The 288,358-nt window shown below is 42.7% G+C and overlaps 3 protein-coding genes and 1 long non-coding RNA gene across 7 annotated transcripts; 2 read left to right on the top strand and 2 right to left on the bottom strand.

Annotated features, from left to right (window-relative positions):
* The first annotated feature begins 21,491 nt into the window (after positions 1-21,491).
* Positions 21,492-44,934, top strand: PLAT (plasminogen activator, tissue type). The gene is made up of 14 exons (XM_068532189.1): positions 21,492-21,589; positions 32,623-32,720; positions 33,872-33,920; positions 35,505-35,642; positions 35,998-36,108; positions 36,420-36,594; positions 37,264-37,355; positions 38,550-38,724; positions 39,166-39,251; positions 40,126-40,321; positions 40,414-40,550; positions 40,688-40,828; positions 41,691-41,857; positions 44,101-44,934. Exons 2-14 carry the CDS (start codon positions 32,646-32,648, stop codon positions 44,257-44,259), a joined length of 1,701 nt encoding a protein of 566 aa, XP_068388290.1. The 5' UTR covers positions 21,492-21,589; positions 32,623-32,645; the 3' UTR covers positions 44,260-44,934.
* Positions 44,935-49,874: 4,940 nt separating this feature from the next.
* On the bottom strand, positions 49,875-68,242 carry AP3M2 (adaptor related protein complex 3 subunit mu 2). Of its 4 annotated transcripts, XM_068532202.1 has the most exons (10): positions 68,209-68,235; positions 66,836-66,899; positions 66,414-66,751; positions 62,457-62,628; positions 58,973-59,110; positions 53,897-53,982; positions 53,512-53,645; positions 51,955-52,162; positions 51,554-51,698; positions 49,875-50,367 (listed from the first exon to the last, which is right to left on the bottom strand). In XM_068532202.1, exons 3-10 carry the CDS (start codon positions 66,684-66,686, stop codon positions 50,267-50,269), a joined length of 1,257 nt encoding a protein of 418 aa, XP_068388303.1. In that variant the 5' UTR covers positions 66,687-66,751; positions 66,836-66,899; positions 68,209-68,235; the 3' UTR covers positions 49,875-50,266. The 4 variants fall into 4 exon arrangements, with proteins under 4 accessions (XP_068388303.1, XP_068388304.1, XP_068388305.1 ...); XM_068532203.1 differs by lacking the exon at positions 66,836-66,899 and having other exon boundaries at positions 68,209-68,242; XM_068532204.1 differs by lacking the exon at positions 66,836-66,899 and having other exon boundaries at positions 68,200-68,228.
* A 58,319-nt stretch (positions 68,243-126,561) lies between these two features.
* Positions 126,562-146,248, bottom strand: LOC137756026 (uncharacterized). The gene is made up of 4 exons (XR_011072155.1): positions 146,070-146,248; positions 128,638-128,714; positions 128,217-128,308; positions 126,562-126,816 (listed from the first exon to the last, which is right to left on the bottom strand). It is a non-coding gene; the product is annotated as an uncharacterized lncRNA (long non-coding RNA).
* Positions 146,249-146,525: 277 nt separating this feature from the next.
* On the top strand, positions 146,526-255,265 carry KAT6A (lysine acetyltransferase 6A). The gene is made up of 17 exons (XM_068531984.1): positions 146,526-146,601; positions 149,114-150,030; positions 202,171-202,279; positions 205,978-206,093; positions 206,686-206,767; positions 209,502-209,637; positions 210,970-211,286; positions 213,742-213,860; positions 226,698-226,813; positions 237,077-237,218; positions 238,719-238,880; positions 239,901-239,994; positions 242,146-242,377; positions 242,990-243,224; positions 244,397-245,014; positions 248,240-248,552; positions 250,647-255,265. The coding sequence occupies exons 2-17, from the start codon at positions 149,431-149,433 to the stop codon at positions 253,325-253,327; spliced, it is 6,072 nt and encodes a 2,023-aa protein (XP_068388085.1). The 5' UTR covers positions 146,526-146,601; positions 149,114-149,430; the 3' UTR covers positions 253,328-255,265.
* The last annotated feature ends 33,093 nt before the right edge of the window (positions 255,266-288,358 follow it).

Raw genomic sequence — 288,358 nt, 5'->3', positions numbered from 1 at the left:
TGAATGTTTTCATGGCTAAATAGTCCAAAAGAGGATTTAATAATTAATAAAAAAAAAAAAACCACCTATGAAGCACTCATACCCAACTTCAATGAAAAATCTGTAATTTGGGGCTTCCCTGGTGGCGCAGTGGTTAAGAATCCGCCTGCCAATGCGGGGGACAGGGGTTTGAGCCCTGGTCCAGGAAGATCCCACATGCCGCAGAGCAACTACGCCCATGCACCACAACTACTGAGCCTGTGCTCTAGAGCCCGCGAGCCACAACTACTGAGCCCGCGAGCCACAACTACTGAGCCCGCTTGCCACTACTACTGAAGCCCGCGCGCCTAGAGAAGCCACCGCAATGAGAAGCCCACGCACCGCTCGCGGTTGTGCAAAGAGTAGCCCCCTCTGGCCGCAACTAGAGAAAGCCCGCAGGCAGCAACAAAGACCCAACGCAGCCAAAAATAAATAAATTTAAAAAAAAATCTGTAATTCATAATATGATGTATTTTATTGGAACCCACAGAGCAGATGGGTTACAACATGGTGAGCACACTGACAAGTATACTTGGATGAGTCAACTGTGGCTCAATCCAAGCAAATTCGGGGTGGTTTGGGGGACACCTGACTACACTGAACTCGCCCTAATCCTTTCCTAAGTCAAATTAAACTCTGCTCCACATTTCTTAAAACATTCATGTTCACTTAAAGAAGGGAAAAAACACTGGGGATTTTAAGCAAGTGCTGTAAGAAAATGGTAAACAATCAAAGTTAGCCAAGATCAAAACTTACGTCTTCGGCATGAAAAATTAACCAGAACTAGACGCACAAAATCTTATGGGTTTCAAATCCTGAATGTAACTAAATGAACAACTCATGAACAATTAACAGAATGAAGTCATCTATGTTGCAATATTATGAAAAGATTTATTAGGAAAGGGGAGAGGCCAACTCCACCCAGATAGTCAGTTATGGAAAATGGAATTTAAGTTAAACTTTAAATACGCTTTTAGCGGTAATAACCTCAAGCTTATTTTAATAGAAAAAGAAGGTACAGGTCTTTTGAAATTGAAAATATTTTTTGTTGATCAATGAAAATACCAAAAATTCATTGCAGGCATAAGAGAAGGTATCAGTTTAAGTGGTTTAATTCCCATAATCAACCAGTAGCCCTGACAAACTATTGAACTAATCTATATATTTTAGAAGAAATAATACTTATTATTAGAAATAATAGTCGTTAGAAATATGAAAATCAGGTTTCTTGGCATACGTCCATTTAAAAGAATAAGAAGGATGGAAGGCTGGAAAGGTGAAGGGGGGACCAGACAGGGGAGGCTTTTCCTAAAGGGTCTGTACATTCTCCCATGGGTAGCAGGGAGCCAGTGAATGTTTTAGAGCCAGGTGACTATATGAGGCAGGCATCGTTGAGCGATGACTGGGAACAACTCTTTGAGAAATGAGAAGGGCTAGTTTGCAGGCATCCAATAAGTGCCAGGCTGTGTGCAGGCCCGGTGGATATTCTCTCTCTCAGCCCCACAGCCAGTCTGCAGAGTGAACACCGGCCCCGTTTACAAATGAGGAAACTGCTCAGAGAGCGTGTATCTTGCCCAAGGCCACGCTGCTGGCAAATTGTGGAACTAAGATTCAAAACAGAGTGTGTTGACTCCGAAGCTGGATGCTTTCCTCTGCCCCAGGCAGTGACTGTGGAGAAAACACGTGGCCCGGCCAGCAATGCAGAGACCTGTCTTCTGTGCAAAGGAGAGCGTGGGCTGCGTCCAGGGCCCGGGGCCGGCGCCCGCGGGGTTTCTGCCCTCTTACCAGGGTTAGTGCCGACACCAGGAGATCCTTCTCCACGTGCCCCATTGGAAAAGTCGCCTTGCCCTCACTCTAACCCTCTGAAGGCTGGGCAAAGGAATGAAGAAATAGGAAACAAGATAGACGTGAGATGGGAATTCAGGGCTGAGGTATTTGGCTCTGACTCTCAAATGTGTCACTTTACAGTTTTTCTACTCTCACTTCCTTCTTACCTATCCAACCGCCATCGCTATTGGAAATGTGCCTGGTCAACCACCAGTGCCACTAGAAGCAGGGATGGGGCAGGTGCATACAAGGGACAGAACTGGGAAGAGGAAGAAACCTGGGCAGGGGGGCAGTTGATCATGTTTTCTGGACTCAGAATATATAAAGAATCTCTCTTTAGAGGTGATTTAAGGATTGAAATGGGGTTAGTGACCATTTCTGGGTACAGGTGCATAATCACATTCCCGGCGTTTCTCAAACTTAAATGTGCATATGAATCACCCGGGATCTTACTAGAATAAATATTCCGATTTAGCAGGTCCAGGAAGGGGCCTGGGGTTCCAGGTCGAGTTCACACCTGGGTAAACAGGAGCCAGACTTCTGTAAAGGACAAACCTCTGTAAAGTGGCCACAGAGGTCTTGGTGTGAAGCCAATGTGAAGAACCAAATAAAAGTTATTTGGATAAATGATACACTTTGATGTTAATTATTTAATTCACCAAGTGTCCGCTGAGGTACCCACCAAACACCTGGCAGATATGGAAGACAGAATTCCTGAGAATTACTCTCCATTTCAGAGCCTGGACTCAAAAAAGAACCAAAGTGTCCAGCAGCTAAGCAACCACGTAGACGGGGCCCAGGGCGGAGCTCTGTGGGTGGCTCTGTGCGGGAATCTCTGGAATTCTTCTTGCTCTGTGGCCTCGGGCACCACAGCCTGCTGCCAGGAGTGGGCTCCAGGTGGGCCCCAGCCAGGGTGATGCCACAGAGCAGGAGACCCTCGGCCACAAAGGCATGCCCTCCCCCCAGGGCACTGGCTTCCCCTGGCTGCCTACCAGCCGCCTGGGATGCCCCAGCCTGACCAGTGGGGTGACCGGACAGCGCTCCTTCGTAAGACCCCCTCCCTGCACTACCCACGGTTTAACTTTCTTCCAACTCTGAGAAATCTTGGCATCCTTTCCCTGCTGGCAGGGGAGGCCACAGGGGTGGGACAAGGGAAGGGGGTCCTCAGAGCTGGGACCCACGAGGGGCAGTGTGGAGAGAGCCAGGGGTCTGGCACCAAACACGTCTGCCCCTCAGGGGAGGCAGTGACTTTTGGGCAAGGGTTCCCATCACGGAACGGGCTTAATAATGCCGACCTCACTGTGTTCTGTGAGAATGAAACTGAGATGGTTTATGTAAACTATCTGGAAGTGCGCTGAACACAGACGCCTCGGGCCTGCTTGCTCCTCTTCCCCTCGGCCCTGAGCACGGAGCCCCCCTGAGCTGCCTGCTGCTTCTCCGGCCTCCTATCTGGCTCCCGTTCCCTCCAGTCTAATCACATTCCTGGGATGCGGCGGCCTGACGTCCCGTGCAGTGCTGACCGCAGGGCCTTTGCTCTGCCACATGCCTCCATTTTCCAGCCACGCTGCCCCCAGCCCAGCCCACATGGTAGCTTCAACTCTTCTGTCAGCTCAACCCTGCAAGGCCTCCTTCACGAGGCCTGCTCAGTCCTGACGTCTCCTCAGTAAAAGTGCCGGCCCCGCTCTGAGCCTCCCCACGCCGGGTGGTCACGTCTAGCTGGTGCACCACCCTCTGGGGCAGAATCGGCAAACCGCAGCCCACGGGCCAAATCCAGCTCGCCACCCGGCTTGGTCCATAAAGTTGTATCAGAACCCAGCTACATTCCTGTGCTGACCACGTGGCTGCTTTCATGCTGCCGTGACAGCGTTGCATAGTCACCGTGGAGATCCTATGGCCCTGGATCATTCGGCACGTTGCAGAGAAATCTGTCAGCATCTTCTCTAGTACATCTTTGTCTCCTCTCTCTAGACTGTCAGGTACCTGAGGGCAGGGCAAGTGTCACCTGCCTCTGTATTCCCAGCACGTCACACCCTGCCTGGCAGGTAGCAAGGTTCTAGCCAATGTCTGAGAGATGGAAGAGCGAGCACATAAGTACTGGAATTGCGAGTCTCTGTCTTCCTTATCCCCCCGTGGAGTGGGGACCCATCGTGTGGCTTGAAACTAGAGGCAGAGGATTTTTGGGGTTTTATTTATTTATTTATTTATTTATTTTTTGGCTGAATTGGATCTTCGTTGCTGCGCGCGGGCTTTCTCTAGTTGTGGCGAGCGGGGGCTACCCTTCGTTGCGGTGCACGGGCTTCTCATTGCGGTGGCTTCTCTTGTTGCAGAGCACGGCCTCTAGGCGTGTGGGCTTCAGTAGTTGTGGCACGCGGGCTCAGTAGCTGTGGCTCACGGGCTTAGTTGCTCCACGGCATGTGGGATCTTCCCGGACCAGGGCTCGAACCCACGTCTCCTGCCTTGGCAGGCGGATTCTTAACCACTGCGCCACCAGGGAAGCCCGAGGCACAGGATTTTTGTGCTTGAGATGAAGTCTCCTGGACCCCAGCGAGCATATCCGAATGAAATGGTGACATAAAGTAGCTTATCTGGATGACAAAATCTCCATCTCTGCCAGTGCTTCTGAGGATGCCCCCAGGATGCCCTGGGACTGCAAACAGAGTCCCTGGGCAGGAGGACAGCAGGGAAGCTGGGCGGGAGCTCTGCTTCCGTCCGAGGAAGAGTCCACAGTCAGTTTTGTAAAGAGGGAGAACTGGAGATCAGATCGGCGTGTTGTGACGTGGTGATGGCTTCACGCATGAGGTTGCCCTGGGCTGTATACACCTACTTCCGGGGAGGGTCATGCTGAGCCTTTCTCCGGATGGGCAGCCTCCTCACCCTGTAGCCGCATTTAACTTCGTCTAGTCATTTCTTCGGAGTGGCAAGGTGGATTTCATGGTGTTCTAGAGAGAGCCCTGGACCGGGTCAAGGAGCACTGGGGGCCCAGTCCTACCACCACTGGTCCAGGGACATGAAAGTGTGGAGTGTGGGCTATAAGTCAAGTGGAATCCAGGGCTGCTTCTAGTTCCATAATTCTGCAAATCCGATTTGTTCTCCCTTTGGCTTGGGAGTACAAGAGTCCCCTCCCGTCCATGGGACTACGGTGCCAGGGTCTCAGTGCAGACGGGGACTGCTGTGTGATCTCCGAGGCAGCGTGCTGGCCACTGCTCCTGTCTTCCTGCACCCTCTCTGCTTCTCTGCAGGCCATAGTGATGGACACACGACCCAGGCTGGGCCTGTCCGCAGGATCTTTCTGTGGTGCCGGGCTATAAGGACTGTCATGTCTGCATCCCCTGGACGCGTGGCACACCAGTCTGAGAGGCCCTGTCACACAGAGAGAAGGGGAGAGACGGTGAGCAAAGACCAGTGTCTGCTGCCCGACAGGCCAGTTTACCGGCTACTGTGCCAATAAATCCCCTCTGTGCTCAAGGCCGTGCGCGGGGCCAGACCTCCCGAGCACACAGCAGAGTCCTGGCCTTCTCACAGCGCTTCAGGCAGCTCAGGGCCCCACGGGGCCCCCTCCCCGATGCCCTTACTGCTCTCTCTGGGAGAGTCTTTGCTGGGCGGTGCTGCGTTGTGGCTGCACAGGGGTACTCTGGAGTCAGGCTGGACTAAATCCTGGTTTGTCACTTACTAGTTGTGTGACATGCAGCTCTTGGTGCCTCTGTTTTCTCATCTGCAAAATGGGCACGATCACAGCATCTCCCTCACAGGGCTGAACACGTGTGAAGGGCCTGACCGTGGAGGTGCCGTGTAAGACATGGCTATTAATATTCTCCCCGGGAACTCAGGCTATCTCTGTCGCAACCGAGGAAGTTTAGACTCTTGATGGAAACCCGTTCTCCCTTCGGCGTGGCGGGGTGGGAGTGCGTGCATCAACAATTGTGTTTAACTTTTTGTCCAACCCCAGCCAGATAGGACCACGTCATATGCATTTTTGTTTATTGCTTTACCTTGAATCACTTACAGGAATTTGGCAGTTGGGCACAATTTCCTGTTTAGGACACGCAGAGCGCTTAAGGGAAACGGTGTGGGTTAGCCGTTCCAGCCCTCTGTCCCCTGTGCCGTCCACCCCCTGCACAGCTGATGACCCCAGGGTGGCCTGAGAAAGATCCAGGAGCTGGGTAGCCAGGTGGGGTGTGAAGAGGTAGCTGCACTGCCCTCTGCGCCTGCCCTGCCCCCGCCCTCCTTTCTGACCTGTACCCTTTATGAAGGTATTTCATAGGGAGTCATAACTGAACTTATTTTTGCATAGCAAGGTCTCACCAATGATCGTTCGATCTTCCAACACCCCTCTGAAGGCACAGCGTTGGATTTCATTCCAATTTTACAGATGTGGAAACTGGTCCAAGAGCTTAAGTGGCACCTGGTGAATGGCCTGGGGCCTAGTTTGATCTCTGGACCGTGTCTGCTAATAAAGGCAGTCAGAGACCCTCTGGGCAGGTGTGTTCCAGGTGTGAGCCTGTCCGTCCCACCTGCCTCCTGCCGCTTCTCTCAGGGAGAAAGTGCCAGGCGGGGCTGCCCCATCCCCCCAGGTGGAGCACATCCTGGCTGGCAGAGCACGGCCGGGGGACCCATCACCACCACCATCACCACCACCACCAAAGTGGGACTCCCAGCCCAGTGGGAGGTCAGGCTAGGGGGCCAAGGTTAATGACTCTGGCAAGGGCACGCCTTCGGCATCTCTGGGGATGGAAAAAGAGTGACCCGTCCCAGGCCTGGCAGGGTGGAGGCAGGTGGGCAGGGCAAAGTCGTGCGGCAGCCTCAGCTTTTTGGCGTCCGTGCCCTCCTCCTGGCCGGGAGGCTGGGGCCACTTCAGACCCAGGGGCTTCCCGGGAGCCAAGAGGCCCAGGAGGAGACATGGGCAGTCACAGGACGCGGGGAGGCGGTCTTCTGTTCCCATCCGTGTGGGAGACGGACAGGAGGAAACACAACACAGTCTCAGGAACGTTCCGTGGCGACAAGAGCCAGCTGAGCGGCTCTGCCTTGAGGACGTGGGAAGCGCCAGGTGGCATTGGTTCCAGGAAGCCACTTGGTGGACACACCTACCACAGGAGCATTCCTCTGGCCAGCACGTCGGCTTCTGATGTGGTGTGGGTTCTGCTGGGGGCACGACAGACAAAAACACCAGCACACTTAATCCTCGCTTGAGTTGCCGCCTGTGGGCATCTGCTGCGGACTCCCTGCCTGCCCACCGACAGGTGGCCGGAGACCTCTGCTGTGTGCTCTCCTGGCTGAGCCCACATTCTATTTCGGTTGACCTTGTTGGGCTCCCTCCGGTACCAGTGAACAATTCTGTGGCCACAGGCAAGTCCTCTCTGGGCCTCCGTCTGCTGCTCTGCAAATTGGGTCTAACACCATCTCTGTCTTGCTGCTAGACGATCGCACTTGTGAACAGAAGTGATCGTGTACCTGAAAGAGCTTTGTAAGAGACAAGGCACGGTATAAAATTAGTTATTACCACAACCCCGTGGTGTCTGCAAGGCCGGCTCACCCTGGAAGCATTTGGCATCTCCCTGTTTGAGCCTCCTTCCTCCCTCTATCTCTTCTCCAAATACTCAGCATCCCCTGGGTACCACAGCCAGGGACGGTGAGGTGGGGGACCACACTGCCAGCACCACCTCATCTGTAGCTTCTCCTTTCCTTCATGACTCCGATTACCTTTCATTTCCCAGCCAGGTTAGGGTTAGGGAAGGTGTCTTCCCTCCCAGCTTCATGCTGCCTCATAGCCATCCCCGTTCCCCGCCTCACGGTCCTCAAGTCTCCTCTGCTTTTCAGCTCCACCTATCCCAACCCCTGACTCCTTTGCCCTCTACCAGCCTGGACCCAACAGCCCATTAACACGGTGCCCACGAGCGTGCTAGAAACTCTTACGCTCTTACTCTAACTCCAAGCTTGGACCTGACCATCTCAACACTCCCTCGGAGGGGCTCACTTACTCCCTTGGTTTCAAATATTATTTCTTCAGCTACAACCTCTCCTCTCCTGTGAACCCTTTGGGGGGGGTGTGTTTTTTAAAAGTTGGCATCAGAATGCTTTGTAACCTGATTATTTTTCTTTTTAAAAGTTTTTAATTTTTAAAAATTCTTTATTTTTTATTTTTTTGTTGACGTGTAGTTGATTTACAATGTTGTGTTAATTTCTGCTGTACAGCAAAAGGATTCAGTTATACATATATATACATTCTTTTTCGTATTCTTTTCCATTATGGTTTATCACAGGATATTGAATATAGTTCCCTGTGCTATGCAGTAAGACCTTGTTGTTTATCCATTCTCTATATAATAGATTGCATCTGCTAACCCCAAACTCTCCGTCCATCCCTCCCCAATCCTCCTCCCCCTTGGCATCCACAAGTCTGTTCTCTATGTCTGTGAGTCTGTTTCTGTTTCGTAGATAAGTTCATTTGTGTCATATTTTAGATTCCACATATAAGTGACATCAGTGTCTGGCTTACTTCACTTAGTATGATAATCTCTAGGTCCATCCGTGTTGCTGCAAATGGCATTATTTCATTCTTCTGTTGGCTGAGTAGCATTCCATCGCAGATATGTGCCACATCTTCTTTATCCATTCCTCTGTCGATGGACATTTATAACCTGATTATTTCTTCACTTTCCAAAGTAATTTCCCTGTTAGCCCAAACACATCAGCTAGTACCTTGAGAATGGGTGGGTCTCTGCCCTTGACCTGTTGCAGTTGTGATGTGATGACAGTTAGGTGGATCGGTGCTCACAGAGGTCTTTCTTTCGAATTGGAGGATAGGTCAGATTATTCCAATCAACAAGTGCGTGTTCAGTGTTCTGTGTTCTGGCAGCTTTCCTCAATCTCTAATCAAAGCTGTGGACTGAGCCATGCCTGAACCACACAGTGAGATAGGACAAGTGACATTTGGGATGTGATTAAAGCCACCAATCTAAAATCAAACAGGAAACCCTGTGACCACTGATAAAGGGGAGCTGGGAAAAAATCTGATGTCAGGTTTGTTGGGATTGGTGCAAACGCCTCACAGGGGAAAGAAATGTACAGTCAGTCAGGATGAGTTAAAAGAGCATCTCCTAGAAAACACATCACTTCCCTGGGGTGGAGGAGACGGGCACTGGAGGCCACACCAGAGCTGAATTCACCAGGCAAAAATGCTGGACTCAGGAAGAGGCCGTGGGCAGGGGATCCTGTGATGCTGCGGCGGGAGGGGTCCAGCGGAAACAGCGTGTTCCTGTCACCCTGGACACATGCAGTTCCCCCACGATGATCAGAACTGACGTGGACCGCCTCGCCCACGTAACTGTGTCGTGTGGGAGGTGAGGAGGGTGTTGGCCCCCTCCGCAGGCCTGTCCCAGACATCACAAGGACCCGACACTGTGGGGTCATCTCGTGGGCAGATCCATATCCACTTAGTTTGGTTATAGCTGCTGTTGTTATTTCCAAACAAAAAGGAAATGACCAGAAGGGCTGAAAGGAAACAAATCAAATGTAGGCTTCCAATGAGGCCTCAGGTTTCGCTGGCACTGGATATAGTAGGACAAGTCACCGCCCAGCATCACCCACACAGCGACCCCAACGGTCACTTCTGAGTGTCCTCAGGTTTAAAGTTAAGCTCCTTTAGGTAAACTTAATGGACCACAGACACCCTTACAACCCGAAGACGCTGATAGAATCCTTACAGATATGGATTAGATGGGATAGATGTGCATATAAGTAGACGGCGGTGGATGGTTTCACAGACCAGTTAATCTCTGCCAAAAAACCAGAAAAACTGGATTCTTAGTGTCATTTGAGGAAAATATTCAAATGTTAGAGATTACTACAGGTCAGGTGAAATCAACTGGTAAAACATAGGCTTTATATCCATCTCTTTCAGATGTAATCCTGCCGTATTTAGAATCAATTTAAAAAGTAATCTTAGAGCTAAACTTTCTTGTTTACAATTTGTCAAATGTGTATACATGCATATAATATTATTATATAATTTTATATCAGAAATGGCCATCTTTTGCAGTTTCAAGTAAATATTTCTAAAATTAAAATTTTTAGAAAAGTTTTATTTACAGAAAAATTAAGCAGAAAATAGTTTTCCCATATACTCTTCTCTTCCTGCATTATTATCTTACATTTAGTGCGGTAATATTGTTTTTAAAAGAAAAACATCGTTAGCATTGATTTTTTTCATAAGTGTGACACTCCTACTGCTTCAAGGACAGTCTGAGAAAGTTTGAGGTAGAAAAAAGAGGGAGAGGTTTTCCCCTACAAAGGGTTTTCCATTTGAGGAACGATATAAGAGGGACAAAGCTGCAAAAAAACGTTTATGAAATGGCTTATGAAATCACCCACAGCATGTCATCGGCCTGAGGGCTTTTTCTTTCCCGTGCTGTCTTATTTGAGTCAAATAACAACCCTGTGAATTTACGGCTCTCATCTGAAACAGAATGAAGCTAAAGCTCAGGCAAACTGGCCACAGTGGTGCAACTGCTTTCAGAGGAAAAAGGGTGAATTTTCTGATTTACACCCACAGGTTCTCACCACTGAGGCACAGCTCACATGTCACCGGGAGGACAGTTCACAGGGGCACAGTGGACGCATGCTTATTTAAGGACTCCTGAAAGGTCGAAACTAGGGGTTATGTTTCAAACTCAATTTTTTAGGGATGGAAAGGTCTTTTCTTAATTGAAGTAGGGTTGATGTACAGTGGTGGGTTAGTTTCTGCTGTACATCAAAGTGACTCAGTTATACATGTACATACATTCTTTTGTGTATTCTTTTCCAGTATGGCTTATCACAGGACACTGAATATAGTTCTCTGTGCTCTACAGTAGGACCTTGTTGTTTAACCATTCTCTATAAAATAGTTTGCATCTGCTAACCCCAAACTCCCAATCCATTCCCCCTACCCGCCTCCCCCTTGGCAACCACAAGTCTGTCCTCTATGTCTGTGGCTCTCTTTCTGTTTCATAGGTAAGTTCATTTGTGTCATATTTTAGATTTCACATATAAGTGATATCACGGTATTTTCTTTCTCCTTCTGATGGGACAGAAAGTTCTGTTTTAGAGAATCAAGAGGCTAACCTGAGGAAGTGGATTCCCTCCAGGAAGGAACTGATTAAACAAGAGATGTATTCTAGGACTATTTGAACACATTCATGGGTAACTCCATAACTTTCCATAACAGATTAAGGAAATTTCCTAACCCTCCGGCACACAAACCTGCCTCCTCTTGACCAGGCCTGCCCTTCCATTGCCTGAGTCAGAGAGAAACTGCTGGTCGCACTCAGACTAGCCTGGATCCAGTGCAAAGTCAGTAAGCCTCTTTTTATTAAAGCAATTTCAAAGTATTGAAAAAAAAATGCATCAAAAATTACAGCACTCCAGGGATTTCCCTGGTAGCGCAGTGGTTAAGAATCCGCCTGCCAATCCCCTGCAGGGGACCCGGGTTCGATCCCTCGTCCGGGAAGATCCCACATGCCGCGGAGCAACTAAGCCCGTGCGCCACAACTACTGAGCCTGTGCTCTAGAGCCCGTGAGCCACAACTACTGAGCCTGTGTGCCACAACTATAGAAGACCGTGTGTCTAGAGGCCGTGCTCCACAACAAGAGAAGCCACCGCAATGGGAAACCTGCACACCACAATGAGGAGTGGCCCCTACTCGCCGCAACCAGAGAAAAGCTCGTGCTCAGCAAGGAAGACCCAGCACAGCCAAAAATAAAATAAATAAAAATTAAAAAAAAAAGAATCTGCCTGCCAATGCAGGGACACGGGTTTGAGCTCTGGTCCGGAAAGATCCCACATGCTTCAGAGCAACTAAGCCAGTGTGCCACAACAAGAGAAGCCACCACAATGAGAAGCCCGTGCACCGCAATGAGGAGTAGCCCCTGCTCGCCACAAGAGAAAGCCTGCGCACAGTAATGAAGACCCAATGCAGCCAAAAATAAATAAATAAATAAATAAATAAATAAATAAATAATAATAACAGCACTCCATAATGAGAACCTGCTGTATAGCACAGGGAACTCCACTTCACTGTACAGTAGAAACGAACACAACATTGTAAAACAAATATACCTCAATAAAAAAAAAATAAATTAAAAAATTTAAAAAAAAAATAATGCATCAATTTTGGTTCATTCATTGTGACAAATGTACCATACTAATTTAATATGCTAATAGGGACAGTAGGTGCAGGGAATATGATACATTCTCATTTTTTCTGTAAATTTAACACTGTTCTAAAAATAAAGTTTATTTTTTAAAATGTAAAAAAAAAGAAATAACAGCACTCCACTTTTGATTTTCTCTCCAATCTTTATTACACTCATATGTGGTGCTTACATAGTTTATATCACAGTTCATATACAAATTTGTTTTCTACTTTTTTGGGTAAGGTAATTTATGATCGATTTTGATATTCTATATAATTACACTATAATCATCATAATGGCTACACAATGTTGCATTATACTGACATATTATATAGAACTCTTCCCCTATTTTTGGACATATATCATTTTCAGTGTTTAGATAGGATAATGTCTTGCACATATTGTTTTCTTGTATGGGAATTTAAACTTTTTATTTCATTGGGTTAAATATTCATAAGTAGAATTACTACTCCAAGAGAATAACTCAGTTTTTACCTATTTATTTTGAAGTAATTTCAAACTTACAGAAAAGTTGCAAGAGTAGGTCAAAGAACTCACAACCTGGTGAATGATTCTTAACAAGAGCAACCATTTTTAAGGGCACTTTCCAGGCATTGGGCCTGTCCTATTCAGCAGGTCACCAGAACAGCTGACCAATGTGAGAGTCTGGTCTGGATGAAGGCATAGAAAGGACACATCCAATGATACCATGTCAAATCCATTGTGATTTTTACCCCATCCCTGAAAAACCAGATGGCTACCCAAATTAAACCTTCTTAGGGCTAGCCTCATCCACCAGAGGGCAGACAGCAGAAGCAAGAAGAACTACAATCCTGCAGCCTGTGAAACGAAAACCACATTCACAGAAAGATAGACAAAATGAAAAGGCAGAGGACTATGTACCAGATGAAGGAACAAGATAAACCCCAGAAAAACAACTAAATGAAGTGGAGAAAGGCAAGTTTCCTGAAAAAGAATTAAAAATAATGATAGTGAAGATGATTCAGGACCTCAGAAAAAGAATGGAGGCAAAGATCAAGAAGATGCAAGAAATGTTTAACAAAGACCTAGAAGAATTACAGAACAAACAAACAGAGATGAACAATACAATAACTGAAATGAAAAATACACTAGAAGGAATCAATAGCAGAATAAGTGAGGCAGAAGAACGGATAAGTGACCTGGAAGACAGAACGGTGGAATTCACTGCCGCAGAATAGAATAAAGAAAAAAGAATGAAAAGAAATGAAGACTGCCTAAGAGACCTCTGAGACAACATTAAACACACCAACATTTGCATTATAGGGGTATCAGAAGGAGAAGAGAGAGAGAAAGGACCTGAGAAAATATTTGAAGAGATTATAGTCAAAAACTTCCCCAACATGGGAAAGGAAATAGCCACCCAAGTTCAGGAAGCACAGAGAGTCCCAGGCAGGATAAACCCAAGGAGAAACATGCCTATACACATAGTAATCAAAATGACAAAAATTAAAGACAAAGAAAAATTATTAAAAGCAACAAGGGAAAAATGACAAATAATATACAAGGGAACTCCCATAAGGTTAATAGCTGATTTCTCAGCAGAAACTCTACAAGCCAGAAGGGAGTGGCACGATATATTTAAAGTGGTGAAAGGGAAGAACCTACAGCCAAGATTACTCTACCTGGGAGGATCTCATTCAGATTCAATGGAGAAATCAAAAGCTTTACAGACAAGCAAAAGCTAAGAGAATTCAGCAACACCAAACCAACTCTACAACAAATGCTAAAGGAATTTCTCTAAGTGGGAAACACAAGAGAAGAAAAAGACCTACAAAAATAAACCCAAAACAATTAAGAAAATGGTAATAGGAACATACATATCTATAATTAACTTAAACGTGAATGGATTAAATTCTCCAACTGAAAGACACAGACTTGCTGAATGGATACAAAAACAAGACCCATCTATATGCTGTCTACAAGACACCCACTTCAGACCTAGGGACACATACAGACTGAGAGTGAGGGGATGGAAAAAGATATTCCATGCAAATGGAAATCAAAAGAAAGCTGGAGTAGCAATACTCATATCAGATAAAATAGACTTTAAAATAAGGGATGTTACAAGAGACAAGGAAGGACACTACATAATGATCAAGGGATCAATCCAAGAAGAAGATAGAACAATTATAAATGTATATGCACCCAATATAGGAGCACCTCAATACATAAGTCAAATGCTAACAGCTATAAAAGAGGAAATCGACAGTAACACAATAATAGTGGGGGATTTTAACACCTCACTTACACCAATGGACAGATCATCCAGACAGAAAATTAATAAGGAAACACAAGCTTTAAATGACACAATAGACCAGATAGATTTAACTGATATTTATAGGACATTCCATCCAAAAACAGCAGATTACACTTTCTTCTCAAGTGCACACGGAACATTCTCCAGGATAGATCATATCTTGAGTCACAAATCAAGCTTCAGTAAATTTAAGAAAATTGAAATCATATCGAGCATCTTTTCTGACCAAAACACTATGAGATTAGAAATCAATTACAGGAAAAAAAAATGTGAAAAACACAAACACATGGAGGCTAAACAATATGCTACTAAATAACCAAGAGAGGGCTTCCCTGGTGGCGCAGTGGTTAAGAATCCGCTTGCCAAGGCAGGGGACACGGGTTCGAGCCCTGGGCCAGGAAGATCCCACATTCTGCAGAGCAACGAAGCCTGTGTGCCACAACTACTGAGCCTGCACTCAAGAGCCCACGAGCCACGCTAGTGAGCCCATGTGCCACAACTACTGAAGCCCGCGCACCTAGAGTCCGTGCTCCACAACAAGAAGCCACCGCAGGAGTAGCCCCCGCTCGCCGCGACCAGAGGAAAGCCCGCTCACAGCAACAAAGACCCAAAACAGCCAAAAATAAAATAAATAAAAATTAAAAAAAAAATAACCAAGAGACCACTGAAGAAATCAAAGAGGAAATCAAAAAATACCTAGAAAAAAATGACAATGAAAACACGAAAACCCAAAACCTATGGGATGCAGCAAAAGCAGTTCTAAGAGGGAAGTTTATAGCAATACAATCCTACCTCAAGAAACAAGAAAAATCTCAAATAAACAGCCTAACTTTACACCTAAAGGAACAAGAGGAAGAAGAACAATCAAAACCCAAAGTTAGTAGAAGGAAAGAAATCATAAAGATCAGAGCAGAAATAAATGAAATAGAAACAAAGAAAACAATAGCAAAGATCAATAAAACTAAAAGCTGGTTCTTTGAGAAGATAAACAAAATTGATAAACCCTTAGCCAGACTCATCAAGAAAAAGAAGGAGAGGACTCAAATCAATAAAATTAGAAATGAAAAAGAAGTTACAACAGACACCACAGAAATACAAAGCATCCTAAGAGACTACTACAAGCAACTCTATGCCAATAAAATGGACAACCTGGAAGAAATGGGCAAATTCTTAGAAAGGTATAACCATCCAAGACTGAACCAGGAAGAAGCAGAAAATATGAACAGACCAATCACAAGTAATGAAATTGAAACTATGATTAAAAATATTCTAACAAACAAAAGTCCAAGACCAGATGGCTTCACAGGGGAATTCTATCAAACATTTAGAGAAGAGCTAACACCCATCCTTCTCAGACTCTTCCAAAAAATTGCAGAGGAAGGAACCCCCCCCACAAATTCATTCTACGAGGCCAGCATCACCTTGATACCAAAACCAGACAAAGATACTACGAGAAAAGAAAATTGCAGACCATGCAAAAATCCTCAACAAAATATTTGCAAACAGAATCCAACAACACATTAAAAGGATCATATGCCATGATCTAGTGGGACTTATCCAGAGATGCAAGGATTCTTCAATATATGCAAATCAATCAATATGATACACCATATCAACAAATTGAAAAATAAAAACCATATTTTTTATTCTTCTGATCATCTCAATAGATGCAGAAAAAGCTTTTGACAAAATTCAACACCCATTTATGATAAAAACTCTCCAGAAAGTAGGCATAGAGGGAACCTACCTCAACATAATAAAGGCCATATATGACAAACCCATAGCAAACACAATTCTCAATGGTGAAAAACTGAAAGCATTTCCTCTAAGATCAGGAACAAGACAAGAATGTGCACTCTCGCCACTATTATTCAACATAGTTTTGGAAGTCCTCACCACCGCAATCAGAGAAGAAAAAGAAATAAAAGGAATACAGCTTGGAAAAGAAGAAGTAAAACTGTCACTGTTTGCAGATGACGTGACACTATACATAGAGAATCCTAAAGATGCTACCAGAAAACTACTAGAGCTAATCAATGAATTTGGTAAAGTTGCAGGATACAAAATTAATGCACAGAAATCTCTTGCATTCCTATACACTAATGATGAAAAACCTGAAAGAGAAATTAAGGAAACACTCCCATTTACCATTGCAACAAAAAGAATAAAATACCTAGGAATAAACCTACTTAGGGAGACAAAAGACCTGTATGCAGAAAACTATAAGACACTGATAAAAGAAATCAAAGATGACACAAACAGATGGAGAGATATACCATGTTCTTGGACTGGAAGAATCAACATTGTGAAAATGACTCTACTACCCAAAGCAATCTACAGATTCACTGCAATCCCTATCAAATGACCAATGGCATTTTTTACAGAACCAGAACAAAAAAATCTTCAAATCTGTATGGAGATACAAAAGACCCCAAATAGCCAAAGAAATCTTGAGGGGAAAAAATGGAGCTGGAGGAATCAGACTCCCTAACTTCAGACTATACTACAAAGCTACAGTAATCAAGACAATATGGTACTGGCACCAAGACAGAAATATAGATCAATGGAACAGGATAGAAAGCCCAGAGGTAAACCCACACACCTATGGTCAACTAATCTATGACAACAGAGGCAAGGATATACAGTAGACAAAAGACAGTCTCTTTAATAAGTGGTGCTGGGAAAACTGGACAGCTATGTGTAAAAGAATGAAATTAGAACACTCCCTAACAGCATACACAAAAATAAACTCAAAATGGATTAAAGACCTAAATTTAAGACTGGACACTATAAAACTCTCAGTGGAAAACATAGGAAGAACACTCTTTGACATAAATCACAGCAAGATCTTTTTTGACCCATCTCCTAGAGTAATGGAAATAAAAACAAAAATAAACAAATGGAACCTAATGAAACGTAAAAGCTTTTACACAGCAAAGGAAACTATAAACAAGAGGAAAAGACAACTCTCAGAATGGGAGAAAATATTTACAAGCGAATCAATGGACAAAGACTTAATCTCCAAAATATATAAACAGCTCATGCAGCTCAATATTAAAAGAACAAACAACCCAATCAAAAAACAGGCAGAAGACCTAAATAGACATTTCTCCAAAGAAGACATACAGACGGCCAAGAGGCACATGATAAGCTGCTCAACATCTCTAATTATTAAAGAAATGCAAATCAAAACTACAATGAGGTATCACCTCACACCAGTTAGAATGGGCATCATCAGAAAATCTATAAACAGCAAATGCTGGAGAGGGTGTGGAGAAGAGGGAACCCTCTTGCACTATTGGTGGGAATGTAAATTGATACAGCTACTATGGAGAACCGTATGGAGGTTCCTTAAAAAACTAAAAATAGAATTACCATATGACCCAGCAATCCCACTACTGGGCGTATACCCAGAGAAGACCATAATTCAAAAAGACACTTGCACCCCAATGTCCATTGCAGCACTATTTACAATAGCCAGGTCATGGAGGCAACCTAAATGCCCATTGACAGACGAATGGATAAAGAAGATGTGGTACATATATACAATGGAATATTACTCAATCATAAAAAGGAACGAAACTGGGTCATTTGTAGAGACGTGGATGGACCTAGAGACTGTCATACAGAGTGAAGTAAGTCAGTAGAGAAAAACAAATATCATATATTAATGCATATATGTGGAATCTAGAAAAAATGGTACAGATGAACCAGTTTGCAAGGCAGAAATAGAGACACAGATGGAGAGAACAAACGTATGGACACCATGGGGGAAGGGGGGTGGTGGTGGTGGTGGGATGAATTGGGAGATTGGGATTGACATATATACACTAATGTGTATAAAATAGATAAATAAGAACCTGCTGTATTAAAAAAAAAAAAAAACCTTCTTAGATTGTACACAACATTTCTGTCTTCTGGTGCCAGACCACCTTGTCATAAGCCTCTTGTCTGTCTCTCTTTTCTTTGAGTTTCCAGACATCACATCATTTCTTACTCAGCTGACTGGGGTCTCAGCGAGGTCCTTGTTCTTGTGCCCATCCCTGGGTCCACTCGGGTGATAAGGGTTTGGGGACTGATGACTCGTGACGCTGCAGAGGAGGGGCCACAGCAGAAACAGCATCTGCTGGGAAAGCCCTGGAGGAATTCTGTAGGACTATTTCCTTCCAGTTTCCCTGTGCCCAGTTGGTCTCCGTGTTATCTGGGCCTGGGTTTTTATCTCTCTTCCTTGAAAGCAAAGGCCTTTGATACAATTTTCTCAGGATGTGATTTCATCAAGATTTATTTTCATTTCTTCTTTTTTTTTTCCACAGGAATCTTGTGACTAAAATCAATGCTCCCATTGTCATCATAGCAGCCTCCCTACTCCCACTTTCCCCAGAATCTAGGAAAGAGAAAATCACTCTCATTCTTAGTAGGAACACAAAGGCCCGTTCCTAGGACCAGGATATTAACTGGCCTGAGTCATTTGGTTGTGTTTCAACAAAGCTCCGGGGGGCACCTGCTGGTGACCAGAAAACTCTCTCCTCTCTATCCGCAGCTCTTGGTCCACCTCAAGACCCCAGGCCACCCCGGGCCCAGCAGACAGCTCCTCCCTACTGGAGACCACTTTGAAGGTTAACTGATCCAATTTGCATTTTAATTGGGGCCTTAAAACCTAAGGGATGGTGTTTCTCTTTCTAATTTAATTTTTATTTTATATTACAGTATACAGTGGTTGATTTACAATGTTGTGTTAGTTTCAGGTGTGCAGCAAAGTAATTCCGTTATACATACATCCATCCTTTTTCAGATTCTTTTCTCGTATAGGATATTACAGAATATTGAGTAGAGTTCCCTGTGCTATACAGTAGGTCCTTGTTGATTATCTATTTTATGTACAGTAGTGTATACATGTTAATCCTAAATTCCTAATTTATCCCTCTGCCCACCTTTCCCTTTGGTAACCATAAGTTTGTTTTCGAAGTCTGTGAGTCTGTTTCTGTTCTGTAAATAAGTTCATTTGTATCATTTTTTTAGATTCCACATATAAGTGATATCATATGATATTCATCTTTCTCAGTCTGACTTTTTAAAAAATAATTAATTGATTAATTAATTAATTAATTAATTGGCTGCACTGGGTCTTAGTTGTGGCATGTGGGATCTTTTTTTTTTTTTTTTAGTTGTGGCTTGTGGACTTCTTAGTTACAGCATGTGGACTCTTAGTTGTGGCATGTGGACTGTTAGTTGTGGCATGCCTGCAGGATCTAGTTCTCTGACCAGGGATCAAACCCGGTCCCCCTGCATTGGGAGCATGAAGTCTTACCCACTGGACCACCAGGGAAGTCCCCTGACTTACTTCACTTAGTAGGATAATCTCTAGGTCCATCCATGTTGCTGCAAATGACATTATTTTATTCTTTTTTATGGCTGCATACTATTCCACTGTATATATGTACTAAGGGATCATGTTTCTAAAGGTGAAATTGCAGGCACCCTGGCAGGGGTGGGGGCAGGGGTAGAATGGGGGGAGGACTCTCCCTACCCCCACTTTAATCACATCCTGCCCCTCATCCCCTCCCCAGTAGGGTCTCTGCCCTGGCTTTCTGAGCCCTTACCCAGACTGCTGTCTCTATGTGATCTAAGCATTTAAATGGGATCATTCATCCTCTACAGGAGCCCAAATTAAAGTCCTATTACCACCTCCCTTCCAACCTGCTGAATAGAAATGCCAAAAAAAAAAAACAAAACAAAAACCCTCCAAGCATCATCATGGCAAAGCATGTTACAGGAAAGTAGACCGTCTCGAGGCACAGCCCCTTCCCACTGCTGCAGCTTATCCGATGCTTGTCTGTAGATAATGCTTATCTGCAGCTTGCCTGGCTCCAATGCGCCAGTGTACCTGACTCGGTCCCCCATTGCCCCTTTCCTGTAACAGCCATTGGCGGACCTATGGCTTGATAAAAATATGGAAAAACAGTTCAACATTGCCCATGCCTGACTTATTTTCCAACCTCTAAAGCAGCTCTCATCACTTGACAAATATGAGCATAGTTAGGATCAGAATACGGGACATCTGGCCAGTCATCCCACACTTTCCTCATCCAGCCCCCTGCACCCTCTCTGGCATCCTTTCTCTTACTTCTCTCTCACCATAATGGTGCCTGGTGTTGGCTAGACATTGGCATAACACATTCCACCGACTGCACCCTGGGATGTGCCAGGGATCTCGTGTGCAGTGTCTCTCTCTAATCCATACATGACCTCAGATGCGAAAGCTCAGCGTCATGAAAAACTTGACTGAGGTCACATCCCTCATTCCTGATAGAGGTGATTCAAGCATCGCCTTTTCCCCTACACGGTGCGCCCTTATTTATGAGTCCTCTGCAAGGGGTTACCAAGTCCAACGGGGGCATTTACATTTAACAACAAACTCCAGAACGCTGAAACGCTTCCCCAGTGTCAGGGGTGGGGGGGGGGGGAGGGGTGGAATTTCCGGCGCGCGCAGCCACGTTTAGGCAGAGCCTCGGCTCAGCGCCCCAACCTGTATCCACAGCCCAGCTGGAGACCTCGGGAGCCGAAAAGACCTCAGCGACCGCGGATTCACTTTACAGAATGATTTCCCCCAAGATGACAGAGCTGGGGAGTGGCTGATTCCAGGCTGCGGCACTTTCCACTGCAGGTGAGCAGGTGGTGCCCACCCACCTGTTACCTGTGTCCCCACCCCCCAGGTGCTCCAGCTCTGGTATTTCCTCTGCCCGGAGGGCGGCCGGTCCACCAGTCTAGCCGTTCCAACCTCTTGTGTCCGGAGGGGCAGAGTTACTGCTGGACATTCCAGAAGAACCCTGTCCCCTCCGCGTGTGTTTGTTTAGAATTGTAATCGCCTATTTTCCCATCGCGGGGCTTAGAGCTAGCAGATCCTCAGGGTCCCTTTAGGAGACGAGGCTAGGATTCTTCAGGTCCCGTCCAACTCCCAAATTGCTGTGATTCAAGGACATCAGGACCGTGAATAATCAGCCTGGCCTCCAGCCAGGATGGGCCGTGCTGCTTCCATGGGGAACTTCCTCCCCCTCGTTATACAAACAGGCCCGCCCTGGTTTGACTCCTGCGGCCTGGTCCACTGGGCAACCTCCCGCCGCAGAGAAGCCCGCCCACCCGGGGCCACTGACCCCACCCCCTGCCTTGAAATTTAAAGGAGGCGGGAGCTGTGCAGGGAGCGCAGAGCCGAGGTCCTGCAGAGCCTGGGGCTGAAGAGGACGCCTCTCGGAGGAAGGGAGAAGGCTCGCGGCGGTGGTAGGTTGGATTCTGCGCCTCTCTGCACCCCAGCTCTCTTAAAAGTCTTTCTGGGCCAACGAAGGAATGTCTACACCGAGGGGCCGACTTTGTAATTCAGGCCAAAAGGGGATTAGCTAGAATCCTCGTCCAGGGGGAGATTTGTTTTTGAATGTGCATCTCGTTGGGATGGGCTGAAGTGTTTGCAGGGGCCAGGTCGTCAGGGGAAGAGAGAGGATAGAAGGGTTGTGTTTCCCGGAGAGGAAATCTCTGCTTGCAAAGGGGAAAGTGAAAAGAATGATACAGAAATGCTCTGAATAGTCAATGGGCACACCTTATGACTCACGGGCAAGAAATGTGAAATGGGCTGATGGGGTCAGAGCCGGGGGGGTCCCTTGTGTGGGGGGGGTGTCTGAGCCCATGGGGAAACTGAGGCTGGGCTGGGCAGTGAGTGAGTTGCCCACAGAAGATTCCCCGGGAGGGAAGTGCTGGGCGAGAGAAGTGGAGGACAGTCCCAGGGAGGCCTCTGATCTCCCTCCTCGTCCCCCACCTCCACGGCAGGTTTTGTCCTCTGGTTTTTTGCCTGGGGTGCAAGAGGTGGGGCTCTTGGAGGACTTTTCAATTACAGGGGAAAATAACAGCAATGTCTTCTATTCCCAGAGCACTCTGCAGGGACCATATCAGGCTCTCTAGGCTTTCAGTGTTATTATCTTTATTTTCTTAACCTCCCAGGGAGGGAGGGTAGGAGGCGAAGGGAAAGGAAGGAGCTCTCAGGTAACTGATAACAAACTCAAGCCCAAAGCCGTGTGGTAGTGATGACTGGTGTGGATAGCAATGGTGGTCTCCTGCAGCAGCTGGTGGATGACAGAAAAAAATTACGGGTGTGTGTGTGTGTGTATGTGTGTGCAATCCCATGAAGAAATTCTGAAACACAACCGTTAAGTGGAATTCCCTCAAAAGGACTTCCTAGCAATTCTTGCCAGTGGACAGGAGACTTATCCCGGGATCTAGACACTGACTGGTCCAGAATCAATAGATGACGGTCAGAGTGAGCTGCCGGGTAAGTGCTTCCTGTGAGAGCAAAGCCAGACGGGGCACCAGCAGAGACGCCGTGAATATTGAAATAGAAATAGCTCCATCCTACACATCAACTGATTCCACCTAAAACGTTCTCAGAGACACCAGCCTTGAATTGCTCTTGTCATGAGCAGGTGAGAGGCTGCTCTTTGCCTGACTGGCTCAGTCTCTGTGCAGACTCTCCAGGACCACCTCAGTTTATTTTGTGGATCCCCATATCAGAGTCTCCCAGTGATGGTGCTGGTCTCAGGTGCTTCTGCACCAGCCTGGAGAAGTTCCTGCTTCGAGGGCAAGATAAATGATCCCGTTACTAGTTTTTGCTCATGGAGGCGGAACTCTTGGACCTGGGGACCTAGCGTGTTGGTGAGCAGGGCTGGTGATCAGTATATTTCAAATGATTGTAACAAGCAACCCAGCCACACCCCTGGTGTTGTGACTTGAAGCCACCATCACCATGTAAGGTTTTTGTAAATGGGTGGCCAGGACCACAGAGCATCTGGGCAAGTTACAGCCCAGGTGAGGTCTGTCACTAATCCACCTACAGGAGTTCCTCTGGTCCTGGGGTTTTACAGCAGTGTAAGGGGCCCTTTGGCTAGATGATCATTTGGGAGGAGCGGTGCTGGCTTTAGATCTTCCAAAGATTCCAGAGTTTGGGCAGGTTGTTTGGATCAGAGGTTGAGGTAGCAGCATGATTCATGGAATTAATAGTGGGCTTAGTTCCAGTCAAAGTTCAAAATCCATGTACTTCTCTGAATACCGAGTATCTGGTGGGGAGGAAACATTTGGGTTTTGAGCTAAAGTGTTCAGTTTCGATGACTCTTTGGCATCTGCAGTCTCAGAATAAAATTCCTATTTTCTGCGAGTGATTTTCAGCTCTGTTCTGATAAGATGGCCAGGATAGACAATGAGTGATCAGAATATTCTGTCCATTCCTTCTTTGGGCCATTCGCCTTGCACAGAGAAAAATGCTGTCGGTAGTTTCAGGTGGCAAACCTCACCCTAGTCGACCAGCTCACAGAACCAAGTGGTGAGTCTCCAGTGAAGCCAGATAAAAAGCGAGGATGATTTAGACTCATGCAAAGTTCCAGCTAGAAAGAATCCTCAAGACCATCTGCCCTGGCTCAACCCCAAGTCCAGCTACATGGTCTCCTGCTATTGGCTTAGGTGTCTATTTACATATAAGGACAGCACATTCTTTTAGTGATATTTTGTGCATTTTACATTCCACTTTCCTTCCTGGGAAAAAGACTTCTGTAGAAGGGTGTAGAGGGAAAGATAAGCCTTTTGATCGCCTGAAAGTTAAGACCTATGATGAAGGGAAAAGGAGCCAGGTGCGGAGTCCATAGCAGGCATTTCATAAACAGTTTTTGAAGGCACGACTCAGGCAAGCTCTGGTTCTGATCGTGATTCTCCAGGAAATGCCAGCGGCTGTTCTTCCCGTGGAACTGATGCAGTCGAGGGTCCTTAGCAGCTGCCCACACCATCCATAGCAATGGCCATGATCTGGAAGGTGAGCCTTGGCCATGGGCTCAGCTGAGCTGCAGAGGAGGGCTACGTGACGCTCCTGATACATACACAGTGGCTTGGAGAGGTTTGGCCTGATTCCACCTGGAGCCTCTGAAAGACCACTTCAAGGTCAGGCTGAACCCAGATACTAGGAGATCTCTGTATTACGAGCCTTTTTTGTTTCTTATATAGTCGCAAGGATTCCTTTAACTTACAATTAGGCATTAGGGAATCCAAGTTGAACTCCTCCCCCAAGGCCCCTACATCCCTAGGACTCTTGGGCTTTCCAAGCCACACTTCCTCCTAGGGACGCCCTCAAAGGGAGAGCCTGGGGTGTGTGACTCAGACTCCTTTGCCCAAAGAAAGGTGTTCGTGCTGAATTTTAAGAGGCTCTGGCTGCTTGCTGCCACTACCCGGGGCCCCAAACGATGGGCCCATCTTGGGGCTGTGCTTTGCCAGCGACACGCTCACTCCTGCCTTTGTTCAACAAACAGCTTATATAGTGTCCATTCCAGAAAGCCCACTTCGACCAGCGCCCACCTCAACAAGAGTGACCTGCATCCCCTCCTTCACATCCCAGCAGGACCCCTTCTTCCTCTGTGTGCCCACCTTCCACCCACCCGACCCCCGCATATGACAGCACCGATCTGCGGGGTGTGCTTGTCTAGTTACTTGTCTGTCCCCTTCCTAGACTATGAGGTTTTGTGGATGGAGCGTATGTGTCTTTATACCACAGAGCCCGTGCCTGGTGCATAGCTGGTGCTCAGGTTTGTTGGTGATACGCAGAGTAAGTCATCACCTGTGAATTCAGGAAGAGAGGAAACCAGAATGAGCCAGGGCTCGGGTCAAGGTGGATGGGATGGGGGATCTGATGGAAGCCAGGAGGATGGCACCCAGGAGGCTCCCAAGCCCCTTGGTTAGAGACCTCGGCAGAGGCAGTTCCTTGAAGGCGGCGGGAGGGGCTCGGCAAGACGCTAAACCCGGTATCCTACTATGAATAATGTAAAACAGAAAGCCCACCAATAACTGGTCTCTGCTGGTTATTCACATGTGGTCATGTTCACACAAAAGAGGAATTTGTTTTATTTTGCAGCAAGAGCCAGTGTCTGCCACCTGGGCTGCAGAGAGAAAGGGGAGATCTGGTTTGGTTTGGTTTGGTTTTCTGAGAAGCTCCAGTTTCCTTATTTTTCTTGCCTAATGTCTCTGGTTTTCAAACATTTGCATGGTCTGCATCAGACAGCCCTTATCAGTACTGAGGGCCTGACCTTCCAGCTGCCTCAGCCGCGAACTCCACCTTCCTCTCAGAATCCAGAGTGGCCCTGGCATGTGTGGTGTAAGTAGGCCTGGGAAAGGTGAACAAAAACACAGATTGAAAATAGGATAAAAGACATTACCCCATAATCCAGGAAATAAGGGCTCCAGTTAATACTGATCTGTGCACGTAGCTGAAGGGCATGAAACTTGACTTCAATCGTAAAGAATCCAGTTACAGGTTATCGCAAGATCTCCAGATGATCTAGGAGACAGGATTTGGTATTAACACTTGAACTTGATGATGACCCCATAGAACTTGGCTTCCTTTCTAGTCAACGTTCCAAGCAGAAGCTGTAAACTTTGGCGCTCCCCCGTCCAAAGGGCGCTCCTGGCAGTAAGTATCGTACAGTTAACTCTGCTGTGCGCAGGCCGGTAACTGGGGGCTTTACCGGCTTCTTCGCTAATTGCCATCACAGTGAGGCAGGGTGGAAAGGACTAGCCCATTAGAAAACCGGGAACCACATACAGTCTGTAAGCAGTGGTTAGAGTTTGAACTAAGGCCCCAGAGGCTATGCTCCCTGCATGCCAACCAGCAGCTCCTCTCCACAGCAACTCTGAGCACGTTAACAACACGACAGTCCAGCATCAGGACCCAGTAAGAGTCATGGAAAGAGCGACTGTTGGGTTTTCGGTAGAACCGGGTGTCTTGAGACCCTACTCCTCCCTTTACAAGACGTGTCACGTCAGAGCAAGTTCCTTATACTTTTTTGAAGTTCAATTCTCTCATCCACAAACATGAGATAACAATATTGACTTAACTGATTCAATGGATGCCTGGCAAGGGGTCACAACTCCCGTACCAGATGAGTAAGTGGCATTCATCCACACGCATTTCTCAAAAGTACGCTATCACAGCCACTTTCATGTGAGCCTCATAAAATGTGGACAAAGTTCCGCATGTAGTGATACAAGGAAAGCCTCTGATCATTTTTTCCTGATTTACGTGTGTTGAAATCTGGAAGGAGACTGAAGAATTATCAGATGATTGCGTATTTCATTCCTTGTAGTGATGCTTGCTTTAGGGAGTGGAAGGAACAGGAGAAACTAGCTCATTGCTGAACAAGATTCTCCCTTAGATTACCGTTCGATTGCAGGTTTGTTGAGATTCAGACTTGGGGATGACATGTCCTTGCACTGACTCGTGAAGTTAGCTTTGCCAGCTGAGCCTTCTGTTTTCTTTGCAAGGGTCTAAGTTTATCGGGAAAGGATTTCTTTTGTTTTTACTGTACAGGAGGCAAGATGGACTTCTATTTTCCTAGACCCACAACTGCACTCCCTGAGTTCCTCCAGATAAGCAGGGTTACCTGGCAGACGGTGGAGAGGTGCAGCAATGGCAATGCTCAGGACAGATTGTTCTGAGTAGGTTGATGTCGTATAAAACTTGACACAGGTCACGTGCCTATATTTTGAAGATACTTTGCAGGGAATTCTGCCCTGAGTAACAGAGTGGAGATGGGAGTGGATGGTGCCAGGAGAGGATTTTTATCCTATTTACCTCATTGGAATCAATCCAGTTAGATAAGAAACAGAATCCTCTCTTTTTCCTTAGTTATAAAGAGTTCTGTTCAGGAAGAGAGGAAATAAGCTTTGGCACATAGAAAATTACTTTTTTAAAAAAAATTTTATTGGCGTCTAGTTGATTTACAGTGTTGTGCTAGTTTCAGGTGTACAGCATAGTGATTCAGTTTATATATATATATACACACATTCTTTTAAAGATTCTTTTCCCATATAAGTTATTACAGAATATTGAATAGAGTTCCCTGTGCTATACAGTAGGTCCTTATTAGTTATCTATTGATATTTTTTATACAGTAGTGTGTGTATGCTGATCCCAAGCTCCTAATTTTTCCCTCCCCCCTCCATGTTTCCCCTTTGGTAACCTTAAATGTGTTTTCAAAATCTGTGAGTATGTTTCTGTTTTGTAAATAAGTTCATTTACATCATTATTTAAAATTAGATTCCACATATAAGTGATATCATATGATATTTGTCTTTCGCTGTCTGACTTACTTCACTTAGTATGATAATCTCTAGGGAAAAGCTAAGAATTGCTTCTGTGATGGCAGTTTTGGGAAATGGTTTTTATTCTGAGAGCATGAGCTCTATAAAAAGCAGGACCTGTATAGGTGGGACCAGAGCTACCAGGCTAACGGCTCCGGCCCCGGGCTCTGACGCTGGTCCAGACACAGGTGTGCTTTTGTGGGAGCTCAACCCCCTTTCCAAAGCCTGCTTCCTCCTCCCGTCTCACTTCATCTCTTGCCCTGACTTAGTGACATGCCTTTGCTGTTCCAAGGCGTTCTGACCTACTGTTTCTTTTCTAATTTGTTGGTATCCCTCCTGGGCATGGTGGTTGCCCCGGGGGGTGGGGGGAGGGGAGGGTGGAGCGGGGAAGGTGTTGTTTGTCTTAAGGTCCTGAGTCATTTTGGAGTATTGGTGTCCTTGGAGACTGACTTTCTCTTACTCAGATTTCCAGAGAGAAGCTTTGCAAAGCAATAACAACCCAAGAATCCTCTTTACCAAAGATTAAGGTAGCAAACCTTGCACACTGGTGCAAAATTTGATAACAGTATCAATTTACCTTCATCTTTCCCTTGCAATTTCCGTGGTCCTCCAGCTTGCTCACGTTTCTGCCTTTTTCTTGCTGCCAAAAGTAGAAACTGCAAGTCCTCAAGTTCTTTAACTTCCAGGCAATTGCACTGTTTGTACCTAGAATCACAGAACTCGATTGATTGACTGCATTGGTCCAGACCTTTATTGCAGGTCACGTTATGGGATGTGGTTGAGTGTTTACCTGAAAGTACTTATCCCCATGTACAAATGTTTCACAGTTCACACAGCGTCTGTTCTCACAATAGAAACCACAGAATGTCAGCCCTGGAGGAAGCCTTGAGAGTCTAGCCCTCTTGGTTTTGCATCCCTGGGGGCAGATTTGATGTCTCAAAATATAGATGCTTTTTGGAAGGGCAGCACATTAATTTTTATGCAGTCACACAATATGCGAATGAGCGTATCTGTTGTTTTCCTAAGAGCAGGAATTTCTAGGGGCAGGTGGACAGAACAGGTCATTGCAAAGGACAGTGAAAGACCCTGAGGACAACCCTCCACTGCATTTCCCCAGACCCTTCCTCTGGCTGTCCTGCTGCCATTCCCATGGCCTCACCCCACCCAGACTCCAGCCGTTACGAACTGGTGCCCATCAATCAGCATTCCCCGTGTCACCACTGCAGAAAGGAACCCTGTGCTTCTGGCTGGCGTGATTGGTTTCCCAGCCACAGTGGCACCCTTGGCTCCTGGAGGCTAACCCTCCCTCCTCCCTCGTTACCACACCATTGTTCTTCCCTGGAGCAGTCATCATTCACAGTTGTTCAGAGGTCAGAGAACAGAGTCACTTTGTCTCTGCAGCCAAGCAGGATCCAGCACCGCTTCTAGGCAGGTCGGGGGACGCCCTGGACTCAGAGGTTGCAGGCTGGTCCCACACAAGGATGCCTGCCAGCGCAGCCTGCGAATCCAGGCCACGCTTTATTTGCCACGTGTCCTGATGTTTCTAATTTGCACAGATTTCTTTGTCAACTTGCCAAGCTCTGCATCTACTGAACTCCATCCGCTGAGAGGGTGCCTTTTGCAAATCTACAAAAATTGACTTTATGTGCCAGGGTGGGCCGCCAGGGCTGGGGCCTTGGGAGCGTGGGGACCACGGGCCTTAGAATCATTCCATACTCCCCGCCATACAGGGATGCTTCCAGTGACTCAGGGATTCTAGTCCCACAAAAGTCAGTCATCCTCATGGTCTTCTTTTTCCTTGTCTTTCCTCCGTTCTTCCCTCCTTCCCTCCTTCCTTCCTTCCTTCTTTCCTTCCTTTCTCCTCTTGCTTCCTTACTTTTTTTAGTTCTTTGATTCTGGGAAACTATTAAATACAGCAAAAGGAGAGGAGCACAGAAAAAAATGACAAGTTTTGCATTTATAAAATGAACCTCCAAAGGACTTCTTATGCTTATTTCTCAAATCCCCCGCTCCTACTGGCCTCACACGGGCAACCGGCACCTCTCCCTTTGGTGGGAGCTTGTGGTCCAGGGTTGAGGTCCGCCCTGGCATGGACCCCAGGGTCCTGGGTCCAGTCTGCTTTTCTGGGGTCACTGCTTGTCTGTTCTTTGTCCAGGTGCTGCCCCCTGACCTCCACACCCCCTGCCATCTCTACAAAGGCAAAACCAGGACACAGTTTTCCTGCTTCCCTCTCACTCCCTTGTCTTGGGAAGGCACTGCTTGTCTGCAGGCGGGATGACTCATTTCTTTGTCATCCTCTCACCCCACTTGGCCCGTCCAGCTGCTTCCATCCCCTTTGTGCAGCGAGGATGGAGCCATCATGTGGTTTGTGTGAGGCCCTTAGGCACTGGATCAGCTCCAGGCCCAGCAAGGCCAAACGAAGCAGAGGACTGATAACGACTGATAGAAGAGAGACAGGCTCCAACTGTCCCAGAGCAGAAGACAAAAATACACTCCTTCTGCTGATTCTTTAGCTGCAAAAGGGTCTGAGGCCATGCAGCTGTTGGAGCCTTTACACTCAGCCCGAAGTGCATCCCTCCCCCCACCTGGCTCCCCTTCCCCCATTCGTCCGGGGAATGCAAATGCCTTAATGCTCCACTTGTCACTTTGCAATTTTCCAGCATCTAGACTTGTGCTCCACTTAGGATGAGCTTGAGTTCTTGAAATTACACAGTAACTTGACGGGCATCCACCGCGTATGAGGGCAATGAACTTGCTGGAAGCCCTGGCTGGTTGGCAGGCGAGATGAAGAAGAATCAAATTCCCTGTTCGCAGGCTGGTTCATTGTTTCATTCAGAATTTGCTTGTAAAGTCCTGAGAGGGCAGAGCTCTCCCATCGCCAAGGCTTGGCTGAGATAATGCAGCTGGGACAACCTATAAACGTGAAAAATGATTAACAGCAGGAAGAGAGAGGGGGAATGTGTTTAAGAAGACCTATTTTTTTTTTTTAACAGATTTTTTTTTTTAAACACTATTTTTATTTATTTATTTTATTCATTTTTGGCTGTGTTGGGTCTTCGTTTCTGTGCGAGGGCTTTCTCTAGTTGTGGCAAGTGGGGGCCACTCTTCATCGCAGTGCGCGGGGCCTCTCATTATCGCGGCCTCTCTTGTTGCGGAGCACAGGCTCCAGAAGCGCAGGCTCAGCAGTTGTGGCTCACGGGCCTAGTTGCTCCGCGGCATGTGGGATCTTCCCAGACCAGGGCTCGAACCTGTGTCCCCTGCATTGGCAGGCAGATTCTCAACCACTGCGCCACCAGGGAAGCCCAAGAAGACCTATTTTAAAAGGTTATAAGTACTGGGTTAAAATTAAGAAGGGGAATTGCAGAGGAATTTGGGGAAATTTTGAGAAAGGGGAAATTCGAGGAACACTGAGCAAGAAATTCTGGAATAATCGCCTGTGATCAGAAGACTCCCCCGCGGACTCCTGTTCGGATGCCCTTGACCCCCTAGTTCTTCCTTCTGAAACTGCCTGGAACCAGTGTGCTGCAACAAGCTTCCTGCAATGAATGAGAAAAGGGCCCCCAAGCAGCGCACCCTGCCCCGCCCCGCCCTGCCCGGGAAGGGGCCCTGGGCAGGCCGGACTGGAACAAAGACCCAGATCCTGGCTTCCTTCTGTTTCCTTCGCAGTAGGGGAGGGGCTTGCTGGCTGGCAGGACGCCCTCTGAGCCTGAGGAAAATCACTGCCCGGACTGTCCAGCCCCCTCCCCTCCCCCCCACAGCTCCGTGCTCTCCTCTGCCTGTCACCAGCGGCCCCGGAAGGTCACTGGGGCACAGAGCGTCTCCCACCATCTCCCTCTATGTTTTCATCCTCGCTCTGAAGGGAGCTTGTGGTTGAGGGGACAGCACCTCCGACAGGAAAGGAGCCCGAGCCAGCGCCAGGGTCAAAATCCCGGACGTCCCTGAATCCACGGAACCCTTCGGATGCTTGGGATGAGGGGGAGGGATGGCACCAGAGTTGTTGTGACTGAGGGGAAGTGAGTCAAGGGAAGAAAAGCCCTGATTTAATTCTTGCGGACGAGGGGGTGAGTGGAGCTGCCAGACCACAAAATAACACCGCAACCGACTAACCCACTTTGGGCTGCTGAGGGTGAGAGCACCAGGGCAAGGCACACGGAACCAAGGATGTGGGTCCAGGAAGATCTGAGTCCGATGACCAAAACCAGATGTCTCCCCTCCTTTCTGCAAATCTGCACTTCACGGTCCCTGTCTATAAAAGAGAGGCTGGTTTCCCGATGGAGCCGTGGGGCTGGGGGGGAGTTGGGGACGGGAGACTTTCCTTTGTTGGACAAGGAGGCGTGCACATTCTAAGTGGAAGAGCTCAGGCCATCTGAGGCAGGCTGGCTCTGAGATGTGCCAGCAACAAAATTCCTATGGTTTCCTCTAAAAAAGTCAGAGATGAGACATTAGTCAACCCCAGGGCAGCAATTCACTTCAAGGGAAACCAAACCAGCACCCTGAGGTCCCAGGCTGCCAAGAAGTGCCAGAGGTGGTCTCAGCCTTCAGCCCACAGAAACGTCTGGGCAAAATCATCTTCCGGCAACCCATGTCCATCATCAGATGGATGGATAAACAAGATGTAGTCCATGCAGATGGTGGCATATTATCCAGCCTTAAAAAGGAAGGAAATTCTGACCCATGCTACCATATGGATGGACCTTGAGAGCATTATGCCCAGTGAAATAAGTCAGACACAAAAGGACAAACACTATATAAGCCCATTTATATGAGGTACCTGGAATAGTCAGATTCATAGAAATAGGAAGTAGGATGGTGGTTGCCATGGGAACGGGGAGTTCGGGTTTACCGGGTACAGAGCTTCAGTTTGGGAAGATGAAAGTTTGGAGATGGATGGTGGTGACGGCTGCACAACAATGTGAAGGAACTTAACGCCGCTGAACTTACACTTAGAAATGGTTAAAATGGTAAATTTTGTTATGTGTATTTTACCACAATAAAAAAGGTATGCGGGAAGAAGACACCATCCTTCAGACACTTGCCGTGGCCTCTCCTGCTGTGGGAGCCGACGCTGGGGGGGACCGGCAGACTCCCGAACTGTGCTGTCCTCTTGGTCCTCTCACATCACACGGTTAAGGTTTTTTCCCCTCTTCTTCCAGAATTCAAGGGACACTCTGAGGAAATGATGAACGCCATGAAGAGAGAGCTCTTGTGTGTGCTGCTGCTCTGTGGAGCTGTCTTCAGTTCCCCCAGACAGGTGGGTGTGCCCTCTTGTCTGTGCTGGCACACACCTGGACACACTCGCCTCGGTGGGCGACGCTCGGCATCCAGGCTTGCAGCGGAAACCTAGGCACTCGTTCTGACTTGAGTAAACACTGCCTCTCAATGCCTTCTGTGGGGCTGTTTTTAAAGGATGTGTCTGAATGAATCCATAAAGTATTTATAAAAGACAATGCAGGCGCTGTGAGCCATGGAGGCGGGCGAGCTGCCCGTGTACTGTGTACTATCTACTTGGGGTGGGAGCTACACAGCACACGTGCTCTCTGCAGATGCCTGGCAGCTCAGGGCATCGTTCAGGCCACGTGAGCGATGCCCGCACAGCAGGATTTTAGAGAAGGGAGAGTTGGGGCAGCTACCTGGAGGAGATGGGATTGCAGGGCGGGGCGGTGCATGCAACCCCACTAACCCACATGTGGCTTTTTTTTTTTATTATTATTTTTATTTTTGGCTGCGTTGGGTCTTCGTTGCTGCACGCAGGCTTTCTCTAGTTGTGGCGAGCGGGGGCTACTCTTCGTTGCCGTGCGCGGGCTTCTCATTGCTGTGGCCTCTCTTGTTGCGGAGCATGGGCTCTAGGTGCGCGGGCTTCAGTAGTTGTGGCATGCAGGCTCAGTAGTTGTGGCTCGCGGACTCTAGAGCACAGGTTCAGTAGTTGTGGCGCACAGACTTAGTTGCTCTGCGGCATGTGGGATCTTCCTGGACCAGGGCTCAAACCCGTGTCCCCTGCATTGGCAGGCGGATTCTTAACCACTGTGCCACCAGGGAAGTCCCCAGCTATTTTAATTTAAAATTAATTAAAGTTAAGTAAAATTTAAAATTCACTTCAGTCACACCACATTTGAAGTGCTCAGTCATCACATGTGACCAGTGGCTACCGCATTGCACGGCCCGGATGTTAAACATTTCCACCATTCAGAAAGTCCTTTTGGACGGGACTAGTCTAGAAGGGGGGAAAGAATTAGACAGGAAGGCAGGTGATGGACATTCCACCTGGGCCCATTACCTGAGGGGGATGCTCTGGGCAGGTGGCCTCTGATTGGTGGGTTGATGGTGGTCTTCTGGTTTGACCACCCTTATTCCTGAGACACCCAGCATGTGCTGACTCTTCCTCCGCCCCTGGTTTCTTTGCAGGAAATCCACAGGCGACTCAGGAGAGGAGCCAGATCGCACAGAGGTGGAGGTGAGATGTCACTGGGGTGGAGGCAAGTCAGGCTCAAGGTCAGGGTCGGGGTCAGGGTGCTCTAGGCTCCGGCGGGGATTTTTTTCCACGTGACCTGCTTACTCAAGATCCGTGAAGGTGAGACTCTGCTAAGATGCTTCTGTCCTGTCTCACCACTCACACAGGCTCTGAGCGGACAGGAACAGGTCCTCAAGGGGTCAGGATGCCTGGGGGTCGCTCGCTGCTGGGAGCCTGCAAGCCCAATGGCACAAAGGGAAGCGGATTCGAATATTACACGGATGAGAACAGAGCCCAGAGAGACGGAGTGACTTGCCCAGGGTCACAGAGCCACCAGGCCGCATGGTGCTGGTCCTCCAGGGCCTCTCCCTGGGCTGTGATCCCCACCGCCTTGCACTCCATTTAGCATCTTTGTTAACTAGCTTCTCTGTGCCTCTGTTCCTTCAGTTGGTAACTCAGGGATGACTAACCTGGGGTGCTTCACGGAAGCACTGTGGGAAGACCATCTCTGTGAGGCCGTGTCTAGAGTTGAGACTAGAAACCCAAGGAACATTCCCACTAGAATCCCAAGAATAAAACGTGCTCACGGCCCGATTGTCTTGACTCTGATCTAAAGAGCTGCAGGCCCCACTGCAGGTCCCAGATCATCCCTCCTCCCTCATGACCTACCTCTTTCGGGGCTGGAAGGCTCTGCAACACCCATTCAAGGTGGAAGTTTTCCCGGAGTGAGTCACAGCTTAACTCTCACTGCTTCCGCGGTCGGATAGCACAGTGCTTCCTGCAAGCGTACCCTGGCCCCGACGGCCCTCTAAAGGAACAGCAGTATTGTTGACAGTGAACGTATGTCACTGCTTCAATTCATTAAAAGTTAAAGATGTTTTAAGTTCGCATTCTGGGTTGCAAACAGAGAGAGAGAAGAAGGGAAAGTGCATTAATGGGAGTACTTCAACTATTTTCATTATACCAAAGTACTAATGGAAGTAGCAAATTTTCTGCACAGACTAAAATGTCAACTTTCTTTGTTTGGGACCAGAAATGCATCATCTCAGTGTGGTAATGCTAATATGGATCAAAAATTCTGGTAGGCAATTGTGTGCATGTGCATATTATTGATGAATTAAAATGAAAAATTAGAGTATTACCTAACAAATGTGTCTTGATAGATAAAGTCTTTCAAAACAAGGGCCCATCAGAGGAAAAACAATAAAAGGGGTCTTTTTTATTGTTTTTCATATTTCATTGAAACTAAAATAAGGAAATAGTAGAAATACACCATTATATTCTATTATATATTTCAAGAAAATAACTGATTTTCATAGGAAATTGAATGTAAAGATCACATAGTCATATGGAAAGTAATATTGGCACTGCCCCCTAATAAATTGAATCTGAAATTGTTTTTGAAAAATGAAAGGGGTCTTTGGTGACAAAATAAGGGGTATTTGTTGTCTTCTGGCTGAGAGCAAGGAAGGAATAAAGGACGGATTATCCCGAAAGTGAGCAGGATTGGCGGGTGGGGGAGGGGGGCATCAGTGTCAGTTTGGGGTGAGTTGGGCCCTAAAGAGGCCGGCCTGTCTGTCGTTACAGTGACCTGCAGAGACGAGAAAACACAGATGACGTACCTGCAACATGAGTCCTGGCTGAGGCCCCTGCTCAGGGGCAACAGGGTGGAGCACTGCTGGTGCAACAGTGGCCGGGCCCAGTGCCACTCGGTGCCCGTCAACAGTACGTGTTCACCCAAGCCAGGCTGTGAGCCTCGAGTCCAGTCTCACGGCCCCAGCCCTGTCTGTCACAGTCCCGGGCCTGTCTACCCTTCAAATGGGGCGGCAGGCACGCTCTGCCCCAGGCCAAGGTGAAGGTGCCGAGCAGAAAGCATGAGGCCGTGAGCCTCAGTTTCCTCATCTGTAAAATGGGAGAACAGTCGTACAGACTTCGTGGTCGGCTGTGAGGAGTCAATGAGTTCGTTTTTGTGAAGTGCTCAGAATCGTGTGTGTGTGTAGACAGCATGCTTCAACTTTGACTCATATATTCTGGGGCTGCTTGGAAAGTAATTAAGGGTTCCCTTGCTTCTACTTGACAGGTTGCAGCAAACCTCAGTGCTTCAATAGGGGGACATGTTGGCAGGCCCTCTATTCCTCAGAGTTTGTCTGCCAGTGCCCTGAAGGGTTCATCGGGAAACGCTGTGAAATAGGTGAGTGGTAGGTGGGTGGCTGTGAGACAGGGGCCCACCAGGGTGAAATCCCACCTGCAAACCTACCCAGAAAGGAAAGCAAGTGTGCAGTGATGGGGGAAGGGTTGGGGTGGGATGGGATGGATCATCTGAGGGTGGTTAGGGCCTCGGGCACAAATCTGGAGCCTGGCGCGGTCCCCGTCAGCGGGGTGAGCCAGTCACCCAAGCAGCTCAGCAGCTACTGCCTCAGTGGTTTGAGGTGAGATCCCCTTTGGAAACTAAATGACAGGAGGATTCACATGGGAGGTGTCGTGTGTCCTGTTTCCCCCCAGATGCCAGCGCCACATGCTACAAGGACCGGGGCATCACCTACAGAGGCAGGTGGAGCACAGCGGAGAGCGGGGCCGAGTGCGTCAACTGGAACAGCAGCAGCCTGGCCATGAAGCCCTACAGTGGGCGCAGGCCTGATGCCATCAGGCTGGGCCTCGGGAATCACAACTACTGCAGGTGAGAGGGCCGCCTTCCCCGCCCTGGAGGATCTTCTCTGCTGAGAAGCTGTCACAGTCGGGGAAAGACCTGCGTCAGCTCTGTCAGGGTTTCCAGAGAAGTAATAGGAGATGTGTATACATAAAGAGATTTATTTTAAGGAATTGGCTCATGTGATTGTGGGAGCTGGTAGGTCTGGAATCTGTAGGCAGGCTCCCCAAGCTGGAAACTCAGACCCGAGTCGATACTGCAGTCCTGAGACAGAACTTCTTCTCAGCTTTTGCTCTTAGTGCCTTCAACTGATTAGATGCGGCCCACCCACGCTTTGGAGGAGAATCTCCTTTACTTAAAGTCTGCTGACTGCAAATGTGAACCACGTTGACCCAGCCCTTCCCAGCACCACCTAGGTTGGCATTTGATCAAACAACTGGGCGCAATAGCCAAGTTAGCCCATAAAGCTCACCATCACGGTGCACCCCTTGTCAATGTGGCAGCCACATGCATCTCCGTAAACCACACTTAATTTCCAAATAAAGACGATTACAAGGTCATACCTCCACCCAACACGATCTGACTCTCCTGTGTACGACAAACACGCGTAACTCTATCCCCGGAAGAGGTGCAGAGCCCTTGGCCCGAGAGGCGGGCCTCACTCTTCACCTCCCCTGGCCTTCCTGGCTGATTTTTCAGAAACCCAGACCAAGACTCAAAGCCCTGGTGCTACATCTTCAAGGCAGGGAAGTACATCTCCGAGTTCTGCAGCACGCCAGCCTGCGGCAAGGGTAAGTGCAGCCTCCCCACGGCCTCTGTAGCCTCACGGGGGGAAGGGTCTGGAGGACAGCGCTGACGGTCCTTCTGCAAACAAGGAGACAAAGGACTGGGCTGGTAGTTCATCATTTCACTGTCAGAGGGAAGGAAGTCAAGAGGCTTAGGTCCTCACCCAGGCTTGGCATCTAACTAGCTGTTTGACCTTGAGCTGATCTCTGCACAGCTCTGACCCTCTGTTTCCTCATCAACAGAGAAGATGGGGCTGTTTCGGTGATTTCCAGTCCCTTTGAGAAGGCATGGAGGTTCTCTCTTTTTTGATTAATGGACCTGTTTCTCAAGATCTCTCTCTCTGTCTCTGTAAAGACTTTTAATGTGAGAAAATTTCCCAGATTGAAAAAACACTCAGTTACAAAAAGGTACTGTGAATTCAGTGGTGCTTTTGCAAATGGTGATGTTATTTATCACAAGAGTAGGGAAAATATGTTTTAAAGTTCTAAATATACATTTACAAAAATGGTGTACATTCAGTCTACAGGTGACGCTGATATTCCTGTGAATTTAAGAACTCTTTAGAGTAACTCTAAAGCATCCTCCCCACCCCCCAGCTCTGGTATAAATTGGGAGTCACTGGTCGCGATGATCTTAAAGGTCCCTTATCACTATGCTATCTGTGCATGGTAGTATACTTTGTCAGTTTCAAGTGGGGAGAAAAGACGGTAAAATGGGACAAATACGCAGCATTTGAAGGTTCATACTCTCCCTTCCTTCCCAAGTCCAACAAATCCTTCAGGTCCCTAGCAGACAATATCTGAGAAAACTGGGCCTGCCCACGTGTCCCCCCATTGAAGCACCCAGGATCCCAGCAGCCTGTCAAGTATACACAAGGAAGCCCCTAATTGCTTTCCAAGCAGCTCCAGGAATAATCCCCACTAGCTGAACTCAGCACCCTTTCCTGCCGAACCTGAATATCCCTCAGAGTCTCTGTTAACACAGCCATAAGGAAGCCACAGCCCATGATGGAGGCTGGCACCGGATGGAAGCCACTTACCACCCCGTGTGAAAGGGCTTGAAGGACAGAAAAGGGTGGTGGGCTGCCTGCCTTGGGTGTCCCAGGCCGGCAGCTCTGCTTTAGGCCCTGCTGCAAACCCCACCTGCCTGCTTTAGCATTTAAGTGGCTTTGTTTCAGTTTGAGATTTCCTGTGTTCCAGAAGAAGATGGGGACTGCTACCAGGGGAAAGGGCTGGCATACCGCGGCACCCACAGCCTCACCGCGTCTGGGGCCTCCTGCCTCCCGTGGAGTTCCATGATCCTGATGCGCAAGATTTACACTGCCTGGAAGAGCAACGCTCAGGCCCTGGGCCTGGGCAAGCACAATCACTGCCGGTGCGCAGCGCAGGGTCCGGGGCGTCTGCGCAGAGGGCAGGGTTGGAGCGGGATGGGAGGGGTCTGATGCTGAAAGTTACATGAAAGACCCAGTGGGTGGGAGGGAACCATGGATGTGACCCAGCCCAACCTATTCATTTGCACTTGTCGTGAAAAGGAAAGTCCTCCAGTTTCTTGACCCAAATCCCATGTTAGAGGGTCTGTCCTCTGTGCCGTCCTCACGTGGCCCCTTTGTTCCATCCTAGGAGTCTTCTCCCGGCACAGCTGGGAGATGAAGACGTAATGTTAATGACAGAAGAAGAAAGTGACAGTCATTTCCCTCTGGTGGGGTCTGCGGCTGAGCCCAGCCCGGGGCTCAGGGTCCTCCTTCCCAGCTGGTCAGCCTTCCCCTCTCTTCCCTGGCTTGTGATGTGATTGGAAACCTTCCCTCCTTATGACTAGGAACCCAGATGGGGACGCCCAGCCTTGGTGCCACGTGCTGAAGGATCGCCAGCTGACATGGGAGTATTGCGACGTGCCCCAGTGTGGTAAGGCCAGCTGTGGCCACCTCCCCGTGCCCAGCCTCATTCCTGACCGTGTCCTCTGCCGCTTCCCGTGTCTTCCAGGCTGCTCTCCCGCCTTCTCCCAGAACCCAGTTAACACAGGGGGACGGGGTTACCCAGAGGGGGTGGAGACCGAGAGAAATGCAGGTTGGCACACTTTGCTAAAAAATGAAACTTTAGAAATCGTCTGAGAACCGATTGTTATTACTCGGTTCCTGTGAACACACAGATCAGCCAGACTGTTCCTCAGGGCACACATGCACATAGGGTTTAACTGGGCAGGTAAGAGACAAACTACCAGCGAACTCATGACCAAGGTCACGCATGGCCCATCCTCAGCGGGCAGTACCAGTGGGCTGGCAGTATTAGGAAAACTTTGTGAGGGGGCAGGCTGTCCCGTGGGCCTGGAAGGATGGGTAAGGCTGAGTCGATGGGAAGGCAATGGGGTAGACATTCCCCAGGAAGAAGCTGCAATGCCTCGTTATTTCTTAAGCCAGGAAGTGGCTGCAGGAAAAGAGTAGAGGTAACAAAGCATCGCAGAAAGACCCCCGGCTGTGGAGTCAGATCTGGGTTCTAATCCAGGTGCCATTGTGACCTCGGCAAAAAGGTCCCAGCCCCTCTGAAGCTGAGTACTGTGAGGGTTAAGGATAGTGTCTATACCGTGCTTAGCTCGTCCTGGATACTCGCCACGTGCAGGCTGTGGATTTATTGCCGTGGAGATGGCTCCATCCCTCTGTACAGCCTGCGGAAGTGCAGCAGGGGGTAGAAACCCGGGTTCCAAGACAAGACACCAGGATGGGGCTCAGGGACCTCGCTCAGGCCCACAGGTCTGACCCCGGCTCTGCCCTTCCCTCCCCAGTCACCTGTGGCCTGAGACGGTACAAGCAGCCCCAGCTCCGCATCAAAGGAGGCCTCTACGCGGACATCACCTCCCACCCGTGGCAGGCTGCCATCTTCGTCAGGAACAGGAGGTCCCCAGGAGAGCGGTTTCTGTGTGGGGGGGTCCTGATCAGCTCCTGTTGGGTGCTGTCGGCCGCCCACTGCTTCCAGGAAAGGTAGGGATGAGAAGCCGGCGGGCCCTCCTCCTCTCTAAGGCCTTAGACCAGGCCCATTAGAGAAGAGCAGCCTTGAGCCATCTCTCCATCAGGTATCCTCCCAACCACCTCAAGGTGGTCCTGGGCAGGACGTACCGGCTGGTCCCTGAGAAGGAGGAGCAGACGTTTGAAGTAGAAAAATACATCGTCCATAGGGAATTCGATGACGACACTTACAACAATGACATAGGTAAGGTGTCTGGCTCTCCCTGCTGCCGTGGGAACTCCAGACTCACACGTGTGCAGTCCCACCTTCTCCCCCCAGGCCCCCACCCCCTCCCTCCTCTCCCCTGACATCCTCGCTCTCTTCCTCGTCCCCCCTCCCAGCGCTGCTGCAGCTGAAATCGGACTCACTGACCTGCGCCCTGGAGAGCAACGCCGTACGCACTGTCTGCCTCCCAGACGCCGGCCTGAAGCTGCCGGACTGGACAGAGTGCGAGCTGTCTGGCTACGGGAAGCACGAGGCCTGTGAGTGGGAGGACATCTCGGCCCCGTCCTGTCCGTCTGGGGGTGGACTGGAGCACAAGTGCTGACCAGAGGGAGGAAAAAGTGGTCCCACGAGTGTCCACCCTCGGGACAGGTGCCGCCGCCGTGACCGTGACCGTGAGGGCAAGTTCCTGCCTAGCGAGGCCCCAGCGTCTGCCCTCCCAGCCTCACAGAGTGGCCGTGCAGGTCAAGAGGGGTCTGAGTAGCACAAGGGTTCTAAGAGCCTAAGATTTCAAGGAGGCTTTGATAAGAAGTGGAGTGAGCATAGTTAAGGGGGTGGGGTGGCTGGACTCTGCCGTCGGGTAGCCCTGAGTTCAAATCCTTGCCCTGCACCTTGCAAGCAGTGTGATCGGACGTGGATTTTTATTTCATGATGCTCCAAGCCTCCGTTTACTCAGTGGCAAGAAAAGGATAGATTATGGGGTTTAAATGAGATATTGGGTTAAGCCAGTGGTTCTCAACTGGGGTGATTTTGCCCCTCAGGAAACACTTGGCAATGTCAGTTATTGTGACAACTCAGGATGGAGGTTTATACCAGCCTTTAGTGAGTAGAAGGCAAGGATGCTGCCGAACATCTACAATGCACGGGGCAGCCCCCCGCAAAAACATTATCTGGCCCCAATGCCACTCGTGCCGCTGTCGAGAAACCCTGGGTGAAACTCTATGAAACTGCTGTTTCTGTAGGTCAAAAGAATAAAATATTGGCCATTTCATAGGATTCAACTTAACACGTGTAAAAGGTTGATAAACATTAGCTCTTATTGGAAAGTTCGGCTTTCTCTTTCCAAAAGGTTTATAAATAACTTTCCCTAAAACCACAAGACGCCTTCCTCCTCTGTTGCAGCTTCTCCATTCTTTTCCGAGCGCCTGAAGGAGGCCCATGTCAGGCTGTACCCATCCAGCCGCTGCACTTCCCAGTATTTGTTCAACAGGACTGTCACCAACAACATGCTGTGTGCCGGAGACACACGCAGCGGTGGGGACCAAGCAAACCTGCATGACGCCTGCCAGGTAAACACGAGCGTCTCTCCTCCCCTGAGCCTCCCCCTCCAAGGGCAGAAGTGCTCCTCGGCCGACAGGTTCTTAACCAAGAAAAACAGTGATAGCCGGAAAGGAGTGATTCATCTCAGTGAGGTGCTGGGGATCTAGATGAGGACCTCAGAGAATAAAGCAACTGGAGCAAGGTCAAAGTCACCCAAACTCAAGAAATCTAAGCTGCAGGAAATCTCCCCAGTGTCTGCACCGGAGCTGCCAGCTGGTACAGGATTTCCTGTAAGCCCAGGCAATTAAATGACTATCAAAGTGATGGATAAAGCAACACAAATTAAGACATCTTTGACTTCTGTGGGAGCTGGGGAACTGGAGTCCATTGTGTAGAGGGGGAAGGAGGAATGGCAGCTTCCTGGGAAGTAGGACACAGATGATTTGTGAGATAAGTTTTAGGAACTCAAGTTCAGCCCTCAGATGAGGGTTTTCCCCTGGGAAAGCGCACTCTTTTGGGGTCTCTGCGTTAGCATTCCTATCAGAGCTAGTACGTACTTGTATTTCATGATAACTTGGGTGTAAGACACAGACCAACCCGTGTACTTAGGACCTAAATAGAGCCAAGGAGCCGTCCGTGCTGGGCTGTTTTCGTGCCCACAGTGTGCCGGGCTCCCCCCTGAGTCTGGGGAGGAGTGGATGGAGACAGCAGGGCCGGGCTCTTGCACTGAGGACTGTAGGCTTAGTTCTCATGCGGAGACCACACCAGCATCTCCCCCTCTTGGCTCCTTGAGAGCCTCTGGTCCCTCTTGGAAAGGTTTTTTCAGACACCTCCACCACCTAGCTCGACAGTCATTAAAAGGTTGTATGCAAGGTGAAACCATGATCTATCAGCTAGGGTTACCCACCGGGTGCTTGGCCTCCTTAATCAATGGAAATTGATCAGAGGCCTGACGAGAAATTCAGGCAAGGCTTTACTGGGGACCCTGCAGCTGCAGGGGGGAGCGAGAACAAACAACAGGTTCCCTTGCTCACCTGCTCGCTGAGGGGGGGCGAGCTGGTTCCTTATACGAGGAGAGGGTAGGGTCGGGTCCAGGGGTTGGGCAGGAGGCGGGGCTTAGGTGGTCTGCCCACCCCTCAGGTGGTGGTGTGTGCAGGGGGCATGCGCAGTACCCTGCTTTTGCTCCCGGCTCTTCAGAAGTGGCAGTTGAGTTTTTTTGGTCTTTTGTATCTTTTTGTCTATAATTTGCCCCAACTGTGCATGCACACAGCTATTTTTAGTCCCATACAGTTTCTTTGTATTTTATTGCTCCAGCAGAGGTGTATCCAGGTGCAAGCATTGCAGCCAAGGGTCCCAGGTCCCAGCCTGTCTCACTAGCAGCAAGTTAAAAACGAAACCAGAAATCATTTCGATTCAATAAGACAACAACAGCTAACAATTACCAGGAGTTTTACTAAATGCCACACATTGTTCTCAGAGCTTTTCAAACTTTCTCTCAATTAATTCCCATAACCTTACAAGGGAGGCAGTATGATTTCTATTTTAGATTATTATTATTCAGTATCATTCAAGTAAGAATACTGAAGCCCAGTTAGCCTGGGGCTTCACAGCTAGTAAGTGGTGGAGTTACAGCCTGGGTGGGGACCTGAAATGTCCAAGCAATGACCTCAATTCTGCTTTACCACATAGCTACAACCTGATTCTGTAAAGGCCCAAGGTCACGGAGATAAAATTTCCCTCCCCGAACTGAGCACTTTGAAGAATACATAGGAAGGGCTTCCCTGGTGGTGCGGTGGTTAAGAATCCGCCTGCCAATGCAGGGGACACGGGTTCGAGCCCTGGTCCGGGAAGATCCCACATGCCGCAGAGCAACTAAACCCGGGCGCCACAACTACTGAGCCTGAGCTCTAGAGCCCACGAGCCACAACTACTGAGCCTGTGCTCTAGAGCCCGCGAGCCACAACTACTGAGCCCATGTGCCACAACTACTGAAGCCCGCGCGCCTAGAGCCCGTGCTCCGCAACAAGAGAAGCTACTGCAGTGAGAAGCCTGCACACCACAACAAAGACTAGCCCCTGCTCACTGCAGCTAGAGAAAGCCCGTGCGCGTGCAGCAACAAAGACCCAACGCAGCCAAAATAAATAAAAATAAAATAAATAAATTTATTAAAAAAAAAAAAAAGAGTACATAGGAACACTACAAACATTCACCCTAACCTCCCCGCAAAGAGTCTGCATTTTTGCCAAGAGCTGACCTGTTCTCCCTTCTGCAGGGTGACTCGGGTGGCCCCCTCGTGTGTATGAAGGACGACCACATGACCTTGGTCGGCATCATCAGCTGGGGCCTGGGCTGTGGCCAGAAGGGCATCCCGGGCGTGTACACCAAGGTTACTAATTACCTGGACTGGGTTCGGGACAACACACGACCATGACCAGGGGCACCGGTTCCCTGCATCACGGAGACCCTGCTTCCTTCACCTCCGAGGATGCACTGCAGCGGGGGCTTCTTCACGCAGCACAAGTGGGGGAGGATGGATTTCCATAGGTACTTTCCGTTTTGGAAGTTTTCAGGGCTTCAGGTCTGAAACGTACTCTGTCGGACGGGAAGAGGGGTCAACGCCAGCCCCTCCTGGAATCCCAGTCCCCGGGGCAGAAGCCCACCTCCTCTGTCCACGTGAGCAGCTTTGCAAACGGGACCGCAAAGGTGAAAGCGTGTCTCAGTAGGCAAAGATAACTCGATCCTTCAGGAAAGAAGGGTTAGAAATATTCTATTAGGAAAAGAATGTCTATTTCTAGTCACAAGGAAGCCCAGCAGGAGCTTCCTAATAAGGGATGGGCTGGCTGGCCAGATCACGTTCCTCAAATCCAGCCTTCAAATCAAGTGTCGGGTTTTCCCTTTCTCCGGCTATAGCTCTTGGAAGGAATCCTGTTGTGTAGAGTGTAATTCTTTCTCCTTTATAAATCTCATCATAGGACAGGAGACATGTATGATTTTAATAACTGATAAACTAGGCTCTAACGTATTTATATCAGTTCATTTTTGTTTATACTCTTATACCTGTATGATACTGTACTGGAGTAATAAATTCTGATATATTTTTCATATATTTCCCCCGAATCAGAGTGGAATCGTTCTGTTACATGCAGTATCCCACAGCTTTTATTCATGTTACTTGTGTCCACGTTCTTTGACTCGTTGGAAATATTTCCTTTCATTCACTCAGAATAGCTGCGGCATACAAGGCCCTGTGCCGGGTGATGTAAATAGTACAGAGGGGGAAGAAAGGAGCTCTTGGTTTGACAGGAAGGTAGGGATTTAGAGAAATAAGAAGGCTGAATGGAGACGGACCACAAAATAGCAGACAGAAAGTTTTACTGAAATTCAGCTGCAGGAAAGATTCAAGAATCTTTGAATTCTTGAGACGCAAGAGGGAGGAGATTATATGTATATGTACAGCTGATTCACTTTGTTATAAAGTAAAAACAGAAAAATTTTAAAAAAAAAGAATCTTAAGGAAAAAATAGAATTAGGTAGGCTTTTCAAAAACTGGGCAAGATTTGGGCTGGTGGAGAGGGGTGGGAAAGGCATTCTTTTTAAAAATATTTTTGAAATTCTATTTTATTGAAGTACAGTTGATTTACAATGTGGTTAATTTCTACTGCACAGCAAAGGGATTCAGTTATACATATATACACGTTCTTTTTCACATTCTTTTCCATTGTGGTTTGTCATAGGATATTGAATATAGTTCCCAAGGCAAGGAATATCACCGCATGAAAATCTAAAGATCTGGAGGGGAAAAAAGGCAGGGGGAGTCTGGGGAGGAATTGAGTTATAGTTTGTCCAAAGTGAAGTTCATGAAGAAGAATGTAGGTTGGAATTTAATTACGGCGCTTTGAATGCCAAACCGAGCTTTGGACTTAATTCTGTTGGCAACAGGGAACCACAGAGGCTTGGGCTTAGTGGAGTGATGGACCGAGCGAGGCTGGGGGAAGTTAGCCCTGCAAGCAGACTAGGTAGGGAAGACTCCCTGGGCGGGACCCAAGTATAAAGGAGGAATGAGGGGTAAGAAGATACTGAGCATGACCTTGCTGACACAGTGACACCCCAATTGTTAGTTCAGACTAGGAGCTAGTATGAGGGCCATTTTTCCCCAGTCCATTTTGCTGTTCTCATTAGAAAGAATTCACTCCCAGACCAGTCCACAGAAGTATGTTACTTAAGTAATGCTGCTTTCTGCCTCTCTGAGACTTTCTTAACTACTCTTGAGATGCAACCCATACTCCTGGCTGCTGCCTGACAGTTTTTGTTATCACTGACACCCCAGATACAAGCATAAATCTGATGCCATTCTTGCTGTTGGGTAAGTGCCGACTGTTCCTTGGAGCAAACGTGGTCATAGTTGTCTCTCTCAAGAGGCTGTCAGAACTGCTCAGCTTAGAGGTTCTTAGAAGAAAAGTAGTTTCAACTCACAAAGGAAAGAGACTCTCTAAAGCCCAAGAGCTTGGCTCTGGGGGGAAAACACCAATTTCCCTGAAATGCTCAAGTCCCTGGACCAGTTCAATAAACGTGGGTCACAGATTTCCTGACTTTAGCCTGCTGGCTTACAAGTTCCCCTGTGAAAATGGCAGGTTTTGTCTTAGGTAGATGTGCATCTTAGCCATATCGGGAAAACACTGCTGGAGGACAGCAGTAAGGAAGACCCCGAGCATCTCTGGCCAGAGTTCGGCTGGTTTCACCCCCTCCCCCCTTGCAGGACAAGCTTTTCTTCGGGTAGTTGGGTTAATGAAATGAACTGAAGCAGTGAGGGCTCCTTTGATGGAAATGCAAAGTTAAAAGGCCCCAACATTCCTCTGAGTGAAGTCCTGGAAACCGCAGGCTGCATGAAGACAGGTGCTCAGCAGAGCCCAGTGACTGAGCGCCAGGCAGAGTCCCAGCCCTGCAGGACTGATTCACGTGGACGAGGCTAAAACACACTCAGAGCGCAACACATCATTACCCGGTGTGGGTGAGAAAAGTCAGGGTAGACTGTCTGGGACTTGTCTGGGGAAGGAAATGGGTATAAGGGGAAATTAAGTAGTATTTCTTTACTATCCCCAGCTGGTTAATACTGATAAAACAGATAGATGCTAATACACCCAAAGAACAAAAAATATTCTCAGATAATTGTGCAAATTGTTTTAATGGGTAAAGGCCTAGAGGAACTCAAATGATTGAAACTCCGACCCCCCTGGAGCCCCAATCTTAAGTCAGGTTGTCAAAAGAGTGTCATAAACTTTGGTTCCACATTTAACTCTGAAAGCCAAAGACCCACAAAGTCCCCAGTACTTGGGATCTTGGGGGAAAGTTTAAGCGTTTCAAATTCAATTCCCTTTTAAAAATTCTAACAATCACAAAAATTAATGTCATTGCTGGCACTGAGTCACCACCTACTGGCCACAGAAGAAAGTACAAGTGTTATAAAACGTACCCGGTCACACCACAAGGCTAGGGAAACAGCCCGACCAAAGGAAGAGACGTGAACAACTGAAACAGGATGGGGTAGTAATAAACACTCAACAACACTTGTGGTTAGAAAACAGAAAGAAGTCTCAGTCTCCCCCAGGCCACGAGGGACCTAGAGAAGGAAATCAGGACGGACGTAGGAGAAGGACCCTTGTCTACACTTCACAGGAGACTCCGGGAAATCTCCACTACGATTAGGATGACTGGGACCTTGGAGCCCTGTTTCACGCCCTAATTAATCAACCCAGGAAGATCGAGAGGAAGGGGAAAGCACTAGAATAGACGCCAGCAGTTTGGATGGTTTTGTCTTTCACACGCTAGGCGGGACATAATTTGATGGCTCTGGACCTTTGTTCTCACAACCTTCAAAATGACATATGGCTTCAGGTCTGCTGGTTGGAAAGTGCAGAAACAGTGAGATCCCCATGAACTGGTTTCTTTCTTCCTGCTTCCACTGGGGCGTGTGTGCACGGCATCACCGCTGGTCCTAGTAACAAGACCCTCAGGACATTAAGGACTGTTAACACTCAACTTTATTAACATTTAAACACAGAAGATGCTTCTGCACGTTAAACACGTATGGAACCGAGCAGCTCGGCAGAGGCGCCCGGCCCCGCCAATGCTAACACACCACCGGCTGGAGGGGGTGGCCAGGGTTCTGCGGCCCAGGGGTGCCTGCCATGCAAAGGCCTGTGGCTCCCACAGCCCCGGTGCTTTATTTCTCCTTAAGTTCTTCCCTTGAAATTAGGATGAGCTGCCCTGGAGGGACAGCTGGACTTATAAACCTAAGAATATTCAGGGACCAATACTGGTTGTTTCCTATGACCGAGGAAACCCTGAAATCCTCCAGAGCCCTCGAAAGAAGCAGTTCCGGTGTTCTGGAATCCACAGGCAGAGGCGTCTCCCTTCCATGGCAGGTGTGTACGGGACCTGAAAATCCAGCACAAATTCCAGAGTGATGGAATATGAGACACATGTGCTGGCTGTCCACAGCACAACTGACCCCAGAGGAAAACCATAAAGCAACAGTATTCTGCAGCAACAACAAGTCCAGGAAGTAGGAAGAGAAAACTAGAAAAAAAAAATTGCTGAAGTATTTGGAAACAGGGCTTTAGAGAAAAATTGTAGGGTTTGAAGAGTACAAGGTCTTCATTTTTCTCCCTGCACGAAGCAGGGTGCAGTATTGCTCCTAAAGGTATAATTTTAAAAACCTGTCTTTTCTATAAATACTTCAATGGGTAGTGGGCACACTAGAGTAAAAATTCCCTGCTGGGAACACCTGAGGTCCGCCTTCAGTTGCCCATGTTTCTTAAACCAGGCTACGCGGGATCAACACGGTCCATCTTCCTGCAACATGTTTTATTCAACGATTCAGGAGACTTTTTTGTCTTAAAACAAAAACCGACTGGTTGATATACATTGCTAATAAATATATCATACAGTGGAGACTCCGAGGAAATAACTTTACTGGGCAGCTCCCAGGACTGGCCGTGCCCCCGGTGGTCAGCATCCTTTTCACTTAGGGTCACCACTGGAAAAGCTGCAGATGGGAAGGTCGGACTGCAGCACCAGGGCAGCACTGACAGACATGAACAAGGAACCACTGGGTCACAGAGGTGGCACAAGGGGGCCATCTACACTCCGATACTATGACACACAACCTGCTGCCCTGGGGGTGATGGGATTGGCTTCTCTGAAGCGCTCCTCAGGGAACAGGAATTCTGTAGCGTGAAGTGAGTGGAGCTGCTGGGGGGTTAGGGAAAGAGGCATTTCAGGCAACGCCCCCTGGAAGGGGGCAGCTCATCCTCGCTGAAGATGCCAGGCCACGTGCTGGAGGCATGCAGCGGTCCGTACTGGAAAACCGGTCAGAGAGCATCGTAGTCTTTAAGGGAAAATCTGATTCTACTGGGGTTTCCGTGTCAACAGTGCACTCGAAGAAGTTTCCAGTGCATTTCCAGAAGTACAAATTTTTATGTTTGTATGAAAGCGGAGGGGTCAAAAAGAAACTCACTCAACTCTGTTCCTCCCAGCCGCCCTGCAGGTGGGGCTGGACGGCTCCTCCCGCCTTCCTCACTTTAGTGCGCGGTGCGCACGTGTGCTTCACGCTGCCCCGAGAACAGAGCCTTCCCCGGCCCTTCCTTGGCTAACAGTCCTTCTCTTCCAAGCTTGCTCTCTCTTTCTAATCTTTCTTCCCAGCTTGAAATACAAAAACAGGACTTCCCTGGTGACGCGGTGGTTAAGAATCCGCCTGCCAATGCAGGGGACATGGGTTCAAGCGCTGGTCCCGGAAGATCCCACATGCCGTGGAGCAACCAAGCCCGTGCGCCACAACTACTGAGCCTGTGCTCTAGAGCCCGCGAGCCACAACTACAGAGCCCGCGTGCCACAACTACTGAAGCCTGAGTGTGCCTAGAGCTCGTGCACCACAACAAGAGAAGCCACTGCAGTGAGAAGCCTGTGCACCGTAACGAAGAGTAGCCCCCGCTCGCCGCAACTAGAGAAAACCGGTGCGCAGCAACAAAGACCCAACGCAGCCAAAAATAACTAAAAATAAAATAAATTAATTAAAAAAAAAAAAACAAACCAAAGACGTCTTTCCTTGGCTTAAGATAATTAAAGCCGAGTAACAAATGCTGGTCTTTTCCTGTGGTAACCATGTCACAAGTAGTTACATACGGCATCAAGTACCTCCCCCTGCATCACACGCCTCTGCTTTGAGAACTGAGTTGGTGCTGCTGGCGTGTGGGCTCTGCACAGGCCTCCCTGGCGGCCCGGCCTCCCTTCGTTAGCTCCGGGGCACTGAAGGCTATGGGAAAACAGGAGCAGGTGGTCCAGAGTGGGCAGTGACCTAGGAGAGGGCTGATAGTTTTTACTTTTAGACAAGTAAGCAATGAAAAAGTGTTCGTGACTGTTCCCTTTGCAGAACTCTCCCTTCAGGTTCGAACTTGGAACTTGCCAGCTTTGGTCATGTATTTTATGCCCTTAAAGGGTTTGTACTTCTCTCCATACATATCCAGACGATTCACTTTGAGTCCTGGAAGGAAGGAAGAACAAGACATAAGCATTATTCAAAAGAAGCAGGTAGCATAACTGTTTAGATTCGTTTCAACTCAAAGAGATCCGTGGGCTAGAAAAAGCTGCAACAGTGAACTGGAAAATACCTGCCCTTACTTATATCACTTAAACGCAGCCGACAGATACTTCACTCTTGGTATACAGGCTGAAAATAAAACCCTGCCCCAATGAAAAGCTAGCCTATTCGGAGACCTATTCCTGAAGTGGAAAGGGCAGAAAGTTATACGCAGGCTGAAATGAGGGTAAGGGAAAATTAAGACTGCTCCAGATTTTTCTCAAGTTATGGGGTTGAACATATGAATTAATAATAATAACAAAATTAAAAAATTCATAACCAAATAAAGGTATAACTAAATGAATAAATTAATGATGAAAAGTGATGAATTAATACATGAGTGCTTCCTAAATATTCTCACTATACTAAGAAAGGAACATTTTATACTGTGCAGAGCTTTAAAGTTTATTAAGTATTTTAAGATGAAAGAGCTTATCATTTAAATGAATTCTAATCACTTAAACTAGACAAGGTCCGTTGGTAAAGAAAACAGGAACTTCATATAAAGCTGCAGTCATCTCCTATCCATCTGAAAGGGTCGTTCTAAGGACTAAATAAGAAAATAGATGAAAAGAGCTTAAACTAGTGCCTGGCACGTAGTAAACGTCCGCTAAGGGGTAACTGTTATTCTCACCATCCCCCTGCGGGGCGTAGACTATAGTTGATGACTGGGATTGGCCCGAGGGTTCCCAATGATAACAGCACCTGTGAAATCTTCTGAAACTGGGGGAAAGGAGGGGAATTCTTCTTTCAGTCACCAGCTGAGAATGCGGACACATCCCCCTACTGAAAACCCTGGGACCCCAATCAGCAGGCCCAGGGTGACTCAGCCTCGGCCTGTGAACACTTCTGTCTCCGATACTGTTTCCTTCTCACACGTGTCTCAGACACTTTTATTCACATCACTTAAGCCAACTTCGAGGTAAGGATTACGGACTTTCTCCAGAAATGTGCTAGGAAAGATCTGACTAAAGATCACGTATCCGGTAACAAAACACAACTCTGCAGACAGGGAGCCGCCGGGAGGCTTTGTGATGCCACTGCCTTGGCCACGTGCCCGCCCCACAACCTTGGGCTGGGTGTCACTCACCAGAAATGGCCAGCTGCTGGATCTTAAACTGCAGGTTAATCGTGGGGTTCTCATCGGGTTTGGAAGCTCCAGCCTGAAGACTCATGGTCCCCTTCAAACTGGGGAGCTTTTGGGGATTTATCTTTCCTACATCCCAAGACAGCATCTCCAAAGAAACAGGAAAGAAGTTACAGTGGAACCTTCATCTGAGGCGCCGGAGCTCAGGGTATCTGTTCACAGTATTCCTAGCGGCCTCCAGGGTGTTACCCAGCAGAGAATACTATTTGTTCCCATAAATTATCTCAATGTCCTCAACAATGCCCCTTTGATCCATCTCCCCTTTCCACAAGACATAAAGGGATCCTGCAGAGTTGCTGCTATTTGTAACAGCGGCAACTCAAGCCTCCCGCTTATTCTCCTACCTTGGTAACTGGGTCAAACGTGTGCGTCCCCTGAGACGGCGTGAGGCTCATGTTGAGGACGCCTCTGGGCATTTGGCTGCTGAGGGTCACCCCCTCGATGGTCTTCCCCATAGTCTGCTTGGGGCCCACCGTTATTTCAAAGCGGCCAAGAGAACTACTGTCCCGGAAGCTGATGTTATGTTTGACATAAACTGGAATCGCCACCAGGCTGGAAAGGAGAGAGACAAAAAGTCCATGTCGTTAATGTACCGGAAAAATGGCCACACTTCCCGTTTTTTGCCCCGCTGGCAGCTTTTCCTCCCTCACCTGCTTCCTTATCTTACAAAGTAAACACAGAAAAACCCTCTAGACGTCTTTAATGATTTTCTTTTTGTAAAGCTAAGATGCTGACTGGTAAGTAAACTAATTCTTCTAATGACTCTTTGAATAATATCAACAAAACCAAAGAGCAGACCTGGCAGACTATGAGAAAAAGGCGTGGCAAACAAAAACCATGCTTCTGTGTTTTACTTTGTGACATGTGACCAATAATTATTTGTACTTGGGAGGGTAATATTCATACCTCACGGAGCTTTTACAATTTCTAGAGAGTGCTTTTACCTGACTTTGATCCGTAAAAAACCCTAAGGGGTAGGGTTGTCATCTGACAGAAGAGGAAACACAGAAGCTACAGGATGATACTAAAGTTGTAACCATCCTTAGCATCTGTGGAGCACTTCCTGTGGCCAGCGCTACTCTAAAGGTTTTCTCTCTATTAGCTCATTTAATCCTCCCTGTAAGTATGAAGTAGGCACTGCCTCTGTCCTGATGTCATGAATACTGACATCCTCATACTTAATTGAAGTTAACTAACTTGCCGTGGTCATATATCATAAGTACTACAGGTGGGGCTTAAGTGTGGGCAGTCTGATTCCAGAGCCTCTGCTCTCAGGCGCTCAGACATTTTCCTAAATTATTTATTCTGAATCCCATAGGAAGGCTTCAGTGGCTGTGAGGTCCCACAGCTCTCTTCAGTCTGCATACCTTCTACTATATACCTGCCTGGAAAAGCCCTCAGACTCCATAGTAAAGACAATGTGCAAGACCAAAAAATCATTGAATTTTATGGTTTTTCACAGCACCATTCATGGGTTTTTTGAGTGGAGGGGATTGAATACAGGTGTTCTCAGATTCCAATCTGAGAAAAGAAAAAGTTCCTGTTTAGGCATATAATAACAACAATAAAACTTACAGCAGTAAACTTAACGAGCACTTACTTTGTGTGAAGCACTATTTAGAGTCTCTTGTTTAACCCACATAACAAGGTACTTTTATCATTTTCAACTTACTTATTACTTCATTACTTATTACTTTTATTACTTCAACTTTCTTAGGTAAGAAAACAGACACGGAAAGGATAAGCAACTCACCTGAGGTTACCCAATTAGTTACCTGGAGCCCAGGTAACTCCAGAGCCTGAGTTCTTCATCACCATGGATACTGTTTCCAAACACACATGCACATGCACGCACACGCACGCACATGCACACTCCACCCTTTGGTTCGATGGCTGCTTACTTCTGCGCACTGACGTGGTACGAGAGCAGGCGGAAGTTGCCGTCGGGAGGGATGAAGGAGAGGATGCGCTCGGACTCCCAGCGCTTGAAGCGGACGCAGGGGTGGAAGCTGACATCATCCAGCAGCCTGGGGTTCTGGGTAACAGGCAAGGGAAAGCAACAAGCAGGAATTAAACACCGTGCTTCTTTCAGGAAAGTAACTCAGATGCTGTTCTCACTGAAACACACACACACAGATTCTGTCGTTACTTTTAGGAAATTCGAGCCCAACATGAGCTTTGTGGTTGTCCTTGATCACGTCTTCTGGTTCCATCCCCTTCCCACCACTCTGTCATTCCAGAAGCATCTAATTTCCCAAAAACTAAATCTCTGGCCCAGGATTTTACCATGAAGGAAAGCGTAAGGTCGGGCATTCCGGTCAGCTTGACGCAGGCATCGATAACCCCCTGGATCTCGGCAGTGATTGTGGACCCTGAGACAGAATAAGACAGAAAGAAGGTAAAACCCTCTCTGTCCCTCCCAACTAACCTACCTCCTCCCTCCCTCCTTCTTTAACTTTCTCTTTTTTCTCCCATCCTATTTCCTTCCTTCCTTCTTCTTCCCCTCCCCCGTTCTCTTTCTTCCTTCCTTCTGTCCATCCATCCATCCATCCATCCAAATCATCTACCCAGTCCATCTGTCCTCCTTCTAAACCTTTATCGACTGCATAACAAGCACAAGACACTAATGAAGCAGTGGGCATAAAAGATTGGTGAGATAGTTACCAGCCTAAAGGAGTTTTCAATCTACTGCCAGAATCAAACAGAACACCGCTATCTTAACCAATGTCTCAGAACACTAAATTCATATCAGAAACTGCTCTTCCTAAGGGCACCAAGGAGCTTTGCCACCAAATGGAATGGATACTTTTGGTCTTCATCCTGCAGACTCTCCCTGCTGCAGGGCCCTGTGCCCACTTCCTTCTTTCAAGTGTTCCTTTCTCTTAACCGCTCCTATTTCCTGTTTTTCTAGCTCTTCTCTCTCCTGCCTTCTGCAGGTTTCTCCTTCTTTGGACATCCTTTACACGTCTACATCTTATCACAGTTCTGAACTTCTCTTTTCTTGAACTTGACACGGTCTCCTTGGGTTACTTTACCTCCTTCCTAAGGCTTCGATTTCCACTGATGGCCAATTATTTCCTCATCTTTTTTCCAGTTCAGCCTCACTCCTGCCAATGGGACTGCTCCACTTGGCCATCACTGAGGCACTTCAAACTCCACGTGTCAAGAAGTGAGTCCCTTATCTTCATTCCTGGATCTGCAGGAATGCAGATCTTCTCTTTTCCTTACCTTCATGATAAAACCATCTATCCTGTTGCCTAAGCCAGAAACACAGATGCGTCCTTGATGACTTCCGCCCCCTCGGCGTCCATATCCCACCAACGCTCCATCCCCTCTTTCCATGACTTCTCCACTCCTCTCCATCCTCACTACCATCACGGAATCTGTATCTTGGCCTGGACTCCACCACAGCCTCCTGCCTCCCCGCGCCCAGACTCCCCCCAACTCCGTGCCACGCTGCATGCAGCAGCCAGTTGGACAGTTCTAAACGACAAACCTTGTCAAATTATTCCCAGCTTAAAACTCTTCAATTGCTCCAAATGGTCCTTCTTAAAATGGCATACAAGATTCTTCATGATCTGGCCACCTAGAGCTTTTTGGGTTTTGCTTTTTTACTTTTTCATTGAGATCAAACTTGGAGTAAAACACAAAAATCTTAAATGTCCCGCCCAATGAATTTTTAAATATGTTCACACCTATGCAGACACCACCCGCGTCAAGATGTGGACCCTCACCGGCATCCCAGCACGCTCCTGTTGCCCATCCCACTTCATCTGAGTCTCTAAAATTCTGACTTATATTACCTTAGATTAAGTTGCACATGTTTTCAAATGTCATATAAATGTACATGATCAAAAAAAAAAAAAAGAAAAGAAAAAGAAATGTATATGATCTTACACATCTGACTTTGCTGCTCAAAACCATGAGATTCATTCATGCTGTCAGGTGTACCTGCAGTTCTTTTTCTTTACTGTATAGTATTCCATGGTGTGATCATATCGAAATTTCTTTATCCTTTGTATTACTGATGGACATTTGGGTCCTTTCCAGTTTGGGGCTAATATGAAAAGCTGCTGTGCCTACTTCGTTTTAAAGCCTCATCACTTACTTTTCTTTTTTTAACACCTCTCAATCCAATCACACTGAGCTACTTTATTTCCCAACCATATTTTACTCATCTTATAGTGTTTGCACGGCTTTGCTCCCAAATCCACGTAGGTCTTACTAACCCCTACTCATTCTCCTGACAAAGCGTTAGTTAGCTTTACAATTTGCCCTGCGTGGGAGGGGACCTCTCTTATGCTCCATCTTTTTCCCTTTCTCTCTCCCTCGCTAGACTTTCAGGAAGCTTCCTGCAGCCACAGACCCTGTCTTAGTCACCATCACATGCCCATGATCCGGCACTCAGGTACAGCACCACTGGTTCTCCGTAAGCACTTTCTGGATGAATGAGTTCAGTCGTGTGAAGAGAACTTTCTCTAAATTTCTAAGCTCCAAGGACTTGTAGTCACATTAACCTATCCCAATGGATAGAAAAGAAGGTTCTCTGAATTTTAGTGATTACAACTTTAGTTCTGCCATGAGAATTGAGAGTCAAATACTTCCAAAAGGAAATCTGATCAACAAGAGATCAGATTGTTAACTTTTCTTTTTCACTCGAGAGGATAAAACCAGTGAAAGTGTAAGCTCAGCACTGGTCTGCATCACGTTTTTCTTATTGCTTTTCTTTCAGCTTTGTTGAGGTATCATCAACAAATAAAAAGTGTATATAGGGCTTCCCTGGTGGCGCAGTAGTTGAGAGTCTGCCTGCCGGTGCAGGGGACACGGGTTCGAGCCCTGGTCTGGGAGGATCCCGCATGCCGCGGGGCGACTGGGCCCGTGAGCCACAACTGCTGAGCCTGCGTGTCTGGAGCCTGTGCTCCGCAACAGAAGAGGCCGCGACGGTGAGAGGCCCGCGCACCGCGATGAAGAGTGGCCCCCACTTGCCGCAACTAGAGAAAGCCCTCGCACAGAAATGAAGACCCAACATAGCCAAAAATAAATAAATTTAAAAAAAAAAGTGTATATATTTAAAGTGCACAACTTGATGTTTTGATACACATATACCCTGTGAAGTGATCACCACAATGAAGCTAATTAACATATCCATCACCTCACACAGTTAGTTGGGGTTTTTTGGTGGTAAGAGCCCTTAAGCCCTACACTCTTAGCAAATTTCAAGTAGAGGATACACATGTGAGGTGATGAGGGGAATCCTTTCACAATGTATATGTATATCAAATCACCATAATATACATGCTACGTATCTTACAGTTTTGTCAATTACACCTAAATAACACTGAAAAAAAAAAAAAGTACACAGCTGTAGTCACTGTGCCATATATTAAATCTCCAGAACTTTTTCATCTTGTGTAAGTGAAACTTTGTACCCTTTCACCAACATCTCCCCACTTCCCTCTCCCCCAGTCCCTGGTAACCACCATTCTACTCTCTGCTTCCATGAGGTTGACTATTGCAGATTCCACGTATAAGTGAGATAACGCGAAATTTGCCTTTCTGTGTCTGGCTTATTTCACTTAGCATCATGTCCTCCAGGTTCATCCATGTTGTCACAAATGGCAGGATTTCCTTCATTTTATGGCTGAATAATATTCCTGTGTGAGTCTATCTCACATCTTCTTTATCCATTCATCCATCAACAGACATTTAGCTTGTTTTCATATCTTGCCTATTGTGAATAATGCTGCAATGAACACGGGGGTGCAGATATCTCTTTGAGACACTAATTTCACTTCCTTTGGATCTATACCCAGAAGTGGGATTGCTGGATCATAATGGAGTTTTAATTTTTTGAGGCACCTCCATACTGTTTCCATAGTGGCTGCACCAACTTACACCCCCCCCCAGCAGTGTACAGGGTTCCCTTTTCTCCACATCATTGTCAATACTTGTTATCTTTTGTCTTTTTGATGTGAGGTGTGAGGTGGTATCTCACTGTGGTTTTGACTTCGCTTTTCCCTGAAAACTGGTGACACTGAACACCTTTTCATATATCTGTTGGTCATTTGTATGTTTTTTTTTGAAATATGTCTCTTCAGATCCTTTGCGCCCACTTTTTTGTCAGATTATCTGGGTTTTTTTGCTATTAAATTGTATGAGTTCCTCGTGTATTTTGGATATTAACCCCTTATCAGATACATGGTTTTCAGATATTTTCTCTCATTTGTATGTTGTCTTTTCTACTCTGTTGATTGGTTCCTTTGTTGTACAGAAGCTTTTTAGCTTGATGCAATCCCATCTATCTATTTTTCCTTTTGTTGCCTTTGCTTTTAGTGTCATATCCAAAAAATCACTGCCCAGACCAGTGTGAAGAAGCTTCTTCCCTATGTTTTCTACTAGTAGTTTTATGGTTCCAGATCGTATGTTTAGGTCTTGTATCCATTTTGTATGTGGTGTAAGATAAGGGTAATTTTATTCTTCTACATGTGAATATCCAGTTTTCCCAACACCACTTACTGCAGAGACTAGCCTTTCCCCATTGCATGTTCTTGGCACTCTTGTTGAAGTCCAGCTGACTGTAGACACATGGATTTACTGCTGAGCTTTCTATTCTGTTTCACTGGGATACATGTCTGTTTTTATGACACTACCATATATTTTGATTTCTGTAGTTTTGTAATATATTTTGAAATATAGAATAGAGCTTTGTTCTTGCTCAAGACTGCTTTGGCTATTGGAGTCTTTTGTGGTTCCGTATGAATTTTAGGATTGTTTTTTCTATTTCTATAAAGAATGCCATTGAGATATTTATGTGGATAGCATTTGGGATTTTGATGGGGATAGCCTGCTTTGGGTATTACAAACATTTTAACAATATTAATTCTTCCAATCCATGAACAAACCATGTCTTTCCATTTATCTGCTCTTCTTCAATTTCCTTGATCAGTGCTTTGTAATTTTCAGTGTATAAGTCTCTTCAGTTAAGTTTATTCCTAAGTATTTTATTCTTTTTGTTGTTATTGTAAATGGGATTGTTTTCTTAGTTCCCTTTTTGGATAGTTCATTGTTTGTGTATAGAAATGCCACTGATTTTTGCATGTTGATTTCGTATCCTGCAACTTTATTGAATTTATTAGTTCTAACAGTGTTTGGTTGGAGTCTTTAGAAGTTTCTACATGTATGATCATGTTATCTACATCATAACATTTCAGTCCAGTCCTGACACACAATGCTTGACACAAAGTAGCCACTAAGTTAAAATGAATGACCTTGAATGGGGGGTAATTCTGGTACTAGCTAGCATTATCTAAAAGGGGCCTCTTTCTGTCTTCATAGTTCTGTGAACAGGCTGAAAGCACCTACCTGATTTATCAATGATGGCATCAATCTCTTCAATCACATCAAAATAGGCCTCATTGTTGGTGTATTTCACCCCAGTCCGTCGCCAAGGCACCACGGACAGCTGCCCGGTGGGAAGCTGGTCACCCACATTGGTGCTTCCTGAGACAATGAATATTTGATAATTAGATGTAACCAATTATCCAACAACCAGAGAACACTCCCCCAAAAGTTTCTATACATCCGCTATCCATGCACTTAATTGAAGAATTTTTCCAAGAAAAAGATTATAGCTTTCCCAACTTCTATCTTGGTAACCTAATCTATTTTAAAAACTTGTCAGCAGCTGGTCTGCCGCCTCAAGCAGAAGAAAGGTTAAAAAGTTACCTGAGAAACAGATATCATATTTTGGTTTTGAAAGTAACCTGAACTTGGTCTCTCAAATTGCACAATAGCTTGCCCCTTAAATAATGCATTGGCTTTAGGTAGGGATGGTAATCTACATACTGATATAAAATTTTCATGGGTAAAAACAGTATTCTAGTTTGAGGCAGGTTTTTAGGTACATTTATGCCAGGTATTAAAATGTATACATAAACATAATCTCTCTTATACCAATACTGGAACTTAGGAAAAGAATATAAATCAGATCGTTCCCTGTCTGTAAGAAATGTAAGTTGATTCCTTGACTTGTTTTTTTCCCCACAGGTATCAAATTTTTTTTTTAATTCAAAGGTTCTATACTGAAATTCTGAAATAGAACTAATTTAAAATCTATTTTCTTCTAATGTAACCTGGATCTTTTTAATATAAAGAAGGAAACATTAAACACACATATAGTCAGCAGGTTTACAAAACATTTCAACTAAGATAGCTGGTTCTCAGATATCTTTTCTAGATTTAAGTGAGATTCAGGAAAATGACTTCATAGTATTTCTAAGTGATTCAGTCACTAACAAAGCTTTTAAAGTTTTAAATGAGCCCAGAATATTGAAAAACCTGCCAATTTGTTTTCTTAAAAAGAGGCACTATGTATTAAAACATATCAACAAGCTATAATAATTAAAGCAGTATGGTTATAAGGCAGGAAAGCCTAAAAACAGACCAAAAATCCAATAATGACTTAGTACAAGATAAAAATATCATTTTAAAATGAGGAGGGCTTCCCTGGTGGCGCAGTGGTTAAGAATCTGCCTGCCAATGCAGGGGACACGGGTTCCAGCCCTGGTCCAGGAAGATCCCACATGCCACAGAGCAACTAAGCCTGTGGGCCACAACTACTGAGTCTGCTCTCTAGAGCCCTCAAGCCACAACTACTGAGCCCACGCGCCGCAGCTACTGAAGCCCACACGCCTAGAGCCCGTGCTCCGCAACAAGAGAAGCCACTGCAGTGAGAAGCCTGTGCACCGCAACGAAGAGCAGCCCCGGCTCGCCACAGCTAGAGAAAGCCTGCGTGCAGCAGCAAAGACCCAACACAGCCAAAAATAAATAAATAAAATAAAAATAAATACATAAAATGGACACATGCATACTTTAAAAAAAACGAGGAAAGGGGGTAAAGTATTCAATAAATAGTGCTAGGGAAACTGACAGTTTTGGAGAAAAAAACACAGAGCCTTACTTTACCGAGACAATTTCCAAATGGATTAAAGAATTAAATCTAAAAATAAAACCATAAAAGAACTAGAAGAAAATGTATTTTTTTAAAAGAAAGACTTTCCCTTCTTTGAGATCAAAAAGACATTTTCCAATATTTCCTTCTAACAATTATAAAGTTTCTTTGTGTTTAACTCTTGATCCAGCTAAAATTTATTTTGTGTATACAGTGAGTAGGGGAACTTCATTTCTTTTCTGTATCAAAGCTGACTGCCCCGATACAATATATTTAACAACTGGCCCGCAGTCCACAGATGTGATATATGAGCACATTTATCTATACCAAATTCCTATAAAAGGATCTGTTTCTGGACTTTCTATTTTATCCCAATCGTCTATTTGTCTATTAATGGGCTAATACTATATTTTAAAAATTACCTAAACTTCATAATATATCTTGATTCTGATAGGACACATTTTTTCTCTTGCTCTTTTTAAAAAATATTTTTCCCGCAAACTGTCTTGGCTCTTACAGTATATCCATTCTATGAGTTTTTGTCTAATGTACCAAGTGAACTTAAATATGTCTTGATATTTGACAGGGCAAATTCTTCCAACCCGTCTGTAATTACTTTTTAAAATGTATTTTTCATTCAGTTTGTCAAATTCCATGAAAACTCTTGTTTATACATTAAGCAAGACCCAAAATGTAAAACCTTAATGAAGCAGAATGATCATTTTGACTACATCAAAAAACTTTAAAGGTGGCTAAACAAACACCACCTTGAACAATGTTAAATGACCAGGGGCAGGATGTGAGAAAACATCTACAACAGAGCATTCAAAATACACAGAGACTCCTGCAAACTAGCGTGTGTATTTAGAGTATGTATGATAGTTTAATATCCTTAAATGAAAGGAATACTTTTCAATTATTAGGAAAAAAGAAAAACATTTCAACAACAACAACAACAAAAAATGGGCAAAGGACATGAAAAAGTAAATCACAATAGAGGAAAAATAGTCAATGAACACTTGAACAGGTTTTAACTTCCTTAGTAATAAAAAACAAGTTTGGAAATAACAAGATATCACTAAACTATCCAACTGCCAAAGTTGTAAAAAAATTAATAACGATAATAATAGAGTTGGCCAGGTTGCATAATTGCTACTGAAAGTATAAACTGACGTAACTTCTCTGGGGGGCTATGTGGCACAATGCATTAAAGTCCTTAAGACACGCACACCCTCTGATCCGGCACTTCCATTCCTAGTACTGAAAAGGTATCATTCTAGATGTGCACAAAGATTTAGGCATAAGAATGCCAATTCCTTGCTATTTAAAAGAACAAAAAATCGGAGACATCATAAACAGGGACACAGTAAATGACCTGGGATCTATTCCATATGGCAGAAAATTGTAAAGTCACCAAAAATGATATAGATGAATATTTATCATAATGGGAACATGTTCACAAAACAATGATGAAAAGTTAAGTTTAAAAATATACAACAGTTGTTGTTTTAAAAAATTCCACCTGTCCATCCATTATCCTGATGTCTAGAAAAGATAAAAAATATATACACCGTATGTTAAAAGTGTGGTGGGATTATGAGAAATTTTCATGTTTTTTGTGCTTTTCTGTGTTTCTGACATTCCTACAATAATCATGTGCTACTTCTGTAATCAGGCAAATTATTTTCAAAGGAGAACAGTTCATTCTATCATTGAAATCAGAAAATTTTCTATATAACAAAAATATATTTCATGTTATATTCAAAGACTATAAAGAACAAAATTAAAGCACCTGGACATTTGAGATCCCCAAAGACAAGCACTCAAAACAATGCACAACAGCAGGCTAAGCCACACCCAGGATGGTGGCAGCCTTCCCTGGGGCTCCCCTCATACCTGTGATGGTGTTGACAACGGTTCGAAGGATAGTGGGCGGCTTTATCAGTTCTTTGAGGATGTTCGACTCGGTAGCCAATGGAAACCCGTTGTCAAGCATCTCTTCCAATACCTCATAAACCACAACCACATTGTCTTTTATCACTGGCTCCGAACAGACTCCAAAATAATCCTGATGAAAATACAATACGTGTATACATTTATCACTCAGAGACTGTGATGAGTGAAGGAATGTTCCCAGAGAGCAAGGATGGAGTCCTGTCCACACGTGTTTACTCTGTGTTTCTGGAATCTTCTAAAATAAGTGAATGAAGCATAACCATGGTTCTCTTAGGCAGGCTCAGTTTGGTGGAAAGAACACCGGACTGGATTGTACTACGAGTGTCATTAATAACTTCTTTCATAAACTAGAGTAAGTCATTTAATCTCTTTGGGTTAGTTTCTTCAACTAATAAAATATGAAGAATACAAAACTGAATCTAGACTATTATATGTGTTTATGAACATGAATTTGAAAGAACTATGCAAAGTGATAATACCTGATATGACATACATTGGACCTGAAAATCTTTTTAACCCGTACTGTTGTGCTATTCCTTAACATTCATGCAGCAAATAAGAATTGAGAGAGAAACAAAATGAAATGAGGTGGGTGAGCTAGCACACCTGAAAATCTCTTTGGATCCCCTTACTCTAAGATGCTAGGATTCTAGTAACACTCTGTCCTTTTATTAACAAAGGCTAAACTTAGATACTAAACTGTCTGGGTTGTGGAAGGCCTGGGTAATAATCTTAATTGTCACCTACTAGATTAAGTCATGCTGACTAATTTGGGTCTTGATTTCTCTCATAGTATAATCAGGATAATACCATGGGATGCACAGGGTTGTAAAACCTCAGCCTGATGGATGAACTGAGAACATGTATGAACATGCTTTGTAAACTACAAAGGACCATGTAAACTGTGGTGCACGGCAATGAAATGATGTAGAGAGAAACGCTGTAGCCTCTTGGCGTGCCCCTCCTGGCAATGCTAGCACATCTGCTGCTGGGCCTCTCAGACAGCCCTCTAGGGATTTATCCACTGAGGGAAATTCACCCCTTTTGAGAAAGCCCATTTTATTCACGGGCGGCACTGACTGTTAGAAAGTTCCTTCTTTTGCTAAACTGAAATTTGCTTCCTAGGTCTGCCTTACAGAACAGGTTTACATAACAGCCCCACAGTGATCCAGTGATCTGAAGACCAGGACAAGCTTTGACTTGCATTTTTCTTCACAGGGCCGAACTCCCTGTTTGGTCCTCCCACTGTCCGTGCTACAGTAAGGTTTCTAGATTCTTTCACCATCTTGCCATTTCTTTGAATTTGCTCTAGTTTTCCAATACTCTCCTCAAATTATGACATCCAAAACGGGACACAGACTCCAGATATGACCTAAATTACATCAGATGATGTCAACTGTCAGAGACATTCCAACATCCAAGAGCACTTAGGAGTCAGGAATGTGTTTCTAAAACAAAAAGATTTCTTCTTTAAAAAAATGAGGATTGAAGGGGGGAAATGTTACACATTTCCTTCTCAAGAATGATTTTATTTTGAAAAATAAATAAAACACCTCACTCAAGAAAAGGGAACCCTCCTACATTGTCAGTGGGAATGTAAATTGGTGCAGCCACTATGGAAAACAGTAAGGAGGGGCCTTAAAAAACTAAAAATAGAGCTACCATATGGTCCAGCAATCCCCTCCTGGGCATATGTCCAGACAAAACTATAATTCAAAAAGGTAAATGCACCCCTATGTTCATAGCAGCACTATTCACAACAGCCAAGACATGCAGCAACCTAAGTGTCCACTGACATATAAATGGATAAAGAAGATGTGGTGTATATATATATATATATATATACACACATACATACATACATACATACAATGGAATACTACTCAGCCATAAAAAAGAATGAAATAATGCCATTTGCAGCAACATGGATGGACCTAGAGATCACTGTACTAAGTGAAGTAAGTCAGAAAGAGAAAGACAAATACCATATATCACTTACATGTGGAATCTAAAATATGACACAAAGGAATTTATCTATGAAACAGAAACAGACTCACAGACATAGAGAACAGACTTGTGGTTGCCAAGGGGGAGGGAAGGTGGGGGAGGGATGGACTGGGAGTTTGGGGTTAGCAGATGCAAACTCTTATATAGAGAATAGACGGACCACAAGGTCCTACTGTATAACACAGGGAACTATATTCACTATCCTATGATAAAACATAATGGACAAGAATAAGAAAAAATGTATATGTATATATATATATATATATATATATATGTGTGTGTGTGTGTATGACCGAATCACTTTGCTGTACAGCAGAAATTACCACAACATTGTAAAACAACTATACTTCAATAAAATAAACTTTAAAAAACACCTCCCTCGATTTTCTAATCAGGCAGAATGTGATTTTCTCAATCAGCAGCTGGAAGGAGACTGGTGAGCAAGGCACAGCGCCACAGCAAAGTGCGTGCACTTCCATAGCGGGAGCTCTTCCGTCACAGCCCAGCATGAGAGGAAGAACGCAGCCAGAGAACACACATCAGGTAAGGCATTAAAATCAGGATGCGCCCATTTACTTTTAACAAGTGCTTCCAAAATGGCAAGCTCTGAAGTCCCAGCCTTCCAAAGTAGCCACTTCGATGTTCTCCCCAATTCCTCTGTGGTTTCAACTAGATTAAACAACATTTCTCACTTCCTGCCTTGTAATAAGTTACATAATATCACTATGGAGATAGGGAGCAGACTGTAAATGGGGTAAAGCATCCCTGTGGAAATCCTAACAAGGCCCAGCTCAAGCGGTTGAAGATCAAAACTGCTGGGTTCTTCTAGTTCTTCCACGTACGGGGGTTTATAATTCTCAGGTTTTCACTGTGTGATGAAACAAGTATGCCACTGGAATCCCAGAATAGAACTACCAGAAAAGAATTTGGGGAAAAGAATATAAATATATGTTTATTCTTTGGGGATGAAACTGTTCTAAACACGTGATCGATATCTGAGGGCAAATGAAAGGACTCTTTGACTTGCTTTTTAATTTTTATCGTAATGTCTGGGTCCTTGTTCTCTTCTCCAATCCCACAATTTCTGTATTCATGTGACCAATTCCAGGCCTCACATGACACAGAAGTTAACCCAAAGGGCCCTTGATTCTCATGGATCGTTAAGTTATGCAAACAACCACAACCGTTAGAAGTTGAGCAATTCTTTTAGGGAGAGAATGTCTGAATCCAGAGTCTGGGCAGCCTAAAATCCTATGCCATAAAGGGTGTTGACATCCTGGTATGACATACCTCCCCACGCCCCAAGATCTCCAGATCTATTCCTGAAGGAAAAACTCGAAATGAAAACTGTATCTTGGAAAATGTGTCACTTAAGTTTTTACAGGTACAGAAGATTTTCCAATGTTAAGCGTGCAAAACAGCCCGTCACTGGTACTCATATGCTGTGGATGAGCACCCCAAATTCAAGCTGAAGGATGGCTTCCCAAATCACCCCTGCCGGGGTGAGTGAGTCACTTTTTGATGCAACTCAAAGCAATGTCGTTAACGATGGTTAACATCAAGTCTACCATAAATAAAAAATCGAAACTTCTCAGCTTTGTGAACAAAATGTAGGCCAAGTCCAATCTCTAGAACTGAAATGACTGTATACAATCATACCAAATAGGGTGGCCTTCCCAGGCAACGGGTTCAAGAGTATACAATCTGTCATTCTAGATGCAGCCCATTCGATAAATAGAAACAAGCGTCTTATCAGATGGGAGAGGAAGTGAGCAATGTCAGAGTTTTAATTTCTTTTTTAAGTTCCTTAATTGAGGCTGAAAACAATGGAAACAGAACTATAAAGACACTTTGTAAGGTACACGGATGAACCTCCTCACAGTCACGCACCTGAAACGTGTCCACTACTCGGTGAAGGAACTCAATGACAAACAGAGGTGGCACCTCCGTCTGGATCACAGCCACAAAAAAGATCTTGTGACGGTAAACACTTAGGAGATAGTGGTGAGGGGTAGAGATAACTGGAGGAACATTTTCAGCCTCAGTTGCTCGCTCTTGTGCCTCAAAAAAGTAATCGCAAACAGAACGGCTGACCACACTCTTCCAGTGTTTCTCCAGGAAAATATCTCCAGAGGAGTTGATCAAGAAAAGGCTGTGAATCATGGTGGAGACTGTCAGGGAGAGAGGAAAGTCTTTTTCCGTCCGACAGCCTCTGCAAATGCTCAACTCTGAAAACAAGAGAAGCTATGATCAGTTCCAGTCAACCAAAACCCCCTCCCCATCTGCCCAGCAGCCCAAGCCATCTCACCCACCTTTCAAGACGAGACTCAAGTCTTCCGCTACTGCAGGAGCCCGAAGTATCCCTCCCTAGAATTCCTAAGGGTAATTATCAGCCATCTCGTTTGTCAGCTAATCATATACTGTCATCTTTACTACTGCCTGAATCATATCCATTTAAAATTCGACTTAATTTTTGAGTGTCTATTTTCTCAACTGGACTGGGAGCTCCTTGAGAAAAAAAGCCCCTGCCTCATGTTTTTTGTTGCCTCCTTGTAACAAGAGGGCTTCAAAGAACACTGATGAGTTTCATGTATTTGGCAACAACACACACATATATAAGAAATGGTTATGGTTGTGTAGTCTCATACAGTAGCCATCGGACCAGTGGGGTCACTGAGCACTTCAAATGTGGCTGGTCCAAACTGAGATGTGCTGTGAATGTAACACACGCACCAGATTTTGAAGGCTTTGTACGGAAAAAAAAAAGAATTTAAGATAGCTTATCAATAATTTAATATCAATTAATTAAGTCAATTAATAATATTAACTTAATACGTATTATATTTAATATTGATATTTTGGATATATTGGGTAAATAAAAGATATAAAAATTAATTCAACTGGTTTAATTTTTAAATGTGCTTACTAAAACATGTAAAATTACATAGTATGTGGATCGCTGCCTATTTCTACTGGATAGCGATGGTCCACGGAATAGAGCTGTCGTTGTGGTCTTGATTTATCCAGTCAGACCCCATTCTCTAAGTACTTGTTATGCACAAGGCTCTACGTTGGATGCATTTTAAAAAATCCCTCTGGGGGTTCCCCCAGGTCCCTCAGGCGGCAGCATCTCTACGGTGCCAGTCCCCAGAAACGAGGCGGCCGCGCGGGACCCCAGCTGTGGCCACTCCGCGAACTGGTCCAGGTGGCCAAATCGCGAAGGCCTGTTGTACCAAGTGCCGCAGGGTGAGCTTAATCCCTCTGCCGGCGACGAGACTGCGGGAGGGAGAGGGGGCCGGGGAGCCACGCTGTGGCGGCGCAGAGTCGGCTGCCAACGAGGGTTATTTCTGCGCTGGTCGCAGGGAGGATGGAGGCCGCTTGGGGCGAGGTAGGCGCGGGCGGATTAAGGTGTGCGCACGATCCGGGGCTGAAGAGGGTCGCACGTCTGCGCACCTGCGTCGCCATGACAACAGTGTCCCCTCCTCCCCCAGCCCTCCGGCCGGAGCAGGCCACCTCCCCAGACCGGGACTCAGCCCCTCACCTCTCCCTGCCGCATCACGCAGCTCGGAGGGTCGGTCCGGCTGCACCCCGTGGCCCCGCCCCTGCCCCGCGCGCCCCCGCCCAGACCCCCGCGCGCCCAGCCCCACCCGGGACCCGGGTCGTCAGCCCTCCTTACCCTACTTACTCTTCGCAGCGCCCACCGTTTGGCCTCGCAGACAGGCCCTGCCCCCGGGCGCCCCCCCGCGCCCGCCGGCCGCCGCTCGCCCGCTGATTGGCCGGCCAGCGGGACTCGCGCCAGCACCGCCCACGACCGAGGTCTGAAGGCCGCTCATTGGGCATCGGCGATCCACTGCTCCCCTCTGATTGATCGCGGTCCGCCGCTCACCCTGTTCTGGAGCCCCCAATTGGCCCTTGTTCAGGCTCCGGTAATCTCTGATTGGTGTAGCTCTGGGGCTCTGAGCCCTGATTGGCTGTCATGAACAGTCGGTGGACCGCCCGCCCCTAGCCACCTAGTCACAAAGGTCCCGGGCGTCTTCGCTGCCACCTGCGTAACCGCGGAGTGCGCCTCGAAAGGGATGCAAAAAGTGTGACTTCCAGGGCACGATTTATCGAAGAGCATATCATGGATGATAAATCCTGAGCAGTAATAACTACTCTCCATTAAATAAGTGCATTTAAAAAGGGGCGTGATGCCTTTTCATTTACGTGCATTGAGTAAAGGTGATTGGCTGTAACAGCGTCCTGTCAAGAGCTCTGAACCTGGATTCAGGAGGCCTCTTTCAGCCCCAGCTGGACCACCACCTGCTCGACCTTGGGCAAGGCACTTAACCTTTCAGAGTCTCTGTTCCCAGATCTGAAAATGAGGGGGTTGGGCAGGTCTCTCTCCAAATTGCCCTGGAGCTCTGATGACTATTTTAAGTTTGAGTCAAGCCACTGTGACCCAGAAAAGCATGCAGTAGAAGTCAAAAGACAAGGTTAAACCTAGTTGTTAAGTGGGATGGGGTATGGAAGGGGTTTGCCGCGGTGCCTGGACATTGAATGTGTTCAGTAAAATGGTAAGCTGTGGTGCTGATGGTAACGATGCCCCAGACAAGGAGCGCGTCTCCCTGCCTGTGCTGTAGTTTTCACTTGGAGCGGCAGCTCCTCCTGACACAGGACCATGATAGGTGTTTATTGAAGGTGGCATGGATTGTTCTTTGCCATACTTGCTAAGGGCAGATGGTTGGCTAATTCTGAACGAAGTCCGAGAGACAACCCCAAATCAGAATGGCTGAGTCATGAGGCATCCTGTAGGGTTAGGGGCTCTGGTGCCAGACCCCCTGGGTTTGAATCCTGCTCCAACACTTTACCAGCTGTGTCATTGAGAAAGTATCTTAACTTCCCTAAACGTCAAGTTCCTTACTTTCAAATAAGGACACTAATAGTACCTACTTCAGTACCTACTTCGGAAAGTTGTTGTGAGGATTGAGTTAGAACAGTGTCAGCGATTGTTACTGCCTAAGAAGCAGCACAAGATACAATTACACACGGTTACTAAGCAATGTGTGTCTAAAGTGCAGAGATGCTATCACTGCTGCGGGCATTTCTCACTCATTCACTGAATTAACCTCTGCTGAGAGCCTCCCGTGTATGAAGCCCTGTGCCGGGGGTACTGCAATGACCAACATCACAGGCCGAGTCTCTTGTCAGAGAGCCTGGCTGAGAAGACAAATGAGAAGCAATTACAAAACGGTGTGATGAGCAAGGAGCACATGGGGGAGGGGGGGTGTTGCTGGTGGAAGGGGCAGACTTAGAGTCAGCGAAGTCCATCTAAACTGAAACCTGAAAGAGGAATACAGAGTCCACCGGGGTGGAAGGACAGAGAAGAGTACACGTGGAAAGCTCTAGAGACGAGAGAGGAAACCATAGCTGAGCTAGAACAGGAGAAAGAATGAAGACTTTCTTCTTTTTTTTTTCCTAAAATGAGATTAGGGGGGGTAAGTAGGAGCCAGGTGGTCGTGAGCTTTGTAATAATTGTTGGTGTTGTTTTTAATTTATTTTATTGAAGTATAGTTGATTTACAATGCTGTCTGAATTTCCACTGTACTTCAAAGTGATTCAGTTATACACATGTAGACATTCTTTTTCATATTCTTTTCCATTATGGTTTATCACAGAATATTGAATATAGTTCCCTGTGCTGTACAGTAGGAACTTATTGTTTACCCATTCTGTATACAGTAGTTTGCATGTAATAATTGTTAATAGTTATAAAACATTGCACCTCTAGTAGCCATCCAAGTGGAGATGTTGGGAAGGCAGCCAGATATATGAGTTTAGGGTCTGGGAGAGAGGTCTGAACTGGAGACATAAATTTGGAGTTATCAGTATATATGGATATTTAGTCATGGGACTAGTTGAGATGACTAAGAGAGTGAGCACAGAGAGAGGAGAGGCCCAGAGTCGGGGGACTCCAAAGTTAAGGGTTCACAGAAGAGGGGAAGACGAATATTCATTTCATCCTCCCAACTACCCTAAAATGAATCATTGCTATGACCCCCTTTTTACAGATGAGAAAACTGCACGGAGTGGTTAAGTAACTTACTGAAGGTCAAGCAAGTAGGTGAGTGGCAGAGATGGAATTCAAGCACACAGGGAGGTCTAAGCAGTGCTCCTCGAAGTGCCGCCTCCTGCCTCTCTTAGAAGCCTGAGAGCCCACGAAGAGATGTTAAGTGGGAGAGTGAAATGCCTTCAGACTGACATTTCAGAAAGACCATGTGTATGGGATGGATTAGGGAAGGCCGAGCTTGGGGGCAGGGAGAGCATTTAGACTACTGCGGTAATCCACATGAGAGATGCTTGTGACTGCAGCCAAGATGGGGGATTGGAGAGAAGTGGACAAATTCCAATGATAGGTAGAAAGATAGAGATCAGGGACTAATTGAAAGTGAGCAGTGAGAGAGACGAGGAATCAAAGTTGATTCATAGGTTTCTGATTTGGGCAGCCATGTGGATGGAAGTGTCATATGTTGAGATGGGGATCCCAGGAAGAGAGGCATGTTGAGGGCAAGGAGAGATGGCATGAATTCAGTCATAGCGATGCCCAGGGTCACTAACAAGTCGACACGCAAATATTTGTTGAGTTGAACCAAACAACATAAAACTTGGGAGCTCTAATAGTACATTTGCATGGTTTTAAGAGAGACCACAGGAAATCATGGACAAATGGTGAGTCTAGTTTTCAGGCATGAAAATCTCCAGGGGGAAATTCCCTGGTGGTTCAGTGGTTGGGACTCTGTGCTTTCAGTGCCGAGGGTTTCGGTTTGGTCCCTAGTTGGGGAGCCAGGATCCTGTAAGCCACTGTGCAGTATAACCAAAAAAAAAGGAAAGGAGGGAGGGAGAGAGGGAAGGAGGGAGGGAGGGAGGGAGGGAGGGAGGGAGGGAGGGAGGGAGGGAGAGAGAGAGAGAGAAAGAAAGAAAGAAAGAAAGAAAGAAAGAAAGAAAGAAAGGAAGGAAGGAAGGAAGGAAGAAAGGAAGGGAAAGAAAGAAAGAAAGAAAAGAAAGAAAGAAAGAAAGAAAGAAAGAAAGAAAGAAAGAAAGAAAGAAAGAGAAAGAAAGAAAGAAAGAAAGAAAGAAAGAGAAAGAAAGAAGAAAGAGGACTTCCCTGGTGGTGCAGTGGTTAAGAATCCGCCTGCCAATGCAGGGGACATGGGTTCGAGCCCTGGTCCAGGAAGATCCCACATGCCGCGGAGCAACTAAGCCCGTGCGCCACAGCTACTGATGCCACAACTACTGAGCCTACTCTCTAGAGCCCGTGAGCCACAACTACTGAGCGCACGTGCCACAACTACTGAAGCCCGCGTGCCTAGAGCCCGTGCTCCGCAGCAAGAGAAGCTACCGCAATGAGAAGCCGGTGCACCACAACGAAGAGTAGCCCCCACTCACCGCAACTAGAGAAAACCCGTGCACAGCAACGAAGACCAAACACAGCCAAATAAATAAATGAATTATTTTTTTTAAAAAAGAAGGAAAGAAAGGAAGAAAGAAAGAAGGAAAGAAGGAAGGAAAGAAAGAAAGAAAATCTCCAGGAAAAGATTTTCTAAAGCTGCCACTGATGAACCATCCTAGTGTTTAACAGCTCTTCCTGCTGCGAAGTTTTCTACCATAAAAAGCCAATCCCAACCCTCCTACACTGTTGGTGGGAATGTAAATTTGTACAACCATTATGGGGAACAGTACAGAGGTTCCTTAAAAAACTAAATATAGGGCTTCCCTGGTGGCGCAGTGGTTGAGAATCCGCCTGCCAATGCGGGGGACACGGGTTCGAGCCCTGGTCCAGGAAGATCCCACATGCCGCGGAGCAACTAAGCCCATGTGCCACAAATGCTGAGCCTGCGCGCTAGAGCCTGCGAGCCACAACTACTGAGCCCGCGAGCCACAGCTACTGAAGCCTGCACGACTAGAGCCCATGCTCCACAGCAAGAGAAGCCACCGCAATGAGAAGGCTGTGCACCACAATGAAGAGTAGCCCCTGCTCACCGCAACTAGAGAAAGCCCATGCGCAGCAACAAAGGCCCAACACAGACAAAAATAAATAAATAAAATAAATTAAAAAAACAAAAAAACTAAATATAGAACTATCATATGATCCAGCAATTCCACTCCTGGGCATATACCCAGAGAAAACCATAATTCAAAAAGACACATGCACCCCATGTTCATTGCAGCACTATTTACAATAGCCAAGACATGGAAGCATCCTAAATGTCCATCGACAGAGGAATGGATAAAGAAGATGTGCTGCATATATACAATGGAATATTACTCAGCCATAAAAAAGAATGAAATAATGCCATTTGCAGTAACATGAATGGACCTGGAGATTATCATATTAGGTGAAGTAAGTCAGACAGAGAAAGACAAATACTGTATGATATCACTTATATGTGGAATCTAACAAAAAATGATACAAATGAACTTATTTACAAAACAGAAACGCACTCACAGATCTCAAAATCAAACTTATGGTTACCAAAAGGGAAACGTGAAGGGAAGTGATAAATTAGGAGATTGGGATTAACACATACACACTACTATATATAAAATAGGTAACTAACAGGGACCTATTGATTAGCACAAGGAACTCTACTCAATATTATGTAATAACCTATATGGGAAAAGAACCTGAAAAAAAATATATATATATATAGCTGTATCACTTTCCTGTACACCTGAAACTAACACAACATTGTAAATCAGTTATACTCCAATAAAAAAATTTTTTTAACAAAGTTAAAATAAAGGCCAGTGCCAGTTCTCAGGGGTTCCTGGTAATGATTAATTAATTAATTAATTTGGGGATCTGAGATGAGAGAGGCCTTGCTCACTGAGAAAGACATTTGCAAGGCTTCTCAGCGGGGCCCCAGCACTCGTCTCTGGCTTGACACTTCCACATCCTGTCCACACACGCTCCCCTTGCACTGGTCACCCCCTGAAGAAATGGGATGCCTCCCCTGCATGTCTTTGTTCCCGCTGATCCTCTGCTTGACATGTCTTACTCATCCTTTTTGTGGAAATTCTCTCCAGCCCTCGAGCCCGGCCATATGTTCTCTCCTCCACGAAGTCTGTCCCCAGCTTGATGCCCCTACACTGGAAGTAGTTCCTCTGTGATCAAATAGCATTTCACAGCTCTGTCAGGTAACCTACAGCGCTCTTGCCTCTCTGCCATATGTCGTGTACGAATCTGGTCCCCATCACTGAACTGTGAACTCTTTGAGGACCACAGGGTACATAGCTCAATGCTTTATATACATTCATTCACCTATGAAACTAACAGTTATGGAGGGCCTGCTACCACCTGGACACCGAGGGGGCAAAGACAATTAAAGCGTGGTTTCATGGACCTTACAATCAAATGTGGGGGAAAAAACTCTAAAGAAAAGACCAGATTCCGCTAAAAAAAATCAAAACAGGTTTCTTTAAGCCTGGCTGTAGAATGAGCCTGTCCCTGTGGAGAGGAGAGCTTGGACTTGACACCCCTGCTCTGGAACAAGAGACCCATTTCTGTCTTAGGGACCTCCCACTGCTGGCTGCTGCCCCCGCCATGCTGAGCTTGGGAGGCACCGTGTCCCCAACTCTTCAACATCAGGGTAGACACACTAGTTTTTGTTTAATTTCCCATAGCAGAGCCGAGACTAGATGGACACAGACAAAGCATGTCTAAAGATTTGGGGAGGGGCTTCCCTGTGGCGCAGTGGTTGAGAATCTGCCTGCCAATGCAGGGGACACGGGTTCGAGCCCTCGTCTGGGAGGATCCCACGTGCCGCGGAGCAACTAGGCCCGTGAGCCACAGCTACTGAGCCTGCGCGTCTGGAGCCCGTGCTCCGCAACAAGAGAGGCCGCGACAATGAGAGGCCCGTGCACCGCGATGAAGAGTGGCCCCCGCTCGCCGCAACTGGAGAAAGCCCTCGCACAGAAACGAAGACCCAACACAGCCATAAATAAATAAATTAATTAATTAAAAAAAAATTCTACAAAGATTTGGGGATAATAAAGGGGAATGAGCAGAAAGAGTAACATGCAACCAATAATGCAGCTCACAAGATGTGACGTCATCGGGGTATCTCGGGATGCACACCTGCTTCCTGGCGGCAGAGGTTCCCTGTCACTCCTCGTACTCGGGAGCCCCAGCAAAGCCCTCTTGAGTTACTGAGACCCAAACAATGCGTGACAAGAAGACAGAAGCATCCCTCTCCCGGCAGCCCCAGGAGCCCACTGATCTGCATCTCCTGGGGGAAGGAATCATCGCACCAAATGGCCCCTTCCCTACATAAGTAACCCCAGGAACACCCAACTGTGAGACCCCACTCGCACCTCTGGGGTCCGGGCCTTCTTCTACGGCTTCTTACGAGACCCTCCTCCATTCTCTGCCTACCTGTCTAGATGACCTCATGAGTTTAAGTCCACTTTGAATGATGTACTCATTTTTAAAAAATAAATAAATTTATTTACTTATTTTTGGCTGCATTGGGTCTTCGTTGCTGTGCACGGGCTTTCTCTAATTGCGGCGAGCGGGGGCTACTCTTCGTTGCAGTGTACGGGCTTCTCATTGTGGTAGCTTCTCTTGTTGTGGAGCACGGGCTCTAGGCGCGCAGGCTTCAATAGTTGTGGCGCGTGGGCTTCAATAGTTGTGGCTCGCAGGCTCAGTAGTTGTGGCACACGGGCTTATTTGCTCTGCTGCATGTGGGATCTTCCGGACCAGGGCTCGAACCCATGCCCCCTGCGTTGACAGGAGGATTCTTTTTTTCTTTTTTTTAACATCTTTATTGGAGTATAATTGTTTTACAATGGTGTGTTAGTTTCTGCTTTATAACAAAGTGAATCATCTACACATATACATATATCCCCATATCTCCTCCTCTCTTGTGTCTCCCTCCCACCCTCCCGGCAGGCGGATTCTTAACCACTGAGCCACCAGGGAAGTCCCTGAATGATGTACTCTTGATTTTATGCATCCAATCTCAAACTTTTGACAGACCTCCAGATGCACATATCCAATTGCCCACTTGACTTCTCCACTTAGGGGCCTGCCTTACAGACATCTTAATAGGGCAAAAAGGAACTCTTGAGTTTCCCTCCCAAATCTGTTCCTTCCTCCAGCCCTACTCCAGCTCCAGTTTTCCCCATCTTAGTAAACAACAGCCCTATCCATTTAACTGCTCAAACCGATACACTAAGTCCCCTACATACAAATGAGTTCTGTTCCGAGAGCGTGTTCGCAAGTCCAATTTGTTCGTAAGTCCAATGAAGTTAGCTTAGGTACCCAACTAACACAATCGGCTATATAGTGCTGTACTGTAATAGGTTTATAATAGTTTTTACACAAATAATACATAAAAAGCAAACAAACACAAAAAATAAAGAAAACATTTTTAATCTTACAGTATAGTACCTTGAAAAGTACAGTAGTACCAGCTACATCACTGCTGTTTTTACACTTGCTTCCAGACATCCTGGGCTTGAAATAAAGATACTGTACTACTGTACTCTATACAGTACTGTACAGTAAAGTATACAAAAGCACAACCACTTGTAGAGGATGCATGCATGTGACAAGGTACGCCAGACACGTGAACTAACTTAAGTGATTGGACATGCGAACACACGTTTGCATCTTTGAAAGTTCACAACTTGAAGTTTCAGTTGAAGGGGACCTACTGTACCCATGATCATCCTTAACTCCTCCATTACCCTCATCCCCCAACAGATCCAGAAGCAAGCCATGTAGATTCTATCTCTAAAGTATATCAGGAATCTTTCTTCTCTCAACTCCACCTTAGTCCAGGCCACCATGGCCTGAACGACTCTAAACCACCTCCAGACTGGTCTCCCAGTTCCACACTCACCCCTTGAATCCATTTTTTCTTTTTTACAGCAGCAAAAGTGAGCTCTTCAAGCTGTAAATAGTTACCTGCAGCTCAGATGCCTTCAATGCCTTCCCGCGGCATTCAATCCAAATGCATTTACCACCTTGCTATAGGCTAAAGGTTTGCGTCCCCTCAAAACTTGTGTGTGAAATCCAAATGCCCAATGAGACAGTGGGAGGTAGGGCCTTTGGGAGGTGGTTAGGACATGAGTGTGCAGCCCTCATGAGTGGATCGCTTAGAAAAGAGACCCCAGAGACCAACCTGGCCCCTTCTGCCACATGAGGACACAGAGAAAAGACAGCCATCTTCTGAAACAGGAAGCAGGTCCTCACCAGACACCAAATCTGCTGGCACCTTGATCTTGGACTTCCCAGCCTGCAGAATGGTGGGAAATAAATGTCTGTTGTTTAAGCTGCTCAGCCTGTGGTATTTTTGTTATAGCAGCAGAAATGGACTAAGGCACATCTCTGTTATCTTATCCCCTCCTGGGTCTCCAGCTGAATCTCTTGCCATTCCCCATCCCCAACACACCCTGCTTTCTAGGCCCTAGACTATGTTGTTTCCTCTGCTTGAAAAGCTCTTCCCCTGGTCTTCTGTAACTAGCTCCTTTTCTTCCTTGAGGTCTTCCTAGATCGCCTTCTCAGAGTCTTCCATTATCGCCTTATGTAAATCCACCCCCATCTCCCTCTTCCTCTGCTACCCTAGGCTATTCTCTGTCTATTCTTTATAACAGCTATCGCAGCCCGTGATGACTGCATTCATTTCTCTGTTGCCTTTTTCTTTGTCAGTCTTCCTCACTAGAGTATGTGTGTCTTGCTGTATCCGTCTTGTTTCCCCTTATAGCCCTAGTCTACCATAGTACCTGGCACCCAAGAAGTCTTGATAAATGTTTGTTGAGTAAATGGACTGTTCTGAGCCCCTCCTATTCACCCTGCTGGTGAAGGAAGGATTCTTGCCCTTAATAGTATGAGATGGCCAAACACATGACACCCAACACTGGGCAGATGACCCTGACAGCAGTTTATGAGCGACAAAGGCTCACAGCCTGGGGAAAGGGGACATCGCACAGCACGCAGGGCCACATGGGGGCCGCACCCTGGAATAGAGTGAAGCGACAGGGGCAGTGGGATGCAACCTTGTAGTGACAAGAGGGTGGGATGACCCTTGGTTCCTGCAGCGCTACGTGATTGGCTTGCTTGAATAATTTTGAGAACCGACAAGGAGGCAAAATCCAGTAATTTGAGGAATGCATGGAGTGCAGGTCCTGCTGGTAGGGGAACTCGTCAGGCAGGGAGAATTTCCTGCTGGTGGGGACATATCTGGTGAGGACTTTGGGCCCTGTGATGCTCAATGATGTCAAGGCAGCAGTTGAAATTTTAGGTCTTACAACACATGGACCTAGCTTCTGGACAAGAGACATGCACATATAGTAGCCAGGGGTAGGGAATACAGGGAGGAGATTGTTTCATTATATGAGTAAGTGAATGAATTATTACTATCCTGTATGCCCTGTGATGGTGTATGTAAGTACTATATGAGCAACTCGTAAGTGTTCAAAAAAGGATCATTCAGTAAAACTGAATTCCTACTTTGTTCTTATCCTAAATGGGAGCCAGTGGAGATTATGTTCAGCTTCATGCAAAAGAAAACCCAAATAACACTAACTTAAATAAGATAGGGATTTATTTTTCTCTCCCATTATAAGAAGTCAAGAAGTAGGAGATCCAGGGCTGGAATGGCAGCTTCACATCAGGCTTCTCTTAGCTTGCCCCATTCCACCATTTCTAGGGTGGAGCTTTCACACTCATGCTCACAATATTGTTGCTGTTGCTCCAGTCATCAAGCTATATTCCAGGCAGAAAGAAGGAGAAAAGACAAAGAGCAAATGGGCATGAGTCACTGGAGTCACTTGCCTTTAATGAGCTTTTCCTGAAGTCCCACTTGTGCTCTATTGCTCAGAAGTAAGCTAAAAGAAGTCCTGGGAATGTTTTGTTTTGTTTTGTTTGTTTTTTACTTTGTGTGTGTGTGTTATTGTTGTTGTTTTTAGGGTTTTTTTGTGGTTTTTAAAAATTGAAGTATAGCTGATTTACAATGTTTCAGGTGTAAAGTGATTCAGATATATATGTTCATATATATATATGTTCTTTTTCAGATTCTTTTCCATTATAGGTTATTACAAGATATTGAATATAGTTCCCTATATTGCTATAGTGCTACACAGTAGGTCTCATTGTTTACCTATTTGATCTATAGTAGTGTATATCTGTTAATCCTAAACTCCTAATTTATCCTTCCCGCCCCCCCCCCCCCCCCGACCCCAGTCCCAGGAATGTTTTTACCTGGGTACATTACTACCTCCACCCCCAAAATGGGACTTTGTTTATAAGGAAGACAGGAGAATGGATATTGGATAGACAACTAACAGCCTGTCCACAGCCAGTGGGAGTGAATAGCAGCTACAATCAATAATAGACTGGATATTTTAAATAAAGTCTGGAATTGAAGGCCTTAGGCAAGGCAGACTAGAAAACAGGAAAGCTCCACAAGATAGCTTTTATTTAATCTCTGCAAGATTAAGATAAGACCAAAAAACACATCCATAGTAACAAGAAGGTTCCGTAAGTGACAGCCAGGGAAGGGGTAATGTGGCCAGCTCTGGTCTGAAAGGGTTGTAGGAAAGGCAAATGGTCACACGGTCATAAATAGCCACAAACAGATGGCTTGATCTTGGGCAGGTTATCTAGATGAACTCCTTGGATGTCAATGTCCTTATCTGTAAAATGAGAGGATTGGACTAAATTATCTCCAAGATCTTTTTCAACTCTAAATTTCTTTTGTAACAGTGGTCTTTTTTTCTTTCTTTTTTAGCAGTGAAATCTTTTAGACAAATGAAAGCTTATGTAGAAAACTAATAAAGCAGGGCTGCTCTGAATGACCAGGGATCAGAACCCTGGAGTTCTGTCTGCTTGGCCTCAGTTTTAATCCCCACGGTGGCCCCTGAACTCCAAAGAGCACATTTCTACATAGTTCCATGTGTAACTTTAATAAAATCAAATGATGTACTTATTGGTATAAATCAGACGACAGATATAACCATGGGAAAATTGCTTTTACTTGTTACTAACAATCTTAAAGACTTTCTAAAACCCATGAAATTAAATAACTAGAGTTTCAAATTGTGACACTTTATTATGACTCTCATTTGAAATCACTGGGGAAATATTCATAAAATCTCACAGAAAACTCGACAGAGTTTCCAGCAAAATTTATTCAGCAGTGATGGGGGGGAAAGGAGCTTGGATTATAAACCAAAGTTTTCAGAGCAACATACTTATTATTTTCTAGGTAGTTATTTAGATAAAAATGATTCTCAGAGAAAACAAAACAAAACAAAACAGACCCTTGTTTTGCAAATACTTGTTTCCTGTGTGCCAGGCGCGGCTGCTTCCTGTTTACCAAAAGTAATTGTTGGTAACTGGAAGCAAAGACCAGAATAATGCACCTCTTGTCAGTCACCTGCTGCACTTCCTTTCCCTTACACTTGTCATACTTTTAACATTCCCAAAGTTTTTCAAATGTCCTTCCAAATCTTCAATGTATTCAAAAAAACAACAGTAGAAAGACTTAATGAGATCTGGAACCGTTATCCTCACATTTCTCCCTCTATAGCGTCTACCCTTTGAGTATCAGATAAAATTTTATGAATACTCTGATTATTTTTTCTACCCGCACAGAATCCTAAAGCGTGTTTTTAGCTCCATAATAGTTCAATACACCCAGTTTTGCTCTCTCTTTCTTCCTGTCCATACTGGCGATCACCAACCAGCTTCTGCATTTTTCTCCTCACAATATCCCGCCTCCTTGATCCTGCTTTTCTCTCATCACTGTAACCTTTTTTCTTTGCAGATAGGTCTGGAAAACACCATCTGTTCCAATTTTAAGGTCTCTGGGGCAGATTAGAGGTCCGGGAGCAATACTCTTCCAACTCGAAATCCCAGACGCACCGTCAGCCAAAGATTTTTTTTTCTCATTTTTAAATTTGATTTTTATAAAGTTCCTCCAGAGGCAAAATAAAGGAAATCATATTTAGGCATTCATGATAAGTCATACAAAACTTAAAAAATGGTTTAATAATCCATTTAAGTTAGAAGTCTGATCACAGTACAGGTCACATTGTTACCGCGTGGCCTCTTTGGCCAGAAGGCGTCCAGCAGTTTGAGGTCCAGATCCCCTAGACAGTTAACCAACTAGCCCTTATTGCCACGAACAGACTCAACTCCCAACCTTGGCGCCGAGAGCATCCGCGCAGCCGGGCCGGACCCGGTAATGAGCTCTCGGCTACGGAAGGTGGTGCTGTTGGGTCTGAGGGGAGCCGGGCTGGCGCCCGGACCCCGGGACTAGAGTTGGAAAAAGCACCCGGGATGCCTAAAGTGAGTTGCCCCAGTTTGGACACCACTCGAGAGTGGGACTTCTGGGGACTCAAAGAGTTCGAGATAAAGGCAGGAATGCTCTGGGAAGAGCCAATCCGAGAGGAAATTTAGACCCAAGCTATGGGCGGGGACCGGGGGCACCTTCTGGGGTCGGGCCGCGGGGAGCGGGGTCGACGGAGAGAAAGGGGGGGCGATGGAAACCAAATGTCTTTCATCCCCTGGAGACAAAGAGATGCCTTCTTTGGACAACAGCTGCCAGTGCCACACACACCATACGGCGGGGCGCGGGGGAGGGGCGCCGGGGAGCGTCGGGGGCCGGGACAGCTCCGACTTCCCACAATGGTGGTTGTCATGGTGACGGGCCATCCATCTAAGGGGAGGCTGAAAGGACCCATTGTTCCGGAGGCGGGCTGCCCGGGCTGCGCCTGTTTCTGGGAGACACCTTTAAACACCTCCCGGCTTCGGGAGGGCTGGGGACCGTGGCTGCGGCGTCCGCGGGAGTCTCAGGCCGGGACCGCAGACCGCGGGTCGCGACGCAGCCGGGACTCGGCTCGCGCCCGCACCGACCCCTCCCACGCGGGCGTGCGGCGATCAGCGGGGGACACGTGTGCGCGCGCGCACACACACACACGCGGAGATGGGGTTGGTAACACAGCCGGCACGGGCACACACACACACACAGATGGGATTGGTTAACACAGCCAACACACACACACACACACACACACACACACAGAGATGGGGTTGGTAACACAGCTGGCACACGCGCGCACGCGCACACACACGGGGTTAGCAACACAGTCGGCGCGCGCGCGCACACACACACACGGAGGGGTTGGTAACACAGCCGGCGTGGGTGCACACACACACACACACACGTTTGGTAACACAGCTGGCACGCGCGCGCGCGCGCACGCGCCCACACACACGGGGCTGCTAACACAGCCGGCGCGCGCACTCGCGCGCGCGCACACACACACACACACACACAGAGGGGTTGGTAACACAGCCGGCACACACACACACACACAGAGGGGGTGGATAACACAGCCGGCGCGCGTGCACACACATCCCGGGGCGTGGGCCGGCAGGTGCACGGGAGGCTAGTGGGGAAGGCCTGGGAACCCCACCAGTACTAGCTGAGGTCTGGGGCCAGGGGCCTCGGGAAAGCCCCACGGAATCACTTCGCAGTCATGCTGGAAGAAAAAGGAGAACAAAATCACGGTGTAAAGAAGGTTAAAAGTTCCAAGGAAGCATGGCACGTTTCGTTATTAACAGCAAACAATTAGAGACAACCTAAAAGTCCGTCCCTGGGGGCTGGTGGAATAATGTGGGACACATCCCTCTGATGAAATATTAAGCGGCCATTTAAAAATCAAAGGGCAGCTCCATATGCAGAGCTTATGGGAGGGTCCCGTATGTTTCAAGTAATAAAGCAAGTGCAGAAGAGCGTGACTGTTATGTGTACCTCTGTGTACACATACACCCCTGTGCACCTGCACGTGTTTGCCTCTCTCTCTCTCTCTCTTTTTTTTTTTGGCTGAATTGGATCTTCCTTGCTGCGCGTGGGCTTTCTCGAGTTGCCCCGAGCAAGGGCTACTCTTTGTTGCGGTTCTTGGGCTTCTCATCGCGGAGCACGGTCTCTAGGCGCTCCGGCTTCAGTAGTTGCAGCACACGGGCTCAGTAGTTGTGGCTCGCGGGTTCTAGAGCGCAGGCTCAGTAGTTGTAGCACACGCGCTCAGTTGCTCCGCGGCCTGTGGGATCTTCCCGGACCAGGGCTCGAACCCGTGTCCCCTGCCTTGGCAGGCAGATTCTTAACCACTGCGCCACCAGGGAAGTCCTGCGTCTTCTTAGGAGAGCACTGTGGAACTAGAGCATGTAGTGGGGAAATGAAAACTTCCTTCTCACAATATAGTCTTTGGTACCTTTTGGATTTTGTCCTATGTACCATGTATTATCCAAAAAAAGGAAAAACTTTTACAAATCACTTTAAAATTGCATTTGAACACTATCTAATGAGATTTGGAGCTCTCCATAAGGTGCCTGAGCTCTTGTTAAAAATGTTTTAATAAATATTAATTTAAACAGTATACGTGGACAGCAAGTACCATGAACTCGCAGATTCGGAAAGGTAGTCAGAGTGCCAAAACATCTAAATACACACCTCGGGGAGCTCACTGTGTAATCGATCTGTTATATCAAATTAATCACAGGGCTTCCCAATTAAACAAATATGACATTGCATTAGGGCGCTTTTCCTAATTACAAAATGGTATACAGTCACTGAAATGAACTATTGAATCCCAATGACATGGATGATTTTTCCACACGGATACAAATAAAAATTGTTACTTATTAATGACTTACCAAATAATGATAATGAGTTAACATCTATTGAGCACTTACTGAACACCGTGTTGAGGGTTTGATATGCATTATTTCTTTTAACCTTCCAAACAAACCATTTGCCTGTTATACAAGTGAAGAAACATGGAGAAGTGTTCTTCCATTTACCTAATATCACACAGCTAAGAAAGCTGCAGAGCCTGGATTTGAATTCACATCTGACTGACTCTAAAACCTATCTTCTTAACCTTTACACGTCACTTTTCAAATTATGGTGAAAATATAGGCTCAGTATGAACCTCTAATCCTGAGGCTTCACAGATTTCTTTAATTGAAATATGTTGCTTTACAACGTTGTGTTACTTTCAGTTATACATATATATTCAGTCATACATATATATGTTTCTTTTTCAAGTTCTTTTCCCTTATAGGTTATTACAAAATATTGAGTATAGTTCTCTGTGCTATGCAGTAGGTCCCTGTTGGATGTGGCTTCACAAATTGAATTAAAAGTTTCTAACTATTAAGAATTAGACTATATTTGAGAAAACATCCATTGTAAACAGTGTAGTGGACCTATGAAATTTTAACTCATGCTGTAGTTTGGTTGTGCAGAGTAAATATGAGGTCTGTGTTTTGTGAATAACTAATGTAGCCTTTATTTAGATGTCCATAAATAAAGTTGAATTGGAATCAAACATGCTCATTCCTCTATGTATTGTCTGGCTGCTTTTGCACTACCATGGCAGAGTTGCATACTTGTAAGATCGACTGTATGGCCCACAAAGACTGAAATATTTGCTGTTTGAGCCAAGACTTGGAAACAACCTAAATGTCCATTGACAGATGAATGGATAAAGAAGATGTGGTATATAGCTACAATGGAATACTACTCAGCCATAAAAAAGAATGAAATAATGCCGTTTGCAGCAACACAGATGGACCTAGAGATTATCCTACTTAAGTGAAGTAAATCAGAAAGAGAAAGACAAATACCATATGATATCACTTATATGTGAAATCTAAAATACGACACAAATGAACTTATCTACGAAACAGAAACAGACTCACAGACATAGAGAACAGACTTGTGGTTGCCAAGCGGGGTGTGGGGGACGGATTGATTGGGAGTTTGGGATTAGCAGAGGCAAACTATTATATAGAGAATGGATAAACAACAAGGTCCTACTGTATAGCACAGGGAACTATATTCAATATCCTGTGATGAACCAGAATGAAAAAGAATAAAAAGTATAACTGAATCACTTTGCTGAACAGCAGAAAGTAACACAACATTGTAAATCAGCTATACGTCCATATAATAAAATTTTTAAAAATATTTGCTATTTGGCTCCTACAGAAAATATTTGCTGATCCTCGATCTAGAGTTAAGGTCATGCACTCAGAAAGGCAAAAGAGGGAGGGACTTTTATCATTTAAAAATTCTAGCCCCATTCTAAAAATATTATTTTAATATTCACCCAAGTATTCCACTCGTGTTCAAAGCTGTGCATTCAGGGCTGTCCCCAGGGGCTTTAGCAATGAGAAATGTACTTCAGTTCTTACAGGATAAGAATGGTAGATGTACTGACATAGGCTTTCCTCAGCCACAATGCTATTTTTCTTCTGTGAGAAGCAGCTCACTGATGATCACCCATCTTTTTGCTTTGGCAGCTGTTCTTAACTGAAGAACTTCCAGAGAAAGAAAGAAGCCAAAGATACATGATGATTTGCCAAAATGCAGCAATTACTATGATTGAAATATATAGCTTGTGATATCACATACGGTAGCTGGAACCCACTGAGAGAGATGATTGGCACTGTTTTTCTTCGATTTCAAAGAACTGTGTTCCCTTTTCTCTTTAAAAGCTTTTGTGGCTCTGGAAACCCTGGAGAAGGTTGTGTGAATTTGTAAAAAATAGTACATTGGGGAGAGCCCTGTGCCATCTGCAGGGACAGTTACCACTAATCTTAGGGTAAAACTTTTCTAGGAAAATCAATGTTGGGGGATTTTTATCCCTGTTACCCCTCCTCTTCATTGCTATCTGTGTCACCTTCTAGCCCAGAGCAATGGCCGTTGCTCCCTTGTTGCACAACCAGAAAGTCCTAGGTTATGCCCAGGGACAACACCTCCTCGTAAGAGCCAAAATCTGTAGGTGTCTTAGGCAGCAAGCCAGATGACTTTTTGAGTGTGAAGTTTTGTTTCTTTAAACTGGGGAGAACTCTCTGGAAGCTCCTCCACCCAGCTAACAGCTGACCTGTGTTGGCTTGTTTAAAGCATTCATGAAATTGGCCACAGTACAGAGCTCTTATGAAACACTGGCTTTACCAGTAGGCACAGAATACTTTCTATGTAATTATGGTAGAGCTATCACTCCATTCAACATCACTCAGTGGCTTAGGCAAATATGAATTCAAGCCAGTAAAAATTAAATTCTGACTGTAACCTAATTTGTGGGTATATGGGTGTTCATTGTTCAATTCTTTCCAATTTTCTGTATGTTTGAAATTTTTTCTGATCAGATGTTGGGGGAAAATTAGATTCTTATCTGAAAGCTCCATTTTCTCCAAGTTTCTGAGGAACAAAACGAGACTGATATTTGAGAAAATATTAGAACTTTTCATTTAAAAACATATCCTCCCTCTGTAAGAACAAAACAAAACAAAACAAAAACATCTCCATTAAGATCATAAGGATACTATGCACTATGAATAATAAAAACACAGATAAGGATCGACAAATGGATAAAGAAGATGTGATGTGATGTGATATATATATATATATATATATATATATATATATATATATATATATGTACAATGGCATATTACTCAGCCATAAAAAAGAATGAAATAATGCCCTTTGCAGGAACATGGTTGGACTCAGAGATTATCATACTAAGTGAAGTAAGTCAGAGAAAGACAAATACCATATGTATCACTTATATGTGGAATCTAAAATATGACACAAATGAACTTATCTATGAAACAGAAACAGACTTACAGACATAAAGAACAGATTTGTGGTTGCCAAGGGGGAGGGGGCTCCGGGAGGGATGGATTGGGAGTTTGGGTTTAGCAGATGCAAACTATTACATAGAGAATGGATAAACAGCAAGGTCCTACTCTATAGCACAATATCCTATATTCAATATTCAATATCCTGTGATAAACCATAATGGAAAAGAATATGAAAAACTATATATATATATATATATATATATATATATGAATCATTTTGCTGTACAGCAGAAATTAACACAACATTGTAAATCAACTATACTTCAATAAAATAAAATTTTAAAAAATCAGAGGTTAGGGTTCAGAGGCTAAAATAATTTCAGCGGTCTCTTCCTAAGCTTGAAAACACTTTCAGGAAAATATTTGGACATTTTCTAATAAAATAATTCCCAGTACTATTCTTAAATTATCAAGGAATGGTAATAACACTGACTGTGTATGTGAATAAAATGCTCTTTTTTCCCTCCATATTCAATTTTAAGTTGTCATTACTTGTTTCAGACTCCCAGATTGCCCTCTTAGTAGGTTTTCATCTATCAGAAGTTCTGAAAGGGCCACAACCTAATGCAGATGTCAAAGTCTTCTCTTTTATCTTCTCTCATCTCTAGAATAAGCATCCATGGGCATTTCTTCCCACTGCTGCCAAACTACCCACTAACTTCTACTCAATCCATCTCTTAGTCCTTGCAGCACACATACAGTTAAATAGGAAAGAATATAAAGGGACTAATGAACATTTGCATTTAGTCAATTAGGCAATGAATTTTCTCAGCTTATTGTCTAATATTTTTTCATGTTACTATACTAATATAGCACCTTAATGCCAATCCCCAACTCTATAAGAAGTCTCTTGATTAAGTATGTAAGGAGGTAAGTATTTATCTTACTAAATTAGATAAAAGGTAAAAATTATGAAGAGAAAATGAATATACAGTAATAATTGAAATTAATTACATTGAAAACTGATCAAGGAAAAAAAGAAAGTAAAAATGGAAAAGAATAAGAAAGATGTAACCATGGGTATAAAAGAGAGTTTTTAAAAAGTTTTCTTCATGGAATTATGAATTATGTGGCATCAAATTAGAAGATCTAGATGAAATGTATAATTTCCAGGTAGAATTTAATGACAAAAATGACCCAAGAGAAAGTAGAAAATATGAATGGTCTTTTATCATAGAAGAAATTGGAAAGGTAATTGTAAGCATCTTCCATTAGAAGACGAGGAAAACAAAAACTATTATTAGTATCTTCAGAGAGGTAAAAGGGATGCATGGAATGAGAACAGAACAATATGAAAAAGGATCAATAGAGAACAAAGACCAAGAAAGAACTCAGAAATTTTAAGTATGGCCATCTTAACTTAAAAGTTCAATAAAACATCTGGGAGAGTAAGTCTAGAAATCTCCCAGAAAGTATAAGAAAAAAAAGTAGAGAAAATATTAAAATATTGGTAGACCAATGCAGGAAGTCTAATATCTATTTTTTTTTTTTTTTTGGTTGCACTGGGTCTTAGTTGTGGCATGTGAACTCTTAGTTGCAGCGTGCATGTGGGATCTGGTTCCCTGACCAGGGATCGAACCTGGGCCCCCTGTATTGGGAGTGCAGAGTCTTAACCACTGTGCCACCAGGGAAGTCCTGGAAGCCTAATATCTTACTAGCCGGAATGCTATAGAGAATGGAGAAAGTGGAGAGAAGGAAAAAATTTTAATCTAGTAAATTTGCCAGTACTGAAGGGCCTGAGGATCTAAACTGAAAGGACTCACTGAGTACCCAAGTCAAAGAATGAAAACCAACTTACAGTAAGAAAAGAAAATATCTAAAACCTATGTGGATTCAAAGGGAGAGAGAGATGAAAGAAAGAAAGAAAGAAAAAGAAGGGGGGGAGGGGAGAGGGAGGGAGGGAGGGAGTGGGGAGGGAGGAAGGAAGGAAAGAAAGAAGAAAGCAAGAAAGAAGATGGAGGAGGAAGAAGAAGAGGAGGATTGACAGGTTACCTGGTGCATTTGACAGGTGGGAAATAATGGAGAGGGGCTATATAGTTCTATTGGAGAGTGAAAGAAGAATGATTTGGGTACATAGAAACCTGAGCAAGCCAACAAACAAGAAGTAAGTGTTAATTTCAGGAAAAACAAAGTTGTACAAGAAAGAAAATGTCACCACAGTATACTACTCGGCTTATCAGTGATGAGTTGATATCCAGAATATATAAAGAACTTCTACAACTCAATAGCAACAAAACAACCTAAATAAAAAATGGACAAAAGACTTGAATGGACAATTTCTCCAAAGATGGCATACAAATGGCCAAGAAGGGGCTTCCCTGGTGGCACAGTGGTTAAGAATCTGCCTGCCAATGCAGGGGACACAGGTTCGAGCCCTGGTCCGGGAAGATCCCACATGCCGCGGAGCACCTAAGCCCATGCGCCACAACTACTGAGTCTGTGCTCTAGAGCCCACAAACCACAACTACTGAGCCCACGTGCCGCATCTACTGAAGCCCACGTGCTCTAGAGCCCGTGCTCCACAAGAGAAGCCACCGCAATGAGAAGCCCGCGCACCGCAACGAAGACAACACAGCCAAAAATAATTTAAAAAAACCAAAAAAACCCCCAAATGGCCAGGAAGCATATGAAAGATGCTCAACATCACTAATCATCGGGTAAATGCAAATCAAAATCACAATGAGATATCACCTCACGCTCATTAAGACAGCTATTATAAATAAAATAACAAGTGTTGGTAAGGCTGTGGAGAAATTGGAATCCTTTTTTTTTTGCATAACTGGTGGGAATATAAAATGGTGTGGCCACTGTGGAAAAGAGTATGGCGGTTCCTCAAAAAATTAAATATAGAAATACCTTATGATTCAGCAATCCCACTTCTCAGAATATATTTAAAGGAATTGAAGTCAAGGACTTGAAGAAATATTTGCACACCCATGCTCATAGCAGCACTTTTCACACAATAGCCAGAAGGTGGAAACAACCTAAGTGTCCATCAATGGATGAATGGATGAACAAAACGTGGTCCCTATACATACTGGACAATTATTCTGCCTTAAAAAGGAAGGAAACTCTGACAGATGCAACAACATGGATGAACCTGCAGGACATTATTCTAAGTGAAATAAGCGAGTCACAAGAAGACAAATTATTATATGATTCCATTTATACCAGCCATCTAGCAGAGTCAAATTCATAGAGGCAGAAAATAGAATGGAAGTTGCCAGAGGCTGGGGGAAGGGGGAAATGGGGAGTTGTTGTTGTTATTTAATGGGCATAAAGTTTCAGTTTTGCAAGAGGACAAAGTTCTGGAGATTGATTGCACAACAATGTGAATATACTTGACAGTACTGAACTGTACACTTAAAAATGGTTAAGAGGGCACATTCTATGTGTATTTTGCTACAATTAAAAATTTTAAATTACTTCAAAATAGATCAAAGATCTTAATGTAAGCGCTAAAACTATCACTCTTAGAAGGAAACAGGTATAAATCTGCATGACCTGGAATTAGCAATAGTTTCTTAGGTATGACACCAAAAGTACAAACAACTGAAGCAAAAATAGATATTGGACTTCATCCAGGTTCAAAAGACACGATCAAGAAAGTTAAAAGGTAACTGAAAACATGGGAGAAAATATTTGCAAATCATAATCAGACGAGGCTCAAGTATCTCGAATATAAAGAACACTTACAATTCAACAAGTAAAATACAAACACCCAACTTTAAAATGTGCAAAGGGTTTGTATAGACAGTTCTCCAAAGAAAACGCACAAATGGCCAAGAAGTACATGAGAAGATGCTTAAGATTATTAGTCAACAGGAAAATGCCAATCAAAAGCACAATGAGATACCACTTCATAGCCACTAAGAAGACTAAAATAAAAAAACAAAAAATAGCAAGGGTTGGTGAGGATGCGGAGAAATGAGACTCTGCCGCTGTTGCTGGTGGGAACGTAAAATGGTACGTCTGCTGCGGAAAACGGGGTGGTGGTGCCTCACCAGGTGAAACATAGAGTTGTCATGTGACCCAGCAATTCCACTCTTGGGTGTTCACCCAAGAGAACTGAAAACATATGTTCACACAAAAGCTGGTAAACGAATTTTAATAGTAGCATTATTCATAAAAACCAAAAAGTGGAAACAACCCAAATATCCATCAACTGATGAATAGATAAATTGGTGTACCCACACAGTGGCATGAGAAGGCAAGTACTGATACATGCTACAGCAGGATGAACCTTGAAAGCACTATGCTAAGTGAGAGAAACCAGTGACCAAAGATCACATATTATACGATTCCATTTATGTGAACTATCCAGAAGAGGTAAATTCTAGGGACAGGGCTTCCCTGGTGGCGCAGTGGTTAAGAATCTGCCTGCCAATGCAGGCTACACAGGTTCGTGCCCTGGTCCAGGAAGATCCCACATGCCGCGGAGCAACTAAGCCCGTGCGCCACAACTACTGAAACCCACACGCCTAGAGCCCATGCTCCGCAACAAGAGAAGCCACCACAATGAGAGGCCCGCGCACCACAACAAAGAGTAGCCCCTGCTCGCCGCAACTAGAGAAAACCTGCGTGCAGCAATGAAGACCCAACGCAGCTAAAAATAAATAAAATTAAATTAAATTAATAAATTTATTTTTTTAAAAAATTCTAGGGACAGAGGGTAGATTCGCCTGGAGTAGGAGCAAGGCCGAGTGGAAACGAGAAGGGGCAGCTGATACGGAGTTTCCCTGGAGGGAGGTGAAAAAAACCTAAAATTAGATTGTGGTGATGCTCGCACAGCTTTGTGAATATACTGAAAACCATTGAACCATATACTTTATTTATTTTTTAAAAATATTTATTTATTTATTTGGCTGTATTAGGTCTTAGCAGCAGCGCATGGGTTTCTCTCTAGTTGTGGTGCGCTGGCTCCAGAGCGCATGGGCTTAGTTGCCCTGAGGCGTGTGGGATCTCAGTTCCCCGACCAGGGATCGAACCCGCATCCCCTGCACCGGAAGGCGGATGCTCAACCACTGGACCACCAGGGAAGTCCCAGAACCATATACTTTAAACGAGCAGGTTTAATGATATGTGAGGTCTATCTCAATAAAGCTCCAAAAAAGAATGCCAATAAAAGGGGGGAACCATTATCTCCTCCCCATTACTGCATCTTCTCATTGTTACTGGACCACTTGCCTTTTTTTCATCTTCCAAGTTCTTGGGCTGCTTTATAAACATTCTGTTTTCTCTAATACAGAGAGAGTGTCTTTCTAGTTGGTCCCTCCTGCCTCCACGTGTGAGGACTGGATGCTTGGTGTTTCCTCCTCTCTTTTATCACCTGAGAGTGGCAGGAAGTCAGGGAGCTGAAAGCAGGGATTCCAGGTAAAAACCTACTGCGATAATGAAGGTGAGAAATGACCAGGGTAGCCTCGGTAGAGAGAGTGGAAGTAGTTGGACTCTCTATATAATTGAAGGTAGGGCCAAGAAGATTTGCCAGAAGACTGGGTGTGAAGTGTGAGAGAGAAGAGTCAGGAATGACTTTAATGGATAAACAAGGTCCTACTGTAGAGCACAGAGAACTATATTCAATATCCTGGGATAAACCATACTGGAAAAGAATTTTTTAAAAAAAGAATGTAGGGGCTTCCCTGGTGGCGCAGTGGTTAAGAATCCGCCTGTCAATGCAGGGGACATGGGTTTGAGCCCTGGTCTGGGAAGATCCCACATGCCGCGGAGCAACTAAGCCTGTGCGCCACAGCTACTGAGCCCGCGTGCCACAACTACTGAAGCCTGCGCGCCTAGAGCCCATGCCCCGCAACAAGAGAAGCCACCACAATGAGAAGCCTGCGCGCCGCAAGGAAGAGTAGCCCTCGCTCGCCGCAACTAGAACTAGAGAAAGCCCATGCGCAACAACGAAGACCCAATGCCACCAAAAATAAATAAATAAACTAAAAAAAAGAAGAATGTATATATGTATAACTGAATCATTTTGCTGTACAGCAGAAATTAACACAACATTGTAAAACAACTATACTTCAATTTTTAGAAAGCTTAATTAAAAAAAAGAATATAAAGAAAAATTAAAAAAGAATGACTTTAAAGTTATTGGCCTGAGCGCCTAGGAAGAAAGAGACTGTAACTCTTTATTGAAATGAACAAGAGTACAAGGGGAGCAGGTCTGAGCTGAAACATCAGAAGGTCAGCTTGGGACAGGTTAAGTTTGAGATGTTTCCAAGCGGAGCTGCTGAGTAGTGTGGTATAATAAAGAATCTATCTCATCTTTGTCCCAGGTTCCTGGCACAGAGCTTAGAAAATGCTGAGCATTTCCTGAGTGGTAGGAGTGTCTTGCTATGCTAACAAGGTGGGGCTTCCCTGGTGGCGCAGTGGTTAAGAATCTGCCTGTCAATGCAGGGGACACGGGTACGAGCCCTGGTCTGGGAAGAACCCACATGCCGCGGAGCAACTAAGCCCGTGAGCCAGAACTACTGAGCCTGCGCTCTAGAGCCCGTGAGCCAGAACTACTGAGCCTGCATGCCACAACTACTGAAGCCTGCACGCCTAGAGCCCATGCTCTGCAGCAAGAGAAGCCACCGCAATGAGAAGCCCGCGCACCGCAATGAAGAGTAGCCCCCGCTTGCCGCAACTAGAGAAAGCCCGTGTGCAGCAACAAAGACCCAACACAGCCAAAAATAAATAAATTAAATAAATAAATTTATGCTAATGAAGTGACTCATGGTGGCCCCTAGATGGCCTCAGGATGGGGGCTGGTCACCAGAAAGACTGACCATGTGATTAGAGGGTTGGAACTTTGGGCCAGCCTGACCTCAGGGGAGGGGAGGGTGGCTGGAGATTGAGTGTAGTAACTTGGGCAATGAGAGTTAATCGATCATGCTTACGAAATGAAACCCCAATGAAAACTCTGGACATGAAGGCTTGGAGGAGTCTCCTGGTTGATGGGCACAGTGCTGTGTCAGGAGGGTTATGCACCCTGATTCCGTGAGGAGAGGGTATAGAAGCTCTGCACTCCCCCCAAGGTCCCAACTATGTGTGTCCTTTATAATAAAACGAATCATAAGCATAGCACTTTCAGTGTGTTCTGTGAGTCCTCCTAAGGGAATTACTGAATCTGAGTGCGTCCTGGGAATCCCCATATTTGTAGCCAGTCAGGCTGAAGGGTGGTGGCCTGGAGACACCGGTGAGTATCATCAGAATTGAGTCATATTGCAGTACACCCAGTTGGTGTCAGACTAAGGGGCGTGGAAATGGAGTAAGTAGGTAGTTTGATATTCCACTTGGGAGATTCAGGGAAAAAGTCAGGGCTGGAGGGAGAACACTTGTGAGCTGCCAGCATACAGAGAGTGTTTATAAAGGCCCAAGGGTGGATGAAGTTATCTGGGGAGTGGGTGTGAGTAGAAAAGAGAAGACATCCAAAGCCATGCCAACATTAGAAGTGAGGAAGATGGGGAGGGACCAGAGAAGGAGGCTGAGAATTGGTCAGAGAGGAGAGCCAGGTGAGGGTGGTCCTGAAGAAAAGAAAATGTATCTAACATTGCTGATAAGTCAAGTAAGATTGAGACAGAGGATTTTTCATTAGATTCAGCAATGTGGAGGTTTTGGGAGAACAAGGTCAGAGAAGTTTCAATGGAGTGATGGGGTTAGAGAAAGAATGGGAGGTGAGAAATGAGAGCAACTCGTTTAAACAATTTTTTTCTATTTTTGCAAAGCAGAAATAGAGACACAGCCGTAGAGAACAAATGTTATGGATACCAAAGGGGGGAAGGCGGGTCAGGATGAATTGAGAGATTGGGATTGACATATATACACTACTGTGTATAAAAGAGATAACTAGTGAGAACCTACTGTATAGCACAGGGAACTCTACTCAGTGCTCTGTGGTGACCTAAATGAGAAGGAAATCCAAAAAGGAGGGGATATATGTATACATATAGCCAATTCACTTTGCTGTACAGTAGAAACTAACACAACATGGTAAAGCAACTATACTCCAATGAAAATTAGTTAAAAACTAAATAAAAGAACAAAAGAATTTTTGTTCTAAAGAGAGGAAGAGAAATGAGGCAAAGGCTGGAAGAGGTAGGAGGACCAAAGAGGGCATTGGTTTGCTTCTTCAGTGGGAGAAGTAGCAGTAGGTTTATATGCTAATGGAAATGGTCCAGTAGAACAAGGAAAATGTACGCAGAAGAGGAGCAATTGCTAGATGGGGCAAGCTGGTTGAGTGACAGGTGAGCTGGGACAGGACCTAGTACACAAATGGAGAGGATCATCCAGTGTGCAGTTCACCCCTTGTCACAGGAGGAAAGGCACAGAGCACAGACGGAAATAAGTCTGAAGGTTTGGTGTTAGGGGCTACAGAAAGTCTTCCCTAATTGCTGTTGTCCAAGGTTGGATTCTCCAGGAGAAGACACTGAAACAAAGATGTTTATGAGGGATCACCAGCTACCAACAGGAGGTGGAGGTGACAGGATTAGGCAGAGAAAGAACGTGAACTGTGAGATAGGCGCAACAAGACCCTGGCCAAGCCAGTGGGGAGCTATGGAGGAAGTGTGGCCCATTGGAGCTACCCTGCACTGAGCTGTCCTCTGGACACCAACTTCCCCAGCCCACTCTACAGCCTGGGTTGTGGTAGGATTCTCCTGGTTCTCCCAGTAAAAGGCTGTCACACAGGTGGGGTCTTGCTCAATGGGGCTGTGAGTCCCCAGGTGTGCTCTGAGACTATGCCTCCTCTGGTCCACTTGGTATTGTCACTGGCCTCCAGAAACTGTGAGTCCGGGACAGCTCGTAAAGTACATATTGTTCAGTATCTCTGCTCTGTGGGAGGGAGGAGGGATATGTGGTGTGCAGAGTGGGGCTGTGGCAGCCAATGTGTGGGAAGAGCCAGAGGGAAATTGAGAAGATGAATGGAGGGGAGGCCAAATTGGGTTGACCAGTGCAAATATTGAGAACAAGCGCCAGAATCTATGCTCTGGCCAAGACTAGACCCTTCCCAGTTCTCCACTGAAATGACCTCCTCTGGTGTGAATTTGGCTAACTGTCCAGAGCCATGAACTTCTCATTTGGTCATCCTGGGGCCCTCTGATATGGGGAATAATGCCTCTGTGCTGCGTATTTTCTGTTTGCCCCCAGAAACACTCTCCACTCCTCTCTGCCCTGATTCCTGCCTGGGAGGCTGACCTGTATAATTTAGCCTCCTCCCTCCCTCTTTTGGTTGGGTTCAGTCACTAGGGAGAACCATCAGGAAACCCGAAGTAGGGGGGAGAATGAGGCCAGAGTATTTGTCCCCGTGGTTCCCACGACGTCACCTTGGGCTGGCTGTGTCACTGGTTCTCTCAGGGAAGCTTAATCTACATGACTCTGCTCCAGGTTGCAGGCAAACTTTTCCCCCACTCATTCTTTTGGGCTACAGGGTCCAGGTTGTTGTCTAGTGTTTTGTGAGGGTCCCTTATACCCTACTCACATTTGGGGGAACTAACCTTTGTAACTAAACCCTTCTCAAATACTGTATTTCTTATCCTTAGCTGCCCCACCCTCTAAGTCCTGGTCTGCTGCGGGGGCAGCTGGGAGTGGAGGATGCAGAGAACTGGGCATAGAAACAGCACCAGAGGAAGAGTATGTAACAGGGAGGACCTTTCAGCTGCGGTGGTCAAACCAATGGAGCTAACCAAGGTGGAAAGGGAAACCATTGGCTTGTGTAACTAAAGAGCACAGAGGCAACCTCTCTTCAGGCATAACTCATCCGAGGACTTAAACTTGTCCTCGAGGGCTTCCCTGGTGGCGCAGTGGTTGAGAATCCACCTGCCAATGCAGGAGACACGGGTTCGAGCCCTGGTCCGGAAAGATCCCACATGCCGCGGAGCAACTAAGCCCGTGTGCCACGACTACTGAGCCTGCACTCTAAAGCCCGCGAGCCACAACTACTGAAGCCCACACGCCTAGAGCCCATGCTCTGCAACAAGAGAAGCCACAGCAATGAGAAGCCCGCGCACTGCAACGAAGAGTAACCCCCGCTCGCCACAACTAGAGAAAGCCCGTGCAGCAACGAAGACCCAGCACAGCCAAAATAAATAAATAAATAAATAAAAATGCATTTTTAAAAAAAACAACTTGTCCTCGAGACTCCATGTCTTGCTTCATCTCCTGCTTTTGCTTTCCTCAGTGTTGGTTTCGATCACGGCCATGCTCTTTCCTTGCGGAAGCAAAGATGGCTAAAGGCAATACTGTGTTTATATCATCCTTCAGCTAGTGATCTCATAGAAAAGAAAACACCTTTTTCCTGATAGCACCAGCAAAAGTCCCAAGTCTTTTGCTGGTTGGCCTGATTTGGATCACATGCTCTTTCCTGAACCACCATTATAACCAGGGGATGATCCGATAGAATTATCCAGACCTGATTCATCTGCCCAGCTCTGTGGTGGGAGATGGGGGCCTGACCCCATTTGAGACACATAGTATGAATTCCCTACGAGAAGTAAGAGCTCTATAACCAGCACTGGGGAGGAAAATGTCTGGGAAGAAGTTACAGCTACCACGGTCGAGCACCAGTGAATTCAGAGTGGAGGAATGAATGGCAGCCGTTGAGAATTCTGCTGGAAGAAGTGGCTGAACCCGTCTGCTGCTGACCTAAGTGGTATCACAGCACCCTTTCCACACTTGATGGTCAGCCTGACAGGTGGTCAGGTGGGGGGAGGTGGGCAGTGGAGGTTGCAGATTGCGTTGAAATTTGACCATGTCTCCTGAGACGGGGAATGACCTGGAGCCTCCACGTCTGTTTGGGCAGCTCATGAGCAACGCCATGGACAGCGGGGGCTCTGAGAGCCACGCTAGAGAGGAGCCAAGCGCACCTTCAGCCCAGCAAGCAGAGCCTCTGCCCAGGAACTGTGGGAGCTAGCAGGCAGATGGGTGTGGGCGCTCAGCCACTGCCAGCCTCCACCAGGCTGCTTTGCCCTCTTTGGGGCCTAAGCAGTTTCATCATGCAGGGCACCATTAGGCATTTTTGGAACTCTGTGCCTTGATTTTTGGCTCTTCTTCAAGGACTTGGCTTAGACCTACCTCACTGGTTTAATTTTTGATGTACTAGTTCAAGTAAGAAACTCTGCCCAGGGGACTTCCCTAAGGGTCCAGTGGGTAAGACTCCGCGCTCCCAATGCAGAGGGCACAGGTTCGATCCCCGGTCAGGGAACTAGATCCCACATGCATGCCGCAACTAAGAGTTCACACGCCACAGCTAAGGAGCCTGACTGCTGGCACCTACGGAGCCTGCCTGCTGCAACGAAGACCCAGTGCAACCAAATAAATAAATAAATATAAAAAAAAAAAAGAAAGAAACCCTGCCCAGTTAAGCAATCCTAAGCACAACCGTGCTAACGCCCACCATGCTGGCTCTACTATGGAGAGTGGGCTGCGCACCTCTTGGCTGGCTCTTCTGGGACAGGTCCAGAACTTCTGGCTGTTACAGCCACCTTGTGAAGAGGAGAGGCTCTAAGGTAGTTCCTTCCTTCCATATGTTCTCAAACTGTCCTGCTAAACATGCATCCTTGCAGAGCTGTGAAGGGTACGGTTCTCCCATTCTGTCTCCCACTTGCTCCATCAAATTCTCAGTTTCCCCTCCCAAGGTAGCTGTGAAGTGAAGGGGTGCCAGGGTCTGTGGGCCAGGAGTTCATGGGCCATCTGACCCTCTAGGAGCCAGAGTAGCATCCAGAGGCCCAGGCTCACTTGGCCTATACATGGGGGCTGTCAGCAGGAGAATGGCCTGGGCCAAGACGAAGGTCATCTCCCCTGTTGCTCAGACCGGCTGGGCCAGAAGGTGATAAGCAGTAAGGCAAGGACTAGCCATGAGACTGGAGGCTGTGGACACGAATATCCAGAAATGGACAGGCACAGGGGCTCGGTCACAGAGAAGGCGAAGATGTTGTGAAGTGCAGACACGGACTAAGATCAGGCAATTAATACTATGGACACCAGGCTTTTGGCAAAGCAAGGTCTTTTTTATATTTAGCTGTCATGTCCCCATCAGGCAGGGAGTAGGTCTTAAAGGGGCAGGTGCCACCAGACCCAGGATTACCTGTAGGTCCCTAAAAGTGATGATCCCACCTGACCAGCTTAGACTAGAACCAAGAGTTCTAGAACCGTGTCAGTTGCCTTTGGGGCCAAGTTGCAAAGCCCAGGGGGGTCAGATGTGTGGCGTCTGTTGGCCTCCATCAGGAGAGTGAACAAGCAGTCAGGAGGGGAGTGTTTGGGAGGGGGTAGGTGGATAACAAGTAAATTTAGACGCTAGAGAATTGGTTAAGGTGAGGTCCTGAAGTTAGAGGGGTCCCTGGAAGCACACAGGAAGCTAGGAGGATAGAGAGGTGGAACTGCTTATCAATAGGGGGCAGAACTTGTAGTTCCTGGATAAGACACTATCCTAAGATAAGATATGACAGGGCATAGATGCCTGGCCCTAGCCTCAGCAGGTTTTCTTCCTGAGGCCTTTGGGTAGTCCCAGGGCCAAAAGCAGCAGCCTCTTTCCACATATTCAAAGACTATAAAAGTATTCGGGGTAGGGATTAGGAGTGGGGAATTGTTGGAGAGGGGGTCTCTAGGGAGAGAACTAAGCGTCAAGCAGGACTTCAGTGATTAGGAACTCTGCATATAGATCAGTTAAATTCTGCAGGACTCACTTTATATCCTTCACTGCCTCCAGAAAAGAATGACGAAGAGAGAAAGAAAGAAAGAAAGAAAGAAAGAAAGAAAGAAAGAAAGAAAGAAAGAAAGAAAGAAAGAAAGAAAGAAAGAAAGAAAGAAAGAAAGAAAGAAAGAAAGAAAGAATGAAAGAAAGAAAGAAAGAAAGGAAGGAAGGAAGGAAGGAAGGAAGGAAGGAAGGAAGGAAGGAAGGAAGGAAGGAAGGAAGAGAGAGGCATGGCAGGTAAGCAAATGGGCCTGACCAGGTCAGTTTCTGAGACCAGGCATGAGAATCCATGCTCCGGGCAGGACAGGGGTCATTTCCAGTCCTCCACTGAAATAGCCTCTGGTATGCATTTGGTGTGTTGGCCACAGCCATGAACCACTCCTGGGCCAGTCATGGTCACCTGGGGGCACTCTGGAATGACTCAAAGGCCAGAGTTTGGAGGGCCCAGGTGCTACAGTCTGTCAGTCCTTCCCCAAACTTTCCATGCCCTGTAGATGTGGTCACCCACCTCTCACCAGCTCAGCTTTGCTCAGGCACTGAGTTGATTCTATTTTCTAACGACAGCTGCCGTAATGACTTTCATCCCATTTCCTTTTTTTAATAACAGTTTTATTGAGACGTAATTCACCTGCCATATAATCTGCCTCTTTAACATGTTCAATTCAATGGTTTTAATATATTCAGAGTTGTGCAACCATCACCATAATCAATTTTGGAACATTCCATCACCCCCTCCCAAAAGCCACCACTTATCCAGGAATCATTTCCTCCTCCCCAGCCCTAAGCAACCAAAATCTCTAATTTCTCTCTCTATAGATTTACCTCTTCTGGAAACTTCATATAAATGGAATCACAATATGTGGTTTTCTACGACAGGCTTCTTTCACTTAGCATGATATTTTCTTTTTTTTTTAACTTTTTATTTTATACTGGAGTATAGTTGATTAACAATGTTGTGATAGTTTTAGGTGTACAGCAAAGTGATTCAGTTATACATACACATGTATCTATTCTTTTTCAAATTCTTTTCCCATTTAGGTTGTTACATAATATTGAGTAGAGTTCCCTGTGCTATACAGTAGGTCCTTGTTGAGTATCCTTTTTTTTTTTTGGCTGCATTGGGTCTTCGTTGCTGCACACGGGCTTTCTCTAGTTATGGCAAGCGGGGGCTACTCTTCACTGCAGTGTGCGGGCTTCTCATTGCGGTGGCTTCTCTTGCTGTGGAGCATGGGCTCTAGGTGCACGGGCTTCAGTAGTTGAAGCATGTGGGCTCAGTAGTTGCAGCACACCGGCCCTAGAGCAAGCGGGCTTCAGTAGTTGCATCTCACGGGCTCTAGAGCGCAGGCTCAGTAGTTGTGGTGCACGGGCTTAGTTGCCCCGCGACATGTGGGATCTTCCCAGACCAGAGCTGGAACCCGTGTCCCCTGCACTGGCAGGTGGATTCTTTTTTTTTTTTTTTAATTTTAACTATGCCTGTTTATATTTTTTTATAAATTTATTTATTTATTTATTTTTGGCTGTGTTGGGTCCTCGTTTCTGTGCAAGGGCTTTCTCCAGTTGCGGAGAGCGGGGGCCACTCTTCATCGCAGTGCGTGGACCTCTCACCGTCGCGGCCTCTCCCGTTGCGGAGCACAGGCTCCAGAAGCACAGGCTCAGTAGTTGTGGCTCACGGGCCCAGCCGCTCCGCGGCATGTGGGATCTTCCCGGACCGGGGCACGAACCCGTGTCCCCTGCATTGGCAGGCAGATTCCCAACCACTGCGCCAACAGGGAAGCCCTGGCAGGTGGATTCTTAACCACTGTGCCACCAAGGAAGTCCCTCCATTTTAAATATAGCAGTGTGTACATGTCGATCCCAAACTCGCTTACTATTCCTTCCCCCCACCCTTCCACACTGGAATCCATAAGTTCCTTCTCTAACTCTGCAAGTCTGTTTCTGTTTTGTAAATAAGTTCATTTGTGTCATTTCTTTTTAGATTCCACATATAAGCAATGTCATATGATATTTCTCTTTCTCTGTCTGACTTACATCACTCAGTATGACAATCTCTAGGTCCATCCATGTAGCATGATATTTTCAATTTCATCCATGTTGTAGCAAGTATCAGAACTTCATTTCTTTTTATGACTGAATAACATTCCATTGTATGAAACTACATTTTATTCATCCATTCATCAGTTGGTGGACATCTGAGTTGTTTCCATATTTTGGCTATTATGAATAATGCTGCCACAAACATTTTTGTATGGGTTTTCTTGTACACATATCTTTTTATTTCTCTTGGGTATATACCGAGGAGTGGAATTGCTGGGTCATATGGTTACTCTATGTTTAACCTTTTGAGGAACTACCAGACTGTTTTCCAAAGTAGATGTACTATTTGCATTCCCATCAGTAGTGTATGAGGGTTCCAATTTCTCCAATCCTCATTAACCTTGTTATTATCTGCTTTTTCAATTATAACTATCCTACTGGGTGCAAAATGATGTCTTATTGTGGTGTTTATTTGCATTTCTCTGATGACTAACAATGTTGAACATTCATATTTGTATATCTTCTTGGGAGAAATGTCTATTCAGATCCTTCTCCCATTTTTAATTGGATTGTCTTTTTATTACTGAGGTGTAAGCATTCTTTATATATTCTAGATACAAGACCCTTATCAGATATATGATTTGCAAATATTTTCTTCCATTAGTGGCTTGCTTTTTCACTTTCTTGATGGTGTCCTTTGCAGCACAACAGTTTTCAATTTCGATGCAGTCTAATTTATTTTTTCTTTTGTTGTTTGTGTTTTTGATGTTGTATCTAAGTAATCATTGTTTAAACCAAGGTCATGAAGATTTATGCCTGTGTTTTCTTCAAAGAATTTTATAGTTTTAACTCTGATAATTAAGTTTTGATCCATTTTGAGTTAATTTTTGTATATGGTGTGAGAATATTTTCATGTAGATATACAGTTTTCATAACACCATTTGTTGAAAAGACTATTCTGGTTTTTTCCTATTGAATGTCTTGGCACCCTTGTCAAAAACCAAAATGTATTGACCATAAATGTATAGGTTTATTTCTATACTCTCAATTTTATTTCAATGATCTATACGTTTAGTATTATGCCAGTATTACACTGTCTTGATTACTGTAGCTTTATAGTAAGTTTTGAAATTGGAAAACATGAGTCTTCCAACTTCGTTCTTCTTTTTCAAGATTGTTTTTGCTATTCTAGGTCCCTTGCAATTCCATATGAATTTAGGATCAGTTTGTCAATTTCTACAAAGAAGCCAGCTGAAGTTTTTGTAGGGATTGCATTGAATCTGTAGATCAGTTTGGGGAGTATTGTCATTTTAAAATATGCAGTCTTCTGTTCCATGAACATGGTATATCTTTCCATTTATTTAGGTCTTCTTTAATGTCTTTCAGCAATGCTTTGTTGTTTTCAGAGTGTAGTTTCACACTTTTGTTAAATCTGTTTCCAACTATTTTGTTTTATTTTCTCAGTTTTATTTTCGAATTGTTCATTGCAAGTATATAGAAATACAATTGATTTTGTATATACTGATTTTGTATCCTACAACCTTGTTGAACATGTTTATTAGTTCTAATAGTTTTCTTAATGAATTCTTTAGGATTTTTTATACACAAGATCGTGCCATCTGCAAGTAAAGATAGTTTTTACTTATTTTTTTCTAAACTGGATGCCTTTTATTTCATTTTATTGCCTAATTGTCAACTTCTAGAAGTGGTGAGAGGGGTGCTCTCTGTCTTATTCCTAATCTCAGAGGTGAAATATTCATTCTTTCACTCTTCAGTATGAAGTGAGTTGTGGGTTTTTTGTAGATGTCCTTTATTAACTTGAGGGCCCGTATGCTTTTCTGCAATGTGATGTGTCACTATCTCATTGGGAGAAGTAGAGTCTAATTCCCCTCCCCTTGAATGTGGGCTGAGTTCCTTGACTCACTTGTGGCCTGTGACAGTCTAAAAGCTAAGCCAACTTTTGAGTTTTCCCAGCCCAGGCCCCAGACATGTAAGTGAATAAATGATTCCACCCCTCAACCATACGAGTTACTGTCAACTGTTTCAATCCTCCCACTGTGGTCCCAGATATGGTGGAGTACTGCATCTTGTCAGAATACCTGGCCATGCGATCTATAAGCATTATAAAATGGTTATTATTTTACATCATAAATTTGGGTGTAAATTATAAATTATACAGCAATAGGTTTCTAGAATAGGTCTCAAACTTTCAAAAGCAAGCTTATTCAGAATGCTCTTCCCATCAGTGGATGTGGGCTGGGTGTCTAAGCCTGCAGTAGGAGTGGGCAGGGGATGGGGTAGGAGAGGACATGAGGTTACAAGTTTCTCTGAACCTGTCTGTAGGTGGCCCATCTGCAGCACCAGCCTTCAGTGCAGGTGGCCTCCTGGGGGTGGAGCCCAGACTTGAACCTCAGGCCAGCTGATGGCTCTTGCCAGTCTCTAGTTCCAAGACTGGACACAGTTCTCCCCCAAGTTCTACTTGATTCCTGCATCATCCTGGACTGTCCTCAATTGAGGTAATGCCCAGGGCCTTGTTGCAGCCCTGAAACATCATAACATTTAATACGAATACATGTTTTATAAATGAATGACAAATTTTATTAAAATGAATATAAAATGAACAAGTTTTATAAAAACCTGTGACTCTGAGGCTGAGGATAGCTCTATGCTTTCTGGCCCAGATCACTTGGACAGCAGGGCTTGAGTCTTCTGTCACCCCTTGAACTTTGTGATTTGAATAGCTCTTTTTGTAGAATTTCTTCCTCTCTGGCAAACCTCAGTTTTTGCTCTTAACACCTACAATTGATTGGATGAAGCTCCTCCACATTATTGAGGATAATCCCCTTTACTTAAAGTCAACTAATTGATTGTGGATGGCAACCACATCTATAAAATGCCCTCATAGCAGAACCTACATTAGTGTTTGATTAAATAACTGGGTATATAGCCCAACCAAGTGGACACATAAAACTAACCATCACAGATGTGGGCATCTTTGGGGAGGGGCATTACTCTGTCCCCTACAGGTGAGAATAGTGAGAACGATAGGGATGACCATCCTCTCCTCTGAGAGTCTGAGGCAGGCCCTTAGCAAGGGAGGGTATTCCACAAACGGCTAAAACACCCAGAAGAGACTATTCCAGAGACAGAAAGGTCTCATATGAGGCAAGACACTGTTCAGCTTACATTTGGGGGTTGGAAAAGGGGTTTCCAAGAAGCACTCATAAGAGCTGTCAGTTGCAAGAGGGTAGTAGGGTAGCAAGAATCACCCTTGGGAACCCTCCTGCACTGTTGGTGGGAATGTAAGTTGGTGCAGCCACTATGGAGAACAGTATGGAGGTTCCTCAAAAAACTAAAAATAGTGTTGCCATATGATCCACCAATCCCACTCCTGGGCCCTATATCTGGAGAAAACTCTGATTTGAAAAGACACATGCGCCCCAACGTTCATGGCAGCACTATTCACAAGAGCCAAGACATGGAGACAACCTAAGGGTCCATCAACAAAGGAATGGATAAAGAAGATGTGGCCCATATGTACAATGGAATATTACTCAGCCATAAAAAAAGAATGTGGGATTTCCCTGGTGGCGCAGTGGCTAAGAATCCTCCTGCCAATGCAGGGGGCACAGGTTCATGCCCTGGTCTGGGAAGATCCCACGTACTGTGGAGCAGCTAAGCCCATGCACCACAACTACTGAGCCTGTGCTCTAGAGCCTGTGAGCCACAACTACTGAGCCCACGTGCCACAACTACTGAAGTCCGTGTGCCTAGAGCCCATGCTCTGCAACAAGAGAAGCCACCGCAATGAAAAGCCCCCCCGCCACAACAAAGAGTAGCCCCCGCTCGCCGCAACTAGAGAAAGCCTGCGTGCAGCAAATGAAGATCCAGTGCAACGAAAAATAAATAAATAAAAACAAATTTATATTGAAAAATGTTAATTTCTTAAAATAAAAAAAAAAGAATGAAATAATGCCATTTGCAGCAACATGGATGGACCTAGAGATGATCATACTAAGTTAGTCAGAAAGAGAAAGACAAATACCATATGATATCACTTATATGTGGAATCTAAAATATGACACAAATGAACTTATCTATGAAACAGAAACAGACTTACAGACATAGAGAAGACTTGTGGTTGCCAAGGGGTGGAGGAGAGGGAGAGATGGATTGGGAGTTTGGGTTTAGCAGATGCAAACTATTATATAGAGAATGGATGGACAACAAGGCCCTACTGTAGAGAACAGGGAACTATATTCAATATCCTGTGATAAACCCTAATGGAAAAGAATATGAAAAAGAATATATATATAACTGAATCACTTTGCTGTACAGCAGAAATTAACACAACATTGTAAATCAACTATACTTCAATAAAAGAAAAGAAAAGAACAGAACTACCCTTGGAATTAACGTAGTGGGGTGAAGCCTTAGCCAGCTCCAAAGTTTCTCAGGTTAGATCAGGAGCCACTAATTAACAAATTTCCAACTTTCTTAACATCTCCATGTTTCCTCCACAACAAATAGAAGTTACGCCCCAAAGTCCTATGTGCTCCTTTGTGGGGAACAGCTCTGAAGTTAAGAGCGAGTAGCCTTGTGGCTCACTGGTCAGCAGGCTTAGGGAGAGGGGAGGACAGCTCTGGAGTGGAGGTGGCAGCTGCTGAAAGGGGGAAAGAAGAGTTTTCAGGTCTGTGGCCACAAGGGAATGAACAGCTTCCTGGTTTGTGCTGAAGAAGAGGCCTTAGTGCTGAGCAGTTGACAGGCACATACATAATCCTTGAACACTTGGTGAGCTCTGGGGAGCATGGGATGTCCTTGGCTCCCACCACTAACCTTGCTTAGAAGCCTGGATCTCATGCCCAATCAGCATGTCCCCAGCAAAGCCTGGGATCATGAAACACATGTATTGCAAGCTTTGCTGGTAAGTGGGTGATGGGGGTAGGGGGGCTGGATCAGCTGCTCTGGAACCATCTGAATGGACTGATCATAGACATGGATTTGGATACTGTCCCCTAAAGACGGACTGGGAACCCATGTGCCATTCATCACTTCGTAGACTCTCACCTGATGGGAGAGCGTCAGCAGCCAGCCTCTGTACGAACCCAGGCTCCCTAAAGCAGGTCTAGAAGATTGGGGAGCACCTGTAGCAAAGGGAGCAAAGTCTGACATAAACAGAGGTCCCAGGACATCTTACCCAGTAAGGGTAAGATGTGTGCCTTACGTCTTACCCAGTAAGATGGTAGCCCTCGCAGGTGAGGTGAATAAGCAGACAAAACCATGCTGTAGACTTTTTCCTCAAGAAGCACTTATAAGGTTTGTGCCCTTGGCTGATAAAGAAATTGTACCCCAGGAATTAGGGGGTGACAGAACTCAGAATGAGCAAATTAAAGTTATCATGAGATGGTCCAGGTGGGTTCCCTAAAGGTAGGAGTTGAACAGCTCACTGCCAAACCCAGCTAGAAGGAGGGCCTGTGGAAGGAGAGGGGACTTCGGATGGAATAGAAAGAGAATTCCCAGCAGCTGCCAAGAGCAATGCATAGCGTGGATCCTACAAACGCTTGGAGGTTTGAACATAGAAGTGACAGCAACTCAAGGTTTCACATAGCCATTCAGAAAAAGAAATAGAATCAATGAATTTTTTTCACACGGAGGCTATCTCTGTCCAAGTTTATCCTCTTAACATCAGGTGTATGTGTCATAAAGTCTTTTCCATTAACTAAATCTATCTGTGGCCACTTGGTCCAATAATCCCACATGGGACGTTAAGAAAGATTGCGTGGATTGAAGTGCCACATAAGTACCGAAATAAATGCGCTTGGGAGAAGTTCAGGGTCTTCAAAAGGGACTTGCCGGTGGTAGCCCAACAAGGCTGAAAGGAAACCATGAAGGTGGCAATCACTGGACTGAAAGCTATGTGGCCACAGTCACCATGCATCACACATGGGAGTTTCAAATGCGTCCGTATCTGTGAACGTCAGCTTTCTCTAGGTGAGGAGGGACCACACCTCTTGGAACCTGATTGCACTGGCTGAGTTGCTTTCGTGGAGTCCCGTGAGGTTTGAGGTGGCTCCCATCAAAACATTTACATCTAAGCCAACAGAGGATCTGGCCTTGCGTGTACCTGCAGACCCACCCACCTTCCCGCTTTGTGCTACCATCAGCTGCTAAGGAACGTGACTTGAGCCACATCTGAAGGAATTCACCCTTCATGAGGGTTATTAGCGGGATGAGAAATCCTAAATTTCATGGAATCTCCAACCATTACAATGGAAACCCAAGAAGGCAGAGCGGGGACCTGATTAAGATGGGGAGATCAATTGTCAGGTTCTTACACCGCTTAGTTTTCTGTCCACACAGCGGAATTCGCCGCCAGGACAGGGGAGAGGGTTGCGGCGACCTCATCTGTGACCTTGCTCACACGTGGGTGCCATTCAGCAGGACCAAGTTGCATCTGGTGCCGAGTGATGGAATCCGGAGCCTGGTAGGGGAGGATCAAGTATGTCTGCTCCCCAGAAGGCAACACAGGGGTGGGCGTGGAGGGCTTCCAGGATGCCAGAGAGAATATTATGCCTTTTCCCTGGTTTCCTCTCCCCCATCATGTGACCCAGGCAGGCCAACTAACTCCTAAAGGATTCTTGTATCTGTCCTTTCCTCTTCATTTCCACCACCAAAGCATTAGTCATTTCTCTCCTGCTCTGGTGCAAACATCCCCTTGCCTGACTGCTCTGCCTCATCCATGACCCCCCTCCAGTTAACACCCCACGGTGCCCTCAGCCTTGGTCAGTTCACTCCACTACCTGCATTCCTTCAACGAAGCCCCATTGGATCTCCACGGCAAAATCCAAACTTTTGCTTTGGACCAAGAACAAAAATTTTAATCAAGAGAATGTTCCCCATTATATGCTTATTATAAAAACTGGGCAATGTAAGGAATTCCCTGGTGGGTCAGTGGTTAGGACTCGGCACCTTCACTGCCGGGTCCTGGGTTCAATCCCTGGTCAGGGAACTAAGATCCCACAAGCTGGCCCATGCAGCCAAAACAAACAAACCAACCAACAAAAAACCTGGGCAATACAGATAAATACAAAGAAAAAGCTGAAATTCACCTGTAATGATACCATCCAAAGATAACAACTGCAAATATTTTGTTACGTAATAGGAATGTTCTCTGGGAACCATTGAGATCACTAAGGTGACCGCCTAAATTACAGTGGTTCTGAGATTGCATCTCACAGCTGAGTGTCCTTCTGAATCCTCCCCTTCAAAGGCTCCCTCAGCTATTTCTGAGTCTGGGATGAGTCCCACGTGTGCTCAGGAACAAGTCAGCCCTTGACTGACTTGTCAAGAAACCCCTTTATTTTCCTCGTAGAGATTCTGCTACATTCCAGCCCTTCAGGAAGATGCATCAGCTACAGGTATCACCATGGGAACACTGGTTTCCGGTCCTTCCACTGGACACTACCGGCCCCCGTGAGCTGACACAGTGGAAGGAATGCTCTTCCTCCATCCTCTGAGGTGGCTGGGTCCCTGGGTTTCCCTCTTTCATTCTCTAAGCTCCTCCCAGGCATTCAGGCACCCAGAACACAAACAAACGGGAATGGAAACCCCAGTAACCACAACAAAACATCTTCCTCTTTCAGGAACCAAAACCACACAAAATCTCCCCGCTATACAATAGCAAACACTTACATGTGCTTTCTGCATGCCAGGCTCTGTTCTAAGCATTTTCCATGTATTAGTTCCTTTAGTCCACAACAATCCTATAAACTAGGTATTATTGTACCTTCATTTTACAGGTGAGAAAATTAAAGCATAGAGAGGTTAAGTGACTTACCCAAGGGCTCACAGCTAGGAAGTCTCAGAGCTGAGACTTGAACCCACACAGACCGGCTTAAGTGTCCACGATCTTAGGGTTCATGTCTACTACTTCTGAAGACAGCAATCCAGGTTGAAGTTTACTGGGGTACCATGTTACACGTGTATTTCCTTCTACCTTTTTCTCAATGCTTCTGTTCACATACATAAGCCCAAACTTCTCAGCAGTGCACCCAAGGCTGAGATGGCTCCAACTTCTACACAGCCGCTTTTGCCCAGCTCTCCACCGCCCACCCCGAGGAAGAGTCGCTCTGAACCGTGGGCCCTCCCCCAGCCCTCATGCTCACCCAGGCCTCTCTGCCTTTGCACGTAACTACTCACCTTGACCTTGATGTCTGTGTTGCTGGTGGGCCAGGCTCTTCTTCCCAGTTCCGGTCCGGGGGCTCTGGGGTCTCAGGCCTTCCCTGACTTCTCCAGAAGTTGGGTGCTTCCTCCTTCCCACGCCCATGCCCTAACTCTGCTAAAGGCCCAACCCACGGTATCAGAGTTCTTGTGTGTATGTCTGATTCCCCTTGGAACTGTGAGCTCCTGGTGGGCAGGAATTCTGCTTTATTTACCGTTTCCCTAGGGCCTACCATAGCATTAATGAGCTCATCTTAATAAACTCATTAACTTTACAAATGAATGTTTATTGTATTTTTCAACAGTTTCTAGGAAAGGTGATTCCATTGCTTTTCTTAGTGGTCAATTCCAGCCTCCACACCTTCCACTTAGACCTTTTTTCCTAGTTAACCTGTACATTCTCCTTTTTCTCTCCACAATAGTTACCGCAAACTCTGCTTCTTCTCCTGTGGAGAATTGTGCAAAATGGATTATGGAATAAACTCAAGATGACAGGATGTCATAAACAGCCCTGGAAACACAAGTGCCAAGACAGCTGATTGAGAAGCAGCACCCAACTCCACCCCACCCTTCTGGGAGGAGAAACAAGTTCTATCTTTTATGGGGAACATTAAAGCTAATTTTCAATCTTCACTGGTTCCAGGTGTGAAGCCTCTGGACCTGCAGTGTCTTTTTTTTTTTTTTTAAATTATTTATTTATTTATTTATTTATTTATGGCTGTGTTGGGTCTTCGTTTCTGTGCGAGGGCTTTCTCTAGTTGTGGCAAGCGGGGGCCACTCTTCATCGCGGTGAGCGGGCCTCTCACTATCGCGGCCTCTCCTGTTGCGGAGCACAGGCTCCAGACGCTCAGGCTCAGTAATTGTGGCTCACGGGCCCAGTTGCTCCGCGGCATGTGGGATCTTCCCAGACCAGGGCTCGAACCCGTGTCCCCTGCATTAGCAGGCAGATTCTCAACCACTGGACCTACAGTATCTTTTAGGTCCTACCGCATAAGAGACAGCCTAGAAACACTTCTGATTCGAGTCAAAGAAGAATTATGTCAAAATCCAATCTCTGAAGTTCTCGGCACAAGAAAAAAATTGTTTTCCATTTGTTTATGTGTCTATATGAGACAATGGATGTTCACCAAACTTGTGATAATCACTTGATGATGTATGTAAATCAAATCATGATCTGTATCCTTTATTTTATTTTTGGCTGCGTTGGGTCTTCGTTGCTGCACGCGGGCTTTCTCTAGTTGCGGCGAGCGGGGGCTACTCTTCGTTGCGGTGCGTGGGCTTCTCATTGCGGTGGCTTCTCTTGTTGCGGAGCACGGGCTCTAGGGGCACGGGCTTCAGTAGTTGTGGCTCACGAGCTTAGTTGCTCCACGGCATGTGGGATCTTCCCGGATTCGAACCCGTGTCCCCTGCATTGGCAGGCGGATTCTTAACCCCTGCACCATCAGGGAAGTCCCGATCTGTACCCTTAAGACTTATACAGTGCTGTGTGTCGAGATCTCAATAAAACTGGAAGAGGGGCTTCCCTGGTGGTGCAGTGGTTAAGAACCCACCTGCCAATGCAGGGGACATGGGTTCGAGCCCTGGTCCGGGAAGATCCCACATGCCGGGGAACAGCTAAGCCCGTGTGCCACCGCTCGCCGCAACTAGAGAGAAGCCCGCGCGCAGCAACGAAGACCCAATGCAGCCAAAAATAAAATAATAAAAAAAAAACTGGAAGAAAAAACAATCCAGTCTCTGAGACTTTGGTCAAGAGATATGCCTTTTCTTTACAATTGTCCTTTATTTGCCTAGTTGCTTGAGTGGGAGGGAGGTTATTGCCTTAAGTATTTTATCACTAAATAATTCCAGTTCCTTTAAACTTTTTGGAACCATCTATTTTTCCTGTGTTGTTTTCTGAGTCTACTTTAGGCTGTGGGTGTGTCGCATGGCCCCTGCTGTTGGATTCTGGGGAAATGCCCCAGGGAGTTTACCCGTACCGAACTTTCATTTGTGTTAGCAGGAGCTCCTCACTCTTAAATATTCCTCATGAAGCCACAATATAAAAAGCAGTGTTCACTTGGGAAACCAAGGGCAGTGGAGGCTGGCTTGGACACAGCGTGATCTAATGAGTAACTCCTTTAATCAGAGGTTACGCTTGATGATGGGACAGCTGCACGTGCTGTGGTCACGTGGGCTGCGAGTCACAGCTGCAATATTCTCTGCTGCAGGGTAATGACCAAAGTTCTTTGGCATAGGTCAGCTTTGTACTGAAGCTGCACGCAGTCTGGAGCAAATCATCCTAACATCCTTACTTCTCCTGTACCTCTTTCGTGCACCCTTGCGTCTGCCAGACCCAGGGAGTGACATGGCCTTGCGTCTCCTGCTATTGCCCACCTTGGAGTTTCGCTCCTACCCTCCCTGCTCTCTGGAACCTCCACCTCCTTCTGGGCATACCCAGTTTCTTCTTAAAAGTCATTTGTTGTCTGAATTAATTGATACTTTCTGCTCTGATGTCTTTGCCCCTCTTTTTCTTTCCCTGTTCAACCAAAATAGTAAAAACCTGCCCAGGTTACACCCCTCACCAATGTGCTAACAGCTATCATTTGCTAAGTGTTTATCTCATGCCAGGCACTGTGGGAACACACACAATCTGCAACAAAAAGCCCTGAAAGGTTTTTAAGTAAATATGTATTTTACATTTGAGGAAACTGAGAGTCAGATCCAACGATTCCTCAGGGTCACAAAATTAGTAAATGTTAGAGCTGAAATTGGATCCCAGGACTAACCCAAACCCCATATTTTATTTTTCTATTATTGTTATACGTGACAAATAAGTTAATGTCTATAAAATACATTTTTCAAATGTAGAAATGTAGTGCTTGTTGACATGCTTGTTTTGTCCTTGTGACTTGCAAAGATTGAAGCCATTCTTCAAAGAAAAGTTACTCCAATTACCAAGCGATAGCTGGATCTGAGGTTTCTCCTCTATGGACATGTGACTTCTTTGACCTTTAGTCGGAAGAATCTTCATTATAGTGGGGTGAGGCTGCGCCCAGACCCTTTCAGTGGACATACATAGATATGTGTATGTGCATACATGTATGCACACATACATATATATATATTCCCTATGTCTATTCCCGTATATATGTATACACACACACATATATATCCATATCTAAATTCATTTTATTATTCAGCTCTTTATACTGAGCCTGAATTCTCACCAATACCTCTAGTTCATCCAATTTTCTTCCTTCCCATCTTCCTTCCTTCCCATCTTCCTCCTTCCTTCCTCCCTCCCTCCCTCCTTTCTTTTTCTTTCTTTCTCTCTCTCTCTTTCTCTTTCTTTCTTTCTCTTTCTTTCTCTCTTTTCTATCTTTCTTTCTTTCTTTCTCTCTTTCTTTCTCTCTTTCTCTCTTTCTTTCTCTCTTTCCTTCTCCCTTCCCATTTCGTAATGCCAGAATTTATCTCCCTGATAACAGACACAACTAGAAAACACTTCACTCCAACAGACTAACATTCCCATCTCGCCTGGCTCATCTGGCAAGAACAAAAATGTCTGCATGCTGTGGCGGAGACGGTGGACAGAGTTTCTCCATCCTTGTTTCAGCCTCCTTCTAGGGTGTTTCTTGTTCCTTGTACCTCAAAAACAGGAGGGCTGAGCACAGCCTTCCCCACGCTCCCTTGCAGCTTAGGGGCTGGTATGATTTGGGTTCCACCGGTCAGATGCCTTCGTGCAAGAAATGAATGTAAAACTGAGTAAGTGGGAAGAGGAGCCCAGGCTTTGACTGGTCTGGATCGCAGTGGGGGGCCTGACTGGTCCAGTGGTGCTGTGGACCCACAGATCACGGCCCAGGCAGCTTGTACCTGGAAATAACAACGTGGCAGCAGCTTCCCGAGCCCCTGACTGAGGTTAGACTGCCGTATGCTAGAGCCGTGGTTGTCGACCAGGGACCACTCCGCACCCAGGGCATTTAGCAGTCCGGAGACCTTTTTGATTGTCACGACTGAGGATGTGCTATCAGCATCCAGCGGGCAGAAGCCGGGGATGCTGTGAGACCTTGCTCAAGGCACAGGACAGCCTTGCAACAAAGAATCGTCTTGTTCCAAATGCCAACAGGGCCTGTCCTGAGCCTGGATCTCAGATGGTGACATCCGGATTCCTGAAGTTGTCCATCAAGGCAGAAGAGTCACTCCCTCATAGGGTCACTTTTTTTTTTTTTTTTTTGCTTGTACTTTAATTTTGTTCTGGATTTATTCCTGAGCCGTAAGTGTTCGTTTTTTCAGTTTCTCCTGGGATATCTTTTTCTTCGGTGCAACCACCTCTTTGGGTTCAGGAACAATTTGTTCTTTCTCAGTAAGGACCATGGCAATGTGGCAGGAGGAGCTGCTGCAGGGGCTAATCCCACCCTGAGCTCTGTAAATCCAGAGGCCTCTTCGGGACTCCTTCACCTGGATGACCTCAGTGCTCAGAGAATTGACATCTAAATCCTTAAGCATTACGGTCTGCATTTTAAAGTACGTACAACAAAATTTCAGCGCTCTTTTGGGGCCACCGATGCTGGGTCCAGTGCCAGGCACCTGCCAGCTCCACCATCATAACCGTGAATGCCGAGCGGCGCTTCAGTAAAGGGACATCTTTCTGAGATGCGGGGGCCTTTCGGATATGCACACCCTTGAAGGCCCGTGCAAGTTCACAGGTGTCCTTGAAGTGAACATGAAGATTTGAACCTCCTGAATTGCACGGTTTTGTGGGTGTTTCTGGGTTAAGTGAGCAGCAAACCACTTTCAGAGATCACCCCGGGCCGCTTTGGGAAGAAGACGGGGTCACTTCTGTAGAACCATTCTGAGAATCATTCCTCAAGTTTCAACCTAAAGCCTGCTTTTCTAACCCCTCACACAATTTCGTAAGCACCTAATTCCTTGGATTAAATTCCTTTTCTGTGTAAGGTACCCACAGCAGTTTTTAATCTGCCACTGAACTCTGATACACATGCCATTGCCTGAACAGATCCCCAGATGATCCCTCCATTGAAAAACTGCATCAAAGGTAATTTTGTGCTAACAAACCATGAGGAATATTAAGCTCTTGCCTATTTGTTTGTCTCTCTCCTTTTCTTTTACCCACAGAGACGTCTGTTGATCTATCTGCAGAATCACATGTCACATGCTTGCTCCAAGGATTTTTAAGATACAACAAAGTGAAGATGTGTAGAAGAGGATGGAACGGGCCTTTCCTGATTTATCAGGATATAAAACCAGCAAGACATTTTAAAATATAAAACCCCCCCACAAAAAAAAAACAAAACAGGAATTCACTATGGGCTGGAGTGGGCATAAAAGGCTTTAATGGCATGGGGTTGAGAGCATGGACTCTGGTCCAGAGCAGGCGTTTGGGCTCAAATCCTGATACACACTACTATATATAAAAGAGATAATCAACAAGGGCCTACTGTATAGCACAGGGAACTCTACTTAATATCCTGCAATAACCCAAGTGGGAAAAGAATCTGAAAAAGAATGGATATATGTATATGTATAACTGAATCACTTAGCTGTACACCTGAAACTAACACAACATTGTAAATCAGCTAGACTCTGATATAAAATAAAAATCAGGGCTTCCCTGGTGGCGCAGCGGTTGAGAATCTGCCTGCCAATGCAGGGGACACGGGTTCGAGCCCTGGTCTGGGAAGATCCCACATGCCGCGGAGCAACTAGGCCCGTGAGCCACAACTACTGAGCCTGCGCTCTAGAGCCTGTGCTCCGCAACAAGAGAGGCCGCGACAGTGAGAGGCCCGTGCACCGCGATGAAGAGTGGCCCCCACTGGCCGCAACCAGAGAAAACCCTCGCACAGAAACGAAGACCCAACACAGCCAAAAATAAATATAAATAAAATAAAATAAAATAATTTTTAAAAAAAGGATTAAAGTAAAAGAACGTACAAGACATATCAGATCAAGTAACCAAAAAAGACAGACCAGAACCATTTAAAAAATAAATAAATTAAACTAAAAAAAAATCCTGGCCATGCGCCCTCGGGAAAGTTGGTGAACCTCATCTGTAATTTGGCGATGGATAACAGTCCCTATGTCACGGGGCTGCTGTGCAGACTGAGGTAATTAATATGAGGAAAGCAGTTAACAGTCCTTACGCGTAATGATGCTATTCAAGTGTCTGTTAAATAAAATTTAAACGGAGGTAGAATTTCACTTGGATGGGGTGAGTATTGTTAAGGGAGTGAAGAGCTTTCTGCGGTAAGCACCAGAATAGCCATGCTAGGGAACAGGAAGGAAGTGGTGTGTCTGCTGTACGCGCTGGGCGTCGAGGAGCGGTGACAGAAAATGTTGGCCCAGTAGGGCGAGGCCATGAGTGCAGAGTCTTCATCAACTTCTTAAATAGTCTGGGCTTTCACCTGCCAAACACTAGGAAGCTCCAGAAGGATGGTCAGCCGGCAGGTGGTGTGGAGAAAAGTGACATTTTAGGAAGAGCACTCTGAAGGCATCCTACACCTTTACACCCACCTGACACACCCATGAGCTACTTGTCAACTGGTCCATTAAAGGACCCTTTCCACACCTACAAGTATTCATGGCAAGCAGCTGGCCCTTCTCAACTCTGAAATCTGTCCCACCCTAGACAGCTTCTGTAGCCTCTGCAGTTGGGGGAGGGAAGATTGGAAAGTCATTAACTTTAATAAACTTTAATTTTTTGGTCTTAAAAAATAGCACAGTTATATGAAATTCTATTTCAGTTAAAAATTATTGGTGTCTCTTGGCTGATTGATTTCTTTTTCTTCCTCTCTTCCTTCCTTCCTTCCTTCCTTCCTTCCTTCCTTCTTTCTTTTTTCTGTCTCAGCTAAATTCTTATAGGTCCTGAGTGCCCTCTGGTCACTGTAGGTATTTTAGACGTTCGTAAGTGTTCTTAGACCATACCTCCAATTGTCACCCAGCTGATGTCATTCCCACAAACACAGACACTACAAAGGATGAACTAAGCATAGCTGTTATTTTTTTCTTTCTCCATTATCCGATGGGGGAAAAGCATCATAGGTGGCTTAATCAAAACCAGGATCATTCCAAATTTCTTTTACTTATCTGCACTAAGTCAGTGGCATTTGGAAATGAAGATGCTAGAAATATCTAGAAAATAAACTATAGAGTTCTTTGTGGGGGCATAGGAGAGAGGGAAAAGTCAGGGATAATTCCCAGATTTCTGGCTTGGGTGATTGGAGTGGTGGCATCATTGATTGACATAAGGAAAGAGGAGGCGCAGGCAGGCCTGCTACATAATTTACAGGGTTTACTGGAAAATGAAAATACAGGTCCCTAGTTCAAAATGCAAGGGGAACTCTTTCCTTTCTTCCATGGTGTCTCTCTCAACTTGTCATGGTGGTCTTTATTTCCTACTTAATATCACACTCTCTTGGGTACAGGGACACATGCAGAGTGAGTGCAGACCCTACAGATGAGGAGGCACAGAGCAGCCAGGTTACGCCTCCCGCCAACCAGGGACCAGCACCCGTGGAACTCAAGCCAGGCATCTCCCCTTCCCTGAGGCCACAGTCCCAACCCAACTGTAGGCAGCTGAGCCCCAAGGATATCATTACTTCTGTGCCAGGATGCACTAGGTACCTGGATAGGGGTGGGCAAGAGGCTTACACAACTGCCAAGTTGCCCGCTGAATGGGACCGTGCTCTGCCAGCCTGGCACTGGGACGGCCACTGCTTTGCCCTGTCCCGAGATACACACGGTGAGCATGTCCATCCCCCACCCTCCCTGCACCCGTGCCCAGGACCCCACCACTGGGGACAGAGGTGCAGCAGCACGGGAGATGGGGAGGCGAGGCCCTCGGTGCAAGAGGCCAGGAGGAGCAGGCTGAGAACCTCTCCCAGGGGTGCAGGGTGGCGGAGGGAGGGAGGATGGCGTGTGAGCCGACACACGTGCTCCATTGTCTCGTAGGACTTCACCTACAAAACATAAATTTAAAGCTAAAGTTATTAAGAATTTCAAAACAGCTAATGCAGAGCACTAAACACCAAGTAGGAGACCCTTCTGAGCTTGGGTCCCTGAGTGACTGCCTGGCTGTGGACCTGTTGTTATGGACTGAATGTCTGTGTCCCCCCAGACTCATAGATTGAAGCTCTCTCTCCTCCAATGCAGCTGTATTTGGAGACAAGGCCTTTAGGGGGTGGTTAAGGTTAAATGAGGTCCTAAGGGTGGGGTCCTATCTAAGAGGATTGATGGCCTTATAAGAAGAGGGACACCGGCACACACAGAGGAAAAGCCAGCCGGCAGCCAGCCAGGGAGAGGGCTCATACCAGAGCCCAACCATGCCAGCACCCTGATCTCAGACTTCCAGCCTCCAGAACTGCAAGAAAACAAATTCCTGTTGTCTGAGCCACCCAGTCTGAGGTACTTTGTTAGGGCAGCCTGAGCTGACTAAGACACCCATGAAGCCAGACCTGGGAGCAGGTTTTTTGAGAAAGATCATGAATTCCATTATGGATCTGTTGAGTTTTGTTTTTTTAAAAATAAATTTATTTATTTTATTTTATTTATTTTTGGCTGCGTTGGGTCTTCGTTGCTGTGCGCGGGTTTTTCTCTAGTTGCGGAGAGCAGGGGCTACTCTTCATTGTGGTGCACGGGCTTCTCATTGCAGTGGCTTCTCTTGTTGTGGAGCACAGGCTCCAGGTACGTGGGCTTCAGTAGTTGTGGCACGTGGGCTTCAGTAGTTGCAGCTCGCGGGCTCTAGAGGGCAGGCTCCAGTAGTTGTGGTGCACGGGCTTAGTTGCCCCACGGCACGTGAGATCTTCCCAGACCAGGGGTTGAACCCATGTCCCCTGCATTGGCAGGCAGATTCTTAACCACTGCGCCACCAGGGAAGCCCGGATCTGTTGAGTTTTAAGGTACCTAAGTTATAGTCAACGGGCAATTTCTCACATACAGACTTACAGATCCATCAGCCAAGAGTGAGGCTGAGTGAGGCTGGAAATACCAGTTTGGGAGGCATTAATACATAAACAGCAATTAGATCCAGGGGAGGCGATGAGATCACTCAAGCACAATGTTTGGAGTGAGAAGAGGGTGAGGATAGAAACCAAGGTGAGGGTTGCCAACATTTAGGATGTGTCCAGATCACAGGGAAGACAGTGACAGGGAAGGAGAGGTCAGAAAGGAAGGGAGGAAATCCAAGAGCAGAGTGGTGTTCCGGAAGCTAAAGAAAGAAGTTGGACTCCTGGGCTCTTCATCAGGAGATTATGGCTTGGCAGATCTGGGGTGGGACCCAAGAACTTGTGTTTTTGAAAGGTCTCGGCATGATGCTGATGCCCTGCCAAGTTTGGGAACCACTGATACAAAGCAAATAACATGACTTGTATTCAAATTGACCTGGGCTCTAATCCTGATGTTGTCACAGTTTAGTTGTTTGAGCTGAAACAGGATACTTAAATCTTTTTGAGCCTCAGGCACCTCATACATTAAAAAATGGGAGTGATGGCCCTACTTAGTGGTATTGATTTAAAGACTGGAGATAATGTATGTAAATCATCCAGCTCACAGTAAATGTTCAGCAAATAGCAGGCAATGCAATGAAAGTAATGCACGTAGACTACTCCCTTAATAAATAACTTGACCTTGAGGGGCAGGAGAAAAGGGTCAACAGCTGCAGGTGTACAAGGGTCAAAGAGGGACAGTGTTTTGTTTTGTCTTAATTTTGTAAGATGGCTGAAATTTGCACATGTCTGTAAGCTGAGAAGCAAGAGTAGGAGATGCGGTGTGATGAGCTCAGATCTCTGAGTTGATGAGAGGAATTTTCTCCAATTGATGAGAGGAATTGTCTCCACAGGTGTAATGATTAGCTTCTAAAGGGAGGAGAAACCCCCTGGAAAGAAGTTAGCTGGTACAGGAGCAGGACATCTGGAGGTTTCACTCTTAGAAATTCCAATTTTCTCCATGAAGCAGGAGGCAATACCATATGCCAACAGTGGTAGGGTTCTTGAGACGAGGCACAATTTTGGAAAGAATATGAAAGAAGTTTGAGGAATAGCAGAGCCAGATGACAAAAGATACATAGAAGGATTAATAGGAAGTGCCAAGGTCTTAGCTTGCTTTCATGTCTTGGCTATTGTGAATAGTGCTGCTATGAGCATTGGGGTGCATGTATCTTTTTGAATTAGAGTTTTCTCTGGGTAGATGCCCAGGAGTGGGATCACTGGATCATGTGGTAGCTCTATTTTTAGTTTTTTGAGGAACCTCCGTACTGTTCTCCATAGTGGCTGCACCAATTTACATTCCCACCAACAGTGTAGGAGGGTTCCCTTTTCTCCACACCCTCTCCAGCATTTATTATTTGTAGACTTTTTTTTTTATAAACATCTTTATTGAAGTATAATTGCTTCACAATGGTGTGTTAGTTTCTGCTTTATAACAAAGTGAATCAGCTACAGATATACACACGTTCCCATATCTCCTCCCTCCCACATCTCCCTCCCTCCCACCCTCCCCATCCCACCCCCCAGGCGGTCACAAAGCACCATGCTGATCTCCCTGTGCTATGCAGCTGCTTCCCACTAGCTATCTATTTTACATTTGGTAGTGTATATATGTCCATGACACTCTCTCATCCTGTCACATCTCACCCCTCCCCCTCCCCATATCCTCAAGTCCATTCTTTAGTAGGTCTGTGTCTTTATTCCATCTTGCCACTAGGTTCTTCATGGCCTTTTTTTTTTTTTTTTCTTAGATTCCATATATATGTGTTAGCATACTGTATTTGTTTTTCTCTTTCTGACTTACTTCACTCTGTATGACAGACTCTAACTCCATCCACCTCATTACAAATACATCCATTTCATTTCTTTTTATGGCTGAGTAATATTCCATTGTATATATGTGCCACATCTTCTTTATCCATTCATCCGATGATGGACACTTAGGTTGCTTCCATGTCCTGGCTATTGTAAATAGAGCTGCAATGAACATTTTGGTACATGACTCTTTTTGACCTATGGTTTTCTCAGGGTATATGCCCAGTAGTGGGATTGCTGGGTCGTATGGTAGTTCTATTTTTAGTTTTTTAAGGAACCTCCATACTGTTCTCCATAGTGGCTGTATCAATTTACATTCCCACCAACAGTGCAAGAGTGTTCCCTTTTCTCCACACCCTCTCCAGCATTTATTGTAGACTTTTTGATGATGGCCATTCTGACCAGAGTGAGGTGATACCTCTTTGTAGTCTTGATTTGCATTTCTCTAATAAATAGTGATGTTGAGCATCTTTTCATGTGCCTGTTGGCCACTTGTATGTCTTCGTCTGCCCATTTTTTGATTGGGTTGTTTGTTTTTTTGTTATTGAGTTGTATGTGCTATCTGTATATTTTGGAAATTAAGCCCTTGTCAGTCGCATCATTTGCAAATATTTTTTCCCAGTCCATAGGTTGTCTTTTCGTTTTGTTTAGGGTTTAAGATGCCCCTTCTTGAAGAGAACATGGAACAGGGCAAGAACACCTTAACACTGATTGGACCACGCCCCTCTCAAGCTGAGCTCTGTTCCCCCAACCACACTGCTGCTGGGGGGGAGGGGGTGGAGTGGATATTAAAGCATCAACCATAACGCTGTCTGTACTTTTGGTTTCTTCCAGAACATATAAATCAGAAGACATTTTTGTATTCAAGTCTTTTTTTTAAAAATAAATTTATTTATTTTATTTTTGGCTGTGTTTGGTCTTCGCTGCTGTGCACTGGCTTTCTCCAGTTGCAGTGAGCTGGGGCTACTCTTTGTTGCGGTGCGCGGGCTTCTCATTGCGGTGGCTTCTACTCGTTGTGGGACACGGGCTCTAGGCACACAGGCTTCAGTAGTTGCAGCACATGGGCTCAGTAGTTGTGTCTCGCGGGCTCTAGGCATATGGGCTTCAGTAGTTGTGGTGCACGGGCTCGGTTGCTCTGCGGCATGTAGGATCTTCCTGGACCAGGGCTTGAACCCGTGTCCTCTGCATTGGCAGGCAGATTCCCAACCACTGCACCACCAGGGAAGCCCTATATTCGTCTTATTATCACAAAATACAATGTATTACAATGCTTTTGACAAATGGTTGAAAATATTGTTGATTGCTTATGAATGGAATTATCTTGGAAACTGTAAAAATTAAGTTTGTTAAATAAGAATAAGAAAATTGAAAGAAGAGAGCCTCCCATCAAGCCTCTTAGATAGCCTCAACCACCAGAGGGCAGACAGCAGAAGCAAGAAAAACTACAACCCTGCAGCCTGTGGACCAAAAACCACAGTTACAGAAAGATAGACAAGATGAAAAGGCAGAGGGCTATGTACCAGATGAAGGAACAAGAAAAAACCCCAGAAAAACAACTGAATGAAGTGGAGATAGGCAATCTTCCAGAAAAAGAATTCAGAATAATGATAGTGAAGATGATCCAGGACCTCGGAATAAGAATGGAGGCAAAGATTGAGAAGATGCAAGAAATGATTAACAAAGACCTAGAAGAATTAAAGAACAAACAAACAGAGATGACCAATACAATAACTGAAATGAAAACTACACTAGAAGGAATCAATAGCAGAATAACTGAGGCAGAAGAACGGATAAGTGACCTGGAAGACAGAATGGTGGAATTCACTGCTGCGGAACAGACTAAAGAAAAAAGAATGAAAAGAAATGAAGACAGCCTAAGAGACCTCTGGGACAACATTAAACACAACAACATTCGCATTATAGGGGTCCCAGAAGGAGAAGAGAGAGAGAAAGGACCAGAGAAAATATTTGAAGAGATTATAGTCGTAAACTTCCCTAACATGGGAAAGGAAATAGCCACCCAAGTCCAGGAAGCGCAGAGAGTCCCATACAGGATAAACCCAAGGAGAAACACGCCGAGACACATAGTAATCAAAGTGGCAAAAATTAAAGACAAAGAAAAATTATTGAAAGCAGCAAGGGAAAAACGACAAATAACATACAAGGGAACTCCCATAAGGTTAACAGCTGATTTCTCAGCAGAAACTCTACAAGCCAGAAGGGAGTGGCATGATATACTTAAAGTGATGAAAGGGAAGAACCTACAACCAAGATTACTCTACCCGGCAAGGATCTCATTTAGATTTGATGGAGAAATCAAAAGCTTTACAGACAAGCAAAAGCTACGAGAATTCAGCACCACCAAACCAGCTCTACAACAAATGCTAAAGGAACTTCTCTAAGTGGGAAACACAAGAGAAGAAAAGGACCTACAAAAACAAACCCAAAACAATTAAGAAAATGGTCATAGGAACATACATATCGATAATTACCTTAAACGTGAATGGATTAAATGCCCCAACCAAAAGACATAGACTGGCTGAATGGATACAAAAACAAGACCCATCTATATGCTGTCTACAAGAGACCCACTTCAGACCTAGGGACACATACAGACTGAAAGTGAGGGGATGGAAAAAGATATTCCATGCAAATGGAAATCAAAAGAAAGCTGGAGTAGCTATACTCATATCAGATAAAATAGACTTTAAAATAAGGGATGTTACAAGAGACAAGGAAGGACACTACATAATGATCAAGGGATCAATCCAAGAAGAACATAGAACAATTATAAATATATATGCACCCAACATAGGAGCACCTCAATACATAAGGCAACTGCTAACAGCTATAAAAGAGGAAATTGACAGTAACACAATAATAGTGGGGGACTTTAACACCTCACTTACACCAATGGACAGATCATCCAAAATGAAAATAAATAAGGAAACAGAAGCTTTAAATGACACAATAGACCAGATAGATTTAATTGATATATATAGGACATTCCATCCAAAAACAGCAGATTACACGTTCTTCTCAAGTGCGCACAGAACATTCTCCAGGATAGATCACATCTTGGGTCACAAATCAAGTCTCAGTAAATTTAAGAAAATTGAAATCATATCAAGCATCTTTTCTGACCACAATGCTATGAGATTAGAAATGAATTACAGGGAAAAAAACGTAAAAAAGACAAACACATGGAGGCTAAACAATACGTTACTAAATAACCAAGAGATCACTGAAGAAATCAAAGAGGAAATCAAAAAATACCTAGAGACAAATGACAATGAAAACACGACGATCCAAAACCTATGGGATGCAGCAAAAGCAGTTCTAAGAGGGAAGTTTATAGCTATACAAGCCTACCTCAAGAAACAAGAAAAATCTCAAGTAAACAATCTAACCTTACACCTAAAGAAACTAGAGAAAGAAGAACAAACAAAACCCAAAGTTAGCAGAAGGAAAGAAATCATAAAGATCAGAGCAGAAATAAATGAAATAGAAACAAAGAAAACAATAGCAAAGATCAATAAAACTAAAAGTTGGTTCTTTGAGAAGATAAACAAAATTGATAAACCATTAGCCAGACTCATCAAGAAAAAGAGGGAGAGGACTCAAATCAATAAAATCAGAAATGAAAAAGGAGAAGTTACAACAGACACCGCAGAAATACAAAGCATCCTAAGAGACTACTACAAGCAACTCTATGCCAATAAAATGGACAACCTGGAAGAAATGGACAAATTTTTAGAAAGGTATGACCTTCCAAGACTGAACCAGGAAGAAACAGAAAATATGAACAGACCAATCACAAGTAATGAAATTGAAACTGTGATTAAAAATCTTCCAACAAACAAAAGTCCAGGACCAGATGGCTTCACAGGTGAATTCTATCAAACATTTAGAGAAGAGCTAACACCCATCCTTCTCAAACTCTTCCAAAAAATTGCAGAGGAAGGAACACTCCCAAACTCATTCTATGAGGCCACCATCACCCTGATACCAAAACCAGACAAAGACACTACAAAAAAAGAAAATTACAGACCAATATCACTGATGAATATAGATGCAAAAATCCTCAACAAAATACTAGCAAACAGAATCCAACAACACATTAAAAGGATCATACACGATGATCAAGTGGGATTTATCCCAGGGATGCAAGGATTCTTCAATATACGCAAATCAATCAATGTGATATACCATATTAACATACTGAAGAATAAAAACCATATGATCATCTCAATAGATGCAGAAAAAGCTTTTGACAAAATTCAACACCCATTTATGATAAAAACTCTCCAGAAAGTGGGCATAGAGGGAACCTACCTCAACATAATAAAGGCCATATATGACAAACCCACAGCAAACATCATTCTCAATGGTGAAAAACTGAAAGCATTTCCTCTAAGATCAGGAACGAGACAAGGATGTCCACTCTCACCACTATTATTCAACATAGTTCTGGAAGTCCTAGCCACGGCAATCAGAGAAGAAAAAGAAATAAAAGGAATACAAATTGGAAAAGAAGAAGTAAAACTATCACTGTTTGCAGATGACATGATACTATACATAGAGAATCCTAAAACTGCCACCAGAAAACTGCTAGAGCTAATTAATGAATATAGTAAAGTTGCAGGATACAAAATTAATGCACAGAAATCTCTTGCATTCCTATACACTAATGATGAAAAATCTGAAAGAGAAATTATGGAAACACTCCCATTTACCATTGCAACAAAAAGAATAAAATACCTAGGAATAAACCTACCTAGGGAGACAAAAGACCTGTATGCAGAAAACTATAAGACACTGATGAAAGAAATTAAAGATGATACCAACAGATGGAGAGATATACCATGTTCTTGGATTGGAAGAATCAACATTGTGAAAATGACTATACTACCCAAAGCAATCTACAGATTCAATGCAATCCCTATCAAATTACCAGTGGCATTTTTTACGGAGCTAGAACAAATCATCTTAAAATGTGTATGGAGACACAAAAGACCCCGAATAGCCAAAGCAGTCTTGAGGGAAAAAAATGGAGCTGGAGGAATCAGACTCCCTGACTTCAGACTATACTACAAAGCTACAGTAATCAAGACAATATGGTACTGGCACAAAAACAGAAACATAGATCAATGGAACAAGATAGAAAGCCCAGAGATTAACCCACGCACCTATGGTCAACTAATCTATGACAAAGGAGGCAAAGATATACAATGGAGAAAAGACAGTCTCTTCAATAAGTGGTGCTGGGAAAACTGGACAGCTATATGTAAAAGAATGAAATTAGAATACTCCCTAACACCATACACAAAAATAAACTCAAAATGGATTAGAGACCTAAATATAAGACTGGACACTATAAAACTCTTAGAGGAAAACATAGGAAGAACACTCTTTGACATAAATCACAGCAAGATCTTTTTTGATCCACCTCCTAGAGTAATGGAAATAAAAACAAAAATAAACAAATGGGACCTAATGAAACTTCAAAACTTTTGCACAGCAAAGGAAACCATAAACAAGATGAAAAGACAACCCTCAGAATGGGAGAAAATATTTGCAAATGAATCAACGGACAAAGGATTAATCTCCAAAATATATAAACAGCTCATTCAGCTCAATATTAAAGAAACAAACAACCCAATCCAAAAATAGGCAGAAGACCTAAATAGACATTTCTCCAAAGAAGACGTACAGATGGCCAAGAAACACATGAAAAGCTGCTCAACATCACTAATTATTAGAGAAATGCAAATCAAAACTACAATGAGGTATCACCTCACTCCTGTTAGAATGGGCATCATCAGAAAATCTACAAACAACAAATGCTGGAGAGGGTGTGGAGAAAAGGGAACCCTCTTGCACTGTTGGTGGGAATGTAAATTGATACAGCCACTATGGAGAACAATATGGAGGTTCCTTAAAAAACTAAAAATAGAATTACCATATGACCCAGCAATCCCACTACTGGGCATATACCCAGAGAAAACCGTAATTCAAAAAGACACATGCACCCGAATGTTCATTGCAGCACTGTTTACAATAGCCAGGTCATGGAAGCAACCTAAATGCCCATCAACAGATGAATGGATAAAGAAGATGTGGTACATATATACAATGGAATATTACTCAGCCATAAAAAGGAACGAAATTGAGTCATTTGTTGAGAAGTGGATGAATCTAGAGACTGTCATACAGAGTGAAGTAAGTCATAAAGAGAAAAACAAATATCGTATATTAATGCATGTATGTGGAACCTAGAAAAATGGTACAGATGAGCCGGTTTGCAGGGCAGAAGTTGAGACACAGATGTAGAGAATGGACATATGGACACCAAGGGGGGAAAACTGTGGTGGGGTGGGGATGGTGGTGTGCTGAATTGGGCGATTGGGATTGACATGTATACACTGATGTGTATAAAATTGATGCCTAATAAGAACCTGCAGTATGAAAAAACAAACAAACAAAACAACTAATACTAAACTTTCATTGGGTTATTTGTATGGAAATATGTTTTTGTTTTTGTTTTTTTTTATTTATTTATTTATTTATTTATTTATTTATTTATTTATTTATTTATTTATTTATTTTTGCTGTGTTGGGTCTTCGTTTCTGTGCGAGGGCTTTCTCTAGTTGCGGCAAGTGGGGGCCACTCTTCATCGCGGTGCGCGGGCCTCTCACTATCGCGGCCTCTCTGGCTGCGGAGCACAGGCTCCAGATGCGCAGGCTCAGTAGTTGTGGCTCACGGGCCTAGCCGCTCCGCGGCATGTGGGATCTTCCCAGACCAGGGCTCGAACCCATGTCCTCTGCATTGGCAGGCAGATTCTCAACCACTGCGCCACCTGGGAAGCCCTGGAAATATGTTAATATAAATGTTTCAGACATTACATGAAATTTCTAAAAATCTTATATTCGTATTTGTATGGAAATATGTATGGAAATATGTTAATATAAATGTTTCAGACATTACATGAAATTTCTAAAAATCTTATATTCGTATTTGTATGGAAATATGTATGGAAATATGTTAATATAAATGTTTCAGACATTACATGAAATTTCTAAAAATCTTAAAAAAAAAAAGAAAATTGAAAGAAATGGAGGGAATGGAGCTACATAAATTCATAATTGTCCTGTTATTTTGGGTAAGAGTTCCATTTTTTCCTGTATAGAAATATTGATATTTTCTAAGAAAATTTTATGTGTAGTTAGCTCTTACCCTTTATAGATTTTTGAATATTTTTGAATTCACATCTTACTAAATATATATATATATATATCATCAAAGGTGCAAGCAGTGAAAGAAAAAAATTGATAATTTGGACTACATGAAAATTAAAAACTTTTGTGCTGCAAATGATACCATAAAGAAAGTGAAGACTATTTGGAAGTTGCTAAATGAGAATCTCTTAAATATTCTCAGCATGTACACACACACACATACACGAAAGATAAATATGTGCAGTGATGGATGTGTTGACTAACCTTATTGTGATGATCATTTCACAGTATGTACATATACCAAATCATCATGTTATACACCTTAAAGTTAAACATTGTTATATTTCACATATCTCAGTAAAGCTGGGGGCAAAAAGATGGTGAAAAGACAACCCAAAAAATGAGAGAAAATATTTGCAAATCTTATGTTTGATAATGGGCTGTATCCAGAATACATAAAAATGCTTATAACTTAGTAATGACCCAAATTTTAAATGGGTAAGAGATTTGAATATACATTTCTCTCAAGAAGATATACAAGTGGGCCTTAAGCGCACAAAAAGATACTCAGCATCATTACTCATTAGGGAAACCAAAACCACAGTAAGATTCTGCTAAAGCACCCAACCTATACGGTGGCTATAATAAAAAATATGGACAATAACAAGTTTTGGTGAGGATGTGGAGAATTGTAAGGCGCATAGGTTGCTGGCGGGAATGTAAAATGGTATAGTCACTTTGAAAAACAGTTTGGCACTTCCTCAAAAATTTAAACATAGAGTTACCATATGACTCAGTAATTTCACTCTTAGGTATACACCCAGAAGAAATGAAAGCATATGTCCACATAAAAGCTCGTACACAAACAAATGTTTCTAGAAGAATTATTCATAATAGCCAAAAAGTAGAAGCAATCCAAATGTCCATCAACTCATGAATGGATATATAAAATGTGACATATTCATACAATGGCGTATTACTCAGTCATAAAAAGAAACAAAGTACTGACACATGTTATAGCACAAACCAACCTTGAAAACATTATGCTGTGTGAAAGAAGCCAGTCACAAAAGACCACATAGTGTATGCTTCCATTCATATGAAATGTCAAGAACAGGCAAATCTACAGAGACAAAGTCGATTAGTAGTTATTAGGGCTGTTGGTGAAGTGGACGTGGGGTGGGGGGTGGGAAGGAGATGAGAGGTCACAGATAACGGGTATGTCATTTTTAGGGGGGATGAAAATGTTCTAAAATTAGACTGTGGTGGAAATCACACAACCCTGTGGACATAGTAAAAGCCATTGAATTATACACTTTTTAAATTGTGATTTCTGTGGTCGTTGAATTGTATACTTTAAATGGGTGAATTTTATAGTATGTGGATTATATCTCAATAAAGTTGTTTTAAAAAATGAACTTCATCAATGAGCAGTAGGTGGAATTCACATACCTCCAGAGATGTTACCCTGAGAAGGATACATCACTTTTGGAGTATTCTGGCTGGGGATGAGTAATCGGAATTTAATCCTGAGCAAAAGAGGCAAGATACAAAATCAAACAGAAAAAAAAAAAAAAAAGCCCAAGTTAGAGAATCAGAGAGCACACAAGGAGAAAAAACATGGGCAGGGGCTGGGGGGACTATTATTCACGTCCTCAGAGAGATAAGATAGTGTCACATTCATGACATAAGAAGAGGATCCTATGACAAGGAACATTAGGAGAAGAAAAAAACAGCCCTTAGAAATTAAATACATGTTAGTGGAAATGAGGAGCTCCTTGGAAAAATAGTTTTGGAAATTTCCCCAAAAGTGGAGAAAAAAGACAAAGAGATAAAGGATTAGAGAGAATAGGTGAGAAGGTAAGAGGATCAGTCCAGTGAGTCCAAAACCTAAGTATTAGGAAGTCCAGAAAAAGAGAAAATGGAGAGGCAGAAATCAGCAATTAAAGTAATTTAAGAAAAAAATCTCAGAACTGAAGAACAAGTTGTTTGATCAAAAGCCCTGTTGAGTAAATTTCACAAGTCTAGAAACCTGAATTTTTCTGTCATCGGTAGGTGAGGAGCAATTGCCCAGTGGTGTAGAGTTGGGCAGGGGTGTAGAATCTGGCACAATTGATTAAAAAGACTTACACTAAGGTACCTCACTGTGAAATTTCAGAACACTGGGAACAAAGAAAAGATTCTACAATCTTCTAGAGATGGTGGGTGAGGGTGTTTGGGAAAGAGAGGGTAGGATTTGGAATATGAATGTTTTTGATTTTCCTTTAGAAACTCTCGAAGTAAAAAGACTACAGAGCATTGCCTTCAAGATTCTGAAAGAAAATTATTTTCTTGCATAATTTTATTTTATACCCAGCTCATTTATTATGTATGTATGAAGATAGATTTAAAATATTTTTAGACTTTCAAAATCCCTCCAAATTTGCCTCCCATGCACTCTTTCCTCAAGAAGCTCTCAGGAGGAAAAAAAAAAAAAAAGATTTAGCTGAGAACCGGATAAGATATGAGGAAAAAGAAGATTCCACATGGGAGAGGGGTAAAGGGAATCCCATGAAGTACTATGAAAGAAGTACTAGGATCACAGCTACACCCTGGATGTGAGGGCAACCTATCCAATGTACTCAAAAGACCAGTATATTGAAGATTATAATTTCCAAGACCTCTATTGCCATTGTACCATCTTTTTGAGGACAGAGTGAGCCTGGCACTGATTCTTATGTAACCTTGACTTAGCTTAACCATATGGTTATGAATTTCCGCTCTTCTCTTTATGCCCAGTTAGTTCACTCCACATAAGTGGTCGCTTTCATTTATTCATGAGCACTAGAGGTGGGTCACAAACATAGAAGCTGAAAATACAGGGCAACCCACTCTTTCTGACAGATTTCCGCTGTGCCTCCAATACCTGGTCTATACATACTCCAACCCCGCCTGCTGTCCTGACCATGGTGCGCCCTGTGATTCTCAGCCTCACTCACTCATGACCGTACCTTACCCACTGACTCCCAGGTCACAGTGGCCCTTCCTTTGCACAACTAGGTTTCTATCTGATACTCAGTTTTTCAAAACAATGTATTGTTTGTCTAGGAATACAAACATAGGTGGAAAACTGTAAAAAAAAAAAAAAAGCAAGGAAATTATTAACACAGAATAGTGGTTACTTGGAAGTTGGGGAGGGGGAAATGGAGGAAAAATATTAAAGGTACCAGTAAGTATTCTATTTATTACCCTGAGTGTGTTTAGGTCTGTGAGTGAGAAAGAGAGACAGAGGGAGAGATGTGTATGTAGATGTTCACCATATCATTATTCTGTAAATGGTACATGTGTTTTATATTATTTATCTGTGTATTATAGCTTCATGTTTGCTATATTTCAAAACAAAAATTTCTTTCAAAAGACAGTAAGCAAAATCACTGGCATTTTGGTCAGAACTTCCTTTTCCTTAATCAAGGATTTATAGACACTGGCAGACTAATTTAAAACAGTTTTATCCTGAAGGAATTGCAATGGTCCTTCTAAAATCCATGTTTATTGTATTTTATTTAAAAAAAATTTTTGGCCACAACGCACGTGGCATGCGGGATCTTAGTTCCCTGACCAAGGATCAAACCCATGCCTCCTGCAGTGGAAGCGCAGAGTCTTAACCACTGGACCGCCAGGGAAGTCCCTAAGATCCATTTTTAAATGTTCAGAAGTTGGAGGAAGGATGAATGTAACAGAGTTCAGGAGATGAATTTCTAGAAATAGACAATGCCAGATCACGAAGGACCTTGAATGCTAGAATCATCCCAGCCTGCAGGGAGGTCTCTGACTACACCTGGATGAGGACCAGATATGTGTGGCTGGTGATTTCCCCCTCCCTCAGCCTTTTTCCATCAGTGTGTCTGGGGCAGATCAGGAGGTTGTAGATCCCCAGTAACAAGTGATGTGCAAGCTCACAGGAAATGTCTCAGGTTCTTAGAGGAGGCGAGGTGTTTTGTTTGTTTGTTTGTTTGTTTAAGAAAGAGCTCTTGTATTTTTTATTTTATCATTATTATCATAAAATTTTTTAAGATTTTTTTTTAATAAGAAAGAAAAAGAAACAGCTTTTGACTTGCAACTGGGCTGTTAGACACCATGTAACCTGTGCTGCCTTACGTGGGCCAGGCATTAGCTGGTCCAATTAGCTGTTATACTACTCCTGCCCAGAGGTGCTACTTCAAAAAAAGGAATAAATATGTACAATAAGGACTATGCCTGAACAGGTCCTGAAAGATAACTGTTTCAAGAGCAGAGGGATTGGGACTTCCCTGGTGGTCCAGTGGTTAAGACTCCACGTTCCCAATGCAGGGGGCCTGGGTTTGATCCCTGGTCTGGGGACTAGATCCCACATGCTGCAACTAAAGATCCCGCAGGCCGCAACTAAAGATCCTGCACGCCACAATGAAGATCCTGCATGCCGCAACTAAGACCTGGCGCAGCCAAATTAATTAATTAATTAATTTTTTTTAAAAAAGCAGATGGATCATATTTGCTGTGTGTTTGCTCATGCTACACTCTGGCCCCTGCATGACTGTGGACACTATTGTGTCATTGACTGAGGAGAAACTATTTTGAGCCTGATTTAGAGATGCTGCTTGTGATGTAGCCCCTCGCAGAAGTTGTCCTGAAGGACAGGGAAGCAGAAAAATCCTCCCGGTGGGATGAACATTAAGCAACACATCTCCTTGTCCTCTTCATCCAGAAGAAGAGATTAGCCTGAACTAAGAAACTACATCAATTCCTGGGCAAAGGCTAATGTCTTGACTGGATGATCAGTGACTTGGAAGGACCACGATGGGGAGATTGCTGGCGAGGAGCTTTGGGCCAAGAGTGTGCAACTAATTTGTGCACAGGTAAATGTTCACCAAGAGTCCTCCACTGCGGAGAAGGCTCGTGATAATCAGTTTGGCAAGACAACTCATTTTGCAGATGCCGGTCAAGCTCCTTGTCTGACCATTTCAGTGCTTGCTCGTTAATAAAGTGGTAATAGCGTCAAGACAGAAGCTGTGTAAAACCTCATCAATCTGGACTTGCCCTCACCAGAGCCAGCCTTGTGTATCATAGGCTAACTGCCAGTGTTGAGTGCCCGACATGCCAGCAGCAACAATCCTGTGCCCCTAATATGGTACCACCTCCCAGGGGAAACAGATGTCACATGGTAGTAGGTCGATTACATACCACGGGACCTCCTCAGTTACAAAGTGGGCAGGAATCCACCCTCACAAGGATGTATACTTATTCTGAATTTGGATTTGTTTTCTTTGTTGTCCTTCTAGCACCATCATCTGGGGACTTACAGTACACTATACTGTCATATACTCCCAAATAATATTACTTCTAACCTAGAAAATCAATCCACACTGAAAGAAGAAAGGTAATGGGTTTATCTTCTCAGGACTCGCTGATCTTACCATGTATTCAATCACCCAACAGCAGACAGCTAGCTGCCCACATAGAATGGTAGAATGGCCTGTTAGCAACAGGGGGGATCAACAATGTAATTGCCTACAGCCTCAGAGAGACAAACAAGAAAAGAACTTTCCAGTCAGAATGGAACTGCATATGTGGACTCATGTAGATAGGAGAAAACACAGCATATCTGATGTGTTACAAGTAATTCAGGAAGGCAGAGGATGGGGAGGGCAAGAAAATGGGCTTAGCAGGTGAACTCTGCAGGTCTCACTGAGAAGCATGGCCTTTCTTCCATAGGCAATCGGGAGCCAAGGAAGGTTGCCATGTGAGAGTGACAGGTACAATTTACAGCACAATTTACAGTTTGGAGGGGTGCCCTTGCCAGCACACATTCCTCCTTCGGAGGGTAAGTGATTGCTTGAATGCTTGGTGGTTCTTCAGTCCTTCTCCAGGAGGTGAAGCTTCCCTTCCCGCGATGCAGGCAGGATCGCAGTGACTGGCTTCTGACAACAGGGTAGATAACAGAACAATTGTAACTTTACAGACAAGAAAACCCCTAAACTAAGCCATCAAGGGTAACATCAGCAGAAATGCATCACATTAATATAAGGCAGCCTCTGATGTGATGCCAGGAGAGGAACACACCATCTCTGCTATGTTCTTCCCAAAAGCTGGGTGAAGGTTATGGTGGAACTTTCTGGACTATCATTTCAACTCTTCTGTAAATGAGAATTATTTCAAAATAAAAGTATGAAAATTATTTTAAAGTAAGAAGAAAAAAAAGGATAATACCTTGTCTGAAAGATCTTCACTAAAGATAATTTTAGAGAATATATTTCAAGCAGAGTGAAATGATTCTGCATGGAAGGTCTGAGATTCAAGAAGGAGTGATGAGCAGAGAAATTGTAAGTATTTGGTAATTCGAAACAAATGTCAACAATATAAACTATAGGGACTTCCCTGGAGGTCCAGTGGGTAAGCCTCCACGCTCCCAATGCAGGTGACCCAGGTTCGATCCCTGGTCGGGGAACTAGATCTCGCATGCATGCTGCAGCCAAGAAGTCTGCATGCTGCAACGAAGATCCCGAGTGCCGCAACTAAGACCTGGCACAGCCAAAAATAAATAAATAAATAATAAATAAGGGCTTTCCTGGTGGTGCAGCAGTTAAGAATCCGCCTGCCAATGCAGAGGACACGGGTTTGAGCCCTGGTCCAGGAAGATCCCACATGCCGCGGAGCAGCTAAGGCCGTGAGCCACAACTACTGAGCCTGTGTTCTGGAGCCCACGAGCCACAATTACTGAAGCCCACACGCCTAGAGCCCATGCTCTGCAACAAGAGAAGCCACCACAATGAGAAGCCTGCACACCACAATGAAGAGTAGACCCTGCTCGCTGAAACTAGAGAAAGCCGGTGCACAGCAATGAAGACCCAATGCAGCCAAAAATAAAATAAATGAAATAAATTTTTTTAATTAATTAATTAATTAAAATAAATAAATATTTTTAAAAAACTATATAAACAATAATATTTTGAGGACTTAAAAAAAAGAGACAATACACATGAAAAAAATACCAAGTATACTAAAACGGAGTATCACAGTTTAACTGTTCTAGGATTCTTGTGCCATTCAACAAGATGATAAAAATATTAACTTTAGACTTTGACAAGTATACGTATTAAAATGTCTGGCATTACAACTAAAAGAAGGATATTTATCATCCACTTAAGTAAATTTTTAAAAAATCTCAAAAAATTCAAAATAAGGCAAGAAAGTAACTGCAAATAAGTATAGAAAAGATAGGATAACTAAAAACCACAAAATAAAATAGTAGAAGTAAATACAAATAAAAAATAAATAGACTAAGTGCTCTAGTTAGAGAAAAAATATTAAACTATGTTTTTATAAATTTGTTTTTTATTTATTTTTATTTTATTTTTGGCTGTGTTGGGTCTTCGCTGCTGCGTGTGGGCTTTCTCTAGTTGCGGCGAGCAGGGGCTACTCTTCCTTGCGGTGCACGGGCTTCTCATTGCAGTGGCTTCTCTTGTTGCGGACCACAGGCTCTAGGTGTGCGGCCTTCAGTAGTTGTGGCTTGTGGGCTTTGGTAGTTGTGGCTCGTGGGCTCTAGAGTGCAGGCTCAGTAGTTGTGGCGCACGAGCTTAGTTGCCCCGCGGCATGTGGGATTTTCCCGGACCAGGGCTTGAACCCGTGTCCCCTACACTGGCAGGGGGATTCTTAACCACTGTGCCACCAGGAGAGCCCTAAACTATGTTTTTAGAAGTCAAGATATTAGTTGGCTTACAAGAGACATTTTTAAGACATAAGTATACAGAGAGTTGAAGGAAAAGAGTAGAAAAAGATATATCAGGCAAATACTAACCAAATGAAAGCTAGCATCAGACCAAATAAACTTTAAGGCAAAAAGTACTACTGGAGATTATTTACCACAGTATAATAATAAAAAAGTTCACTTCCCAAGAATGATATCAATTATAAGTGTATGTGAACCTAATAACATAGCCTCAAAACACACTTGTATTTTTAAACTTGGAGAGAATTTCAAGGGAAAATAGGCAAATCCATCATCATTGTAGAGAATTTTACGTTACTCTTAATAATGGATAAATCAAGCAGGAGAAAGACATCATCAGGTAACAGAAGATTTAAACAACACAGTTAAGAAGCTTGATCCAATAGCCATATATAGAGTATTGTTTTCCAGTATCACTTTTTTTTTCAAGCGCAGTGAAATACTTATGAAATTGATCATATGCACTAGGCCATAAAACAATTCTCAACAAATTTTCAAAGGATTAATATCATGCAAATTATGTTATTTAACCATAGCTTAATTAAGTTAGGAATGAACAATAAAAAGATAACTAGAAAAGTCCCCTATATTTGAAAATTAACAAATACAATATTACGTAACTCAGAAAAATATTTTGATCTTGAAAATGATAAAAATACCACATACCATTGTTTAGCAGTGTTAAATTCTTATATTAGAAAAGAAGAAAAGGTAAATGTGCTAAGTATCCCCTCAAGAATTTAGATAAAAAACAAAAGAATAAATCTAAAGAAAATAGAAGAAAAGAAATATTGATAAAGATGAAAATTAAGGAAATTAACAGAAATAGAGATCAACAAATCCAGAAGCTGTTTCTTTGAAAAGGTTTATAGCATTTTCTGCCAATAATGTTCAAGGAAAAAAAGATGAGAAGGCAAAAATAAACAATAGTAAGAATAATAAAGAAAACATAATTACAGATACTACAGAAATTACATGGATATTAAAGGATAGTATAAACAACTTCCTGAAAATGAAAATGAAATAGACAAATTCTTAGAAAAATATGTTATCAAAACTGATTAAAGAAGATGGGAAACCATAATAATTTTACAACCATTATAAGAAATTGCATCAGTATGCAAACACTTTCCCACAGGGAAAACACTAGGTCTGGATGGTTTTACTGGTGAATTTTTCCAAATATTTAAAGAACAAATAATTTTACCTTATAAAACTATCAGGAGGGACTTCCCTGGTGGACCAGTGGGTAAGACTCTGTGCTCCCAATGCAGGGGGCCTGCGTTCGATCCTTGGTCAGGGAACAAGATCCTGCATGCATGTGGCAACTAAGAGTCCGCATGCCACAACGAAGACCCTGCGTGCCATAACTAAGACCCGGAGCAGCCAAAATAAATAAATAAATAAATAAAGATCTTAAAAAAACTATGTAGAGAATAGAAAAAGAAAGAACTCTCCTTTCTCATTTCATGAGGCAAGCATAACTTTGATAACAAAATAAGAAAGAATAATTCAAGACAGGAAAATTATAGACCAGATTCACTCCGGGACATAATCACACAAATCCTAAAAAATTTACCTATGCATGTAAATCCTGCTATTTTAAAAATATAATATATCATGACCAAGTTGGATTTGTCCAGGATGCAAAGTGGATTTAACATTAGAAAAATAATCATTGCCCCTCATTGCCTTCAGAGGTTAAAGGAGAAAATTAACAATCATGTCATTAGTTGCAGGAAAAGCATTTGACAAAATTCAGCGTTTGGTAATGTTAAAAACTCTTAGCAATGTGGAAATAGAAGGTAAGTTCCTCATTCTTATTAAGAGCATCCTCAAAAACTATAGCAAATATCACCCTCAGTTTGAAAGCATTTCTTTTGCAAGATTAGAAGCAAGACAAGGGTACAAACTACCACCACACAAATGATAAAAAGAAAGGATTGACACATTTACGTAAATTAATAATAGGAGCTTTTGTTCACCAAGAGACACCACTAAGAAAAGTGAAATGACAAGCTAAAAACTAAGGGAAATAATATACAACATATATAACTGACATGTATCAGGACCTGGAAAACAGAAAGAATTAAGAAAGATGCAAGCAATGCAATAGAAAAATAGGCAAAAGATTAGAACAAGAACTTCACAGAAAAGAAAACTGAAATGGCCAATAAATGTATAAAAAAAGGTCGATCTCACTAGTAACCAGGGAAATGCACATTAAGCTACCACAATAATAACAATACTAAAAATTGTGCTTATTATATAATGCAGACTATTTTAGTGCTATAACTATAGCAACTTTAAACTCTCACAGCAGACCTATGTGATAGTATGGCAGCTATTACTACTGATGTGCCCTGAATGAGAAAACTTAGAAAGTCATAAAGTCAGGCAGTAAAAACTCCTTCAACTTTGTTCATTTTCAAAGTTGTATGGCACTTCTACGTCTTTTGTATTTCCAAAAGAATTTTAGGATCTGCTTGTCAGTTTCTAGAAATGAATCCTGCTGGGATTATGATTGCGAGTGCAATGAATCTATAAATCAGTGTGGTGATAATTGACATCTTAACAATATTGAGTTTTCCAATCCAGAAGAAGTTTTATCTTTCCATTTTCTTAGGCCTTCTTTAACATTCTCAGCAATATTTTGTACTCAATAAACATATCTTGCACATTATTTGTCAGATTAATCCCTAAATATTTCATATTTTTGATGTGATTGTAAAATATATTGTTTTTTTACATTTTCATCTCCAATTGTTTGTTGCTGGTATATAGAAATACAATTTATTTTTTTTTAACACTGTTAAAATACACATAACATAAAATTCACCAACTAACCTTTTTTTTCTTCTTTGGCCATGCTGCACGGCTTGTGGGATATTAGTTCCCTGACAAGGGATCGAACCCGGGCCCCCAGCAATGGAAGCATGGAGTCCTAACCACTGGACCACTAGGGAATTCCCCATCTTAACCATTTTCAAATGTACAGCTCAGTGGTGTTAAGTACATCCATCATGTTATTGTGCAACCATCATTACCATTTCAGCAAGACTGAAACTCTCCTTATTAAATAATAACTTCCCATTTCCCCCTCCTGCTATCTCCTGGAAACCACCATTCTACTTTATGTCTCTATAAACTTGACTATTCTAGGACCTCATTATAAGTGGTATCATACAATTTTTGTCTTTTTGTGACTGGCTTATTTTGCTTAACATAATATTCTCAAGGTTCTTCCATGCTGTGGCAGAAGTCAGAACTTCCTTCCTTTTCAAAGGTGAATAATATTCCATTGTATGTATAGACCATATTTCATTTATCCATTCATCCATCAATGGACATTTGGGTTGCTTCTACCTCTTAGCTACTGTGAATAATGCTGCTATGAACACGAATGTGCAACTATCTCTTCAAGAACTTGCTTTGAATTCTTTAAGATATACACCCAGATGTGGAATTGCTAGATCACATGGTATTTCTATTTCTAATTTCTGGAGGAACAACCATGCTATTTTCCACAGTGGCTGCAACATTTTACATTTTGAACAACACGCAAGTGTTCCAATTTCTCCACGTCTTCATCAACATTGTTATTTTCTGTTGTTTGTTATTTTTTATAGTAGACACCCTAATGGGTGTGAGGTGGTATTTCATTGTGGTTTTGATTTTGCATTTCCCTAATGATTAGTGATGTTGAGCATCTTTTGATGCGCTTATTGACCATTTGTATATCCTCTTTGGAGAAAAGTCACTTCAAATCCTTTGCCCATTTTGAAATCAGATCATTAACACTTGCTTTTTGTATGTTGATCTTATGTGCTGCAACCTTGAAAAACATTAATTTTAGCAGTTGTTTGTAGATTCCGTATGATTTTCTAGATAGACAATCATGTCATCTATGAATAAAAGTTTAATTTTTTTCTTTCCAATCTAAATGCCCTTTAATTTTCCTGCCTTATTGATCTGGCTAGAATCTAGAGCACAATGTTGAATAGATGTGGTGACAGCAGGCATCTTTGCCTTGATCCTGTCTCCAAAGGAAAGTATTGGTCTTTTATCATTAAATATCATGTTAGCTTTACATTTTTAAAAATACTCTTCATCAGGGTGAGAAAAGATTCCCTCTATCCTTAATTTGCTGAGAGATATTTGTGTGGAATAGATGTTGGATTTTGTCAAATGCTTTTTCTGTATCTGTTGTGATGATCATATGATTTTTTGTTTTTTAGTCTCCTAGGATCGTGAATTACCTCAACTGATTTTCAAATGTTAAACCAGCCTTGCATTCCTGGATAAACCCAGTTGGCCATGATATATTATCTGTTTTATATACAGTCATATTCAATTTGCTAAAAGTTTTGAAAGAATTTTGCATCTGTGCTTCCACATTCATGAAGGATACTCCTTTTCTAGTAATGCCTTTGTCTGGTGTTGCAATCAGAGTAATGCTGACCTCAGAAAATGTTGGGAAATATTCTTTCCCCTTCAATTTTCTGGAAGAATTTATGGAGAATTGGTTTTATTTATTTATTAAATGTTTGGTAGAATTTACCAGTGAGACCATATATCCCTGAAGTATCTTTGTGGAAGGTTTATAAACTACAAATTCCATCCCTTTAATAGATGTAGGATTATTCAAATTATCTATTTCTTCTGGTATATCCTTTAGTAGATTGTCATTCAAGGAATTTTCCCATTTAATCTAAGTTGTCAAATGTTTTGGCATAAGGTGGTTCATATTATTCCTTATTCTTTTAATGTGTATAGTATCTAAGGTTATGTCTCTCTTTTCATTCTTTATATTGTTAATTCATGTCTTCTCTTTTTGTTTTCACGGTCAGTCTCCTTAGAATTTAATTGACTTTTAAAATCTTTTCAACAAACAATCTTTTAGTTTCATGATTTTTCTCTTTTGCTTTCCTGCTTTTCATTTCATTGATTGCAACTCTTTATTATTTCCTCCCTCTATTTACTATGGGGTTTTTGTTTGCTTTTCTTTTTCTAATTTCTTAATGTAGATGCTTCATCAATTGATTTGTTCCCACTCTTCTAATATAACTGTTTAGTGCTCTAAATGTCCCTCTAAGCACTGACTTAGCTAGCCTCTACATATTTTGATATGTTTCATTTTCATTCAATAGAACACTTTCTAAGTTCTCTTGTAATTTCTTCTTTGATCCATGTGTTCTTTGCTTTGCAAACATTTACTGATTTTCCAGATACATTTCTGTAATTAATATCAGCTTAATTTAATTTTTGTCAGAGATCACACTGTGTATAATTTCAATCTTCTTGAATATATTAAAATTTGTTTCATGATCCAGAATATAGTCTATTTTGGTGAATATTTTGTGTGCACTAGCACAAAATGTGGATTCTTCTGTTGTTGGGTACAATGTTTTATAAATCTCTATTACTGGACAAGGTTCTTCACATATTCTATATCATTACTCATTTTCTTTCTACTGATTTTTTCATCAATTATTGATACAGGAGTGTTGAAGTTTTAACTGTAATTGTAGATTTGTCTATTTCTCTTCATTTCTATCAGTTTTTGCTTCAGTAATTTGAAGGTCTGTTATTAGTTCTATATACATTTATGATTGTTAAGTCCTTTTGATGAATTGACTCTTTTATCATTCTAAAATATCCACTTTTATTCCCGGTAATATTCCCTGATCTAAAATCTACCTTTTTTTATATTAATACAGCCATTCCAGCATTCTTTTGATTAGAGTTTGCATGGTGTATCTTTTCTCATTCTTTTAATAGTAACTTATCTGTCTTTTTATTTAAAATTTATTCCTTATAGACACTACATATTTGGCTCATGCTTTTATTCAATCTGATAATCTGTACCTTTTATTCGGATGTTTATACCATATATATTTAATATAATTGCCAATATGGTTGAGTTTAAATCTATCATTTTGCTATAGTTTTCTATTTGTCTCATCTGTTCTTTGCTCCTTTTTTTCTTCTTTTCCTGGCTTCTGGATTGAGTAATTTTGTGACTCCATTTTATTTCTAGTATTGGGCTATTAGCTATACCTCAGATTTATTATTATTGTTCCTTTCAGTGGTTGCTCTAGAGTTTACAATATGCATCTTTAGCTTACCCCAGTCTACCTGCAAATATTATACCACTGTATGTGCAGTGTAAAACCCTGTGACAGCTACTCCCATTTCCTTAGACAACCCCATCATCCACTTCATTCTACATAAGTTTTAAACTCCATGTGCATTGTCTTTAATTTGCCTTCAAATCAATCATCTTATAAAGGAGATTAATTTAAAAAAATTATACTTATCCACACATTTCTCATTTCCAGTACTCTTAACACCTTTCTACAAACCCACATTTCCATCTAATAAAGGATATATACTTTTCTTTCTGAAGAAATGGTTTCCACATTTCTGGCAGTTCAGGTCAGCTAGGGATAAACTGTCCTAGCTTTTTCTTTGTGTGTCTGAAAAACTTGTTATTTTGCCCTCTTTTCTAAAAGACATTTTTTTGTTTTTTGCTGACTAAGGAATTTCAGATGGAGTTTTTAGTCTTTCAATAATCTAAAGTTATTTTTCCTCATTTTCTTCTTGGTTGTATAGTTTCTAAAGATAAGTCTAATGTAATTCTTACCTTTGTTGCTGTATATGTTATCTGTCTTTTCTAATCTGGCAAATGTTAAGATTTTTCTCTTTATCATTGATTTTCAGTAACTTTACTATAATGTGCCTTGGTGAGGTTATAATTTTGTTTATTCTGCTTGGTGTTCATTAAACTCCCTTGAATTTGTGGATTTACAGTTTTTATTCAATTTGGGAATATTCCAGCCATTATTCTTCAAATCTCTCTGCTAACCCCCAATATAGGGTAAATTCATCCTCAGTACTAAGATGATACCCTCCTGAGGACTCTAACCAAGGCCAACAGTGTTGAAAGCTCTTTCCATTCTGGCTTCTTGAAACAGGCGCTATTTCCACCCACATGGGAGCTCTGGGAATTGTTTTACCTGTCATTTTTTGGTGGTTCTTTCCCCAATTAGTTTGTTCTCAAACATGTGCAAATTAATACCCATCCCCAGACCCTGCAGATACCTGGGGTTCTATACATATATATGCATCCTCCCCCTTTCTGGTTCTCTGTCCTGCAAATGTTAGCTACCTTGTTCTCCCTCAGTTGTGATCTTTATATCCTCAACTCAGCATATTGCTGGGCTCTGGGCTGAGGCCTGGACACTGTCTCAATGCAGTAAGCTGGGGCAATTAGATGGTTCGACCTGTGTACTTCTCTTGTTTCAGTCATCACTGCCCTACACTGTCTATTGTCCAATGTCTAAAAACTGTTGTTTCATATAGCTTTTTTCAGGTTTTCTAGTCATTTAAGAGGGGAGGATAAATCCAGTCCCCATTACTCAACCACGGTTAGAGCAGAAGTTCTTATTTGGAGAGCTTTTTAAAACACAGTCAAATTCATCTCACTCTCAGAAACTCAGATTCAGTAGGTTTGGCCTGGAATCCTGGAATCTTCACTTATTAAAAAGTACTCAGGTGATTCTGATACACAGGAAGTGTTGGAAACTATATCTTCATACATCAGGCAAAGCCTTGTTCAGACATTCTTCTAATCAGAAGGAAGGACAGACCTTTTCATTTTTAAAACTTTTCCTGGTTCTGAGTATGGTGGGGGTACTTACAGCAGACCAATGATCCAGTGAAAACAATAAGTTAATTCAGTCTCTGATCTATTAAGGTGCTTAGTTCTCCTAAGGGCTCTGCAAAGGAGATAATATTATCTGGATAATATTATCCAGAGCCTCTATAGTTTAAATGTGTGGCATTCCATTAAAAATTACCAGGCAGGCCAAGAGCTAGTTTAAAAAAAGAAAAAAAAAAAGAGACCAAAAACCAACGGAAAGAAAATGTAATAGAAATAGACCCACAGAAGATCTAGATATTGTAATGATCAGAAAGAGATTTAAAAGAGCTGGGACTGATGTTCAAGAAAGTATTGGCAAAAGTGGAGAAAAATAAAAAGATGGAAAATTTCTCCAAATGAATTAAATTTTATTTTTTAAAAATCACATGAACATCTTAGAACTTGAAAATACAATGATCAATATTAAGAACTCAATAAATAGATTTAAGATAAGATTTAAATTGTGCATACAAAATGTACAGACTCATGCACAAAGAGGCACATGGTAAACAATGAAAAATTATGACATAGGTGTACATGAAATCCTAAAAGGAAAAGAGAGATAAGAAGAGATAGTGACCAAGATTTTTCTAAAACAGAGAAAAGATATCAAGCTACCAATTCAAGGGACTATATGAGTGGCACTCATCCCATGACCCAAGCGGGATGAGTATAAAGAAAACCGTATTTAGACACATCACAGGAAAATGGTTGAAAACTAAACAAAAAACAAAAAAACTAAAAGAAACCAAAGGAAAAATCACATTACCTTCCAAAGGAGTAACAAAGGAATGATGGAAACCAGAGGACATCTTCAAAGTGCTGAAAAAAACTTGCTAAACGAGACTGCTATACCCAGCAAAAATATGAAGGATAAAATGAAGTTTTGAGGCAAACAGAGATGGAGAGAAATTGTCTCCAGCAGACCTGCTCTGAACAGAGGAATTATTCAAACAGAGGGAAAATAATTCCAGTCATAAGCACATAAATGTATATTGGAACAAGAAGCAATATAAAGGGTAAATATGTAGGCGAATATAATGAGTATTGACTGTACGATGATTATAGAACCTTGTGTGGTTTAAAATATATGCACAATTAAAATCCATGACAACAATAAACACAAAAGGGGAAGGGCTAAGTGGAGGCACAATATTATTCTAAGCTCTTAGCATCTGGGGGAAAGTGGTAAAAGTAATCATTTATATTAGAGTGTAATAAGTCAACCAGGAATGCGGTAATCTCTAAGACTTCTTTAGAAATGTATAATTAATAAACTGATAGAGGAGGTTAATGGTATACTTAAATATTTAAATTAATTCAAAAGGCAAGAAATAAGAGAATAAGGGATATAAAGTAAATGGGCAAAGGAAATGAATAATAAGATGGCAGGTATAAATCCAAATACAGCAGTAATTATATCAAATGTAAATGGACTAAAAACTCCTGTTGAAACAAGGATAGAGCAGCCTTCCAATTTTAGGCTTAGCTGGACTCTGCATAAACTGTAGTTTATAACAGATACTACTGAAAGGGCAGGGATTCCTAGAGCGAAATGTGGAAGGGGGAAGAACTTTTAGCTGCCAGCCCTGCATGGTTGAATTCTGAGTAAGCTTGAACCAAAGAGAAGCTGTCCTCTCAGTCCTGTGGATTTTGTTTTTTAACATGCAAAAGATGAAGACCTTAATATGTCTTTGCTGCAAACCTTTTATTTTGACAGCCTGAATGTGCCATTAAGTTATGCAAATGTAAAGCAAAGAGTCTCTGTAGAAGCTGTTTGAAAAGCTAAACTGTGCTTTGTTGTTGCAAATTGTTTTAAATTCTTGCTACTGTGTGCTGAAACTCCAGTTTGGTCTTTTCACAGGAATGCCTGTGGCTAGTTTCCTTCTAAATTAACCAAAAGCAAACACAACTCATCTCTGTATTATTTTTCTTCTGAAGACCACACACTAGTCTCACATGAAGAACTCATTTTCTTTCTATTAATATGACTTTATCTGTCCTCTTTGGGAAATAAAAACATTGCTTTATTCTTCGAAAAGAGAATTTCCCCCACTTCTTCCCCCCAGATGTATTTTCATTACAAATATCTCTCATTTTACCTGAGACTGCATCTGTCTGATTCATCTAGGATGGAAAATATTCTAATAGATTATTTTCTATCCCCAAATTTCTCTCCTAATTTGGGGATGGGCTTGGCAGTAGGTGATGAAGGGTGATTCAGTAAATCTCACCACATCACACTGACATTAGCAGTTGTCAGTGGTAGGATACTGAGTTGAAAATATAAGTTTTTATGTTATTATTGAATGGTCTAGACAGTCTATGGTATAGAACAATAAGGCTAAGGATTAGAGTGGAGAAAAGCTATAGAGACAGGAAAGTATAGGTTGAGGTATAAACAAGGCAGGGCTTGATTTGGGGGGTGGAAATTCAATCTCTTAGTAACTGAAATAATGTTCATTCACTAGCAGCATTTTTTGGAGTCTGTACTGCTTGCACAATTCTATGCCACTAGAGATGCAAAGAGGCATCCTAGAAGAGAATATACCTGGGAATGCATTCATAAAACGTAGATGAGGCCACACAACCGGTGCCACACGAAAAACAGGGCAAGTGGTCAAACTACAAAAGTTCAGAAAAGGAAGCAGACGTTAAGGTAGTGAGCGAGAGGGTGCACTTTAAAAGGTAAAGCTGAGATAAAACGAGGAGGTGTTGGGGAGAACAGTATAGCAGATAAAAAGGTCCAAGGGCAGGAAAACGCTTCCACACAAGATTATCAATTATTTAGTATGTCTTTTCATTTGTCATTTACTGCTCTTCCAGGGAATGCAGGGTAGTAAAAAGTATGACTCAGTCTCTGCCTCAGGAGTTTAAACTGGAAGAGAGACCAGACAAAGAAACATCCATGCAGCCAGTAGAGGACAGGCAGGCCATGAAAAGTGCCAGTCCGCAGCTCGGCCATAAATTCGGACAAGAGCAGTGCTGCGTAGGGCACGGGTACAAGACAGACGTCGGCATTAGACAGATGGAAGCTCCAAACTCAGAAGTGTGCCACCAGACAGCTGTGTGACCTGTGCGGATCTCACCACCGAGCCTTCGCTGGTCCCTACAAAGATGGCTCTGGCGAGGTCCAACAAGTCTCCCGGGGTAGGGAGGATGAGGTCATTGTGGTGAAAGGGCTCGACACGGCGTCCAACTTTCTACCCTTCCCCTCCTCCTCGCACCTACTGATTTTCCCGCAAAGGGGTGGATGTGTGGGGAGAAGACGCGCGCAGACAGGGAATGATGAAGCGAGGCGGCCTCCTCCCCGCCCTCCGCCCCAGCTCCCGACCCGGTTCCGGGGAGTCGCCGTGGGAGCGGGGCGCGGGCACCGCGGTGCGGAGGGAGGCTCAGTGACGGTAAACACAGGCGCCATCAGAGTTCAGATCCTACCGGATTTCCGCGCCGCACCGATGCCTCCCCACCCCGGCGCGGCCCTCCGCTTCCCCAGCTGTGCAATGGGGACGCAGCAGCTCCTCCGGCCCCGGCTATCCGCCCGGCCCAACCGCGCTAGAGGGGCGAGCAGGCGCCCCCGGCCACCGGCCTCTTCCAGTCCTCCTCCCGCTTTGGCTTTGGCCTTTTGTACCGGCCCCACGTGATCCGCCCGGCCGGCTCTTCTCTCCTGCCCCGCCCCGCCCTCCGGCCTTTCCCGGCTCTCGGCCCAGCTCTTCCCGCTCCTCGGCCGTCCCCCTCTCGCGCTGCCCCTTCCTCCCCCTCCCGCTCGCCTCGCTCTCGGGCTGTTCCCGCGCCCTCCCCCAGGCAGCCGTTCCCTCGCGACGCTTCCCCTCCCCCCGCGGCTGTTCCGCCGCCTCGCCTCCCCTCCCCCCGGCCGTAGCTCACTGTCTCCAAGATGGCGGCCGTGTCAGTTTGGGGCATCTCCGCGGTCCGGCCTGGGGCCCCGCTTACCCGGCGCTCTTCCCCCCCGGTAAGTAGTCGAGGGGCCGCCCCCGGCCGCCCCGGCCGTCAAGCCCGAGGCCGAGCCGCTCCGGGACCCGCCCCGCTGCCTCGCGGGGCCGGTGGCCGCTGCAGGCCCCGGCGCGGCCTGCGCCGCCTCCCGCTGCTCTGCGCCAGGCCTCGGGCTGGGGCGCCGCGGCCGCCCCCTCGCGCCCGCCCGGCGCCCGGCTCCCGGCTCCCCCGCCCCGCGGCCCGCGCGCCGCCGCCGCCCCGGGCCGGGCCCGGCCGGGGAGCCGGGGAGCGGGCAGCCGGGAGGGGGCGGCGGCGGTGGCCCAGGCCGCGAAGCCGCGGGCGGGCCGTGCGGGCGGCCGTCTCTCCCTCGGGGCGCGCCCACCGGGCCGGCTCCTGCGCCCGCCGCCCGGCCCGCCCGGCCCCTGCGCCCGCGCTCCCGGCGCTCGCGCTCGGCTCCTGCGGCCGCGCGGCGAGGGGTGACAGGCGGCCGTGTTGTGGTGCGGAGGGCGCACGTGCGGCGGCGTGTGCGCCGGGCTGTCAGCCCCGGCGCCGGGGGCGGCGGGCGCCTGTCAGCGCGGAGCCGCCAGGCCCGCCCGCGCCCCGCCGCACGGGACCGACCTCCGGGCGGCCGCGGCTTCGGCGAAGCTGGGAGCGCAGATGTGCGGCTCTCAACTCTTTCACGTGATTTCATTGTTAACTTCGTCCTTGGGTTCCGTTCCCGTCCGGTGGGAGCTGCCGACTCCCCGTCGGCAAGCCGCGGGCTGGTGCCGTTGCAAGTTTCTGAAGTTTCTCGCCCTTTAAAAATAGAGCGCGAAGAGGCGTTCGCGGAGTGGGGGGGGGGGGATGGAGGCCGGAGAAGGACTGCCAGAGGCGAGCTGCACTTTCTCTCCGGCCGCCGGGGTACTTTCCCGGAGTTAAAGCTCAGGTCTGCAGGCGCTTCGCTTGCTGAAGACCTGGAGACCCGTGCGCAGCCCGGCCCGAGAGACCGCGGGTGACTGTCCTTCGTTCTCTCACCTGCGAGGTTAAGCAGCCCGGACAGGCCCAGCGTCTGCAACTCGGGCTGAAGCCTCTCATTTCATTGTAGCGTTAATGCCTCCGTAATGCACTCACTCCGAGTAATAATACCATGATTTCTGTCCTCTCGAGACTCTCACCACGGTGAAGCTGAGTTCTTCTCTCGGGGGGCTGCTTTTCAGTCAGCTAATTTAAAAAGAAGTCTTGGCTCAGGTTTGCGTGTTTCCTTCAGCCTTTTCTTTCTTATCAGAGTTAGTAGTACTATCAGTTTCTTCGTATCTGTTAGTTTTTCTTTTGATTTTAGAGGCACTCGGAAGAACGATTACTGTGGGAGCCATTTTTCTAGCATGTTTATGTTGTAAGTGCTCCTCAGAGTACGAGGAGTTCTAAAAAACATTTAGGTAAAGGTAAATTTATTTTTGGAAGCAAAGAAGTTATTAGATTCGGAATTCATTATTTTGGTGATTTTCAAAAAGATTTGTATCTGCCAGATTCTTTTGTCTGAAAGAATACTGACTTTGATCCTGGAGAGGCAACGTATGTGTGTGTGTACATACATAGATGTGTGTGTGTATACGTATATGTTGGTGTCTTATTCATTAATGTTCATTTCAGGACAGCAATCTTGAATCTTTACAAGGTCGTTTTCTCTTTAGACTACAAACAGGCAGTACATTTTTTCCCTGTGCTGTACATTTGATATGTAGCGTGTACATTTGAACCCAGTGATTCTGGGCCATTCATTTCTAGTTGCTCTGTCTGTAGATTGGTTATGAACATTTTGACAGTTGTTGGACTCTCTCCAGTATATTGAATGTTACTAGGAGAAGCTTATCAGCATGTGGTTCCTAAACTTTGAATGAAATTGGAGTTTTAAAAAATTCTTTGAACACTTTTCGCACTTGACTATTTTCATTGTTAATTTTGTTTCCACTTGGAATGTTGAAAGTAATATCGTACTTAAAATGTGAACTTGGTTTGTGGAAATTGTATTTGTTTCTTTTACTATATGCAGTAGTTAAAAATTTCTCAGTGGTTTTCTGTCCCATCTTATTGTTTTCATCCAGTCTGAATGTCTGGAATTTTGAAAGATGAGAGTTTCACTCTTACTTTCATTGCAGGATCCTTTCTGCTAATCTAGATACTTGTTGAAGTGCTGAATAGTTTCTTGGAGAAAGATGTCAAGGAAGAGTTTCAATTCATAGACTGGTGAGCAGAGATTGTGGAGGGCAGAATAGCCAGCACCTCTCTGGTTAGTTGTAGCCTAAGGGCATTCACAGTGCATCTCATCTTGTTTCCTCATTGTATCCTAATTTTTTATCTTTTTTTCCTTTTCTTCATTATCCCCGTGGTTTACATACATGATCGTTTTGGAATGTTGATAGAAACATGATCAAACTTCTACAGGTGCTCAGTGAACACTGTTTGAGTGCTTTAAAGACTAGGATGTTTCAGTTCCAGTGTATTTATAAAATGGGCCTTGATAGGAAACTGACCTTGTTTTAATTGTTTTCCAGGCATAAGATGCACATTTTTCTGCTGGGAATGAGATGTTCTTGAGTTCTTACAACTTTATGAACAGACCCATGTGTGGTGCTATTGAGAAGTTTGTTGAGAAGTTTGAAGATATTTCAGATAACAGGTTGTTTTGGTTTCTAAAGTAAAAGTGGGGAGGCACTCTGTTTTGTGAAAGGAGGAAGGACTCAGGCCAGAAAACTTGTATGCTATGGTTAACTGGTTCCCAGCCTCCGGGAATGTTGTTTTCCATGGTGTAAAACTTACTCAGCATCAGGATAAGGGATAACGACTCTATGGATATAAAGAATCCTTCACCATGGTAAAACTCGCAAACCCGCTGTATACGGAGTGGATTTTGGAGGCCATCAAAAAAGTGAAGAAGCAAAAACAGCGTCCTTCAGAAGAAAGGATATGCAATGCAGTGTCTTCATCCCATGGCTTGGATCGTAAAACTGTTTTAGAACAATTGGAGTTGAGTGTCAAAGATGGAACAATTTTGAAAGTCTCAAATAAAGGACTCAATTCCTATAAAGATCCTGATAATCCTGGGCGAATAGCACTTCCTAAACCTCGAAACCATGGAAAAGTGGATAATAAACAAAATGTAGACTGGAATAAACTGATCAAGCGGGCAGTCGAGGGCTTGGCAGAGTCCGGTGGCTCAACTTTGAAAAGCATTGAACGTTTTTTGAAAGGTCAGAAGGATGTGTCTGCATTGTTTGGAGGCGGTGCTGCCTCTGGCTTTCACCAGCAGTTACGATTGGCTATTAAACGCGCCGTTGGCCATGGCAGACTCCTTAAAGATGGACCTCTTTATCGGCTCAACACTAAGGCAACCAATGTGGATGGGAAAGAGAGTTGTGAGTCTCTTTCTTCTTTACCTCCAGTGTCACTCCTTCCACATGAAAAGGATAAGGTAAGAATGGCCTATGCATCAGTGTTCGCAGAGCTGATGATACAGCATGCTACAAAGCCACATTTCTAGGAAGTTCAATAGAAGTTACCGTTGGTGTTTGGGGCCTTTTGTGGAATAATCACCTCCTGTTTTTTATTGGTGAATTCTAGGTGTGAGAACTCAGTAGATGCTAATTGTTCTGATACTTTGACATATTTGATGCCTAAGATTCAAAGTGTAGAGTATTGCTTTGCCTAAAAGAACATATCTAGATTAGAATTAAAAAGTAGCACACAACTTTACACCTGTCACATAAAAGTTCTTATAATACTTTACTGCTGAAGTTGATGAGCAGCCAAATGCTGGAGACTCTAAGAACCTATCTTCTTTCTTTTTTCCGTTTTGTTGCCGATTACTAGACAGGAATGAGACTGATTATCCTGACCATAGTAGTGGCTAAGCAGATTTAGCAGTTCTTATTTCTGCTCTTTGTATTCTAACTTTTGGTCATGCATTATTTTTTGCATATGATGAAGTCCTAAACATTACTATGTACGACAGGTGTAACTGCATGCGTCAGGAATACAGTAGCCTGTGTTCCTAAAGTTCTGGGGAGTCCGGAGTCTTGATACACAAATGGTATACCTTACTGTGCTGTGTGTTTTATGCCGTTATTTTGTACTGTTGAAAGTATGTCTTCTTAACAGTCAGTCTCGGCCCTTAAATAGATATTCGAGGATGAGGAGAGTTTTGTTAGAGTTTTGTTAGTAGCTCCTTTGTACGTTGACCTGGTGTCTTAGCTGTGGATTTATTTCAGGTGTTCTGAATTGTGGTTCTGTGGGGAGTGGCTGTACTTTAATTTTTGCACACCTTAGTGTACACCAGTAACATCATCTTCATTTTGCTTAAGATCATGGAGGCTACTTCTAGGGTGATAAGATTCTAAAGTTAGCATTGAATGTATTTTAAAATATGTGAGATTTGATCTAAATTCATTGCAGTTAGTAACCCACCAGTAGATTTTTGTTTAAATAGCAACTGAAAATGAACAGGTTTTTGTCTTTTTGTTTTTTTTTTTGGATGAAGGTTTTAGAGATCTATTTTAGGGTTCAGTTTTCCCTGTGAACTTTGAAATGGAAGCATTATCTTACTGTTAACTACCCTTAAAATGATTCTGATGGAGTCATGAATTAATAGGCAATTCCATTCATAACATGGTTCTGTACCATTGGAGCATTTATTAAGGGTGTAGTATTGAAAATTCAAGGTGGACAAGTAACTGAAATACTTCATTCTGCAGTTCAGTGCTGTAAGGACTCATCTGTAAGAACTGTTTTTTGATTACATGGCTGAAATGAAATATAACGATTCCAGCAACTGTTATCAGGTGTCTACAGGTTTAGTGCATGGAAACGGGAAATAATTTGAAGTTTAGAATGAATTCAGTGTCATATCTGTGAATTGGGTATTATAAATTTTTGTTAGAACACCTGGGTGCTTGTGTTTATTATAATTTCCCTTGCTTGAATTAGATATTTTAATTTTTAAAAATATTAGCCATACATAAAATGTCAGTAGTGCATATTTTTTAAAGGTGGTCAATATAGTACAGTGTAGGACTAAACTGAGTCTTGTCACCCTAGGATTTTACTTTTTTTTTTTTTTAATTTTATTTATTTATTTTTGGCTGCGTTGGCTCTTCGTTGCTGCACGCGGGCTTTCTCTAGTTGTGGCGAGCGGGGGCTACTCTTGGTTGAGGTGCGCGGGCTTCTCACTGCAGTGGCTTCTCTTGTTGAGGAGCACGGGCTCCAGGCACGCGGGCTTCAGTAGTTGTGGCTCACCGGCTCAGTAGTTGTGGCTCGCAGGCTCTAGAGCGCAGGCTCAGCAGTTGTGGCACACGGGCTTAGTTGCTCCGCGGCATGTGGCATCTTCCTGGACCAGGGCTCGAACCTGTGTCTGGGGAGGTCCCGCTAGGATTTTACTTTTGAAAGAGACTTTTAAGAACCATCTAATCCAGCAATCCTTATTTTGCAGCTGAGCCTGAGACCTTTGCATTAAAAAAATGTTTAATCCAGTAGAGATCTGCTGGTTTGCTCTGGTTAGAAACATCTCTTTGGTTTATATAACTTTAATATACAGTATTGTTAACCAAAGTAACTAAACTTGGAAAAATTGTGTTTCTTTGAGTAGACTTTTGTGTATTTGTACTGGTCTGATTGGGAAACAAACTTATGATAGTATCTATAAAATTAGAGTTGATGAGATGTTATATATATTTGAATCGAGTCTTATTTTCAGTGGTTAAGTTTCGTGCATGACTTTCCCCAAAGATATGAAAAGCTCACATTAAAAATCATAATACAGTAAACTCTAGGGCAAGGAATTATTCCTCCTATGAACAGATTATATTTGTTCCTTTTGTTGTATTTAATTACTTTCCTCTTTTTTTAAAAAAAACAAACTGTCCAATCATTTCCCATTTGGAATTGATTGGTTTGCTGTTATGAAAACCTAGATACTCTTAAAAAAAATTATCCAGATTATATTTGACAGGGGTGGAGAAAAGAAAGTGTAGGCTACAGGTAGTTTCACTTTTAGGGCATTAATTAATTCAGCAAATAGTTACTGAGCACTTACTGTGGGTCAGGCGCTCTGCTTGGAGCTGCGGTGGCCTTACCTGCTCTGGAGTGCATGTGTACCTACTGGTCTGCTCAGCTGTGGGTGAGAGATGAAGTTCAGGGACTATGGAGTGGCCTGAGTACGTTCTTCTTTACTTTTTTCTGTACGGTTCTAACTTTTAATTTATTGTGATATTAACCTTTGGAAGGAACTGTACGTTAACTTTTCAGCCACTGAGTGGTTTTTGTTTTGCTGTTTTTGGTGAGATAGCTGTACAGAAATATTTTTAAGAGTTTTTGTGAAGACACTTGAACTTAAGTGTGTTTTCACTTGATGGAGAATCTGGAGATACTGTGATTTAAAAGTTTTATCCATGTTATAAGGGAGATTTGCTGTACTAACTTTAGGTTGTCGTAGTTTATGGTGAGTTTATTTATTTAACTTAATGATGTCTTTATACTATGTGCCAGATGTTACTTTACAGCCATGCATATACTAACTCGTTTAATGCTCATACAACTCAATGAGATAGGTACTGTTGTTTTACAGATGGAGAAACTGAGGCATAAAAGAGGTTCAGTAACTTGTCTGAGTCACAAAGATATTAGGTGACAGAGCTAGGTTTTGGACTTGGGCATTCTGGCTCCAGAGTCTTTGTGACAGCGATACCTACTGCCTCTTGGGAGTTGTTGGCTATAACGCCTGTCACCGCGTTCAAGTACGCAATTGTAAATGTTCTTGGTGTTAACTTCAAGGCACATTCTCTGATTGTAAAAAGACATGTCAGCCCCCCCCCCACCCCGTTTCCATTTCACTGTCTGCATCCCTTTTTTCTCTTTCTGTCATAGAATGAATTCTAAAATTGACTTTGAACCAGCACTAAGAACGTTTCAGAAACCAGAGATTATGAATAATCTAGTTTTGCATACCTGAGGTCCATAAATTTAAAAAACAGTTTGGTCTACATGACTTTTTTTTTTCCCTTAAAGATATTTTCTGTGTTTCATTTTCCTTTCAGATGTCACTGAAGTCTTCTGATTTGTAGTTTGGGATTGGTTGCATGGCTGTAATAGTGTGCTTTCATTTGGGACAAAATGTTGCTTTCCCTTGAATTATGAGATATAGGTGAGGGTGATAGTGTGTAACTAGCTTAAATAATAACTTCCTTCTTGCAAATTTCTTTTTTTTTGAAATACAGATATTACTGTAAGATAATTTGTTCATTTACTTCATTTATTCATTATTTATTCAGCAAGCATTTAGGCGTCTACCATGAACAGTGCATTTAGGGTTTAGGTCCTGTTGGGGATTAAGGCATAGAAATGTGAAATAACTTTTTTGCAACCTTTGTTTTAGCTTATGAAATATAACTTTTAGTTTTTTGCATTCACTATTTTTTTTTTTTTTTTTTGGTAACAATTAGGTATTGTGAATCTCTGAGAAAGAATGGGATGTTTTTTGTGTGAGGCTAATTATTATTTGAGATTCTAACGGTCATTTAAAAGAATTACTTTGGACACTGAGTCTTGGAAGGATCCATTTCCCTTTCAGGAGTAATTTTCACCTTCATTTCAAATTTCTGGGTTCATTTTACACACAGAATACTTTACTTGAATGTCTACAGCTTGTGTTCCATATTACTAGTACAGAAAACTATATGCTTACGGTAATCAGCCAAGTCAGGAAAGTGTTGTTAGTCTGTGGAGTATTGTGGAACAGAATTCTATTTTGCTGAAGCTTTCCACTTGGGAAGGGAAAAGAAGATATTGTCAACTAATGTTATTGTTTAGGTTATTACCCATTAGGTTATTAATGTTATTATTTAGGTGACTTGGAGCAGAAAGATCAAATGATAAGTACTAGCCTTCTAATACAGAAAGATCAAATGATAAATACTGGTCTTCTAATATAAGTTATATCACAATTCAGTAAACTTTTAGTACAGTCCAGATTATTTTGTGTTACTGGAACTTGGCATTTTAAATTCATAAAATAAAAGGGGCTTTGACAGAAACTTTGGTATTTGATGTAGAGATGCTGATTAGAGTGGAAATATGTTTTCAGGTTACCAGAGTTAAGAATGATAGTTTTGATTTAGCTGTTTGGAAATGGCCTTTATTGTAAAATTGTTTCACATATTATGTGTTAGAACAGTGATATGATAAAATTATTTATAAATGTAAGCTTGGTAATGTCGTTTTCAGATATTTTGTTGCTATCATACTTTATAGTAATTGTCCATGCTATTAAATTCAGGGGTGTGTTGACTGCTTGGCAGAATGATTGTCTACTTAAAAAAAAAACACACGCACACCAAAAAACTGCAAAGCAAAGGTGCTACAAAAGAGTTGAGAAGGGATACGTTAGTAGTAAAAAGTGGGAAAAGTTCTCAATTTAAAAATCCTTATGAGAGCATGCAAGGAAGTGTATTTCGTGGTATAATTATTGGGAAACTCTTTAAGTTGCAAGTTTTAATTCTTACATCATTGGGGAGGGAATGGAGGATAATGCTAACTGTATCAGTCTTTAAGTGAAGAAGGATTATTTTAGGGAAAATTATCCTAACCATGTGTAGTTGACTTTATGTTTCAAGTAATGGCAAGGACACAGTGACATGAATATTGTAGATTTTGTAATTTCACCGAGTTTGCAACTGACTGATCTCAATAATTTTATTTTCTTACATTATAATTAATTACATTAATTATAATTACAGTAGTTGTACATTTCTTACATCATTGTTTATACCATTTTTTGGTGACTCTTAAATGTCCTGGGTCCTGAGGAGAAGCTGGCTAGAAATAAAAATTGTTACTAACAAGTCATTGAGGTGGATTAAATATAAATGTGGTGAATATAAACTGACTTCGTCTCAGCAGACTTGTTCTATTTTAAAAAAACAAAACAAATTTAAAAATAACTCAGGCAGAGATATGTTTGTAATGCAATATTTAAATACAATCAGTTGTACAGATATTTTGAAAAATTTTATTTTTGGCTGTGTTGGGTTTTCATTGCTGCGTGCGGGCTCTAGTTGCGGCGAGCGGGGGCTACTCTTCGTTGTGGTGCGCGGGCTTCTCATTGCGGTGGCTTCTCTTGTTGCAGAGCACGGGCTCTAGGCACGCGGGCTCAGTAGTTGCGGTGCGCGGGCTTCACGCGGGCTTCACGTGGGCTTCAGTAGTTGTGGCGCATGGGCTTAGTTGCTCCGCGGCATGTGGGATCTTCCCGGACCAGGCCTCGAACCCATGTCCCCTGCATTGGCAGGCGGATTCTTAACCACTGCGCCACCAAGGAAGCCCCTGTACAGATACTTTTTTGGTCTTCTAGTTAGCCTTTGAACTGTGTGTGCTTTGGTAGTTTTCAGTCCATGACACACCCTGAAAGAAAACTTGAACTACTAAAGCAACCTTTGATTTAGCCATTGCTGATCAAACTTCTGTACCCAGCCAGTGCACACAACGTAAACATTTTTCTTACAGTTACAGTTGCTAACACTTTACTCTTTCTTGGGCTGACTTCTTGTAAATTGATGAAATAAAGGGAAGAAATTAACGAAGACATCAGATAGTACTACAAATTGCTTCTAACCTCTTTCTTTATCCTCTATCAGGAGGCCAAGGGAATGTAAGCAGTTGCTTGTAGAAATCTATTAATAGCTAACATTTGTTAAGGCCTAACAGTGTGTTGGGCACTGTTCTGAGTGCTTCAACATGTACTTTCTTATTGAAGTCTCAAAAGAACTTTACATGGTTAAGTTTTATAGGCATGATACATTTATATAATAGTTATTTAATAATACAAGTTTTCATTACGGCTTCTCATAAAATGCCAAATGGAAAATAAATATATGCAAAATACATTGTCTTTTTATTCTGCCGCCTATTTTTTATTCAGTTCATTCGGACACATGGGCCAGCACTTTTTTACGTTGTACGTAACTGTTAATACTATGAAAGCAAATAGATAACAGGAACTGTGCGATGAATCTGGGGAAAAAAATATTGTATCGTTCCAGGCCTCTTGAGGTTGTAAGAATCTCCTTCACAGAAATTTCTTCCCTTTCTATTTAGAATATTGGATAAAGTATATTTACACTGACATGTTTCTTAGATATGTGAGAGGACTGAATCTGGGTGCCAAGTTTGCTGGTTAAGCTAGAGTTAAAAAATTTTTTTCTAGTGAACGGGGAAATGTTTTTTAAAATTAAAATACTGAATACTTTTCATGCTCTGATTTGGAATTTTTTAAAGAACCAAATAAATGTTACATACAGGGATTAATTAAGAGCCTCAGTCTGGTAAAGTTGTTTACCAGTTGGCTACTCAGGGGTGGAGTCAGTTCACAAAGAATCTGCAGCAGATGAATTAAGCCAGTAGCCACTTCACCCTTCTGCTTTTCCCAGCTGGAGTAGGATTAGGACTCATTCAGCTGCAGCTGGTTCCCAGGAAAATCTAGGCTGTTTCTTCTGGTTTTCTCCTTTTGACAGGAAAGTCAAAGTTCCCAACAGATGGCTTTCATCAGCACTGTACATAACTCTGTAAATTCAAGTCAAAAGAATTACTTTCAGCTTTATTAGGGAACAGGTGAAGTAACAGTTCGTCGTATGGCCCTATTTGGTTTAGGGTCGAAATTAAGCATAGAGATTATAGGAGTGTAGCATTTAGATTTGCAGAATGCCGTTCTGGGTCAAAATAGTTTTTAACTGCTAGCAGTTAAAGAAAAAGACCTGCTAAGAAAAAATAAGTCTGGCTGTAGTGTTGAGTAAGGTATATTTTTTGATTACAGTATGTTTTATATATTTATATTTTGTATGTTTTATGTTAATATTTTATATTAAATATACATTTTTATTAAGGTATGTAATTTTTATTTTGGATTATGCTTACAAAGTATAGATACATTCTTAGAAAAAATAAAGAGTAGACTCATCTGCATTTTGTAGAGCTTGAAGCCAGTAGCAATCTTGGATAAAAATGATTCTAATCTTATTTCACAAATAGAGAAACTGAGGGCCAGAGAGATTTGAGTGTCTTGCTTAATGCCCCACAGCAAGTTAATTGCGTCTGGGAGAAGTGGCCGAGCCCTCCTCGGTTCTGTGCTTTTTTCATTAGGCTGTAGTACTGTCTTACAGTTTTAGAGAGCAACGAGTATAAAATAACATTGTTAGAAATCTCTTCCTTAATGGAAACCATAGGATGAACCCTGGTGTAGAGAATTTTGGTGGTTTTTGTAAACCACAAATATGTAAATCTGCTTGTTTCGGTGTTTGAAGACTCTAGAAAGTCGAAAGTTGTTTTTTTTTTTTTTTTTTTTTTTGGAAAAGACTGCTTTCTTATGACCCAAACTAGAGGAATTTGAAAGTTTTCTTCTGTTTTAGCTAAATATTAGGAGAACATGTTAAACTACCCTAATGCTGGGAGATAAAGTACTCCTTGAGTTTTGAAAAAAATGTCCACTTCTAGTTAAGTCTGATTTTCAGAAAGTCTACAACTCAGATGATGTCCCCGTGATTTGGGTAATTGGTTTGAACTTAAAATATTTAAGACGGAGATAGAAAGGTACAAGCCTTTCTATTAATTAATGAAGTAATTCTCATTAAAGGCATTAAATATGGGTGACCTAGGAGTGTACAGTCTATCATTCATTGTTATGTATACATAGTATCTTGGTTCTGGGTGATTTTGTAATACCAGTAAACAAACCTTACAGGGAAGGCAACAGACAACAGGTCATGTTTGTCTTTTTTGGTCTTTATGACTAACCGTTCATCTCTGCATTACTTTTAACTTTTACTTTGTTGTAAAACTTAGCAAATAGACTAGGAAGTGGCAAATAAAGGTTAAGATTGGGGACAGTTACTTATAAAATAATTGGATAGAGTAGTATGGCACTATTTGGTTTAGGGTTAAATTAAGCATAGAGATTATAGGAGTGTAGCATTTATATTTGCAGTAGGCAGTTTTAAGATTATTGGTAAAACTTGTTAAGGAGGAAGTGACTGCTGTAGACAGACAATCAGGCAGACTAAAAAATTTAAAACCTTTGTATATGTGAAAGAAGACAGCTGATTCCTTTACCTTTTGTGCAGCAGAGGTAGAGTCCATGTACGTGAGATTATTATCACGCTTTTACTGTAGGCTGCCTTTTCCTCCAGGGAGTTGTGAACTGTAGTTGACCTAGAGAGCTGTTGTTCAGTGTTGGTTTTCAGTTCTTTCTGCTTAGTAGAGTGCAGGTTTGTCTTTTTTCTTAGTCATTGGCTACGGCGAAGCATTTAACTCCTGAGTTTTCTAGAACCTATAACAGAACTCTTGGAAGCATTATTACATTTTTGGGTGTGTGTTGAGTATGACGCTGTGCTTTAATAGTTTCCTAACTTTTCTATTCAGGACATCTTTAAATATCTGACGTAGGGTTTAGATCCTCTTTCACCATTTTCCTGCTTTAGTTATTTCATTTCTTTTCATGCCAGTCTGTTTTCCTTTAATTCTCTAACATAAAGCTAAAGTCCTGTTCTTTCTAAAGCAGTGGTTCCTGACACTAAATCCACTTTGGAATTACCTGAGGAGCCTTAAAAAATAACCACCAAGCTAATTAAATTAGACTCCAACAGTGGGGCCCAGATTTCAGTTTGTTTGTTTGTTGAAGTCTCCATGTGCATCTGATCCGCAGCTAGGGTTGAGGACCACTGCTCTAGCGTTTCGAACCAACATGTCCTGTGGTGGGAACTGGCTGAGGGAGTCAGGGGACAGAATTGCCTAGTGATTGAAATTCAAATACAGGAAACAGCACATTTCACACCTACTCTCATGAACGCACTTTGAACCCAGGACAGGGTGCCTCTGGAAACCTGAATTTTGTTCTACTCCGTGACCATAGCTGCCTTAATTTTCCACTTTTCTCTTTTCACTCTTGGCTGCACCTGCTCTTTCATCTCATCAAGGTTTCCCATAGGGTATGTAGTTCAAAGAAGGTTCCCTGTGTGATTCTGATGCCCCTCCCATCCCCCCATGAATGCTTTTCTTCTAATCGCTTGGCCTTAGGGTTTATCATTGCAGTTACTCACTTTACTCCCGCATCTAATTGGCAAACCCCAACCTTGAAATTAAGCCAACCATCCTCTCCCTGATCCTCTATGAGACTCGATCATTTTGAAGAAGATGGCACAAACCCATTGGTAGGGTGCCCCTTGCAAGTTTGTGACCTCTAATCTCAGCTCTGTCCTCTGCTTGGGGATGTATGTCTGTGTCTGTAGTCTGTTTTCTCTGCAGCAGTTCAACATTCCGTCCAACCCTTTTGCCTCTCTCATTTTCAGCAGATACTCCCATAGCCTACTTCATAGAGAGAAGAGAATCTCTCTGACCATATGAGCCCATCCAGCTTTACCCTTCCCACACTACCCTAAATACATCTGTACTTACTTTTACCCCCTTTACTACCGCTTCAGAGGACGTGAAAGAAGCGTCTAGAGGTAATATCTCTGTTTATGTGCAGGATCCTGTTCTTGCCTGCCTGCTCCATTAAGTGTTCCAGTCTTTTCGCTCCTTTGCCCCCTTAGCGTGGAGAAGTCTCTCCCATCAGGTCAGAAGAGAAGCACCACTGCTCCAGATTCTTCTCTCCATCTGCACCCTGTCTCCTTCCCTTCGCTTTGAAACTTCTTGGAAAAAAGTCTGTAATTGTTCCAGACCTGTTGCAATCTGGCCTTTGGCCCTAACACCGTCTGAAACAGCTCTTGTGGACAGTTTTCAGTCTTTATCTTACCTGACCTCTCAGCAGCACTTAGCATTTGTTTACTCTTCTCTCTTCCCTTGACCTCTGGGATAGTTCTTTCCTAGGTCTTCCCCCACTCCTCCCATCTTTCTGGTGATTCATTTTTAGTTTACTGGCTTTTTATCTTTTGCCTGTAGCTTACATGTTGGATTCCCTAAGGTTCTGTTCTTTATCTACTTATTGTTTTAACCTTCCTGAGTTATCTCTAGATGTACCTTCTCTATACTGATGACTCTAAATTCATATCTTAAACCAAACCTCTCTTTTGAGCTCTGGACTTATATATCCCACTGTGTAGTGTAGTGTCTTGTCTCAGTCACTTCAAATTCATCATGACCCAGAAGGAGTTTATCACCCTCCTTCAGCTTGCTCTTTTGATTTTTTTACTGTGGTGAGAGGCATTGCCATTGACTCTGATTCCTAAAACAGGAACTTTTGTACCGTCTTCTACGCCTCATTTGCACCTCTTTTGGATTCAGTTCTAGTCCATCCCCAGTCTTTTCTCTTCTACTGCTTTAACATCTCTATTAATGAGCCTTTTCTCCATTCTGGCTGCTCCTCTCTTGGTGCAGGTCCTCATCGTTTCTCTCCTGACTTAGTGTAGTAGCTTCCTTACTGGTTTTCCTGCCTCCAGTATCATCTCCTTCTGGTTAACATTATTGCCAAGAATGATCTTATCAAGAAGCAGTTAAGAACACAGGCTCAAGAACCAGACTATCTGGGTTTGCATCCCATGTTGGCACTACTAACCTTACGACCTTGGGTAATTTGCTCAATCTTTCTTTGCCACATTTCTTTCTATAGAATGGGGATAATACAGTACCTCTCTCATAATGAAGTTGTGAAGATTTAACGAGTTAATGTAATGTACATCAGTGTTGTCTAATAGAGCTTTGTACGATGATGGAATGTTTTATACCTGTACTCAAAGCAGTAGCCACTAGCCATATGTGGCTCTCGAGCTCATGAAGTATGGCTGGTTGACTGTAGAACTTAAAATTTTATTTAATTGTAACTTAAGTGAAATAGCCACATATGACTAGCAGCTACTGCACTGAGCTACACATAAGTCTAGTGCTCCGTAAATGTTACGTATTACCATCTTTCTAAAATAAACTCTGCTTAAGATCCTTCAGTGCCAAATTCTGTGGCATCATATATATGATTTTTAACCCCCTACTTTACCTCCCATGTTGCTCCAGATTGTCTGCTGCTACGGCTTCATGTGCCCTCTGTGTTTCACTATACCAGTGGTTCTCGAAGTGTGGTCCTAGGACCAGAAGTAGCAGTATTGTCACTGGAAAACTTGTTTGAAGTGCATATTTTGGGGCCATATTCCATGCCTACTGAATCACAAACTGGGGGTGGGGTCCAGCAATTTGTATGTTAATAAGCCCCCCCCCCCCCCCCCCCCGCTGATTCTGATGCGTGCTGAGGTTTGCACATTCCATACTACTTGGAGTTCCTCAGGTCCACCTTGTTTTCTCTTGCTCCTTTGTTTTCGTCTCATCTGGAATCCTTTCTTTCTTCTTTACCAGTTAGCTCTTATTTAACCTTGAAGACTTAGCCTAGGCATATCCTTTATTTCTTCCTTGTCACCCATCCTGCTTCCAGGCTGACTTAGAGAGCTCTCTTCAAGCCCCTGATATCCTGAACACCCCTCCTTCATAGCCCATTTTACACTGTATTGATAGTGAACTTAGAATCCGGTTTTTCATCTTTATACCCTATCTAGCGCAGTGTCTGGTGCTTTGCAAGTATTTATGGAACATCTTCCAGGTGCCAGCACAGTGATTAGGTCCTGAGTGAAGAAGATACAGTCCTGTAATTAACACACACAGTGATAAGTGCTCTGATGGGCTGAAACAGAGTGCTGTGGAAACCCAGAAGAGGGGGTGGGGAAAGTTAGGGAAGCCTTCTCAGAGGAAGTCACATGTGAGAGGTTAGAGGATGGGGAAGCAGATGGGTGGGGTGGGAAAGAGAGTGGTTCCTGCAGAAGGAACAGCATGTACAAAGACCTAGAAGCAAAACATTGTGGGCCCATAATAAATGTTTAATTGAATATGAATAAAAAAGTCACATGTCTAACTTCTAGGTTTTGGTTTTGAAGTCGCTACTCTCCCTAGTAAGCTTTAGTTAGCATTTTATGTTTCTGCATTTTATGAGCAGCTTTTGTATTTGACATCATGCTTTCTTTGAGCTGATGATTAAAGGTATGATAGGGTAACCTCCAAGCCAGCAGGATACATTTATCTTTTTTCTTTCTTCCTTCCTGGTTTTTTTTTTTTTTTTTTTTTTGCCTTTTTATGGTGGAAGAAATAATTTATCTGAAGAATTATCCTACAGGGTGAGTAACATATCAGTGGTAGCAGAGGTAAACAGCATTCCTTTCACTGCATAAGAATAGGCCAAGATTTTAAGCAAGCAACTTCAGATTTAGGGCATTGACAAAGCATATCATGAGGAAGGCTGAAAGGCAGCCAGCATGACAGTCATCACTGGTCACTTCTGTAGCCCCGCTCTGTGTTGGCCCTTTTTGCCCTTGTTGCTGCCATCCTTGGCTTCTTGTTGCTCTCATTTACCCTCCGTTGTAAGCGCATCAAGGCCTTGGTTAATGTGCTATGTAAGCTCCCTTTTTTCATAGCTGTTGAATACCCACTTTATCTATGTACTTTTTTAGTAAAAACTCACCTTTTACTCTCTCTGAATGCTCTACAAGTGGGTTGGCTCCATCATCTACTAACTTTGAAGAAAGTTAAAAATACACAGTTTTGTTTCTGATAACTTCAGCTACGCGGAGAACTCAACTTCAGCCAAGAAAGCTAGAGAAGGAAAAAGGGAAATAGTCTTTTTCCCCAAAACTTTGTATGAGTGGTAATAACATACTCTGAAGTGTTTCACAGATTAAAAAGAATTTTGCTTTCATACATATTTTCTTTTGACATAGTACTTGTAGTAAGGTAGGCAGTCCAAGTGTTGTGGTGGCCAGGTTTTGCTTATGCAGAATTGTATGGTTAGTTAAGGGAATAAGTAGAACTAGAACCAGGTCCCTTTCAAGCCCAGTACTCTTTCAGCCACATTAGGCTGCCTCTTGTTCATGAAAATGACAAGCATTAAAAAAAAGTGGGTGCTTCTTCAGCATTTATTACATACATCTGTTAAACCACTTATCAAGTCATACATGTTATTAATCCTGTATCCAGGTCTTGACAAATTGTAATATGCTCAGAAAATGTTTGTTGAATGGAAACTGTCAGGTTTAAACTGAAAAGGGGAATGATAGAAATTAGGTTGATTTTTAAATTTTTTTAAAATATTAAGTCTCCTAGTAAACCTAGAAGCTGAACCATTTATCCTCTCAAAATAATATAGATTGAAAGGAGAGAGAGAGTTCAGATGTTTTCTGCAAATGCTTGACACCTCAGCTGAAAAGTACCAACTGCCACTTCCTTTGGGGTAATATTTGTTCTCTGTTACCCCTGTAGTATTTTTAAAAGTGTAAGCAATGGTGTTTTCCCAATAGGTAATACATTCACGGGTACATAACATTTCAAACGTACGGAAGAGTATCCCACGAGAAGTGTTCTTCTGACTCTGGTTCCCTAGCCGACCGGTTCCCTTCCTAGGCAGCGGTCAGTGGCTTTTGTTTCTTTTTTACCTTCCAAGGAGATTCTGTGTGTATGTAAGCAGTCACTTTATATATACATTTTTTCCTCACAGTTGGTAGTGTATCTTAACATACTGTTGTGCACCCTCCTTTTTTCCCTCTCTACTCAACGACATATCTTAGGTGTGTTCCACGTCAGTACGTAAAGTTTGGTGGTATTCCCTTATGTGGGTGTGCCATAATTTAGATAACCAGTCCCTTGCTGATGGACATTTGTCTCCAATGTTTTGTGACTACAGATAGCACTCAGTAACCTCATTTGTGCATTATTTTACTTACAAATTCTTAGAAGTGGACTAATTGGGCAAAGAGTGTGTCTTGGTAATTTTGATATTTCTAAATTTCTCTCCATAGAGATTCACCCACAGTGTATCAGAGTAGTTGTTTCCCTACACCCTTGGCAACACAGTTTTATCAAACCTTTTGATCTTTGTCAGTCTGATAAATGAATAATCATTATCCATTTTTGACTCTATTCTTTCGCTTTCATTGGAGTTAGCTCTTCCAACCTAGTTACCAGAGACAACCTCTGATCTGTATTTGTACTGTTAGACTGTCTTAAGCCTGATTCCTTGAAAATGTACAATTTTTAGGGTCATCGTAAATTTTTTTTAACTGCTGCTTTGTTGCTTTAAGAAGTATCTAGGTCTTTTTGCTGGACCTCCCTTGTAAGCAGCAGCTTATACTGATAGGTGTCTGTCACGTAGAGTCAGCTCCCCCCACAGCCCCAAGTAGAAATCTTAGCCTGTCGCTTTTCTACTGATGGCAAGGAGCAGATGATTTAGTATGACCTTCTTTGTCAATCTTTTTAAGTGCTTGTATTTGAAAACTTATATAATTGTGAATAAATATTATATGCTTGATGTTACATTTAGGTCATAACAACATTTTAAGGAAGACTGTCTATTTTATAGAAGAAACAAGGCTCATAGAGGTCTAGTGATATGCGCATGGTTGTATAGTTTTAGTATACGTGCCAGAATGTAGAGGCTAGTGGAGTGGTCAAAAGAAAAAAGCACTGTGAATTCAGAGTTGAGATAAACTGAAACTCTGGTAAATCGGTGCAGTGGTTTAAAGTATCCCTGAATTATTACAACATTATTTCTGATTAGTTTAGGGTTTACATTTAAGAGTACATTATCTTGACCTCATCAATTACTTGTTGTTTGATCTTTAAATTACTTTACCCTCCATGAGCTTCAGTTCCTTTTCTGTAGAAGAGAAGTAACCACCCAATGCATGCAGCAACTGCCTACTAAGGATTGTTTTAAGCCTGAGCAGGTCATGGCTCCAGGGATTTTTTTTTTGCCTTCACTTTCAAAAATAAACAGCAGGAAATAGTGCTGATTTTCCTCTCCTTTCTCCGGTAAAACACCAAACACAAAACCAAACAAATCAATTTGTTAATCCACAAAATCTTGCCATCATACTTTAAAGACTGAAGTTTTCATGAACACATGTCAATTTTAACAGGACATAGAAGCAGACATATAAATAGGTTAAAAAGCATTTTTCACATATCTGTAATCCATTTAAGTTAGGATGGATGTTCTCTGGTCATGTTCTTTTGGAATAGGCAAAATATTTGACAGTCCCTCATTTGGTCCTGTTTTTTAAGTAATAGTAGCTCTCTCTTCCCCGAGTAAAACCAACAACCCTCACCACCCCCTCCCCCCAGAGTACCCCCTTTGTTAAAGTTGTTAATATAAGTCTGTATTTTGTATCTTGAAGTTCAAGATTAGAGTAAGGATGAAGCCTTAGAGCTGTTGTTTCTCCCCATGCAAAGCAACCTGGCCCATATTGGAAATCAAACTAAGGACTTTAATATAATTAAGCACCATGTTTTATTTTTATAGCACTGCTTCTCAAATTTTCATCTGGGAATCTTGTTAAAATGCAGTTTTACATCTTTGCTGAAGCCTGAGATTTTGCATTTCTAACAAGCTCCCAACAATTCCGCTGCTGCACAGAACACACTTTGAGCAGCAAGTTTCTGTAGGACTGAATCTCTCCTTTACTTTTTAAAAAAATTAATTAATTAATTAATTTTTGGCTGTGTTGGGTCTTCGTTGCTGCACGCAGGCTTTCTCTAGTTGCAGCGAGCGGGGGCTACTCTTCGTTGCGGCGCGCGGGCTTCTCATTGCGGTGGCTTCTCTTGTTGCGGAGCACAGGCTCTAGGCATGTGGGCTTCAGTAGTTGTGGCGCATGGGCTCAGTAGTTGTGGCTCACGGGCCCTAGAGCGCAGGCTCAATAGTTGCGGCACACGGGCTTAGTTGCTCTGCGGCATGTGGGATCTTCCCGGACCAGGGCTCGAACCTGTGTCCCCTGCATTGGCAGGCAGATTCTAAACCACTGCGCCACCAGGGAAACCCCTTTACTCTTGACTGATTATCTTAAATCATATGGTTATTTTCAGGTATTCATTTAGATTTCCACTGAATGTCTATGTCCCAGGCACTGTGCTAGGACTGGGATTATAATGGGGATGCTGGATAGGTACTCTGCTCTCAGTCAAGGGAAAGCCAAGGAAATCATAACAACCAAGTATATGAAATTGTGATAAGTCCCGGGAGGTCTGAAAATCTAAGTACAAAACTACTGTTTAAACAGGTTTATGAAGATAGTGAAGCTAGGTTGTCTGGTATATTGACATCTAAGTTCGCAGTAGGCATAAAGTGGAACTCTGATCAAAGTGTCAGTCTAAAACAGATGATGGCAAACTTTTTTGTAAAGGGCCAGATAGTACATATTTTAGGCTTTGTAGGCTCTATAGCCTCTGACCTAACTACTCAGCTCTCAGCAAAGTAGCCACGGGCAATACGTAAATGAACACGTGTCTTCCCGAAAGACTTTACCTATGAAACAGATGGTGGGCTGGATTTGGTCTGAAGGCCATAGTTTGCCCACCCTGCTCTGGAACAGCGGTATATTACACTCAGTTGTAAGATGTGTTGAAAATAATTTAAAATAATGTAATGATTTATTTAAAAAATTGAGGTGGTTACCTCTATAATAACATTACTGATTTGTTTGCATTCAAATATGCTATCTTGGAACATGAGTTGTTCATATACCTAGGGATACCCCTGAGAATATATCATGCGTGTGATTGTCATTTGTCATGTGTATCATCGGGAAAAGAAGGGTAAAGAATTATAGTTAGTACTCCTAAAGAGTAGAAGAAATACTTATTTCCTCCTTTTCTTATATGGGGAAAGAAGCTGTGACAGGTTAGAGGGGTTAGGGAATTTCAGTACAGCTATATAATGAAATGTTGCCGTAAGTTACTTTTTCTGGCCAGTATTGAAAAACATGTAATTTCTGGACCAGAAGAGGATGACATTCTTGGGCACTCAAATAAGTTATCATTTAGGGTGGTGAATAGAATTTGGGCTCTGGAGTTTGCTTTCTGGTTTCACCACTTAACTAGTTGTGTCATCTTGGGCAAAGAATTTAACCTCTTTGCCCCTCAGTTTCTTAATGGGATCATGATACAGAATACAGTTTTTGGAGATGATAAGAAACACTATTTGATAGCACTGGTAAACAGTAGGCCCTCAGTAGGTGTTGCTTCCCCTCCCTTCTGACCTGTCTGAGGAAAATTAAGAAAAAACGTTTCTGTCATATAAGAATGTTAAAATTTTCTTGGAGGTAAAAAAGTAAAAGAGAGGAGCATGTTCAGAATAACATGCGAACAAGTGTAAGGCCTCTTAATAGAGAGGTAAGTGGGTAAGAAATTATCATTCAGTTGTGGAGCTAAAAGTCTTAGGAATTCTTTCACTTCAGATCCATATTTTTACAGATGAGAAGAGATTAAACGACTTCCCCTAAGCGTCTCTGTGTTGTTTTTGTAAATAGGTAGGGAAGGACACTCGAACGTTCACCCGTCAACTGCATGTTACTGGCTCTTGGTTAGGAATTTCTTTATGTTTAAGCTAAATTCATCTTGTTTCATTTTAAGCACCTAATAGCTTTCTTTGCTTATTTTGAAACCTTGGTAAGTGTTGACTCAAATAATTTTCTAACTTCAACAGAGATGAAGAGTACCTATAGTCCTGACTGTAAATTAAATAATCTTGATTTGTTTAATGTTGCCACTAGGAACAATTTTTAAATGACATTTTTGTAGCTCTTTTAACTTGGATTTTTTTGCAGACCTAAGAATTTATAATACTGTGAGTCTTTTTGAATTGCATTAGTAGAAGGGAAAGGAGATATTGAATACTGACAAGCCAAAAAAAATTATACATATATATAAAATAATTGCTGTTTAGCAGCTTTAGTCATGCTCCTATATCTGTCTCCTGTTGCCTTAACTCAGTTCTTTTCTATCTTGGTTTATTGCAGTTGTCTTTCAGCTGGCTTTCCTTCACTTTTTCAGTAAATGATACCTGATGATAAATGCTGCGGATTGAGCAGCGAACCGAATGGATAAAAATCCCTGCCCTCATGGGCTTATATTATCTAGCAGACTCCAGTCTAGACTTTTGGAGCTCACATCTATACTGTCTGATTATTCTCTCTAAAATATCTTGTCTTCCCCTTGTTTAGAATCCTCAAGCCTGTTGGCTTTCTGTTAACGTCTGGATAAAATTCAGGCTCCTGAGCCTTTATGCAGCTTCATCTGTTGCCACACTCTTTTAACCTACTGTCTTTCGACATATTGCAGTTCCCTGTAGGCACCACATTCTCTAGCTTATAAGCCTCCTTGACCTACCCACTACCATTACTGATTTGGTGAGATGCCTTTCTTCCTGTATGGCCATAGCAGACATATTCTCATGGTATGTTAGGCATGCTGATTTTTCTCCCCGTATTGTGATAGTCTGTTTAGCTGCCTCTGCTACTGGAATTAAAGGCAGAGTTGCTTTTTATTCTTTATTTTTCAGTGTCTGTCAAGGGGCCTGGCTCATAGTTTGAAATTTTTATTGAACAGTGAATGAAATGCCTGTGAAATGAAACCTCTGCTATCTCAGCGCTATCAAGATGACTAAAGAGTGTTGGGGGTTCATTCAGTAAACCTTTGAATTTGTGGAGTGCTTACTATGTGTCAGATAATAGATAAGTAGATAACCTGCTCTCAGATGAGTCAATTATAAGGCTGACAACTTCCTTTTATAACAGGCTATCTTTTTTATTATTATGCACACACATACACACACAAACACACACACACACACACGTGCGTGCACACACATGTAAATAATAAATAGTCTCTACTATCAAGTATCCAAACAGTGTTGATGTTATCTTTTTAGTAAAGCAGTGTTTTAAACTATTGAATAGAGACTGATGAAAATTTGAGGATCCACAAACCATTTTAGGGTCATATGAGGAAGGAATATGAGTCCTGGTTTGTCAGAAAACCTTCTGTGGACACCTTCTGGTAAGATTAAGAAAGCGTCAGCATCCAAACTTGGAGAATGGGTCAGTAGCTTGGAAGAAAATTCTGGAGACCACAGTGAAATAGTCTTTAAGAATTACTGTATCACTGACACCTGCATGGTTCAAAGAGTGATACTGTAAACAAACAAACAAACCACCAACAAAAAATGAGCACTGACAACTCTGAATAGAAGAGTGTTCCAAAAGAGATGAACTCTGAATTCAAAAAAAGGTTTAAGGATACTTAATTAATTTTGCTTTTACATTTTTCCTTCTTGATTGCACAAGATTAATAAAGATAAAATATGTCTAAATAAGAGCACTTTCAATAAGTTTACATTAAAAATTTAATAAGAGTTTGGAAAAAACTGGGGAAATGGAAGTATAGAAGTATATAAAATGCCAATATTTTTTGCACCCCTCAGAGATCCAAAGTCATTTGCATAGTTTAGTAGCATACAAAATATATTTTAAACAACTGTGTTTGCTCATTAAATCGTTGTATTTATTATCTTTAAAAATGTGAAGGCTTGTAAATGTTTTCTTCCTCCAAATAAGGATAAAGTTTTGACCTTAAATGACCTTTGTAGTAGAGCTGTCTACTTGCATATCTCATATTTCACCAATATCTCTCCTTTTTTAAATAGTAGATTAGTTATTTTCATTTTGCAGTTCTCTGTGACTCTTATTTTACACTTTGACTTTTGTGTTTTGTAACCATTAATCTCTCAATCTGTTGTTGTATATTTTTAGAGATGTTAAAAGTGTTTTGTATGCTCATGCTGGTGTTTTCAATTCAGGGATATGCGTATGTAAATCTGCTGTTTTGAAAAGGATTGTAAATATACACACACAGTGTGTGTATATTTGTTATAAGGAAAAGGTTTAATTAATCTTTGACTGATGAGCCTTGATGTTAATTTTTATTGCTCACTTTTAATACTAATTTTAAAACAATAAGCAGAAGAGAGTTGTGTTTCCCAAATTGCTTCCTTGGTATACCAGTTCCTGAATTCGTGTTCAGAGAACAGAGGAATCCCGGTCAACAGTAAGTTTAGGAACAGTGCATATTCATAGTTCACATAAGCATATTAAAAGCATTGTGGAATCTCCACCCCTACACCTTTTACACTTTGCTTAACTAAACCTATTTGGATAAGGGGAGACAACTCCCTCCTTTCCCACCTCTTACTGCCCTTGAGACCTGTTTAGGAACCACGGCTATCATGCTTTTTCTGGGGCTCTAATATTCTTTCAGAACCTGGCCTTTTGATTGTTAATGGCAGTTGGAGTCTTTGCTCTTGCCTGCTTTTGCAGTAAAATATCTAGGGGAGTTACTTAAAGGGGGAAAAAGGAGCCAGCCTTTTTCGGTTGGAAAAACCTGTGGCTAGGGCATCTGTGTATGTCCACAAGCAACCTTCTTTGCTGTCTTTTAGTTCTTATATGAACATCAGACTTGTTGGCTGTTTGGATTATTGGAGCAGGAATAAACTGACGTTCAACTCAGTTTTTCATGGCACTGGAAGGGACAAAAAGATGTTTAAAACAAAATTGTGATTAAATCAATGCCTTTTTTTTCTTTTTTTAAAGAAAAACTTTCAAATGAAGAAAAATACCCTTGAACATAACTGTTTGGCTCAGGCTTTCTAATTACCTGTTTTTCTGTTGAGAAGATAGGATAATACATATTCCAGGAATTGAAATGTGTCTAGAAAACTTACAGGAAATTGTGAACTGGCATTGCAGGCTTTTTAGATTTACTAATCTGTAAGCGCCTTGAAGATAAAGTGTTCATCTTTATGTTGCTCACGGACAAATATTGTTTTATGCGCCACAGTAATTTGTGTCCTCATTTAAGGCAAGAAGGGCTTTGTGTTCAGTTATCAAGTGCCTCCTGTGTGTCTCGACATTGTTCATCACCTGGGATGGCCATTAAATGTGATTGTGATATCTGGAAAGTTGTTTGTGTAGTTGCCTCCTGATTCATCTGCCCTCCTTGCTTCCCAGCTCTGCTTTCCCCCAGCTCTGCTTTCCCCCAGCTCACAGGGGCTCACGGGATCTGGCTGTAGATTGTAGTCCTGCTTACTGTAACACAGGCCTGTCAGCTTGAGTCAGGATTCTCTTCAGTACAGAAGGGACACAGGCATGGCCCTGACCTCAGTGGACAGACGATTTGTGGGTTTTGATGTCAGTGGTATATCAGGAGGTTTTGGTATGTCTTTTTGGAGGACATCGGTGGAGCATCTCTAACTGTGACTTGACATTTTCTAGCCTACTCTGTTCTCATTGCCTTAGTGTCTCCCCTCATGCAGTGGTGCGACCATTTGAAAGAGTCTCTTGAGGCTTCAGGCTGAGGAGTAGTTGAATAATTATGAACAGTGTTTCCTCAGCTAATTAAAGAGACCTGAACCTAGAATCTAAGCTAACCTAATGTGATCCTGAACCTGTAGCTAAAATTAATCATTGAATATACCAAAGTTTGTTATTCTGCTTCAGTTTCTGTCTCCCTTGTACGTGAAGTTGCTCATTCTAATTGAGTGACAGATCTCTGAATTTCTTTGTGTGTGTAGAGTTGGCCAAAAAGTTCGTTTGGTTTTAAGTAAAAATAAGACATTTTTCATTTTCACCAAGAACTTTATTGAAAAACGGATTCATACCACATGCCTAATTTCAAGGGATGAAGTTTAAGAAGTTGTTACATGTCTTTCTTTATATTAAGGGAAATACAGTAGTACATCTTAAAAAAGAAGAAAAAAGAAAAAGGACATAAAATCAAATTAAGAGTAACAGTGTTATATAGGCTCTGCATTAATACCGCCCCCCCAAAAAAAGACAATTTAAGAGCTATTTCTTTTTCTGATTAAAAAAAAAAAAAAAAAAAAGGAAAACGGATTCATTAACCGAACGAACTTTTTGGCTAACCCAATATACATGCATGCTAATCTGCTGTCCTCCCTGCCTCACTTAATCCTTTTTTTTTCCTACTTTGCTTCTCTTTTGTCTTCCTACCTATCCTTGTCTTATTGCTGTGATTTCTGCCCCACCCCAAAATAAAAACAGAAACAAAAACTGATCATGCTATGGATTGAAGGGCTATTTGTTGATTTAATTTTATATATTAAAAAAAAACAGACCCTGGTAGCTTGAGACTTCTCTGTGTGTGTGTTTTAAGAAAGAGCATAGCCCCTATATCTTAAGCCAAAAATGTGGCTGTTTTTGGTGGTATATTTGCCTTCAGTTGATTTTTCTATGAGATTTGGCCCTGGATAGCTATACCATGGGCACAGTGACTGTGAACGGCCTATAGTAGCTGATTACAGGGATTAAAAAGTTCTTACAGAAGTGCACTTGCTTTGTATTGTGTATGGGGCAGTTCGGTAGGAGTACTAACTATAGCAGAGAGACTGGTAGTGTGTCTGGCAGCTTTTTCTCACATGTCACCTGCAGTCCAGTAGCAAACCCTTCTGGCTCTGCCCTCAGCAGGGGTTGGTGATTTACGGCCCCAGCCAAATCTGGCCCCCACCTCTTTTTGTACAGCCTATGAGCGAAGAATGTTTTTAAAAACATTTTTAAATGGTTGAAAAGGTCCAAGGAAGAATAGTGTTTCATACGTCTGAAAAGTATATGTAATTCAAATTTCACGTCTTTATAAGAGTTTTATTAGAGCACAGCTACACTTGTTTGTGGCTTCTTCCACGCTTTACAACAGAGCTGAGTAGTTGCAGCTAATGTGGCCTGCAGAGGCTAAAATATTTACTTCCTGGCCCTTTACAGAAAGAGTCTGCCAAGCCCTGCTCTAGAGCACGGGTCCCCATCCCCCTCCCACCGGGCCGCACAGCAGGAGGTGAGTGGCGGGCCAGCAAGAGAAGCTTCATCTGCCGCTCCCCTTCTTTCCCCATCACTGGCATTACTGCCTGAACCAACCCTCCAACCGCCCCCGTGGTCCATGGAAAAATTGTCTTCCATGAAACTGGTCCCTGGTGCCAAAAGGTTGGGGACCACTGCTCTAGAGTACACAGCAAGACCATCCACTTCTCACTTCTTCCTCTGCTACTATCTGGGTCAAACTTTTTTTTTTCTAAGATTTTTTTTTTTTGATGTGGACCATTTTTAAAGTCTATATTGAATTTTGTTACAGTATTGCTTATGTTTTATGCTTTGGTCTTTTGGCAGTGAGGCATGTGCGATCTCAGCTCCCCGACCAGGGATCAAACCTGCACACACACCCCTGCATTGGAAGGCGAAGTCCTAACCACTGGACTGCCAGGGAAGTCCCTGGGTCAAACTTTCTGACTAGACCATTGCTGTTGCTTCCTAATTATCTCCTTGCTTTTGTCCTTGTTCCCCTACATCTGCACGGCCAGAGGACTTTTTTTTTTTTTAAGTAAACCAGATTTTGTGACTGCTTTGCTTAAAACCATTTAATAGTTTACTATCTTGCTCAGAGTAAGTGTGAAAAGTGTGTGAAGTTTCTCTGATTGTAATGGAAAAGCAAACATAGCAGTATGAAAACAGATGGACATGGCTGAGTTCCAATAAAGCTTTATTTGCAGAAACAGGTGGTAAGTTAGATTTGCCCTGTGGGTTTTAGTGTTCTGACTTCTGCTCTAGATACTATGAAATCCTCCCAAACCCTTTCCTTCCACATAATACACACTTCCTGGTTTTACTTACTGCTATTCTCCTCCCCTGCTGTCCACCAGCCACATGGACTTTCTTTTTGTCCCCAGGTACATCCCTGCCTAAGCACATTTTGCATTTGCTGATCCCTCTACTTGGAACTCTCCCCGCCCAGTCAGTATGTATTGTGTACCTGCTATGTACCAGGTATTGCCCTCAACTCTTGGGATTTATCTGTGAGCAAAACCTGAAATCTGTCACCTTATGTAGCTCACATTGGGGGGTGTGTGTGTGTGTGTAGACAATAAAAATAATAGCAAATATAAAAAGTAAAGGATACAGTTTGTCGTAAGACACATGCAATGGGAAAAAATAGACCGTGCTAAGAGAGGCCTTGTGGATAAAGTGATGTATGCAAAGATCTCTGGGAGTGGCAGTGCGGGGAGGGGGGAGTGGTCTCCAAAATAAAGATTTGCGTGGCTTGTGTACCTCACCTTCTTCCCTGACTGCCCTATAGAAAATTGCAGTCTCTCCACCACACTGGGGATTCATTAGTGCCATTTTTGTGTTGTTTTTGTATATAGTACTTACTGCCATTTGACATACTCTGTATTTTATTTTTGTTTGTCTCCTCCTACTAGAATTAGAATGTAAGCTCCAAAAGAGCTTTCTTTTTGATTCCTGCTTTTTCCTTAGTGTCTGGCACATAGTGGGTGTTCAGTAAGTATTTCCGAAATGAATCAGTCTAGGTGAACTGTTAATCCCTAGACTTATTCTTTACCAGTGGTATTTATAGCATGCTTATCACTGCATGTATTTACTGCTTTTTAGTAAGAAATAGGTTATTGGGTGATAAATTTGGAAGCAAAGGAGGAAGTTCAGCACCACTAAGTACTCTTCAAGATGATTTTGTTTCTTTTCAGATCAAATGGCTACATATGTATAGTGGAAAGATAGCCATTTAAAAAAAGTGATGTTGGATGGTGATGGAAGGGAGTGAAAAAAAACAAGACTGTGCTTAGTGATACATCTAGATAGGCAGTGACCTGAATGTCCTACTTCTAAATAGGAATGCCCATAAGGAAGTCTACATAAATGTTCCTCCCCTTGTCCATCATTCTTCTCTTTCCTAATTCAAAATAGCCTCAAAACAATTGATTTAGAGCAGGGATCAGCAAACTAGACCCAGCCTGTGGGCCAAATCCTGTCCAAGACCTATTTTTATATGGCCCTTCAGCCAATTTTATATTTTTAAGGGTTATTTAAAAAAGAGAGACTATACTCTGGATGACACAGACTTTGCCTGGCCTGCAAAACCTAAAAACACTTACCTTCTGATCTTCTACAGAAACAGTTTGCCAACCTTTGACTTACAGGTAGGCACCTTCTTGGTTGCTTCCAGGGTAGAAAGATACTTCTCTATGGTGGTCTTCATAAATAATAGAACTTTAGAATTGGAACATGTACTCCATCTCAGTTGTTTTAAAGGTTGTGTCGAGACCTAGAAAGCTACGTTAACTTTTTGGGGTAACACAGCTTTCTAGGTATGGATCCTGAGTCTCTAGCCCATTATTTTTTATGTACTTTTTTTCGTATCAGTAAGGAGTGGTATTCCCGCTTCTGTGATATCTTAGGCAAACTGTCTTCTTCTAAGCCTAATTTTTATCATCTGTAAAACTGAGAAATTGATACTATAGACGTTCTGTAATAATTAAATGAAATAACGTTATAAGGTACTAGTGTATAGTTAACAGTGCTCGACAGATCATGGCTATTATATTTTGTCACGTTGTAGTTAACAGATTTCTGGTGCCTAGAAGTCACACCCTCTCCCTCCCCCCACACATTTTTTACGGGATAGGGCCAAGGAGGGAAGGTGTTTCTGTCATCTAGAGCTTTTAATTCACACCTCCTTTGTGTATTGAAAAGTAGTTAGAGATCTAACTATTTCAGTAATATTGTATTTCATGAGTTTTGCGGGGCTTAATCAACTTTTAGAACACTGTTAAAAATGGGACATTTTGTTCCAAGTTGTAAACACTGATTTACAAACAGACTTTTTGAAGTTGAATTGCTGATTGAAGATTACTTTTCTAAAAAGTTTAGGCAGAAGGGATTTTGGGGGGAGCTGAAAGGAAAAGAATGACGGAAGGGAGAGCAAGAAATAGAGCACCTGTGGGAATTGAGGACTATGGTTTTACAGGCCAGGCTTATTTCTAGTGTGTGGTGATAGAAATGCCGGGAGGCTGTAAAATGCTCAGAATGTCATTTATGCATGGATTAGTGCTGTTCCAGAGTTTACCTAGTCTGTGAGGGGTATATTATGAGATCAGAAGGCCATCACGTTGTTCACCTATCTCCTCTCCTATTATACCCTCTGTCTAGATGAAATAGGGTTAGTAAATTAATATCAAGGACAGTTTTGAAAGAAAGTCATAAAAGGACTAGCAACCTTGGTTAAGATAGGAGCAGGGAATCACATATTTGGTGTTTAAATGTTTATTGAATAAAAAAGTGATTTTACATGTGTGCCTGTGAACTTTCTTTTAAAGTAGTAAATGGCAGAGCTCTTGTAACTCCTTCCTTCTTCCCTCCCTCCCTCCCTCCCTCCCTTTATGTACAGTGATGTATTCTTTTTGGTGTATAGTTTTGACAAGTGCGTCGGGTTGTGTAACCACCACCACAATTAAGATACAGAAAAATTCCATCATCTTCTCCAAAAAACTTTCTCTGTGCTACCCTTTTGCAGTCAAACCCTGCTACCCTCTGACCAGACACGCTACTGAGCTGCTATTCTCCGTATAGTTTTGTATTTTCCAGACTATCGTATAAATGAAATCATAGCCTTTTGAGTCTGGTTTCTTTCATTTAACATAAAGCATTTGTGACTCATCCGTGTTGTTGTGTATGTCAGTATTTTGTTCCTTTTTATTGCTGAGTAGCATTCCATTGTATGGATGTACTGTAGTTTTTCTTTTCCTTTATTGAGGGTTGTTTGGGTTGGTTTCAGTTTTTAGCAGTTATGAATAAGGCTGTTATAAACGTTCATATTCAGGTTTTTGTGTGGACATAGATGGCTTGGTTTCCTGTGGCTTCTGTAACACATTGCCAAACTGGGTGCCTTAAAGACCGTGGAAGTTTATTCCTGCACAGTCCTGGAGGCCAGAGTCTGAAATGGTATTTCAAGGCCAAAATCAAGGTGTTGGCAGGAACACACTCACTCTACAGGCTGTTCCAGCTCCTGGTGCTCCTGACATTCCTGGGCTTATGGCTGCATCGCTTCAGGCTCTGCCTCCATCTTCACATCAGCGTCCGCCCTCTGTGTGTCCAGTCTTCCTCTGTCCCTCTCTTATAAGGGTAAATATGATGGCTCACATGGTAATCCGGGATAATTTCCAATATCAAGATCCTTAATTTAATCACATGTGCAGAGATCCTTTTCCAAATAAATGAACATTTACAGGTTCCTAGGTTTAAGACCTGATATCTTCCGGGACAGTCATTCAGCTTACTGTAGTAGGTTTTCATTTCACTTAGGTAAACACCTAGGAGGGGGACTGCGGGGTTGAATGGTAAAGGTATGTTTAACTTTATAACAAACTGCCAGGGTGTTTCCACAGTGGCTCTACTGTTTCGCAATTTTTTTTTTTTTTTTTTTTTGTCTGCGTTGGATCTTTGTTGCTGCGCACGGGCTTTCTCTAGTTGCGGCGAGCAGGGGCTACTCTTCGTTGCGGTGCGCGGGCTTCTCATTGCGGCGGCTTCTGTTGTGGAGCACGGGCTCGGAGCGCGAGCTTCAGTAGTTGCAGCGCACGGGCTCAGTTGCTCCGCGGCACGTGGGATCTTCTGGACCAGGGATCGAACCCGTGTCCCTAGCACTGGCAGGCAGATTATTAACCACTGTGCCTCCAGGGGAGTCCCTGTTTCACATTTTTACCAGCAATGTTTGAGTTTCATTTGCTCTGCATTCTCACTAGCACTTGGTATTGTCATTTAAAAAACTTATTCTAATAGGTTTATCATTGTGACTTAATTTGCATTTCCATAGTGATTAGTCATGTTGAGCATCTTTTCATGTGCTTATTTATTTATTTATATCTTCTTTGGTGAAGTGTTCATATATTTTACCATTTTAAAGATTGGGTTATTTTCTCAGTTGCGTTTGTTCCTTTTTTAACAACTCTGTTCTCCCCAAGTTAGTCCTGGGTCCCAGGGAATTAGGAAGCTGTTGGTGCTTTTGTAATCCTTGATGTTTCTTACATTTCCTTGCTTCAAACTTTCCTTTTTGAGTTTCTAAAGCTAAATAAATTAGATTTGAGTCCTTTTCTAGCTCCTAATAGATTTACTATGTAAAAGAAATGAAGCTAAATTACCATGTGGTGGGTGTGTTATTAGTCAGGTCTGGGGTTGTAAAGAGAGTGATTTATTAGTGCATATGAACAAACTGCAAGGAAAGATAGAGATGGAGCTGGCTTTAGGGACCACTGGTCCAAGGACTCGATGATTGTGAATTCTCTCTTCCCTACTCTGCTTCTCTCTTTGAATTGGTTACATTGTCCCCTGTCTCAGACAGGTTTTCTCTCACTGGTCGCAGTTCTCTTAGGACTCAGATCCTTCCACCTTAGTGACCCTAGAGGGAAAAAAAGATCTTCTTTGCAGACTTTGTTCAGAAAACCCCTGGGGTTTTCAGCATGAAGGCACATGCAGATCAGTAAAGCAGTCACTCTGACCTACTTGAACATCTTAACTCAAATTTAATGGGAATAAAATAAACTCTTGTTTTCTTCTGTCTCTTTTTTCCCCCATAGTTTTCTTTCTATCAGTAAATCCACCCCTTATCAAAGCCAGAGAATAAGGAGTCCTCCTTGATTTCCTGTAAGGAATAGCCCTCTTCTTCCATATGCAAACCATCTCCCTTGCTTGCTGCTCTGTAACCACACTGCTATTTCCCCAGTTTCTCCATGTGCCAAGCTCTTCTCTTCTTGAGACCTTTGACATGTTGTTTGCTCCTTCTGCATGCAGTGACTTACCCCTCTAGGGGTATAGCTTCTTCTCTACCATTAGACCTCTGCTTAAGTGTCACCACCTCAGAGAGCTTCTCTTTCTAAGGAGTGTAGCTCCTTCTTCATTCCCATCTCTTTCCAAACTCCTTATTTATTTGCTTCATAGTACTACTTCTAACAGCTGAGAGTCATTTGATCCATCTCTTTGCTTGGATTTTGTCTTTTTACCACTAGACTCTAAATTGCTTGAATTTAGGGACTATCTTGTTTACCTTTGTATCGCCAATTCTAGTGTAGTGAGGAGCATATGGTAGGATGTGAAGGTTTTTGAATGAATGAATCAGAATGCCTTTTTACAGTTGGCCCAACCTGGGTTTAGTGCCCGTTTAGGGTGGGGGTTGGTGGATAGACAGAAACACAGTAGCCACCACAGTAGGCTCCACGTTAACCTATGATGAGATGCCACACTTCTTTTAAGAAAAATAATAGTGGTTAATTCTGGTATTAGTCATTGTATTTACTAGTATTATTATTTGAATAGAAATAATCTCTAAGAGTTATCTGCAGGCAGTGGTCTAAACTAAGTTTAAAATCTTGATTTAAAACAATAGCCAGTAGAGTCTGATTAGCACTTTTTTTCTGGTACTTAGTGTGGTGTGGCCATGTTATGGGCCAACGAGATGTTTTAAAGCATCAGTAATGACATTCACCTTCATGGTGCTCCATTGTGCTTACCCTAGGAGGCTTCTGTTGAGCTGCTTGTATTGTCCCTTTCTGTCACTTTCCTTTTGACTGTCCATTTATTTGCTGCTCTCTTAACCAGTGCTGGGAAGTTCAAGACAGAGAAGGGTCTGGTCAAGAATGTTTGGACATGCACTAGAGCACAAAAAGTTTATAACCTGTCTGGGAATGACTGTTGAGTTAGTGAGGGTTAAGGTGATTATACAGTTTGTCATTCAAACGAGGTGGTTTCTGAGCTGAAAGGGAGTGCTGGGAAAACAGGTGTAAACCTGGACTGTCTCGCAAATCCCAGTGATGGGGAGGTGATAATCAGTTGTTGCAGGATAGGGTGCTCTGAGCCTGAGAGCTTTGAATGGGAAAGCAGCTTGCCTAAAAGTGTGTTAGAGGAACCCAGGCAGAGCTCTGGGCTTTCTTGAATCTTTTTGAGGACTGAATGTAAACAGCGAGCCAAGGGTTCTGTCCCATTTAGTAGATGTAATTGCCTTATGGATAAGGTTGAAATCCTAGAATCTGAACCAAATTCTCTTTTTGTTTCCCATAGGAAACTAGTATTGTGTTTTGCTGTAATACTCACTCAGAGAATACATGGGTTGTCTGATCTGCAAGCGTCTGGCCCACTGTCAGTAGAAGATTACTGCGTGTCTTTTGCACTAGTGTGTGAAGGATTTTCCCTTCACAGCGTCTTGCCAGTTTGTCCTATTGATAGTTGTAGTGCACATTTGAGAGTAGGTTGGAAAGATGGGCTTTAAGAGTAGTTTTTAAGTCTTATTTATATGAAGCAAACTTGAACTCTTAAATTAGAGGGAGGGCAGAATTTTATAGCCAAGTACGTACCATAGAATTTTGTCTTCGCTTGTTAGATTCCAATCTGGGATTGTTAATAGGAGCATGGTAATTGAGATTAATAGCTATGACAGTATGTAGCATGATGGATTCTATAAAGGTAAACTTATCACTCAAGAATTGGGTTTATCGTCTTAAATTAGGTAAAGGTGTGCTTTTTCTTTAATAAGATTTTTGTGCTTTTGACAAAGGATGCTAATATCGAATGTTTTGTGGGAAAACAGAAAAAAACATTAAAAGTTTTGTGAGGAACGTAAAATACGTACACACACACAGTTGACTTAGGGCCACCTCATACGTAACTTTTTCAATGAAGACACTTTTGTTATGCTTTTTCTTATAGCTTTTTTAAAAAAAAACTCCCTTGTTAAGTTATATGTACCTAGATAGAGTAAATAGTACTGTATATGGTTTTTCAGTGAGAATCAGTTAACTATGAAGTTTCTTCAGCATTAAAAATAGTATTTACAATTTTATTCCTATATAAAGTAGTGGCAATGCCTTTTTATGTTTTAATTCAGAGTACTTAATGGTTTCCATTTTATTTCATTTAATCAAGTCAGACAGAGCTAGTTACTGTTATCTCCATTTTATGGGGGATGAAAGAGAACCAGTATAGGTAGCTAGCTATATTTTCAGCAGCCGACTAAACTAAACCGTCAGAGCATTATATTAAAGGTGAAGGATGACACATGATGTGAAGCACTTAGTATTAAAAAGTGGTCTTGCACAGGGTGCTGTGCATGTAGTCATACACTGGTGAGTTTGTCAAAAATTGTTTTTCAGGGTAAAATATTGCTGTGTAGACATTGCTGTATTCACTTTTTATAATTGCTTTATGCATCAACTTCAAAACTTTATCAGTTTTAAAATGTGATTTCCCTCTATATGGATTTTCTAGAATGGCACCCATACAGATGCCATTAGCCACATGTAGCTATTTCAATTTAAATTAATTAAAGTTAAAAAAATTAATGTAGCCACATTTCAGGTACCTACTAGCCCACACGTGGCTAGTGGTTGCCATATTGGATAGCACAGATCTAGAACATTTTCATCATCACAGAAAGTTCAGTTAAGAACAGTATTAAAGAAAGTATCATGGGAGGACAGGGTTTGCTTTTGTTTATTAAGCTTTAGGGTTTTTTGGAGTTAAAAATGTGAACTTTGAATTATTTATCCTAATGAGATGAGCTTTGTGATTTACTCTCTGTGGATCAAGCTTGTCATGTTCACACTCGCCCTAATCTTTTTTTAGTCTCTCTGGCTCTGTATAAATTAGTCATACTAGGCTGAGGGTATTTTGGGCTAAGTAATAAAAAATTTACAAATGTGTTTTATGTTGTGAATGTTTAGTATCTTTTAAGCCTTAACGCTTAATATCTTTTTCCTTATCAATAGAGGTAATGAGAGAATGGCTACATGGAATTTGAATTAATTGATTGGGGTTATGAAGTTAACAGTTTGAATCCCGATGAACCTCCTGGTCCCAGCAGAACTCTTTGCTGTATTTTGAAATTATCTCAGCCTCAGCTTTCCTTCAGCCTCTAAAACCCTTACTTAACGTCAGGACTCTCAGCTCAGTGCCTCGCTGAACCGTCTCACACTTGTGTCACTCCTCTGGACCACTCACTGTCTTACGTTATTTGCTAATTCATTTATGATTACCCAATACGATTACCCTTAACTAGATTATGAGCTCCTTGAAAGTAGGAAACCCTATTTTGTATTTAACCTGTAATTTTAGAAATTAAGAACTGAAAGAGGCTTTAGAGATAATCGTGTCAAATATTTTCATTTTACAAATGAAGAACATGACAGGCTAAGTTGCCCATTATTGGAGAACTAGGACTAGAGAACTTGGATAGCTTCCTGTCAAGCTGTCTCCATAATTAGCTGATTTTAAAATTTAAACTGAAGCAAGTCCTAAGCACAACTGTTGGTTGAATCTATTTTGTGTATAAACTATGTCAGTGTACAGCAGAGTTATTTATAACTACTGATTTCCACACACGATATTTCCTGTTTGTTTCTTATGACACATTCTTAGGGGCAGATTGTATTCTATTTTTGGAGATACAGCATTTGATCTTGAAAAGGCATTTTTGGTTTTAGACTGAAATAGATTGGTTTCTCAGGTTAAATAAATACTCAGGGTTTTTATTTTCATATTGCGTTTGGTAGTAGTGACTCATGTAATATGTCATGGGGTTGGAGTATCCATTTATTGAAACTAATAGTGTTGAGTTTCTATGAGCTATGAATTCTGATCTCTACTTTCATATTCCAGTTCCAGTTTCAGTTTCAGTATTATTGTGCACACACACATGCATGCCGGCACATACACACACTCACAGGAATACTAAGAACAGCAAACTTCCCTACATATAGACAAGACTTTCTAGGGTATCTGAACTGTTCCTTGAAATTCATTTTTATTCTCTGTAGTCATTGGCAAAGTGTGCATTAGGTATTTATAAGGTAATTGTTATTAGACAGGATACTATTGCTTCTCAGAAGTATTACTGGTTTATTTCTGTGGTAGCATATGCTTGTAGTGGGCATGGACCAGACCAGCTGAGGCTTTTTTGCGGACTGCGTTGTTTCCCCACAGGGTCAGAATACCTCCCCTCCTCCTTCCTTCTTCCAAGAACTGACATCAGTTTCAGAAGGGAGTCATTGCTTGTGAATCAAGACTTTAAGTATAGGCTTTCTTCTTTCCACAGGCAGCTCTGTCCTCTGCAGTTGCTCTTGGGTGGAGTGCGCGTGTGTGTGCGTGCGCGCGTGCGTGTGCACGGTGTGTTTGCTTGCAGCATTTGGATCTGTGCAGCGGCGGCACACTGGCTTTCTACACATCCTTTGTAGAGTGACAGCATGTGTGGAGGGGCTGGCAGCCTGTGAAACCGTTTTTTTTGTCTTCCTCCTCCTCTCAACCTCACTCCCTCCCTAGATCTGGTGACATTACAGAGATAAATGTGCTGGCTAGGAAAACAGCGGAAGGAATTGACTGTCTGCCAAAAATGTGCAGCATGAAGCCAAGCTGGCTGCTCAGGCTTGCTTCCCTGATCTCTTATTGTGTGTGCAGTCTGTGAGCCCAGGGCTTTCCTTGTGGAGCATTACGTCACTGTGTTCTCCACCCTCAGGACACTGCCTTTTCTTTTGACAAGCTACTGTCCTCAGGCTTCAAACTTGTTAAGCACTTAAGGCTTTATTTACACTGTTATGGAGGTAATAATGAAGATGAAATATATTAGTGTCTGAAAGAGTTTATTTTTTTTTAACATCTTTATTGGAGTATAATCGCTTTACAATTGTGTGTTAGTTTCTGCTGTATAACAAAGTGAATCAGCTATATGTATACATATATCCCCATATCCCCTCCCTCTTGTGTCTCCCTTCCACCCTCCCTATCCCACCCCTCTAGGTGGTCACAAAGCACTGAGCTGATCTCCCTGTGCTATGCGGCTGCTTCTCACTAGCTATCTATTTTACATTTGGTAGTGTACCTATGTCCATACCACTCTCTCACTTCGTCCCAGCTTACCCTTCCCCCTCCCCGTGTCCTTAAGTCCATTCTCTACGTCTGCGTCTTTATTCCTGTTCTGCTCCTAGGTTCTTCAGAACCTTTTTTGTTTTTTGTTTTTTTTTAGATTCCATATATATGTGTTAGCATACGGTATTTGTTTTTCTGTTTCTGACTAACTTCACTCTGTATGACAGACTCTAGGTCCATCCACCTCACTACAAATAACTCAATTTCGTTTCTTTTTATGGCTGAGTAATATTCCATTGTATATATGTGCCACATCGTCTTTATCCACTCATCTTTCGATGGACACTTAGGTTGCTTCCATGTCCTGGCTATTGTAAATAGAGCTGCAGTGAACATTGTGGTACATGACTCTTCTTGAATTATGGTTGAAAGAGAGATTTTAATTCGATGTAATATCCACTTGGGCATGTGTGGGCATGCGCTCATGTGTTCTGGACAACCTTAGGGTGGTGTAGAGAAGTAAGGTCCTGGTAACTACCTGCAATTATTACATCGCTTTAAAAAATCTATTCTTCAGGAAGAGGGATATCGTCTCAAATGACTTCGAAGACAGTTTAGAGACGTACTGATTTTTAACTGTTGATCTTCACTGCAGATAGACATTTCTAGGACAAGTGATTTCATTTACTTACTGTGTTGAATTAAAGAAGATAATATGAGATCTGGAAGTTTGGGGTTCTTATTTTCAAGACTGCTAATGAAATTGAGAATCTAGACTGTGTAAAATGTGTCAGTGATTTTAGAGAAAAAAAATTAGCTTTTTGTTCTTTTCCATAGTTTGGTGAAACTGTTTAAATCCATGTCTAAAGAAAATGGTTTTAGCTATTAATTAAAGATTTATATAGTCCTTTAAAAAAATAAGATGAGGTTCTACTTTTTATCATTTTAGGAAAGCATTATTTTAAATAGGTTCATTTGGGTGCCTTTAACCATAGTATTTTCATTGTATTTGTTCCTTATCATGTGTTACCCTGTATTGTAATGTATTTTTAATGTGTATGTTCTGTTTTTACAACTAGATTGTGAGACCCAGAAGCAGGGAACTAGTTTTGTTACACCTTGTTTCTCCAGCATTGAATTTGGTGTTCTTATGCATAATAGATGGTATGGACAATAGTATGTAGAGGTAACGTTGAAGATGAGAATTGCGTGAGGTGATTTTACTAGCTGACTGTCTAAGTCAGCTAAGGCTTCCGTTGCAGAATACCGTAGACTGGGTGGCTTAAAAAATAGAAATTTCTTTTCTCACAGTTCTGGAGGCTGAAGTCTGAGATCAAGGTGCCAGCAGGGTTGGTTTCTCCTGAGGCCTCTCTCCCTGGCTTGCAGATGACCACCTTCTTGCTGTGTCTCACATGGCCTTTCCTCTGGGCACACCCCCCTGGTGCCTCTTCCTGCTCTTACAACACACCAGACCTCTAGGATTAGGGACCCACTCTTGTAACCTCACTTAACTTTACCTCCTTAAGAGTCCTATCTCCAGATACAGGTGTCCCATTGAGGGTTAGCGTTTAACATACGAATCCTGGAGGGATACAGTTCAGTCCAGAACACTGGCCTGAAGATAGATATGCCAAGTTATTAAGGTTTGAGATAACATGCTTTGCTGTACACCTGTAACTAACACATCATTGTTAGTCAACTATACTCCAATATAAAATAAAAACTAAAAAAAAAAGGTGTGAGATAACATACCAGTCAAGATGTAGTCAGGAAAACAGAAACCTTGAGAGAATGCAGGATAGGGCATTGATAAAGCAGATGTTGGAGAGCTGAAAAGCACAGTGGGAACACTGAAGATGGTAACTTCCATAAGCAGCTACCACTCCTAGGGCTGGGACAACAGAAGGAGGAGATTTGGATTATTAGAACCTAGAAGTGTGGAGGAGGGGCCCCATGGAGCTGGGGTTCAGACCTATGAGGAGGGCCCACTGCCTGGTTGCTTTTAAAAGCTTGGAGAGGGCTTCCCTGGAGGCGCAGTGGTTAAGAATCCGCCTGCCAATGCAGGAGACACGGGTTTGAGCCCTGGTCCGGGAAGATCCGCCATGCCTCGGAGCAGCTAAGCCTGTGCTCCACAACTACTGAGCCTGTGCTCTAGAGCCCACGAGCCACAACTACTGAAGCCTGCGCACCTAGTCCCCTGCAACAAGAGAAGCCACCACAATGAGAAGCCCGCGCACCACAACAAAGAGTAGCCCCCACTCGCCCCAACTAGAGAAAGCCCGCGCAGAGCAACGAAGACCCAACACAGCCAAAAATAAATAAATACAATAAATTTATAAAAAATAAAAGCTTGGAGAGGTGCCCCACAGAGTTGGGGTGTGGACCTCCCAAGAGGATGGAGGATACATTGTCCTGCTGCTGATGAGGCTGATTCTGAGAGAGCTGGAAGAAGCTGAAGACGGCAGATGACTGTTGCTGCTGGGAAAGGACCAGTGCTAGGATGGCATTGGCAGGAACAGGAGACAGACCAGAAGGAGCAATCCCACTCTTTTATCTTTACCTTCTGGTCTCCCTCTAGCACCCCGACTGGTGGAGCCTAATGGGGAGGCAGCTGAGCAAGGAGAAATGAAGTGTGCATTCTGAGCCCAGCATCACAAAGCAGCCTAAGGGCGAGATTGGAATTGAGAGACAACAGCTTTCTAGCTGGCACAGGTACTACTGGTGGGAGTCAGCCTCTCTCAGATTCAGTTGGCAGCGTGTATCAGAAATCTTAGAAACGTGCACCCCTTTGACCCAGCAATTCCAGTTCAAGAAATATATCCTAGGGAAGTAATCCCAAAAGTGAGCAAAGATGTATGTACAAGGATGTTTGATTACGGTATTGGATATAATAAAATATTAGAAGCATTAAATGTTCATCTATATGGGATTGGTTAAATTATCTTAAAACAGGTAATGAATGTTATATAGCCATTAAAAAGATGATGTTGATTTAGATTTATTGTGGGAATAAATTTAACAAAAAGCAGATTATACGTCATATGTAATATGAGCCTATTTATGTCTTTTGTTTTAAAAAAAAAACAACTGTATATATAGGGAAAGCTGAGAACAATGTACATGAAAAGAGGCAGCACAGTGCCAGGTTGAAGAGTGTGGGCCCTGAAGCCAGTCTGCCTGGGGTTTGTATAATATCTGGGCTCTGCCCCTTTTTATGACCGAGGATACGTTAATCTTTCTAGGGATCTGTTTTCTCATCTGGGAAATGGTGATAATAGTACCTACCCCATAGGGTGGTTGTTAGGTCTAAAAGTGTTAATACCTGTAAAGTATATATGACAGTGTTTCGGATGCTCAGCAAATGGTAGGTATTGTAGGGGAGGAAGAGAAAGACTAGGGAGAATTTAACTGTCTTTTCTCTCTTTCTTATCTAATTTTTTAAATGAGAATATAATGATTTTATTATTAGGGTAAACAACAAAGTTTTCTATTAAAACTAAAAACGAGGAAGCTGACAAAGATATAATAAGTATTCTTGCTTACTTCTGGAAGTCCTAGAACTCCAGGGTGCTTTGTAGGTAGGAGAGCATTTCCCACTGCAGCCTCGATGCTGAGGCTGGTCTCCTAACAGCCTCCTTCCTCCTGTGGGGCAGGTTTACTCAGATACCCAGGGACAAGCTTCTGACTGGGCTCCTTGAGTGGGCCCTCTTCCCTCTGCCCTGCTCTGTGAAGAACCAAACTGAAGTTCCCTCAATTTTTTTTTTTTTAATTACTGAAAAATCGCTCACTTGTTTTTCATGTGGAGTGCAAGTTTCAACATTTTTATTGTAGCATGGAAACAGTCTTAGAACTGAGTGTTATACAGTTCTTCAAAGTCCTTTTACCGGCCACCTCTTTATCCACATTACGACCTTCCTCCGCATTTCTTGACCCTCTCTCAATACCCTCTCTTGGTTTCTTAGGCAGACAGTTTGCCTTCCTTGTTTACCAAGACCCTAATGTGCTGTGCTGAAACAGAAGGGCTCTTTACCGTTTTAGTTACATTTAGGAACCTGCTGTGGCTTCTACATTTTTGTTTTCCTTACCCCCTCCTTAATCATTCCCTGAGAGTAGGAAAAAGGGGTAAAAGATTGATTTCTTTTTTTTTTTAACCTTAGTTATTTTTGGCCACACCAGGTGGTTTGCGAGATCTTAGTTCCCCGACCAGGGATTGAACGCAGGCCCACGGCAGTGAAAGCGCCGTGTCTTAACCACTGTACTGCCGGGGAATTCCCAAAGATTGATTTCTTATTGCCGCGAATAATGCTCCTCTTTGAAGAAGGCAGGAGAGGATGACTGGTCAGCTTTAGTTTTAAGTATGTAAGTTTAAATCCTGCCACACCATATTATTAGTGAGTGGTATCACTGTTTACCAATAATGGAAACTCAACCTTTCCCATCTGTAAGGTATTTCTTTCTTTTAAAAAATTATTTTATCTTTAGGTTGTTTACTTGAGTGACTGAGTTGAAGCTGTTGACTAGAGTTAATACTCTAATTACTAGATTCAGACGATCTACCTGACTGAATAACTTTAATTACTTTACTAGTCATGTATAGCCTTTGACAATGTTTTTTATCTTTGGTAAAATTAGTATATAATGTTTTTTGAAGATCCCTTCCAATTCCAAACACCGTGATTCTGGTAGTAGCAGAACACTACCTGTTCTGTCAGGTATGTGTCAGTTATTATTTTTGGTAGGACTTGAGGAAATGATGCTTTTTGCCAGTTTGTTTAAGTGCTACTTGTTTTAGACCTTAGTTTGGCCAGAATAAATGCCTATAATTGCAGTCTCTTAAAAATGTGAGGGAACACAAAAGTCTTGTTGAACATCTTGCTTCGTGTAAACCATCGCTTTTGTATATTTTTAGCACAGAAAATATTCTTTTGCTAATACTCTTATACTCAGGTACCACTAAAGTTTTTTTTTTTTTTTTTAAGTGGTAAATGTGTGTGTGCAGAAAGACTTAAAAACTTAATGCAGTCTTGCAAATAAATACCATATATAGAAAATCTATAGGTCCATGGAAAATTTTAATCACCATGCCTTTTTGGGGGTGTCAAAACAAAACAAACATTTGCCCTGACTTAAAAAGTGGTGGTCCTTTAACAAAGGTAAAACTTTGAAGGATAGATACAGTTTTGAAAAGGAATATAAGAAGTCAGAGTTTTTAGGTGCTTCTTATGTTTGAGTTACACACCCAATAACTTTATCTCATTTAATCTTCGTGATAACTTGAAAGGTAGGTATGTTGTACCGTTTTACACCAAAATGTTAAGTAACTTGGCCAAAGTGATGCCGTAGTAGGAGCCCAGTCTGTCCCTAAGCTCTACTGAGTTGATTCTTAGAGGCAGGGATACAAAGGACTTTGAGGGACGGGGTAAAATAACCTGGAGAAAGAGCATTAAGTATGATCTTTGAAGACAGGTGAGTAATTGGAAGTAGAGGAAGATAGTGTGAGGAAGGTAGTTTGGTGTATGGTGGAGGGAATGGAATACCAGCGAGCAGGAGTTGGTATGTGGGGATGTGTTGTGTAAGTTTTGAGCCAGGCAAGTAACTGGATAAAAAAAAAGTATTTTAGGGGGATTAATCTGGTAGTAGTGTGCAGAAAGAAAGAGTAGAGAGAGTCAGTCCGTGTAGAAGATTGTATATGGTGATATGACTGTGAATTAGGGGAGAGCCATAGGTATAGAAAAGAAACTGAAATAAGAAGGAAAGGCCCACAAAGGAAAGGAGAGGCAGTAATAACTTAGCAGTATCATATTTGGATGAATGAGGAAATTGGTACATAGTGATGTATCTGACAAACTGAAAGTGGAGCTTTCAAATAACTGATGAATATGTGAAAGAAAGACAACTCTTTACAGTTTCTTAGCATAGAATTTAAATCCAGCAAATATGCATATTATCATTTTTGATGTCACCTCTGATTAACAAGTAGAAAATTGTTATAGTATCTTGACAGATGATTGCTTTCTCATCTAAGTGTACAGTAATCTGTATACATAGTAAAAGTGTAAATTGAAATTGATCGTTACTGATCTAATTATATCATTAACGTATTTTCTTTCACCAATGATCTTGTTATTGTATCTAATTGTGGAAGTTATTGAATGAACTCATCATAATAAAAGAACTCAATTTAGTACCCCTATTAAAGCTTTGTAATGGCTAATGGGTTATGTTGGAACTGATTAAAATTATGCAAGGTTACCTTATTGTAGACTGTAAATAATAGAAAATGGACTCTTTTCCAGGCCATTCATGTTGTTTTATTATTATATATCTTTTACAACTGTATGCTTTTGAGGAAAAGATTATCCTAAAAGAATGTTTAATAAGCAGCCACAGAGTACTTAATAGCGTATGTGGTGCTGAAGAATTTAAAGAGATTAAATCCTACCCAAGTTGTGTCTCCCCTGAAGGTTATTGATTCTTGGAGGAAGGGCTTTGAGGAAGTAGCTAATAAACCTATTTGGAGCTAAGCATGATTTTGTTGTATTTTAATTTCAGCAAGTGCTTAGTACATACTGTGTACAGGCACTTAACGAGATGAATTAAGAGGTCTAGGGTGATTTCTGCTTACCTAGGGTTGTCTTTCTGGAAAAGATGAAAGCAGATTGGATTCTAAGCTGTTGGAAAGGATTTGGAAGGAGCATGAGTTCACCCAAGGCCGTTGGTAGTGAAGGAATGAAGAACTGGGTGAAACCGAGAGGAGGACTTGCCTGACCGGAAGAGGGACAGTGTATGTTAGAATGCCCAGCTTTTTCAACAGAGTATAAACGCCTTCCAAGAACGCATTCGTTTCCTAAAGTGAACTGTTATGGGCCAGTTTGCTTCCCTTCTAATATTGGAAAAAACGAATCGTGCAAACATCCTCTCAAAAGGCTTGCTTTTGAATTTTTGTGTGTGTGTAAGTGGTTAATGTGAAAAGTGAAACCAATTTAATTGGTTTCTAATTATTTTGTGTGGATTTTGTTTTGTATTTACTGACATTTATAAGTGCTTTAAAAATGTGAGTCCTGATTCTTTTTTTGTCTTCTCACATTTTTATGTTACATTACAATGCTTACCAAACAGTAGTATTTACCAGACTTCTTAGGCTTTGGATAGTATTTTGAAAAGGTAGCAATATTTGCTTTCCGTGTGCTCTCAGTCACTGAGCAACATTTTGGTTTCCTTCACTATACCATACCTAAGAATAGTTCAGTTGTCGTCTTTTCTAAGCTAAGACTTACCTCCTCTTTATCCTTTGGGTACTTATTATATATAATAGAGCCATTCTTTTATCTTTATTATATGTAACAGTACTTCAGCAGTAGATATTATCAACTAATAAATGATATCTCTGCTGAAAATTATTTAAATTTCAAGTTGTGTGAAATAAATATCCATTGAAGAAAGTTAATTTGCAGTTAAATTTACATTACTTGATTATAATTGTAGTAGAAGAAACAAGATAAACAAATAGATCTGAACCACTAGAAGAATTCAAAGAGGTAGGTGAGGCCTGTAGTTTGAGGAAAAGTTAAATGTAAGGAAGAGGAGTTCAGTGGGTAGATTTGAGAGGAGCTTATGGTGGTTCAGAAACTGGCTGGATCACACAGTGGTCAGAAAGAGGTTTCAGCTTGAGACTGGTGCTTGATTGATAGACTTTTATTCTTAGACTTGTTTTGCAAGAAAATTGTTAAGGCATAAGGGTGAGCTATTTTTATGTAATTGGATTAAAAGGTAACCAACTTCGGTGTAGGTACAGTGAGAATAAAATGCCTAATGGTTAAATTTAATAACCATAATTTGTTATTAGTAATTAAAAATGTTTTCATTTTGGGGAGAGTTAAAACTATATTTCTAAGTCTTAATTACTGCACTCAAAGTTAACATAATAAGGGGTTCCACAGGAACAGTTAAAAGATACAGGTTTTCAAGATAAGGACAAATTATAGTAGTTGCTCCTCACCTTTATCAATTTTGACCTTATTACTTCAATCATCTGACTTGTGAGAATATGAAAAATCATAGCACTTAATTTTTTTGTTCATTTTTTAATTTTTTTTCATTTTTTTTTTAAATTTTATTTATTTATTTTTGGCTGTGTTGGGTCTTCATTTCTGTGCGAGGGCTTTCTCCAGCTGCGGCAAGCGGGGGCCACTCTTCATCGCAGTGCGCGGGCCTTTCACCGTCGCGACCTCTCCCGTTGCGGGGCACAGGCTCCAGACGCGCAGGCTCAGCAGTTGTAGCTCACGGGCCCAGTTGCTCCGCGGCATGTGGGATCCTCCCAGACCAGGGCTGGAACCCGTGTCCCCTGCATTGGCAGGCAGATTCTCAACCACTGCGCCACCAGGGAAGCCCTTGTTCATTTTTTTATTGTAAAATTTACATAAAATTTATTTTAAACATTTTTTAGTGTACAATTCAGTGACATTGAGTATATTAACAGTGTTTTATTTTTAAAAATATTTGTTTGTTTATTTATTTATTTATGGCTGCACTGGGTCTTTGTTGCTACGCATGGGCTTTCTTTAGTTGCAGCGAGCAGGGGCTGCTCTTTGTTGCGGCGCGTGGGCTTCTCATTGCGGTGGCTTCTCTTGTTGTGGAGCACGGGCTCTAGGCACGTGGGCTTCAGTAGTTGTGGCATGCGGGCTCAGTAGTTGTGGTGCACGGGCTTAGTTGCTCTGCGGCATGCGGGATCTTCCCGGACCAGGGATTGAACCCGTGTCCCCTGCATTGGCAGGTGGATTCTTAACCACTGCGCCACCAGGGAATTCCCTTCACAGTGTTTTAAAGCCATCACCACTATCCATTTCCAGAACTTTTTCATCGTCTTAAGTCTGTACTCATTAAACAGTGACTCCCCATTCTCCCCTTCTTCCCAGCTTCTGGTAACCTCTATTCTACTTTCTGTCTGTATGAATTTAGCCACTCTAGGTACCCCATATAAGTAGAATCATACAATATTATTCCTTTTTGTGGTCTGCCACTTGATTTTTTAAAAAATGAGTTGCAATAATTATAGTTGAACATAAAGTTTTTTATATAATTTTTTATAGTGCTTTGTAGATATTTCGTATTTAAGTCTAAGAACGATATGACCATTATTATTGCTTAGTGCATGTTTGAGTATTATAGGGAGTCTTATATGAATTACGTACTTCTTTCATACTCTTAACATTGGCTCTGCTAACTCGTCTCAATCATTTCTAGTGGTCATAAAACGAGAATTTGTAGCTTTTAAGAAGTCACAAATCTTTATTGCCTGATGATAGCCTGTGACAGGATCTCTTAGAGGTTTCTGAAATCATAAGTCTAAGCGCAGGTTTTTTTTCCTTGAAAACTCTGGTGGTCACAATTCCAGAATTTATCATTCAGGTCAGTCTTGAAAGAAATAATTGCAACAAAACAGATTCTTGATTATCCTTTATGTCAGTGTTTAAGAACAGAGACAACATAAAGGTGGATTTGAGGTCCTCAGAAGATATTAGAAAATGAAGACAGTGACAGGTATATAGTGGATTAAAAAATTAACATCAAGTCTGGGAAAAATTAAAATTGGACTTTAATAAAGATGGGAATATCTCAGATGATGTATCTCAGTATTTAGAAAATGTCATTATACTTAAGATTGTCTAAATGATTGTGTTCAAAATTTATTTTCTTTCATGGCGTAACCTCATGTAATAGAGATCATTGGGCAAAATTTTTGCTGTCCTTTTTTTAATCAAAGTTATTTCCAAAAACTCAAGTCAGAATGCTACTCAACCATGTGTCTACTAATGGGAGCATCTACTGTGTATTTGCCTCAGTGCTGCCATCCAGTGATTATTGTGGAGATCTCAACGTGGTGCTTAAGGCAGCCTAGGGCAACCCATGACACAGGGTACAATTTAAGTGCCTCCTGCCACAAATCTCCCCCTACTTTTGAGAAATTGAATGGCAGTAGGTTGCTGTGACAGAAATCTTAACTTAGTTATTGAGGCCGTGAAATCACTTGGTGAGATTACTTGGAAACAGTAGAGCATTTTTATATTATTAAAATTATTATTGAGCTGTGTATAGCTTTATCAGGCTCATAACCAACTGATTGTTCTTTCTAAGATACTGTTTTTCTTATTATTACCAGTTTTTCAAGGTACTTTGATTAATGTATTGAACAACACTTCTCAAATGCATATTACATGCTAGGCGCTGTTCTTAGTACTAGGAATACAGTCCTCAACAAACAGAAATCAGAGCCTTCATGGAGTTTACATTTAGTGGGGGACAAATAATAAGATACACATACACACACAATATTTTAATTAGTGAAAAGGGTTAAGGAGAAAATATAAAGCAAGGCAGGGGATTATGAATTATTGTAGCTGGTGAGTTGCTTTTGAAGTGTTGGAGGACACAGAAAGCCTTACTGAGAAGGTGACTTTTGCGTAGAGATCGGAAGGATCTAGGGAAGAGCTTTCCAGATAGAAGGAAAGCAAATGCAAAGGCCTGGAACAATTGACTTGTAAAGAAAGAGCAAGCAAGGAGGCTGGAGTAGAAAGTGAGAGGGAGAGAGCAATAGGAGATTAGGTCAGAGAGGCCACTGTGGGCTTGTGTGGGGGGGGTACAGGTCACGTGGGGCCTTTAAGCTGGAAGTGCTTGGGCTGGATGGAGAGTTTGGGGCACCAAGCGACTGCTCTGATTTACCTTCTAACAGGCTCACTGTGTTTAACGGTGTGTAAAGTCATTTGCTACAATTTTTTTTCTTGTTTTATTAGCTGTAGGAGTAAGTTTACTTTATATAGATATGAGAACAATCAGAAATAAGGACTACGTTTGGACAGTTCTGGGAACAGTGATTATATTGCATATCGTGTATCTCTATACATATTTTAAAAAACTTTACTCGTGGATTATCAATTGTTCTTATTTTATCTTTGTGATACAGGATAATTGAAATCAGCTGGTAGAGTTTTACTTGGAAAATGTTACGAATATCACTACCCCAGTACATTTCAGGTTCAAATCTTACAGTGAACACAATGTAGTGTTAGCTTTTCTCACTGATTTTCATGCTCAGTGATATTTTGGGAATGAGAATGATCTGGAGTTGTAATTTTTTACACACGTCACGATATGGTTAGGCATATGCTAAAACAAATCACAAAGTTAACTGATTAGCAGTTCTATTTGATCAACACAGAAAACCTCAGATTTATTTTGTAACCTAGGTGATTTATTTAAACCACTTTTTTGCTTCTAGTTCATCAGCTAAAATGACTCATCCTCAAAGTACTGTTAACTCTTTCCCAAATTGCACTTAAAAAATGCCCTGAAAATAATTTTTTTAAAAACCCCTGAAATTATCAATTAGTTAAAATATCACGATCACTGTTGGTAACAGTATTTCTTTATGGATTCAATTTTGTTTTGGTAGCTAAAATATTTATTATTTTTATGCTTGGTCCTGTGACGTCAAAGAATAAACATCTTCAGTGTACAGTGTTTAGTTCAAGGAAATTATGGCTGTACTGCCATGTGTTACTGAAAAGTATCTGTCTGTATAAAATTTGAGTCTGTTTGGACCAGTGTCTTTAATTGACTTAACAAATTGCTTTCCAGCCTGTCTTATTTTCACACTGTAAATACCAATACTGTTTAAACTTTTTATTGCTGATAATAATCAAATTGTTTTGTGTAGGGAGTAGGCAAGGTCTAAGACCGTGGTCGTTTGATAAGTACCAGAATAACTGAGTTACACTGCCTGCACAGCTCCAAGTTAACCATGCAGCCAGTATGTCTAAATCACTGCCCACCCCTTTCCTCCAACTTTAATGAAAGACTTGCATGAACTCAGTTATTTTGTTTGAGGTAGACAAAATCTAGTAATATGGAGCAGTGATCATATATGAAAAATATTAACGGCAGTAATATTACAGGGAACATACAGGAACATATGGGGATACTTTTGGTAAGGATTTCTTAGGTATGATTTTAAATAACATTTCTGCCATTAAGAACTTTATTGTCTGGTTCTAGATGACAAAAATATATGCTTGAAGACACAGATTACTGCATAGTTTTACTTTTTTAGGACTACATTTCCTATACTGAAGAATAACAATTTGTTTTTCAGACTTCCTCTTTTCTTCATCCTTGCATGTTTGCTTCCTTAAGTATGATCTAATCTATCCCTCAGAAGTAGCAGCAGATTAACTTAATATCTGTTAATTACGGTAACTAAATTTGAATTATGATACTATTCCTGCTCTGCCCTGTAGCTTCTTATTGTAACATAGGTTTCTCCAGCTCCAAGACTGCAGGTTATACAGGATTCTTTATCTGAACCCAGCTTTGTTTCTTTTTTAGCCAGACTGCTGAAATGATACACTGCACTTTATGTGAAAGTGGAACCACTAGTCTACCAGTAGCAGATCCTTACATTGGACTGTGTCCATATCTTCCTAGTGGAGCTACTTTTCCATACTCTTATCCCTATTTTAAAAAGAGGGTGGGTGGGGAGAGACCCAAGAAGACAAGTTGATACACAGTCCTTGATCTTTACCACTTCTCAGATGATTGTTGTTCTCTTATTGAACAAGTTCTGACATGAAGTTCTTCCCACCATGAACTCTGATTGTGTGTGTGTGCAGGCGGGTGGCGGGGAGAGCTGTCATTTACCAATATTCTTTTCTCTAAAACTTAAAAAAGTTTTTGCAAAACTTTCCTATCTTGGGCACAGTCATCATTTTTGCTGAGTTGGACACAGGTATATGATTCTTCTAAGATCATGCTTTCCCAGCTTTTTGACTTCTTTCATTGTCTTCAATTTTACTTTCTTCTGCTTTCAACTGGAATGTAAAACTCTTTGAAAGTGGGAGCTTTGTCTTTCTCACCGTTGTACCCTCAATTGTCTAGAATAGTGTTTACTAAATGTTAAAGAATTCATGCACATTTGCTATTTGGGGTTTTCTTTATTAGCAAGAACTTCATACGTAGGAAATCAGAAACTCTAACACTCCTCTGCTAACCACAATCTTTAGTCTTTCTACTTTTCTGTTTCTTTTACTTTCTACTGGACCTTTATTTCCATTTGATCAGGATTCCTATGGGTCCTTAACTCAGACTTTCAGTTTGTCAAGCCCTGTTCTGCTTGTGATGTCCAGCCTTAACTTTGTGGCCCACTATTGTAGAAATATTTGCATTTGCATCCTGGGGAATTCCCACCCTTTAGCTTATCTTGTCAATCTACAGTTCTCTGATTTTGTGAGTCCAAGGCTTCCGAGGTGTTAAGGAAAGTTGTACAGCTGTCTTGATTGGAAATACTACAAATTGATTCTCTCCTATCTTAGCTTTGTGGTTAGGGCTGATTGACAGTTTTATTTTCTATCACAAAGTGATTCCCTATCACTTTCCAGGCAGATTTTCAGACTTTTCTGCTCTCTGTAAATGCCCAAACCCATACCTGTCTTACTTCTCTTTAAGCAAAAACATAGCCTTCTATTTTAGTGAAAATATAGAGGCCACTTTGCAGGGATTCCATCAGCTTTTCTCTTCTGTATTTCAAATTTATTCTATGTTAATACATACTTTGCTGATTCTGTCTTGCCTGAGGAATGTGTGTCCATTTCCATTTTGATAGGAGGTTTTTCTGTTGTTGTTGTTACCTCTGTTCTTAAACCCAGCCAGTCTCACCTCTCAGTTTTCTCTGTCAGTTATCACTTTCTCATGGTCTGTCTAGCCAATCCCTGTCCCACTTGTAGCAGGTGATTTTGTTTCCTATTTTCCAGAAATAATGAGGCTATTGGAAGTGAGCATCCTCGAATTTTCCCTGTTCCCACCATCCCACCTACAAGCAGTATGCATCTACACCATTCTGTCTGTGAAGGCCAGTCCCTTTACCTATGCTTACAAATCCATTCTCTTTTCTAAGCCAGTGTTTTCCAGTAGAACTTTGTGTAATGATGAAATAGTTCTATATTTTTGCTGTCCAAAACTGTAGTCAGTAGCCACATGTGACTCCTGGGCAATTTAAATGTCGCTAGTATGACTGAGGGATTAAATTAGTTTTATTTTAAATTTAAATAGCCACATATTGTAGTGCCTGCCATATTGAACAGTGTAGCTCTAATCCTTACTACATAATATGTTCCTGTTATTTCTTGTTTCTTGAATCTCTTTGACCATGTGTGTCTTCTCTTCCACATTTAAATAGGTTTAGTCTTTCTCATTTGAAATAACTAGAACATATCAAAACCCTTTGTCATTTCCTTTTAGCTGTCTCCTGTCTACTCTCTGTCCCTGCATGGCAGCTTGTTGGTTCCTGTGACTTCAGTTCTTATCCTGTCACTGAGAAGGGCTCTGTCTTAGTGAGGTCTCCAGCTATTTCTCAGTTGTAGAATCCAGTAGTTACTTTATCTTCCCAACATTGATTTTTGATTGCTCTCTGCTTCTTGAAATTCTTGTGTCATCACTTCTCTTGGTTCTGTTTTGTCTTGGTCCTTTCTGGCCTGCTTTTCCTCTGATGCTTCTAAATGTTGCTGCTCTTCTATCCCGACTTTGTCTCACTTCTCCACTCCCCTCCCTTTACTCTCTACCCCTTCCACCCACTCCACTTACCTCCACCCTCTCACTGGGCATTGTCCGTTATCACTTGCACGCTCATGTCTTTTAAATCTATCTCTAGCCTCTTTTCTAAGTTCCAAACTTCACTGTCTAAATCACCATCGGTATTTCTTTCAGAATATTCCAGAGTATATTGAGTATATTGAGTACCACAGTCCTACTCAATAGATGTTCATAATTAAATTTAACTTTCTAATTAAAATATATATTCAGAAAAGTACACAGATTGTAAGTGTATGCCTTAATTCCTAATTAAGATCCATGAAACCATCATCCAGGTCAAGAAAAGTAACATTATTTATACCTCAGAAGTCCCTCTCCAATTCATTACCTCTTTCTTTCTCCCTAAAGGTAATCACTATCCTGACTTATAATAATATAGAGCTATTTTTGAACTTTATATAAATAAAATGATATGTATTCTTCTGGGTCTATTCTTTGGCTGTTGTTTGTGATATGTTGTTGACTGTAACTTGTTTATTTTCATTACTGTTTAATGTTCTACTGTGTGGATATAGCATAATTTATTTGTGTAACCATTCATTGATAGTTATTTGGGTAGTTTTTATTTGAGTAGATTTTGGTGTTATGAATAATGCTGCTCTGCTCATTTTTGTGTATGCTTTATTATATATTGTGTGTATGTACTTCGTTTGGGTATATAGCCAGGAGTGGAAGTGCAGGATCATATGGTATGCTGTGTTTATTTTTAGTAGTTTTCAGAGTGGTTTTGTCAATTTATATTCCTATCAGCAGTGTAAGAGAGTTTCTTTCGTTCCACTTTCTTACCAATACTTACTATTGCCAGTCTTCATAATTTTAGCCTTCCTTGAAAATCTGCTTCCTTGATGGCTAGTGAGGTTGAGCATCTTTTCTTATGTTTATTGGCCACTTGTATATTACATATGTATTTTCTGTTGTAAAGTGCCTGTTGAAGTCTTCTGTCTGTCTTTTCCTTATTGACATGTAAGAGTTCTTTGTATATACAGTACTGGATATGAACATTTGTTGGTTAAATGTGAGTTAATATCTTCCATTCTGTGGCTTGCCTCTTCACTTCTTTAATGGTGTCTTTCTAGTCTTGCGTCCTTCTTACTGTGTTCCCTACCCCAAATCAATTAGCCAGCAGTTCCTGCCAGTTACACCTTTAAATACCTCTTTTGTCTCTTCTCCAGTCCTTTCATCAGTGCCTTAATGCAGGCCCTTGTTACTCAGGGCCTGGATCATAGATCATATCCCTTCCCGTCCATTTCCAACCACGTACAGAGTGACTTTTCTAAACTTCAAATCTTACTCATATCATTCCTCTGTTAAAATCGTCTCGTGGTACTTAGAGGCTACAGCATAAAGCTTAAGCCTCTTGACCTTGCTTCTGCCTTCTTTAGAGGTTACTTCAAGTTTCTACTCCTGGATGAAGTCTTTCCTGACTTTATTCCCTGGTTCCTTTTCATATTTCTTTTTAAAGAAAGGATGTGGTTGTCTTTACCACAGGCACAGTTGTCAAGACAGCTTCCTGCTGTTCATCTCTCATTTTATCTCTTGGCTGAGCAGTACTGTTGGTTTGCTTGTGTTGGACATTTTTACGTTGATGTACCATCCAACTCTCTGATTAGTCTATTTCCTTTTCAGGCTTTTTCCTCTGCCAGTCCCTTAAATATTGATGTTCTGACCTTGGCTTTCTTCTTTCCACCTGTTCTCCATGGGAGAACCCATCAACTCTGATGGCCTTACTGCCATTTTGTATGTGCAGTCAGCCCTCAAGGTATCTGCAGGGTCCGGGTTCCAGATTCAACTGACTAAGATCCACGGTTGGTTGAATTCAAGGATGTGGAACCTGCAGATATGGAGGGCTGACTGTCTATGACTTCCAGATTTTTATTTCCAGACCACCTTTTCTCTTGAACTCCAGATCCATGGGCATTGCCCCTTTGATGTTTCTTAGGCATTTTAAGCTCATTAAGTCCCAAACTAAGCTCATACCTCCCAACTCCCAAATCCAATTCTGTATGATTCTGTATTTTCTTTGAACATCCCCTTCAGGTATGCCTGCCTGTCAGATACCTCTGTGAAGCCTTTCCCTGATACCACTTTTCCCTACTTGATCACTTCTTCCTTTGTTTCCCTATCATGGTACCTGCAAACATCTGTTCTCCCCTGTAGACTAAAAGCATCCTGAGGGGTTTGTATCACTGTCCTGCACAATGCTTAGCATAAGTAGTTGAGAGGTGACTGAGAGTACCTCCAACTAAACACACCTGAAATCAGATTCATCATCCCTTTGCTTTCCTCCTGGTTTTCTTCTTTAAAATGACTCACCTTTCGCAGTTAATGACATCACCATCTTTGCAGTTAAGTTAGTCATGTTTAATTCCTTTTCTGTCACTTCCACAACTAGCTGGTTTCTGAGTCCATAGCTATGTTTTCCTATTCCATTCCCTTAGCTTTGGTTCAGGTTCTTACCTTGTCTTCACCAGACTATTGCAATCCCTGTTTAAATGTTCTACCTATCTTTAGGTTTTCCCCAGTTTGTCTTTGTTATTGCTACTGGAATTATTTTTGTCAAATACAGTTGATCATCTCTTGGTTCAGTAACCTGTTCGTCTTTTCTTGAGGATAAAGTCCAACTTCTTTATAAGACATTCAGTGGCAGTCTTAAAGAACTGGTCTAGTCTTCCTCCCTCCACTTATCACGGAAGCCATATCCTTTAAGCACTAGCCTTGGCAGACTGCAAACCGAAGTTCACCTTGTTTATACTACCTGTATTGCCTTTCTCTCCATCCAGTGCTGTGGAGGAACCTAGAGACCTAGCTTTAAACCTGCTTTTAACAATTAGTATCTGTTGTCCTTGGACAAGCTTCTCAAGATACCATAACACACACGTATTAAGTACTGGCACTTAGTATGTGTTACCTTCCTCGTTCAACCCTTCTCTTCCAAACCACAGTTGGAATTTATCCTTCCCATTTGTACAGAGCTCTTACTGTTACCTTTCATTATGCTTATTAAACATCTTATTTTTCTCCTACATCACATGCCTTTTAAGGGCTGATACTATGATTTCTTGTGCTTAATTCAGTTGAATTTTTCATTCTTAGGTAATGGATTTGCTTTGCCTAATCCACACTGTATCATTTAGTTTCTAAGTGACCAACATGATTGGGATATGATTTTTTGGACCAAACTTGTCACTACGGGGACCGTTTGTAAAGGCCCAGCCAAAGCAGCTTGGTAAAAACTCACCTACTTTGTTGGAAATTTAGGAGGGGGATACATTTGTCCCAAAGTCATATGTAACTCTCGAAGGAATTTACAACTGTAATTGTAATGTCTTTATATTTATACTAAAAAAAAGCCCCAGTACCTGAGTGAATTGTGTTTTTCTTTACAGCCAGTTGCTGAACCAATCCCCATCTGTAGTTTCTGTCTTGGTACAAAAGACCAAAACCGAGAAAAGAAGCCAGAGGAACTAATCTCCTGTGCAGACTGCGGCAACAGTGGTATGTAGCCCTTGTGTCCTTGTGACAGGTGCCCTCAGGCGAGAGGATGTTTGACTGGAGTTTGTACCCTTGGTCCTTAGGAAAGGAGCATTTTAATTTGATTCTGGTTTTAGGTACCTGAGATGAGCTTCTAGATGAGGGAGGGATTTAAATGTATAGTTGCAATGTTTTATTCAGTTAAGTTAAATCAGGCCTCAGCTGTTATTGTTGTTTTTATAAAAAGCTTTCCATAGACTTATTTTTTTCTGTTGGTCTTTATATTTCACTGTCAAACATCTGTTCGAATCACAGCAATCAGTTAGAAGTTGTTGCTGGTTTCTTTAATAATCACTACTTATCTTTCTTGATTTATGCCTCAGGCTTCATGAATAGAACCAGGATGATAACAGATTTGTTTTTCTTGATAGAAACTTACATATGTCACATTGGGAAATAGAGTGTTGACACTGCAATTTAGTGAGCTGTGTGAAACTCTGGGCTCTAAAAAAGGTTTTGCAAAGAGTCTCCTAATTTGTCAATTCCAGAGATAGTCTTGCTCTGCATTTTAAGAACTTACTCGGCTTTGCAGTGTCTTTAATCATTGGCTTAATAGTCAGTGTTTTGTACCAGTGACAAATAGGATTTAGTCCAGAAAGCAGAAAACACACTACATACTTCAAGGGGAGAGGAATTTAATACTAGAATCAGGTTTTTGTGAGATCGTTGGAAGGGCTGAAGAGGCAAGCTCTGGACTGGGCCTCAAGGACTGATTCCTGGGACGTTGCAGAACTGGCCCACCAGGGAGCCACTGCATCTGCCTCCATCTGGAAGAGGTGGAAGTGGGAAGTACTGCAGAACCGTTGAGTTCTGTAGCTGGTGCTGAAATGCTGAATTCGGCCATGGTCACAACTGCTTCTGGATAGCCATGAAGGTGGAGAGTTATGAAACTGGCGTTTTCATAACTTTTCATTAGAAAACAGTATCAGGAAGAAGATGGTCTTTGCTTCATTACTACCTTTCAGAAATCACCCAAACACATCCCATTGGTAGAATTTAATTCGTATCTAGAGCCTAACTGCAAGAGAGTCTGGGAAGTATAGTCTTCAGCTTTTCGGTTTTTATGTATAGAAGGCATTAGAAGGAGGTGGGAAGAGATCGAGTAGTGGTGACCATATTCAGCATAATACCACAAACCAAAATGAATTCTGGGTGGGTTTCACAGTTAAATATAAACCATAAAATCCTAAAAGGTTAGACAAAAATATAGTGACATGTCATACAACAATACAGTGATTTCCGAACTATTTTAGTAATGGAACCCTTAAGAAATCTTATGAGAACTCAAATATATAAAACAGGTAAAAATGAATCTGGTTTAGGTGAGGTAAGAATGAAATGGGAGCAGGGAGAGGGTTGTGTTATAGCCCTGCCTTCTGAGAAGCATTATATTTGAAGTGGTCTCTGAGTTTCTGTAAGATAGGGAAGAGCGTACTTTGAAAATCTTACTGTAGAGGGGACTTTTAAAGAACTAGTAAGATAAATAACTATTAGTTACCCTTGCTATAGAAATAAATTACTACAGAACTTAGCAGCTAAAAGCAACAACAAACATTGTTTATTTCATGTTGTTTCTTTGGGTCAGGAATTAGGGAGTGGCTTATCCCAGATAGGGTGGTTTTGATTTGGGATCTTTCATGAGGTTGCAATTAAGATTGCAGGTCCTGTGCTTGTGTCATCTGAAGGCTTTCATGGTGACTCATTTACCTGGCTGGCAAGTTAATGCTGCCTGTTGACAGGAAGCCTCAGCTCTTTGCCCTGTGGACCTTCCCATAGGGCTGCATGAGTGTCCACAGGTGGCGGCTGATTCCCCCAAGCAGGTATCTGAGAGAAAGAGCAAGGTGGAATTGGCAGCATCTCTTATACTTACCTGAGAAGTCACGCTGTCATTTCAGCAGTATCCTGTTTGGTGTGGGAGAGAACTACACAAGGGTGTGAACTGGTGTTGTTACCAGGAGGGCTGCTTGGAGCTTGGCTATCAGAATAACCAAGGAAGAAAGTATGGACATGGTCAAGTATACGAAATTTGGTACTTTTCAAATTGAGAACTAAAATACCCCAAATTTTAAAAAGCAAGAATTGTTTGAGAAAAATAATTGCATTAAATATGGCAAGGGGCCAAAAGCTCTAAAGTATAGAGCGTGTGCTTACATTTCTAAACGTGAAGTCTGGGGGCAGAGCCTATGAATAGGCAGTTCACACGAGAGAAAGTTAAGAGTTGAGCGTGTGAAAAACGTTCTACCCAAATAATAATAGGAGCGCACACCAAAGCAGCAGCGAAGTGTTATTTTATAGCTTTTATATAGCTCGAAAGATAAGAGAGCCCAAACTGGAGCTGATAAAATTGCGGTAAAATATTTGTGCTTTGCTGGTGGCACTGGGTATTATATCATAGGATTTGAAGCATGTTTTGGCAGTGCAAGTCTACCTCTCAAGCTATAACAATGTTTATTTCATCTCACTCACCAACTCCTCTTTCAGGAATTTATTCTCAGGAATTAACTTAAAAGAAGGAAAGAATCTATCATCATGAAATAATTCACTTTAGTGATCTAATAACTGTTACGGGTAATTGTCTAAATATTTGCAACAGGGAAATGGTCAGGTAGGTTATAGTGTGTCAAGTCAGTGGAATATAATCAGTTTAAGGAATGTAAATATAAAGTTTGCTTGAATAAAATAATGGAGAAAAGCAAAACAAAGCCGTATATATTCTATAATTAAAACCATGCAAGGGCTTTAGTTACTTTTCAAAGGAAGAGTAGGACACGAAAGTGGCTGTTCTAGGATGATGAGATTATGGGTGAGGCTTTTACACCTCTTCCATTTTCCTTGGATGTTAGTGATGTTTTGATGATAAATTTCTTATCATCTCTTAAAAGAGAGAATTATTTAGGGATAGAAGAGAGAGGAGAGAAGATAATTTAACCAACCCTTTCTCTCACTGAAGAAAAATAAACATAACGAATTTTTAGAGGAAAGGGATAAATCTTTTCAGAGTTGAGAGCAAATTGGCTACCCGAAGGTTTTGAGAATCAAACTGATACTAACTTTTGGGAGAGGAAACATTTTTTTCTGTTACTATTAATTTTGATCACACTAGAAATATTGCTTAGGTTTTAGTTTTAGCTTGAGTGCCTTAAATCATGAGCACATAACTCACTTTTAAATGGTGGGATTTTTAAAATATATTTTTTAGTTATAAAAGTAACACATGTTATTGTTTTAAAAATGAGAGCACAGAAGGGTATAAAGTAAAATGTAAAATCCTTTTCCTGCAAAATATTTATAGCTCTATATCCTAGGATGTTACAGTTGTAAACAGTTTTTGTGTTATTCTTCCAGAAATGGCCCAGGCATGTTTTGTATTCGTATGCATGGGAGCATGTGTACACACATAGTGCTTTAATTAATGCAGGCTTAATAAAAGTTTGGAGTTTGTCAAGTTTTTTATAATCAAATGGGGGAGGGTGATGTATTTAGCACACATAAACCTGAATTGAGTGCCCAGTCCTGATGAGGCGTGTGTGGCAAGCTTCCAGGGGCTTCTTGTTTTCCTTGATGTTTTGATTTAAGAAAATTGCCTTTTTCTACCTCATTCCTTTAATACAGTTACAAAATGATTCTTGATTGTTTCGTTTGCGAACTTTCCCCTTTATTAGGTCATCCATCCTGTTTAAAGTTTTCCCCCGAGCTAACGGTTAGAGTGAAGGCCTTACGGTGGCAGTGCATCGAGTGTAAAACGTGCAGCTCCTGTCGCGATCAAGGCAAAAATGCAGTGAGTATCTTCGTCTTCCAACGTGAATATTTCATTTAGAAGTAGAATGTACAACTGGCATTTTCCTCTAAGTATGGTTGGTTATTTTCAGTCACTTGGTCCAGCAGAATTTAGAACAGTAGCTCCTTCAAGTTACACATCATTAGTTTAGAATACTTGCTCATTGACACTTGGATGATTTCTAGGTAGTTTCTGAAGCACCTTAATTGTATGTTTGCAGAGAGACTAGCTACGTTAAAGAAATACTCGTGAAATTTGTTTGAGTAATATGGAGGTATTCATTTAGGGATGGTCAGTTATATTAATTACAGTCATCCGTTTCTCTTCTTTTATTAAAACAGACTAAAGTTAGCTTGTATCTGGCTACTGGATAAACTTAAAAGTAATGAAACTTTAGTTTTTATTAAAGATGGATGAAGCAAAACTTTTTGCTAACTCAGGCTGTCCGTTTACTCAACTAATAAAAATTAAGGGAACTTTTATTATTATGGTAACTCATCTTCTTTATGGAAAGGAGCTTCCTAGGTTTCATGAAGTCGTGATCCTGACATGTTTCACAAGGTTGAACCAAACTGTTCTTTCTCTCCTTTAGGATAACATGCTCTTTTGTGATTCCTGTGACCGAGGTTTTCACATGGAGTGTTGTGATCCGCCACTCACCCGGATGCCAAAAGGTAAGAAATACTTTCTGAAATCAGTCTGGCAATATAAAGGGGCAGGTTAGTGAAAGCGCTTTTTAATCTGCTTTGTTAAGATGAGAGAATAATTTGCATCTTTCTATTTGGTGTTGTGTAAGTAGAAAGAGAGCGAGCAGTCACCCTAAAGGTGGGGATAGTCTTTCTGTTTAGGCATCCTAACATTCTTAATGTGGTGTGGATTTATTATTAGTTTCCTCTGTTTTCATTATTTAAGTATCCATGGAGGGTGAAGGTGTTCATTTATAATTTTTTGCCAACTCTCTATAGCTAGAGGGCAAAATACTTGCCTTATGTAATAGTTTGAAATATCTGTTTCTTGAAAGGAAGAAGTGAAGTTGTATTAGGTCATGTTGATTATATCACAGCTCATCACTTTTGAGGGGCCTAAAGCTATCAGGGCCTCTGATTTATCGAAAACCTTAAAAATTTTATAACATTTTGCAAACAAACAGGTGCCCAAATCAGAAGAATACAGCTTAATAATGTTATTCTATTCTTTTGACTCCTGTTCCTTGAAAGGTATTTAGTTGGGATACAGTTGCCTGTTGGTTGGATTTTCATCTTATCATATGCTTATAAGTTTCTTAAAAAAAAAAAAAAAATCATTAGTCTTCTCTGCTTTGTCTTACCATAAATTCCATTTTCAACTCGGATTTTGTGATTTATAGGTTTCTTAAGTAAAATGCTTATGGGAGGGATACTTGATGTGTCTGTTTGAAGAAATTTTTCCTGTTGATGGAAAGGGACTCAACCTTAGTTATAGCCAAGTTATTCCACTTTAGGATTTTACTTGAGTTCCTCTGTGCCACTATTGATTGTCACCTTTTGAAGAGCCTACATTTATATGTATTGGAAGAATAAGTATCCCCCATTTCCTACCTCTTCCATTTACTTGAAATGTGGACAAAAGGCCTTCTGAGAATCCTTCAAGATAGTAAAGATTTTCTTAGGACTTCATTCCTGTGTATTTAATGCCTACAAAGGAAGTTTTTGGAAGCTTAAAGCAGGCAATATTTTATTTTGAAATAATTTCAGATTTACAGAAACGTAGTACAAATAGTACAGAGAGTTCTCATTGTACCCTTTACTCAGCTTCCCCTAAAGTTAACATCTTACAGTTATTGAAACCAGGAAACTAACATTGATCTGATGTGATTAATCTACAGACCTTATTTGAATTTCTGGTCCTGAGAATCCAATCCAGGATGTCACATTACATTTAGTTGTCATATTTCCTTACTCTCTTCCAGTCAGTTCCTCAGATTTTGTCTTTCCTGACCTTGACACTTCTGAAGAATACTGGCCAAGTATTTTGTAGAAAGTCCTTCGTTCTGGGTTTGTCTCTTGCTTTATCGTGATTAGACTGAGGCTATGCAGTTTGACAAGAATACTAGAGAAGTGATGTTATGCCCTCTTAGTGTATCATAACAGGGGTATATTATACTGGTCTTATTAATAGTGGTGTTAACTTGGACCACTTGATTATAGTGGAGAAACTTGACAGACACCTTAAAGTTACTCTTTTTCTGCTTTGTATCTCCTTTAGCATCAGTCATTGATTCGTGCATGCACCACTTTTTACTGTGGTGTTTGTCTACATAGTGATGATTTTTCTATTTCCATCATTTCTTCTACATTTACTAACTGTAATTCTGCTATAAGAAAGAGTGATCCCCAGCTGTGAGATGATCTGAGGTGATGCCTGTTTGGCAAACTTTGGTTTTTGCTGTCAGAGCTCCCATCCTGGCTTCTGAAGCCGATATGGTTGCCCTGGGGTGGGCACCCCCTGGCTCCCACGGGCTCCCAGGTTTGACTCTATCCATTTGGAGTGGTTTGGGGACCCCAAAGCCTTTGCTCTTGTTGGTTTGTCCCTGACAGCAGACAAAGCCTTGTGCTGTCCTCAGTTTTCCCCCTTTATTTCTTTTGAAGAACCAATTTTTCACGGTACTTGTCCTGATTGTTTTCATAGTGTTCAAATCTGTATTTTTGTATGTAGGGGGAAATAATTTTCTCAACACTGATCGTTAATAAATACTGTATTAAATTGTCATGAAGGAGTTCTTGTTTAATAAATGGACATGTAAAAACAACAAAAAAAACACACCAAAAAAAAAAAAAAGAGTGATCCCTTTCTCCCACTTATTTATTTATCCAGCTATTCAAATCATTATGGACTCATGGATATTTATTTTATTCTATGGCTTATAGTCCATTGCTGTGATTATTCCTTTTTTTCTGGATTGACCCAGATCTGGCTGTTGGGAGTTCCTTCAAGTTGGGTTCTGGGTCCTTTTCACGTGCCTTCATCATCTGTTGAGCACTTCTTTATTTCCTGGCACCACAAGCTGTTCCAGGTTATCTTGTATTTTCCCAGCTCCAGTCCTGGACTCAGCCATTCCTCTATGGGAACCTGGCTTCTTTTCTTGCAGAACAGTAATTAGAAGCCCGTATGTGGGTTCTGGGTATAAAGTGAGGATCAGTGGACTTCAGCCATGTGTGGCCTTCAGGATATTTGTGAGTCTCTTCCAGTTGTTTGTAGAATTTTGTGTGTGTATGTTTTCATGTTTATTTTTCTGGGGGGCTTTTATCAGATTTTCAAATGAGAGTCCTTGACCTGAAACAGGTTAAGAACTCCTGGCTTAGAGTATCTGAACTCTTTCAGTGTATTTATGTCCATTGTGCTTTTATGTGGAATATTCTTTCTTTATAGGCATGTGGATATGTCAGATATGTCGACCTAGGAAAAAAGGACGAAAACTTCTACAGAAAAAGGCGGCACAGATAAAACGGCGCTATGCTAATCCAATAGGACGTCCAAAAAACAGGTTAAAGAAACAAAACACGGTGTAAGTTGTACTTGTGGCAAGGTGAGGGGAGAAGAGCGTAGGGTCTTCTCTGTAGCACAGGGTTCACTTGTTTGCTCTGCGAAAAGACACGCAGTTGTCATAGCTGCCACTTTTATGTAATAATAATGGCTAACTCTTACTGAGCCCTTAATAAAGTGCCAAGGCACTCACTGTTCTAAGTGCTTGACTTGTGTTAAATCATTTAATTCTCCCACCAGCCCAGTGAAGTAGGTACTGTTGGTACTCTCCTTTTTCAAAGGAGGAAACTACAGTCTAGAACGATTAACTTGCATAGTTTATAGTAAGTGTTCAACTGAGATTAAAACCCCAATAGGCTGGCCCCAAGGTCTGGCTCTAAACCGTTACCTTAGATTGCTTCTTTTACCTAAAAAACAAGGAAGAAAAAATTACATTATTGAAGCATTTCACAGATTCTTCTCTTGATGTAATCTCAGTAGTTTATTTCTGTTATATGTACAGATTGCTGGATAGCTTCTCCTGTTGCGGTCATAGCTAAGTTCCATTTCTGTGTCCTGAAGTAAAATAATGTGAATTTTCATCTGTTAACAGAAATCAGGGATATAATTATCTCTTGTGGACTAGAAAACTGGGCTAGGTCTGGAGGAGGTGGGGCAAGATTAAGTAGCTAATTTTCTCTTTTCTTTGGAGTATCTCTACAGTAATTCACCTTTGATGATATGTAAACTATCTTTAGGCCTGTCAACCTCTCACAAAATTTACCCACCCTTTGTACACTTAAGACGAAGGTGGTATAGCTGAAATGAGTGGGCATTAGCAGCTTGAAATACATAGAACCAGTATTGTAGTTCATATTTTAAATCTTAAATCAAGCTTTAACTTTCCTGTAAAAAGATCTTTTGATTCCTGACTTGCAGAGAGTAACCCATCCTTATGTTTAGAGGTAAGAGTATAACTCTGAGTTGGTGCAGAGATCCTTGGACTTCGTACCTGGAAAGGTCTTAGTTTTTCTCTGGTACAACTTTCATTGTATAGATGAAGACACTGTTGTTTAAAGAGAATGTGATTTGTCCAAGATATGCAGCTAGTAAGTGGCAGAATTATGACTCAGATATGCCCTCTGACTCCTGGCCTAGGATTCTTTTCACTATAAAATGAATAGGCTTCCCAGAAATAGATGTTTCTAATAACATTACTTTTTAGTCATATAATATTTACAGTTTATGGAATATTCTTAACGATATAGATTTTTAAAATATAGTTGTAGGTTATTTACTGTGTGTTATATATTAAATAGAAACCATATAAAGATTTCTTTTTAATAGTTTCCCTTTTCCCTGTTTGATTCTTTAGGTCAAAAGGTCCCTTCAGCAAAGTTCGAACAGGCCCCGGAAGGGGTCGGAAACGTAAAATCACTCTCTCCAGCCAGTCAGCATCGTCATCAGAAGACGGATATCTAGAGCAAATAGATGGCTTGGACTTCTGCAGAGATGGCAGCGTCCCCTTGAAGTTCAATAAGAAAACCAAAGGGCTCATCGATGGCCTTACCAAATTCTTTACCCCTTCCCCTGACGGGCGGAAACCTCGAGGGGAAGTGGTGGACTACTCTGAGCAATATAGAGTCAGGAAAAAGGGCAACAGAAAATCAGGCACTTCAGATTGGCCCACAGGTAAAAGTTTGTTCACTTAGAAACAAAAAGTGTTCCAAAGTGTGTTATTTGGAATAACAATAGTTATCTGGAGTAGATTTATATTTGATTATTAAAAATTGGTCTTGGACTATAAGAATGTGCTGAAGATATGTATGTAGGTGATGCTCAAGTGATAACTATGGCAGGAACTTAGAGGCTAGAGGTGAAGTTGGAGAATGGACAGGTAGGAGTTTTAGAGAAAAGAAGATGCTTTTTGGGTAGAACCACAAAGAATCTGCCTACAGAAATTTAGTGTATAACCTTGACTCAAGGATAACTTTATGTAATATTTCATAAATTACAAAATAAATTATGTGATGAACATCAAGATACTTACTTTATTCCTGGAAGGATATTGCAGAGTATAGGTAAATATTGGGTTGGCCCAGAAGTTCATTTGGGTTTTTCCAAGCCTGAACGAAGTTTTGGGCCAACCCAATAAAATGCTGTTGATCTGAGCATAAGTGAAAGACCAAACTATATGCAAATATGATGAGGTCATTGATTTTTCTACTTCAGATCTTGGCAAATACAGTTGTAATTTTTCATGGATTATACATAAAAAGAAAGAGAAAGAGAACCACAGCTTCAGACCATTTGCTTATGTGTCAGGCTCAGGTCCCTAGTTTTCAAAGTAGAAAACATCTGTGGAGAAGAGTTAAAAGTATAGCAGATAATTCAAGTCAGAGGAGAACATTTTGATGAGCTGTCCAGATAATTAGAGCTGGTCTCATCGCTGTTGAGTTGCAAGAGCCTAACCGTGTGAAGAAAGCTAGAAAGGGCTCTGAGGAAAGCAGAAGAACAAGAATGGGCTCTTGGATCACAGGGCTGAGTCTGTAGTGTCTCATGTGCTGCAAGGACTTCCTTAACTTTTATTTCCTTCCCCACAGTGTCCCATTGGTGATTGTATTCACCGCTTCATCATTCCTGCTTATATCAATGATTGATTGGTCCACTGCAGGAGAGAAAAGTCCTCATCCTTGTCAGGTCCCCCCTTTTATGCTGTATTGATTGGCTTTTCACCTGAGTGGCAATCAACTAACTACAGTTTAAGCATTTAAGTACTTTTCATGTCTTTATCAGCCATGTAGACTGTAGATAAGCTCCACTCTGAGTACATTTATCTAAGAAAATATGCAAGCCATTTAGGTTGGATTTAGGAAGGAATCTCTTAAAGCAGATCGTGATAAAAGGCATTTTTGAATTAACCATTTCACTGGCGGTAGATTATTAGAAGAATCTACTGGAAAGTGTTAGAAATTATTAGAGCAGATGTATAAAGTATATGGAGAACCAATATTGAGCTTTAGGCATTGGTATGAGCTTTTGCTTTAATTGGCTCTGTCATTTTCTTTATGAATTGTAGAGTTTAAGAAGCAATCTGCACCATCTGATACAATGCTGCGGAATACTGTGCTAGATCTGTGCCTGCATCCGTCTGTGTCATGCACTAGGGGGCATTAAAGGCACAGAATATCTTCAGATTATATATGTATTTTTCAGTTTAGGAATATTGTCAAGAGTGAGTCCTTGTCCTTCCTCTTACACTAAATGAGTAACTGTATGGGCAATTGATTTTTAAAAGAGAACTGTCTGTCACTAATGGGTTTTTTTCAGCCATACTCATACAGAGAGGAAGTGAGACCAAATCAGTGTCATCTTCAAATGCAAAGGATGGTGATCTACTTAATCCCCCAATGCTCCTTTCACTCATTTATTTACCCATTTGAGGAAGGTGCATCATTTAGTGTATGCTTATAATAATTTGTCATACTTAGCCAGAGGATTACCATCTGTGATACTCAGGCTTTGGAGTTTGTGCTTTAAAAGGGTACCCAGAATGTGAGGGGAGTTGGTAGTACTTGGCATCAGTTAAAGTAGCTATTTGAAATACATCTTTTTGTTGAGATGAGAATGTATTGGCCTTATGAAGATTGCAGAATCATTGAGAATTTTAAAAGGAGCAAAATTTCCTTGTTTTGCTCTGAAGTGATGGAAATTATGTCTTGCTATAACATAAACTTCTTCCATACTACCAAAGAATGAAGAAGCAATATTTGCATGTTGACATGTTAAACTCATATTAAGAGTTTTATATTCATGTTATTTCAAAATAGACTTCATACTTCTTAGACCTTTTTCCTGTTCTACTTTTATATGTATGTATGTATATACTGAAGTATCTCTTTTAATGAAGTTTAAAGTTAGTTATTTAGTTAATATTTTTAAGCAGCTTTAAGTCAATTCAGGGTTTTCATTATAAGGCAGATATAATATGTACATATTGTTTATTGACTAGTATCTTTCTGGGAGTCAATTTAATGTTATCCTCTTCTCTTTTATATAAATAATATTAAGACTTTTGAAATTTGTTCTAGTTCATGTGCTAAACTGAAGGTAGCATTAATAACGTGAGCCCTTTCTTAATGTGCAGACAATCAGGATGGCTGGGACGGCAAACAAGAAAGTGAGGAACGGCTTTTTGGGAGCCAGGAAATCATGACTGAGAAAGATATGGAATTATTTCGTGATATCCAAGAACAAGCACTGCAGGTAAAGTTGAATATTCAGATGGGAAACAGAGGATTAATTATTTTGTGGGTAAAGCAGTAATAGCAATTTATTTATCCATCTGATCTGCGAATAGATGTGGTTTGTGCGTGTGCATAGTTTGCTGGTTAAGGTGTTCTTTTCAAACCCATGATAACTGCTTTGGTTTTGCAGGTAAACACATTGCTTTGACTACCAGTATCAAATGAGCTTGGTTTATTTATCAATATTTTCTGTCTTATGTATGAAGAAGAGTTTAGGATTTTACCAACAAACAAAAACCAAGCCTCTCTCAGGTGATAAAACACATACTCATTAATTCAGGAAATATTTATTAAATGCTTCTGCCTTAATCCTTTGTTAACACGTAGCAAGATAATAAATGTACAGACACAGAACCTACTTATGTGCCAGATGCTAGAGATGCCAAGGTAAATAAAATGACAGGATTCATTCTCTAGCCAGGAGAGACTTGTAAATAGATAATTTCCTTAATGTGAAAGTTTAATTATAGAATACATGGAATTTGGGGAGTATGGGAGGCAAGTATGTACTTCTGTCTGGGGAGGTCAGAGAAGGATTCATTGAGGGGAAATACTACTTGAGGTGGTCTTAAGAATGTATAGGAGTTTATCAGGATGACAAGGAATGGGGTCCCATATAATTAGAAGGAACAGAAGTGCGAAGATTTGAAAATGGGGGAAAATGTGAAGAACATAGGGTGTAGATAATGGCAGGAGAACAGATTGGAAGAGTGCAGGGGTAAATCATAAAGGCTCTTTTGGATTGTGTTTATCTTTTGTCTTTTCCTTCTTTGCCACCAACTCAGTGTGTAAGCCAAGTTGAGTTCTGTCTCTTTTCTTGAAATTAAGAATTTATAAGGCTGATGCTGGGGATTCCTGTTGCGTAGGTGAAACTCTTTGGATTAAGAGACCCATTAGTGAATAGATTGTTATGTAGAGTATTTTTGAAAAATAAAGACAACAGTATAAATATTCAGCAAACATTTACTCGGCATTTCACCGTCTTATGATTTAACCAGGTATTGGCTTTGAGTCAGGTAGATCTGAGGTCAAACCTTGGTCTTTCATTTACTAACGTCTACTTCAGACAAGTTGCTTAACCTCTGAAGGCATATTCTTTTCCGGACAATAAGTAAAAAAAAAAAAAAAAGTGTTATAGGTACTGTAGTAGAAAGTTACGTGATGTTCAGTGGGAATTCAAAGGAGTTCTTCACTTTTTAAGGACCATTTTTTTTTCCTGAATAAGTTGCAGACATATGCTAATGCTTTTTATTCCTGCTAATTTGTGTGTATTTCCTAAAAACAAGGACGTTCTTATACGTGACCACAGTACAGTCATCGCATCAGGAATTTAACACCAGTGAAGCATGTTACCTAATCTGGAGATTTTAATCAAATTTCACCAGCTGTACCACTAATGTTCTTTATAGCAAAAGGAAAAAAAAGCCTTGTCCTGGTCCACTGTCCAGTCTAGGATCATGTATTTCGTTTACTTGCTGTGTCTCCTTAGTCTCCTTTAACCTGGAACACTTTCTCAGTCTTTATCTTTCACGCCCTCGACATTTTTGACATGTGCAGGTCATTTATTTTGTAGAATGTCTACAGAGGTGACGTGTCCTCGTCAGCGTGTCATACCAGGAGGCACGTAGTAGGTGTTCGTCCTGTTACAAGTGATGTTAACTTGATCACTTGGTTACAATGGTATCGTGCCTTGTTTCTTCTCTGTGAAATCATTTGCCCTCTGTAATTATTGATATGTATCTTGTGGGAATACACTTTATGTAAATATCCTGTTTCTTATCAAATTTTACCTGCTAGACTTTGCTGGTTGCTTTAGATGGAATTAGATGATTTTCTAATTGCATCATTTATTTTATGTTTATTAATTGGCGTACTGCTGTAAGGAAGAGCCTTTCCTTCTTCCTGCCAGTCTGTCTATCCATCCATCCATCCATCCCTCCCTCTATCCATATGTCTGTCTATCTGTGACTTGTAGATTCTTATTTTATGAGTTATCTTACCATTTGTTGCTATTGATATTTATTTTGATGCTCAGATTGTTCCAGATTTGGGCAGGGGGAACTTCAAGCCGGCCCCTGCATCATTCTGACGTGTCTCTGTCATTTCCTGCCCCCCACAGATTGAGAACATGTATTGTGATTTTAATCTCTACCTCACCCTTAACTTTGGTTTTTTTGTGTGTGTTACTTTCTCCAATTTATTCTATTCATTTGGTGATTTTTAAAATTGAGGCATAATTGACATATAACATTGTATTAATTTCAGGTGTACAACAAAATGATTCAATATTTGTATAGTCCATATTCATATTTACTTTTGGCCACAGCAGTATATCCTAGGCTCTTGTTGTTCTAGCTGTAGATTCAGCCATTTCTCTAAGAATCCCTGGTTCCTTTTATTGGAGAATAGGAGTCAGTGGTAGTTCTGTTCTTTTACTTGCTCAGGCCCAAAGAGGTGTCATCCTTGATTTTTTTTCTGTCTCATGCTCTGTACATATTCAGTTCATCAGCAAATCCTGTTGGTTCTACCTTCACAATATATCCAGAATATGACTACTACTTTTCCCTTCCACCTCTGTCTTAGCCTAAGCTGCCATCACCTCTTGCTTGGGCTGTTGTAATGTCTCCAGACTCATCTGCTTGCTTCCACTCCTGTTCCTCACCCCAATCTTTAGTCTATATTCTTTATACAGGACCCGGAGTAAATGTTTTGAAACATACCACTCCTCTGCTCAGAAGCCCTCCAGTGTCTTTCAGTCTTGCTTAGAATGTTTAAAAAGGCCCACCGTGACCTTGTGCCTGCCCCCCTCTTCCACGTTGTCCTCCCACTCTTGTCCTTCTTTGCTCTGCTTCAGCCACAGGCCTCCTTCTCTTCCTCAGACACACCAGGCACCCTTCTGCCTTGGAGCCTTTGCACTTACTGCTCCCCGTCTGGATTGCCCTTCCTCTGGCCCAGACGTCTAGTTGGCTCACTCTGTTTAGGTCTCTGCTCCTGTCACCCATGAGAGAGGCCCTTCCTAAATCCCAAACTGAAATAGCATACATTTATCCCCACGGTATCACTCTGTGTCCCCCTACCTCCTTGCTTGTCCTATATAGTTCTTATCACTTCCTGAATGTAAATATTTATTTCTAGAATGTAAGTGCCTTGAGAACAGGCACTTTCTTTTTGGTCACTGCTCTTTATACCAAGTACCTGGAATATAGTAAAGGCTCAGTAAATATTTGTTTAATGAATGGATGTTTAAATGAAATTTTCTGCTGGGAGGAATGGGCCAGGAGTTGGAATAATAGGAGTGTGAAGAGAAAGATTACTAGGGAGAGTTAAAAGGGGTGCTGAGCCTTGCTGAGACCCAGTGGAGACAATATAAATTTGTATTGACAATAATCTGGCTAATTGTGTGTTTCTTCCAGCATTTTATTAAACTTGTGATTGTCCATGTATGTATCTGGCACCAAAGAAATAACTAGATATTTGAATTCTAATCTGTGCTTATTTTCATTGGCAGTGCACTGAAATTCTGATGATGGTGGTATTTCTGCATGAGGTTCATTCATTTGGAATTCATGTGCCCGGCATGGAACTAGAGCTATAGGCTGAACAAAAAGTCATAGCTTCTGCCTTCATGAAACTTTGCCTCATGAGTGAGACAGATAGTAAACAATCATACAAATAAATCTGTTATTACAAACTGATAAGTAATAGGAAGAAAATAAGAATGCAATGAGAAGTTATAGTAGACACTTCCTGGTCCAGGTGTCTGGGATTCCTCTTTCAGGGTGGTGATAATTTACACAGGGACCTAAAGGTTGAGTGGAAAGTCAGCAAGGCACAGAACTACTAAGAAGAATGTTCCAGACATAGGGGCTGCCTGTGTAAACGTCTTGAGGCATAAAGAAGCTTGGTAAATTTGAGAAACTGAAAGAAGGCCAGTATAACTAGAGTACAGTGAATAAAAGTCACAAAAGATGAAGCTGAAGAGATAAGCTGAGGACATAAGTTAGGATTGGGGTTTTTATTGTAATTGTAGTGGGAAACCATTGAATGATTTTTTTAGAATATTCTTTTCCATTATGGTTTATTATAAGCTATTGAATATAGTTTCCTGTCCTATACAGTAGGTCCTTGTTGTTTATCTCTTTTGTATATAGTAGTGTGTATCTGTTATCCCAAACTCCTAATTTATCCCTCCCTGTCCCTTTCCCCTTTGGTAACCATTAGTTCGTTTTCTATGTTTGTGAGTCTATTTCTGTTTTTTAAATAAGTTTCATTTGTATCATTTTTTTTAGATTCTACATATAAGTGATGTCATATGATATTCGTCTTTCTTTGACTTACTTCACTTAGTATGATAATCTCTAGGTCCATCCATGTTGCTACAAATGGCATTATTTCATTCTTTTTTATGGCTGAGTAGTATTCCATTGTATATATCTACCACATCTTCTTTAATCATTGAATGATTTTAGCAAGGAAATAGAAAGATCAGATTTGCATTAATTTTTTTTTTTTTTTTTTTTTTTTTTTGGCCACTCTATGAGGAATGGATTGGAATTAGGCAAGAGTCAAAGCCGGGAAACCAATTTAGAGGCTTTTTCAGTGATCCAGATGGAAGAAGATGGTGACTTAGACTAGAGAGGTGGCAGTGGAAACGGGAGAAAAGTGGATGGATTTAGAGTGCATTTCAGAGACGGAGTCAGCAGAACTTGGTGGTAGATTCAATGTGCAGTGTAAAGGAGCGGGAGGTTGTCAAGGACAGCTCCCAGGCTCTCTGACCTAATGAAACAGAGAAAGTGGGTTGAAGCCAGTGGGGAGAGTCACTATTGATTAGATTAGATGCTTTTAAATAATAAAAGCATTCATAAACATAACATACAAAGTCATTTTTGAGAGCCTAGATATTCTTTAGTAGAAACTGCTTCAACCTTTGTTCCACAAATTTTGCAGGAAGATTTTATTACAGGGTCTTATGCAGTCTTCATAAGAGATAAATTATAAAGGAGTTAATATAGGAATCCATCCAACCAAAAACCCATCATTTATTAAGTACCTACTTTGTTCTAGAAACTATGCTAGGTGCAGGCGCTATGAATGAGACATTGTTTTTATTTTCATAGAGCTTTTACCGTTTAGTAGGAAACGTACTCACAAAAGCAAATCCAATAGTGATGGCTCATAGTGATGATCTTGAACAATTAAATTTTGTGTGATACATTATCTAATTAAGTTGAGCATTATTGAAATGTTTAGCAAGTGCCCCCCCCCCCAAAAAAGAGTCACCTATTAATTGGTTTTGTTTTGTTTTTGTTTTTTTTTGTTTTTTGTTTTTTAATTTCAGGAGAAGGATATAGTTTGCCTGGTACTATGTTCCATCATTATTAGCTAGTCAGTGAACACTTCATGAAAAAAAGCCACCTCTAAAAAGAAAAACAGAAGCATAAGAAATTAGTAGTATAGGCTTTTGTTTGGAATTATATTTCAACAGTGATCTTGTGAGCTTGGAAGAAATGGTTTTTCTTAAAAGATGCATCACCAGAAAGAAGCATTTGTATTCAACTCATTACACTGAAGAGCATAACAGCCTCCTCGAAATATATAGAATGATTTTTATATAAAATATCACCAAATAGCACATTATATTTCGATAGTAATTTTAGTGCTTTCTAATTTTGAAGGATTTGATTGTTTTTTTTTTTTGTGGCTCTAGAAAGTTAACAGCATTTTTGAAATCTGTGTGGGCTACTAAAATAATTTTCTTCTTTGCATAAAGAATTGAACAGTTAATTAGAAATGGAATAAACTAGGTTCAACAACTCTCTTCACCCTATGAGGTAAGGATTGTTATCCCTATTTAATTTAATTAAGTAATTAATTTTTTTTTCCTAGAAAAATGTTTATCTTAGAATTAACAAAACATGCGTGTAAAAGCATTAACATTATATGCCCAATGTCGCAACTACCTAAACAGTCATTCTCAGGCCAGGATGTACTTCAAAACCATCTTAACCCGCCTAGGCTCTGTTCAGGTATTCAGAAACTCCAGGGACTGGGGAGAAGCGGCCCAGGCACAGTATTTAGGAAACACTTTCCAGATGATCTTGTAATTGGGAACTGCTCTAAGATATATGAGCCTGTTAGCTACAACTAGAATAGGAAAGTCAAGGTGCAAAGGCGGTTCTATAACTTTAAGCAGTTAGTTCTCATCCACATTAATTGTCTGAGATTTTTGAAAGTGGTGACAGGTACATAGGTAACCGATGTATAGAGATTGTTTGGCGAATCTTCATCTTCGTTACGTTTTCTGGACAACTGCACACAGATACGGTATGGGACATTCCTTATTCCTTTGGCCCAGCAGCTTTGTTGAGCCTGGTGTCAACGCGCACATCTGGAGTTCCCATCTCCTTCATGGCAAATTTCCGGATTTCTTTGAGTGCCCGAAGGGCATGCTTCTTGAAACCCACTCCATTTTACACAAGGAAACCGAGACTTTTAGTTGAGTGACTTTCCTGAAGTTATGTAACTAGTAATGGTAGAGGTGGATTAGAGCTGGAGCCTGTGTGACTTCCATTTTTGTGCCCCTGATCACAGTAACATCCTGCATTACCCTGTGAAAGATGTTACAGAGGCATCAAAATCATAAAGCCTATACTGAATGCAAGTAGGAAAAGGTAAGATAAACAGCAAACAGTGGCACAGAGTACCAGTTGATGTAATTTGTTGCTGTATTAAATGATATGGACTGTTCCATATGTTCACAGTATATACTAGGATTAGTAAGAGTTGGTATGATCTGAGATGGTCACAGAAGAAGCAGGATTTAGGTAAATGAAGAGAATGAGGGCTTACCAGGTAGAGTAAACAACATTAACTTCAGCTTTGAGGAATACAGTGTATATATTGTATTAATACAAGAGACATTGTGATTATTGGTCCATCAGGTCAACAAATATTTGAGGGCCTACTATGTGCAGGTCATACTGTGGCGATGATGTAGAAACACAATAGCTGCCTGTGAAGGTGTTATAACACAGGCAGTCCTTGCTTTGCATGGCGCTGTGCTGATGGGGACACATGCATATCAGAATTGTGTTCGTGCTTCATGCACTCTGTAGCGACTGAAATTGGCTCTCAGTTTTGATATGCATAAATTTCAGTTAACATGGTAGCATGCAAAGCAAGGACTGCCTGTAGTTTAGTCTGAGAGGTAAAACTGCATGGAACATTGTTGGGTAATGGTAAAAAATATATTGAATTACTGGTATAGGGCTGGATTTTAGAGGGCTTTGAAAGCTAGTAAGAGGATGTTAGTTTTAGCGTGCTGGGGTTTTAAGGTATCTCCATGACTGCTTTTTTGTTGCTGGAGTGGACTCCTTGGTACTGCTGAAATTAGGGATGGGAGCAGAGGGCTGTTTTAGTGTCTTAAGGCATTTACCCATTATGAGTCACATATTAAAGGCTGTTTAGATGTATTTTGAGTTCATTCATTTGATGATTTAGCAAAATTTTATTGAGTATTTATTAAGATAGTGGTTAAGAGCCTAGGTATTAGAGACAGCCTGCACAAGTTCAAATCCTGTCTCTGCTGAGTGACCTTGGTCAACCAAGTTACTTAGTAGGTTTCTTGAAAGGATTAAATGAATTGATATTTGCAAAGCGCTTAGTGTGTCATTCATGTCATTCGGGGCATTGGCCTTAGGTAGGAGCCTAGACCATTCAGCCATAGCCTTAAGGAAGGGCAGGGTGTATGGCCACAAGGGTAGACATACAGATGTGCCGTGGAAAGCTGCGGAAGCTCTCTTTTGATTGCTTCTTAGAAAGCAAAGGCATTGCTTGAATGTGAAGATGGGGTACAAGGTATTGGAGGCTTGAGGAGAGACAGGAGAAAGTAATGAAATAATCTAGAAGAACAGGAGAGTGAATGGAGTAGGGAAGCATCAAGGGCCCATTGAGGTTAGTGGGTATGAATTACAAATTGAGACTAGTGAGCATGGTTCTGTGTTTTTCTCTAATAGTGTTCAGATAGGAGGGTAATAACTTGGATTGTGTTAGAATATTGAATTTAACCAGAGTTGGGGTTTCGGTGAATCAGGAGAAAAGCAAGGAAGTTAAGGATGTATGTAAAGATGAGGTAGTAGAAGACCTTGGAATCTAAGCTGGATGAGGAGAAGAGGAAAGTCTAAGTCCCCATTTCTCCCTCCCCCAGCCCCTGGCAACCACCATTCTACTTTCTGTCTACGAATTTAACTACTCTAGGCAGACCTCACATGAGTGCAATTGTAAAATATTTGTCCTTTTGTGTTGGCCTTATTTTACTTAGCATAATGTCTTCAAGGTTCATCCATGTTGTAATATGTGTCAGAATTTTCTTCCCTTTTAAAGGCTAAATAGTATTCCATTGTGTGTTTGTACCACATCTTTTTTATCCCTTTATCCGTCAATGGACACTTGTGTTGCTTCCGCCTTTCAACTTATGAATAATGCTGCTGTGAACATGGTGTACAAATAATTGTTTGAGTCCTGGCTTTCAGTTCTTTTGGCTGTATTTCCAGAAGTGCAGTTGCTGGTTCATATGATAATTCTGTGTTTAATTTTTTGAGGAACTGCCATACTGTTTTTTTCCGCAGTGGCTGTACCATTTTACGTTCCCACCAGCAATGCTCAAGGGTTCCAGTTTCTCCAGATGCTCGCCAACACTTGTTATTTTCTGGTGTTTTGTTTTGTTTTTTATAGTAGCAATCCTAATGGGTGTGAAGTGGTATCTCATTGTGGTTTACCTTTGCATTTCCCTGATGATTAGTGATGTTGAACATCTTTTCATGTACATATTGGCCATCTGTATGTATATCTTCTTTAGAGAATGAAAAAAAAATGATCACTCATTTTATAGTAAGATCTTAGTTACCCTAATTCAGTTGTTGGCAAAACATGATCTGAACTGAGTTTAGACTATGTATATATTCTTTACTTATCCCATTTAATGTGACTATTCATATGCTTTGCTAAAGAAATATTAATGTATCTGATTATGGGGCATTGTCCCAAATCCTACTGAGGCTGTCGATTTAAGATACGTATAGGTACTGTAGTACTTCTCTAACATGAGAAGAATTCAGTATTCCGAAGTACATTCTGTTCCAAGGGTTTTGGATAAGAGACTGTGGACACGTAGTAGCTTCATTTCTTCGGAAAACTAAGTTCCAGTCCAAAGAAACTTAACACACGAACTTTTGGAATTCAGAAATTAATTAGTTGAGGACTGCCCATACTTTCTATCTCACCTGGTACCCGGTTGGTCCTTTTCTGTCTTTGTGCTTCACTCCTGATATTCCTGTCCTGGAGTTCTTTACCTCTTAAATTCTCTGATCCTTGCTTCTCTCCCCTCCCCCCATCTATAAAGCAGGCATGTTGCTTCCTACTTTGAGGAATGGATTGTGGGGAATAAATGAGATGACAGTGCGAGGCGCAGAGACTGCACAGTAGGTGCCGCACACATGCTGAGTCTCTTTACTCCTTAAGGTCGTGCTCTCTCCACTTGGCAGCATGTGAACTCACTCGTATGTATCTCTTTCATCAGGTAACTTTTAATCCCTAAGGAACAGAATTATCTTTTATCATAGTTTTTATGGGAAAATGTTCAAATACCAGAAAGACATGTCCTCTCCCCACAGTTCACATTCTCATGCTGATACTAAGGGTACAGTCCTACCCTCCACTCCCACCCCAAAATGTCATTTCCCACAGGGAATGGAAAAGGAAGTTCTGGCAGAGGGAGGGATCAGGGCTGTATCTACATCAGTTGTAATTTTCCTTCTGTACCAGATCTAGACTTGGGGGGTCTCTGTGTACAAGAGTGGTCTCTATATTGGAAAATATATATTAGTCATTTGACAGAAGTGGAGTTTTTGCAGAAGAATACAGTCTTTTCTCATAAATTGCTGGTAATAACAGTTTTATTTTCTGGAATAGGCATATTTAAAGTTACCTTTTGATTTAGCCCAAGGTTTACCAGTGCATTTAGTGCCCCCCTTACTTTCTTAGATTAAAGAGTCCATTCTGGCCCAGAATATATGTTATGTTGTAAAGATTTTGGCGTATTCAAATGAGAAGGAGGGCACAGAGTGGCAGAACCTGAGTTAAAAGTTTAAAAAAATGTTGTGCCCTTGATTATATTAGATATCTGCTACTTTGAAAGCTGCATGTTTAATGAAATTTTGACTGAAATTTAAAAATAAAATGACTTAGTAAAGATAACCTTGTAATTCAGATTTGACAATTTGAATTTGGCAAGGACTAGGTTAATGAGTGGTGTAGATGCAGCTGTTACTTCCTCACTGCACAGAGCCTTTGTTAATTTCCAGACCTTGGTAAAGGGAAACACACTGGCTCAGAGGCTTCTTTCCCAAGGGAGCTGGAGGTCGTGGAACCCTGTGGCTGTTTGCATCTCACAGTGCAGGAAGGCGAGGGCTGCGAAGGCAGAGAAGGTCTGCTCTGAGTCTGGTTTTACATAGACCCTCCTCGTGGCGGCGATGTGCAGACAGTTGGCCTGGGCCTGGGTGTCCACTTTTGCGTTGGGCATCCACCTGGAGGAGCGCCAGGCAGCGGATGGGAAAGCTCTCACACAACAGGCGGTGCCACAGCAGGTGCATGGTCTCACTCTTTCGTGCTTCCTGTTTGATCCTTGACTCAGGAAGTTAAATTTGGTTTCTGATATTGGTTATTCTGATATTTTCTGTACTACTATTCTTGTTGTTTTGAGCTGTGAAGATAGGCTAAAAGATACTACTTTGTGAATTAGAATACATGATTCTGGAATGTAGTTTAAAGAACGGTGTGTTTAAGCTCTTTTGCAGAGTTCTATTTTGGTTTTCAGAAATGAAAAAAATCTTATTTTAACCCTGTCTTGTGTTTTTCTTTTTGATTTTTGCCTTTGGAAGAGCCTCAGTACTCCTTGGTGTCATAACACAGTTTATCCAACTAATAGATGTTTGTCTTTTGTTTTGAGGTGTCTGAGGAAGAGGTGAGGTTTCACCTGGCTTGTGTTCCAGCGTGAAACCTGAGACAAGTCCCTTGGCCTTTTATAAAAGGGACTGGTTAGAAAGACCAGAGAGAGCTCTCAGATGAGGTGTGGTGCAAAGCCTTCTTCCTCAAATGAATTTATACGAAAAGTGAATAAAAACCTCGGATTTTTTTTAGTTTTGTTAGAAGGGGTGTGTGTGTGTGTGTGTGTGTGTGTGTGTGTGTGTGTGTGTGTGTTTGTCACGAGCTCCATCAAGAGACTTTAGTAATCTCGCAGTGGTTTTTAAAGCATGAAGTTGAAGGATAATTTTGGTTGCTCGTTTGAAGAGTTATTAATACTCGTGTTTGATTAGGCTAAATTCTAGCTCCTTTTTTAAAAAAAAGTCAGTTAATGTTTATAGAATATCCATAATAAATACATATGCATATATATTATATGTTATATGCATAACACACACGGGGGCATACCTTGTTTTATTGCACTTCACTTTATTGTGCTTCACAGACAGTTAGGTTTTTACAGATTGAAGGCTGTGGCAGCTCTGAGTTGAGCAAGTGTATCAGCACCACTTTTCCAGCAGCATTTGTTCACTTTGTGCCTCTGTCACATTTTGGTAATTTTTGCAATATTTCAGACCTTTTCGTTATTATTATATTTGTTCTCGTGATCTGTTATGGTGACTTGCTGAAGGCTCAGATAATGGCTAGCGTCTTTTAGCAGTAAAGTATTTTTAAATTAAGGTATGTCCATTGTTTTTTTTAGACATAATGCTATTGCAAACTTAATAGACTAGAGTGTAGTGTAAGTCCTTTTATATGCACTGGGAGACCAAAAAATTCGTGTGACTTGCGATATTCACTTTGTTGCTGTGGTCTGGAGCCGAATCCACAGTATCTCCGAGGTATGCCTATATACATGTATACATATATGAATCTGGCTATATTGGGTGCAGGGCAAATCAAATTCCCCTTGGATTTAAGGTGTTAAAACCTGATCCTTGTAGTCATTAGCAGTGGCTTATATTTGAACTGCTGCTGTGGAAGTCCTAAACGCTTTGCAAGTTATTCTTTTTTTTTAAGATAGTGTAGTTCAGGTTATTGCAGGGATGGGGGTATAGAAATTATTTTAATTATAAACAGAAGATAGATAAAAAGGGATAAAAGTATGTGTTTAACAGAGTATTACTTTCTTTGGTTAAACCTATGAAAGCCACTAAGAAGGGAATTTTAGGGGCAGTGTAAAATGAAGACTCTTACTTGTTTTGTCATATTCCTTAATATCTATTTTCACAAACTGGAGGATGGTTCCTTTCTGTACGTGCTCACGTGTTTAGTAGGTCATTGCTGTTGCTGTCAGTTGGGACACTATACATGTGATCTCGGCCAGTGGGCAGCAAGCACTCCTCCCCACCCCTGACTTTATATCCCCAAGTGCTGGCAGGGTCTCTTTAACAACGAAGTGATTAAGGAGTGAGTTTAGTTGAGGATATTCACAGGATTATTAAATGTGGAAACTGCAATGTCACCAGCTGCATTTGGTTCTAAGAGATTTATTAGCATTTTTATTCTTCATTTGGATGCTCTATTTAAAGAATAGTACAGCTTATTTCAAAACTTATTAGCTTGTTCCTGGCTTTTAAAATTTTCCTGTGGAATCCTGAGAAGGCGACACTTAGATTCAGATGGGTTTTTTTTTTTGTTTTGTTGGTTTTGTCATCTGTCTGAGTGTATTTAATTTAGCTAACTTACGTAATTAATGTATTTTCTCACTGCACAGAAAGTTGGAGTGACCGGTCCCCCTGATCCGCAAGTCCGCTGTCCCTCTGTTATTGAGTTTGGGAAGTATGAAATCCACACCTGGTACTCTTCTCCATATCCTCAAGAATACTCAAGGTATGTTTTAAGAAACCATTTACCTTCCGTTCTTAGATTCATAGAACTTCAGCACTAGAAGGGATCTTGGAGACACTGTAGTGCAGTTCATGTTTTTACATTTGAAAAAACTGGTTGGTTTTAAATGTCCATAATAGCAGCATACTTTGGCAGCCACTTAATCTCAGTTGGCTTTAGATTTTCTTTGCTGTATTCTGTCCAAAAGCTATTACTTAAGATTGGAAACCTGACACATTGTCAGAATGAAAGGGGAACATTTCTTGTTTATGAGAAATTTGCCTTCATACCTCACACTAAGAATTTTTTTAAAAGGGAGATTCTTATTTTTAACTATAAATAAAGTTTCACTGAGTAGCCTTTTATTTAAATTTTTATAATTTAACAAACTTAGTAAATGATTTGTTTTCCCAGGAATAATTGGACAAATATTACATATAAATGGCTTGGGTTTCTAGATATAAAAACTGGTCAGTCACCAGCTTTTTGGGATAAGGCAGCATGCCAGATTTGTTTCATGACTCAACTCTGACATTTATAAGCTACATAACCTTAAGTTACCCAGCTACTTGGTACCTCAGTTTCCTCATCTGTAAAATAGAGATAACAGTAGTTCTTACTTCATGAGGTTTATTGTGAACATTAAATGAGTTGAAATATGTAAGTCACTTCAAAATGGTGAGTGCCCAGTAATGTCAGTTATTATTACTTTTTTCTTTTAGGGTTGAAATTAAAATAGTTAAAATAAGATTTGGTCAAAAAATTAAATACTGGCCTACCATTTGAAGTACGGCAGTCATAGTAATTCTTTCTTTAATCCATAAGCTACATATGCCTCAGTTTCCCATTTAGCAGAGTGTTGTTAGGAATAATAAATTACGGTGCTCTGTGGGTTAAACACGTATTCAAAGTACTCATTATATAACTTCTTACCTATCTAGTGACATGGTTTGTCTAAAATGTTAGCCAAAATAATTATACTGACAGTGATTTATTTAGTGCTTTATAGTATACACAGTGCTTTAATATGGGTTATTTCTAAGAAGCTGGGAATAGGCCAGTATAATTGTTAAAAAACTAGAACTCAGTATCTTTTTAAACTTTTTCTTTCCATGTAACTTAATAACTTGCTTGTCTGGTTTCCAAGTCTAACAGAAATAGAAAAATAAGAATGAGAATGTTCTTACAGACCTAGACCTCAGTGACCAAAAGAAAAAGAGAGAGAGAGAGAGAGAGAGAGACAAAGCTAAACTCAAGGAAACTAACATAAAGCTCATGAAACACAGCAGACTAAGACCCATTTACTGTAGGGTCAGTTAGCCCCAAACTCTGTGGTAGATCTTTAAGGCAGCATTCTGTTTATTTCATGGAAGAACAACAATCTGAGTTTGTTAAAAAGATTAAATTATATTTATATATTATTTTATGTGTATATATTAAAAGAGGGAAGGAAATTCCTCAACTACCTACAGAACACAGGTATTCAGTGCAATTTCCTCCTCAGGAGTTCTGGATAGCCAGGATATTGTGTGATCAAGAACAACAAAGTTGAGGAATTAATTCCTTCATTAAAATAAATTATTTTAATAAATTATTATTTAAAGTAATAGTAATTTAAAATAAATTTAAAATAAATTATTGCCTTTTTTAAGTGAGCTGTCCAAATCACAAGAGTGCTCCACTTAGAAAAGAAAGCTTGTTCAACACATGTGTCACCTGTTCCAGGGATTGTAGCGCAGAGATTGGAACCACAGGCACCTTCTTTCTTCCTCTCAAGGGGAGGAGAAGAACTCCATTTACTCAGGAATGGAGATAGAGAGAAGATGAGAATGGACCCAACCATGAGGCTGTTGATTTTAAGATATTAAGCCTCATTAAAAATGTGCTTTTTGTTCTGATGAGGTTGTCACTAGAACGTGACTTCTTAATCAGCTTTGAGGGGATTAGTTATCAGTGAAAGAATGAACAGACATTGCCAGCAGAAAAGTAAAGAACCAGAAAAGTATAATAGGAATTGTAATAGAAAGCAGCAGTAGGGTAAGAACTGTAAAATTCATCAACTTTCTTAAGTAGAATTTTAGACATCTTCTATTCATTTCCTTATCCACCATTGTGGAGGGTTCCCTGAATTTTCCATCAGAAAATATTCTGTAATTTAATAAGCTCTTTAGTATTGATAATTATGATTTTTTTCTATCTATTCATAATTTTAAGTACATTGTTAGAAAACCACATATATCTATTTAAAATGAGTTTAGGCTTGTTTCACTTCTGAGTTCTTTTAAACTTGAGTTGACTATAATGTCTAGAGATCTTATGTTTTCCAAATAATAAACCTGTATTTTTACTTTGTTAATGACTATTATTCTCTGCTAAATTACTTCAAATTATTTTCTTGTTGTTAAAGGTTTTAAACACTTTTTAAAAAATTCCAAATCCTAAAGCATGCAAAATAGGACAATTGGAGCAAAAACAAAAACGATCACAGGAGGAAAAATCTTTTGGGAAGTGGGATTATTATGCATTGTCTCCTATAATATTCAGATATTTGTGTGTGTAGTGTATGTTAAGTAATCTTGCATCCATGACTTAAAAAAATAACAAAACAAAATGAAACAACAACAATGAAGCAATAATGCTGCTTCATTTGGGAGCAGTATGATTAAGTCTCAGATGTTGAAAAATAGAAACCAGAGTCTTAACCCTAGGTTTCTCCAACAGGGCCATGTGATGCACACACATGGAAGACAGGTCCATAGAGGGTCCTGCTCTGCCTTTAAAAACATGACATTGATGGGCTAGAGGCAAGAGGAACTGTGATCATGGGATAGCCTCTACTCCTGAGCTGCTTAGTGCCTAGCTTCTTAATGACCTCTTTGCTGCTAGAGCATATTAAGATCCTAAGAAGGCAGATTCCCATATTATTGAGTAGCTTAGGAACCTTGCTCTACCTTTTTATCCTGTTCCTGACTTGATTTGATGCGTAGATTATGACAGCCCCAGTTACTAAAGAACAGCCTCCTTGAAGTCCTTGAATGACGATTAAATGATGACGTAAAATGGATGAAAGAATAAAAATATTCATATTACTAATTATAAATAATAGCAGCTATAGTTACCATTCACTGAGCTTGCTACTGGACTAGACATCTCTGGAATAATTCTGTGAGGTGGATATTGCTTTCTTCGTTTTACAGCCTAGGACCCAGCAAACATATTCAAGACCGTACAGTTTATAAGCAGCAGAACCAGGATTTAATCCCACTTTTCTCTTACCATATAGCCATAACCTTTAACCTCTGTGCTTCACTACTCCATACAGCATTGATATCTAGATTGATCTTAGATGGCTTGTACCATAGTCTTTGACTTAAGTAGTATTTGATGTAATTTTTATTGTATTAAAATTTTACTACAAGTTGACCTATTATAAAAGTCACACAAACTGCTACTATCTTGGGCAATGTTCAAAAGCCAAGAAGGTATTGTAGGAATTTCTAGGAAGAATATTCGCATCATCCTAGAAGTAAGGGAACCAACAAGCTGCAGCCCAGTCCTGACTTCATAGACTGTGGTGTCCATGTAATGGGTGGCTTTAAAATAAATGTCAAGTATGGGGGCTATACCGCATGATGCAGCTAATCACAGTGACCATACACCTACTTGATAGTCAAGGCCGAGGTGCTCTCAGGAAGAAGATGACAGAAAGCAGCACCCAGCAGTATTCTTTAGGGCAGGGAGTATTCATAATCTCAGTAACTGCATTTCATTTCGTGTGATCTAATGTTTTTCCTATATGATAATATCTTTTCATTGAGAGAACTGCAGCCATTTGTGTACTATTACTAGAAGAAATGTTTTGTTTTTTCCTGGAGTTTTATTGGATGATTCCCTTTAGACTAACAGTGTCATCCCAGTAGACTTGGTTTTAATAAAGTAAGAGGCTTTTAAAATACAAAGGAGCATAAGAGACTATGACAAACAACTGTATGCCAATCAAATGGACAACCTAGAAAAAATGGAAAAATTCCTAGAAATTTACAATCTCCCAAGGCTGAAGCAGGAAGAAATAGAAGATATGAACAGACCAATTCTCAGTAATGAAATTGAATCAGTAATAAAACAACTTCCAATAAACAAAACCCCAAGACCAGATGGCTTTATAGATGAATTCTACCAAACATTTAGTGAAGAGTTAACACCTGTCCTTCTCAAACTATTCCCAAAAACTGCAGAGGAAAGGATGCTTCTGAACTCATTCTATGAGGCCAGCATCACCCTGATACCAAAACCAGATAAAAATACCACAAGGAAAGAAAATTACAGGCCAGTATCACTGATGAACATAGATACAAAAATCCTCAACAAAATACTAGCAAACCAAATACAACAATACATTAAAATGATCATAAACAATGATCGTAAGCAATAATCAAGTGAGATATATCCCAGGGATTCAGAGGTTTTTCAGTATCTGCAAATCATTCGGTGTGATATATATACCACATTAGCAAATTGAAGGAGAAAAATGATATAATCATCTCAGTAGATGCAGAAAAAGCTTTTGACAAAATTCAACATCCATTTATGATAAAAACTCTCCAGAAAGTGGGCATAGAGGGAACATACCTCAACATAATAAAGGCCATATATGATAAGCCCACAGCTAATTTCATACTCATTTATGGAAAGCCAAAAGCATTTCCTCTCAGATCAGGAACAAGACAAGGGTGCCCACTCACCACTTTTATTCAACACAGTGTTGGAAGTCCAAGCTACAGCAGTCAGGCAAGAAAAAGAAATAAAAGGAATCGCGATTGGAAGGGAAGAATTAAAACTGTCACTGTTTGTAGATAACATGCTACTATACATAGAAAATCCTAAAGATGCCGCAAAAAACTTCTAGAGCTCGTCAGTGAATTTGGTAAAGTTTCAGGATACAAAATTAATATACAGAAATCTGTTGCATTTCTGTACACTAACAGTGAACTATCAGAAAGAGAAATTAAGGAAACAATCCCATTTACAGTTGCATCAAAAAGAATAAAATACCTAGGAATAAACCTACCTAAGGAGGTAAAAGACATGTACTCAGAAAACTGTTAAGACATTGATGAAAGAAATTGAAGATGACACAAACAAATGGAAAGATATACTGTGTTCATGGATTAGAAGAATTATTATTGTTAAAAATGACCATATTACGCAAGGCAATCTGCCGATTCAGTGCAGTCCCTATCAAATTACTAATGGCATTTTTCATAGAACTAGAACAAAAATTTTAAAATTTGTGTAGAAATACAAAAGATCCTGAATAGCTAAAACAATCTTGAGAAGGTAAAACAGAGCTGGAGGCATCATGCTCCCTGACTTCAGACTATACTACAAATCTACGGTAATGAAAACAGTATGGTACTGGCACAAAAACAGACACACAGATCAATGGAACAGGATAGAAAGCCCAGAAATAAACCCACGCACTTATGGTCAATTAATCTATGACAAAGAAAGCAAGAATGTACAATGGGGAGAAGACAGTCTCTTCAGTAAATGATGGTGGGATGACTGGACAGCTACATGCAACAGAATGAAACTAGACAATTTTCTTAAACCATGCATAAAAATAAACTCAAAATGGTTTAAAGACCTAAAGATAAGACCTGAAACCATAAAACTTCTAGAAGAAAATATAGGTGGAACACTCTTTGACATAAATCACAGCAGTTTTTTTTAGGATCTGTCTCCTAAAGCAAAGGAAGCAAAAGCAAAAATAAACAAATGGAACCTAATTAAACTTAAAAAGCTTTTGCCCAGCAAAGGAAACCACTGATGAAATGAAAAGACAACCTACTGAATGGGAGAAAATACTTGCAAATGATATGACCAATAAGAGGTTAATATCCAAAATATATAAACAGCTCATACAACTCAACATCAAACAAACAAACAAAAAAACCTCAAAACCAAGCTGATTAAAAAATGGGCAGAAGACCTGAATAGATCTTTTTCCAAAGAAGACATGCAGATGGCCAACAGGCATGTGAAAAGATGCTCAACATTGTTAATCATTAGAGAAATGCAAATTAAAACCACAATGAGATATTACCTCATGCCTGTCAGAATGGCTGTCATCAAAAAATCTACAAATAACAAATGTTGGCGAGGATGTGGAGAATAGAGAACCATTGTACACTGTTGGTGGGAATTTAAATTTATGCAGTTACTGTGCAGAACAGTATGGAGGTTCCTCAGAAAACTAAAAATAGAACTACCATATGATCCAACAATTCCACTTCTGGGTATATATCCAAAGAAAACAAAAACATTAAAGCGAAAAGATATATGCACCTCAGTGTTCATAGCAACATTGTTTACAATAGTGAAGACACAGAAGCAACCTAAGTGTCCATCAACAAATGAATGGATAAAGAAGATGTTACGTATATATAACATATTCTTTATGTATGTGTGTGTGTGTGTGTATATATATATATGTACATATGACAAAGGAATACCACTCAGCCATAAAAAAGAATGAAATAATGCCATTTGTAGCAACATGGATGGACTTGAAGGGTATTATGCTTAGTAAATAAGTCAGACCAAAAAAAATACTATATGATATCACTTATATGTGGGATCTAAAAAATAAAACAAACTAGTGGATGTAACAAAAAAAGAAATTGACACACAGACACAGGGAACAAACTAGTGGTTACCAGTGGGGAGAGGGAAGGGGGAGGGACAAGACAGTGGTGCAGATGAAGAGGTGCAAACTACTATGTATAAAATAAATAAGCTAAAATGACATATTGTACAGCACAGGGAACATAGCCAATATTTTAATAATAACGATAAATGGAGTATAACTTTTAAAAATTGTGAATAACTGTGTTGTGCACCTGGGACTTATTGTACATCAGCCATACCTCAATAAAAAAAAAAGAAAGAAAAATAAGTAGGAGGCTTTAAAAATGTTTTCAGCAGGAAGTGATCTAGAATAAACTAGATCATATTATGCTTGCTTCTATTTAATTAGTTTTCACATAATAAGGCCCAGTGAAGTTTTTTAAAAAATAATCAATAAAGTGCCATACATCTTGCTATTCCAAGTAAACACCTTGAAGTTGGCATTTGTCATTATTGTAACCTGGAAAAGTCACTGGTTCTTTCTCTCTTCCCTCCCCCTCCCTCCTCTCCCCCCCTTCCCTTCCCCCTCCCCCTCTCTTCTCTTCCCTCCCTCCATCTCTCTGTCCCTTACTTTCTTTCTTATTTCAAAAAGCTCAGAATTTTGTTTAGGTTTTTCAGATTCACATTTGTAGGAAATATTTATTTGTATTATTTAGCTGTCACACTGAACCTATACTCAAGGATTCTTCTATATCTTCATGTTGCAACGAGTTAAAATTGGTCATTGAGAATTTATTTTTTAAAGTATAGTTGATTTACAATATTGTATTAGTTTCAGGTGTACAGCAAAGTGATTCTGTTATATATATTTATATATATTATAAATAATTTGATATATATTAGATTATTTTCCACTATATCAGTAGGTTATTACAAGATAATGAATATAGTTCCCTGTGCTACACAGTAGATTCTTGTTGCTTATCTATTTTATATATAGTTTATATCTGTTAATCCCATACTCCTAATTTATCCCTTCCGCCCTCCCTTTCCCCTTCGGTAACCATAAGTTTGTTTTCTGTGTTTGTGAATCTGTTTCTGTTTTGTATGTAGATTCATTTGTATTTGTTTTTAGACTCCACATATAAATGATACCATAAAATATTTGTCTTTCCCTGTCTGACTTCACTTAGTATGATATTCTCTAGGTCCATGCATGGTGCTGCAGATGACAATAGTTCGTTCTTCATGGCTGAGTAATGTTCCATTGTATGTATATTGGTGTGTATGTATATGCACCACATCTTCTGTTGATGTGCACTTGGGTTGCTTCCATGTCTGGGCTATTGTAAATAGTGCTGCTATGAACATTGAGGTTCATGTATCTTTTCAGAGAGTTTTTGTCTTTTCTAGATATAACTCATTGAGAATTTAGAACAGGCAAAGAATAGGTAAGTAGTAGAGTAGTTGCAGGGAGGAGGATGCCATTAAGTACATTTATAGGGAGAACCTCATTCCTCCACCTTCCTTTGAAGAAGAAATTGTTCAAAATCCAAGATATTCAGAAAGACAAGGCTGGCAGTTGTGGGTCATCTTTGAGATGCAGTACATTTAGTGCCCACATAACATGATGAAGTATACAACTGGGGCCATTTCATCTTGAGGTTTTTTTTAGTTCTGGCGGTAAAGAAGGAAAAAGCTGTTTATCCTGCTGTCGTTCCTTCTCTGAGTAGTTTGAGGCAACATGCAAAGGAAATAAGCAGAGTGGCCTAGGAAGCCTTTCTTTTCTATGCTCTTGGCTCCTGCTTCTTTTATTTATAATGTCAGTCATTATTTGTTTCACTCAGTACTTTATTTTGGAATGGCTTTTTTTTGTACTAATGATATAATTTTGGGTTGTTTGAGTTTGACTAACATTAGATATTATTTTTGTGTTACATATTGTAGACATTTAGAAATACTGTATACCACAGCAGTTCCATGGAAGCTTTTAGTGTGCTGAATGGCAGTTTTAAAACTAAGATGTGGGATTGTAGAGAAGGAATTAATACACATTGTGAATCCCCAAGGGAGAAGAAAAAATTAATCACATGCCTTTTCCCACTTTACTTGAGCATGAAACACTTAAGTGTATACAGAACTAGTGTTCCATAATACACCTGGGAAAGGCTTTAGTTGAATGTTAGGTGTTTTCAGATAAATATGCTTCAAAAGCTGCTTCTAAAGTAGAACTTGAAAAAATAGTTATGGTCTTCACACATGAACAAAGCAAACAATTTTGTACATTAATCTACTTTTTCTTTAATTCCAGATTAATCTTTTTAAAGCATAGCTATCTAAATTGATGGCAACTAAATTAATGAGGTTGTTTTTTTTTTAAATTTCCTTCAGCCTCAGTACTTATTTATATGAGGGAAGATACAGTATTTTATTTGGATTATATTCTTTGTCATCATATCATCCAGTATTTTCACATATGCAGTTTTCATTGTAGGGTCAGATCTTAGCTTACCAAGGCGTGCTTACCGGTTTTGGACACAGTTCAGGATGCACGGAAGCCTCTGTGCTGAGGATACATGGGGTGTATACTTTATAATAGAGAGCCATGGGGGGTCTTCTCAGTTCAGACTAAAATACATATAAAAGCCACTGGTTTTTAGTTTTAGGTTATGTTCCTTCTGTTACTTTATGAACTGATCTCATCACTTTGTTGCCTAGCTCCTCATAAAAGGGACATGATAAGGAAGAAATCCTGTTAAACTACGGCTAATATAGCAATAATAATAGCTAACAGTCTTGCTAATGGCAATAGCAAGACTAATAGCTAATAGTCTTGCTATTAGCAATACGGCTAATAGCAAGACTGTTGAATAAATATAAATGATATGACTATAACGGAGAATATGTGAATGAATAAATTGAAATTTTATTTCACCTTGAAAAATAGACTTTTGAGTTGCAGGATTTAATGTGATATTTAACTAGAGAGAAAGCCAGAATTTCACCGGTGGAAAGAAGGAGGTAGTGTAGTATGTCCTAACTTGAAAAAAACATATTATAATTTTATACTTAAAAAGATATACAAAATCTGCTTTTATAATACCTACTATATGTCCATCTTACTCAGCACTCTGTACCTAGTGTACCTAGCACAGGGGCCTGATAGTCAGTATTCAATAAATGTTCATTTTCTGAAATTAATGAGTGAATGATCAAATAAAGGAAGAAAGAATATAGAGTGTAACAAAATCTTCTTCACTTATTGGTGTGTTCTCAAGGTAGACTTTACTTTTTACTTACTGGAGATTATCAAGGAGTAGAGAAGGTGAGATTTTCATGTCTGTCCCGTGGGTAACTTAAAAAGACTGCAAAGTATTAGTCTAATAGGAAGAGCACTGAATTGGGTGAATTGATTCTCACCCCTGCCTTCTTGCCGTTAATTAGTTGGATCCTGTTATTCAACTTAGTTTTATCTTTAGTTTTTGTTTTTCCTTTTTTTCATTTGATTAATGGGGATAACGATACATTCTTTACCTTTTTACCTGGGTAGTAATGAGAATCAAAAAAGAATAGTGATGAAAGTTTAAAGTCTTATAAAATATAAAGCCCTCTTATTTGTGTAATTATTTTTTACAGGCTGCCTAAGTTGTATCTCTGTGAATTCTGTCTAAAATATATGAAAAGTAGAACTATTCTACAGCAGCACATGAAGAAATGTGGTTGGTTCCATCCTCCTGCTAATGAGATTTATAGAAAGAATAACATTTCTGTCTTTGAGGTAAAGTAGAAGATGTTTAGTAGTTGTCTTCCTACCCATTTCAAATACAGCGCCACCTGTACTTTATCTAATTGCACAACTTGATTTTTTTTTGGAAATGTTATTTTACTGTTGTTCATTCACTATTGAGTCAGTAATTCAGCTGTATAAGGGAGAAGCAGAATTAGGCCAATCTAAGTGGTACGAAGTTCACAAGCTTGATCTCTGAATAAACTATTCTGTATTTCATTGAATCAAAGACATCAGTTGTAATATATCTTATTTTATGTACCACTGAGAAGGTAAAGGTACTGCTAATTATGATATATAAGACTCCATTTGATTATTAAATGCCAACAGATTTTTACTTATGTTTAGATGTGATAAGATTGTGTCTTAGAATCTATGAAATATGGCACTTAAATAAAAAGATTTCTACTGCTCTATTTAAAGGAATATTGTGTAGAGGTATGTGTAATAGCTGTATATTGAATAAATCTTAATATATTTCCTGACTGCATCATGGTTGTATGACTTACGCTACATCTGTGATTCTGTGTTGTTAGTAGTGGTTTTTAATTTCTTGATCTCAGTTCTGTGGTTTAATTGCCAAGTATTAATTGGGTACCTTCCATGTGCTCAGTTCTGTTAATTACTCTGATGATAGAATTTCAGATTGCCAGGAACTATTCCATCCCTCACTTTCTTCATCTTCCCAAAGCCTTTATTTTAGGTGAGGAATAGAGGAGCTCTTGACCTCGTGGGGAGGGAAAGGATGTGGTGTACAATAAATTACTTAAATTGCTAAAGAAATTGTAGTCTTGAAATGTCAATGTCTTTGGGTCTGATGTAGGCAATCGTTGGCATTTTCATAAAAGAGCTGGCTCCAGCAATGCCAAGAATTACAGGGGTATGGGGAGCATACAGCCCAGTCCTCCTGATCTTGGCCAACCAGCGTCCAAGAAATACCTCACTTGCCAGGTTGCTGCCTAGGGAACCTGCTTGGTGCTTCTGACAATAGATGATAATCCCTTGAGTAGCTTTATTTGGGGGAAATCTCATCATGGCAGTCAGATTACATTGCTTCTAGCTGCTGGCACAGATTAAACTATAGTTTTACCTTGTTTTACTTATATGTATTTTAGAAGAGGTTGCATTTAGATCTTTTGTTGAATTAAATACTTTAAAAAATACATCAGATCAGCTTGCCATCTGAAGGATTCCTGTAGTCAATCTTGTTATAAATGCAAAAAGTGCTATTTTTAAAACTGGCCATCACCTCCTTGTCTAGACTTTGCATGCTTTGTGGAAGTGCAGTGTTTTATGTATTTAGTTGTCTTAAAATAGCAGGCACTGTACTCTGCTGTTTCAAGGGACAGCTTCCAGGTCCATTTTGTTCTGATAGCTGCCAGCTCCTCTTAGGCCGGACTGTGGGTACTCACAGGTGCTTGTTTCTGATGTGTGTTATTCTAGAACTAAAGAGACACCCTGTTGACCATTTTGTCTATTTTTTTCCTCTAGGTTGATGGGAATGTGAGTACCATTTATTGTCAGAACCTGTGTCTCTTGGCAAAATTGTTTCTTGACCACAAAACACTCTATTATGACGTGGAGCCATTTCTTTTTTATGTACTAACCCAGAATGATGTCAAGGGCTGCCACCTTGTTGGCTATTTTTCTAAAGTAAGTATATCAGCTTAAAATTTTTTTTGAATTTGTATGGAAATCTGAAACAATCTTTGCTGCTTCTCACTAGGAGACACTACAGGATGCAGCATCTCTGGGTGCCATCTAGCTTTCTGGAAAGGGAAACAGAAGGAACATTGAGAAACTTACCTGGTACCAGCAGGTGCCTAGTAATGTTCAACAGACTGTACTCTGCTGGGAACATAAACTGCTGCTTACCCAGAGGGAAAGCTTTACTATGACTTATACTCCCATGGTGATGATAGACAGAACTCGTGAAATAATAAAACAGAGTCATTACCTCTCTGAGTTCTTTCTCATTTTAAATCTCTTCCTAATTTGCATTTTAGGCATAGAAGTAAGAATTTCTAGGAAGCCATTTTTATTAAAGGGTATTTTCTCTCCTTCAATTTTTCATTCTCTTGGGGAGAAAAAAAAGTTCCTTTTGTAGTCAAATAATGTAAAAGATATACTTTCACTTAAGCAAGCCCATGGTAAAATCTAAGTGTATAAAGATAGTTAAGTGAAAAGTCCTAGTTCTGTTATTAGGCTGTTTCAATAGTTAAATGTAATTTAAAATATATTGCTTGATTTATAAAAGTGTATTTATACCCACCCTATGTAGCACCAAAAAGGGAAATAAAAGAAACTTTGGTGATGAATCGTCCCACATCTGGGGTGCCACACTGACACACCATTTGTAGCTTTGCAGATCTGTTGGGACTCGGATTCCTCTGCTCATCTCAGGCATTGACACACTGTTTTTGAGTTGCGGATGGTGTTGGGTGGCGTCATTTCATTTTATATTTTTATTCTTCTGGTATGGTTGCTTTGTGGGTAATGGCAGTGACTTAACCTTGTCCTCTCTCCTCCCAGAGGGGTGTTTTTTTCTTGATGTGCATTGCTATTCCCAAAGAACCAGGGCTGTGGTTTTGACTATTAGTCTTTGTTTCTTAAAAATTAGCATCAGTGTTTAGTCTTACCAGCCAAAAACTTGGCTTTTGTTTTCTCCACCAGGAAAAGCACTGCCAACAGAAGTACAACGTTTCCTGTATAATGATTCTTCCCCAGTACCAACGCAAGGGCTATGGCAGGTTTCTCATCGATTTCAGTAAGGATTATAGTAACATAATTGCTCATTGTCTCTTCCTGTGGACTCTGTGTGTGTGTGTGTGTGTGTGTGTGTGTATTTTTAAAGATTTGCAGATGACTTACTGGTTGCTTGTATCTTTTGTCATACTGCTGAGTGGAACATTAAAGCCTAAGGCCATGAACATGTTTTTCTTTTGGTTGCATGTGAATATTTCAAAAATAGCTAATATTGGATATGAGCTTCTGTGTGATCTATAGCAAATAGTTTTAATTTGCAACTATTAATTTACAACAGAACTTAGTTCTATTTTATGCAGTTAATTCTATCTCACGACAATATTAAAAACACTGTAGAACTACTTAAATTAGTACTAATAAAGAAGTGCAGCACCTGCCCTATTTTTATTACCTAGTTATCTGAGAAAATGTGTGTGTGCATCGTTTTTTTAGTTGCAGGCTCTACCTAGTGGTTAAAAATATGCTATGCACCTTTAAAAATTTTAGAAGTGAATGATACAGTAAAAAATTTAATTTGAGTTAAAATTGAAAGCTAACAGTTCTAAAAAAAGGTTATTGTGGAAATTGCAATTTGTTGTTGTTTTTTGATAAATTTATTTATTTTTGGCTGTGTTGGGTCTTTGTTGCTGCGTGCAGGCTTTCTCCTAGTTGCAGTGAGCGGGGGCTACTCTTTGTTGCGGTGCACGGGCTTCTCATTGCGGTGGCCTCTCTTGTTGCGGGGCATGGGCTCTAGGCGCGTGGGCTTCACTGGTTGTGGCAGGCGGGCTCCGTAGTTGTGGCTCACGGGCTCTAGAGCACAGGCTCAGTAGTTGTGGCGCACGGGCTTAGTTGCTCTGTGGCATGTGGGATCTTCCCGGACCAGGGCTCGAACCTGTGTCCCCTGCATTGGCAGGCGGATTCTTAACCACTGTGCCACCAGGGAAGCCCTGCATGCATTTTGTTTTGTACATTGATAATCTTGCTTAGAAAGTAAATGTATGTTTGAGGTAAATTTTATATTGATTATAAAATAGTGGTATTTGAGGGCATATTTTCCCTCAGATAATTGCTAAAAATAATATTTAAAGGAATACAGTCAGAAGTAATGGTTAAACTAAGGATTTTGATACAGGCAGTTCTTCTAAATATCAGATGATTATATCACTAGTATTAATTCTCATGCAGACCAATGAAGCTTATTCTACTTGGCCTTAGACTGTACTCCTGACTATATTTTATTGGAAATATGTGCCATTGGTTATTTTTTACATTTTCTTGGTGGTTTTTTTTTTTCCGACTAATAGTAGAGGGTAAAACTCAGATTATTTCCTTTAATATCAGTATGTTGTTTTGAAATAGGACTCATGATTGGACATGTATGCCATTAAGTAGCAAAGTTAGGGGAAAATATTTTACTATGCATTTATTAGTCATTTTTTTGAGATATACAAATAATTGTATGATTACAGTATTTGTTTTTATTTTAAAACATTATTTTAATGTAATGTATTTTCCCACATTACCATTCTTAGACTGATTTCCCTTAGAATTTATGCCTTTCTTTTCCTGTTCTTGAGACCCAACGCACTGGACAAGAGGACAAAGTAATACCACCACACACAGTGACACTCACACACTGACATTCTTGCTCACCAGGAATTAGGGTGATAGGTAATTGTGAGGAGAGCTTTGGTTGAAGTGAGAAATCGTCATCTAAATCACTCACAGAAGAACTGCAGTCTTCAGAGATAGGGTTTTGTAAAAACTAAAGGCATTCTTTTGTATTGTGCAATTCGTGTAGATCTGTTGCCATCTAGCGGTCGAAATAAAACATGCAAGGGTGGTTTCCCCTCCTTGTATATTGAATAAAAAGCATTCTTGCCGATTAATGTGAAGTCCTGATTTTTAACAGTTCGAATATTCTAACGGTGTGATTTATATTAACTATAGACAAAGTGATACTAACTTAATGTTCGGTGTATACAAATTATGTAATCTTCCTGCAAATTTGTTTTCAAGTGATTTTGTAATTTTGTTCTTTTCCTTGAAGGAATTTACCTTTGAAATGATAGCCTATGATACTTGGATTGATTGTGGAAGAGGGGCTTGTTATTTTTGTAAACTTCCCTCTTTTAGGCTCTCTGACATGTTTGTGATTTGGGGGTTTCTTTAGGTTATTTGTTATCAAAGCGTGAAGGCCAAGCAGGGTCTCCAGAGAAACCGTTATCCGATCTAGGTCGTCTTTCCTACATGGCTTATTGGAAAAGTGTAATATTGGAGTGCCTTTATCACCAAAACGACAAGCAAATCAGCATTAAGAAGTTAAGTAAGTTGACTGGAATCTGCCCTCAAGACATTACTTCCACACTCCACCACCTGCGAATGCTGGACTTCCGGAGTGACCAGTGAGTATCACATCCCTTTGTATAACCTTTGAAAGATAATTAGGTAGAAGGTTTTGGATTGGACAGCCAAATTATCAGTTAAAGGACATAAACGAATATAGTTAGGAGTTAGTTCCTCCTAACTTTTGGACCTAAGCTACTGAATCTTTTATTTATTGGGAGCTCCTTCACAATACAAGAAGTAACAACTGGAGAAGTAGTGTCAAATAAAATACACCCTTGATTAATTTCCATACAAATGGGACAAAAGAAATACAGGTCAAAGGAAAGACAGCTTACCCTTTTCTAGTGTGGTTGAGAAAAGGTCACAAAGAAAGGAGGCATTTGGGCTAGAAAGATGGAGAGTAAAAGATAGAGGACAGGAGAGTCGCAGAAGTTTCAGAGGTGGGAAGTGTGAGATGGGAAGTGGCTGAAACAACCTCATCCCTTGCTCTAGTTGCGTGTGAAGTCTTTGTCCAGTTCATATTCTGAGCCATCTCAGTGGTGGTGTCTTCCCAGGCAGGCTTTTTGTGAAGCATTTATCTCCAGGGCTTTCTGAGGGTGTAGCTCCACATTCATTGTGTGGTACTCCTTGTGCATCGTTGATTGCTATAAACTTTTCTCTGGTTTCAGATTTGTGATTATCCGCCGGGAAAAACTTATCCAAGATCACATGGCAAAGCTTCAGCTGAATCTGCGGCCTGTGGATGTAGATCCAGAGTGTTTGCGCTGGACTCCTGTCATAGTCTCCAATTCCGTCGTCTCGGAGGAGGAGGAGGAGGAGGAAGAGGAGGAGGAGGAGGAGGAGGAGGAGGAGGAAGGAGAACAGGAAGAGCCTCAGAGCCAGGAAAGAGAATCAGAGCCGAGTGTAAGGGCACGAATGGTCCCTGTTGTTGATGATAGAAGAGCATAGTTTGGTTTTCATGAGTGTTTGTGATGTACCTATAATGGTATCTTAAACGAACACCATGAATTCACATTAGAATTTCTGAGTTTATTTCAGTGATAGAAATTTCAGGAAGACTGGGTTTTGTTTACTTCTTTCTATATTTTTAAGCCTTGTATCATTAGGAAACCTTCAAATTTGTTATAATATGTTACTTGTGAGTAAATATTTCTTATCAGAGTGCCAATAAGCAGCTAAATTTGAAGCTGTATAGAAATAGAGGAATCTGAATTGAATCTAAATCTGACCATTGTTTAAAATAAAATGAAGATACATTTTCCTTAAAACATTAAGGAAATAAACAGATGCATGTTTTCTAATAGAGCACCAAATAGTTCAGTGTCTCTGGCCATTAAAGGGTTAATGAGGGACTGTACTACATCATTTTCAATATTTTTCTTCACGTGATGTGTACTTGTCTCTGTTCTTTTTTTTAAAGCAGTGCTTTCACCCTTTAAAAATCTATGTCCTCCTTTGATAAACATAAAGTTTCATGCCCGTTTATAGTGTAATTTTCAAAATAAAATGAAATATTCAGAATAAAATAAGTCAAAATAATTACAGAAATTTTCTTTCATTTTTTGAGCATCCTCTTTCTCTTGCCCATGCCCCAGAGTCTGTCTCCTCTGTTTATAAATTTCTGTTTCTGAGAAATTTCATAAACTATCTCATTTAACATTTACTAGATTATAAGAATAATAATATTCACTTTGTTTATTGAATATGGTATTGTATAGCAGTTAAGAGCACTGGCTCTTGGGTCAGACTGTCTGGGTTTATATCCCAGCTTCTTCATTTGCCATTGCATGACCCGGGGCAAGTTACTTACATTTTTTGTGCCTCAGTTACCTCATTTGTAAAATGGGGATATAATAATAATAATATTTCATGTAATTGGTGTGAATTATACCCATATAGCATTTAAAACAGTGCCTAACACATAAGAGATATTTATGTTAGCCATTAAATAATTAATAACTTTCTCTTTAAAGCTCTGTTTTCTTTTTTTATCTCAGTATTTAAAAGGTCAGAATAGGAGATAAAACTAAATAAGACTGAAAATTAACCAGCATGGTTTTATTTTCTAAAATCAGGTGGGGAAGTCTGCATCTCGTGAGAACAAAGAACAAGATTCTTATTCTTTAGTAGAAAGTGAAAAGAAACCAGAAGTTACGGCGCCAGCCAGTTCTACGCGTTTGAACAAACAGGTCCTTCCCCGTGACAGTCTTCCTGCCAATAATCAGCCATCTCGGAGAGGCCGCTGGAGGAGGAAGAACAGAAAAGCCCAGGAGCGCTTTGCTGATGAGGATTCGAAACTGCTTTTGGAAGAGACATCAGCTCCTCCGGAGCAGTATGGAGACCGTGAGGAAAAATCAGAAACCTGCCAAGAACAGTACACGGAAAGCCAGGAGCAGTCGGCAACCTCGCAGGAGCAGCCGAGCCAGGACGGGAAGCCAGACGGTCCCAAAAGAAGACCGAGTGAGGTGCTTGAGCTCTGGCGAGGACCGCTCAAGAAAAGTCCCGAGCCTCTGAAGTGTGGACTGCCAGAAAGCCACGACCGGCTGCCCCGTCGCTACAGTGAAGGTCGCTACAGCGATGGGGACAGGACCCTCCTGCGGGGCTGCAGCGAGAGCAGTGAGGAGGAGGGGGAGCCCGAGAGCCCGCGGTCCAGCTCGCCCCCAGTCCTCACCAAGCCCACGCTGAAGCGGAAGGTGGGGCCCGTCTCTGTGCTGTCCTGGAGTTAATCCATAGTGTGTTAGCCTTTCAGCTTCAAGCCTCAGTATGTTGTAGCGTATGATGTTCCCAGGGAACATTTGAAATGTGCACATGACTTCTTTGGTTCATGGGAGTTCATTTACAAGTCATAAACTTATTTAAGGGCTGACAAACTGTTTTCAGCTTGCTGGTTTGATTTCAAAGTATGACTTTTCAGGGATTTAAAAAAAACATACAGGGACTTCCCTGGTGGTCCAGTGGTTAAGACGCTGCACTTCCACTGCAGGGTCACGGGTTTGATCCATGGTTGGGGAACTAAGATCCCGCATGCCACGTAGTGTGGCCAAACACAAACAAACACAACGTACAGATTAGAAATGTTTCTATTAGAAAAGGAGAGGAAACCACTACACAGTTCGATGGAAAGTGGGCGTAACGGTGCCCTGTGTTGCGATGCTCAGAGTGAAGCCATTCTTCTCACCCCAGGTGGTACTGTCTCCCCTGTCCTCTGTCCTGCCTTCTCGCTCTCCTCTCCACCCCTCCAGTGGTTTGACTTAACTTTGTTTTAAAAGTATTTTCTAAACTATATTTCATCATCTTGCAAAGGTTGAACGATAGCCAGATCGTTAGTAAACGCTGTATGATGATGACAATGAATTCTGTTAATCTGTATACCAGAAATCTCCCAGGCTGTGGAGTGAACTTTAAACATTGCTGCAGACCAGCCAGACTGAAGTGTGTCAGCTCTCTGGATGAGCCATTCTGTGCTAGTGAGGTGACAGCTTTCATCCAGAGCAATAAAATCATTCTTTTCCTTAGCAGAACCTTAAAAAAAAAAGATAGGGCTGTTTATTAAAGAATGAGCTTTCCATTTTAGAACAGTTTTAGATTTACAAATTCATTGCAAAGAAAGTACAAAGAGTTCCTATATTCCCCACACCCAGTTTCCCCTATTATTAACCTTTTACCTTGGTATGGTACATTTGTCACAAATAGTGAACCAGTACTGATGCATTTTTAGCTAGAGTCCAAACTTCATTCAGCTTTCCTCTGTTTTCCCTAATGTCTTCTCCTGCCCCAGCACACCACCTTACGTTTAGTTGTCATGTCTCTTTAGGCCCCCTTGTTGGTGACAGTTTCTCAGACTACTTGTTTTTGAAGGCCTTGCCAGGTTTGAGGAGTACTGGCTAGATTTTGTAGAATGCCCCTTATGATAGTAAAATGGGGTGATGTGTTTTGGGGAAGAAGGCCCCAGAGGTAAAGTGCCATTCTCATCACGTCATATAAGGGCATCTGCCGTGAGTCTGTACCGATTACGAAATACAAGGGTATTTGCTGTCAGTGTGACTTCTCACTGTTCACGTTCACGTTAACCCCAGTCGTCTGGCTCCAGGTATCAGGTTTGTCAGGTTTCTCTACTGTAAAGTTACTCCTTTTTTCAAACTCTTTTCCATACTATATTCTTTGGAAGGAAGTTACTGCCTACAGCCCATACTTAAGATACAGGGAGTTATGCTCTACTCCCTAAGAGCAGAATATCGTGTTAATTATTTGGAATTCTGCTTGGGAGATTTATCCATTTTTCCCCGTCTATTTCTTGATTCAAGCATTTATTTATATCAGTATGGACTCATAGATGTTTACTTTATACTTCGAGTTATAATCCAGTTCTACCACCTTATTCATTTGTTGCTCAGATTGTTCCAGCCTTGGCCACGAGGAACTCTTTCAGTTTTGCTCCTGTGTCTCTTCAACATACATACCCTCAACATTGTGAAGTTTTTTTGGTTTGTTTTGAGCACTTCGTTACATTCTGGTTCTACAGAATGTTCCAGGTTCATCTTGTATATTTCATGCCCCAGTCCTAGGATCAGCCATTTCTCCTCGGAGCAAGTCCATGTATTGTTTTGTTTTAATTTATTTGTTTATTTATTTTTGACTGTGTTGGGTCTTCGTTTCTGTGCGAGGGCTTTCTCTAGTTGCGGCGAGCGGGGGCCACTCTTCATCGCGGTGCGCGGGCCTCTCACTTTCGCGCGGCCTCTCTCGTTGCGGAGCGCAGGCTCCAGACGCGCAGGCTCAATAATTGTGGCTCACGGGCCTAGTTGCTCCGCGGCATGTGGGATCTTCCCAGACCAGGGCTCGAACCCGTGTCCCCTGCATTGGCAGGCAGATTCTCAACCGCTGAGCCACCAGGGAAGCCCGCAAGTCCATGTTTAACCTAGTTTGAAAATTGTGTTCTCAACTAGAAAACTAGTAAATTTGAAGTGGAGAAAAAATGATTAACCTGCTGTTCGTTACGTGATCATGAAGAATATATCTTTGCCATCCTAGGCTTATATTGCCTTTTTATAAAATAAAAGTGTGCTATTTCCCTGTGTAAAAAGAGAATATTATAACAGGCAGTGAGATCATGTACAGGATGCTTTTGAAATTTTTGAAGAGATTCACTTGACTAGGAGTCAGAAACTGTTTTACAGCCATTTCTGTACTGACTGGATATGACCTTAAAGCAAGTCCTGTAACTTCTCTGGCCTCTCTAGAACGAGGGGATTGAATTAGATCAGTTTTGGTGATACAGTATTATTTTGTGACATCTTTCATGTGATTCAAGGTGTTAGATCAACCCTAGTACAAAATTGTGCCTAATGTACCAGGTCCCAATAACAGAGTTATTTTACTTCTGAATGCTCACGGACACCAAGGAGACCTGTACCGATTCCCAGGCTCCACTGTACCTCTTTGTGGATAGCCTATGAAAATGGTGTACAGCCTTCCTCATGGTTCTGCTGACCTGCACAGTGGAGCTGTGAGACGAGGAGTGTTTTATTTCTCTTTTTCTTTTGAGGAAAAGAGAAGTTAAGGGACTAGCCACTGTGTCATTTCTGAAATAGGCAGCTTCCCTAGGGTGCTAAATTTAACTGAACTGTTAGTAAGGGAATGATAATATCTACTCTCTAGGTGTGCCTGTCTATTCTTTTACAAAGTTGTATTCAGTGATACTTTGTATCTGTGACACTTTATGTATGTATAGTATCTTACTATAGTATTTTTTTTTCTTTTACTATAGTATTTTGAAATAATATTCAAAATGTCTTTTGGCAAACGGCCTACTCATTTTGTATGTGCTAATTCTAGCAGGTTTAAAAACTATTACTCATGTTACTAATGGAAATGATAGCATTCATTGCTGTAAATAAAATGCTCCTTTCTCTTTTAAATAGAAACCAATTCTTCACCGAAGAAGGCGAGTCCGAAAACGCAAACACCACAATAGCAGTGTGGTCACAGAAACCATTTCTGAGACCACGGAGGTCTTAGACGAGCCTTTTGAAGACTCTGACTCCGAGAGGCCGATGCCCAGATTAGAACCCACGTTTGAGATTGACCAGGAGGAAGAGGAAGAGGATGAGAACGAGCTCTTCTCTCAAGGGTACTTCCGTCACTTGTCCTCACAGGACATTCTCAGGTGTCGACCTGCTTCTAAGAGGAAGTCTAAAGACGGAGACGAAGATGAAGATTCAGACGATGCTGATGGTATGTTTCGCAGAGCTGTTGCTTACTGTGGTTTTCTTGTTGTGAAAGATACAGCAGTGATAGTGGCAGACCTCCAACAGAGAGGGCTGAAAGGCAGACATGACCCACTGGGCAAGTGCAGAATGACTTGCAGCCTCTGAAGAGTTGTATCAAGTGTACTCATGCTCATTTTCTCACTTAGTTTTCTGTCCTTTTATAAAAGTGCTTTTTCATAGTTCCCCCTTCAACTCAAGACCTACTTTTGCCTCTGCAGAAAATATCTTGCTGTTAGGAAATTGTTCTTTTTGCCTACTCCTTTCTCGGCCATTATCTGAATCTTTAGTCATTGGGTAGATTAGACTTAGCATCAGGAAGATATTTAATTAATAACCCTTTACTGGAATGTGCAATCTATAGACCTGGCCTGTTTTGCTAATTGTGTATGCTGAGTGCTTAAAATAGGCACTCAGTAAATATTGTTAAATGACTAAGTGCTTAGACGTGGTTCTCAAATAAGGTCAGATTCATGTAAATTGGACTTGCTTCAGATCTGTTCCCGAATCATATCTCTAATATGTCTTACTCAACAAGTAGTAAATTTCTAATAAAAATGGTAACAGTACCTCAAAATAAGTTAAATTTTATGGCATAACTAAAAATCCACTGATTAGACTTGTTGTCATTTCCTTTGTAGAGATGAAAAAAATGGGCGTATATATGACTTGGGTCCCAAACTAGTTGTTCACGTCTAGCCTAAAGTTTCTGCCCGTGTGTAGTGCTGCTTCTGTCTGCAGGGCTTGCCTTGCTGGGGTCAGATTGAGCTGCTTTGCTTTGCTGGGCGAATTTGAAGGAATCTTTTTGTCCACACTCGGTACATAAATCTATAGCTTTTATGTACTAACCAGTTGGGCTTTTATTCTCCTTTTAAAAATAAATTCACTCAATTTCAAATCTAGTAGACAACTTGCATTTTCTTCAGTCTCGTATTTTTGTATAATAAATACTTTTAATATAGTAATAAGATGACTAAGTTTTTTGCTTTATCGTGCATGATTTTCCAGAATTTTATTATGTTATATTTTGAGATGTATAACTAGGAAGCTAAAAATTTATTTTGTAAAATGTGGCACTTTAGTAAAATTCTATCTTGGATCATCATAGATTAAAGTAGTATCCTATAAGTTCCTGTTGGCCAAATTTTTCTCTAATGTAGACATTTCCTATGTTTATTTTCAGGTTGTTACTGCTAACTGTACCTTTTCAGTCCCACCAGTGCCCCTCCCCCTCAATCCTATTGAAAAATAGGATTTGCTGGTCTTCTCTTTAAAAATTAATGGGAAATGTGGATGTACTTAATACCACACCAAACTGTACACCTAAAAATGTTAAAATGGTAAATTTTATGCTGTGCCTATTTATAGTTTTTAGAAATAGAAAAAATCATTGGGGAGAAGATAATGTTAATAATCAAATTTATTTCTAATAAACCATTGTCATTGGTACATTAACTTTTGCTTCAGGTCAGTATTTGTCCGGGACTACATGCCTTGCAGCTCTTCCTATACAAACACAACATTGGCTGGGGACTGTTGGTGTAGGGTTGCTCAAACATGGCCTGGAGTAATTGGCTCGATATTACCTGAAGTAATGATTTTGTAGAAACTAAGAAAACCAGAGCAATAATATAAATTGCAAACAGGGGTCGGGGGAAAGAAGGGGAAATGAGCTGATGTGTAATTTACACAATAAAGACAGCTTGTCTAAAGTAGCTGTAGGAACTACTTAGTATTTGCATCCTTATAAAGCTTATTTCCATTTTAAAGATGGTGAAACTGAATACTAAGAGTAACTCTCCAGAGCTATGTGGTTGGTGATGATAAACTTGAACCTAGTGGGTGGACCAGGGTCCTCTCGTTGCTCCGCCAGTTCACTGTGTGACTTCAGAGGATAGCATGAAATGGGTGTCTCCTTTAGATTCTTAACTGGAAAATGAAGACAGTCAGGAGTTCAGGATGATTATTAAAATCATTTCTGTTGTACGTGTGGTCTCAGAAAGAGGCACTAAAAAATACAAGATCCTGTAATCTGTTTTTATTTTTTATCCCTCCTGTGCAGACACTCCTATCCTAAAGCCAGTATCTCTTTTGAGAAAATGTGATGTGAAGGATTCTCCACTTGAGCCAGATACGTCCACGCCCATGAAAAAGAAGAAGGGATGGCCCAAGGGCAAGAGCCGCAAACCAGTCCACTGGAAGAAAAGACCTGGTCGCAAGCCGGGACTTAAGCTGGATCGGGAGCTGGTGGCTGTTTCTACTCGAGAATGCATTGTTGAGCCCGTTGTTCCCCTTCCTGAGCCTGGATGTGAACCCCAAGTTCAAGAGAACCAGGAAGCTGTTGAATCACGAGAAGACTTGCCTTTAAGGGAGGAAAGGAAGGAAGGGGAGGAGCTGCCCCTGGAAGCGGAGGAGGGGGAGGAGGGGGAGGAGGAAGAGGACACCACCAGCAGTGACGTCAGGGCGGCCTCTCCGGCGGACAGTTGCAGCCCCGAGACCGGAGCCAAGGAGCCCGAGGTGGGCGAGGAGGGGGAGGAGGAGGAGGAGCCCCGCGTCCCTGCAGGGCAGCAGCCGTCGGAGGAGGGGCCACAGGAGCTGGCACAGCGTGCCCGCGAGGAGGAGGAGGAGGAGGAGGAGGACGCCGCTGCGGAGACCCACCAGAGCGAAGACCATGACGCGGACGACGAGGACGACGGCCACCTGGAGCCCACAGAGAAGAAGGGGCCGGAGGAGCAGCCGGCTGGGGGCGACAGCAAGGAGGAGCACGGTGGCCAGGAGTCTTTTTTAGATCCTGATGTGCACAGCAGTCGGGAGCACGCAAAGGACAAGGAGGAGACAGAGCCGGATTCCGAAGAGGAGCAGACTTCCCACGACGCGTCCGTGGTCTCGGAGCACATGCCGGGCTCTGAGGACGACCACGAGGAGGACTCCCACTCTAAAGAAGAGCTGCTGCAGCTGAAAGAGGAGGCGGAGATCCCTCACAGTGACCTGGATCTGGAGACCGTGCAGGCCGTGCAGTCTCTGACTCAGGAGGAGAGCAGCGAGCACGAGGGCGCCTACCAGGACTGCGAGGAAACCCTGGCGGCCTGCCAGACCCTGCAGAGCTACACCCAGGCCGACGAGGACCCGCAGCTGCCCCTGGTGGAGGACTGCCACGCCTCGGAGCACAACAGCCCGCTGTCTTCTGTCCAGTCCCACCCCAGCCAGTCGGTGCGCTCGGTCGGCAGTCCCAGCGTGCCTGCCCTCGAAGGGGGCTACACCCAGATCAGCCCGGAGCAAGGATCCCTGTCCGCGCCGTCTATGCAGAACATGGAGACCAGCCCCATGATGGATGTGCCTTCCGTATCGGACCACTCCCAGCAGGTGGTGGACAGCGGCTTCAGCGACCTGGGCAGCATCGAGAGCACCACGGAGAACTACGAGAACCCCAGCAGTTACGACTCCACGATGGGCGGCAGCATCTGCGGGAACAGCTCCTCCCAGAGCAGCTGCTCCTACGGCGGCCTGTCGTCCTCCAGCAGCCTCACCCAGAGCAGCTGCGTGGTCACCCAGCAGATGGCCGGCGTGGGCGGCAGCTGCGGCCTGATGCCGCAGAGCAGCGTCCCGCCCGCCGCCGCTGCCGCCCCCTGCAGCATCAAGTCCCCTCAGAGCTGCGCTGTGGAGCGGCCTCCCAGCACCCAGCAGCCGCCGCCGCCCCAGCCGCCCCCGCAAGCGCCGCCCGCCCCGCCGCCGGCCCCGCCACCGCCGCCGCCGCCGCCGGCCCCGCAGCCACCGCCGCCGCCCCCGCAGCCCCAGCCCCCGGCCCCGCCCCCGCAGCAGCAGCAGCCCCCGCTGTCCCAGTGCAGCATGAACAGCAGTTTCACCCCAGCGCCCATGATCATGGAGATCCCAGAATCTGGAACCACGGGGAACATCAGCATCTACGAGCGGATCCCCGGGGACTTCGGGGCCGGCAGCTACTCCCAGCCGTCAGCCACCTTCAGTCTAGCCAAGTTGCAGCAGCTGACCAACACCATTATGGACCCTCATGCCATGCCTTATAGCCATTCTCCTGCTGTGACTTCCTATGCAACCAGTGTTTCTCTGTCCAACACGGGACTGGCTCAGCTGGCTCCGTCGCACCCCTTGGCTGGGACCCCTCAAGCACAAGCCACCATGACGCCGCCCCCGAACTTGGCCTCCACTACCATGAACCTCACGTCCCCTCTGCTGCAGTGCAACATGTCTGCCACCAACATTGGCATTCCCCACACTCAGAGGCTGCAAGGGCAGATGCCAGTCAAGGGGCACATCTCCATCCGCTCCAAGTCTGCGCCCTTGCCCTCCGCGGCAGCTCACCAGCAGCAGCTGTATGGCCGCAGCCCGCCTGCGGTCGCCATGCAGGCTGGCCCTCGTGCGTTGGCTGTTCAGCGTGGCATGAACATGGGGGTTAATTTGATGCCAACCCCCGCCTATAATGTCAATTCCATGAATATGAACACCTTGAACGCCATGAACAGCTATCGGATGACGCAGCCCATGATGAACAGCAGTTACCATAGTAACCCTGCCTACATGAACCAGACAGCACAGTATCCTATGCAGATGCAGATGGGGATGATGGGGAGCCAGGCCTATACCCAGCAGCCTATGCAGCCAAACCCTCATGGAAACATGATGTACACGGGCCCCTCCCACCACAGCTACATGAACGCTGCTGGCGTGCCCAAGCAGTCACTCAACGGACCTTACATGAGAAGATGAGCAAGACGAACTTGCAGTTAAAAACTTAAATATATATAAATAAAGGAACCTTTTATACTGACAAACCAGAGAAAAATGGACCTTTTTTCCAGTTAAAATATTGCTGTAGATTTAGAGGAATTTTTCTTTGGTTTATTTTATTTTTTAGAAAACCTGGTCTTTCTTCTCTTTTTTGGGGGGGTTCATTTTGTTCTGGGTTTTGGTTTTCTTCACAATCTTGAACATTTTACAATAGAACTCATCTAAAAATGGATTTGGGGACGGGGAAACATGCACAAAAATCTTTTCATAATTAAAAAGAGCCTTACTTTCTTTACACACCACATGGACAGACTTTGTGTAAGAGTGAATTATCTTTATTTTATTTTAAGATGTATGTTTCCCCTCAGTGTTTGCAGCTCCCAATGTTGTCATTTTTAAATGTTATATATACATCTCGAGGGTTAGCCAGACCCTTTCCTCCACACCCAGCCTTTCATTCCCTACTTCATTCCAGCAGGAGGCACTTACGGGAGACTCGGACGGGGACATGGAGAACAACCCAAGCTCCTTAAACTTATTATTATTGTTAATATTATTATTATTATTAATAAAGTGAGGCAGGAAAATGCTTCTCCTCTTAAAATCCCCTCCACTCCCTACACACACACACATGCACGCACACACACACACCTCTTGAAACCTTTCCCCAAGAATGTTTCTTTATAGATGAACTTCATTGAAATGTTTGTTTTTCTTAAATCAAGTGTAATATAATTTTTTTTTAAACTATTCCCGCTCAGCACTCAGAGACACAAAAATACTGTAAGTCTCAGTTAACAGCGGAATCTCAGAGGAAAGCTGTTTGCAATCCTAATCCAGCCTTGGAGGAATAGATGGTCAGTTAACAATCAAAAAGAGGCAATTAACCTCCTGTTTTTTACCACCTGGTGAATCAGCCATACGCACATATTCCACGCAGCCTCTTGTTTTTGGTATGTACTTTGAGATGCCAAGGGTCTTGATTCTTGAGCCTTTGACTCTGATTAAACTCAAACAGTCCCCAGTGATTAGCCTCTTATATTCTCATGTAAAGGGTTGGTGGATGACTGTACATGTCAGTGATTTGAGAAATACCTGACTAACCTTTGACACTGTTTACTTTGTGTTGGAAGAGATGACGCAGAATGTGTGTCGTGAGGGAGATCGTGGTGTGAGTTTTATAGCTACTTCAGTGATACATACCTCTAGTTTTCCTTTGTTTTTTGAGATCCTGAGTTCCTCCCCTGTGAATCAGAGTGCGCCAGCCCCTCTCCTGTGAGTGGCTGAAGAGAAGAGGGATTAAACCAACCACCAGCATAGTAGGGCAAATCTGGACAGCAGGGTTTTAGCAGGCTCCTGTGTTGCTCCCAGCTTCATTCTCTTTTCTCTTGTGCAGCCAGTTCGCCCATTCTCTTCTTGTTACTTGCTCCAGGGATAGGTAAAAAAAAAAATATATATATATATATATATATATATATATATATATATGTGTGTGTATATATATATATACACATATATACGTTCCATCATTAGAAGATGGACACTATTATACCACTTGGTATGTGCAGTCAAATATCCAAAAGGGGGAAGTACTGCTTAAAGAAATACCTGTAAGCATTAAATTCTCTCCTTTATTTGTACATTTTATATAGATAAATTTTTGAAGTACGAATTAGGCATTAAATTTTTTCAAATGCACAGGTTTGTTGGGTTTTTTTATACACTTTAATTGACTTTCTCAATTAAACGTGTTAGGTAGAAAAAGGCAGAATTCCACATCTTACCGCTGTCGATTCTGAGCATGTGCAAGGCTGTGTAGGACCCAGTTTCTCTGTATATACTGTTGCAGTTCCCAGTCGTCTGTGTAGAACGTGCACTGTGCTGCCCTCTGCCTACTCTTCCGCGCTGTCATTGCTTCCTGGTTGGGGTGGGGACGGGGTGGGTCGGGAGGGAGGGAGGTGTATTGGGAGGAGGGTGGGTCAAGGCAGAAGGAGAAGCTGTTGAAATGAGGGCCGTGAATTCAGTTTCTGTTGGTTTGCGGTTGTGTTTGGTTTTGTTTCTTTAAAAAAAAAAAAAAAAAAATTTCAATCAGGCAGCTCCCTTTTCCACAAGCCTTTTTGTGACTTTAGAACTATTGTAGAGAAAATGTTTTTTTCTATATTATAAAAGAAATTATCCAACACAGTAATATTGGTACCTGTCATTTTTTCACTTCTGTTTAAAAAAATGTATTTTTAGCAAGATAACTTGGGTAATCTTCTAAAAAAAGAAATTTAAAAACTCACTGTTAGTGACTTTGATGCCTTTTAAAATAAGAGCTTTTTCATTTCATTCCATCTTTAAAATTTTTTATCTTTGTTGTAGAATATTAAAAACTATTTTAAGAAAGATAAAAATTCTCTTTAAAGAGATCTCTAGAGTGTGTGAATAGAGCTCCAGATGCCTCTAAAAGCCGCATGTACAAATGAAGCTAAGTCTATTCCTGTCTGTTTATATTTGCTTTTCCTGTTTTGTAACCTCTTTGTACTTTGTTCATGGTGACTCGTAAGCTAAGGGGAAGGGGTGCCTAGATGCCTTTGTACTTCTCCATGTCACGCGCTCCTGGGCCAGCTGGTCTCCTTCCTCTCCTGTATGTAATATCACTTTTTTTTCCCCTTTCTAGCAAGTACTTTCAAAAGAACTCTGTACATTTTAACATAAAAAAAAAAAAATAAATTATGTTGAGCCATTTTGGATGTCTGTCTTGCATGTGGAATTTTTCTCCCAAGTGTTTCAAATTCTGATTCTTTTTCTACACACAGAGACTTAGAAGTATAAGCCTTTTCATGTTCCTCTTTATGTAGCAAGTATAAGTTTATGACCTTTGCTTTGAAATTTCAGTTTTCACTCATATAATGTGCTTCAGTGCCAAGAATATAGATGGTTTTCCCTTTTCCAAAGAAAATGGTCTTATAACCTCACTTTGGATTTTTTAGGGAAACCCATTTGAAAACCTTCTAAAGGGTTTGTAATTCGTCCAACCAAAAAAAGGAAATACAGTTGCAGTAACAAGTAGCTCCCACTTGGAACAAAGCAGTGTTTTTTCTCATTTCAGTTGACCTGATTATGTAATCTAGGAAGATTTGCCAGAAATCCGGGCCCTAAATACTGATGATCTTTTCTGACGTGTTCTGAGTTAATGTGCTCGCCTCTCATCATTAAGAATTTTGGATATAAGGCAGATTCCAGAATTAGATTTAGCTTTGGGAAGCTAACAGCTTCCTGGGATAGAGGGGTGAGGCAGACACAGGTTTTCATGCCCTCCTGACTTCATCTGCTGTTCCTTGCCGCTGAGTTAGGAATTTAGGAAGTGGTGTGAACAGTGTCCGTAGCAGACGTTTGTTCTAAACTTCGTGCCATTGAAGTTTTGGGCCATCGAGTCATGTCATCTCCAGAAAATAAATGGCTTGTCTCCCTTGATGGCTTGCTTCATAGTCACAGTTTGAGCCCAAGACTGCCACTGCTCTATGCAGTTACTAGTGAATTGTCCCAAAGACATACTGCCTTTGCTACTGCAAACTACCTGCTTTAAGTGAGTTCAGCATAACAACAATTCTGATTTTTCTACAAGGAGGTAATGTGACCAAAGAATATACTATAGATTTCATTGGAGCTCTAACAACTCTCACGATGTATTACGTGTAAACTGTAACTTGAGGAATGCCATGTGTAGCCAACGGTCTCCTTTACCGTCTACCATCCGGCCTTTTCACTCTCAGAAGGTATGTGTTGGGGGAAACGGCAGCACATTTGACTGACGTGTGTACTGCTGAGAGCCTCGGTCTACCGTTTTTCGAATCTACTGCCATGCCTTCAGTTACTAGGGTTCCAGGAATCATTTTCCTATACGGCCTCTCTGAGCATCTCAGGTGGTGCCAACTTCCTCTGTAGTGTGGTGAGGACCGTGTGTATTCCCTGAACACCCAAGTGTCAGGTTGACAGCTCTAGCTCTTTATGTGAGAATTCCTGTGTTAGGTTCTCCCTGGGACACCCTGTGCAGTGTGTGGTTTCCGCCCTTCCTCTCGTCTTTTCGTAATGTACAAGGTAATGGGTCAGTGATGATGATGGAAAAGCATAGTGAAAAGAGAAAAAATGACTGTCCTTGTTGACGGAACGAAGTAAGCAGAATTACGGCAAACGGTGGGTGGGAGGGAGCTCCATATTATTCATGTAACTTAAATCTAAAAATTCAAGTGACATATTCTATAAATGAACTCAAAACCATGAAGAGTGACATTTATTTGTGTTGTCAAATGTCTGGAATTCTTGAGCGTGGTCATCCAATTAAAAGCTGAAAATCCCCACAACAAAACCCAACTTGTTCGTTTATATATTTCTGTTAAGGGGCAGGTTGGGTTTGTTATCTAAGTTGGTGTGGTTATATAATGCAGCACAGACCCATGGATTTTCTTTCCAGAATGACAGCTTTACAAATTGGGCTTATCTGCAATTCCTTGCTGTATTAAGTAGCCTGAATAGTGGTATACAGATTACATGAACCTCAAAAAGGTGGCAGGTGTAATTTTTGCCTGAAATAAGGACAGCCATGGAGTCTGACGGACTTTGGTTTTTTGAGTTCTTTTGAAACAGTAGACAGACATAGTCATAAGGAATTGTTTTCCTGTGACTATCGCGAATACTCTTTTTGAAGGTGAGAGATACATTCTTGTTAGCAAGAAAAAATATTCTAACATTTAACTGTATACTAACAGACATTTCTGAAAGCCACATTTAAGCAACATTCAAAAAAAAGTTAAGCGTTCTCTGGGGTGATGTGTTCATTTTTAACTGTTGTTTAGTTTATGCGCACACAAAGAGGAGAAAGCAAAGGCAAGCAGGTGAACTGAGATAAACTGATCACCTTTGCCTGCATTAGAGAGCTACAGTGCCCGGACTCACCGGAATGTCTATAAATATGCATTAAGAAACTGACATCCGGCTAATGCTGGGAGACCAGCCATTCAGATCACCTTTCAAGTTATTTACATTGGCCTTAAAGAGCTTTTTGAGCCTCAGAATCTTCTGTTTTTGAAAATGTCATTTAAAACCCTTCAACTCTTATCCTAAGTTCAAAGTCTCTTGTGAACAAAGAAAAACATTCATGCACAAAACCTCTTTGCTAGGACTGAGGCTCTGCCCCATGTACAAACAGCTCTAGTTGTTTAATTGATGTATTACATTGAATAAAATTGGTTGATTTCATTTTCTTTTTAAAAGAAGGTTAGAAAATCATTCAGAATGACTGAATTTGATCATAGTTTTCCAGAGAAAGTGAGGACAGTTATATGTTGAATAGGAGACAGTGGCAAAGACTTTGCTAGAGGCAAGGACCTCTTGCAAAATGGAATAATTACACAATTTTTTTAAAGTTTGTCTAGCTCCTGTTTAAGGAAAAAACTAGAATTGACTAGGACCCCTAACTTGACGTCCCCAAAGGGTTCTTGATGGAAAGAAAGTCTTGAATCTGAAAACTGAATAATACGGAATATAGTGAGAACAACTGTAGAGGCTGACGAAGAAATTCTATTAAAATTACAAAGGAAAACAAAGAAAACAGGTCCCAACCAGCCACTACAGCCTATCTTAATTATTTCTTTGGGGGCTCTCAGGTATTTCTTTTTTTAAAAAAAAAAATATTTATTTACTTATTTAATTTTTGGCTGTGTTGGGTCTTAGTTGCAGCACGTGGGCTCTTTCACTGCAGTGTGTGGGCTCTTCATTGTGGTGCGCTTGCTTCTCTCTAGTTGTGGTGCACAGGCTCTCTAGTTGTGGTGCATGGGCTTATTTGCCCCGTGGCATGTGGGATCTTAGCTTCCTGACCAGGGATCGAACCCACATCCCCTGCATTGGAAGGCGGATGCTTAATCACTGGACCACCAGGGAAGTCCTGGTATTTTATTCTTTTTGATGTGACTGTAAATGGGATTTTTTTTCCTATATTTATCTTTCTGATAGTTTGTTGTTAGTGTATAGAAATGCAACAGATTTCTGTATATTGATTTTGTATCCTGCAACATTACCAAATTCATTGATGAGCTCTAGTAGTTGTCTGGTGGTGTCTTTAGGATTTTCTGTGTATAGTATCATGTCATCTGCAAACAGTGACAAATTTACTTCTTCTTTTCCAATTTGGATTCTTTTATTTCTTTTTCTTGTCTGACTGCTTTGGCTAGGACTTCCAACACTATGTTGAATAAAAGTGGTGAGTGGGTACCCTTGTCTTTTTCCTGATCTTGGAATGCTTTCAGCTTTTCACTGTTGAGTATGATGTTAGCTGTGGGTTTGTCATATATGGCCTTTATTATGTTGAGATAGGTTCCCTCTATGCCCACTTTCTGGAGAGTTTTTATCATGAATTTTATCAAAAACTTTTACTGCAGTTATTGAGATGATCATATATGGTTTTTATTCTTCAATTTGTTAATGTAGTGTATCAAATTGATTGAATTGTGGATATTGAAAAATCCTTGCATCCCTGGGATAAATCTTGATCATGATGTATGATCCTTTTAATGGTATGGTTGGATTTGGCTTGCTAGTATTATGTTGAGGATTTTTGCATCTGTGTTCCTCAGTGATATTGGCCTGTACTTTTCTTTTTTTTTATCATATCTTTGTCTGGTTTTGGTATCAGGGTGATGCTGGCCTCATAGAATGAGTTCTGAAGTGTTCCTTTCTCTGCAAGTTTTTGGACTAGTTTGAGAAGGATAGGCTTTAACTCTTCTCCAAATGTTTGATAGAATTCACTGTCTGGTCCTGGTCTTTGTTTATTGGGAATTTTTAAATTACTGATTCAGTTTCATTACTGGTAATTGGTCTTTTTGTATTTTCTTTTTCTTCCTGGTTCAGTCTTGGGATATTGTACGTTTCTAAGAAGTTGTCCATTTCTTCTAGGTTGTCCATTTTATTGGCGTATAATTGCTCATAGTAGTCTCCTATGATCCTTTGTATTTCTGTGGTGTTGGTTGTAACTTTTTTTTCATCTCTGATTTTATTGATTTGGATCCTCTCCCATTTTTTCTTGATGAGTCTGGCTAAATGTTTATCAATTTGCTTTATCTTTTCAAAGAATGAGCTTTTAGTTTCACTGATCTTTTCTTTCTTTCTTTCTTTCCTTTTTTTTTTTTTTTTTTTTTTGTCTCTGTTTCATTTATTTCTGCCCTTACCTTTATGATTTCTTTCCTTCTACTAACTTTGGGTTTTGTTTGTCCTTCTTTCTCTAGTTGCTTTAGGTGTAGGGTTAGGTTGTTTATTTGAGATTTTTCCTGTTTCCTGAGGTAAGCTTGTATTGCTGTAAACTTCCCTCTTAAAATTGCTTTTGCTGCTTGCCGTAGATTTTGGATTTTTGTGTTTTCGTTTTCATTTGTCTCCAAGTATTTTTTAAATTCCCTCTCTGATTTCTTCAGTGATCCATTCGGTTGTTTAGTATCATTTTGTTTTGCCTCCACATGTTTGTGCTTTTTGCAGTTTTTTCTTGTAGTTGATTTCTAGTCTCATTGCCCTTTCACTTTCTTAACTGTGTCTTTTGATGAACAGAGTTCTTCCTTTATGGGTAGTGCTTTTTCTGCCTGTGTTAAGAAATCTTTTCCTACCCTGAAGTTATAATAGTATTCTCTGTAGAGTAATTTCCAAAAGCTTCATTGTTTTGCTTACATAGTTAATTTTTTAATATGTCTGGAATTGATTATTGTTCAAAGCATAAGGTGAGGGGACCAGTTTCATTTTCTTCCCATATGGATATACAGTTTTAACATCACTCTATCTTTCACCACCTCTCTAAATCAAGTGTCCACATATGCATGGATCTATGTATGGGCTATTTATTCTGTTCCACTGATCTGTATATCCTTCCTGGCTTAATTATTGTAGCCTTATGATAAGTCTTGATATTAAGTAAAGCAAGTCCTCCTAAGTTGTTTTTCTTCTTCAGGAATGATTGACCCATCTAGGCCTTTTGTCTGCCCACATATATATTTTTTAATTTTTTATTTTTTTTGGCCGTGCAGCATAGCTTGCAGGACTTTAGTTCCCCAGCCAGGGATCAAACCCGTGACCCGTGCAGTGGAAGCGTGGAGTCCTAGCCACTGGACTGCTAGGGAATTCCTGCCCATATATTTTTAGAATTAACTTATCAGATTCCTTTAAAAGTCCTAATGACATTTTATTGTGATTGCATTGATCCTTAAAATCAATTTGACAAAAACTGACAACAGTATTGACTCTCCCATTCATTTAACATGATGCATTTGTTTGACTTCTTTAATTTCTACTGAAAATTTATTGATTTTTTGCATAGAGATTCTGTGCTTTGTTATTTTATTCTTGGATATTTAATATTTTTGAAACTATTAAAATATCTTTTTAAATTTTTATTTTCTGTTTATTTTTGGTATACAGAAATTTCAGTGATTTTTGTATTTTGCCCTTGTATCCAGTAACCTTTCAAAAATCACTTAGTAATTCTCATAATTTATCTACAGATTCTTGGACTATTTACCTATATGTCATATCATCTCTAAAAATGAGAGTTTTGTTTCTTATTTCCAATTTTTATACCTTTTTCCTTTTTCAGGCCTTACAGCACTGTGTTCGACCTTCAGCACAATGTTGAATAGCAGTGGTAAGAGCAGGCATACCCTTAATCAGATGAAAGAAGATTCATTCAGTCCGTAGTTTTTTAAGGGATTTTATCATAAATGTATGTTGAATATTATCAAATGCTTTTTCTGCATCTATCGAGAAATGGTTCAATTTTTTTCTCCTATAATCTGTCAACGTGGCCAAAATGTTGATTGCTTTTCTAATGTTAAACCAATATTTGGGAAAATACGTGGGTAAATCTAAATGATTATACACACGTGGAAGAAAAGGGTGGGAGATTTTAATGACTTTTCTAAGTAAAAAAAAAATGACTAAGCAGGCTAGTTCTATCAGTCATGATATAAGAGTAACAAGTCATTGCACAAGAGTAACAAAACTGTCCTAATGAACACATATAAAATATAGCATGCAGGGCTTCCCTGGTGGCACAGTGGTTAAGAATCCTCCTGCCAATGCAGGGGACATGGGTTCAAGCCCTGGTCCGGGAAGATTCCACATGCCGCGGAGCAACTAAGCCCATGCGCCACAACTACTGAGCCTGCGCTCTAGAGCCCACGAGCCACAACTACTGAGCCCATGTGCCACAGCTACTGAAGCCTGCGTGCCTAGAGCCCGTGCTTCGCGACAAGAGAAGCCACCACAATGAGAAGCCTGCGCACCGCAGCAAAGAGTAGTCCCCGCTCGCCACAACTAGAGAAAGCTCGCGCGCAGCAACAAAGACACAACGCAGCCAAAAATAATTAATTAATTAATTAATTAATTAATTAAATAAAATAAAATACAGCATGCAAAAATAGCAGAATATGCATTGTCTTTAAAAATTGACTGTATACTAAGCAATAAAGCATGCTTCAACAAACACTAAAGGACTGAAATCACACAGAGTAAGTCTTCTGACTACTCTGTGATAATGCTAGAAATCTGTAACAAAAAGATAACTAGAAAATCTCCATATGTGTAGAAATTAAGAAATGCACTTTGAGATAATTCATGGTCCAAAGAAAAATAAAAATTAGAAAATATTTTGAGCTGAAATTATTTGCAACCCATATGAAATAGTGGATCTAAACGAAGATCATCAAATGCTGCTAGCATCACAATAAGAGAGACATCCAGGACACATGTGCTTTTCACACCATCTATGAAAATATTCTTGCCAGAAAATCAACCTGATTTGGAATCAGCCTCAATCTATCCATTTACAGGAAATACGAGAGACAGTGGAACATGCTAAACACCACCACAGGGACGCAGTCAACAAAATCTAGAATATGAGAAACTTTATGGGATAAATGACTCAATTTCCTCAACAGGTGAATTGCAAAGAATAATAAAAGATAGGAGGTGGGGGAAGAGCAGCAGTGTGGTGGGAACTTACAAATTAAGAGATTTAAGAGACACGAATGAAATGCAACGTGGGGAGCTTGTTTGAATCCTGAGTCTAGGAAATTAACTTAGAAATGTTTATGATACAGGGTAATTTGAACACTGTATATTTGATCTTATCGGAGGTTTGTTATAAAGTGTGTTATATTACACCTTAAGTGTAATATAATGATATTGTGTTTCTTTTTTAAAAGATCATTTTCTTTTAGAGTTAAATGCCAAAATACATATATAGATGAAAGGATATGTGTGAATGGGACTTGCTTCAAAATAACCCAGCACTGGTGTAAATCACATAATATTAGCAATGAGCTGATAATTGTTGAAAGTGCCTAATGAGAACAGGAGAGTTCATTATACTATTTTCTCCAATTTTGAATACATTAAAATTTTTTCCTGATAAAAATGGTTTTAAAAATCATGAGATGCAACCAAAGAAATATTTAGAGAGAAATTTATGGCTTAATTGAAATACAAATATTCAAAAAGAAATTGTGAAAAATGAACAGCCATTGTGTACCCAGCAGATTAGTAAAAGTGAAAAGGATAAAAAATATAAACCATTCTCACATTGATGAGAATGTGAAGCAAATGGAACTCTTATAAACTGCTAGCGGAAGTGTAAATTAGTTCACCTCCTTCTGGAAACTTCCTGGTATTATCTGGTACAGTTGATGTTATACATGTCCGATCACTCACCCAGCAATTCTACTCTGTTACAAACCTAGAGAAATGCGTGCACATATGTCCCAGCATATGGGTACAAGTGTGTTCATAGCAGTGAAATTTATAATGGCTGAAGGCAACCCACACGTCGTCACCAATAAAATGGATAAATGTGCAGTCTGTACATGCAAGGGAATTCCATACACCAGTAACAGTGAAGGAACTAGAGTACACACGATGAATGAATCTAAGGAATAACAGTGAGCAAAAGAAACCAAATATAAAAGAATCCAGAGGACATCAAATACATGAACCATACAATGAAACAATTGACAAACTGGATTTTATCAAAATAAAAATTTTCTCTTCAAAAGGCACCATTAAAAGATGAAAAGTCTGGCCACAGTCTGGGAGCTATACATATTTGCAATACGTATATCTGACAAAGGACTTGCACCCAAAATATATAAAGAGTGCTTACAACTCAATGATATAAACAATCCAATTAAAAAAAAACAGACACCTCACCCAAGATGACGTATGAATGACCGACCAATAAGTGTGTGAAAAGATGTTCACATCATTAGTCATCAAGAAAATGTAAATTAAGACCACAATGAGACATCACTTCACACGACTAGGAAGGAAAAGGCTGACCTTATGACCTGTGGATAAGGATGTGGAGCGCTCTGAACTTTCACATAGCACTGGTGGGAATGTGCATGATACCACCACTTTGCAAAAGTTCGGCAGTTTCTTATAAAGTCAAACATAAACTGACCACATACTTCACTGCACGTCCACTCCCTGGTTTTTACCCAAAAGCAATGGAAGCATACATCTTCCCAAAGACTGATCTGAAAATACTCATAGCAGCTTGTTTCACAAATGCCCGACCCTGGAAAGAACCCAGTGCTGAATGGATGAACAAATGTGGTCTATCCATCCGATTGACTAACGTATTCTGCGATAAAGGAAAAACTACAGATATATAACAGCAGAGACGAATCTCAAAAACACTATGCTGGGACTTCCCTGGTGGCACAGTGGTTAAGAATCCACCTGCCAATGCAGGGGACATGGGTTCAAGCCCTGGTCCAGGAAGATCTCACATGCTGCTGAGCAACTAAGCCCATGCACCACAACTACGGAGCCTGTGCTCTAGAGCCTGCGAGCCAAAACTACTGAGCCCATGCGCCACAACTACTGAGCCTGCGCTTTAGAGCCCGCGAGCCACAACTACTGAGCCCGTGTGCCACAACTACTGAAGCCCTTGTGCCTAGAGCCCGTGCTCCGCAACAAGAGAAGCCACCGCAGTGAGAAGCCCACGCACTGCGACGAAGAGTAGCCCCCGCTCGCTGCAACTAGAGAAAGCCTGTGCGCAGCAACGAAGACCCAACATAGCCAAAAATAAATAAATAAAGAAAATTTATTAAAAAAAAAACAAACACTATTCCGAGGACCAGAAGTCAGATTCAAGAGAGTACTTTCTCTATCATTCCATTTATATAAAATTCTAGAAAAGGCAAAACTAATCTCTAGTGACAGAAAGCAGATCAGTTGTGGCCTAGGGGTGGGGAGAGGGATTGACTGTGAAAAGGCACAATGGACTTTTGAGGTGATGGACATGTCCTATATCTAGTCAACACTAATCAAACTGCACACGTAAAATGGGTAAATTTTGTTGTATATAAGTTATCCCTCATTACATTTGATTTCAAAACAAAACAAAACAGGAGATAGTTGTACACCCATGTTCACAGCTGCATTATGCATTATAGCCCCAAAGTGGAAGCCACCCAAGTGTCCACTGATGGATGAATAGATAAACAAAATGTGAACTATACATACAATGGAATATTATTCAGTCTTAGAAAGGAGGGAAATTCTGACACATGCTATCATACAGTGTGGATGACACTTGAAGACATTATGCTAAGTGAAATAAGCCAGACACGAAAGGACAAACACTAATGATACTACTTAAATGAAGTACCTGGAGGAGTTAAGTTTGTAGAGGGAAGGTAGAATGGTGGTTACCAGGGGCTGGGAGTGGGGAGGGATGGGGAGTGTTTGATGGGTTCAGAGTTTGGGAAGATGAAACAGTTCTGGAGGGGAATGATGGTGATGGTTTCACAACAATGTGGATATACTTAATGCTATGATACATTTAAAAATGCTTAAAATGCTAAACTTTATGTTATATATATGTTACAACAATTTTTAAAAGAAGAGAAGGGAAAGACCCAACAAAGGGGAGCTAGGGACCAATTTTTTTCTTTGTACGTCTTCTGAGAGAGCCGTGACTGCAGGTCTGGGGGGCCTCAAAGGCCCATGTGCCAGCAGGACGGGGGTCGGGGGGGTCAACACCTGGCACAGCCGGCTCAAGCCACTGATAGAAGAAGAGCTGAAAAGCTGCTGACAGTGCCCACAAGAAGGGAACACAAGGGAGAGAACCAGAACCGTCTTATCTAGGCTTATGCCAGCTCAGACATGAGTCCTTTATCGGGGCCCTGCAAAGAGGTAACTGAGACCGTCCGGGAGAGAACAACCAAAGAGGAGACGAAAAGTGATGCTTCTGGGAGCAATTAACTAGTAATTAGTAGTAAGTAAAGTAAGACACACACGCGTTAGAGAAGTAAAACCACATAGAAGTGTATGTTTGCAATGAACAGTTAATTCCTCTCTCCTCCCATCTCCTCTGTTCCCTCCCCCAGGGGCAGCCTCGTTAAGATCTCCCTGGATCTTTCCAGACACCTTCTGTTTAGAGCATGCGTGTAGCTCTCCGGTTTCACTCCCCAGATGCAAGCCCACCATCAACGCTGTTCTTCCTCTTCTCTGTATCCCTGGCTCCCTCTCGGAGGGGTTCCGTGCAGCCATCACTACACATGGAATTGCCGTTTTCTTTGTAAAGGCTGCAGGTTTTCCATCACGGGGAAATGTTTCATTATAGGCTAATGCAAACCCCTTTCCACTTCTCCCCGGGGCCGCGCGGTCTCTCCTGGTGGCCTTGGCTGGTACTCAGGTGCCCCTGCCCCGCGGTGTCTTCTCTGCACAGGGCTGTGTGGCCCACGTGCTCGGTCAGCCCTGCAAAGAATCACGCGGAACCTGGTCCATCCTCTGGCCCTAGAAACCTCTCTGCCCTGCACAGCCTTTCCCGCTCTGCTCTTCCTCATTTGCTTTTCCTCCTTGTTCATTTTCTTTCCTCCCTCCTACCCGGCTTCTTGCTTCCTTCCTCCTGAGCTGCCTTTGGGGGGATGGCTCCCCACACGCCTCCACCTTCACAGCCTTACCCTCTACTCTCGTCCAGGCGGCCCGTCCACCCAGAGGGCCTTCACCTTCTGCTCGATTAGAACAAAGCCAAACCCACAATCAAAGGTCCAACGTGATGATATATGCATATTTCTGGAGAGGTCTACATTTAAAGTGTGTTTGGTCTTAGTAGCTGAGATTTTTAACTTGTACATCACGGGCTGTGGGCGTATCCAGGTGGCGGGGCCTTGCAGAGCAGCTCCTTGCAGACATGAGGGGCCGGGCCCAGGGCGGTGAGGCTCTGGGGGCCTGCCTGTGGTCACACGACGTGATGGTCACTTTGAGGCTGTGTGTGACTGTGGATATGGAAATGGGTCTCGCTCATTCACTCAACAAGCATTCACGGCCAGAGGCTGGACGAGGCTGAAGCTACAGCCGTGAAGGGGCAGAGGGACCAGAGGAGCCTCGCCACCGCCTGCTGAGGCTCAGTGTCGCTTGTCCCAGCGCGGATCCTGGTGGTCACCGCTAGGAAGAGGCCACACGGCCTGTCCCGCTCTGGACTTGGCTCCGGATGGCCTAGGCACGGCCGCATCGTCTGCCCCCTCCCCGCCGTCCCTTCCCTCCCTCCTGCCCTCCCCTGCCGTACTTACCCTCGGGGCCCCATGGGATGCCGGGCTCTTGGTTGATGGCACCTTTGGCCTTTCTTGCAGCCCGCGCCGCTCTGTTTGAGGTGCGACCTCAGGCTGCGATCGCTGGGCCACGTGCACCCGGTGGGCTCACCGTGCTGCTCGCCTCGGGCCTCGCACCCCTCCGTGGGTTCCAGGGTCCCTGAGCCCGGGCCCAGCACGTCTCGGGAGACCTGGCCTTCTCTCCTGACCCCTCCAAGTCACGCCCCCTCCCCACGCTGTACCTCAGTTTCTCCTCTGCAGGAGGAGGGTCGGAAGATCTTGGCGAGCCTTTGGCTCCGACATCGGGGATTCCGCCGGCAGCCTGGGTCCTGGAGGCCGCCCTCCTTGGTGGCCTTGATATCCTGAGGAGCGAGGGGGATGCCTGTGAAATCTTCTAAGCCCCCTGCTGAGGGGTGGCTTGTCCCTGGTCACAGGTGAAGTCAAAGGAAGCTGGGAGCCCCCATCCGCCCGCCCCCGGGCACTGAGGAGCAGAGGTGCGCGTGGGCCGGCCTCCCTCCCCGACCCCTCCCCGTTACCCCAAATCACCACCCCGTGCCCTCTGCCCACACACGCTCTTGATTCCAAAATTGGGAGCCCAGGGCAGCCATTTAGAAATTCTAGGGCGAAAAGATGAAAAGGTCAAGGAAAGGCCTTTTACCAAAGAAATGCCAGGACGGCTGTACCTAACTTGATGCAGCACGAGTGCTCTGTGTGGTACTGTATGAATGCAAATGCGTATGTCAGTCCACATTTTAAAAGCACCAGAGGAAAACCACTATTAAGGAAATGCACACCTAATCATTAAAGAGAAACTAATAATTTTTCTTTAATTTATAATTTATTTTATTCACTTAGTACGGTAAGAACACCATTCCATGCAATTAAATATATTTCTACAGAATCTTCTTTTTTTTTTTTTAACATCTTTATTGGAGTATAATTGCTTTACAATGGTGTGTTAGTTTCTGCTGTATAAAAAAGTGATCAGCTATACATATACATATATCCCCATATCTCCTCCCTCTTGCATCTTCCTTCCACCCTCCCTATCCCACCCCTCTAGGTGGTCACAAAGCACCGAGCTGATCTCCCTGTGCTATGCGGCTGCTTCCCACTGGCTATCGGTTTTACATTTCGTAGTGTATATATGTGCATGCCACTCTCTCACTTTGTCCCAGCTTACCCTTCCCCCTCCCCGTGTCCTCAAGTCCATTCTCTATGTCTGCGTCTTTATTCCAGTCCTGTCCCTAGGTTCTTCATGACCAATTTTTTTTTTTTTTTTTAGATTCCATATATATGTGTTAGCATACGGTATTTGTTTTTCTCTTTCTGACTTACTTCACCCTGTATGACAGACTCTAGGTCCATCCACTTCACTACAAATAACTCAATTTCGTTTCCTTTTATGGCTCAGTAATATTCCACTGTATATATGTACCACATCTTCTTTATCCATTCGTCTGTCGATAAGCATTTAGGTTGCTTCCATGTCCTGGCTATTGTAAATAGTGCTGCAATGAACATTGTGGTACATGACTCTTTTTGAATTATGGTTTTCTCAGGGTATATGCCCAGTAGTGGGATTGCTGGGTCACATGGTAGTTCTATTTTTAGTTTTTTAAGGAACCTCCATACTGTTCTCCATAGTGGCTGTATCAATTTACATTCCCACCAACAGTGCAAGAGGGTTCCCTTTTCTCCACACCCTCTCCAGCATTTATTGTTTGTACATTTTTTGATGATGACCATTCTGAGTGGTGTGAGGAGATACTTCATTGTAGTTTTGATTTGCATTTCTCTAATGATTAGTGATGTTGAGCATCCTTTCATGTGTTTGTTGGCAATCTGTCTATCTTCTTTGGAGAAATGTCTACTTAGGTCGCCTGCCCATTTTTGGATTGGGTTGTTTGTTTTTTTGATATTGAGCTGCATGAGCTGCTTGTAAATTTTGGAGATTAATCCTTTGTCAGTTGCTTCATTTGCAAATATTTTCTCCCATTCTGAGGGTTGTCTTTTCATCTTGTTTATGGTTTCCTTTGCTGTGCAAAAGCTTTTAAGTTTCATTAGGTCCCATTTGTTTATTTTTGTTTTTATTTCCATTTCTCTAGGAGGTGGGTCAAAAAGGATCTTGCTGTGATTTATGTCATAGCATGTTCTGCCTATGTTTTCCTCTAAGAGTTTTATAGTGTCTGGCCTTACATTTAGGTCTTTAATCCATTTTTAGTTTATTTTTGTGCATGGTGTTAGGAAGTGTTCTAATTTCATTCTTTTACATGTAGCCGTCCAGTTTTCCCAGCACCACTTATTGAAGAGGCTGTCTTTTCTCCATTGTATATCTTTGCCTCCTTTGTCATAGATTAGTTGACCATAGGTGCATGGGTTTATCTCTGGGCTTTCTATCCTGTTCCATTGATCTATATTTCTGTTTTTGTGCCAGTACCATACTGTCTCGATTACTGTAGCTTTGTGGTATAGTCTGAAGTCTGGGAGCCTGATCCCTCCAGCTCCGTTTTTCTTTCTCAAGATTGCTTTGGCTATTCGGGGTCTTTTGTGTTTCCATACAAATTGTGAAATGTTTTGTTCTAGTTCTGTGAAAAGTGCCAGTGGTAGTTTGCTAGGGATTGCATTGAATCTGTAGATTGCTAATAATTTTTTTAAAAAAATATCTTACTGAAGAAATCACCCTTCCCTTTTGCCCCCTACCTTTAGCTGATGTTTTTGGCATTTTCAACTTTTTATGTATTGAGTCTTCTTAAAGCAAGGCCCACAATTACAGAAAATTCACTGGAGGGAGAAAAAGCCTGCATTTATGCCTCTCAGGGTGTGTTTTTAAATACCAAATAGAAGGGCAGGAGGGAAAAAAATTACATGCCTTCTTGTGCCAAAAAGAGATTAAGAAACGAAAAGGCCTTTTACAGTTGGATTGAGGGAAAGGTACCAGGGAAAAAACAGTCCACTAATAGATGAGCAACGCCTGCCGCTTATGATGACAGCAAATGTTTTAGACGATGAGTCCATTTTCAAAGTTCATTAAAAGAAATCTTTAGGTCTTCCCTGGTGGCTCAGCGGTTGAGAATCTGCCTGCCAATGCAGGGGACACGGGTTCGAGCCCTGGTCTGGGAGGATCCCACATGCCACGGAGCAACTGGGCCCGTGAGCCACAACTACTGAGCCTGCGCGTCTGGAGCCTGTGCTCCGAAACAAGAGAGGCCGCGACGGTGAGGGGCCCGTGCACCGCGATGAGGAGTGCTCGCCGCAACTAGAGAAGGCCCTCGCACAGAAACGAAGACCCAACACAGGCAAAAATAAAATAAATTAATTAATTTAAAAAAAAAAAAATTCTCATCATAAGGAAGAAAAAAATTTTTTTAAAAATCTTTAATAAAAATATCCAAAGAAAGAAATATGAGCACCAGGGTGTTCTGGAGGCCTTGTAAAAATAGTTGTGTCTTTAATTAATTAAACATGTATGAATTATATATGTTAATGATGTTGTATTAGCCTAGCGTCTGCTGTGTCCCAGGCTCTGTTAGAGGCATGGGGGTAATGCAGTGAACACAAGAGACAAAACTCCGCCCTCACGGGGCTGACATTCAAGTGGGGAGACAGATGAGAAATAAAATACAGATTTAAAACACACAGTGTGACCAATAAGTGATGAGGGCTAAGGAGCAAAATATAAGCAGGAAAGGGAGATATGAAGTGTGTGGGGTGGAGGGGATGAAATTTTAGGGAAAATGGTTAAAGAAGACTAGGATGGGCTTGAATTGTGTCTCCCCAGATTCATATGCTGAAATCCTAACTTGCCAGCACGTCCCAATGCGACTGTATTTGGAGACAGGGCCTATAAAGAGCTAATTAAGTTAAAACGAGATCATTAGGGTGGGCCCTGATCCAGTGTGACTCGTGACCTAATAAGGAGAGAAGATTGGGACACAGACGCACACAAGGACGATTGTGTGAGGACGCGGGGAGAAGATGACCGTCTACAAGCCCAGGAGGGAGGCCTCAGAGGAAACCAGCCCTGCCGACACCTTGGTCTCAGACTTCTAGCCTCCAGATCAGCAAGACATCAGTTTGTGTTTCTCAGGCCACTCAGTGTGTGGTACTTTGTTACGGCAGCCTTAGCGAACTCATACAAAGACCTCACTGAGAAAGCAAGGGGACGAGCCAGCAGGGGTGAGGGGGGAGGTGGACAAGCAAGTGCAAAGGCCCTGAGGCAGGGACATGCCCCGTGTGCCGGGACAGAGCAGCAGGGGGGTGGGTAGAGAGGTAGCAGGGGGTCTGGGGAGGCGGGTGGCGGAGCGGGGGGAGCTCTGGCTTTTACTCCGCGATGGGAAAGTACTGGAGGGTTTTGGACAGAGAAGTGAGACATGCTCTGACCTACATTTTAACAGAGGCGTTCCGGCTGCTGACTTGCGCACAGACGTCAGACCGGCGAGGGAGTTAGCCGGGGCACCACTCAGGAGGCAGCTCAGAGCTCCCAATGAGACATGATGGCAGCTTGCACGAGGGTGCGGCAGAGGGTTTGATAAAACGTGGCTGGATTCTGGCTGTATTTTGAAGGCAGAGCCGGTAGGATTGGCTGACGAATCTCACGTAGAATGTGATAGAAAGAGAAGAGTGGAGAGCTCTGCAGTGTTTTTGTTCTGAGCGGCTGGAAGGACGCAGCCGCCAGCACCTGGGATGGAGCCGGGTGGGGACCACCAGGGGCTCAGTGTTGGGTGTGTTGAAGCCCCTGGCCTTAGAGAGGCGGTTAGAAATCCAGACGGAGACTGGTGTCCATCCAGGGGTGAGCGCGGCCTGAGGAGCGACGTGGGCGAAGCTTCCATCAAGAGGAGTATTAAAATGGCCGATAAACACACAGAGGTGTGCACAGTTTCTCTAGTCATCAGAAAATGCAAAGTAAAACCACAGTAGGTGAGCACGGCTCGCTCACTGGAAGGGCTGAACTCAGAACCAAGGGCGATACCAAGTGCTGGTGAGGATGTGGAGGCCCCGGAATGCTCTTACGTTGCCGGTGGGAATGCAAGTCAGTACAACCACTTCGGAAAAGTGCTTGGTAGTACCCACCAAAGCAAAATACGTGTATGCCCAATGATCCAGCCATTTCACTCCTGGGTCCACACCCAGCACAGATGCATATCTGTGCTTCTGTCCACCAAAAGGAACATACATGAGTGCTGTGTCCATAGCAGCTTTATTTGTAGCGGCCTCGAAGCAGAAACAGCCCATGTCTATCAGCATGAGAATGGGTAAACTGTTGTACACTCACACTGTGGAATATACTGCACAGTAATGGCAAAGAACCCACTCCTGATATATGCTGGAAACATTCCTTAGCTTGATCTGAGTGGTGTTACACAGGGTGGACGGATTAAATTGTCGTGTAAGGGAGGGACGGAGAATAGGGGCCACTGTTGCAATCCATCCCTACTTGCCACCTCCAAGCCTGCATTTTAACAGATCCCTAGGTGATTTGAATGTGCATTTAAATTTGAGAACAGGTTTTGAAGAAAGACTCTGGCATCTAGTGGGCAATGGAACTGGGGGTGGAAAGGAGAGGAAGGGGGGAGCTCCATGGGACCTCAGGTTCCCAGCTTGAGTGATAGGTGAATGGTGGTGCTGTTACCTGGGAATTGAGATGCCAGGAGGGGTGATGATGGATGTGATGTGATCTCTGACAATGCTGCCTAGAAGGCTTGGGTCCACTACTTGTCTCCCGAGGAGAGAGATCAAACCTGGAGTTAGAGAGCCAGTGTTGTTGGAAAGTGGGTGCAGGTTGACACCGAGACTGGGATCATGGCGGGAGGAGCGCTAGACTGAAAGGGGCCAGGCAGGAGTTCTTATTAATGAGCCCTTAAAAGAGCATTCAGGAGACAGGAGGGGAACCAGGCGAGAGCAGGGTCTTGGGAACTAGGGAAGTTTGCAACCAGGCCAAATGCCAACAGGAAGTTAGTTTCAAGATGGAACTGTGGCTGTAGGTTCTGCGGTGCGAGGACAGAATTCAGGGTGAGGGACAAGGGATGGGGATGCAGTGACCGTGCTTTGGGGCAGCTTGGCCATGGAGGGAAGAGATGGTGGGTATAGCTTGTGGAGAGGCACGCTGTGGATGTCTGCTGAGGGAAGGGGTGATTGAAGCCGTGTTTTCTGAGGTGAGAAGGGAAGAGATACAGAGGATAAATCAAAGGAAGAGCATTGACAAGGGGGTGGGTTTAGACAAGTACAAATGCTGAGGATGGGGAGGAAGCTGAGGATGGTCAACCTGGCGGTTTCTGTTTCTTCTGTGAAGTAGAAGACACTGGCATCTGTGGAGAGTGACAGGGGAGGGCAGGCTTGGGGTGGAGAGGAGCAGACAGGAGGGTAGCAGACGGCATCTCTGCGGGCTCTGGGGGCCCAGTGCAGGGTGAGTGAATACATGAACTTTATTCCAGCATTTTCGGAATGCCTTGGCTTTATGCTGTTTTACCTCTTCAAATTTCACTCTGGAAAATGCAGTGATTAAAATGGTAAGTCGCCTTCCTTTGTAAACCTTGGGCAGGAAATGAGGAATTCTTGAGCTCAATATTCACCTTTGCTATGAACTTCTGACATTATTTTGGACAAGCATAGGAGAGAAGTGAAAGCTCTCCTCAAATATTTGAAGGGACATCACATGGAAGGAGGGTTTGAATAGTCTCTGTGTCTGGCCAGAGGGCAGCGCAGGGTCTGATGTGCACACACTCGGGGAGATGGTTTGGACTCAGGTGGAACAGAGGATCGGCCCTCTGGGGCAGGCTGTTCAGGGAGCGATTTGGCCTGGGAACATGAGAGTGAACAGAGAAATCCAGTCCTCACGTTGGTTGGGAAATGGAAAGGCAATTCCTTCGAATTCTGAGATTCTGATTTTGGGCCTTTCCTGACTCAAACCTGAATTGCACACCTGTAGGGGGTGGCACTGGTCGGATGGTTGGGACAGCCTCTGTCTCCAGAGGGCTCAGGAGCTGCTAGAGGCTTGGTGGTACCTTCTTTCCTAAAAGAGATTAGGGCGCAGGGACAGAACAGGAGAGACCTTCAAAACCCACTCTCCATCGAGGATGTCAGCCCTAGCACCGCAGTAAAAACACAGACTCTAAAGATTGACTTTATGTTTCCACCCTAGGTCCCGTGACTTACCAGCCATAGATCTGGAACAAGTTACTCATTCTCGGTGCCTCAGTTTCCTCACCTGTAAAATGGTGATGGTGAAATGGCACCGTCCCACATGGAGTTGTTCTTAGCGTCAAATGTGCTCAGAAGAATGCCTGGCGCACTCAGTATATTTTAGCTCTTTATATTATTTAAAGCAGGAGGCAGCTTTTATCTTGGGAAGCTTTATTAATTATTGACAATGTTTCTTTTTCTTTTTTTTTTTTGACAATGTTTCTTTTAAGAACACAAATCGGTCCAGTTGCATAAACTCATAATAACAGAATGGGGTTGGGGGAACCAGTTGGAAATCTTAGGGAAGAAAGGAAAAATTTAAAAACGGATCCCTTTCCCTTCACTTAACAGCAAAATTCAAAGGCTCCACTGAAATACAGAATTTACTTGAGTAATAATTGTCTCTGGGGAGAAAGAAAAAGAGGGGCTTCTAGGGACTGTCTCTTATGCTGGGGTTTCAACATGCGTCTCACGCCGCGCTCCTGTACATCTGAGTGAACAGCCCGCGCTGACCGTGGGTGCATGCAGGACCCCGGGGAGCAAGGAGAAAAGGCAAGAAGAGCCCGAAGAGAGATCACAGCCCAACGCCGCCAGCTGGGCAAGAGATGTGGGAGATGGCCCCTGGCGATGCCGTGCTCTGTGGGTTCTGCTTCTACAGCTTCAGAGGGATAGGCTGGCCCTTTGGTTGCCTGCCTGGGGATAGTATCACATGTGTCTAACTCGAGTAATTACTACTACTTCCGCACTGCGGGGGCCTGCTGAGTCACTGGCCAAACCAGTCTCCTGCTGGCTTCCTTTAGGTCAGCCTTGGAGTTAGGGAGCTTGGGTCTGAATTCTGACTCTGCCCACAAGGTGTATGACCTCGGGGAACTTAGGTAAACACACTCGGCCTCAGTTTCCTCATGTGGGGAACAGGGATAAAAACGCTCTTGTGAGAAGTAAATGTTACACGAATGACTATCAGTGCCTCGGGCATAGCAAACCATTCATAAATGGGGACTCTTATCACTATAGTCTGTTGACATAGGAGTGTCTAGAAGGGTTATCTTCTGAACCCCATAGCTGCCCGACACCGTCTGTCCTCTGACCAGGAGGGAGAAAGCCCTTCCAGCGGCCAAGGTGGCCGACGTCACCGTTTTCTCCGGTCTCTTCATCTGCTGGCGGAACTCAACGAGAGCCCGGCAGTCCCCTCTTCACCCCGCCCGTGTCCAGATCACCCTGTTGGAACAGATGCCTTCAGACAGCACAATCCCATTTTCTCCTTCTGAGTTTGCAATCTTCTCAATATAGAATAAGATCCAAGGGAACAACCTTACAAGTGACCCCTGGAAATGGACCAGACTTTCATCTTGCCCCACTGAGATTTTGGAAATCCAGGGCCATCACTAGTGGTGATTTGGGGGAACCGAGGCAGCAGATCAATGACACTGACTGTTGATCAATGACAATGTTTCCCCTTTGCATCTCAGAGGGTTTTTGTTTTGCTTTTGATCTTCAAAAGGCTCCTATACGGATATGGATATATAAGAGAAATCAGGGTTCTGGAGCTGAAAATGGCCTTGGACACCAAATTGTCCAACTCGTTGCCTTTAAGAAATGGAAGTTCAGTGCAGCACAGTCTGGTTCCAGAATATGCACTCTGGAACCAGACTGCTAGGGTTCAAAATCTGCCTCCACTGTTGACTAGCTGTGTGACCTTGTCCCCATCTGTAAAACGGCGGTAACACCCGGTGCAGTGGAGGGGCTGAACGAAGGTCCGCTAGCTTTATTGTTGCAGGCAGACCTTGGAGATACTGTGGGTTCTGTTCCAGACCACCGCAGTAAAGCAAATATGTCAATAAAGTGAGTCATCCAAATTTTTTTCGTTTCCCAGTGCAAATAAAAGTTATGTGTACACTCTACTGTGGTCTACTAAGTGTGCAAAAGCGTTACATCTTTTAAAATGTGCACACCTTAATCAAAAAACACTTTCTTGCTACAAAATGCTAACCATCATCTGACAACGCAGGGTTGCCACAAACCTTCACTTTGTAAAAAATGTATCTGGGAAGTGCAAGAAAGCGAAATGCAATAATAACAAGGTAGCCTGTATTCCTTGAACCAGTACACAGTAGACTTGTTGATTTCTTCAACACCCGTTTATTGAACCGCTACTATGGGCCAGGCACCATGCAAGGTACTGACGATACAAGGGTGAGCAAAACCAGACACTGTTCCTTCCCTCGTGGAGCTTAACGTCTAGTGAGGAAGACAGTCACACTCATGTACAATTGTACTAGGGCAGGTGCTATGAAGGAGGCACCGTGCGGTGCAAATGGGAAGGTAGAGTTGGTCAGGGGCTCCAGAAGGGCCCGTCCAGAAGTGCTTCCTTGAGAAAGTGAAGACCACCTTGATGTCTGATGAGTGAGCTGGACTTAGCCAGCATGGGGATGGGGTGTGTGTGTGTGTGTGTGTGTGTGTGTGTGTGTGGTCAGACAGAACAGTCTGAACAGAGGGCAGCAAGGACAAAGGCCCTGTGGAGGGACAGCGCTGACCCTTCCAAAGACTGCTGAGGCTGGAGCACTGGTACCAGGGCGGACCTGGGGTAAGACCCATAGGTGGGAGGAAGAGCCCGATCATTCAGGGCCTTGCAGGCCACATCAAAGATTTTCATCAGGACTTCCCTGGTGGTGCAGTGGTTGAGAATCTGCCTGCCAATGCAGGGGACACGGGCTTGAGCCCTGGTCCGGAAAGGCCCCACATGCCGCGGAGCAACTAAGCCCGTGCGCCACAACTGCTGAGCCTGCACTCTAGAGCCCGCGAGGCACAACTACTGAGCCCGTGTGCCACAACTACTGAAGCCCGTGCGCCTAGAGCCCATGCTCCGCAACAAGAGAAGCCACTGCCATGAGAAGCCCGCACACCGCAACGAAGAGTAGCCTCCGCTCGCCGCAACTAAAGAAAGCCCGCGCACAGCAACGAAGACACAGTGCAGCCAAAAAAAGAAAAGAAAAGAAATTTAAAAAGATTTTCATCTTCATGCTCAGAGCAAGAGAAGGATGGTGAGCTGAGACGTGACAACCATCAGATCTGTGTTTTGAAAAGATTAGTATACCAAAACTCCTCACTACCCCATCCAGGTCGGGACACACAGTTTTGAGGGCATTAGCCTGCTGTGGCCCTCTTTGCCTGGCAAAGCAATAAAGCTATTCTTTTCTATTTCACCCCCTTCCCCCCTGCCAAAAGAAAAGAAAAGATTAGTGTGACTGCAGTGTGGGGCATGGATTGTGGGTGACCAGAGCGGATGCAGGCGCAATGGTAGGAGGCTGGGGGGCACAGGTGCATGGGCTCATGCCCCTGTGCCCCCCAGCGTCCTAGAGGTCTGGGCCAGAGATAAAATATGTGCCTTGTTGGCCGGGTGATTGCAGCCAGGGGTACGGGTGGGCTGCCCTGGGGAGAGGGTCTAGAGCCCCCTTGTACAGTACAGTAACCATGAGTCACATGCAGTGCCTAAGTGACTAACACGTGCCTCCTCTGAATTTAGATGTGCTGAGTGTAAAATACACACTGAATTTTGAAGCCTTAGTCTAAAACAAGGTGAACTATCTCACTGATACTTTTGTATTGTTTGCATGTTTAAATGATAATATTTTAGATACATTGAATTGAATAAAATATATTATTAAAATTAATTTTACCAGTTTCTTTGAACTTTAAAAAAACGTGGCTCCTTGAAAATTTAAATTACATACGGGATTGGCGTTTGTGGCTCCCGTTGTGTTTCAGCTGGACAACGCTGAGCTATTGTGAGGAGAGGAGAGGGTCCTGGACCAGCCCTGGGAAAGGACGGTGTTCAAAGCAAGCTTTCAGCCGGTACTTTTAAACTATTGGCAAGCAGCTAGGTGGAGGGGGTTGCCCGGAATAGGGAGATGGAAGGGGAGTGGGGAGGGCTGGGGACGGAAGGTTCCAGAAGGAACTGAAGAGGAGGTGGCCGACTCAGCCGCTCCCCAAGTTTGTGCTGTCGGGGGCCGGTGCCCAGCGTGGAGTCCTCTGAGCGTCATTCCCGGCCCACAGTGTAGCCGACGCCTCCTCCGCAGGCTCTAGTCCGGCTGGTTAGCCTGCATCAAGCCCTCAGCTTAGGAGGGCCCGAAGAAGCAGACTGCTTCCCAAGAACTTCTCACCCACTCCTGAATATTGTCTTCCACCAGTCCCTCTCTAGCCCCCTGGGGACGAGGAGCTCCGTCCCCGCGGACGGGCCAGGAGTGCGTCGGGAGCGGCACGGGGCCGAGGGACAGGGGTTCGCGAGCCGGGGCCTCGGCCACGCGAGGGCGTGGGCGGATGAGCGCGAGGCCCCTTCCCCTCCCGCAGCCTGGCTCTGTGTCCGGTGACCCGCACGGCCAGGGGTGCGGCCCTTTCCCGCTGCACACGGGCGCAGGCGGCGTCGCCCAGAGCGGGTGCGAGAGGCCGGGAATGGGGGGTGGGCGGTGCCCGGCGCTGAGACCAGCTCCACTCCCGACAAAAGACGACCGAAGGAAAACTCTCTTCACCTCGGACGCGTTTTCTATCTGTACCGGGGAAATACGCAAATGAAAGGCCCCCATGGTCTGACGGGGCAAATCCAGCTCCAGGAGAGCGGCTGGGGGAACGGGCGCTTCCCGGGGATCCTGGCCACCGCGCCCCTCGGCGGGCGCCCGGGGCGGACGGCAGGGCGGGCTCGGGGGCCTGCGTCCCGGACCCCGCGGCCGCCGCCCCCGCCGCGGCCTCCTCGCCCCGCGATGCGGTCGCTTCCGCCGCCGCCTCCAGGCGCGCCGGTCCACGGGGTGGCCTCGGCGCGGGGCCCGTCGCCCGCCGCAGCGTCCTCCCGGCCCCCGGTACAGCGAGGCCGCCCGCAGGAGGGCCCTCCGCGGCGCCCCGGCAGCTCCGGGGAGCGCGGCGGCTTTGTTGCCGCGACCCGACGGCGCGGGGGCCCGTGCGTCTGGCGGCGGCGGCGGCGGCGGCGGCGGCGGCCCTGCAGTGGCGGAGCCCGGCCGGCCCGCGCGCCCGCAGCCGGGCGCTCGCAATGCGCCAGCGCTGGCGCCGAGCGCGGGCGCCGAGCCTCGTCGGGCTGGCCGGGCCCCCCGGCCGCCAGCTGCCCCCGCGCCGCCCTGCGTTAACTGCTGGAGTCCTCCTCCTCCCCGCCGTTCGCCGCTAGCCGCAGTACGAGCCGCCTCCCCGCAGCCGCCGCAGGAGAGGGAGGGGGACGGGGGGAGGGAGGGGGGAGGGAGGGGAGGGGGGAGGCGGCGGCGGGGCCGAGCCCAGAGCCCGTCCCGGGCGCCGGCGAGGAGCTCCTGCCGCGGCGGGAGGCGCCATCCGGGGGCCGCCTCGCCCTCCGCGCGTCTCGCGGCCGCGTCCCCCGCCGACCCGGCAGCCGCCTTCCCGCGGCGGGGAACGCCGCTCCCCACTCCGCCGGCGCGCAGACTCCTTTTTTCCTCCCCGGGAGGGTGTCGCCACCTGGATCGCCAAGTGTGAGGGGTCCGGGAGGCGGGGACCGAGCGGGGCACCGTGGCCGGCCATGGCTCAAGCGGCCAAACAGCTGAAGAAAATCAAAGACATTGAGGCGCAGGCCCTCCAGGAGCAGAAGGAGAAGGAGGAATCCAACAGGAAGCGGAGGAACCGCTCCCGTGACCGAAAGAAGAAGGTAAGGGGGGCGGCGGCAACAGCCCGGCGGCAGAGGCGCCCGGAGGAGGCTGCGGGGAGAAGCGGCTCGGCAGAGCCGGGAGCGGGGAGGGGCGCGGGGCCCCGGGGCCGGCCGAGTCGGAGCCGCTGGGTGGAGGGCCCGGGGCGGGAGGGGAGCGGGGAAGAGGCTTCGGTGCGGCCGGAGGAGGACAGGGCAGGAGTCTGGAAGGGCAGAGCGGGCGGCGCGGAGGCTGAGAGCGCGCGGAAGCCGGCCCGCGCGCTGCCCGCGCAGCCCCTTCAGCACCCTGGACAGACGCCGGCGGGCCCGCGCTGCGCCGCGCCCGGAGGAACTTTTCCGGCCTCGGGCGGCGGCGGGATGCTGGGCTGCTCCGCTCCGGCGCGCGGCCTCGCCGGGCTTTGCAGGGAAGCCGGTTTGGGGAAACGCGGCTCCGGGCTCCGAGGCTGCTCTGCCCTGCGCCTCGCCGGTGGTGACCCACTCTCGGAGCGCGGAGGGCCTCGTTCCCGGGGCTCTGCCCTGCCCCTCCCGACCCTCCTCGAGCCCAGGCTGCGCCTTTCCCAACCCTGTGTGCCCGGGGAAAGAACGGCTCGGCCCGGCGTCACTTGGCAACGTCTCCTGTTCTTGTCACTCGAGAGGAGCGGCGGATGGCCAGGAGGGGAAGTTCCTTTGGAAGTCGGGCGCGGGTGCTGTCCAGCCAGGCCCGAGGGCCTGCTCAGAGAACAGGTCTCCTCTCTGTGGAGGAGTCGGGGCACAAGACACCCCCCAGCAAAGGCCCAGACCCCTCAGGGCAACCGCTGCTGTGTTCAGCGCTTCCCTTCTGGGTCTGGGGCCTTCCTACCCCCAACTCAAAGCGCCTTTAGAAACACCTTTGGTGAGAGACACCTTCCCTTGTGAAGGGAGGGCGTTAGCTGACTGGGCCAGGGCTCCAGCAGAGGTGATTCAGAGCCCCCTGTGCAGGAGGCCGGGAGTCCATAGATGCGGTTCTTTGGATTGGAGATTGGGCTGAACTAACTTCAGCTCCCGCAGAGCCATTTCAACCTGCGGACGTCAAGGTGGAGCACGGCCTGCAAGCCCTTCACTGGGGAATGGGGCCCCCGGGGTTCCGGGGCTGAGACGCAGGCCTTCCTCGTTGAGAAGGAAACATTTTTTCTTGAAACTGTCTCACTCTGAGAAAGAAGTTTGGAGCCTCTGGTTGACAGCAGAGAGGGGACAGGCTGCCTGTGGGTCAGGCTCCTCATACCACTTGGTCAGCAGGACCCACATCCAGCCTGTTCCTCGAGATGAGACCCAGGGGCAGAGATGTTCTCTAACCGTACCCAGAATAACCGGCGTGCTAGGCTTCACCGTACCCCTTCCAAAGGCGGCCCTCCCCCCGACTCCCCCCCACCCCGCCGGACTGCCGTCTCGTGTGTAAATAGTAGTTTCGCAAAGGCACCACCCCTTTAGCAGGACCTAAAAAGAAGCCTTCCCCAGGCCCACGGGGAATCGGAGTTTGGGTTGTTGCCACTGAGAGAGAGAGTCCCATCAGGTCCTTCTGTTGGGTCTGAAATACCAGAGCCCATCTTGTGAGTCAGGCAGGGGGAAGTCTGGTTACATCTGACAGCGCTCACCCACTTTCTTGGCATGAATGTAAACTTCTTCTGAGGAAAGCGTGCTCTCTATTTCCATCCCTGCCTAGTGCTTTAGGAGCGAAGCCCATCCTCTCCCAAACTGCTCACTCTATGTTTTTATCCCGCTTCTTGCTCCCCAGCTCCTTCCCTGATGCTCCTGAGACTATAAATAAAAAAATTTTTTTTTGGGAGCCATAGTCAAAACAAAACTCTCCCTTTCTTCTCTTCTGTGAATTCTTTCCATTCACTGTAACTCCCTTCAGTAGAACTCTGAATCCTGACTGCACGTAATACACACATAGAAAAGTGGCAACTCCAGTATTCTTTTTGTTCCTTGATCTTAGTCTTCACATTCCTGGTGAACTTGATCTCCATGGTGAGTGCTGGATGATAATATATTTCCTTCCCCACCCCCTAGTTGTGTTATTTTGTTTTACTAGCTGGTCATAGCATACTGCGTCAGTAAGCATTTGAAAATCTGCCATGTACAGATTTTCCTTATTTTATGCAGTGTCCTGGGTGCTAGGATGGATCCAACAATAATAAGGACATCTTAATTCAAAGTGATAGTGATGATGTAAACTCTTAAATTCTTGGGGTGAGGGGCGATATGGTATGGGGTGAGGTGTGAGGGTGCTTGTTTTTTTTTTTTTTTATAAATTTATTTATTTTTATTTATTTATTTTTGGCTGTGTTGGGTCTTTGTTGCTGCACATGGGCTTTCTCTAGTTGCGGCGAACGGGGGCTACTCTTCGTTGCAGAGCGCGGACTTCTCATTGCGGTGGCTTCTCTTGTTGCAGAGCACAGGCTCTAAGCATGCGGGCTTCAGTAGTTGTGGCTCGCGGGCTCTAGAGCGCAGGCTCAGTAGTTGTGGCGCAGGGGCTTAGTTGCTCTGCGGCATGTGGGATCTTCCTGATCCAGGGCTCGAACCCATGTCCCCTGCATTGGCAGGCAGATTCTTAACCACTGCGCCACCAGGGAAGTCCGGGTGCTTGGTTTGTGTGTCGTAATGATGGTGAGCTCTTTTCGCCATCGGCCGGGTCTTGAGAGCCATCTTAGAGAGCAGAGTTAAAATTTATAGCAAAATACAAAATCACAAGAAAGTGGAAGGCCCTCAGGAGAAAGGTACGGGAGGTAGAGCAATGTGGAAAGCCTCTTTAGAGAGGGCAGAGGACACTCGTGTAGGAGCTGGTTGAACAGATGGCCGAGGTGGGGCTGGGGGCCAGAGTGAAGGTTCATATAAGGTGAGGTCTAATGAAGACCTGTTTTCCACAAATGAAGTCATTTTCTTAAGGCAAAGTATATTAAGATCAAGCAGCTGAGGACTCTACCCTGGTCACCCCAGGCTTGGGGTTGCTGTGGAACCACACGCACTTCAGCAGGAAGAAAGAACTGCACACGTGCAGATAGACATTTGATGCCAGTGATTGGTGATTTGGGTGAACGTGTAGCTGAGCAAGGGTATTCTGTATTTACTAAAAGGAAAGGTGTTTGTCCCATGGGCAACCTACCTATCACAGGGGACTAACTGAGCAGAACCGCATCCCTCCCCATTTGTAGAAATCATCGCGGTTGTAACTTCAACGGTGGTTGCAGCCTTTACAGTTGGTGGTATTGTGTGGGAAGGCGCTGGCTGACGGTGCTGTGCAGCGGGGCTGGAGGCTGATGTTGTGACGCACTGACTGACACAGATAGGAACCACCTCGACTCAGGCAATCGAGCTAAAGCTCTGGAGCTCGAGAAAGGCCTGCATCCTCCTGGGGCTTCATTCAGTTTTCTGCTTGTGCAGCACACGTCCTCATCAGATGCTTGCTGTTGGAGCTGCAGTTTTTTTGGAAAAAAAAAAAAAAAGAGCCAGTATTTATGATGCTGACTGATAAGTCCCCTGCTTCTGAAGATGGGGTTGGAAGTAAATAAATTGCAAAGCATGTGTCAAGCAGGCATTTGCATTAAGAACGGCAGCTTTCTAGGGCTGAGGAGGCCTTGGGCATAAGGATGTGTGCGCTTTTTCTGTTTACTCAGGGCTTGAGGTTGGGAGAGGAAGGTGGGGAGGTTGGAGAAAAGGTGAGGCCGAGGATGGATGAGGAAGAAGAGGGACAGAGTTAAAGAAAGGAGGAGAGGAGGAGGGGTTAGGGAAGCAGACAGGGAGAGAAGGGGGCTGACATCTCAGCCCTGCTTTAAGTGGTGACACTCAGCCTGCAGTGCCAGTAAGTTCCCTGGGGTAGCGTTTACTGAGCTCTCTCCTTTTCTCTTGTTCTGTCCACCTCCTTCATCCTCTGATGTTGGTGAAGGAGGGGACCAGGCCCTGTACATAGCTGTCTACCCAATACCTAGCTCAGCACCTGACACACAGCGGGCATGCCATGAACGCGGGGGACAAGTGCTTGAATGAGTGGGGTCGTATGTCTGTCTCTGTTCACCTAGAGGTTTCTTGGTCGTCGGCTTGTGTCCAGATGAACAATGCACTCTTTTTGGGGGGCATCTGAAGAAAGCCTGACACTTCTTTCTTTTAGAATCATTTGCAAACCAACAGAGATTTGTAGGCAGGCAGTGGAACCATCTAATTTTTTGGTGCAGTGAATTCTACCACCGAGCCTGTAGTTAGTTCCTTGCAGGGTCTCTGCTGCACTAAATGACAAGTGCTTTCAGCCATTGGGAACAGCAGTGTTTGCACCGGACCCCAAGGAGCCGAGCAGAGGAGGGTGCAGGAAGAAAAAAAGCAAGCCCGGGCGCGGAAAGTGGCCATCCCCACTTAGCCGTGCAGGCAGCGTTGTCAGCCCTGCCAGTCTCTGCAGCATCCCCGGAGGGCCCTCGGCCTTCCTCACATAGCCGGACCAGGCCCTGCTCCTGGACTGCGGAGACGTCTTTGGTTGATCCAGTGACCAGAATCACAGGCATGAGCCGAGACTGTGGCCAGGGCTTACCCCCAGGAGGTGGGTTAGGATGGGGAGTGGGGCGGTGAATAAGAGTGGGATGAAGGGCAGGAGATTAGGCAGGAGGGTCATGGGGGCCCGCATCTCCCATTCGTAGAGGGTCTCAAATGTAAACTTCTGCTGCTATCTCCAAATGAGTCTATGTATTCAATCCAAGAAAGAACGTACAGGATCAAAAAGAATCATGTTCCTCACGCATCCTTAAACCTAGGTCCTGCTGCGGAACCACAGCCCTAGTATAACTGTTGCGGTATGAACTGATATCTGTATATAAAGTCTCTGTTTGGATGTTGAAGAGCATAAGGATGTCTCATTGCATGTTAATTATTAAACGTGTTAATTTATTTAGTTCTGAGCCTTTAAAATACACCACAACTTGGGTACCCGCCCTGTGGTACCTCTTCTTATTTCAGTACCTGGGGAGCCTCAAATAATGCAAGTGGCCTTCCTCCTCTCGGGCACTGGCTGAAGATGTGGGAACTCTCCCAACTCCCTGTCTATCCATCTTCCAATCCAGCGCCTCCCTCCGTGCTACAGTAGTGGTGGAGCTGTTCCCTGGGAGCTACGGTCCCCCGCAACCGTCCACTAGACCAAGAGAGCAGGATGTTGTGGGCAGAGAAGCTGTTACACCCTCAGATGCAGCCAGCACTGTGTGCTTGGCGCCTCACAGCCATGGCTCCAAGGAGGTCAGGCGGCAGCTGAAATTTGGAGCCTGAGGCGAGGGCCCTCCCTGTGAAAGGGAGCGGGAGCCAGCCCTGGGACCCTTCTCTTGCTCACCAGTTCTGCTTTCTCCTCGCAGTATGGAAGAGCTTTTATTTTAACTTCAGTCTAAGGACGCTTCTGCCTTCTTTCTCTAAAAACGAGCAAGCTTTAGTGAGTGGGGACCACGTGCCAGGCAATTATCCTGTGTGTTGGCTCATTCCCGGCCTTCGCCTCTATAAGTGGATCCATCAGTCATTTCTTCCACCTTCACTGTCAAAGCCCATCACACTCTTCTTCAAGAAACCTTTCCTGAATGCCCCCCATCACTCTTTCTGCACTCTGGGTTGCTCCAGCCTTTGTTCTGGCGTGTGTGCATGTGTGTGAGACACGTGTTCTTGTTTTATCCCTTCTACTAAATTGTAAGCTCCTTGAAGCCAAAGCTAGACTCAATAAATATTTATGGCTTGAAATGACTCAGAAGCTGCATTTAACTGGTTCAGATTTTTTTTTTTAATTACTTATTTTTGGCTGCGTTGGGTCTTCTCTGCTGCACGCGGGCCTTCTCTAGTTGCGGCGAGCAGGGGCCACTCCCCGTCGCGGTGCGCGGGCCTCCCACTGCGGCGGCCTCTCCCGTTGTGGAGCACGGGCTCCAGGTGTGTGGGCTTTAGCAGCTGCGGCACGCGGGCTCACCAGTTGTGGCTCACAGGCTCTAGAGTGCAGGCTCAGTAGTTGTGGCGCACGGGCCCAGCTGCTCCGCGGCATGCGGGATCCTCCCGGACCAGGGCTCGAACCCGTGTCTCCCGCATTGGCAGACGGATTCTCAACCACTGCGCCAGCAGGGAAGCCCTGGTTCAGATTTTTTTTTTCTTGGTCTTTCTATTTGATGTTGGTAAAGCTGGCGCTATAGAAGTGGAACCAAGTAAATCTGTTTTTTTCCCTGAATTATTCTGACTAAAGCAAAGGCTGCTGCCATCAGTGTTTGGTTTTTGGGAAAAGCAAATAAGCTTTGCTTGGCTCCATCTATCCATTCCTGGTTCTTGAAAAGCAGCTCAGACATCTACCTCGTGCAGAGCGCTGGGCTGGGAGTCAGACGCCTGGATTCCAGTTTCAGCTCTTGTACTTATTAGCTACCTGGGCATGAATAAGCTGCCGAATTTCTATGAGCCTCAGTTTCCTCACCTGTAAAATTGGGATGAGAATCAAAGGAGAGTGTGCTTTGTAAAATTTAAAACTCCCATATATTTAAGAGGTTACAGTTATAACATAATAATGATTGTTAATTAAATTATTCTTTCTAATAAATCCAAAGCTCCGGCCCGGCCTTCCAGAGGTTGCATGGAGTCTTGACGTTTGCTTGGGAAGGCCAGCACATTATTATTTCAGTGCTGGTAAATGAGAAAAGGACACTTTAAATCATTTTCTTCATTTCATTTTCAGGAAAGAAATGAATTTCCTATATTGACAAGATTTATTATCGCAGACTTAGTTATCTCCATGGGGGCAGTCTACAACTTTGAGATGGACTTTATTAAAGCCCTGCATGGCAATTATAGCTGTATATCAAAAGGGGAACATAAAAGTGGTTCCTGAACTTTCTGAGAATGCCATCCCTGTTAGGGCCCGGGCTGATAAATCTGGGGTGTGGAATATCACAGACAATGGAACACGTGTTGTTATGGGCAGACCAGACTCCTCCAGGGAGACTCTGTACATCTTAGGAGTGTAAGCATAGCACATCCTCCAAGAAAGGACAACTTGCATTATGAACCCTCAAAGGTAAAATAGAGAAGATTGAATGGCCAGCCAATTTTGAACAAAAAAACCTTTCTTTTCTCCTTTGCTTCCCGTGCGACTGGATGCTTCCCCTCGAAAAAAAATGTTCTGTGTTTTTGCTAAGGTGATAATACTTTTTCAGTGTGGGTTAATACATTTTTTATCCATTTCAGAGCACTGTCGCCAATGATAGCTACAAACAACCTTTGCTTATCCAAGGAGGGCCTGTCTTTATTGAGAGGCTACGTGTCCTATGGGCATTGTCTCGCTGGATCCTGCAACAGCCGGTGACCGCAGAGCCGGGGCCTGGCTCCAAAGCTTGTTCACAGGCCTCTGCACTAGGCTGCCTTCTTCCGTGTTTGTTACATCCTCAGGATGCTCAAGGCTATGTGGGCCCTGGGAGGGGAGTCAGAGCTGAGGGTATCTTTCCTGCCTTCTCGTGCAGGACTTGCAATTAGTGGGAAAGCTGCCAGAGCGGGAAGTAACCTGAGGCAGAGAATGGAGGCAGGTGGTCTGGGCTCAGGACAGAAGGGCTAGTGTCCAGA

The sequence above is a fragment of the Eschrichtius robustus genome, chromosome 21, assembly GCF_028021215.1.
Source record: "Eschrichtius robustus isolate mEscRob2 chromosome 21, mEscRob2.pri, whole genome shotgun sequence".
NCBI lineage: Eukaryota > Metazoa > Chordata > Mammalia > Artiodactyla > Eschrichtiidae > Eschrichtius > Eschrichtius robustus.
Note: the sequence above shows the minus strand (reverse complement) of the source record. Positions and strands in the feature narration are given on the sequence as shown.

Excerpts from the sequence above, each read along its gene's own strand:
- PLAT (XM_068532189.1), top strand. The coding sequence starts at position 32,646 with ATGATGAACGCCATGAAGAGAGAGCTCTTGTGTGTGCTGCTGCTCTGT. Across the intron at positions 38,725-39,165 it reads GGCAAGCACAATCACTGCCG|GAACCCAGATGGGGACGCCC; the intron begins GTGCGCAGCGCA and ends CCTTATGACTAG. Across the intron at positions 40,829-41,690 it reads CTACGGGAAGCACGAGGCCT|CTTCTCCATTCTTTTCCGAG; the intron begins GTGAGTGGGAGG and ends CCTCTGTTGCAG.
- AP3M2 (XM_068532203.1), bottom strand. The coding sequence starts at position 66,686 with ATGATTCACAGCCTTTTCTTGATCAACTCCTCTGGAGATATTTTCCTG. Across the intron at positions 59,111-62,456 it reads CGTTGTCAACACCATCACAG|GAAGCACCAATGTGGGTGAC; the intron begins GTATGAGGGGAG and ends TCATTGTCTCAG. Across the intron at positions 52,163-53,511 it reads TACCACGTCAGTGCGCAGAA|CCTGGTGGCGATTCCAGTTT; the intron begins GTAAGCAGCCAT and ends TCTCCTTTCCAG.
- KAT6A (XM_068531984.1), top strand. The coding sequence starts at position 149,431 with ATGGTAAAACTCGCAAACCCGCTGTATACGGAGTGGATTTTGGAGGCC. Across the intron at positions 206,094-206,685 it reads GCGATCAAGGCAAAAATGCA|GATAACATGCTCTTTTGTGA; the intron begins GTGAGTATCTTC and ends TCTCTCCTTTAG. Across the intron at positions 211,287-213,741 it reads CACTTCAGATTGGCCCACAG|ACAATCAGGATGGCTGGGAC; the intron begins GTAAAAGTTTGT and ends CTTAATGTGCAG.